This window comes from Dermacentor albipictus, chromosome 2 (genome assembly GCF_038994185.2).
Source record: "Dermacentor albipictus isolate Rhodes 1998 colony chromosome 2, USDA_Dalb.pri_finalv2, whole genome shotgun sequence".
Lineage (NCBI taxonomy): Eukaryota > Metazoa > Arthropoda > Arachnida > Ixodida > Ixodidae > Dermacentor > Dermacentor albipictus.
Genome location: NC_091822.1, coordinates 129,135,231 through 129,423,588, shown reverse-complemented (window position 1 = coordinate 129,423,588; position 288,358 = coordinate 129,135,231). Strand labels below are relative to the sequence as shown.

The following is a 288,358-nucleotide window of genomic DNA, read 5'->3' as shown; positions in this document are numbered from 1 at the left end:
CGTCTCGAGCAAGTTCTCAAATGCCTTACTGTCGCGGGACTTCAACTTAACTTAAAAAAATGTCGTTTTGGTGCCCGAAAGCTCCCTATTCTTGGCCATGTTGTATCACGAGACGGCATCCTTCCGGATCCAGCCAAGCTCCGCGCTGTCACCGACTTTCCGCAACCAAAGAAGTTAAAAGAGCTTCAAAGTTTTCTTGGTTTATGCTCATACTTCCGACGTTTCATTCGAAATTTCGCTTCCATAAGTGCACCCCTGACAGCCCTTCTAAGTGGCGACAAAGAACTTTCCGCTTGGTCGCCCGCCTGTGATGACGCCTTCACGAAATTACGCCGCCTGCTAACCTCGCCACCTATCCTCCGCCACTTCGATCCTGCAGCGCCCACAGAGGTCCACACCGATGCCAGCGGCATCGGACTTGGCGCCGTACTCGCACAACGAAAAGCGGGCTTTGATGAATATGTCGTTGCCTACGCGAGCCGAACTCTGACAAAGGCCGAGGCTAATTACTCTGTTACAGAGAAAGAGTGTTTAGCCATTATTTGGGCCCTTGGAAAATTCCGTCCTTATTTGTATGGTCACCCTTTCGATGTCATCACTGACCATCACGCCCTTTGTTGGCTGTCTACCCTTAAGGACCCATCTGGCCGACTTGCTCGCTGGGCCCTTAAGCTACAGGAATACGACATCCGCGTCCTCTACCGTTCCGGCCGCAAACACACGGACGCTGACGCCCTTTCTCGCTCACCGGTCTCCGCTGACTGCGCTTGCCTATCCGCCCTTGAGCCCACAGTTCCATCTCATGCACTGCGCAACATGCCGTCGGAGCAGCGCAAGGATCCCTGGATCAGTGCTCTCATCAGCATCCTTTCTGATCCATCCACCTCATCACCATCGCGCGCTCTTCGCCGCCAGGCTACCCACTTCTGCACTCGCGACGGCCTTCTTTATCGTCGTAATTACCTCTCTGACGGTCGCAAGTGGCTTCTCGTGATACCCCGCCATCTCCGTGACCTTATCTGCGACGCTTTCCACGCAGACCCTCAGTGCGCACATGCCGGCCTCTTCAAGACCTATGCTCGACTACGCATCCGATTTTATTGGCGAGGCATGTATAACTACGTCAGAAAGTTCATTCGCTCCTGCGCTCCGTGCCAACGCCGAAAATTACCTCCCGGACAAGTCTACCCGTCACAACCCCTTCCCTGCCCTCGTCGGCCTTTTGATCGTGTTGGCATAGACATCTACGGACCGCTACCCTCCACACCAGCAGGCAACCGCTGGATTATTGTTGCAGTGGATCACTTAACCCGCTATGCTGAAACAGCTGCTCTGCCGACTGCCACCGCCCGCGACGTTGCATCGTTCCTATTACGACATTTCGTTCTTCGCCACGGTGCCCCTCGCGAACTTCTGAGCGACAGAGGCCGCGCCTTTCTTTCCGATGCTTTGAAGGCACTACTCGACGAATTCCGAATCGTTCACCGCACCAGTACAGCGTACCATCCGCAAACTAACGGCATGACCGAGCGCTTCAACCGTACTCTTGGCGATATGCTCTCCATGTACGTCGCCTCTGATCATTCAAACTGGGACCAAGTTCTCCCTTTCGTGACGTATGCGTACAATACTGCGACCCAGGCAACTACTGGTTTTTCCCCTTACTTTCTCCTATACGGACGAGAACCTTCTACTACTCTCGATACTATTCTGTCATATACACCTGACGCGTCCGAAAGTACTCCGCTATCTGAAGCTGCTCGTCATGCTGAGGAATGCCGCCAGCTTGCCCGCTCTTTTTCCACCGAGGACCAGTGGCAGCAGCAATCCCGTCAACCTGCCGGCCGTTCTGCACCAACTTTTTTGCCTGGCTCTCTCGTATGGCTTCGGGTACCCGCTACTACACCCGGCCTCTCCTCAAAACTTGTCGCAAAGTACCTAGGACCCTACCGCGTTCTCGAGCAAACGTCCTCCGTCAATTACATCGTAGAGCCCCTCACGCCATCGACGGACCTACGCCATCGCGGCCGCGAACTTGTCCACGTCTCTCGCCTTAAGCCGTACTACGACCCAATAGTAGTCTCTTCGCCTTGAGCCGCCAGGATGGCGCCTTTTTCTGCGGAGGGCGATTGTAACGAAGAAGAGTAGCCGCCTGCGCCACAGCACCATCGCTACCGGCATGAGCTCGTGGTTGCTGTCTTTCGCCGAACGCTTGTGACAGCTACCCGTTCGCGCCCGTTGCTAATAAATCTCTTAGCAAAATAAATAAATATTTGCAAATGATACTAACGTATTCTCTACAGGAAATAGCCTTTGAGATATAATAGGTGATTCAAATAGTAAGCTTAGCGAACATGCGACACGACTATAGTCAAACGACTTTGAATAATACTTCAACTAAGTACCTCATTTTTACAGAGCCAATCCAAATTGTGTTTTAAGAACTAAATATAATGGTGGTGAGCACCTTTCCTAAGGAAAACAAAATTAGGTATTAGACATATTTTTCAAAAGCACTCATTCTCGTCAAAGCACGACGATTATAGTCGCGTGAAGGTTGCGCGCTCCTTGGCACCAGATTAGGAAACATCGTACCTGTGGCTGTGAAATTGCCACCTATACTTTTCTCTCATGCATTCCTTCATGTATTATGGCTGGTTCGCTTGAAGAATTGCCATCCACGGTCACCTGGCTAAACCACTAATCGCACATAAAGAAAAACCTGTCCGAACGATTAAATATTTATGCCCATATTATAATCCTCCCGAAATTTCCGCTCCAGTTCTCACAAACTACGGTAATATAACTGTACAAAAAAGGTTGGGTATCAATCAATGCCTTTATTTCTATAAACATACAATTTATGGAGGATTTAAGGAAAAAGTTGCTCGCAGCAACATGACGGGCCTTAAACCCGGTCTGAGGGCAACAGGAGCAGGCACAGGCACTGATTCAGGACCGACAAAAACAATACATGAGCAGAAAAAAAAATGACCAGTTGGCTTATACATTATGCCAGCAAACAGAAATGCAATGAAAAAAAAAAGAACTACGCAATCCACAGTGTACACTAGAGCAACAAAAGCAGTGACATAACCGTTAACCAAGTAAGCATTGTAAGGAAAGAATAAGACATGATTCAGCCGTTGATAAAGGCTAATATCAAACGGAGATGTGTAACGACAGTCTACCTCCGAAACAGTCACAGACAACAAATTAGGTCGTGCTCAAAAATCACTAAAATACTCATATAAACGCGCCATAGGACAATAAGTGACATTTATGTTATTACGTTTAAGCGTGTTTAATAGGCGAGGTAAGCGATGGTGTAACATTTGAAGAGTATAGTTAGTGTGAGGATGCGGCACATACCAGTGTTCAGGTGACCGTGTACTGTTCTCTGTTGTGTTTCTAATTAATTGCGCTAACGAGATGATGTATGACTGACTTTGTTTTACTTCTTTACGATAGGCTAGTAACAGCCTGATCTCTGCTTAACAGAGAATGAAGTGTGAGTAATTTCAACTGTTTGAATAGAGGTGAAGTGTGAGCGTCTACTGGAGCATTGCAAATGCTACGTATTACCTTTTTTTGAAGCAAGAGTAACCGGTTTATGTTTGCAGAAGACATCGTACTCCAAACGAGAGAGCAGTAGTTTACGTGACTCAGGAAGAGAGCGTTGTACATAATAAGTTTGACCTTACGTGGCAGCGGTCTTAAACTGAAGAGCGCCCCAGCGAGTTGCGCAGGTTTTCCTCCAAGGAAGCCGATGCGATCAGTTCATAACATATGGCTGTCAAAAAACACACCTAGCGTCTTCACAGACCGAACAAGCTGAATTCTTCAAGTATTTATTATAATGTCGGTCTCAAAGTTCACACCTTTATTCTTTGGTTGAAATGAAATAGCATTTGTTTGTTCAGCGTTAATTTTTAAGCCATTATCCTGTGGCCATCTCTGTACTTTTGCAAGAACAGAGTTTGCGGTTGAAACCAGGCTTGCGATGTGGTTCGATGAAAAAAGCACCGTAGTATCATCTGCATAGATTATGTATTTAGGTTCACTATCGACAAGAACAAGGTCATTTACGTATATATTGAAAAGAAGGGGGCCCAATATGCTCCCTTGGGGTACACCAACTATTACTTGCTTGAAGTGGGAACCGGTTGTATGCCAAACCGACTCATTTCCTGCCGCATCAAACTGTATTTGAGACAGGTTGTATTGATTATATATATATATATATATATATATTGACACCATATGTACAGAGAGTGGCGTCTGCAGGCTAGGCGGCAGAACAACAACACGAGCGCTACTCTGATCGTCCTGTTTACCGTCTTTCTCGCGCATTCTTCCATGTTCGGCAGGTTCCATGCTTCAGTGCGCGGGAAAAGTGCGTAACATAGTACCCCACTGGCGAGAGCGCCGTCTCGGCGCTTAAGTAGGATCATGTCCTGCAAAATAAGGCTTAAGTGGGGAGACGTGCACTATATCACTGGCGGATGCGGCAGATGATCGACTGTCCGATGAAGTGATATCGTACGTGACGTCAGTGATCTGGTGTAGGACCTTGTAAGGCCCGGAGTAGCAGGAAAGAAGCTTGGACGACCAGCTAACCTGGCGGCAAGGCGTTCAGAGGAGGACCAAATAGCCCGGAGAGTAATTAACGACTCTGTCATGGCGATCGTAGCGGGCCTTCTAGGACAGCTGGGAGGTAGAAAGACGATTCCGTGCAATCTGGCGAGCCGTATGGCCTGAGAAGCTGCATCCCAGGCATAGTCTGGAACGGGGTGCACAGGTAATGGTAAAAGAGTCTCGAAGGGCAATGTGGGATGGCGGCGAAATAAGAGATAAAAGGGGGGAAAGCCAGCGGTCTCATGGCGGGACGAGTCGTAGGCAAATGTCAAATAAGGGAAGGTACCGTCACAATCACGGTGGTCTGAAGAAATGTACATGGAGAGCATTGTGGTCAGCGTGTGGTTGAGGCATTAGGTAAGCCCATTGGTTTGCGGATGGTAGGCAGTGGTTAGCTTGTGACCTATGGAACACGAACGAAGAATGTCGCCGACGACTTCAGACAGAAATGAGCGACCATGGTCGGTCAGCAGCTGTCGAGGAGCGCCGTGGTGAAGAATAGCGTCGTAAAGGAGAAAGTCCGCAATGTCAGTGGCACAGCTTGTCGGCAGTGCCCGCGTGATAGCGTATCGTGTTGCGTAGTCCGCAGCTATGTTAATCCACTTGTTCCCAGACAGAGATGTTGGGAATGGCCCGATGAGATCAAGGACGACGCGGTAGAACAGGTCACTGGGAAAGTCTATAGGCTGCAGAGGACCGACTGGCGACAAGGGTGGATGCTTGTGGCGCTGGCAGGACTCACAAGCAGCACGTGTCGGCGCACAGAGTGGTGGAGGCGTGACCAGAAGAAACGACGCCCAAGGTGATCGTATGTGCGCGTTGCTCCGATATGTCCAGCGGTTGGGGCGTCATGAAGCTGTGCGAGAACAGGGGAGCGGAGTGTTTCAGGAACAACCAGGAGAAGCTCTGGGCCATCCGAGCTGGTGTTGCGTCCGTGTAAGACTCCGTTACGAGGCACGAATAACTGTAGGGACGGGGCAGAGAGATGAGAGCGGACACGGTGGATGAGGGACTGCAATTTGGCATCGCGGAGCTGTTCGCTGCGTATGCCGGTTAAATTGGGTATCGCGAATACACAGGCATCCGAACCGTGCGCTTAAAAGTCGGAAGGATCCATTGAATGATGGGATAGGCAGTCCGCATCTTGGTGCAGTCTGCCAGACTTCTCATCATCATCATCATCAGCCTGGTTACACCCACTGCAGGGCAAAGGCCTCTCCCATACTTCTCCAACGACCCCGGTCATGTACTAATTGTGGCCATGTTGTCCCTGCAAACTTCTTAATCTCATCCGCCCACCTAGCTTTCTGCCGCCCCCTGCTACGCTTCCCTTCCCTTGGAATCCAGTCCGTAACCCTTAATGACCATCGGTTATCTTCCCTCCTCATTACATGTCCTGCCCATGCCCATTTCAGTTTCTTGATTTCAACTAATCCAGACTTGTAAGCTACGTCAAAGCTGCATTTTTGCAGTTTCAGTGCCCAGCGACCAAGTTGTTCCGTCGGATCTTTGAGCGAAAACAACCAGCAAAGTGTATGGTGGTCTGTGATGACCGAAAAGGTGTGGCCGAACAAGTGTGGTCGAAACTTGCCGACAGCCCGAACTAGTGCGAGGCACTCACGCTCAGTGATCGCAAATTTGCGCTGTCATTGACCCCGTCCAGCAAGACGTCACCGTGAAAGTGCACTGGGTCGACTTTGCTGTCCAAAGTGAGAGCTTTCGGCAAGCGTTGAGCAGCTTTGGTGACGTCCTTGACGTGTCGAACGACAACTGGTCCGTCGCCGGTTTTGAACATGCGACATCCACGACGAGAGTCGTGCGAATGAGACTTATGGAAGGTGTCGAGCTTGATGACCTGCCTCATCTTTTCAAGTTGGGAAGTGGCACCGTCCTTCTTGTGGCCACGGGTCGGTCCCCGCTATGTTTGAGGTGCCGTAGGCAAGGACACATTCGACGGGACTGCCAGACGCCACGTTGTGGTGTGTGCCGGGCGTTCGGACACGAAAGTAACGATTGTGCAAGGAGCTACGCCAGAGTAACTAAAATGGTTCTCCCAACAGAAGAAGTACAAGAGTACAAGTACAAGTACAAGTACAATGGACGCGGAGGAGGCCGAAAGGTCTGCCCTGAACAGCAACACCAAGGAATGCGAAGACAAGGCCCGGGAGACTGACGCCGAGAAAACTGGAGGGACGACACCTGACAGCCGGAACTTGACGAAGGCAACTGAGGAACGTGCCGAAATAGGCTGCACGCATGAGTCACTGCCCTTAAGTCAAGCAAGTGAAGAGGAAGACATGAGCGACAGCACCGAGATCACTACGGCCGAATATCAAGCAGACGCTACCGGGGCGACCGCGGGACGCGGGAAGCGTCCCATAACAGGCATTCCGAAGTTGACGGAGGACAGCACCGAACGCAAGGTCAAACGCCTGGAGCGTCAGTGGCACCGCGTTGCTGGCGCCAAGGGTAAAAAATATCTCCCCGAAGTCCGGTCGGCGTCACCGTCGCCGGTTCGGGGTCAGGGACGCGATAAGTAATACCCTGGTATTCCCACTGCAGGGTAGAGCCACGGTTAGCGTTGTACTGGTGGTTCGCGCTTACAATCACCATGATTAGTATACCTGCACCATTACGCGTCGGTACGCTCGCTGTACGGGGTCTAGGGGCTAGTCGCAAGCAATATCAAGTCAAACGCATAATGCAAGAAAGAGACCTAGATTTGCTTGCGGTCCAGGAGACGAAGATTAGCAGAGAGGAGGCGACCGAAGGCTTGGTAGCAAAATTTTCTATGAGGTGCAATGTATGCGTGAGCCATGCGGTGGGAACATCAGCCGGGTGTATGTTGTTTGTTAAAAATTCAGTTGGCATTGTCGTTGAAACGGTTACAAGTTGCTCGCAAGGACGCTTTGTTTTGTGCGATCTTTCTTACGGGGAAGCGAAATTTAGATTTATTTGTGTGTATGCACCGACAAAGCCGCATGAAAGATTGTTGTTCTTTCGCGAATTGAGTATGTATTTTGATTGTGAGAGGTGTTTGATTGTGTTAGGTGACTACAATTGTGTCCTTAATCAGGAAGACCGTTCAACCACTGCTAGTGTAAATGAAGAAAGTGCTGCGTATCTTAAAGAATGCGTGAGCAAATTCTCTTTAAATGATGTGGCACACTTCGCAAGAGGTGGAAGTCGCCAGAATTTCACACACTTTCAAGGCACCAGCCACGCACGACTAGATCGAGTGTATGTGTGTCCGGAGATTGCGCCTTTGTGTCAGAACTACGACGTTGATGCTGTTTCTTTCAGTGATCATTGTTTAGTGACCTTCGAGATCGGCCAAAAGCAAAAAAGGAAGCTTGAATGGGAAAGATGGAAATTGAATGCCAAGCTTATCAAGGATGACGTGTTCATAGATGAAACAAAAAATGAAATAGATCAATTTTTTAATGACACACAACGCAGTGCCGCAGAGAAATGGGAGTTATTTAAACAAAGGGTAAAATTGAACGCAATAGAAAGAGGTGGGCATATGAAGTATCAGGCTCAAAAACATGAACAGATGCTGCGGCAGGAGCTGCAAGACTTCATGCGAATCGAAACAGCTAATCCGGGTTTGGTGACGCAAGAACTGCAAGTCATTAAAAGAAAACTAGAAAGCTTAGAGGAGGATAAATACAGAGGTGCAATTATACCAGCACGAGCCGAAAAATATCTCGCGGGGGAAGTACCTACAAAGCGAGCTTTGTCAGATGAAAAGGCGTACGCTCGAGGAAATGAAATATTGGAAATAGAACATAATGATAGGATATTCAGAGAACAGAAAGTTATCATGACGGCATTTGAAAGTTACTATAGAGATTTGTTTGCTTGTCGTGAGCCAAAGGCGCCAGGCTACGAGGATTTGGCCCTGTGGATTTGACCCCTGGAGGGTTTGGCCCTGTGGCACCTTCTAGGGGCCATGTGAAACGTGTATGCAAGATCTGGCGATCTGAACTGTGGCGGCAAGTTCGTTTATATACAGATTGGCTTCATGTTGTCTGCTGTGCCCAGTACCCGGAATGGATTGCTCTGAGACGTTTCTATTACCTTAGAAGCGAAGCTGCCCGTTTGACCGAGATATGGTGGAATTGGAACTTGAAATTCATCCTTAGAGCCATGGGAAAACCAAAAGCGCCGGAACGTGTAAATGGAAATCTTACAGTCATGGGAAGTGCCTCCATTCCGTCCAACATTTCAAATGTTCTTCAGAAAGGCCCTAAGTTTGGACTTGAGCCTTTGGTCCCACCCCACGAACTGATGGCCTTAAACAGGGCTATGGCGAAAAAGGCCCCACAAGAAGATCGGGAGCGCTGCCTTTTGGACGGAGTGAACTGCCTTGCCAAGAGTGTCACGCGGACTGAACAGAACTGCTCTAAAGACCCTTTGCGTTTTCTAGTTAATTTCTTTAAGGATAATGAACTCAGCCTTTTGCAAGCAGATAAGATAGGCGGCTTTGTAGTATTGCCTAGAACCATGTATAGAGAGAAAGCAGCACAGGCGGTGAACAAAAACTTCGTGGTTGTGAAGAAAGCTCAAACGAGAATTAAGAGCAAAGCGATTGAACTTTGTAAGCGCCTCGATCTGCAAGGACTAGCTAAAGATGTAACTAAAGGTGAGAGGGGGCGTTAAATGTTTTCTTTTCCGTTAAAACGCACAAACCCGAAGCTCACTTCCGTACCATTGTGAGTGAAGCTGGTACCTGGCAACATTGCGTGAGTAAGTTCCTTCAGAAAAGTTTGAATAGCCTAGTAATAACTGATCCCTTCCTTACAAAAAGTTCAGGGGAAGTAGCCCATTTTTTCGAAGAAAAGAATGACCTAGATTATGCTTTTTCTGTTGATGTAGAAGACCTTTTTTATTCAGTGCCTTATCCGGACCTGTTTGCCTCTGTTAAAGATTGCATAGACGAGACCGGCCCTGTGGCTTTCCAAAATGCCGCTGGTATCACTGTTGATAACTTTTTAGTCCTTTTAGAATTTTACCTCAGAAGTACTTCTATCTTGTTTGACGAGCAACCTTACCTGCAGAAGAAAGGCATATGCATAGGCTCCTGCATAGCCCCCATACTTTGCAACATCTTTTTATCATCCATCGATCGCTCTCTACACGATCGTTTTAACCATTTTATTAATGACAAAGTCCTTAAAGTGTTTCGTTACATGGACGACTTCTTAGTGGTTTTAAACAAGCAGTGCTCCGTTTCGAATGAGGCTACAGTGAGCAGTGTTTTAGATGATTTTAGAAACCTGGGGAAAGGGCTATGTTTTACTTATGAGCTACCGGATAATGGTTTACTTCAGTTTTTAGATTTACAGTTAAAGTTTTCTGATGGGCACATCTGTTGGGCTTACTCCCCTCGTGCGCAAAAAGGGCTCCTGCCGTACAATTCGGCCCACTCAAAGGTAGTAAAAAGAGGCATCGCCAACCTCTGCCTGGAGTCATCGCTCCGGAAGTCGTGTGTGCATGAGATGCAAGGAAGTTTTGACAACCAATTGGGCAGGCTCGTTGCAGCTGGCTTCCCTGAGTCGGTCTTGGTCCCTGTGGCAGAAACGCTTTTGAAGAAGGTGAAGGCTGGGGTAAGCAGGGTAGAGCCGAAGAATAAAGAGTGGCCTGTAGTGGTTCCATACATCCATAAAGTCACGCACAGCCTGAAAAAAGTGGCGAACCGGTATAATGTACCGGTGGTGTTCTCCGCTCCCCAAAAGCTTGCCCAGCTAAGCCGTCGCATAACTTGCGAAAGCCAAAGGCCTGGCTGTCAGAAGAAGCATGGCCAGCGTTTCGTAAAGTGTGCCACAAACGTCGTGTATGAAATTCCTCTCTCCTGCGGAAAATCCTACATTCGACAGACGGGGCGTTGTGTCAACGACCGGCTTAGGGAACATGCAAAAGGTATAAAAAATAATGAAGGTGAGCGACTTGTTGATCACTGCAGGGCTTGCACCGATTGCGTTCCATGGTTCCGCGAAGCGAGGATTCTGGGTAGAGGCAAACACCAGACATCCCGTGAAACACTGGAAGCATTCTACATCAAGAAAGCGGGTCCTAACTGTGTTAGTGATACATCGGTTTTTCTTTACGAGGCTGAGCTGAAGTTTCTATCACGCCTACTTTGATAAAAATATGTACTCCATGTTGCCTTGTACGCATGCGCGGTGTTTTGGATGGCTATATATGTCGAGTGCTTTCACTCTCATTAAACAGTTGAAGTAGCGCCCGTGGTGTTGTCGTCTTTCTTGTGTGTGTTGTGTTTTTTGGCGCAAAATCTTTCCAGTATGCAAGAACACCAACTAGCCCAGCAGTTAACTCTTCTAAACTACGAGGATGACTTTCTGGCAGAAATGCCGACGCTAGGCAAAGAGGAAACGAATTTATTAGAAATGAATATTAGTATGGAAGAGATTGAGAGGGCTATTGAGGAACTAAGCTCGGGGAAATCTCCTGGTCCGGATGGGATTACCGCGGCATTTTACAAGGCGTTCAAGACGGACATGGCAACAGCATTGCATGAAGTGTTTTCAGAGGCACTCGAGCAGGGGACTTTACCACCATCGTTCAATCGTGCGCACACAGTACTAATCCGAAAAGGCAAAGAAAAAAATATACTACGTAAAGTAACGGGATACAGGCCAATTACGTTGACTAATGTTGACTACAAGGTTTTCATGAAAGTTCTTGCAGCGAGGCTGCAGGGAGTTATACGAAAGTTAGTTGGGCCGCATCAGACATGCGGCATAAGAGGTAGGAAAATATTTACAAGTATTCATACAGCTAGAAGCATTTTAGAATATTGCGATAGCGCTCTCCTCAAGGTAGCGATGCTGCAAATAGATCTAGCTAAGGCTTTTGATTTGGTACCACATAATCTTCTCTTGTTATTAATTAATTATGTAGGGCTTGGTTCCGTCATGTGTAAAGGCATCAAAATGGCATATCAAAGCTCATGTACCAATTTAATTGTTAATGGTGAACTATCACAACGCATACAAGTACTCTCTTCCGTTCGACAGGGTTGTCCGTTAAGTCCTTTACTTTTTGCTTTATTTTTGGAGCCGCTTTGTAGAAAAATAGTTAATAGTACAGAAATCAGAGGGTTTAAGATACAGTCCTGTGAAGTACGTGTTCTAGCTTATGCCGATGACGTTGCCCTATTTGCTGCAGATAGGGAGAGTGTTAGCTCATTATTAAGAATTACTGAAAGGTTTTGCGAGAAAAGCGGCAGTGAAATCAACAAGCAAAAGAGTATTGGTCTCTGGCATAGCCTTTGGAATGCCACGCCTGGTGTTTTTGAAAATATTCGGTGGCTCACGACACCTAGCACTTACCTGGGGGTACCTTTGGATGGGTATCGTGAGAACGAGTCACTTTGGCTCGAAAAAACGGATGAAATGCGTGCGATGGCCGAAGCATGGGGTGGCCGTGAGTTGTCGATTTTTGCACGTGCCACTATTTGTAACGTTTTTCTCGTTGCGAAAATTATGTATCTTCTGCAGGCACTGCATTGTACAGGTAAGCACATTCAAAAATTTCACCTAATATTTGCCAAGTTTATCTGGTGTTCTACGTGGGAGCGAACATCAAGGACAAATTTGTTTCGTCGAGTAAAGAAAGGTGGTCTGTCGGTGTGCCACTTGTTTCTTCAGCAAGTTGTATCACGTTTCATATTGATAAGGGACGAAAAAGACCCGTTTCTGTGTTGTTTCTTTCAAACCATGTTAACAGTTTCTATGCCTGATTTTTTTGTTTCTTCAGCCATTGGCCCTCACTACACAATTTCAAGGTTCTTGCGTGAAGTTGTAACGTCCTATCGTTTCCTTAGGGCGAGATTTTCCCTTGAGTACCTCTCCAATGTAAAAAGAAAGCGTCTTATGAAGGATCTCATTGAAAGTGTGTTCCCTGTTCCATTGTATCGGTTAATTTTTCAAGAAGGGCCTGGGCAAGACGTACTTAAGAGGGTTAAAAATATGTGGATACCGGCGAACGTTAAAACATTCTTCTTCAAGCTTCACACGGGAACCTTGCCTGTTAAAACTTGGCTAGAGGAAAGAGGGATTTATGTGCCATGGGGAAGCAGATGCTTTTTGTGCAACAAAGCTGAGATGATCGAACATGTTTTCATCGATTGTAATAATGCCATATTCTTTTGGGATATATTACAGAGAACGTTAAAGATAGACCTACCCCTCAATCCACATGACATTCGTTTTTTACCCCCTGAACGCGATTTTGAACAGATGGATGTTATCTTTTTACTTGGACTGCACGCACTATGGCGTAGTCTGTTGGCATATAGACATTGTGATGTTAAAGGCCGAACTGTGTATGAATATTTTGTGGAAATGGTTGTGAAGGTACGTGACGTGTACAAGATGAATGACTGTGATGAAGCTGTGGTGTCAATGCTTGATACATTGACACATATAAAACGAGTGTGATCTATGATCACAAACACTTTTGAGGCTTGTAGCCAAGCTGGAAATAAAGAAAGAAAAAACTCGTGGCTCAGTGGTAGCGTCTCCGTCTCACACTCCGGAGACCCTGGTTCGATTCCCACCCAGCCCATCTTGCAAGTTGTTTTTTATTCATGATATGCCTGCTGGGATTTATCGTACACGGCCAGCGCCGTCGACGCCGACACCGACGCCGACGACACCGGCATTTCTGCGACACGAGCGCCTTAACGCTGTCGCGTTAAAACGTCACAGTGGTCGCAGGAGTGTCGCTACAGGCAACGTTTTGACAAGTGGGCTTGTCTTCGTAACGGTGCGTAACACGCGACAAAGGCAAGCCCGTTTGTTAAAACATTGGCTCCAACGACATGCGTTGTTTTAACACAGGTGAATGTGGCCCATAAGAAAAACGAAAACATAACCTAAAGCATTCCTTACTTCTTGCCATGTCTTCTCTCTGCCTGGTCTCCTCAAGCACTGGAAAGGGTAAAATGTTCATGGTTGTTAGCAACGCCATATCAACTAGTGTGAGGTACGATAGTTATTTCAATAAAGTGGCACCACCAACAAGCGACAAATCGCCAGGTTAGCTACTGCTAACGTAAAAAGTGTAGGTCGCTCCAATGTTCTGCTATTATCAATCTACCTCCAAGCTGAAAAACGCATTACAACACAACCGACCACTCCATGCTGGAAAGTTTCGCTCTGTTGCTTAATTCGCATTCATGCTTCTATAGCGTCGTGGTATAGATAACGCTGTTGGCCGAGAAAGTGTACCTCGAAGGGAGTGGTACCGATTGGTGCCGACTCCGGCTGCATACTTGCATGTGAATGTGAGGTTCCGCATTTCTGTTATGAAAGTAGCTCAGGCAGTGCTCCACCATGCCGTAACCATCAAAGCTTGTTGCATAGCAGGATCACGGCATGGCATATTATTTTCTCAAAATGCCGTATTTGGTTACACAATTAGTGAAATCTAATTTGCAAGTCATAGGATTTTCAGCTTTCATTTTGTTTACGAATACCTGAAAAACGGAGCCACCATTCACACATTTTTGGATTGAGTTGCTGCTAAGCAACGCTATGTGGTCAAGAGTAATCTCAGGGTTGTTCAATAATTTGCGTGTGGCCGTGTAACATCGCCGAAAGTTTCATAGTGGGACAGAAGCTGGCACCAGAGACGCTGGCACCAGAGACGCTGGCGTAAGTAGAAGGTTTTGGCACCATGTAGCTTGGCACAATGTAGCTAGCCGAAATGAAATAGAAACCTGCTATGAGTAACTACTTAGGAGGAAAAACCAAAAACAGGAAAGAAACACTTTATGATAACTCAAGGGGAAGTTTATTTTTCGTAGCAAGATCAGGATGCCTCAGCACACGCGTTTATAAAGCGACATGTAAGAAGGAAGAAGTAGCATGTGCTTGCTGTGGTAAAGGTGGGGAAACGATGTACCGTGTTATATTAGAACGTGAATATTCCCAGTGGTGGATTTAGGCACCTCTGGCCTCCTTGAAGCCCTCGGGTTCAGCGAAAGCCGGGGGTAAGTAAACAAGTCCGCAGTAGAGATTGGTAAGGGGCAATTGGAAGAGTGGTGGAAGTAGGGAAACGACAAAAACGGCGGCGCAAGAAAACAATGTTCACAATAGGCGATCAGAAAGTTTGCGTATAGGAATTGTTCGTGCGCTCTTTCTTTTTCGCTTTCTTTTTTTTAAACATACGCAGGTCATTAGGCAATGTAATAACTAGACGTTGTTGGCGCAAACCACCGACCCGTCCCAAAGGAGAAGCTCATAACGTCCGTCCGTCCGTCCGTCCGTCCGTCCGTCCGTCCGTCCGTCCATCCATCCATCCATCCATCCATCCATCCATCCATCCATCCATCCATCCATCCATCCATCCATCCATCCATCCATCTGCTGAACAGTCTCCCGCACCAAATGGCCGGGCTGCGCGATCATGCAAATCTCTCACGAGAAAAGGCGCCTCTCCCAAATTTATTTCAGAATGTTATAGAGGGACCGTGCAACTGGGACTTTCGGCTAATTACTTTGATGTCTTATGCGCAAGTGTTTAAACTACACACGACACCGTTTGATGATTCACGTCGTCCTCCTTCCCACTAGTAGCCTTCTTTGCGCATACTGTTTCGTTCGGCTGTGGCTATTCGCACTTTGTCCAGTTAGTTGGAGAAGTCAGGTATATTTGGTTAGCTAGTTCAGTGTGTCAGGTATTAGTTGATCACTTAGTAAACTATCTAAATTTGCTTAGTATTCATAGGTAGGTTATTAGCGAATAATTTTGTCATTTCCTTTAGACAACATAGTCAAGCAGTTAGCTTTCTTAGTTTGATTAGTTAATTGGTTTTGTTAGTTACCTTATTTATTTAGTTACCGCATTACGTATATCACTTAGTTATTATTGTGTAATTACTTTAGAGTGAGGTTGGTCTTGTTAGTGTAGTTTCTTAGGTTACACATTGAGTTTGGTCGGCTAATGTAGTTGTTACATTAGTTAGTAAATTATGTTGGTCAGTTATTAGTTTGATAATGAGTTAATAATTGCCTATTTAGATAGTTAATCAATTGGTTAACTGTGCCAGTTTATTTATTAATACTATAAATTAGATGGCAACTTGGTCAGTAATTATTCTGGTTTATTAGTAATGATTTAGTAATTAAATAATTTGGTAATGAGTAATAAATTTAGTAATTTGTTCATTTGTTTATCGATTATTTGGTAATGATTTGGCTACGTTTGTTGGTTTAGCAATTAGCCATTTGAATGATTTGTTAATGAGTTCGTTAGCTTTGGAAGTTTGAAACGCAGGTTTCTAACGCGCAATTGCATAAAAGTGTGACCTGAGCTTGCTCTGTAGTCGATTTATAACAATTAAGCCGCTGTTGAGAACGCAGATGAACCTGGAAATCAAACAAGGCGTTGTAGTTGCTTCGAAATGGTTGGCATTTACGTTCTTCAACGCTATACAGAAGGAGGGCGGCGATTTTCACGTTGTGTCGACAGTATTCGGACGCCGATACAAGAAGTTTACCCTTGCGAAATAGCGAGCGTACGCACAGAACGCCTCTGGCGTCCGTTCGGTGTCCGCTCCAGTCCAACTTGTACTCGCGCCAGCACCACGCTGCGTCCACTGCGGGCGCTATACGAAGCTCTCCCGCCGCATTGCACGGAAGTTTCATGACCAGACAGAATGTATTGAAGGACCCTATATAGAAATCGGTAGCCTTCCACTAAGGCGTTCTCCCTAACCTACCGTTACTACCGTTACAAGTTAACTTTGTTGTCCTAAACTTAACAAAGCGAATGCGCTTGCGTTGGCCTAGAGCTGGAAAGCTCGGAAGATCTTTTAATAACAGCGAGCATAGAATGTATTTCACAAAGTGCAGCTAGAATTTAGTGTTACCAAAAAAGAAAAAGAAGTTACGTAAGTCGAAAATATGACAAGCACTACATACAATGACACACTGCGGTTGAAGCATGGCTGAGTACTGTAGATTTTAAACCATTAAACGATACCATTCACCTTCGAAAAGCAGAAGTATTGCTTTTATATTTCTGTTTACGTTTATGTTACGCGATCAACCACGCGCAGATGGCACAGTTGTCGTGCCACGCATAATAGAATCGGGGCTAAATATACTGCTTTAATCAGCGTAGAATGAGGCGTGTTTTTCAACTGGACGTTCATGACAGAGGTGACTGCTGCCTCAGTAAGTACAATTATAATCCGTGAAACTCAAACCTGTGCTCATAAGGTGTTATAAGGCCTTCGAATGTGCAAGTTTTAGCTGAAATTTCATGCTTTCTTGGCTACATCGTCCTAGCGTTGGGCACGAAGGGTCCACAAATGGCGTGAAGATGCTCAGGCAGCAAGACAGAGGGATGCAAATATTGCGCCTGCCAGCTTAATGATCATGGTGCGCCAACTACGAATTGGAAGCGAGCATGATTGCGAGATTACATCATATGACGCCGCACTTGCTGCTTCGTTAGTTAAGCGTGAAAACTTTCTAATACGTGAATAGTTGTCGTAGGCCTTAACTTTGGTATGGTTGTGTAGAGGAAAGAAGCGATTTCTAGTAGAGGAAATGCAGTTCATCGAACAAGGCTTGCGGGTGGAGGCCGAAACGTCTAACCGCTTCGAGAACAGCGTTTTGGTTGGCGTTCTGCGAACTATGTTTCTAATAAGAACCTGTATTTTCCGACCAGACGGGATGGTGCGCAAATATTGATTTCAATGGAGCCGTTATTCAGTCACACATGTGTTCCGTGTGTACTGGGCGCTGTTGTCAATGCGCACACAGCTAAACTACTTTTGAAGAAAGACTCTCAAACATCAATGAAGACAAATGGGCGGGGAAAGGGCACAGCTACATGTACAGCGAAAGCGTCGACACAGTGGAGGACGATGTCAAGAAAATTTCAGCCAAGTAGATGGCGCTCGAAAGTGTAGTTAGTCAACCAGGAGTCATCAAAAAGAAAGTGAAAGTAACAGATACAGTAAATTGTATGCAAACGCAGGAAACAAAGGAGACCATAGAGATTTACAAGAGTGGCCAGAAATAAATTAGAAATGAGAATCTGTACGATAACCCGAAGGGCAGTGGCTGACTAGATAAGTCTCGAGATGGTTGCCTAAAGACAAAACCATACCGGCGCAACAGAATGACACGCGTATCTGCTACTGAGTCAACTCAGTACATTCTATTGTAATGCAACAGTATTCATTCTGCAAGACCATAGGTAAACCAGCTTCGAGAAGCGCTCGTTTATAGTGGATAGAAGCATTACCAGGTCAGCAGAAAATTTAGAAACAAAGTATTTGTGTAAAATAAAAAGAACATGAACCATTTCATCTTTTGAAGGTGGATGACCAGCGAGGCTGTTAAAAACCACCCCTCGAACTGCTGAGGGTGGTATGCAAGGCTTTATGGGGTCAGAGTAGTGGTAGTAGCGCTATGTTAGAGTAATCGTAGGAATGCGAGTAATCGTAATTCTGACAGCACGCCGCCACCCATAGTGGTGCTGCATCAACACTGAAATCAGTTGCTAGGGACGTCATAAAAAAGGCTAGGGCTAGGGGCGTCATACCCCATGTCGAAAGCTGGCGTCGCCGCGTCATCTTACGCAACACTAATCTTTACCGCGAATCGTTTGCGGGGAGCGGCACATGCTTCGAATTGCTATTGTGAGCTCCTTTTAAACAATTATGTGGATCTGATGATCTTTTTCGGCTTGTTACTTATTGAAACGTGTGTTGTTCTGTATGATGTACGCGCTATGTTTATTTTCCCTCCTTTCTGAAGCATAGGCAGGCCTTGTGTCCCTTACGGTGGCAGTTGCCAGCCTACTTCCGCTTCCCCTTTCCTTTCAAGTATATAAAGGTATTCAAAACAAAACAAAGAATATACACTGTTCGCTGCACTTTGCTGAGTGCTTGTAGCCTCTGCCTTACGGGAGTATGAGGCACTGCATTTTTTGTTTGCTGACGAGAGTATGAGACATTGAAGACGACAGATTTCGACATGCTCTACCGTATGTTGTATACGTGATTCCAAATAATGTAAGCACTGTTCGCTTTCTATTGCTGAGTGCTTGTAGCCTCTGCATTAGGCGACTATGAGCGTGGAATGAGATGCAGGCAAAATACTCGCCTGAAAAGCACATATACCATAGATAACTATATCAAGGAGGTTAGGTGAGGTTTTGTCACCGCCTTGTTTCGAATTGGATGGCAATAAACCATCATGATCGGCATGTTACAGACATAGGTTTAGCTTCGCTAGCGGCGTTCGAATAGGCACAGGTTAACAGTGCGTGTGTCTATCTGAAGGTCGCGTTTGAGAGAGCTTGCTAAGTCACAGTCAGTGAAATTTATTGAAATTAAACCAGTGCACATCAGAGCATACAAAGCCGGAAAGTGTGCAATTTGTTGGAAGAAATTTCAAGCTTGCTTGGGTATGGCGCTCCCGCGTTCGACAAGTATTGATTAGAAAGGATATGAACAGACTGCTGCAGCAACACAAATTGAGATCCAACCCATTTTACCGCGGCGGAAGATGTTTGTCTCTATAGGAAGCGCAAGCAACCATTTAGAAGTGTGACGGGCTGTAGCTGCACTGGGAAATGTCAGGTGCCACACGCAGCGGGGCTCATTTCTGTTCCTGTAGTGCCGGAACAATCTCGCTAAAACAAGTGCGCCCGCTACGGAAAGGCAGTGTACAGGACTGCGAAATGACCGTACGGTTATCGCAAGCTGTAACATAAGCAAGAGAGGTAACATTTTTAATGCGCGAATGAATATAACTAGCGTATGCGGCTACGCGGTTGCTGTACCTGAGTGCGCATCACATCTGTCCATAGTCTACCCGATTACACTCTGCCTTGTCATCCTATCGCCTGTACTGAGTATCAGGCCAGAGTATACTCTAACCTAGACGACTTCTCCGTGTTCTTACCACCGGATACGCTTTTCTCAAAGTATTCCGGAGGCTTCCGTTTCACGAATACTATAAGTCATTGCTCGACACGGCCTAACAGGACAGAACACATAAAAAGTCATGAGGCATTCCACTATGTGAAGGTGGATGACCAGCGAAGCTGTTTAGCACACGTCACAAAGGTCACACATAATTTTGAACAAAGGTGGGAACTTATTTCATGTCTTGAGGGGTGGTGATCGTGACGAAAGGCACGCACACTTATTTATTGTCTTGATCAGCGGTCATTATTTCACTCGCAACGGCACTCGCATTCTTTGATAATGTCAAATGGATTGACGTACGCCGCTGGGTGGTCAGCTGGACCGGATCGATGTGGCCTCGCAGGGGATATGTCTGCAACACGGAACGCGTAAACCGCTCCCGTTTCGCTACTGACACATCCACATTGAAATCACCAACAACGACAACAGGGGCAGTGTCATCGCAGCAAACTCACGCAAAGTGAGTAGCCATGAACCTTACGGGATTCTGAGTCATTGAATTTGTTGCTTACTCACGGAGGTATGAGCCTATGATGATGACAGTTTTAGACATGTTGTTCTGTATGTCGCATGCGTCATTATAGAGAATTTCAGCACGGTTCGCTGTGCTTTGCTGAGTGCTCGTAGCCTCTGCTTTACGGGGCTATAGGCCATTGAATATTTTGCTTGCTAACGGGCGCATGAATGTTTACGAGGGTATGAGCCATTGATGATGATAGTCTTCATTCACGGAGAGCTAAAACTGCACGCAACCCCAGCCATATACATTTTCCCTGTAAAACCAGTTGGCGCAGGCATGGCATACACATGGTGGAAGAGAGCTGTTAACCAACGCTACAGATCAGTTGGTCACCACTTCTTTTCTCTGCGACAGCATCCAACGAAAGTACAAACGCTGGCTAAAGAATACTTTCACTGCGACACATACAAGCTTTCCAGGGAATCATTCCTGTTTACCAACCTGCTGTCGTACACGTGTCCTCCACACCATCGGAAGAAAGCCGCCATAATCAACTGTTTACTCCATCGACCATCAGTGACAGACCCGTGACGTCACCTACCTATGCCGATATGAAAGGGCATCTTCGGAATTACACCTTCAGTTGGCACGGCCGACATGACGGAAGCATGGCTCTAACAAAGCCATTCTTTTACCTTGCGCAGGTTAGTTTTGATTATTATTCCATTCGTAGTGACTGCCATTCTTTAGCTGTACTGCTGTGCCCACACATGTTTTTGATGACAGTACCAGTACCAGAGTGTTTCCATGCTCTTAAAATACCTTTGTGTGAGAATGTTGAACTTAACCCCGATCCTACATGCGCAGATCTGCTGCAAAAAGTTCTTGATGACGAAAAGGCGTTAAGGGATCAAATAGCTGAACTTACCGCCAAAACAGATGCAATGATCACTGACTTTCACTTGAGGAACCCGAGTCAGTACCCATGGGCTACTCAGATATACTAAATTATTATAAAGGGGTCAGACTGAAGTACCCACCCCCGGATAAGGATCTAAGCAGAGGATGCTGTTGCATGGCGACAACTGCAGACGGGTACTTTCCCGAATTTAAACCTTCTGAATAAAATTTTCCCTACATAATATGAGGCTAAGTGCCCATGGTGCGGAGAGAAACCAGATCTGTACCACATATCATGGGCCTGTCAGAATATTGAGTCCCCAACTATCTATAAAATTAAAAACCCGAGTGCAGAACAGTGGGAGAGTATGCTTTCCAGCGTAAGCTTGAACGGCCAAAAGCGCCTAGTAGAGCGAGCTCGCGGGTTGGCCATACTCAGTGGAGCCTTGGACTAGGGCACCAACCCTGTGATTGCAGACAGAAGGATCCATCAGAAGATGGAAGACGCCGTCTGAAGCCGCGAAGATCTTTTCTAGAGCCCAATAAATGTTTTCCGATCCGATCCGACTTTCACGCTCACTTAGAAGTTTGGATGATACTGTTAAACATTCTAAACTTCCATGGCTTATCAGGCTCGTAAGCTAATTGGTATAAAAAATAAAAGCAGACGCTCGAACCTTATCATTTATGGGCTGCCTGAGGAGTCAGGTGAAACAAAGGATGACCTCAGGCATAAGGTAATCACTGAAACACTTGTGGGAAAGATTGAGGTGAAGTGTTCATCTGATGGCCGCCTTCACAGACTTGAAAAGACGGCTTCGGAAATCCCTGTCATGGTATTCTTTCAAAATTTCAATAAAAAGGCAATAGGAGTTCATGTGTGATGTAATGCAAAATTAGTTTTTGCATCGCTGTTGCGCATGTATATAGTTGTGGTGATTTCGCAAATAAAGATCAGTTGAAGTCAGCGCCTATGTTGTGGTCGTCCTTCAGTCCTTGTCTTTTGCGCTTTGCAAACATGTCGAAAAAGTATTCGTTTTTATGAATGATGGCAAATTTAGAGGAACACATATTTTTGTACAGAATGTCTATTCGCGTAATACCTTTAGGAAAAGGAGCCTGCTTTGCGAGAATGCTCAATCGGACAAACGGCAAGGCAAGGAAGTGTCACGGATGCACGATAAATTGCGGATCAATGGCGACTCGTTTTTCTGGGACGCCAGAAAAAATGAGCGGAAGAGTGTTTCGAATGGTAATGCAATATCATGGTATTCGTCAAATTCTTCTCTTAATAATATCAGGAATATAAATGCGAACGTACGCAGCCTTATTAATAACACAGACCAGCTTGAGGCAGTCTTTCTCGCTCTCTATCCACACGTCACCCTCGTCGCGGAGGCTTGGCTGCACAAAGATATTTGTGATGATGTCTTGCTTCCGCCTTCACACAAAATATACCGCCATGACAGCCCATGTAGAGGTGGCGGAGTTGCTGTAGTTGTGAAATATAGGATTGAGTGTATTGTAAAACACGTAATTGCCGATGCTGAATGCTTACGCCTTAAGTTGAATATCTCTGGTACTGTTTTTGTCTCTTGTGCTGCGTACAGACCCTGTGATTCAATGCCTGATGTATTAATTGCCTGACAAAATTATTTACTTCTAAATAATAAACACAGAGCTATATTTGCCGGTGACTATACCTTCCAACATTAAACTGGAACCGTTTGCCTTACAATAAAAATCTGCATGTAATGCAGATGTTATGTTTGACATTATCATTGATGACAACCTTGTGCAGATTGTCGAAGAATCCACATGAATTGCCAATATCTCATATTCCGTTCTAGATCTGGTGTACATAGATCGGTCCACTGTTGACTACAATATTTCTGTGCGAGCCGGTTTTTATGATCACTTGTTAGTTTTGTTTCATTTTCTTTAATACTGGTCACGTAAAGGATTTGGCTCGGTTTAAACCTCTAAAAAACTACGTGCGTGCTGATGACGATGGCATCTTGAATCATCTCGAAACAATGTTCACTGCATTTGCAGAAGACGAACCTTCGATGTTTTCGGTGAAGTTTAAGCAAATCTACTTACATTTCATCTGTCATTTTTTACCCAATAGAGTAAAAAAAATGGACAAATATACACCTTGCATAAATAAGCATATTCATTTGAAACGCAGGGCCAAACATTTCAGAAACCAGTGGTCTGTTTCACATGCATTGCAAGAACTTCCAACAACACTCTCAGGCTCTTCAAAGCGCAAAAAAATTCACTTCACCACTACTTTGCCAAATTTTATTAAGCATAATCCTGAGAAGTTCCGAAGGTATATAAAGGCGCGCAAGTAACCGGTAATAATATTTCGCGTAAAAACGAAACGCAGGATGATTGGCACATTGTTACTGATGATTTAAATGTTCAATTTCATAGTGTGTTTTCTGTCGCATCTATGAATAACTCGGCTGGTCTCTCATCAAATCCTTTTGATGTTAATATTGTGTCTTACGAAGGCGCCTTGAACATGGTGTTGAAACTAAAGCCAAAATCGTCACCCGGAGCGGATAGTATACCCAACGCCTTCCTTCCCCTCTACGCTAAACCATTAGCGAAATTTCTCGTATTTATATTGAAATATGCCTTAAAAACCTCTCACGTCCCTCATGATTGGACTTCTCAAACGTCCCTCTCTCACGTCCCTCGCGCGTAGTTCCCATACTAAAGAAAGGAGATTCGCTGTCAGTTTTAATTACCGTCCCATACACAATACATCTCGCTGTAAGCTTCTCGAGCATATTGTGGCCACTAGCACAACAAAATTTTTAGACGGCGATAACATATTATCATCATATCAACAAGGTTTTAGAAAAGGCTTTTCAACCGCTACTGAGCTGGCTTCTTTTGTTCATTTTTTCGGCTCACAATATAGATTGGACGGGTCAAGGTGTAATCTAAGAGAACAGCAAGCTATTCTATCGCGTTCCACATGACAGATTAATCTAGAAACTACATATTATTGCCCTTCCGGATTTCCTTTTTGCTGGGTTTCTGCCTACTTAAATGATCGCAGGCACTATCTTGAAATCAATGAAAAATAAATGAAGGGCCCTTCCACCCGGTGAAGAAGGATGACATGCGAAGCACTGTATGTTAGCCCCTTGATGGCGCACTGCACCTCCGCGGCGGGTCGGCCCAGAATTGCACAATCTTCGGGATCGGCACACGTATGGGGAGTGCTTAACGCCTGCTTCCCCTCCGCCGCATGTCGGCCCGACATTGCACGATATTCGGGATCGGCCCACGTATGGAAGGGCTTAACGCCTGCTTCAGCTCCGCCGCGGGTCGGCCCGGCAATGCACAATCTTCGGTATCGATCCACGTATGGGGAGTGCTTAACGCCTCCTTCAACTCTGCCGCGGCTCGGCCCGGCATTGGACTATATCTTCAGGATCGGCCCACCTATGAGGAGTGTTTGACGCCTGCTTCACCTCCGCCGTGGGTCGGTCCGGCATTGCACTATCTTCGGCATCTGCCCACGCATGGGGTGCTTAACGGCTGCTTCACTTCGGCCGCGGGTAGGGTCTCTATTGCGCTTATCTGCTGGATCGGCCGACGTATGGGGAGTGCTTAACGCCTGCTACACCTTCGCCGCGGGTCGGCCCGGCATTGCACTATCTTCGGGATCGGCTCCCGTAGGGGAGTGTTTAACGCGTGCTTCACTTCTGCCCCGGGTAGGGCCAGTATTGCACAATCTTCGGGATCAGCCCACGTATGGGAGTGCTTAACGCCTGCTTTACCTCCGCCGCCGATCGGCTCGGCATTTCACAATCTTCGGGATCGGCCCACATAGGGCAGTGTTTAACGCGTGCTTCACTTCTGCCCCGAGTAGGGCCGGCATTGCACAATCTTCGGGATCGGGCCACGTATGGGGAGTGTTCAACGCCTGCTGGACCTCCGCCGCAGGTCGGGCTGGTATTGCACTATCTCCGGGATCGGCCCACGCCTGGGGAGTTTTTTGCTTACGACACAAAAAGTTCAATGGACGTTACAGGTATGCAACGTCGCCGTAAAAAAACCAGGCAATCTTCTGGGTATTGTAAGGGGTGTGTCAGGGTCATGTCCAGGGGCCACTTTTGTTGTTTATTTACGTGAAATATTTATTCGCGGTAGTTATTGAGCCCATAAAGTTCTGCTTAATCGCAGATGATCGTGTTCTTTACATTGATATTGGTGTCGCCGGCGATCAAGTTGTCCTTAACATGGCCTTCTGTAATGTCCTTACCCTGTGTGACGGATGCGGTATTATACTGAATAATAACAAAAATGTGCCCCTTTGCGTCACAAAGCGACTTAGCCCCCTCAAATTATCTTATTTCATAGGTTCTAAACCCTTTTACGGACGTATGTGAGTACAATAACGTAGCTGTCACACTGACAAGCTCCTTAAGCTGGAACAGCCATAAGGCTAAGAAACGCTCTCCTGCTCTTCGCAAGCTATGCTTTTTACGTCGCAACGTTAAAAATACACCACCATATATAACATGTCTGGCGTATGAGCATTTGATTCGGCCTAACCTAGAGTATGCTTGCATTATATCGGATCCGCATACTAATGTAACATTACTGCGCGTGAAAAAAGTGCAGCGAAAGGCTGTGCGATTTATTTTCTCTCTATAAGGCCACCAGGATTCCGTCTCGTCAGTTATGGAGTGTAATCAGGCTCCCTCATTACAATCCTGGTGCAAAGATCAGCACGTTTAAAGTTTTTGCATTCATTATTTAATCGGAAGCTCGGGCTCAACCAAGCCCCGTACTTATCCGAACTTGCGACCCGGCGTCATGTGCACCCACTTTCTCTAACTCCTTATTATGCCAGAAAAATTGTGTTGAAATTCTCATTCTTTCCGCAAACAAATAATGACTGAAATAATCGGTCACCTGGCTGCCTATTTTCATGTTTAATTAGAATCCCTTGTCCTTGCAATACACTTGATGATGTTACTGTTTGCTACCGCATTTTCTCAGTATTTCTTAGCTCTTGTAATAAACTGTTAGTTTAAATGTTGCTATTTATTTTGCCGTTGTGACATGTGATCTGTTGTATTTCTGTGAATAGAATAAAAATAGTTAACCGAATGGATTGATTTGGCTGATTTCAACCATTTTTATTTCTCGAGCTTCCTCAAACACGGCAGATATGCCGGGCACGTTCGGCGTATCGCAGAAGCCATCTGCGCGTCGTTTGTCGATATGCAAGGTAATATATATTTCAGCGCCATTTATTTGGAAACACATATGTTCGACTACTTTCACTGCTCCTATGGCATTCAGACGGCCGGGCTTTCTGAGGTAACACAGTTTATTTTGTGAAACAAAGAGCCCTAGTTTTTTTAAAATACTCAATTCGCTATGCTCTCGCAACAAGAACGGGCCAACAATTCGTTTTTAAAATTTTCATAAACTTGGCATCTTTGAAACTCTGTGGCAAAGGTAGTAGACGAAACATGAGGAGCAACTGCTCCTAAGCGCATATGATATTGGGTCTGGAGGAGAATCCCACTGCTGTCCCCCAGTTATTGAATCTTGCCGTTGAGTGCGGGAGTTGGCTGACGTTGAGGAGGATTTAGAGATGAAACGGAAGGTTTATTTATGTTATTTACAGAAAAACACTAAGTAATTAACAGTCCTAAAATCATTGATGGCCGGCAGCATGTCGGACGCTGCGGCCCTTGGCAGGAAGTTCGAAAGAGATGAATGAATGAACGAATCTTCGCCCTGCTCCCTGTCTCTGGCTTTTAACCCCTTCGGTTCTCATGGTCACGTCATTTTCGGCCAATCGTCGAGCCCGCTCCGGTGTCGTCATTTTCGGCCAGTGGTGGGCGCCCGTGCAAGTGTAGTCACATTCGGCTCAGGGGGTCGCTCCAAGTGCTCTCCTGTTTGAGGGATGACTTGCCACCTTTATTGCCTCCAGGTTTGCAACTGCCGTCACAATGGGCAGAAGGTGTGGCTCTGAGGGCTTCACGGTGACTTGCACCCGCGTTGCCTTGGTGTTGCATCCCCGTGTGAAAGCGCGCAGCTGGAGGAGGCGGGTTGTTTCCCAACGAGCTTTCAGAGCTGCAAAGCAGCTTTGCTCGGGTGCAGGTTCAACTGCCTGGAACCGTGCAGGCTCCCGTTGCACTTTCCGGGAAGAGTCAAGCAGTGTGACAATAGCTGCATGTGCGGCGCTGGAGGCGGGGGTCGCCAGCTTGTCTTGACGAGCGACGCCTTGGGTTGGAGTCGCCCACTTGTCTGACAGGTCCGGGAGCGTGTTAGACTCGCTTCTGTGCACCTTCATTAGGTGCGACGGCAATTCGATGTGGTCTGGTGAACTCTAAGGATGCCAGGGAAAGGCTCCGTATCTAACAATGCTTACTAGTCCTTTGAAATTTGACACGTCTTTGTTTTTGCAACAAATCTGTGATAAATTATGGCTGTACGCCTTATTTAGAGCACGCGGAAACTTTAATTTTTTCTCGTTTTTCTTTCTTTCTTTTTTGTTTTCAACTATGACGGTGTGGCTTGGCTTTCATTCGCGCTTTCGGGTTTGAAAGAAAAGTGTCAGTTTTGTAGCAGGACGGCAGGTGGACACGTGTTTTGACCATCATGAAATCACTGCATTCGCGCAAATTCATGTTAACGCTACCACAGGGGAATCTTGAAGCTGCAATGCTTGAGCCATCACTCGAACTATAGTCGGATACAACTTTAGAAAAAAGGGGGCGTTTACTCCTCCGAGGCGGGTGCACCAGTGGGCGCGCATTCTGGACCGACGTCATGCGCCGGACGGCCGGTGACTTCGCCGCTTCGGTCAACTGGGCGGGGCCTCCCCTTTTTTCTAAAGTTGTATCCGACTATAGGGTAGCAGTTATATTGTTTTATGAGGTGCCAAAAGATTAACCAAAAAGACGCGTTGAAGTCATTTTGTTGCAGGTTTATTTCTGTAGAAATATAGTCTAAAATATAGAAGAGCACCATTTCAATACATTAAATTTAAGTGGAAAAACGAAGAACGATACTACTTGAATACGCCTGTGCCTATATCTACAATATGCTTTCCAAGCAACAATGGCTAATTCGTTATAGCTTTATATCTTGAAAAGGAAAAAATAACCTATTTCTCTTCTATGATCTCAAACAGTGCTTTGGTGGAAGGTAGAGACTAAATTAGGCTTACGTATGTCATACACGAATGCTGGGACACAAAACGCGCTTTTCGAACGTTATTGTAAGGCTAGACAGCACAGTGGGAAGACAGAAGGACGAAGTCAGAAAAATCTGTTTAGTTCTCATTACCTATCTTTTTCATGGCCGTACACAGACACCAGCACAACATTTTTCTGCAGTTTTTTTCAGGACGAAGCATTTTGGGAAGATAATTGCCAACATGCCATTTTGCCAGCTTATCAGGTTTATTCCACTGAATGAAGTGAGCCAAGCACCAGTCCGCGCTGGTGTGAACGAGAACGAAAAATCTACTTCCCAGCTTCTGAAATTGAGTAAAGAACGATATTTCTCAATATCAATAAATTATTTAGCCGTATTCTCAAGTGCTAAAAGCAAGTACAAGTAATTGATTTCAATGATGGCACAAATGTTGGGCCTTGCGACTCACGTCGCAGACAACTTATTTACAACTCATTTTACACTGCAATGTCCAATGTATCATATATAGGTATACCATGCTGATTTCGGTACCTCAAGAATGTGACTTAAGCACGGGAAACCCAGCGCATACCCTATCGTAGCGTGTTTGAAGTGATAGAGCAACTTTTCACTCAAGCATAGTTCCGGAAGCCACAACTTAATAAATATATTGCTGCACAAATTAGATTTTAGCGCTCATTAACACATCGTTGTCTTTATACAAATGTGCTCTCCATTGCCACATAAAATGGTGAACAATTCTTTTCGATTCTCCTTCAGTGGAAGTGGCTTTCGCAACTACAGTTTCTTGGCTCCTTTGCCATTTTTCATCGTGCGTGATCGGCGGCCATAATTTCAGCGCGTTCCCGTGCAAACCACTTTCGGGGCGCATTTGACGCCTAAAGCTTGTGCGAGTGCTCTGGGACGTCGGTTAATACTGCCGCGATGAAGCGCGCATGGAGGCATATTAGGCCTTTCTTCGGTGTTTTTAGTAGACAAAATGGTCTAAGTTAAAGGGTTTTGCGTGCCAAAACCACTTTCTGGTTATGAGGCTCTCCGTAGCGGAGGACTCCGGAAATTTCTATCGCCTGGGGTTCCTTAACGTGCACCTAAATCGAAGTACACGAGTGTTTTCGCATTTCGCCCCCATCGAAATGCGGCCGCCGTGGTTGGGATTCGATCCCACGACCTCGTGCTCAGCAGCCCAACACCATAGCCACTGAGCAACTACGGCGGGTAGACAAAATGGTCTCTGCAATAACTACATATTCACTTTCATGCTTGCACAACACGCCTTATTTCAACCTTGAAGTTCCATACGTAACGTGTACTTATTATCCTTTTAATAGTTGGAATTTTTAAGTTATGAGCGAGAAACCCAACACATAGCCCGCGTATAGTATAGCGCATTTGATACTCAGTAGAAAGATTTCAGTAGCCCATGGATGCGCAAGCCATCAACAAGGAATATTTCCTGCACTAACTAGGTTACAGCTATATTAACATTTCGTTTGATTGTTTTGTGAAAACGTACCTTCCATGACAATCATGTACCGCAATTGCACTATTCTAATGCGCACCTTTTTTGATGAAGAGGTGTATTCAAATTTCCATGCGCGTTACAAACGTAACTAATCCTACTCAAAATAAAAACTAAATCGACTGTGACTAAAAAAAAAAAGCTCAACGCAAGGTAACTAGCCACGCTGAAGAAAGCGACGCTGCGAGACGTCACAAGGTAGGTCCGTGGAGCGTGGAATGCACTCCCGCAGACAATGGTTGCCCGAGTGTTCAAGAAGTGTGGCATTTCTAATGCATTAAGCTGAACTGAAGATGACCTTCTGTGGTCGGTACACAGCGAAGAGGAGGCGTCGTAGGAATCCGAAAGCGACGATTCAGCTGTGTGCTTGTCTGTGTGCCTTTGTATCTCCCATATGATCGTTGAAACGCGGTACGCGTCGACTCAGGTTTCCTTACTTCATGCGCGCGGTAAAATCGACACCAAGTTTTTTTTTTACATTGGACTGGTAACGTAACTGAACCTTACAATCAGTGGCGTAGTAGAATCGTGCAAATGGTAGCTGAGTCTCATTTTCTATCTTTTCTTGATACGGAACTGTGTTTAGGTGTTGCAGCACTAAGTGATGTGCGTAGTAGCGTCTTTTCCCGTGATAAGTAAGATCTCCCAATCCCCCTGTAGTTTGCTGTGGCCCGGCTGTCAGTTGCCTTTTCTAGATCTCCACTGAACATCTTCGATCTTATGAACACGTGAAGCACGTGCTTCCTCTTTCGGCGGTGTGCTGCTCGAGAGTACACTCTACAGCGTCGATGTCCGCACATACCAGGAGCTTCCAACAATTGTTTTGGCAAAATTTTAAAAAGAGCTGTTTTGAAATAAAAGGGCGGTCATAGAGACATGCTGCTAATGGTTGGGATCACGTGGTGAAGGGTGATACGTGGTACTTAGTCACTAAATAACAAAAGTCTATTAAATAACATTTAACCTTTCAGTTTCCGCGGGCTGATCGCAACTGAAAAAATTGAAGCGAGCTCTCCGCACAAGTCATATCAACTTCTGGAACTGTAAAAACGTGTACCCGCGTAACTGTAACGGGATGAATTCCCCTTATCGGAGTGCACTAAAGATACTAGGAACCTACAGGGAGAGCAAAGCCCTTCGAGGCGCCGTTCTGCTTACGTCATCCAGGAGTGACCAGCCAGCGCTGTTATGTTACGGGACGGACACGAAATAGATGGCAGCTTGCCCATCCCGTCGTCCCACTTATCGACGCTGAGGACGTTGTTGAAGGGAGAGACTTGTTCTCATTGAGAACAAGGAATATGGGTTTATTTACAGTATTTACATGAGAACGTTACAGTTCACCAGTCTAACATGACTGAAAGAGGAATGCAGACTGAGCAGCCACCAACGGCTCCTTAAGTATACTCTGTCCACCCTAGATCCCTAGGTGAGGGAAAAACGGCCGTTCCACTTTGGACCAAGTGGAGCGTCCAAAGTCATCGCGACCGACCCGCCTATGACGGGGAGGGTTTGCACAGACTTCCTCACAGATATCACTGACCACGCCCAAGTGAGTGGGTTCTCGCAGACACCGGTTTTGCCCCGCGTAGGCGCCTCTTCATCCCAGTGTTGACTCCGCAGACAATGGCCGCCGCGTCTGTCCATGACTTCTAAGCAGCGTGAGACGGCACCGCAGAATATCTTCCAGGAGCTCCCCTGCTCCAACCAGCCGGTGCGGGCACGGCGAATCCACGAACAATAATTGGTCCGTGAACCGCGCTTAGTCATAGCGGCGCCGAGAGGGTGTTGATGCGGCATATAGTCGTCCCTACAAAACGAGTGGAGTTTGCTCGGACTGTCGATGAGAGAGGTCACGCAGCCTTTCGCTCCGACGACCTCGCCTCGCCAGCCGCAACCGACTCCACGTGGGCGGACGTGCTTGCACATCGTTCCGGCGTGTGCTGCATGAGCCGCGTGGCCACCGCCATCGCGTGCTGCCACGCATGCTCTGCGCGACCTCCTACGCCTACCTCGCTGCATCGTGCCTGCCGTAGGATCACTCCCCCTGCCCAGCGTCCACACTTCGAGTGTCGAGACATCGAGACGACACCTGCTCCACGCACGGGTGTGGTGCTTTGTGCACGCGCCACGTGTGTTGTGTTGTGCGCGCGCTGCGCGTACCGAGCGAGAGTTTGTTTTTCGCGGCGGGGATGCGTTTTCCCATGTCGTTCTGATATCGTGCGCTGCGGTTCTGTTGTGTGAGCGGGTTTTTTTTTTTATAAATCATGAGTTTCCTTTCACCGGAAGGACGCCCACCGCGCGCGGGTCACCGTCGACATGCCAGCACGTCGCTCGTGACACTCGAGCCGTCTAATCTTCAAGAGCTCCGTGCGAGAGAAGAGCTCCAGAACCGTGCCGCGCACATTGTCGACGAATGGCTGCGCAAGCAAGCTACCACTACGCAACCAGCGGCTCCTGCTCTGCCTATGGCTGTACTCGACAGCACTGGGGCACCGGAAGCTGTTGTGAAATTACCCCAGGCGAGCCCCATCTCCCTGACGCAGGACTCCACCCTTGCTGAGAGGACTGCCGTCTCCCTCCCCTCTTCAGACGACGAGGAAGAAATGGATTCCTCGAGCTCGCGGAAACGCGCCCGTGAAGCTGAGAGTGAGGAGGACGACGTGGCCGGCCCTCGCAAGCAGCCATCAAGCGCCCCTCCGTGCTCCGAGGCTCACGTATCACCCGACGTACGCTCGGAGCGGTCGGATGTCGACAGCGCAATCCCTCGACAACCAGGAGTGACGGCCATCAAATCGTCCCTGCCCCACGCACACGATGGCGGTGGTCTCGAAACGTCGGCGCCGGCTGTAGCGACCTGCCTGCCCCCGCTCCTTCAGAATGCGAGCGCCGTCTCTCGGAACCCTGACGAGTCATCAACTGCCTCCTTGGCACTTACTCCAAGAGAGGGCGCGACTACTGATGATCACGCTCCACCAGCCACTGGACAGAGCGCAGCTGCCTTCCTGAAGGATCCGCCAGCTCCTCCTTCAAAGCGCCTTGCCTCAAAAAAGAAGGGCAAGGGGAAGCGACGGACAACTCCAGGCAGCCTGCAGCCTCCAGCGACTGCTACCACCTCGGGCCCAGCGGCTTCTCCACAGCAACAGGCGCCACTGCAGAACACCCCCAACAGTGCTTAAATCGCACCCTCCCTGGCACCCGAGAACGGCGAACCAGCAGAGGATGCTTTCACCATGGTCCTCTCTAGGAACGCCCAGCGTCGCGCCAGGGCTCTACAAGCCGCCACCATACCGGTTGACCCAGCGGTGGTCGGGACGGCCTTGTTCCGCCCTTCTGGCCCGGGAGGGGCCTTCGAGCGAGGATCCCGCCTTGCTATTGCCGCTGTGCTCTCTGCGCTGCCAGGGGTGTCCGCGGTCCGGGTTAACACAAAAAGAAACATCGTGGCCGCGGACGCGACCTCGCAGGCCTGCTTGGAGAGGCTGCTCGCCACCACCGAGCTCCGCGGCATTCCCGTTGCTGCTCGTCCACCAGCTGTCCGTGGAAACAGCACGGGCTTTATACACGGCATTGACGACGAGACTACCGACGCAGAGCTGGCTGGTGCGATCGAGTCCAGTGTCCCCATCCTGTCTGCGACCCGCTCCGGCAACAAGGCGATGCTCCGCTTTAGCAGCCCGGTCCCTCCCGAGCATGTGTCTATATACAAGCTCCAGTTCCGGGTGAGGCCTGGAAGACCGCGTCCACTGCAGTGCCAGCAATGTGGCCGCTATGGGCACGTGGCTGCAACCTGCGACAGACCTACCAGCTGCCTGCACTGTGGGAGGTCACACGAGCGAGGAGAAAGCTGCCCAAATGCCGCCCACTGCAATAATTGTGGTGGCAATCACCCTGCTAATACTCCTGCCTGTCCCAGGTGGCAGGAAGAACGTAGGGTGGCAACCATCATGGCGACCGCCCCTACTCCCCTCTCTCGTCGTGCCGTCCGGGCCTCTGTGCGGGAAGAGACACAGCAGGCGAAGACCTCCACGCAAGTCTCATATGCACAGGCCCTAACCGGCCGCACACGAATTTACCAGTCGGCGATGCTCCCTCCTGGCCAGCCACCCAAAGCAGCCCCACGGACCCTCCGAGCCGGACCACCTGTAGCTACCACCACAACCCCGGAGGCACCAGCCACACCACCACCGCAGGCCTGTCCAGACCCCCGCGACCAGCTGATCGCGAGCCTGCAGCTGACGCTCAAGGCCATCGGAGAGATGCTGCCTGCTGATAGCCCACTCCGAGCCCTCTGCCTCCAGGCGGGAGGCGTGCCATCCACCCAACACCAGCATGGCTAGCATCTCATCGAGGTCCCGCCGCCGCCGCCCGAGGGTGCTCCAGTGGAACGTAAACTCGCTGCAGCGACGGCACGGCGAGCTGTGTGAGTACCTCCTGCGGTGCGACTTCGACGTCCTCGCACTGCAGGAGGTATACGCCGTGGCCGAGAACGTACGGCTCCCCGGCTACACTGGCTACTCGGGCGCCACCACCTGTGCCACACGCAGTTGCACTGCAGCACCCTGCCTAGATGGAGCCCACAAGACAGGGAAGCCACGCACGGCAATCTACGTCCGCAGCACCCTGGCGCATGCTGTTCTACCTGTTGCTGACATCGCGGGTGGCCCCCTGGAGTCATGTGCCGTCACCGTACGCCTTGGCAGCCAAGACACCGCTGTGGCGAGCATCTACATTCGTCCAGGAAAGCCGTGGGATCCTTCCAGCCTCGTACAGCTGGCTGTTCGCCTCGGTGGCCATGCAGTCCTGTGCGGTGACTTCAACGCACACCACACGGATTGGGGTAGCCGCAGCTGCACCCGCCGAGGCAAGGACCTCACAGACGCCATCAGCCGAGCTGGCCTGCTGATGTTGAACACTGGGGAGCCTACCTACGTCCGCCGCGGAGCTCGCACGGCCATCGACCTCTCCCTCACCACCGAGCAGTGCTCCTACTCCTGGGCCACAACTCCGGACACATGGGGGTCTGACCACTTCCCTATCGTGATCAGCCCCGTGTCTGGGAGAAGGCCTAGGACAAGAACTTACCACGTCACAGACTGGTCCCTGTTCCGGAAGCACTGCAGCAATTTGGACGATGGCCGTGACTTCCTCAGCGCCATTGCGGATTGTGCTCAGGCTGCCACCGTTCAGTGCTCTGCCCAACCAGATACCCCCGCTCCGGACCTCCACCTGCTCAACCTCCGCGCCTCCAGGCGCCGTATGGAGCGCAGAGCAATCCGGACGGGCAAGGCAGAGCATTGGACGGAGTACAGACGCGCGGATGCCCGCTGCAGGCGCCAGGCCCGGCGCAGGAGGAGCCAGAGCTGGAGGAGCCTCTGCTCTGCCATCGAGGACAGATCCAGGGGACCCCTGGCTTGGAGACTACTCAAATCTCTCACCGGCAGGAGAACAAACCTACAACCTGTCCTCGCCGCTGCCATCACGCTGGGCATCAGCGAAGAGGCCCTTGCGGAGCTCCTCGCCGACCAGTTCGCGCCGGCTGTACCACGCACTGCAGCCATCCTGCCGGTAGGACAGCCTTCCCTCAGCCTGCCTAGCTGCTTGCACAACCATCACCCGGGGTGGACATCGAGCCAGATCACTGCTATCTGCCAGGACCCCCTGACGCTGCACGAGCTCCAAGTGGCCCTGAAGAGGGGGAAGCGCCGCAGCGCATCAGGAGCCGACGGAGTGACGACCCAAATGCTCCGCAACCTGGCCGCCAGCGAGCAGCAGCGCCTGCTCGACTGCTATAACGACATCTGGAGGTCAGGGCAGGTGCCGGAGCAATGGCGCACAGCCATCGTGGCCCCCATCCTGAAGGCCGGAAAGCCGGTTGGAAACGTGAGCTCCTACCGGCCGGTCTCCCTCACTTCCGCCTCCTGTAAGGTGATGGAGGCCATTGCTTTGGTCCGACTGGACTGGGTGGCCCGTGCCCGTGGGTTCCTGGCCGATGAGCAGACGGGGTTCCGGCGGCGCCGATGCACCGCGGACTCCATCGCGGATGTGGTCTCCACGCTGGAAGAGGCCAAGGCCTGCGGTGACGCCGTGCTCCTGGTGCTTATCGACATCAAGGGGGCCTTCGACGGCCTGCCCCACCCAGTCGTTCAGCAGGCCCTGGACCTACTTGGCATCAACGGGAATCTGCGGCGGTTCATCTCGTCGTTCCTAGAGGAACGCACCCTCAGGGTACGAGTGGGCCGATCGAAGAGCTCCCCTCGTCCGGTGGCAGCGGGCGTGCCACAAGGGTCAGTGGTGAGCCCTTTCCTGTTCAACCTGGCCCTGGCCCGGCTTCCTGCTGCCCTGCCGATCGACCCCGACTATCCGGTGAGTGCCTCCATCTACGCGGACGACATCGCCCTGTGGGTGCGAAGCCCACCACACAACCACCGCAGCGCGCGCTCAGCCCTGCAAAGAGCTCTTGACACCGCCGCTGCTTACCTGAGCAGCATTGGCCTTGCCATCTCGGCAAGGAAGACGGAGGCCATGCTGCTCCACCCAAGAGCAGCCGCCCGCCGCACAGCACCCCGGCTGCACCTGGAAGGCGCCCAGTTACCCTGGAGCACTGCAGTGACGTACCTGGGGCTGCGCATTGATCACCGACTGTCCTGGCTGCCTGCTGTCAAGACCCTGCATGTCCAGGTCCTCCGTGTCCGCAAGGCAGTCTCCCAGCTTCTTTCCCGAGGACAGGGCTGTACCACTGGGTGGGCACTACGGCTGTACGATGCAGCAGCCACCTCACGCCTGCGGTACGCCCTCCCACTCGTGGCACTACCACCAGCCCGTCTCAAGAAGCTAGAGCTGCAGCATCGGGCCGCGATTAGGCTCTGCCTGGGCGCTCCCCGCAGCTCCCAAGTCGCTGCAACCTTGGCCGAGGCGGGAGCATGGCCCCTGTCACTCCTCCTCCTACAGCAAGGGCTACGCCATGTTGACCGCCTCCACCATGGACCAGACGGCAGTGCCCTGCTCTCCCGACTGCGCTCGCGGCCCCATTCACAGATGGGCAGACTCTGTGGGCTGTACGAAGAGGTGATTGGGAGGCCTCCAGCGAACAACGCACAACTGCCTCCTCCCCAGAGACCACCCATACCCATCACCACAGAGCTGCCCGGCGTTTCCAAATGGCGCTCCCCAACTTGTGCCCTTCAACAGACGGCTGCTTCCCTCCTGCATGAGGACTACGGTGGAAACCTGCAGATCTACGTTGACGGCTCGGTAATGCCGGACACAGGCTCGTCGACTGCGGCCTGCGTGGTGCCCGCTTTGGGGAAGAGCAAGCAGTGTCGCCTCCCCAACCATGCGACGTCAACAGCAGCAGAGGTTGCAGGCCTTCACCTGACTGTGGACTTACTCGCAGAGGAGCTGCCAGTGACCCCAGTGACCATCTACTGCGACTCCAAGGCGGCACTCCTCAGCCTGCAGAGGCCAGAAAGGGCCAGCCTCGGGGTTGCCCTGCTCTCGTCAAGGCTGATGGCGCTCCAGGAGGCGGGCTGCTCAGTATCCCTGCACTGGCTTCCAGCCCACGTAGGGATACCGGGCAACGAGGAAGCAGATGCACTGGCAAAGCGTGCCCACCACTGCGTGGTCCCGCCCAGCCTGGCAGTGACAGCCAGTGATTTCACATGCCACAGGCTTCGGCGCCATCTGCTGGCCTGCCATCCGGACAAGCGGATGTCCTTGGGCCGCCCTCCGCGACCACTTCCACAGCGCGGCCTCGCACGCAGGGAGACCTCCCTCCTTCTGCGACTGAGGATTGGCTGCTGTTGGACGGGTGCTCGCCGCCACCGGCACGGCCTCGTCGCCTCTCCAGCCTGTGCCTCCTGTGGGGAGCCCGAGACCCTGGAGCACCTCCTGCTGGCCTGCCCTGCCTACCTGCAGCAGCGTGACCGTCTCCTGCAGGAGTTCCGACGACTGGGGCTTCCTTCTACACGACAGGAAGACATCCTCTTCCCTGGTCGTAGCGAGCTACCAGCCCTCCTGAGTGTCGTCGAGTACCTCGACTCGTCGGGGCTCTCGGCGAGACTCTAGGATTTTCTCCAAAGACGCATAGCCTCACGGCTACCCAAACCACTCTAGGCTACTCGAACTGCCCCAATCTGGCTCCTGCTGGATCACCGCTCCCTGGCCTTTCACCAGATCGCCAATCCTACCGGACCCACTGGGCCCTTCCTGCCGGACTGCTCATCCGCTGCCATGGCGACCCTTTAACCCTCTACTCTCCTATCTCCTTTGCTCCCACTATCCCCCCTCACCCCCGTTGGCGCTGAGCCGTGCTCCCGCAAGGGCTGCAGAAAACAGCGACAACCTTTCCTTACCCCTTCAAGAACCACTTCTCTCTCTACAAAACGAGTCGCCGCGGCAGGTGGGGAAGACTTCCGTGGTCCCTTCTGGGGAGCTTGTCACCCTCTCAGCTGCAGCTGGCTGGGAAAATTATGTAGGTTGGTACCCTTGCAGGTCATTCGTAACAGCGTGCAGCGGCTGCGGGTTCCTCAGTGTCGCAACACGCTGGCATTCCGCTGCTGCGTGACGAGTGAGAACATTGCCTCGGGAGGGCGCGCTCGCTGCAGCCTCCCAGTTTCGGTTTCGCACGCTGTGGTAGCCGAAATCCATCGTGCGAAACTTTCGTGGGTAATCGGAACTTTTATTCAGGTGGAACATTTGATATGGGTTGTACACAGAGCTCGATTCGAATTCGCAATTACGATGAGCCCACTGAAAAACTTAGTTGAAAAGTTATTTTATAGAACTTTCTTAATTAGTAACTAATTAGGCTCTATCACCCTTCGCGGCGTGGTCACCACCACTGACGGCATATTTTCGAAGCAACTGACATTTTATTTCAATATGGCTATTCGTAAATGTCGCTTCATGTCTTCGTAGAAACACTCTCTATATTAGCTGCCTGTGTTGTCTGATGTGCCTTGTAGGTCAATGTTGTTTTGTCTAAGCTAAAATCAATTCGAAGTAGCAGGTCCGGCATAACGCAAGACTATTCTAGTATGTTGTTATTCCAAATCCGCCATCAGCCCTGTGTGATGGGTCAAAATGGTTCGGGTTGTGCACGTTTCGGCGTGGTGCCCGCCCCTTATGGACTCGACTCGATCCGTTCTCACTTATCGCGGAGGGCTAACGGTGAATTTGAAATCAAAATAGACTGGAATAGTTTTACGCTGTACTGGTCCAGATATATATTTCTGTCGGTGCGCACATGTCTTTGCCGAGCGCTACCACCAGCCATTCTCGTCTCCAACAGCGCTTCTGACAGGCCGTCATTGAATCGGTCTTTTCAGATATTGTACGAGATATGACCTTACCGAAAAGAACGTCCGCAAATGAAATTCATTAGGCACTTACGTCTAGGTAGCAATTGTAAGAGTACAGAAGCGCCGTAAAGAATTCGTAGGTGATGACGAACACCTTGATGCAAATTGCCCATAGCATCATCTTTAGGGTTTTCTGTAAGAAGGAGAGCAAACGCGTAAACATAAGATTTGGCACTGAATATACAAGGTTCAACGTAGATACACAGGAAATAACAGAAGTTAGCCATAAGGAAATACACATGCGAATGGCTGGCAGGATGGATGTCGGTCTCTATGTGTGTGAGCCCCTGTGTGTGCGCGTCTGTTTGTGTGTGCAGGGACCTTGTGCCGTTAACCAGTACCATTTGTTGTGGGAGCGGGATTTCTGCGCTCCGCTACAGAAACACCGCACCCAAAGACAATACCATGGCGACTACGCGTGGGAAAACGATGGCACAGGCTGGCACCATGAGCATAGCTGTATTACAATTCGTTATAGGAAGAAAGGCTGTATAACCTGAGGCTTTAGAATACAGCACTAGAACATGCGTGCCTGATCTAATTTTAGAACATTAGGGTGCTTTATATATATATATATATATATATATATATATATATATATATATATATATATATATATATGTATATATATATACATATATATATATATATATATATATATATATATATATATATATATATATATATATATATATATATATATATATATATATATACTGTATATATATATATATATATATATATATATATATATATATATATATATATATATATATATATATATATATATATATATATATATATATATATATATATATATATATATATATACATATATACCAAGAAGTGCCGGTAGCCACGTCAATCGTCAAACCAATCCAACCAATCGTCAAAACGATTGCAGCGACCGCATTTCCAGTGGTGGGCCTCACGTGCAATATACGTAGCTTTGGATTAGTGGTTCCGCACATTCCAACCTAGGTACAACAAAGGGAAGACACCAAGTAGTGCGTACTCCCGAGGAAGAAGCTGCCTACCGCCAAAGCGAAAATTAGACGAAATAATGGTGCAACAAAATATTTGAAGTATAGATTGCTTACGAAGTTTGACTTGCATGGTGTTCCCTCGATGTTCTACCATCTTCACGGACTGCAAGGGGCTGTGATTTTTTTTAATAAACGTTGGTTCAACCGTTGTTTATTCCGGGAAAATCGAAGAATAGACGGTAGTGTCGTCAATAAAATATGGGCAGGTTGTCCACTTGAGGCCACGAAGAAGAAGGTAAATTATTTTTTCAAGCGTGGCAGAACCACTATATAAGCCAAAAGGCATTACGTTGAACTCGTGAAGGCCATCAAGAGTAGAAAAGGCGTTTTTTTCTTTGTCAGCTTCGGGCATTGGAATCTGCCGATAGCCACAACGAAGGTTTAGGCTGAAAAATTATTGAGCCCCTTGCAGTGTAGAATTCTGGAGATGAATAATAACATTTGGCTACCTATGCAAATAATGAGAGTGCAGAAATTTTGTAATGTGTTTCTTAGAGTGCCTGTCAAGGTGCTTATCTTGTCGCGTCTTCCTACATTCCCACTCGAATATCTATTTTTCAACCCTTGACTGGCTGAGACAACATTCGTGTAACAGGGTGTTATAAATCCGAAAGCATTATATGTCCCATGAGGCAGAAAATCGGACGCTGTCCGCACCGAGTGGCAACAAACATCAGCATCATCAGATACGTCATCATAGTCTTGTATGTGCTCAATAGTAATGCAGAATGAACATTAGAACAAGTTATAATACGGTGGAGTAAAGTGAATTAGGGTGAAGTAAGGTGTATGAAGGTGAATTAAAGTGGATTAAGAGTCGTTCAAACTAGAGCGCTTTATTGCGATGTATTAAGGTGTATTAAGTTTAGTACGAATTAGAGCAAGGTTGATTCAGGTGGATTAACATGAAACATGGTAGGTACAAAGTAAAGCAAAGTGGATTAAGGTCAGTTAAAATGAAACACGGCCGGTGAAAATTAAACCAAGGTTGATTAAGATGGCGGATTAAGGTAATGTCGTGAAGGACACGTGAGAATGTATGACGTCGCGTATAATGGCAGTAAACAGTCAATCAGAGAAATCATCATGAGTTCACATGCAAATCATGTATGAATAATTAAGTAACTCATTTTTTTCGACTGTGTCATGAAAAGAGCAAACTTGATACATTTTCGTGGTTTGGAAAGGCTATGGCGCAACGCGATGAGTGCGGTGTGACTGAACCATGTGAATGTCATGAAACATTCCAATCAACACCCATATACTTACTGCATGAATCATTTTGCTATGCGAAAAATGTATCAAACCTTCGACAATAAGGTTTTTGACAACTCTTCGCCTCGAACTGTTGGCAAGAAAACTCCAAAGGAAGAAAAATAAAATAAAGATACAAGAATTGACAGCTGTTCCGCTCACGCGCCGCCTGCAGGCAGGAACTTAATTCGAGGAATCATTTTTTTTTCGAAATTGTCATGTTATTCTCATTGCGCCTGATTAATCTCTCAGGCACTAGGATCCCTAGGGGGTGATGTCTCTTAATGTCCCTCTTTCCTAAAATCACCCTATTTTTACATCAGAACTTTCAAATTTGAAGAACAGAAGAAATCCCTGAAAGCGAATGCTAGCGAAGCTAATCAGTTCACATCAAGTCGATTTTATGCACGCGTACATAGCTCTCTTGAGAGAAGCTTATTTCATGCTTGTCCTGAGCTGACATGCTTCCTCTGAATGGCTAAAACTTAGAGCAAGTCTCAATGTTAACGCGAGAAAGGCGACCTGGCGAATGAAAGTTCGGGATCATAGACTGGAAAAAGTGTAACTTACATTCAATGAGCCGCCAGTGCCCATCGGGTTTACTTGAGAGCCCTGCGCATAATGAGAATATACATAGAATTACACTCCGCTGCTTGTACGCCGCGGACATATGCAGCACACCCGCCATCTTCAACAAGTGACAGCAGCGCCGTGCCGCGGAGCTACCGGCAGATATGTTCGTGCAGGTGCAAGAAAGGTCCCCTGCTGACAATGGATGTGTTGACTTCGCATTTACAGCCGTAATGTGGATAAAAAATAGGAGCGAAGACGTGTTAATTCGCCCTCGTATATATATATATATATATATATATATATATATATATATATATATATATATATATATATATATATATATATATATATATATATATATATATATATATGTGTGTGTGTGTGTGTGTGTGTGTGTGTGTGTGTGTGTGTGTGTGTGTGTGTTGTGAGCGCGACTCCTGACTGGCTCTTCTTCATCTATACACATCATCATCCCTTGTACAAATTCATCTGTAATTATCATCATCGGCTGCACAGCTTGTTGTTCGTCGTAGCTCGAGCTCGGCTGGATTAAGCAGTTCTTTATTAGTGGTGGAAGGTGCTTTTCGTTCCTAGCAACCTTTCGCCCTTCTCACTGCAGCTCCGCTCGGCTCGCCGCTTACCACCTATTGCCAAGCATGCTCAAGACAATCCGAGCACGTCGACTACTTCCACTCCAGCAGAGCCTTCGCGATCCGTCATGGCCATCCACAGCCTTCACCGTGACCCACCAGTCTTCGCTGGCCTGCAGGGTGATGACGTCGAGAAATGACTCTAAAACTACAACCTGGAAAGCGACTTCAGTTAGTGGGATAACTCACAGAAATTGCACAGTGTTCCCTGCTACCTCACCGATGTCGCGAAAACCTGGTTTTCGAAGCATCAGCCTCATCCCTCCGACTGGGAAACGTTCACGCAGCAACTTCATCAGATTTTCGGCGCTTCCGTTGTCGTCACGAAGAAGCAGCTCGGTGAGCGCGTCCAGTTCTCCGGGGAATCGTACACATCCTACTACATTGAGGATGTGCTAGCTTTGTAAAAACGTGTCAATGCGACCATGTCCCAAACCGACCCCATACGGCATATTGTTAAAGGCATAAACACTGTCGTCTTTAGCGCACACATCACACAAGATCGTACCACCATCCAACATGTATTAGCCACTTGCCAGCACCTAGAGGAACTTCAATCTCTACGGCTATACACGGACAGCATAGACCTTCGTTTGCCTTCAGCAGTAGAATTTCGGACGATCATACATGTTATCTTTCAGGAGAAACTTCACGGGCGGTGCTGTTCCTGTGCGCCAGAACCTTGCGTCGCCCCTTCTCCGACCGGGTATGCGAGATAATATGGCAAGAGATCGCCTCTGCAGCGCGTCTAACGTGCTCCGACGGCCCCTGCACTCGACAGGTGCCTACATATGCCAATGTCGCGCCACTCCCTCCGGTCACCGCGGCGCCTCTGCAAACGGGCCACTATGTCCCTGTGGCTTCATTGTCAGCACCAGTGCGTCTACAGCCTTACCGCTCCGCCCAGTTTCATGCCCAATCAATTTGATATTACTGTGGCTTCCACGGGCATATATATCTCCCGGTTCAGTCAACGGCGTCAACAGGATGAGCAACGTGGTTGCATATCTGAAGAGCGAGCACGCGTCCGTCGTGCAACGGGCTACCAGAGAACCTCCTACCGCTCTTCATTTCTCCGATCGCCCTGCCCTCAGTACCCTACCAAAACGCCTCTGAATTCTTGAGAATTTCGTCGCTGGTCGCCTTCTCCACGTCGTCGTACCGTATAACCTTTCCGACCTGCTCCTGATATGTTCGACGCTCGCTCGGAAAACCCTCAGATGCAGTTTTAGGAGGGCAAACTGCATCCACTGGATAGCCTACAATTCCTCCAGAGCGACCGCCGAACCTGTTGTCAGTGGTTGCGGAAGGTGTGCCCGTCGAAGCTCTAATGGACACAGGTGCCGTCATTTCGATTATTCTGGGAGATTTCTGTTTCCGCCTCCGTATATTGATGACACCTTATTGCGGCCCGTCTCTTCGTGCAGCGGCCAACGCCGTTCTTTGTCCCACTGCACAATGTGAAGTTCGAGTATTTATTGACGGAATACATAATCACATTATTTTTGCTGTCTTTCCCGAGTGTTCCTTGGAAGTTGTTTTAGGATGGGATTTATTTTCTTTGGCGTCCACTGCTATCTCTTGTTGTGAGCGACTCGCAGACCTGAATACCGCCGGTTGCTCCCTTCCTTATTATGAAGGACGCGTGCGCCTCGTCACCTCCTCCGATTATGTTCTTCGGCCATCAAGAGAAGAAATTATGTGTCGATTCCAGTGACATTCAGAATGGCGAAGCTTCATTCTTCCCTATGGTCATACGCTATCTAGAGGAATTCTTATTACTACTGGCCTTGTGTTCGCTGCTCTCCTCGCTCTGCATTCCTCACCGTGTTAAACCAAACTACATAACCTCGAATGCTACCCCGTGGATCAAGAGTCACTTGCGCTGTGACAGCGTAATGCAGTTGTTGCCCTTTTGACTGTGATACCAGAGGCAGGTACGTCACCACTCACTGCCTCTTCTACACCGCTATCGGCAACCATAAGCCCTGACCTGACCCCTGCCCAGAGTGGCGATCTGCTCTATTAGAAAAACACTTGGTTACTTGGTCGACATCAATTCGCCAGCCCTGGGTATGACGGCTGCTGCGACTCATCGCATACACACTGAGGGATCGCGCATTGTTCACGGGCGGCCATATCGCATATGCCTCTTAAGAAGCGCGAAATCATCGAGAAAAATGTATCGGACCTGCTTCGTCAGCATGGAACACGACCTTCCTCGGGGCCCTAGTCATCTCCAGTTATAGCGCAAAAGAAAGACGGTTCAGTGCGTTTTTGTGTCGATTACCGTGCCGTCAACAAAATCACGTGCAAGGATGTTTACGCTTTGCCACGGATCGACGACGCACTACATTCTTTATAGTGTGCAGATTATTTTTCTAGTCTTGATCTTAGGTCCGGCTACTGGCATATGCCGGTGTCAGATTCCGACAAGGAGCAAACAACTTTTTCCACCACATACGAGTTTAATCTGATGCCCTTTGGGGTCTACAATGCACCTGCCACCTTCGAACGAGATAGATAATATCCTGCGCGCTTTAAAATGGAAGACCTGTCTTTATTATCTCGATGACATCGTAGTGTTTTCAACCACGCTCCCAGAGCAGCATCTTGAATAAGTGCTGACCTGCCTCGCAAACTCTGGCCTGCAACTCATCACGAAAAAATTATTTTCACCAGAAAGACTATCAAAGTTCTGGGGCACTTAATCAGCAAAAATGGTATTCGACCGGACTCTGAGAAACTTTCCGCCATCACCTGCGCCCTTCGTTGAGTCCGCCGATTGAGAAAGTGCCTTTTTGTCGTTCAAGCAGCCCTTGACGTCCAACCCGGTACTGTGCCACTTTTATCAAAGCGCAGCTACTATCATTCACACCAACGCCAGAAGTCATGGTCTCGGTGCTGTTCTCTTTCAACGTCACACCACCTTGCGCGAACGAGTCATTGCTTAAGTGAGTTGGACGCTGACTGCTGCTAAGAAAGTTACACCATCATCAAACAAGAGTGACTTGCTGTTGCTCGGACAGTGCAAAAGTTTCGGCCATACCTCCATGGCTGTCACTTTACAGTCGCGACCGACCGTAACGCACTGTGCTGGCTTTGGTCGCTAACGAACCTATCGGGTCGCCTTGGTCAGTGGGTGATCTGTTTACAGGAGCATGATTTCCATGATACCTGCAGGTTTGGCAAAAGTCACCAAGACACAGATGCTCTATCTCGTTGCCATTTGCGGAGAAATAATGATTCAGCATCACCTAAAGCTACTGATGTACAATCCGAGCCCAATCCATTGCCCTTGTTCGTCTCAACGCTCGACCGGCTGAAACCTAATCACCAATCTGTCCTTGTTTTCCACCAACGTGCCTACCCATACTGCCGAACTACTCTCGACCGCATACAAGGCTCGGCTTCACCTCCGAACGCCAGATTCCGTCGACAACCTAAACAATTCAAGCTTCACGATGGCGCTTTGAACTGCTATATTTATAACGTTGATGGCAAAACATGGCTTCCCATCATACCACGTTCTCTGCAACGTGAGGTGCTTGAAGCCTTTCATGATGATCCGACAACAGGTCACCTCGGATGCCCCAAGACATACGACAGAATACGAAGTAAGTGCTTTTGGCCTGTCCTCTGTTCTGCGGTATCTAGGTACGTCGCATCATGCGCTCTTTGTCAACGCCGCAAACGACCTACGACTCCTCCTTCTGGTCTTATGCAACCTCTTTCTTGTACGCTTCGTCTTTCGAGGTCGTCAGAATAGACTTGTATGGTCCTCTTTCCAAGACCTCCAATGGCAATCGCTGGATTGTTATGGCCGTCGACCATATGACACGCTGCGCCGAGACAGCCTGTATACAATCTGTGAGCTCCGCTGAAGTCGCCGATTTCTTTCTTCGCAACATCCTCTTACGTCACGGAGCTCCGCGCGTTCTCCTCAACGCCCGCGACAAAGCCTTCCTCTCGTCTCTTCTTACCAAAGTTCTGCGCGCCTGAAACACCATTCACAAGACAACTTCGAGTTACCACCCGCAGACCAACCGCTTCACAGAGCGTTCTGACTGCATTCTATCGGATGTGATTGCTGTGTACATCAGCGCCGACCACACCAAGTGGGATGCAATCGTACAGTTTGTGACATTTGCTTACAATACGGCTGTACAACACACCACCAGCTTTCCTCCATTTTTCTTCGTCTTTGGCCACTCACCTAGTTTTGTCCTGGACGTTTCGTTCCTTACGCCTCCCGTGTCATCAGCAACGCCCCCCTCAGAACAATTTTTGTCTTGCCTCGAAAACTGCCGTCATCGAGTCCGCCTTAACACCGACATCGCTCAGGATGTGCGGAAGCATCCCTACGACTAGACTCACTGTGTTGTCACTTTTTTCCCTGGTAACGAATTAGTTCTATGGACTGCTGTGTGCGTTCCCGGTTTATGCGAAAACTTCGCCAGTCGTTTTATTGAACCCTACACGGTCACTGAGCAGACATATCCGATTAATTACCGCTTGTCAACCCTTCTTATATATATATATATATATATATATATATAGTGAATTTAATGAATGAATGAATGAATGAGTGAATGAATTTGATCTTGATACTCTTCTTTCGAACATATAGAATAACAAGTAACGGCATATTTAACGGCATATAAGTAATAGTACCCGTACTGCCGAGCTTGTGTTCGGGGAGCTTGAGGTCTCCGGCGTGCAGTTCCACCGTGCGATTGGTCAAGAAGTCTTGAATGTAATTGTAGCTCGTTACCCCATGTTGAGCCTTGATACTTGTCCTAATATGGCTGAGTGTTTGACTTTGTCGAATGCACTTTGTAAATCGAGACCCAGAATTACTTTGCTGTCTTGTGTCTTGTTGTCGACGATTTCTTGTTTGAGCTGTAACATGGCATCTTGTGTGCTGAGTCTACGCCGGAAGCCGATCATCGTGTCAGGATAGAGGCCTTCCTTCTCTAGGTATTCCTGCCAACGGTTGGCGACCACGTGCTCCAGCACCTTGCCCACGCAGGACGTCAGCGAGATGGGACGCAGGTTGCCGATGTCCAGTGGTTTGCCCGATTTCGGAATCAGGATCGTTCTAGCCGTTTTCAACTGTCGAGGGAGCTTGCCCGAATGCCAGCATTCATTGAAGTAGTCTGTTAGGGCCTCTATCGAAGCGTCGTCCAGGTTGCGTAACATCTTGTTTGTAACGAGATCTGGGCCGGCTGCTGAGCGGGTGTTGAGCTCGTGCAGCGCTACCCGTACCTCTGATATGGTAATGTCTCGGTCTAGCCACGCGTTGGGCAGCCCCCCGTACGGCGGGTGGGTTTCTGTTGGCGTGTCTGGCAGATACTTGGCTTCCAGGCTCCTGATAACAGCGTGTTTTCCTTGTTGTTGTGTGATGGTGTGCATGAGGCGGGCCAGGCGGTCTCGCTGGGTTGACTTGGTCTTTGTTTCGTCTAGGAGGTGCCGAAATAGATTCCATGTACAACTGCGATGCGATACCCTGTCAGCTCGGTTGCAGATCTCGTTCCACTGTTGACGGCACAGGAGCATGCAGTGTTCTTCAATGGCCCTATTTAAGTCAGCCACCTTCTTCCTCAATTTGCGATTCAGCCGGTGCTGCTTCCAACGCGCCTGTATCGAACGTTTGGCCTCTATCAGATGGGCCAGGCGGCTGTCCATGATGATGACGTCTTCGTCTGTTTCTATGGTCTTTGTGGCTGAGCGCACTGCATCGCGGAGTTCCGCAGTCCAGGTTTCGATCTCTGTGATGTTTTGTGCTGTGGTGAGGCGCCCTTTACGGAATTCGTCCCAGTCCGTCCACTTATGTATAATGGTATTCCTCCGTAATTGGTTGGGTATCGTAATTTCGAGGATGTAGTGGTCACTGCCCAGGTCGACGCCCGTGTTGTGCCATGTTACTTTGCCCGTGTGGTCATTTTTTATGAACGTAAGGTCCGGTGTGGTGTCTCGTGCTACGGAGTTGCCGATGCGCGTAGGATGCGCGGGTTCCGTGATTAGGACACATTTGTGGTCCAGGGTATCCTGTAATAAGTCCCGTCCCTTGGCCGTGTCCTTCACATAACCCCACGCTCGATGGGCGGCGTTGAAGTCCCCTCCGATCAGCAACGTGTTGTCTCTGGCTTGGGTGCTGGCTGTGTATAGTAGGGTCTTGAATTTCTGTGTTTGGTGCTTGGGGTTACTGTAGATGTTGGCGATGAACAGGCTGCCTTTCCGTTGTTTGCTTGGGATGATTTCGGTGAAGGCGTATTCCACCCTGCTGCGGCCTTGTTTGAGTTGGTGCTCGATGAACGTGAGCCCTTTGCGGACGAACGTGCAGACGCCCCGTCCCTCCGCTTGGCTGACGTGAGCGCGATACCCAGGGAGGATGGGGGTCACCGTCGCCGTTTCTTGCAGTAGGATAATGTCGGGTTTCTTGTTTACTGTGGTAATATGTTGTCGCAGCACGGCTTTCTTGTTGTTGTAACTGCGGCAGTTCCACTGCCAGACCGTAAGGCCCGGTAGTGATGCTATTGTGGATTTGTGCTGGGACATAGTTGTGGCGAGGGTGGGGCTTGCGTCGCGCAGCGCGTCGCGCCACGCATCACGTTACGCTTCCCGTCATGCCTCGCGCAGCGCATCCCGCGGTCGTGACTCATCGGACAGGAACAGTTGCGGCGCAACGCGATCGCGCTCCCGTGACAAAGTCAGCTGGGCCGACGTAGCCAAGGGCGAAGTTAAAGGCAGCAGCGCCAGCTCCAACAGCGCCACTAGTGGCCGAAGCACTCCGAGCACCTGGCAGGCGTGGACTACCAGCCCCTACTACAAGGAACTCAAACAACTCCGCGCAACCAATGCGACCCTGGTAGAAACCACGCGCCGGCTTGCGGAAGAGCTAGCCGAGGTCAAGAAAGAGCTTCAAGCACAGCAAGCCCATCAAAGGACAGAACCAGCTCAGTCACCCGAGACACCTACACCCGCCACCGACACGCCATCACACCAAGGCATACAATCAATGGACACAACCCAAGACGAGCCCCAGGAGGAGAAGACCACTGATCCAACCCCCAAGAAACGAGCACGCACCGAACCAACACCCACCGTTGTCCCCGAGCAGAACTCCGACACGCTATCGCACCAAGTCACAGAATCAAAGGACAAAACCCAAGACGCGCCCCAGGAGGAGAACACCACTGACCCAACCACCAAGAAGCGAACACGCACTTCATCACGGCATTACAAGGACCTGACCCAATTGGAAACTCAGCTCGAAGCCAAAATTGAAGCGCTCGCCAACACCTACGCCAGCACGGCTGCCGTGACCGACCAACGACTGGCACGGCTGGAGGAACTGATCACCACGTCCTTCCGCACCATACAAGAGCGTGTCGAATTCATTGAACACACCCTCAAGCCCATAGTCCGCAGCCCCATCTTTTCAGCGGAATTCGCAAAACACCCATACGGAAGAAGGAAAAGACGATGCAGATGTGGGGTCTGAGCACATACTCGATATCCCTCCGTTTCCTTCTCTCGCCTATTTTAGATCAATATACAAAAATATCGTGAAGGGACATTTCGAAGTGACGTCGTATGACGTCAAACAAAATCTTTATTACGCACGCTAATAAGGTCAACTATACGAGCTTCACGTTTGTTGTGATGAGTTCTCTTCTGTAACTGTATTGAGGAAATTTCTCTGGGGATTTTACCTTGTTCATGATGTGTCTCTTTTATGAGCTACGAGTGCGCCTGCACAAGTCCTTTCTGCCGTGTGCGTAATAGGAGATGCTGCACTACAGTGTCCTCACTGGATATACGCCCTTTTTCTGTATATTTGCGTACTTAAATAACCGACTTCAGTTTGAAGTCTATTCGATTGGCTCTCACACTAACTGCAAAAAGGAGACAGAAACCACGGCGATTGCGTCACTACAGAATGAAGGTACATATTGCTACAATGATGCTATTTTACTTTAAATACACGAAAGGAAAATGACATCAAGGCGCACCCTGTCATTCATTACCCGAAGTACAGTCAGAGCAGCCTGAGCCTAGTCTAGTAGAATGTACAATGCCAACAAGTGTAATGGTGAAGCATCACAGTGTGTCAGTGTCAGTGGTGACTCAGAAACGGAGAGAGAAAGAAAGGGAGAGAAAGAGCGACAGAGAGCGCTACTCTGCGGACACTCTCTAGTACAACGAAGCGTTTCGCGTGACGATGGCTTGTCCTGATGAGTGAGCGTGCGCTTTACTGGCGCAGGTAATACTGACAGAAGCCACGCGCCCCTAATTGAAGCCTCCGCGGGGCATAATCTCACGCAGAGAAATACAACCGACCGCAAGAGAAGCCGAAGGTGACAGGCGCCACTTTCTCTCTTTCCTCGTCGTGGAAGCGACCGAGACGGAAGACGGTATTTAAAAGCCCGCCATTTTTTTTCTTTATTTATTTCCTTTCATCCCATTGTCTCCCCAGAGTGTATGGAAAAGAGCGCCGAGGAGCGACGGACAAAGAGATAGCGACTACCAGAAACAAACGTAGGCGCCCCAAAAGAGGAAACTGGCAATTTAGGAGGATAAGCGTGAAGTCTGTGAAGAGACAGCGTCTTTCACTTGCATTTGTTCTTTTGTTTTTGCGACGGGCGCCAAACAAAACAGCCGAAGGCGGAGCCCCTTCGTTTGCGTGCTGCGATTTCCTTACATTTCCCGGTACATTTATTACTTTTCGACATCTCCTCTCCCGACATGACGCATCGTAGTCGACGCGTTGAGAGGGCGACGCTCGAGGTGGCGTCATAACACCCCCCCCCTCCTCCCCACCCACCCTATCAAGGTCGTCCCCTCTCGAAACGCTCCTCGCGCCTGTCACGACAACCTTCGAGGAAATCCCAACCCCCGTGGAGCTCTCGCTCCCTCGTTTAACGCGTATATACAATTGCGTTTGAAGCTTCTCTCTCGCGATATCAACGGGCGTCTCGGCAAGCAGGGGAGGAATTTCACTCAGACGTATATATTCTCGAGCTGAAGCCGGCTTGCTCACACTGTAGGCGTGAATCGAGGTGCAGACCATCTGCCAGGAGCATTGCGTGCGTACTGCAGTCTGCTAGACCAGCTGACGTTCGCCCCGCTCACGCACTAAAGACACACCTAACGGTACAGACATGAAGACGACAGTAGCCTGCGCCGCTCTGCTCGTTGTTTTGGGTAAGTGATGGCTGAGTCACGTTTTGGGCTGTCAGTATGGTAGTAGTAGATGCATAGAGCGACCGTACTTTAAATGTATTATGCCTGAGAACTCTATGCCTCGGTGCACGTTATGCATCTTTCATCTTAAAACTATATTTTCGTCTCACCAACTGGGTGTAGCGCGGCGAAGGCTATGTAGCTTGCGTGAACCGGTCAGACACGACAGGAAGGGCTGCACCGTTGTTTATCTCTGATACCTGGTGACACTAAAATGAAGCCCAGGAGCACAGATGTAGCTCTCTTTAGTCATCGGCAGGCACGAGCCTTCGCAGCACAGCTCAGAACTGGTAAGAGGATGTGAAGACCAAAACTAAAATATAGCCGCTGTAACACAAATAACAAATAAGAAACCAGTTGCTTCATAATTAGGGCCCTTCGGCTGCATAGTGGTTGCGCTAACCAGCAGTACACCTAAGCTTCTAGAAGATATCGCAATGTATATACCTTGATTAAGTTAACTTGTTCTACTCCCATCAACACTGATTTCGGAAACTTTGATAATGCAAAAGTCAGCTAGCTGAATTCACATGTGTTCTCATGCGCTACATAAATCTTGTCCTACATGTACACGCAACTTTCTTAGATTTCTCAAAGACCATTCATCGCGTCAAACATAATCTACAGCTTCTTGAACTACTACTTCTTTAATATCAGGTGTTTCTCAGTTCTCTATTACGTATTTTTGCAGATGACTGTGTAATTTACATTTCAATGAAGTGCACTGCAGACACTTCGTGTTACCCTCAACCGTCTTGCACTTTACACTCAACCTTAATATGTGTAAACTAATGACCTTTACTTGTAAGCACACCATTATTGGCAATGCCTGCCGTATAAACACTGCCCCGATTGACGCCACATCATCGTATTCTAAAGTTCTCACGACACCATCGCTGAATTGGATAACACATATCGAGACACTCCTTTACAATGCTTCACGAACATTGGTCTGTCTGCGGGGAAAGTTAAGTGCCGCATCTGCCGAGGATAAAAAAAAATTTACATGTCTAACATGCGCCCGCATAAAGCTAGAATTCACGTCTTCGGTTTGGTATTTCTCAAAGGTTTATCTCACCGCACGGCTATAATGGACCGAAAATCAAGCCGCTCGCTTCTTCATCCCTCAATACTCGACTAACGTCGTGTTCCGTCACTAAAATTTGGCCTCCCTTCGTTCGCGTGACGACGTGGCAGCTTGCGCCTTTGCCTCCGTCGTTCTTTTCACTAACACCCAGAAGGACTCCATGAGCACTTAAAAGCACAATGGTAATGTATGTCCCCGCATTAACCAGAGCCAGAATATAGTTCGTCTAAATAAATGTTACCACGTCATCTTTGAACCCACCCGCGTCCTCCCAGTACAACAGTTTTTTGAAACGCCCTACCCGAACACATAGTCTCATCTATCGATCCCTTGAAATTGCGCTAAAAGCTATCTAACGTCGTCGCATGGCTCCACAATTACTGAATAGATACGTCACGCATATTTTGTAAGCATGCCCATTTGGTCCATTCCTGTTTGTTTTATTTAGTTTTTTTCCATTTTCCTTAGTATTTCGTGACCGGGCGCGAAATTTTTCCTCTCTAATTTTTGCCACCACATGCTGTTTTACCCTGTCTACTTATCTTCAATGTCCATACACTATCGCTGAAAATTTTGTATACTTTCTCAGTTGTCATAGCTGTAAAAAGTGCATACTTCTATGATATCTTCAGTCCTAAAATTTTCCGATGATTATACCTCTCTGTATGGCCTGCACTCGAACCTCTAAGGTATATATTTAGGCCATAAAGGAACAAATAAATAAAATGAAGAGAAAAGAAAGCCGCTATGATAATCACGCAGGAAAGATGGGCCTTTTTATTTTAGACGACGGGTTTCATTTATCGCCACAGTCGCGATAACATGTATACAGCATTTATGTGGAATCGCATTTATATACGAGCTAATTATTTTAAAGTTTTATGTAATTTATAAAATAAGCTGTTGCGAATAACGTAATCGCAGTCCTTCTGCTGGGTCGTTTAGAGAGGCGGACATTAGTTGCACGAGAAATGGAAGCGCATATTAAACTATTAAGCAAGAGTTCACTAATAGCATTTTCAGTACATATACAGAACATATAAATTACGAATTGTAGCCGGTGAGTTTGCAAGGCGTATCCGCATTGAATGAATATCCAGAATGACGCTAGTTTGGAGATACGCGCCATAAGACTTGTCCTAAAAGAGCACTGTTGTTCCACTTGTTTGTTTAACAAAACGCTCTTTTCTGCACTGAAGCACAGGAGTAACTGGAACGCCCAACACTTTGGGAAGTGAGTGAGTGAGTGAGTGAATAAACTTTTATTTGGTCCAGCAAAGCGCGATAAAACGCGCACCTGGCTAATCCCACGACGGGACTGACAGATCTAGTCTGCCGGCCCGATCGCGGGCGCGCTGGACGGCCAGGATTTGATCCTCAAAGACGGGACTGCGCAGGAGGGCGTCCCACTCTTCCTTGGTGAACTTCGGGCCCAGCGACCCGCACTCCCAGAGCATATGAGGCAACGTAGCTACCTCACCACAGGCCACGCAAGAACAATTGGTATAAATCTCTGGATATATGCTATTAAGGGTCGCCGGATTTGGGTACGAGTTCGTTTGCAGAAGTCTTAGTGTGACCGCCTGCGGCCTGCTTAACTTGGAGTGAGGCGGGGGGAAAACCCTTCTCTCTAAGTAGAAGAATTTAGTTATTTCGTTGTGTGTGAGAGGAGCGTCTCGGTGTCCAGGGAGAGAGTCGCCCGACCCGAGGGCAGCGCGGTCGGTAAAGCCACGCGCAGCCTCGTGGGCAGACTCGTTGAGGTTCAGAGGAACCCCCTCAATCGCCCCCACGTGTGCAGGGAACCAAAAAATCGAGTGCATGGAGGTGTTGCCGTGTTTGGCGCCTTTCAGAATTTGAACTGCCTGCCGGGCTACCCGGCCTTTCTGGAATGCCCTGATGGCGGCTTTCGAATCGCTATACACCCTGTCTCTCCGACCGTCTTGCATGGCGAGTGCAATGGCCACTTGCTCGGCCACCTCTGGGTTCGTCGTCCGGACGGAAGCACAGTTGATAACTTTACCCAGCGTGTCAACGACGGAAACCGCAAAAGCCTTGCCGTCTCGGTATGCAGCTGCGTCCACGAAGCTTGCTGCGATTTTGTCCCTGTTTACTTGCTTTAGCATATTCAATGCTCTTGCCTTGCGACGACCTGCGTTGTGAACGGGATGAACGTTGCGGGGCAAAGGGGCGACCACGATCTTCTCCCCTATTTCTCTGGGGATTTGGGTGTCTTCAGCCAAGTTCTTGGTTGGTGCGAGTCCGAGCTCCTCGAGGATACGCCTGCCGGCCGACGTGGTGGACAGCCGAGTTAGCTGGGCCCGTTCCTGAGCCTCGGCTATCTCCTCCATGGTGTTGTGTACGCCGAGCCGAAGCAGGTCCTCTGTATGCGTTCGGACGGGCAGCCCGAGGGCTCTCTTGAAGAATTTTCTAATGAGGGCATTAAGCTTTTCCCGCTCGGCTCTGAGCCAGTTGTGCATGGCCACCGTGTAGGTGAAGTGACACAGCACAAAGGCGTTGATGAGCCGAAGCAGGTTGTCCTCCTTGAGGCCACGATGTCTGTTCGTGACCCTTCGGACAAGGCGAAAAGCATTGTCGGTTTTCGCAATTATCTTGCGTAACGCAGTGCCGTTGCCGCCGCGTGATTCTATAAACATACCCAGGACTCTGATGGTGTCGACCCGGGGTATCGGGTCACCGCTCCGAGTGAACAGGTGAATGTCACTTTCCGAGACCGGTTTCCAGCCCTTGGGTCTTCGCCCTTTTTCTTTTCTATAAAGAAGAAGCTCAGATTTGGTCGGGGAGCATCTGAGTCCGGTGCGTAGCAGGTACTGCTCCGTGACGTCTACCGCCTCTTGCATGGCGCTTTCCACTTGCCCTTCGCTGCCGCCGGTGCACCAGATGGTGATGTCGTCTGCGTAGATGGTGTGTTTGACACCTTCAACTTGGGCCAGATTCCTCGAGAGGCCGATCATGCAGATGTTGAAGAGTGCAGGAGAAATGACTGAGCCTTGCGGCGTGCCCCGTGGGCCCAGGAGCAACTCGTCGGAGACAAAGTCGCCGATCCGCAGCTTCGCTTTCCTCCCCGTCAGGAACGAACGGACGTAGTTATATAGTCTGGGGCCCAGCTCGAGGTCTGCCACGGAGGCCAGAATGTATTCGTGGAGAACGTTGTCAAAGGCTTTCTCGAGGTCGAGTCCGAGCAGGGCCCTGGTGTCTCTGGTACTGCCGTCGATGATTTGATGTTTGATCATCTTCATGGCGTCCTGCGACGAGAGGCCGGCACGAAAGCCAATCATGTTGTGAGTATAGATGTTGTTCTCTTCGAGATATCTGTTTAGTCTGTTGAGGACGACATGCTCCGCCACTTTCCCAACGCAGGAGGTGAGAGAGATCGGTCGGAGGTTGTCCACGTTCGGAGCCTTGCCGGGTTTGGGGATCAGGACGACGTTGGCGGTCTTCCATTGCTCTGGGACGCTGCCGTTTTTCCAGGTCTCGTTGATCTTCTCGGTGAGGTATGCGATCGAACCGTCGTCAAGATTCCGCAGCATCTTGTTGGTGATTCTGTCGGCACCTGGCGCACACTTCCCCTTGAGCGCGAAAATGGCTTGCCTAATTTCCCCCACGGTAAAGTCTTCGTCCAATTCCGGACGGCTTGGGCCGAGGTAGTCAGGAAACCGGTCTTCCTCGTTTCCACGCTTTATGGGAAGGTATTTCTCCATGAGCTTGGCAACCAGCTCGTCCCCGGAACAGGATGTGGTAGCTTCGTGCAGGGCTCTGGCGAGCGTGTGTCTCTGGCTGGATCTCGTGCTGCCCTCGTCGAGGAGATGTTTAAGCATGCCCCAGGACTTGCCGTTACGCATCTGCCCGTCTATCGATTCACAGACCTCGTCCCATTGCTGCTTGCCGAGGGTCCGACAGTGATCTTCGATGGCCTTGTTAAGCTCGGAGATCTTTTTCCTCAATCTTCGGTTAAACCTTTGTCCCTTCCATCTTAGAAGCAGCGCCTGCTTGGCATCGATCAGATGGGCCAGCCTACTGTCCATCTTTTCTACCTCCAGGTCGCTGACGATCTTCTTAGTGGATGACTCGGCGTCACTCTTGATTCGCTCGCACCAATCTTCCAGGTCTTTGGGGACGGGTGCGCTGTCGTTGCCGCGGAGCTTGCGAAAAAGGTCCCAGTCCGTGACAGTGAATTCCCTGGATTTACTTCGGGTGACTTCGAAGCGGGTCTCGAGCACATAATGGTCACTGCCAAAATTTATTGCGGTGTTGCTCCACTCGGCTCCCTCGACGTTCTTCACGAACGCCAGATCGGGGGTGGTGTCCCGGCTCACCGAGTTGCCGATTCGGGTGGGGAACGCCTTGTCCGTGATGAGCGTGAGGTCCATTTCGTTGGCGTTCTGCCACAGACCCCGGCCCTTGCTCGTGTCGTAGACGTACCCCCACACGCCGTACGGTGCGTTGAAATCTCCGACGACGACCAAGGGATGGGTGCCGGCCAGGTCGACGGACTTCTTGAGTATCGTTTTGAACTGCTGTTGCGAGTGCCTGGGATTGCTGTAGATGTTGAGAATAAAGACGCTGTTTCTTCGCTGGTTGCGTTGTCTCGTGTTGAGCACAACCTCCGACATGACGTATTCGACCTTGCAACTCGCCAGCTTCAGGTCGTGAGACAAGTGTGTAAGCCTCCTGTCAATTAACGTGCACACTCCCCGACCTTGTGGCTGACACTTTGGGAAACATTATCTCAAAAGCTGTGCCATCCTGGAAATTCATTTTAGCTGGATGCGTCTTGCAAACTCGTCTGCTGCACTCCGTAAATTGCAATTTGCGCTGTAAAGTAACTGATGAAGAAAGTGAATAGTGAATTTTTGTTATTGAACTGAATATGTGTATAGATTTTCCGCGCTAGCAGTGTCCGCCTCTTCGAATAAGGCAGCGCAAGGATAAGAATTATGCCATCAGCCACAGGTGATATCTAAAGAACGTTGCGAGAGTTACACTAGAAGATTCATGTGCAATCTCTGCGATGCAGGCACGTTTGCAGAGATGAGCGGCGCTGCATTGACAACGGACCCAGAGTGCCATAGACTGCGAACGAAAGTGGTGAGTGCGATACGGCGGGACTCACATCACTTAACTCATTTTGTCCCGGCTTAAGTTTTGAGGTGTACTTTGTCACAATAGCTCAATGCCTCAGCGAACTCAAGCTGGAAATTGCTGCGCAATAATTTTAGAGTCAAAGTCAGAATAACGATTCCAGGGTACCTATGCTGTTTCAGATGGCACAACACTTGCGACGGTAAAACTTCTTTTACCTCTCAGCAGACGTGCTGCTGAAATTCTGCAATCCCTCCATAAACGAAATGGATTGCCATTCTAAAAGCCAATCGTGCCATTCAGTGACGCTCTTTCAATGCATTTTCAGGGATCAAGGTTCCCTACGCTGCAAAAGTATGACTTCCTATTTTAGGCCAATAACACTTGTATCTAGTAAAAACGACACAGAAAGAAAGCTAATTATCGCTTTCCGAGACGTAAGGTAAAAGCGCATCAAAAATACAAATATTAATTTGGCTCCTGAACACAGCAACACATTTTCCTCGACACGAATGTTTCCTCAGTGGTTTCTACAGGCGAGAGAGCTTGAAAAAAAAAAGAAAGATCTGAGAGCAACGTGATTTCGACGAGGGACACGAAATTGAACGTAACATTGAACAAAGCATACACGCCGCCATGTCGGAATGGCAAGTATCACGCCATGCCGAGACCAAGCCAAGCATAACGTTCTTATTTACCGCCGGGCACAAGGAGTCTGTCACGTGTGGCCTTTTCCAGTCATTCACGAAGAGCGAACCACGCACGAGCAGACGTCACGGAATAATAGAAAGTAAAAAAAAATAAAAGAAGCAAACATTGATGTAACAGACGAATCACGAACTCCGATTATGACCGAACTGGTCGCAACACGCAAAAGTAACATGAGCAGATCCCCAGTTACATTACATGTACGTTCATACAAACGCACACACACACGCACACAGAGAGAGAGAGAGAGAGAGAGAGGGGGGGGGGGGGGGGAACTGGCGCACAATGTCATTTTTCGGCGCTGCGAAACAATACCTTGACGAAACGGGAGCTGGCCACGAGATTTGAGGGAAATCATCGCTTGCTCGGTGGTTTGAATTTACCGAACGTGCATGCAGCAATATCCTTGAGCAAGTTACATTGGAATACTTTAATTGTAGTTACTTAATTCGTTCATTAGTGATATTCAGGTACTAACTGGCCTTCTGCGCCCGCAGTTGAGTAATGCAGATGATATCATGACATGTACTGTGCTTAATAACCAGCTAAACTTTTCCACAAGCCCCACGACATGCTTACACGTCAGCCTTCTCGCCACGCCTTCCACCCACCCGTTCCTTTACCGCGACTAAGCACGCGAACGTTAATGGCCTTTTATCAGGCCCCCGAGTGTTTACTTCGTTGGAACTCCCTCCCTTTACCTGCTTGCCGATAATGCTACGCGGTCTCGGAAAAGCCACTAGCTGAGACACGCAGCTGAGTCACACGAATGCAGCGAGTTCACGTGTGCTTCCACGCATCCACGCAGGAAAAAGTGCGCCCGTACTGCGTCTACCTGTGCCACATGCCCGAAGGTTACATCAAGATGGGCATGGAGGAGGACGGCACCCCTTGCAGGGTAAGCGACGCGGCGAGTTTTCTCACTGCCTCAGAATTTACGTCATCATTACAGAAAGCATTTTCGTCTAGCAAGCGGTACACGCACCACGTCTCGTTGGCACTCAAGGGTAAAGTAACCTGAAACTCTAAATTAAGCGAGGCTGGTGAATGTCTTTTATAAAGTAGTCAATTTTCATTTATTTCGCGGTAATATATTCATGATTATGTGATAAATTAGGGTCAAATTTCAATTTGTTCAATTTAGCGTCCTAAGAAGAACATCACCTGTACGTCATTGTGGCATTCCGGATTTCAGAGTTTTTCCCGTGTTTTCTCCGTTGTGGCTCAGTCATCCCAATTATCAACCTATTTTTTATGTCCACTACAGGACGAAGGCCTCTACTAGCGACATACAATTAATCCACTGTATTGCGCTAGCTGATTCCAACTTGCACCTTCTGATTTCATAATTTCATCACACCACTTAATTTTCAGCCGTCATAGACTGCCCTTTCGTACCCTGCGCACCCATTCTGTAACTCTTATGGTTCACTGGTTATCTACACTACGCAATACATGGCCTGCCCAGCTGCAATGTTTTTCTTAATGTAAACTAAAATATCGGCTACCCCCGTTTACTCTCTGATCCCCACACCGCTCTGTTCCTGCCTTAAACGTTAGGCCCAACTTTTTTCGTTCTATGAGCTTCTTTGTTAAGCTCCATGTTTCTGCCCAATATGTTAGCACCGGTAGAACGCTGTTATTGTACTGTTTCCTTTCCAACGACAGTGGTAAGCTTCTAGTAAAAACTGGAGGTAGCCTGCTGCATGCACTCCGACTCATTTTTATTCTTGTTTAAGTTTCCTTCTCATGATCAGGGCCGCCTATGAGTAATTGGCATAGATAAAGGTACTCCTATACCCACTCTAGAGGCTGACTGGCGATCTGAATTCTTGATTCCTTGCCAGGCTGTTAAACATTACCTACGTGTTCTGCATGCTTATCTACAACCCCGCTTTTGCACTTCTTCAATTACAGTCCTCAGTCATTTGTTGCAATTCATCTACAGTGTTCCCGAACAGGACAACTTCTCCAAACCGGAAGTTGCTGAGATATTCGCCGTTAGTCCTCACTCCTAAGCCTTGCCAGTCTAATAGCTTGAATACTAAGCGTGCAGTGAATAGCCTTGGAAGTGTTGCGGCTCCTTGCCTGACCCCTTTCTTGGAAGGTAATTTTTGCTCTAAACCAAGCCAGCTGAGGAATCTTTGCAGCTATTTCCAAAGATATTCACGTGTGCCTCCTGTACTCCTTGATTACACAATGCTTTTATGGTTGCTGGTATCTCTACTGAATCAAATGCCTTTTCATAATCAATGAAAGCAGTATTGAGAGGTTGACTGCGCTCAGCAGATTTGTCAACGCGCTCATTGATGACATGGACGTGATCCATTGCAGAATATCCCTTCCAGAAGCCAGCCTGTTCTCTTCGTTGAATGAAGCCAATTGTTGCCTTCATTCTATTGAAAATTATCTTGGTGAATATTTCATAATATACTGAAAGAAAAGCTAGTGGGCCTATAATTACGCAATTCTGTGGCTCATTAAAACTTCCTAAGACTTCCAAAATGCACTCCTTCGTTTCTTTTTTCAGAAAACAATGTAGTCCCTTTTTACCAATAAAAAGTTAAGTAGGCCCGCGCAGACGCCGCCAGAAGTTATGACTCTCATGGAAAGGAAGTTCGGAAACCTCAAGGGGGCATCCCCACTCGACCTTCGTTTTATGAGTCTTTTCTTGCTTACCAAGTGTGCTCTCACAGTAAGGGTAACTTATTCGGTATTGTCGAAGGCTAATTTGCTGATACAGCTCCAATAATTTCACTCTTCAGCATCCCTTTAAGCGAAGTGCAGTCTTAGTACTAAGGGCAAAGCGATGGTGGCCTGTTATTTTTTCCTGACACGTGATGATGGCACCATGTTTCAGTTGTGTGAATAATTTATTTTTTAATACATGCATTGTATTTAACTAATTTCAATGTGACATTGTAGTACAGAAAAACTAATGCAAGGAAATTTGATGCTTGTTCAGTAATAGCACTCCCTTGCAACAGCTACAGTGTTTGGAACGTTCCATGGGCTGGTTTACACTGTCGTAGTGGCTCCATGCAAAAAATTAAAGAAAATAAAAGAATGGACAAAAGCAAACCCATACCTAAGCACGCGGGAGCGACTTAGCGGAAGGCTACCGAGTTATGACGAGTAAAAATACATGAAAATAACGGTTAAGCACTTTGTTTTGCAATCCATCGAAAAAAAAGATTTAAAAGAAAACGCGCTAACTGTATTCCAGCATAGAACCTGCGCACCCCGTTAAGCAGTACTACGTCACAGGCGCTCCTAAGTGTTCACTCTAAGGTCGCAAGCAGAACCAAAAAGCCTCACAGAGTCTTCCCGAGATCATTTCTGCTTCCACACCTTCCTTGCCACTGCCACTGTATAATCAAGCTTCACCTTTCTATTTCTGCATGCATGCATACGGCATGAGTGAGTAGCGACATCGAATCTCGCTGATGACGCAGGCGTTAGAGGTGCTTGTCCCTGCCGTATCTGAAATCAACTCCTTGTTTTGCAGTTCTTCGTGCACGAAGGCGTGTGCAAGAACGGTCTGTGCCTCCTGGACAAACCCAGAAAAGATCGCCCGGCGAAAGACGACGGCGGAGACGCGAAGGAGGGCGGCGCCGTGACACCCAAGGTCGACGAGAACACCGAGTGATTCAACGCGCGCGAATGATGTGACGTCACAAGCGCTTTCGCCAGGACGGACACTTTGTAGTTTTTCGTTTGTGTAATTAGGACCAACGACGCGTTAGACCCGAGCGGCGCTGATCGAGGTCGTGCATATTTATGGCGCCGCTCGCGCCTTGTGATAACTCTGTAAATAATATCCACCTTGCGGCGGTTATTAGCTGGTGCTGCTACTTACGGCGCTCATTGGTCAGTTCGTAAACATAGAACTGATAACGAGACAGCAGAAAATAAAAGTATGTTAATTTCTTGTGCGCAAAAAGTAAGGAATATTTCATTTTTTTTTCCGTGGAGAAAAACTGAACATGACCCCGAGATGCGTCTTAGAATACTAGTAATAAGGATTTGCGGTTTGTCGCTGCTTCTTGTGATGCTGCGAGAGCATTAAGGTCACCAATCTACGTAGCGAGAAAACAGGCTCAGGCGACTCCTAATGAAGGACAGGTGTTTCGTTTTTTTTTTTGTAGCCTAATTGGCGTTTCCTCACAGACTGATGTCTGAGAACATGATTCTTGTATTTTGCCCTGTCCCTATCCTTTCGCATTTCTCTCTCTCTCTCTCTAAAAAACATAATGAAGGAAAGTCAGCAGTACTGTGATGGGAGTCGCTATCACAAATTATATATTTTCGATATATTTCTTGCGAACTTTTTGGAGCTCGAGATTATTTTGCGATCCACAACTTTCTAAATTTTAGGTCATGCATACTGCTTTCCTTCAGAAGAAAATAAACCGTGCTACGCTGCAAGGAGTTCGAGCTTATTGATTCTTTGAAAACCCTGCATTCTTGGCAACATCGGACTGCTATGAAGCCCTGTCTAAGAGCGCAGGGCTTGTTTTTGTGGTCTCTGGTTTACTCTTGTATTCACGTTGTACCCCATTCCCAAATGATAGCCAAGAAAGAAAGCTGCAGCAGTGGTTGAGAAGCATTGGTGCCGTGAGTCCGCGTGTGCACTAGTGTGTCTGCGAGCATACGCGCGTTTGTGTATGTATGCCTGTGCGTGCCTGCGTAGATTTGTGTGCGTGTCCATGCATGGGCGTGTGTAAATGCGCGTGGGGGCAAGCATGTGTGCTATCTGTGTAGCTCTGTATCTGTGTGGCTCTGTATCTGTGTGTGTGAGAGAGAGAGTGGTGTATGTAATTTTGTGTATATACGTGTGCATGAGTTAGAGAGCATTTCCTTGCTTTCACCTACTCTCGCAGACAAATGGGATACAAAGTAGAAAATTATGCGGTTTTTGCATGCCAAAATCACGATATGATTATGTGGCGTACCGTAGTGGCGGGCTCCGGAACAATTTCGACCATCTGGGGTTCTTTAACGTACACCTAAATCTGAGTACATGGGTGTTTTCGCATTCTGCCCCATCGAAATGCGGTCACCGTGGCCGGGATTTGATCTCACGACCTCGCACTTAGCAGCCAAACACCAGAGCCACTAAGCAACCACGGCGCGGATATAGAGTTTATTTGAAGCCTTATTTACATCCACAGAGACAAGAACGAATGACACTGCCGTTATAGCATTATCGCTTTATGAAAGCGAAGCCGACGCAAAACGAAAGAAAACAACAACAATTAGGAGTCATTCCACTCTGTCAACGTGGATGAGCAGCTACGCTATAGCACATCCCACAGGGTTAGGCAGGATGACCTATATTTATTCTCATCATTTTTGTGATTAGTTTTGTGATTACTGCGATATAGAGGGATTGGTTTCGTCACAACTTAGACAGAATCTTGGCTATAGTTAAATTTATGCACGACTGTTGTTGCTCAGTCGACTGACTTGGATTGGTGTGACACTTCAAACCGAACTCTTGCAGAAAGTTCAGGGAACCATTTCTTGTCTGGTTTTGAAATGCCCACATCGAAGTTTCCTATGGTGATCACGGGGGTAGTGTCATCACGGCTAACCCATGCAAAGTGGGGGTAAATAACTTCTCAATATCACACTTGTTTGTGCCGATATATACACAGTAGATTTTACAATTCCGTCTTTGGTTTGCACGGCACAGATATCCCTACAGTCGGCGACACTGTCCTCTTGCAAGTCAAGGCTGTACATTCATTTTCTCCTCTGCATATATGACAATGCCTCCTGCTCGTGAGTTTCTATGCCGTTCACAATCGATTACAATGTATCCAACGACTTGAAACAATTCATCGTGCTTTATTATTATTATTATTATTATTATTATTATTATTATTATTATTATTATTATTATTATTATTATTATTATTAAGGTCGGAATACTTGAAGCCTGCTTCACCGCCGCCACAGGAAAGTTCCATACTGCACGTTCACCGTCACCGGCCCACATTTTTTTGCTCACGTAGACGACAAATGCATTGCGGAACCGAGGTGTACATCTTGGCTGGAAAAGCGCCTGTGACGTTAATATTGCCTATTTGTATTTCGTCTCAATGACACCATCGCCATCGGCATGGCCCCCGAGAAGCTGCTAAGCGTTTCGCCTACGTTATCATCGTTGCCACGGCGGCAGCGCAATGTCTTCGGAGCAATGACATGTTGAATCGGCACCATCACTGCATCGTGCATCCTTTCTGCGAAGAAGCAAACTTCGGGCGACACACGTTCACTGCCGTAATGACATTAAAATCTTAAACTGCTTGCCTTTGAACAACATAGATATACATGGAAAGCGGATTGGCGGCACGGAACGTGCTGACTGCGCGATACCATGGTGAAAATGTCGGGAAAGGCTCGGCCCGGTCAGGTCACCCATACAGACGTTCCTTTTCTGCGTCGATTATGGGGCACAAAACGGTAAGGTATTCCAAACTTTTCTATTCCAATCCTGCAATGAGTCCTCAGCGATTGGTCAAAGATTTTCTTGGACCACCCCCCACTTCGCCTGTCTGCCATGCGACGTCACGAAAACCGCGATAGCTCCCAATCTCACATGACATGAACACTGATTATGCATGATTCGATCGAACAAAAAGAAAATAATTATTTCTGATTGTCTGCTATTGGTCAAAAGGTTTCAGGCTGCAACTACATCACCTTTCTGTCACTCGATGTCACAAAACCGCGAAAACTCGTTCCGTCAAAGTAACGTGTTAGGGTTAAAGATGCATTAATATGCCGAACAAAACTAGATTATTTGTCTGAATAGCCGGCGGCTGTTTCATTCCAAAAGGAATAGAAGATGGCTGCCGCCGATCGCTCCGGAATTGGCTACTCGACCCTGCCGGAGACCATAGGTTATTTGCGTATAACAAAACTTCTTGCGTGGCCGTATAACGTTATCGAGCCCTTTCAGCACGTATACGACATCACTCTGCCAACTCTTCTTTGCTGAGGATCCGTTTTAGCGTCATTTTAAGGAGTCTGTTGCACGTCACCCAAGAACATTCCTATGATGGAAAGGTGAAAAGTTGGGGTAAAGTGCGGCGCAGGAACTGTCGGCACGCCGCCGCAATTTTAGTCATGCCACTGCAAGCTAAGTAAGGGAAAGCGGACCAGTCGCAGACGACGGCAACTCCCTCTCCCTCCGGTTATCTATTTTCAGTGAAATGGCCCAGCCCCATCGATATCCTCTTGAGCATCCTCCTCGCCTCTTGTCGGCCAATTAGATAAGAATAAGAAGTCTCCCCTTATGTAATACCCCGTTAAGGGGTCTTTAAGGAATAAAAATGAAATGAAATGAAATGAAAAAGCGTTCAATGTAGGTCAGGAGAATGAGGAAAACGCTTGATTAGGCTGTTCAGACAACGCTGCGCGTCACCGCCCTGTGCTTGCGTCGGCGGTTACGTAAATTTGACGTCAGGAAAGTGGAGTAAAAATATATTGGGAAAGTTTTACGCCATAGGGCCCATGCTTTCAGAGATTATTTGCAAAACATTTGTTCGCGTGGCTTTTACCGAAGCATCAGCTAGATAATCTAGAGGACTGACTCCAAACTAATTTGTGCAAGCCGCCGAAGATCAATTATTGAAAAGTTAATTACCGCATAGCTTCGTTCATTACGCAAACAACTGCTCAACTTACTCCATATCTAGAGAGAGAGAGACAAAAGGGAAGGAAAGACAGGGAGGTTAGCCAGTGTAAATACCGGCTGGCTACCCTGTGCTGGGGAAAGGGGTAAAGGGAATAAAAGGAGAAAGAAGAAAAAAAAACAAGAAAATTTACACAGTAACGCGATTTTACGCGCAACAATAGTCAAAGGCAGTCGCACAATTCACAGGCACTAAAAAACTTCAGCAAAGCCCTAAAGGCTTCAGTGCCAAAATCCGTCTGGACAAGTGTTCTAGAACTTCCTCTTCTTTGAAGGGGAGATTGTCCAGTTTTTCGAGCGCGGTCACGAGCACTTTTTTTGGCACATTGTAACGAGGACAGTCACAGAGGAGGTGCGCGATCGTCTCCTCGCAGCCGCAGGTGTTGCAAGCGGGGCTGCCGGAAATTCCAATGCGGATGGAATAGAAGTTCGTGAATGCCATGCCGAGCCATAGGCGGCACAGAAGTGTTGCTTCCGCTCGTGGCAACCCTGGTGGAAGACGGAGTTACAAACTTAGATCCAATCTGTGAAGACGTGCGTTCGTGAATTCGCTGGTGTTCCACAGAGCTTGCGTAAGCTCGCGTGCGAGAGAGCGAAGACTTGTGGCTGCATCTGCTCTTGACAGCGGTAAGGGTATAATCTGGGCACCATCGTGGGCCGACCGGGCAGCGTCATCCGCACTGTGATTTTCCGAAATTCCGCAATGACCCGGTATCCACTGGTAGATGATGTTGTGTCCTTTGTCGATTGCGTAATGGTGGAGTAGCCTCATGACTGCGACTAATTGCACATTAGGTCTGTGGTTGAAAGGGGACAGCAGGCACTGGAGAGCTGTCTTTGAATCACAAAAGATGGCCCATGACTGTGGTGATTTGGGACCAATAAACTCCAGAGCACGGATAGCTGCGAGTTCTGCAGCCGTCTATGAGGTAACGCGAGACGTCTTGAATTCGATGGTTGCAGATTGAGCGGGAAGTACCACCGCTCCGGCTGAACTTTTAGAGGAGACTGAACTGTCCTTGTAAATGTGGGTGCGTTCGTTGTGTCTGTCATGTAGGAATGAGAGCACGGTTTGTTTGAGGGCGAAAGATGACATCTCCATTTTCTTTTTGATGCCGGGAATGACAAGAAGGGCCTGGAGTGGATGCTGGCACCACAGCGGTAGAGATGGTCGTGCTGCAGGTGTGAAGTTTGACAGTAAACTTCCATGGTTGGCGGAAACAATTATGCTAAACGCTGAACTAGGTCGAGCGGCAGGAAGGGAGGCGAGATGATGCGATGGGAGTCGGGCGAGGTGCCTGATGTGCATCCTTAAAGAGTCGACATGAATATACGTATTGATGGGGTGGTCATGCGCGATGGCTATTGTTGCTGCTGTTGATGTTCCGTACCTAGAGGTTATCAATTTCAACACTCGAATGATAACGATAAGGTCAGCAAGATTTACACTGGTCTACGTTTTAAAATTTGGTGCCGTTAAAAAATACTGCCGGGACACTCATGGTGCAGTATGCTTCTAATAAAGCAGATACGAATGGCTGTACAGGTTTTCTTGGCGTATTTCAAGCTCATGAACTTTAGGCGCATGTGCCCAACCGTGCACTTATGCCTTTACAATGGACTCTCCTACATTACACAAGAAGCTCCTCAGTGCTACGGTACATCACGCAAGGTGTGTGTAAACATTGTATGCTCTCTCGATTAGATTTCTGAGCGTGGGTGGCATCAGGCTCGGTTTTCTGACCAGGAATAAAAACAGCTGCCTGGGAACAAACATTGGATAATTTTTTCGGTACTTTGTAACAGATGGAGCAGCGCGGACATGAGCGTTAGAGCGAAAGGTACTGAAGTATTCGGATGTGTGCTTTGCGCAATATATTTTGGCTTTTTATTGTTAACGCTTAAAGAAGAAAACACGGCAATTTATAAAAATTAGGGCTGACATACGTATGCACTCAAGTGAAACACGAGGTCCGACATAGTTCCCGTGGTGGAAGTAGCCCCAAACAGTATGGCTACATTGGCACACGAGGTAATATTTTATTAAGGTGAAAGCCTGAAGCCGCTCGTTGCAAGGTCTCATACCTTAATAAAGCGGCATTTAGTCTGTGATACAAGAAAGTAGAAGACGACGAGCAAAACGTGAACAAGGTGAATGCAGGAGCCAATGTTTCGACAAGTGGACTTGACTTGTCAAAAAGTAGAATAGTGACACAAGTGAACTCGACGAGTGGCGCAAAAAATATCAGCAGCAATGGTTCATACCCGAGAAAAAAGTAACGTAATCAGGAATGGCTCATACACCCGCAAAGAAGCAAAGGTGCAATGGCTGAACATCAATGAAGAAACTAAAGAAAGAAATAAGAAAGGAAAGAAAGAACAAAAGAACGCGAGAAAGAACACAGAAAGAAAGAAAGAAAGGAAGGAAGAACGAAAGAAAGAGAAAAAGACGGAACGAGAGTGAAAGAAAGAAGTAAGTACCAATTAGGTAGTGCGTTAGGTGCTCGCATTCATCGTTGAGGATGTACACCTACACTGCAATACGTTCACTTCACACTGAGGCTCGTTATATCTTGCAAAACGTAATTAAGAGACATAGATGGGCTAGTTGGTCGCTCTCTTGATGGAACATGGCTATAACGACGCGTTTTGTGGACCGGACACAGAAAGAATGCACACAGGACAGCTGGAGCAGAAATTTCAACTGAGCTTTACTGCGGAAACAGTACACGAGCAGGGGTTGCTGCACAGAAATATTAGAAAAAACCTTGCCACAGCGCATTTTGTCAGCACAAAGGCGTATCATAATGTAGCGCTTCACTGCTGAAAGTCCTGATCTGCGCAAGATTAAAGACAGATTTCTAACCACGCTCGAACACATTCAATGCTCTTCACATCCGCGGACTTCCATACTTATTGTGCAAATACATATCTTCTTTTCTCAATAAATTAAGTGACGTGGTGCTAATACAACCTTCTCCTTCTCTTCCTAATACGAAATGCCTCAAGCAATTCCCTTTCTTTTTGAGCCTTGAAACTTTCGAGTATACAAGCGTCTCTGAACACTGAAGTATACGGGCACCTCTTGCTATGGTCGGAGAAGTGACCCCCTTATACGAAAGCCTGCGCATTTGCACTATGCTCACTCAAACGGTCATTAACACATCCACCAGTCTGGCCGACGTAACATTTGCCGCAATAGAGTAGAATGCGCTATACCACCTCCTTTTGGCGGCTTACAAGGGGCGCAACGTGCTTTTTGTGCACTTTTGCGAGGTGAGTGCGCAGTGCACAGCAGGTAACATATACGTCAGTCTCTCAGGGGCGGAGAAGACTATATGAATCGACTTCGGCGGCTTTCCTCTGTGCATTATTTCTGTGTCCTGTCCTCAAAACGCGCCGTTATAGCTATGTTCTGTCAAGCTTGCAAGTGTGACCCCTCCAATCGAATAACTTCATGCACTACCACATGTGCAGCAGGCTTTCGCATTCTTGTGTTACAGGAGTGTATCATGCTGTCTATATTTTTTATTTACCAGTAATCGGAACAGTGTTGAGCTCTTTTATGTCGGTACTCCAATGTGGTGTTGGGGCTTCTTCGAATATGTTTCAGGTAATATTTAAGGCTTGTGTACTACATTTCCTTTTCGCTTTTTCCGGGACCTTTCTTCAGCTTCTAACCAATGTTACAATTTTATCGGTTGGCGTAACGCCGGCATGTATGCCATATCTACAGAATGTTGTGCCATACCTTACAGCGAAAGAGTGTTATTAACTCAGCATGCGAACACTCGCGTACATTTCCGATCAAACGCGAGCGCCAATGACGGGTTACAATGCGTGCCGCTATCATTGTGCGTTGAACGTTACTTCTCTTTCGGGGCCAAGTGCGCGAAGTATAGAGCTAGATTCGCGAATGATAATTTTGGAATTGCCTTTGTTCTTCACCACCTACGTTAAAGTAAAAACTTGCTACATTTCCGTTGAGTGGATACGGCTAAATGAAATGTAAACTTTAGTTCCGCTTGTGTTTACTCTTCTAACATTTTATCATTCACAACGCAATTTATCATCTAACACATTGCAATATAAAGAAACTTGGATATTCGCAGGACGTCTTCGAAGAAAACAGCTTTTTTGCTTACTATTCAGGTTTCAGCGGACGGCAGAAAAGTGTGCCCACTTCAAAACGATTCATTTGACTTCCTCTTTTGCACGCTGATGCCAACTAGAGGGAAAAAAACAAAAACATAAGTGAAAAGAAAGAAAAGAATAGTGAAAGGACAGCCAGAGTGGACCCACTCTAAGAGTAATGACAGCTGACAGTCGCAAGCGTTCCTATATAGTGTGCAGTCGATTTCGAGAAGCGCAGTTGGTCTCTGTGGCCGTGAGCATCTATTAGCACTTAGGAAAAGTTCCCAGGACACTTTCCTCCGAGCGCAGTCTGCCATACAAGCCGCGAATAGTAAGCTCGTGGAGCCGAGCGTGAAGCGTCAGGCGTTGAGTGTCACGTCTCCATAGATCTAACGAGATGCTTCCTCCGAGAAACGACAGGAAGTTTGCTAATGGATATGTTTGATGGATATATTTAATGGATATGTTTGTGACGAGACCCAAGACAGCACCCGCCTCTTCTAACGTCTTCTTATGCTGGCGCTCCCGTACAATAAGCGCAGACCTGAAGGGAGGCTCACCGTAGCATGCTGCAGAGTTGCTTGCATTTAGCGCATAGAAGGCGAGAAACGGTATTATAAATTTTCTACCTGGAACATCGTTTCGGTAAACCCATGTTTCTAGTATTCCCACAATCGTAAGAGCCAAAAGTATGTCTTGTTCTCTAATGGCATCATCGGCTTGCCGTTTCGGAGCGCTCTAGACCGCTCTTGTCAACCGCGTTGTGTTCGGCTGGTTGCTAGGGGGTGCGCGCCTTGCGTTCGGTTGGTTGGTTCTCCTCCATCGCTCTCCTCCCCCTTCGAGTGCTCTGAGGCGCTCCGAGCCCTGTCGTCGGAGCAGTTCGTTGAGGTTGAGAGCATTTCCCACAACGTCATAACAGCTAACCTAGGCAACCTGGGACATTGCATGCTGGCGTCTCAACGAAGGCTTGTCCCACCGGAGAATTCGCCGGTTTTACCGGCAGCGCTGGGAGCTTGGATAGGCGAAACCGTGGGAGAAACATCAGACATTGGCAGTAGTCACGTGGTTTCACGTCTGCCACTTCGTCCTCCGAGAACGAGTCGCATGTTCGGCTTGCGCGTTTGTCCTTTACCTCCGAGTTCGAGAAACGCCGGATCTGCCCGACTCTGAATTGAGGGATGGAGGCGACCAGTAGAAGATACCACAAGTTGTAAGTTCTTGTCGCGACAGTGAAGTTGTGATTCACAGCGCCTGCCACTAAAAAAATGCGAAACGAGGTATGGCCGATGACAAAGTAACTGTAAAAAAATGGTATTCAGGAAGTGTTTATTACTGTGAACTGCGGCTGCCTGCAGTACTGCAAAGAACGGATGCTGGGAATTGACTCCGACCGTTTGCTGGCCACATCACGCATCTACATTGGAATTCAACTGGTTTCACCAACGCCCGCTTATTTTCGCGAGAGCTTGAATTGCGGCTTAGCCTGCCACATGTGCTCTTCCCTTTCTTTCTCTTTATGTCCGTCGCCCCTTTCCCAATGTGCTGAGATGTGCTTCCACCGATGTTCGGTAGTCGCTTTCTCTAGTTACTTATTTACTTACTTAAGTAATCAGTAACTTATTGCTGTGGTAAATAGTGCCTCTTCGCCTCCATGATCATCCTCTCTCTCAGTTGAACTCTCCCAATGCTAAACAGTGTTGCTCTATTGCCAATGGGTGGGCGTTGCACTTACAATTTCTTAGGAATGGCCAACAGCGCGGCCTGCGACAGGGTGACTATATATAGAGTAGAGCACTTTCTGTGCCACTTCTACACTCAATGCTTTGCTCCGTGAGCTACTATTAGCCGCTTCGACGCTAGACCACTCTCGGAGGAATATATTTTAGAAACTTGCCCTAAGCACAAGCCCTAAACACTTGTGGTTGTTAGCGGTCATTCCTTTGCGAATGTGCTCACTCTCGCTACCTCTTCATCATGTTTCTTACATTACTTTTCCTTGTCGCTGTTCTGCTATTACTGAGTTAGCATTATGAGTGTCAAAGGGGAAAACGCATATGTATGGAGTGAGTCAGGTCACGTGGTATAGAGGTAGAGAAATGGGAGCTCAGAAGAGCGTGTAGCACATGCACACACACACACACACACACACACACACACACACACACGCACACGCACACGCACACACACACACACACACACACACACACACACACACATATATATATATAGTCATATGATAAGAAGCCAACAAACACTGACACCAAGGACAACATAGGGGAAATTACTTGTGCTTGATAAATGAAATTAAGAAACTATAAATTAATAGAAATTGCGAAGGTTGCAAAATTGTGAAATGCGAAGGTTGTGGGTTCGGTTCCCACTTGCGGCAAGTTGTTTTTTCATCCACTTTATTTCCATTAATTTATAGTTTCTTAATTTCATTAATCAAGCACAAGTAATTTCCCCTATGTTGTCCTTGGTGTCAGTGTTTGTTGGCTTCTTATCATATGACTAATAAATATCGGGCCCCTCGGTTAACCGCCTTTCTTCTCGTTCATTACATAACGAGGGTCTCGCATCCGGCTACATTGATGCCTTCAGGTAGCATATGTGGGTTTATTGACCAGTTGCCTTCACCCAAAAAGATCACGTTCTCGTGACGCCTGCGGCAAAAAAGACGTTCCACGTCCGCCCCCAAGGTCTGTGAGTGGTGGCGCTGGCTAACACTCCCAGGGTTCTACTAGGACACATAAATACCCTAGAAAGTGGATGGGGAAACAGCGACGCGGTAGCTCAATTGGTAGAGCATCGCACGCGAAATGCGAAGGTTGTAGGTTCGGTTCCCACCTGCGGCAAGTTGTTTTTTCATCCACTTTAATTTCCATTAATTTATAGTTTCTTAATTTCATTGATCAAGCACAAGCAATGTCCCCTATGTTGTCCTTGGTGTCAGTGTTTGTTGGCTTCTTATTATATGACTAATAAATATCGGGCCCCTCGGTTAACTCCCTTTCTTCTCGTTCCTGATTTTCTGATTGACACTTTTCATGTAATTTTAATGCTGGAGAAGTTGATTAATTAAGATGTGTTACCTATTTGAGTGGAATGAAAAGTAATCTCAGTATCTCCAAATGACGGCAAACAACATTAGCTTGGCTCTGCCAAGCTACGTGGCATTTGCATATTTTTAATGCTTGGCTCAAGTTACGTGAGACACCCTGTATAATATCACGTGTAGTGACGGGAAGAACAAGGCAGCTCTAAAAGGGTGTCTCGAGTCCAACTATTAGGCGAGCTTGCGTTGAAAAAAAAAACACTCAAAGCACAATGATGGCTGCACGCAAAGTCGTGTTTTGCTGGAGTTTGATCTACGGTTCAAGGCACTGGTTCATCAGACTTGAATGCTTGTATCTTTTTTACTGAAAGTGCAACTGATGCCTCACTGACGCACCTATCACCTAATTTATAAATATTATGTGCTTGTATTACCGAACCAGTCATTTCATTTTTTTTCTATTATTGCACAGTGGTCCAACCTAGGTTTGCATCTTCAATCTCGGCAGTGAATGGCTAAGCTGCCACCTGTCCTATTTAACATTGTCCACCTGTCCTGTATAACATTATCGCATGCTCAAGCAGTCTGTTATTAATGCACCGACCTGACTGTCCTGCGTAAAAGCGTTTACACGACAGCGGTATGTGGTAGACTATGCTTTCGTTATATGCTACATAATTGGTGCGATGTTGCCTGTTGCACAATGTTTTCCCTTGTTTCTTGTGCCCACGCTTTTGCACAACTTTGCCAGTTTATCGGGGGCAGAGAACAACACTTTCCCGTCAACACGTCCGGCTACCTTGTTTAAATTGTGCGATACCCTGTGATAAAAGATTACCCTAATATTTTCTTTTTCTTTGTGGGCTGGATGTAAATTACTGGTAGCCCTTATTTTCTTGAGAATTTTTTTAGGCTACAGAAATTACCATCTGTCTGGCGTACTCTGCCTGTAAGCAACAAGTGCATTGTTGGCTCAAACTGGCATGCATTAAGTGGATGCATGATTTTTCGAAAGCATTCTTGAGGCAGAGATTTATAATCGCTCTCTTAGTTTCCAGTGTGCGGAGGTAAATGGGAGGATGGGTTTGTTAGCTCGTGGCTCGTACCTCCAACACAAATGATCATCATCAAAAATGAACTTCGTGTCCAAGAACCGGATGCTTTCGTTGTTGGGCAATTCGTGCGTCATTTGTAGGGGCTTCGGATATTTTTCTGGGATGGACAGAACTTTTGCGACTCCTCGGTTAAAATTGGATGGGTTGCGTTCTAAAACAAACAAAAAATCGGCGACATTTCTAGAACCTTTGCACACCTTTGTTGTTAGTAGTTCGGCGGCGAGTGTTCTAATAAGGTGTGATAAGAATAGATACACAGTATAGGTGCAATACATCTTCCTATGCACACGTCCGTCTTTTGGCAAAGGTCGCTGTCATCCAACTTAATGAATGTCGATGTAAGGTAAAATTTATGAAGCTCTAACAAATTTCCGCAAGCAAGTGTTGAAGTCCGGCACGTTTGGCAATAAGGTCAGACATGCTGTTTCTAAATTGTTCCACAATAACAGAAAGAAAACTATGTGCATGACTGTAACACGTGAAACCGAACCCATTAATTTCATATATAAATTACTAAATATGTCAGTGGAACGAGTTGACTCCGTTAAATAACTTGGCTTGAAATAACAAGATCGTTGAAGTGGCAAGCACATATCAATAACGTCTGCGCACACGCGTTCAAACAATTCGTCTTTTAACGCGATACCGTTAAGGGCACCGTGTCCCAGAAAATATGGTGTCCGCATTCGGCACCAGCGTCCCCATGAGCGAAACTTCCCGTATATATTTAGGTATATGTATATGCCACGCGGTATACGCGGGTTACATTGCAGCACGACGCAGGACGTAGCCTGTGTGTGCGCGCGCGCACATGTTACGTCGATCTATACACACGCCTTTAGACACGAAGGAAACATGCACAGCGCGGTCTTTATACACACTAACCACCAACACTCAGGAACATAAACAATTAGCGGCCCAGTGCAGTATGCACGAGACAGACGTCCGCATAACGTTCTAATCGCGTGGGTTCTATGACAGGCACTTTATATCGTTTTCTCTCCAGTTAATAGACACAACAACACACAATAATTTGTCTATACAATGTATGACTTCGCTGAAGGGGCAATCAGTGTTGTTCGCAACGGAACATGCTTCGCCTGTGAATGTGAGCATAGCATCATTATAGCAATTCCAGTACTCCAGGATTGCGCGACAGAAAAAAGATTAATCAAGTGAGGCATGCATTCACACGTGCGCTGCCTTGTTTCAATGCACGCTAGGCGCATGCTGCTTTTATTTTTTTGCCTTTCTTAGTACTCGAATGCAGTTCGTTAACGCGCACGAAAAAAAAAAAACGACACATCGGACGCGAAAACTGCCAAGCTCGTTGGAGTCTTGTTAACATTGATACGAAACGATTGCTGTGAAGGTGACATGCGCGTTCCATCGAATATTTGTGCGCATTTTTAGTGTCTCAAGCGCAGTTTCGCCAACTGTCTATTCTTGTCTGGAAATTTATCTGAGCAGACCGAAAATAAACCCACCGTAAAGGCGTAACGCTACTGTTATCCTAAGCCCGCAGCGTAAGAAGGCAGGGCGCACACCATCACTTGGTTTGGTGCAGTAAAACGAATACCCACCTGAGGAAACATGCTGGGCAGGCTGTCTTTTTTATGTAAAGCCACTAGTGAGTGCTTTTAAATGCTTAAGCATTTATATACTTCTCCAACGAGGAAAACAGTCTGTCACGTAGGACAAAAATGCGGGCCGATCCCGGATATAGTGCAACGCAGGGCCGACCCAGGGCGCAGGAGAAACACGCCTCAAGCACTAAGCAAAGTGAAGCGAAAAAGTGCATATATTCTTCGGAATCACGCATACAGTATAGATAGAGCACGCAGCAGCGAGCGGCCTTACCTTCGTGTTGCCTGTCGCTTCCACGCGGACGAAACAGCGCGAACACAGCGCTCACGAACCTCTCAGCACACGCCGCACCCTGCCGCTTTCGCAGTTCGCTTTCAAGATAGGGGCCCGCACGCCTCTCTTCAACGCGATGCGGCGAGAACAGAGCGCGCGAAGCTATGACCAGTCAGCACATGCTGTCTGCATCGTAGATGGCGTTCAAGATATGGTTCGCGTGGGGCGTAATGGCCGTAATGGTTCGAAGCGGATGGATGAGGCGCTAAGAGCGATACCAGCTTACAATAATCGGAACGCCATCAGCGCCGCTTGAGCCGCAGGTTGCAGTAGTTTGCTTGCCTCATGAATTCCCCTCGCGCCGCTGTCCACTGCAGTTCTCTTGCTGCAGGGCTCTCGTTTATACCGGTCGTATCAAGTTTCATAACATTGATAATGACAACGGGTTGCGTGAAGGTGGGAAAGTGGCACAATGCTTACACATACTTAGAGAACTCCTAGAGGTCTTCCTGCATGAATTATTGTTTTTCAGACAGCGCGGGAAGGCTCGCGCGGCGAATGCGCGTCACAAGAACACAAGCTTCTCGCGTTTGCATGTATATTATGTTGGCCTGTTCGGCAGACAAATACGAGTGCGAGCCCCGAGTATGTAGTAGGGTAATTAGCATTAGTTGCCTACTTAACGGACTTTGACTCTACCTCTATACCTATTTTTCGGCACACATCATGTATATATATATATATATATATATATATATATATATATATATATATATATATATATATATATATATATATATATACATGATGTGTGCCGAAAAATAGGTATAGAGGCATCATCCATGATTAATTGTAGCAGGCTGTCAACTACACATACAAAATGTACCAACAAACCCGTATCACTACCATTCTTGTGCGGTGGTCGTTTTTTATATAATAAAAAAAAATCTTGTTGTTTTATGCGTTTCGTGTAGTGCGCTAACCTGAAGGCCGTCGGCTGGAGAAACGCCGCAGGGAAGAGCGTAAGGAAGGAAAGAATAGAGGGGGAGGGAAACAAACAAAAAAGGAAGCCGCTATCAAAATCCATTGTAGTGGGATTCTATCCACGTATTCAAAAGCTTGTAATAGTCTTAAGAAATCCCCCTTTCAAGAGAGAATTCTTCTAGCCCACTTTAACCAGGATTCTAGAACTTCTTGAAATAGTCATATCCTACGGACATTAGCAAAGCTATACTGATGTTTATCACATTCTAAACAGACTGCATGGATTTTATAGCGCGTCTTTCAGACCTTCATTCTGTGTTGGCGAATTGGTATGGAAACTGAATTCTATCGCTTTTGTGCTAGTTCGGTGCAGGTGGCTTGTAAAGAAAGTGGCGTTTGCTCTATGTCATTGTTTGCGAAACCAGCACTTGGACGCCAAGCGTCGAGTGACGTTAATATCAGCCTTTAAGCATAAATACTAGGAACTGAAAGAAAGACGAAATACATTTTTACGCAAAATTGTGAGCGCTTGCACGCGCATGCTTCGTGAACCATCAAGTGCTGGAGACCACCTGCAGCGCTGCAGATAAATGCATTTTTCATATTTCATGGAGCCTTTGCTCGTTCCCTGCTACATAGCTTCACCGACTTTCTTAGCTTGCGTCGAAAAGGAGACTACACTGAAAAAGTACTTGTGTTAGATGTCTGCGTTATACAGCGCCCGATATGTTCTGATAGGCACGGTCACTCTGCAGGGAATGTAAGTAGTCGCCACAACTCGACATACGTTCGGCGACCCAAGACTGTTTACTTTCTAGACAAGGACTTTATATGCGATGCCCAAAGCAAATATGGCCTGTTTCGTGCTTCAAGTTTCTAAGGAAAATGTGCAAGGAACTTGATTATTTCTGTGTCATGATCCGGATCCGCGGTCACTACCTACCCAAAGTAGATGTATTCCCTTACCTCTTGAACTATCTTATCCATATTACTAATGATATTGCCGGCTTTGTCTCTTAACGCATACATCTGATCTTTGCCTATTCTTAGTTTCTTCTTCACTGCTTTTAGGCGTCCTCCGTTCCTGAGAGCATGTTCAATTCTATCCATATTATACTTCCTTATGTCAGCTGTCTCACGCTTGTTGATTAACTTGGAAAGTTCTGCCAGTTCTATTCTAGCTGTAGGGTTAGAGGCTTTCATACATTGGCGTTTCTCAATCAGATCTTTCGTCTCCTGCGATAGCTTACCGGTATCCTGTCTAAGGAAGTTAGCACCGACTTCTATTGCACACTACCTAATTATGCTCATAAGATTGTCGTTAAACACGCAAAATTTAAGTATAATCTATCAAGAAAATTTTGGTAACAATAAAAATTCAAGTTGAACTATTTAAAAAAAATATACTTATCAATTCAACCTAATCATGACATTTATTTTCCAAGTCAGTTCGTACTCCTCTTCATTAAAAACAAAACCGGAAGAATGTGACACTCTAACATTAAAAACGCGACATCAAGTGATTACTAAATGAACTACTGCAATTATTATTCTTTAATTAACGATAGATTACAATTCATTTGTAAACATATGACACTAAACACCAGTTCCGTGCATGAAGTCTAATGCTGAATGTACGCACAAAAGTTCAACATGTGCTCGAGCTTTAAGAACAACCAACACGGTGACTCAGAGAAATAGAAAAAAAATGTGTTTATGAAGCGAGCGAGTAGTGCGCTTCAATAAAACTCAGTAGCGTAAGCATGAGCATGAATTTATGGTGAAATATACGATACACACGCACACACACCAGCAAATAAATAATTGAACAAGAAGCATTGCTTACGTGGGTCACATGTATTGCTGCCTTCTGTATTTGTTACAGCAGTCACAACATACGCGATGCTCACCACTGTCGCGTAAGCGAATACCAGTATTCTCCAATCTATGTTTCATGTTTCTGTGGCTTGCTTTTACATTATAATTGCGCGTATACAGTATATAAAATTGGTCACGGAATTGCTGCTGGTTGACTTGAGCATGCGCTCGTGAAAGATTTAAGCTTTTTTTTATATTGCGGAAACAAACATTCCGACTTGCACCAATAACATCTTAATTTAGCCCAACCTGCCTCTGTCCCGTGGCCGCATACCATATTTTACACGTTAGTCCTGGCTGAAATCATTGCAGGGGCCCTATAACGTAAAACTATTCCAATATGTTTCTATTCCGATCTCCTGACGTAAAGTTTGCGTAACCACCGACGCAAGCACCGGGCGGTCACCCACAGGGTTGTCTGAACAAACCAATCAAACGCTCTCCTCGTTCATAGGAGGTCACTTTTGTTTGCTTGAAAAACGAATAACATTGCCTACACTCAGCGGCTTGTCGTATCTAATTGGCTGACAAGAGGCGAGGAGAACGCTCAAGTAGAGAAGAATTCGCTGGGGCAGAGCCAGTGCACTGAAAATCGATAACCGGATGAAGAGGGTGGTGCCGGCGCCTGCGATTGGTCGGCTTTCCCGTACTTAGCTTGTGGTGGCTGGTCGAAAATCGCGGCGGCATGCAACGGAAGCTCAAGAATGACGCTAAAATTGACCCTCAGCAAAGAAGAGTTGGCAGAATGAGGTGGTAAACGTGCCGAAATGGCTCGAAAACGTTACACGGCCACGCAAGAAGTTTTATTATACGCAAATACACCCATGCTCTCCGGCAGGTGCGACTAGCCAGCGTCTCAGCGATCGGCGGCAGCGATCTTTTATTCCTTTCGGAACGTGGCAGCCTGCGGCTATTCCGAAAAAAATTCAGTTTTGTTCGGCATATTAATGCATCTTTATCGCGTACACGTCACTTTGACGCGGTGTGTTTGTGCGGTTTTGTGACGTCGTGTTACAGGCAGGTGAAGTGGGTGCAGCCCGAAAACGTTTTACCAATAGCCGAGGGCTAATGGCGAAAAGGGGTCGAATCAGAAATAACTGTTTTTCTTTTTTTCTGTCAAATCATGCATAATCAGTGTGTACACATCAGATCAGATGGGGAGGTATCGCGGTTTTCGTGACGTCGTGTGACAGACAGGTGAAGTGGGCGTGGTCGAAAAAAGTTTTTGACCAATCGTGGAGGGCTGATAGCAGAATTGGAATAGAAAAGTTTGGAATAGTTTTACGTTATAGCGCCCCAGGATCACCAATGCGACACAGTCTTCGTCGTCCTTTTTTATCCCTCGTCTATGTATGCGCTGTAAGTGACGATTGGTACCATGGAATACCAACTAGCCCATACCCAAAGTTCGCGACACAATAATCAGCAAACTTTCAATCCATACAATAGGTCCCCTGAGCCACGAACCACAACTTTCTTTATATAAGTTACAATCTAAAGGTTACGAGACATTTGGCCTTGAAGTAACATTTAAAATAGGATACTTCGACACATGTAACTTCTAGCCACGACTGAAATTAACAAAAACACAAATGTCAAGTTGGTTTAGCAACCTCGTAACCTTTCTGTTATAGGTTACTTGTAAATAAACGTAAAGTTAAACGTCACCATGCTAAGAGTGTATTGTGGTCCCTGTTGCGGTTCACTTAAAATTCGCGTATTTTATATTCAGTTCCAAAATATTATGAGGAGCTGGGAATTAACTTGTTCATTTATGCTAATTTCTGACACCTTGCCATTTAGCGGCCATTTCCTTGTAATCTTCTCCCGAAAGCAACTTATCAATATTTCAAAACTAGCCGGGCCTTTAACTGCTAAGCAGTTAAAGGTCCTATTTATTAAGAGAGGGCCGCCATTTAGGCTTGGTGAGCCAGAGATCTCACACTTGAGTGATCCCACCGGCGAACAAAGCATACCCAGGCAGGGCGATAGGTAATACGCTATCCGCGACATTCTCGTTGGCATTCCGTTTGCATCTTTAATGTCACAAAAGCGAATCCCGTCATGGGTGCCATCAAAGTAATACCACAATACGCGATGTTAAAACATCTTAACCTGGCGGTCACAAGTGATTTCATTATCCAGTAGAGCAAGAAGACATCACAACTGTATTTTTATTTATTTGTAACCGTTTTATCAAAAATAGATGCAATGGTTTCCAAGTTGACTAGGGAAATGACAATGCTGCTTAAAATTCACATTGCCAGATAGCATAAATCTGACTTATTAAAAAGAGGTCCAAATCTCGTCATGCCGTCGTCATCTCGCTGTCGTATTTTTATTATCATTTGCGAAGGGTAACCTGATAGAAAACGCAATATCGTTGGTATACCGGCTTAGTCTTTCGAACGACCTCATCCATTTTTGATTCTGTTGCAATCATGCTGTCTTAATTTTTCATTGTTCCCTTGGTAGAAGATATCCGTCGTAGATTTGTTGCCGTACCGTCTTCGTGATGCCGTCGTGGTCGTCTGATAGTCGTCATTCAAAGCTGCTCATTCTGTTTCTGTCTTAACGTCGTCCTCACACCATCGTTGCATACAGTCATCGGCACTGCATCGTCGGTTTACAATCATAGGCGTAATTTCGTAAACATGCCACCATCGTCAACTTGTCGTTTATGATCGTCACCAGTTCCGAATCGCTCTACTATTATCCTTATGCCATCTTCGTAATACCGCCTCCCAAGATTAATCGACGTTATTCCTACATTATTGCATTCCTTTCACGGCGCTATTGTCATCATCCCACTGTCAATCGCAGCCATGGAGGCCGCATTTCGATGGGGGCAAAATTCTAAAGCACCCGTTTACTGCAATTTAGGTGCACGTTAACGAACCCTAGTTGGCTCAAGCTTCCGCAGTCGCCTACTACGGTGTGCCTCAAAGTCAGATCGTGGTTCTCGAACGTAAAACTCCATAATTTATTTCATAAAGTTGTTTTGCCGTTACGTTCATGGCCGACTCATGCGGCCGAGTATCGTAGCCTTCGGAAGCGTGTCTGTAGCTTCTGCATAAATTGATGGAACTCCCACAATGGCCAATGCCAAATGTATGTATAAACGTGTAATGGGAAATACCGCATAACACTATACTATTTGAATTCTAATAGCATTACCGTCGACAATCAGCACGAGGTGGACTTCGACGGGACATATTCTTTTCGGATCGCCGCTCTTACAGTTCTGACCCTCGACAGAAACCATAAAACGCGTTTGTCATATTGAAGGAAAAGAGCACGTAGCAAAACGTACAACATAGCTATAACATTTAAATGATCATAGGGCGGTTGTAAATGTTTCTGGTCGATAATCTCTCTTCTAAAACCTTTCATTAAAGGTACATTAATGATATTTCGTACTTTGGCATATATAATGGCGCTCTAAGTGTCAACGCGCCGTGTATGATCTGCTGCTCACTAGAAATGATAGAAACTATGGTCTTTTGGCGATTATACAAGACCGAGCTTTACTTTCCGATGTTCTAATTTTAATAAAAATCTCATGGTCGGGACAAAATATAGTATCAACGCATGATAGTGTTTAGTGAATGTAAGCAGATAATGTGAGTTTAGAGAATGTAAGGTTAAATTAGTTGCCGTAAAGGCACATAATTATTATTATTATTAAAATCAAAATCAACATTAAAAGGTCAATTAGCCAGTATATTGTATTATCCGAACAGGCGCTTTCATTTTTTTTTTGTAGAAGTCATGGCCATCTTATTGGTAAGTTTAGATGAAGGATTAAAAATCGTGCCACTTCTCGCAGGCATGTTTTTTTAATATTTCTTGTAGCTAAACAGAATCCTGCACTTTCGCAATCACAAATCTGAGAATCAGCCACATGGATGCTTGCTCCGTACTCCAGGAGTTTGTGATAGAGGGAAGCGAATGCCTTGGTAGACATTTATCATGTCCTATTTTGTGCGTTTCCAATGATGGCTATTGCTTCTCGCAACTACTGTTGCGTTCATTTCAGCGCGTAAATTCGCCTCCTGATAGCAATTACTTTTTGTGCCGCCTTCTGAACAGCGCATTCGTGAGTAGCCTTCTCCTCCTAGTCATTTCCTAGTGTTGTTTTTTATTCAGTAGGTGTTATTCGTTCCCGATGAATTAGAACAATCGAGCCCACCAGCGAGCTCTGAGTTGTAAGCGGGCCTTTCAATTTGATCGTCAAATTGAAAATTGAACAAAATTGAAACAAAATTGAACGACAAATTCAAAAATATTTTTTTGACAGTACACCAGAGTATGCATGAGCCGTGAGTTGGACGGGTAACGACAGCATTCGTCGAAAGGTCTTCAAAACATAGGTGGAGGTGAAATATCCGCGTCATGCTTCACGCACAGCTATGTCTACAGGGTGGAGGTAGTTGAGCGGCTACAAAACGTATCTAGCACTTGCAAAAATGTTAAGAGTATACTGTTCCACCTACTGAGGCAAACTTCGGCGGACTAATGTTAAGATACAGTTGGTGCAGCAGTCAAATCTAACATGCGAGTTTTCTTAAATTTCGAAACCCGATAACTCGCATTGTCCGAAAAGGTACATCTTCGCATTTTGGTTGTCTAAGACATCACATGCTATAAGGATTTACATAAAGGGGTCTTTACATACGTGCCCACCTGTGTGGAAAGCTGCATGATAAGCCGAAGATTGTTATGGCTCCCGCATACATTTACATCACGAGAAGAATAACTGAAAGAAAACCGCGGCAACTCGTTTCTAATTCCCTCCTATGGCCCAGGTTCTCTTGTGTGGCTGGCTGCGCCTTACTAAACTCCTGAGCTTTCCTCCTAACTCATTCCAAAGCACAAAGGACCTTAGTGAGTCTTAGAGCGAACTTCCCCGGTGAATGTTCTCATGTTCTCATTGAGCCACTTTCTTCATCACAGGACAAGATGCTGGAGCGGACGTACCTCGTCCACGTGACGCGTCTCAGTACCTACAACAAACCCCTGTTTCTAGGTCGCCAAGATGGCTATTTTGCTGCTGTGGCCGAGGGTTAAGAAGGTTAGCCTCCATCCAGCAGTTTCGCCAACTCTCAGCTCGCTCTGTTGGGGCTGGTATCCTTTAACACGGTGCTTCACGCTGCTTCGCCGTTTCTTCTTGTAGCGTAGCTTGTACCTTGCGTAAGTTTTCTGGGCGATTCATGTTGGCCAGTGACCAACACGTCTTCTGGCAATGGAACGGCAGAGGTTTCCGAAATGAAAGAGGTAATCTCGCATATATGATCAATCACTCTAAGCTCAACTTGAATGTTATTGCGCTAGAAGGATTGATGCAAACGCCAAACTTTTTGGCTACACAGCCTTCAAGGCGAAGGTTGTTGAGGGTGTTAATCGCTCCAAGCCATTCATGATACGCAGAAACCTCACCGTTAACACGACAGAACTCGGGATCGAGGATATATTCTACAACTACGAAGAAATCCTCCTCAGAAAAAAAGCTTACCCACCTGTATAGGTCCTAAACGCCTACAAGTTCGCAAAGAGCTGGAGCATAGATACCTCCCAACTTATCGTAAGGGCGCAGCACTGTGCCAGAACCTCGCAAGTAATTGTAGAACGCGACCTGAATGCTCCGCTCTTGGCACGGGGCTATCAGCCTTGCTTCAAGAAATGAACCAGCCTATGGACAACCTCCCTAGAACTAGGCTTGGCCCTCCTCACATACCCAGAACGCGCCACCCGAGTTGCTCACAGCATCTCTCGCATCACATCACCCGACCTCACATAATCAAAAACAAAGAAGTCGAAAAACAGGAAAATACAGCAACTAATGGAGGCAGCCATCATTACGTTGCAGCCGCCACACGCCCACTCAGTAAAATCAGGAAAGGGAAACTTCATAATGAGACATACTAACCATGGTACCTCTCGAGACATCAGAAACGGGAGAGAACACACCGAAATCACAGGCTTGGAAAAATGGTCATCCAACGTAATTTACGACGCGAACCAGTCAGCCGAACGTGTCGTCTAGGATCAGAGAGTGATCGCATAGTCAGCTACCAGATAACTCAGCACTACGTGTTATCCAGGGCAGTGTACCCGCAAGCACACAAATCACGTAGCAAGCAACAAGAAGTAACTTGAAGGCGACTTCAGACAAGCACCTACCCCAGCCCCGTAGCCTATAGCTGATACGACATGGAGCAATACCCTAATACATGTAAGCATTGTAAGAAAAAAAGCGGATCTGTGCCACATTATGTCGTCATGCCAAATGAAAAATCTCACGTATCATGGGGCGTTTGTAGTACTGAGCAGTGGGAGGCCATGTTGCTCAGCTCCTATTCTGACCTTCAGGCCAAGGTTATCAACAGAGCTCAAGAAGCCGCACGGGCCCAGGGGCTCATGGCTCAATACACTGTTTCCAATGCATTGTTTTCCAGTAAAGTCACTACTCACGCACTGTGTAAAGGTTTCCTCCGACGCACAGGTATACTGAAGATTCCTTTTGATCTTTAAAACACCACAGCGTCCTTGTTTAATGTTTTTGTATTATATAGAGAGGACAAGAATCCTTGCTTACAATCGTGCTCACATGTTACATCCAATTTTATGTAGTTCTACGCGTCTCCTAAGTGAGCTGACTTCAGCCGTCATATCCATTCTTTAATCCCATGATGATTATTAGCTGTCTAGTTTTTAGTGTGCTAAACAACAAAGAATATACATCGAGACATTGAACTTCAAGATTTAATGATCATATCAGCACGTTCTATTTTGATGGTCAAGGTCTGAACCAATTGCGTATTGAAAGCTTGTGTCTTGTCTATACGATGCATATTCACCTCAACAGAAAATGCACAATGGTGGGCTATATAGTCGTCTGTAAATCAGCAAAGAACTCAAGAAAGAATAAACGTTCATTAACGGAATGATATTCTGTGCAAGGCAGAAGTCTTGAAGGATTTAAGTACGTAACGTTAAACGCATCCTCTACTAACGCCCGTGCAGGTACGCTTTTCTCCAGTAGTCTATGGCTGATTTTGTATACCACGGTAGGGCAACTTGTATGTAAACCACCTTTCTTGAGGTCCAGGAAACTTAAGACATTAGTTCAGACGAAGTGCAATAATATGAATACATATAATCCATTACTTCCGCAGCATAAGTGTACAAACAAGAGACATGCAGATTAGGAGTCAAAAAATGCCGCTTAGGAATATTTCATAAGACTCGAGCAGGTTAAAGGCTACCAATATCTTCGTGCCAATGTAGGTGCAGCATTTACGCGTGTTGTCTATAGTACTTCAATTGCCGCATTCAGTAGCTGTCGCATTTGGCAGCTATGCCTGAGGGTGCGGGATAAAATCCTCACCACGGCGGCCACATTTCAGCTGGAGCTTAATGCAAAAACGCCTGTGTACTGTGTGTTGTGTAGAAATTGACGAGCTCCAAGTAGTCACAACTAAACAGGAGTCTCCCGCTTCGGCATGCCTCGTAATTATATTGTTGGTTTGGCAGGTGAAGTTCCAAAATTTTGTTTTAAGGATGACAGAATTGATGCATGGGTGGCGGATGCAATTGTGGCGGTCTTGAAGTCCCTTGCTATTTTCGACAAAGACGTTCATAGAAATTCCTCGCACTCTTTCGTGACCATGGTTGTTGTCTTATCGAATAAGCACGCGTGCCACGTAGCGTAGCACGTGACCGTGAGACCACGTTCGCCCTGGAGCATGTGCACGTGGCAGTTCCGACTAGGTGATCGACGCAGGAATGAAAGAGGAAAATAATGGTCTACCATAACCCTGTCTTTCACACTCTGGATGGATCAGCATACGTCTTTCCCCACCCTTCTCCTCTCGAGAAACGTCACCTTCACCTTCATGACATAGGCGCGTCCGCATCTCATACGGCGTCTTCGCATGAATAGCTGTTTTCATCTGGGTTTCCGTTCACTTGGCAGTGGTTACCGTGTAGCACATAAGTATCAACATTGCATAACAATTAACTTGTTAGGTGTAATATGCATAAACATTGCTTATGATTAAGAGTTGTATAGTTGACGAATTAAAAAATTAACATAACTGTACACAACGCATTTCCATTTAGTGCATTTAAGTAACAGTTTCCAGAAATCATCGCTTCATAGCAATATTAAAATATCTGCTGAATAAGTGTGATTTGATCGCTCCAAAGCAATTTCATTGTTTTATAACCAAAGAGGGAGCGATGACTGCTGTGCTATACTTCAAAAGCTTATTTTTAATTGATACGGATCGGCACTTCTTTCGCAAAACTAGGATTGGAACTCGGCGCATCACACAGACATTAACAAATACTGACTGCCTTTGAAGAGGGGCGTCGCGTCCGCCACCAAGACGGTTTGCACGGACAACAAGGTGGGCAGGATAAAGAGTCGTCTCGCCCACCTTCTCGAGGCCAAGGCTGCTCTCTTGGTCAGGCGGAAGGGACAACGGCTCAATCGTAGCGTCCGTAAGAGAATAGCCGAACTCAATCGCACCCATGAGGAACGCGGTCGCGCGCTCGCTAAGCTAGGTGGTACGGGATTTGTGGTTCCGTCGACGGGCAAATGAGGGCTTGACGCAAGCTGAACTTTTTCAAGAAGCACCTAGATGAATCGTTCTCCAAAAAATTGTATAAAAAGAGACTAGCTATGGATATGGTTTTGCATGAAGCCAAACGGAAGGGCTTCACGGTGGAGGACATTATCCCGTCGTTGGCCGACAGATATCTACGCCCAGGCCCCTCAGGCGACGAGGATTACACACGCTACCGTGGCCTCCATAGAGAGGATCTGGGTGCGTCGCTCTCCAAAAACAAGGTCAGGGAAGCGCTTTTTAACCTTAGCAGTCGATCAGCCACGTGGCCGGAATGCATTTCGAAGAGGCTACTTCGCGATTTAGATGAAGAGGCCATCGCAACGTTAATGGGCGAGATCAATCGCGTGTGGTGCTCATGTGACATGCAGAAGATTTCGAAGCTCGCATCGGTAATTTTCATGCCAAAGCCAGGTCGGACGCCCATGCTTACACAATCACTGCCCAATCTCCCTCACCTCGCGCGTGTGGAAAGGTCGCGGATCATGTCATTCACGACCGGATACATAGCTGCATCGAGGAACGCGAATGCTCCACCTACAATGTGGATGGCTTTCGCTCGTCCCTGTCAGCTCAGGACGTTATCAAACTCATTAAACACCACATCATCTATAGACACACCAGATACATGAGGTGCGTCCTATTGCTGCATCTTGAAAATCCTTTGATAGCTTTTGGCATAGGCACATCCTCGATTCCGGATCGGACATGGGCCTTGGGTCCAAGCTTCACGGTTTAGTGATTTCGTTCCTTTGGGGCTGGCGCACCATTCTTAAAGTGGGCGAGGTAACGTCAAGTCCTTTCAAGCTGGGGGCGAGGGGCACCCCTCACGATTCGGTCATCTCGAAACTTCTCTTCAAAGTCGCCATGCGCGGCCTCTCCGCGCGTCTCTCTTTGTTGGGCGCCGTTAATCGCGCTCTTTACGTTGACGACATCGCGGTGTGGTGCCAAGGCGCTAGTAATGGCACAGCCGAGCAATCGGTACAGGCAGCCCTGAGTTACACGTAGGAATTATTGGCCGGCATTGGGCTCGGGTTCTCCCCATCCAAACTCCTTTTGTATCGACCTACCAGAAGGAGGTGCATCTCCAAAGGGCAGGTCCCTCTCGATATGGTCGACATCTCCATTTGCCCGACCATCGGGCAGACTATTTCCAGGGTGGTCATCCGCGTACTAGGTATGCTGGTCGAAGAAAACGGTAGTAACGGACAAAAGATTGCTGGTATCCCTGGCAAAACGGACAACATGGTCAGGCTCATAACTAGTTTTTCTAACAGTCACGGCTGGCTGCGGGAGGACAACCTGCTTAGGTTGTAGCACACCTTCCTGATGAGTCGCATTACATGCGTGGCCACCGCGCATCGCTGGCACGAATACGAGAGGGCAAAGTTCGAAGCGTAGATGTGCAAGAGCATCAAAAAGGTGGTCGTTATTCACATGGGCACCAGCTCGGAGAAGGTCACGCACTGGGAGTCCACAACACCATCGACGAGGTTATCAATGGAGAACAGACGGCCCAGGTTATCAGGCTCTCTTCCTCGCCTGCGGGGAGGCGGATCCTGGAGGCGCTGGACTGGGATCCCACGGCCGTAAGGCAAATGCGGTGTGCGCTGACGCGGGGACGCGTCAGTGCACACCGCATGGATGTCGCAGCCTCACCGTTGCGGCGCAACGTGCACCCGCAAAACAATGTTGGCATACGCAGGGCTAGGGCGGTCGCACTTCTCGGATCCGTCGGCAGCGATGCACGATCGGTCGCGTTCGTCGATGCCCCCCACTACGGTTCTTCCGAGCAGTTCCTGACGACTAGGGTAGATCAGAAGGATAACCATCTTAACGCCGGGTCGGTGCGGGCTCGTCCCCTACATTGGCGGAACAGGTTGCGGTGGCCCTCACCCTCCGGTGGGAGTTGGGGGGGGGGGGGAGCAATGCACATGTAGTTCTGCGCAAATTTTCGAGTGGCGAGTGGGGCTCCACAGGCACTCGCTCCACACGTTCAACCAGATAACAAAGCAGTATCAGCTCGGCAGGAGGGTCTACCGCCCACCCTATGCCAAGCTCTCCAGGCCTCAGTCTTCCACCCTTCGCATGTTGCAGACCATGTCTTATCTCAGCCTAGCCAAGGTCAGCAGGCACGCGGACTCGTTCGAGTGCGATTCAGGATTGTGGATCCTTCTGTACTTTAGAACACATGCTCTGACGTTGTGTCTCGTTACGGGACCACGATCTTCTCACCACCGAAGAAGAGTGGGAGGAGGGGCTCAAGAGCTTCAACTTCGCCGCTCAGCAACGGGCCGTGCAGAGGGCCTGCGGCGTGGCGGTCAGGCACGGAGAACCTGTCCCGACGTGGAAGCGGGCCGCGGAGGCTCCTCCCTGATAAGGGGCTCTTGCAGTTGCTCCTCAGGGCCTGAATACAGTTCACTGCTTGCTTACCCACTCTGAATCAATCTAGCTTTCGCAGGAATTTTTTCAGGATGGCCTCTATTACGACATTGTCGCGTATATACACAGAAAGCTGACCATGTGTGATCATGGCAGTGTTCGAAATCGAGGATGAATTCAGCATTACTTCAATCGCCTTCAAAAAATGTTCCTTCTACGATTTCGGGAACAAGAAGAGGGCCAACCGAGCAGACTTGCTCTACATGTGCTCCCAATTCCGCTTGCAATTCGTGCGGGCCACCCCCTCACAACGCTTGACTGTCCGCAGCATTCGACTCAGCTCAAGAAACGCGATTCGTACAGACCACGCACACCAACGTGACTTTATTCTTCACGCAAGAACTAATCCTGAAACATGCAAGGGGACGGCCGTGCCCAGCTAAACTTACTCACGATAGCCGAGGCCTACTGCCCGAGGCCACACACCTCGCGCCTCGAGATCTACGTGCGCGCCGGGCTGTCCTACAACGGCTTTTTAAAATGTTTTTCTATCTTCAAACGTAGTCGCAATCTAGCGTTATGGAAGTTGACCGAACGAACTCCATAACAGGAATTACAAATAATGAAGCAGATTGAACGACACCTAGCCGGCATTCGGAAGCAACAGCGGGAAAACACTAGGCAAGGCCAGACCATGGGTGACGCTACTAGCTCAACATCGGAAGAAGAAAGAATCCATGGCAACGTCGGAGACGCAGAAGGAGTTCTCATACGAACACAGCAAGGAGCAGAACACGAATGATGAAAAAAGGCAACAAGCCCCTCAAATGCAAAGGGGGCCACAACAACGCAAGCAAGCATCAAGAAACAAAGCTCCAAAGGACATCAACCAATGTTCCAAAAAGACAGTACACGATTCCGCACAAACAAAAAACGCAGCTCTCGGAAAAACAGTAAAAAACTACTCAAGAGTTTATTTTAGTAAACGAGAAACCAAAAGCATGTGGGGCGTCTCAGCCGCCCGCAAAGAACATCCAAAGATGCAACTGATTTAGCCATTTACAAAGGCAACATTGGACCATGCGTTGTGGGAGTGCGACGCCATCGGCTCCTCCTTCAGCGAGGATAGGTGGGCTGTGCTCTTGGGCAGCCCCGAACTCAATGACCAAACCCTGGCCGTCCAGAGTGCCCGTGACCGGGCCGTCAAGCTCGGCTTGGCGGTCCCTACGTGGGACTAGCCGGGTGGCGCGGGGTCTCCCCTGCGTCTTCTCCGGACCAAAATAAGGTTACTTCACTCACTCACTCACTCACTCACCCTTTTTGTCTCTTGAACTCGGGACAAGAGGCAAGACAAAGCATTTTTTACCGATTGTTATCTTTGTCGGCAGCTTTTTTCGCACGAATAGGGTGACACCATGAAGGTGCTTTACGCAGCCAAGTTTTACACTAGTTTTGAACGCACATTTTCCGCTACCCTTTAAAGCACGTGCTCAAACAGGTCCCCATTTGAAGCAATAGAATGCTGTCATGTCCGGCGAGATCGCTGGCCTGGCTATAGTTCCGTCCCGGCAGGTACACTGTCCAAGAAAAATCCTGTGGAGCCACGCTCGGGATTGACTACTACTAAGCGCAGGCACACCATCGTGCTAGACCAGATTTTCTGAAGGTGCGCAAGTAGAACGCTGCAACAGGCGTCGTTCACGCGGCCCTCGAGGATGTCGTTCACGTAGCGTTGCGTCGTTAGCGTGTTGTGAAAAAAACTCAATGCCCTTCCTCTCTGTCAAGAAGGATGACCAGTGAAACTGCGTATGTGGGCCCCTTAATGGCGAACTGCACCTCCGCCGCCGGTTGACCCGACATTGCACTAGCTTCGGGATAGGTCCATGTATGAGGAGTGCCTAATGCCTGTTTCGCCTCCGCCGCGGGTAGGCCCGACGTTGCACTATCTTCGGGATCCGCCCATGTATGGGGAGTGATTAAAGCCTGCTCCTCCTCCGCCGCGGGTCGAGCCGGTGTTGCATTATTTTTGCGATTGGCGCACGTGTGGGGAGTGCTTAACACCTGCTTGACCTCCGCCGCAGGTCCGCCCTACATTGCACAATCTTCCGGATCGGCCGACGTATGGGTAGTGCCTAACGCCGGCTTCCCCTCCGCCGCGGGTGGGGCCAGTATTGCACTATCTTCGAGATCCGCCCACGTATGGGGAGTGTTTAACGCCTGCTTCACCTCCGCCGCGTGTATGCCTGGCATTGCACTTTCTCCGGGATCGGCCCGCGTATCGGGAGTTTTTTCCTTACAACACGAAAATTTCCTTGGATGGTAGAGGTATACAGCTCCGCTGTAAAAAATTTATTGGTACGATGATGTTGCTATGGAAAATGCCGCACCACATTATGACCACTGGTATTGATGTCGTGCTTGTTTCAGCCAGGAGAGGTTCCTAACCCTCCAGTAGTAAGCGTTGTGAAGGTAAACTTGTGCGTTTCTGAAGAAATCACCCTCATAAGTCGAAAGCAGGCAAGTGATAAAGTCAGGTTCTTCTTTACATTTCGCGAAACTTAAACTGGCAAAGTCAAGTCTGTGTTCAGATTCCCGGTCTTCAAGTTTTCGATGAAGCTGTGCATGGTACGTGTGCATATGACATTTTTCCTTTAAAATTATCCGCACTCATGACCTTGAGGTTCCAGCCTCCGCACTGGCGTCGCGTACACTACCATGAGGGCTAGGAGCAAATAATGCCAAAACATCCGTTTCCACTTCATGGACTGCCGTCGCAGTCCTATGCCGCTTTCTTTTGAAGCTCTCTCTCATGGAAAACACTTCGTACTTTGTAATTATTGTTGACAGAGTAGGCCGTCCTCCACAATGCCACCTCCGGAATAGTTTGGCTGCCTTCTTCTTGTCGCTGTGAACCGCCCCCAGAGCCAGGATCATTTTAACCTTCTGATCATTCGTGAAGGGCATGACTGTCTTCATGAAAAGCAGGTCACTGGCGTGGTACCATCGAGATCTGCCGTTATTATTTAAGGACCGACAATTCAAGCAAAAACGATTTCCGTAATCCATAACGCCATACGCTGGCCGTCCAGAACCACTAAAATGCATTAGATGGGCATAGCCTGGGCAATGTTTGTTTCTATTGCAAAAGGGAACAAAAAGAACTTACGTTCTAGGCACGCCTATTTAGTGAACAGGATGAATGCACGAAATTGCAGTCCTAAGTGCGCCGTCCCTGTTTCCCGGCTTCAAACTCCCCCCTGCGCCCCTACGGCTCTCCTACGTTCAACAACGCGTCAGCGGTGGGTTCCCATGGTGCCGAAACCAGCACATTCCGTGAGACCCTGTATCGAGCTGCCGCCGCTAGTAAAGCCCTGTATCCATGGCTATTCGCTTGGATGCACTTGAGTAGCAGAGCGCAAGCGTGCATCTATTTGGTATTTGGGATATTTCGAGCGCATTTGTCTTTTCTTGGAAAACAAACGAGGCTAAATCGAACACGAAACTAATGCTTCCTTCGAAGGTTATTTGAGCTGCCCGAAAATTTGTCATTGCTACGTTTGCTAATAGAAAAAGATTTCAAAAGTTGACTAATTAAAACAATTGCTTATTACTTCTTGGTAAAAACGATACTGGCTTTAAGTTACACACGAGTACGCCTACTATGTATTCTACATGATTTCTCTAGATCTTTTAGGTGTTTTAATATCTCAGTGCAAGTTAAGGTATGAGGCCACTTTTCAGAAAAAATGTTTTGGTATCGAATACAAAGTGGAAATAAGTGATCTATATTAAAGATTGCCTTTTTGTATTCTAATCAGAGCGTTGAAATACACGCAAAAAAAATTTATATATTTTTATTGTGAAAAATGTCACTAATAATGCGTCGCACGCCAGCAGTAATACCTCATATATACCTCACCACAAGAAAAATTCCTCGTGCAGTTGTGTACTTAAAGCCACTTTCTATGCAATGAATTAAATAATTACGATATCATCAATCGCAGTTTTTTATTTACAATATTACCAAGAACGACGGTTTTCAGCAAGGAATGTTTTTAAAAGAAATGCAACAATAACAAATTTTATTGCTCAATTTTATTGTGTCTAGTTGGTTGAACAGCCTGATGTACCAAGAATAAGTGTTGAAAGTTTCGTTAAAAAATCAACTCGAGGAAAAAAGTTAGGAATGTTCGCGCAAGCTGAAACGGAAGAAAAGTAACTTTAGAGAAAAACAACCAAAAAGATTTGATATAGATTCATACGCCTTACAGCAATATCCAGGAGCGTTAAAATCCGCCACATTTTTAGCTCAGGTTCTCCTTAGGTTTGTCCTTACTTTTTTTCGCTAGTGCGTCTGCTCGCTTTTTTTCCTTCGTTTCTTGCGGCATCGGTAGACTGACGGGAGGATCTCTTGATGCTCTGTTGGTCACCTGTCAAGCAAGTTTTCATTGTGTGGCGTCCAGACCCGATCCTAATGTATTTCAATACATCCAGCGTTCCTCTGTTGCCATTGTTAAAATGGCACACGGCAACGTACAAGCCAAACTTCAGTGTTGGCAGGCTGACATAGACATTTTAGGTACCCTTTGCCAGAGCATGCCGTTGAAACATTCATTGACATTCTGTCTTGCCATGCAAACATTTCTTGAGGAGCTCGTCTGAACAAAGGTCTTGGTACGCAACCTTTACTCTGTTCAGAACGTCCTTTGAAGGTCCTCCCTTATGCTTGCAGTTACATTGGCCAGCCGTTTCAGCTCGGTTGAAAGCACACCAACTGCTTGCTCCTATAGGGCACAGCCCATGCCTTGGATTGTTGTCCGTGGAACTGCCGTGGAACAAACTGGCTAGCGTTGCTTGTTTCATTCCTGCAAGATTTCCGACGTTGGCTCTGATGGCAATGCCATAGTAATTTTGAAGGCGGTCAATGAGCCCATCAGTCAATTTTCCTTTGGCACCTAATCCACGCACTGTCTTCTTCAGCTTTCTTAGCCGGCAGTTCCTCTTCCGAGCACTTTTGTTAATAAATGAAAGCAAAAATAGACACAAACGCTTAAAAAAAGTTATTATGATTGTAAACTGAAAAATTGGCGTTCAAAAAAAGGTAAGACCGCCAAAGGAGCCAAATATTTTTCGATATGTGGAAACCGAAACTGTGTTAGTTACGGTTTTTCAAAATGCGCAGGGGGTTACATATTTAGCTGTATCTTTGGAACGGTTTTAGTTAGGAGGATAATTTTTCCGCAAATCATGCAGAAATGAATGTGTAATGTGATAAAACAAAATTTAAAAAAAAATTGACTTTTTTTTAAATAAAGTTTCCAAAGTGGCCTCATACCTTAACTGGCATACTCGGCATATATAAACATGGTAGGAAATAGTGCGTGCCGCTATACTGCTTGAAATCTAGTAGCATTAATGTCGACAAAGGCACGGGCTTCGCATGAATATTTTCGTTTCGCATCGTTGCGTATCATTGCCACTGACCAGTTCCAGAAACAATGAAACGCTGCTTGTCGTAATGAAGAATTGGAACATGTAGAAAAATGTATAAGGGCTTTTACAGTGAAATGTTTGGAGGAGGGCGTAAATTTTTTTGGTCAAACAGCACTCTTCTCAAGACTTCCCTGTAAAGGCCCATGTATTCATATTATCACGTGGTAGTGACGGTGAAAAGGGCACCAAAACTTTGATTAACGAAACTAGCGTTTTATTAGGCGAATTTGTGTCCTCCAAAGCACGCTACACTCAAAGAACGATAGCGGCGAAAACACTCGGCGATCATCGGAAATCTGATCAACGTGACAAGTGCGTCGGCTCTTGTACATCAATCGTCGAATGTTCCAGACTAATCGCTGAGGCCCCCGTGTCTTCCACAAAGTTCTAGACTATTCGCATCGCGCATACATGCAATCAGATTACACAAGGTTTGGTGACAGACACCGGATGGCACCATCGATAACATTCCAGAAACTTCCTATAAATGCAGGCGCGTCCTGCGCTGCGTGATAGCATTTGTTAAGCGGTGAAACGTGGTCACCCGTGAAAAATAAACATGTTCACCTGTCAATATTACGCACTCAGGCATATGAACTCAAGCTGTGAAGGTCAAGCTACAGCAGAAGATGTGTGGCCCACAATAAATGACTGACACTAAGCTATACTGAAGATTGGACAAGACGGAGCACTACTTTCCAAAGCTCTAATTCTACAAAAGATCATATGGCGGGGCCAAAATATGCATAACCAAGATGCGATAGTGTTTAGTAGATGTAAGGATGTTTAGGATGTAAATTTAGTGGATGTAAGATTTAAATATGCGTCGGAAAGTAAATATTGTAAAGTCACCTAGAGTATTTATATTTATGGTAATTATTCCAACAAGCATTATCATTTTTTTCGTACAAGTGATGGCTGCCTCATCGAGAAAGTTAGGCGAAGGGTTAGAAATTGAGCCGTCTGCAACAGGCTATTTTTTTATTGTTGCAGCTAAGCGGAGTCCTGTACGTTTAGAACCTCGTGGTAAGAAGGCCCATACATAGCCCATATTGATATATAAGCTAGTTACCTCAGTGCATGTTTATTCACCTATATTAAGTTAAGAGGGAAAGGCAAAACTTCACAGGAAAATAAAACTAAGTATTTACAGTTGCACATTATAGACAGAAGGATACCGATTTTACGAATCAGTGGAAGTTGACAGATATGAGGGCTCCGTATGCAGTAGCATATAAATTACAAAAAAATATTTTCATTTCGCAAATGCCACTGAATAACTAGCATTGTTGCATGGTTGCAGCATAGAAATACTGCAAGAACTGAGAGAATTGACAGCATGGTAGAAAAGATATTTACTGGCACACAAACAGATTTACCTCAAACTACACGTCATAATTAGTTAATATAATTTTGAAAGTGGTTGTCTTGCATGAAGGGCGAAGCGTTGGCAGCGACTGCAATGTTCTGCGTAGCGCTTCGACTTCGGAGTGAGGCCTCTAATCTGGGATTCTGCCACATGGATGAGTGCGCTGCAGTCCTGGAATTTCTTATGGATGCCAGCCGAGGGGTATATTGTAGTTGTATTGTGTCTTTTGCATGCTCTTCAACTAATGACTATTGCTTCTCTCTACTAGAATTCATTTCATTTCTGCGCGTAATTTCAACTTTCAACACAACTTGCTCTGCGTGTCGCCTTTTCAAAAGCGTAGTTGTGTGTGGCCTTCTTGATGTATGGGGTTGTATGGCGCAAAGGCCAGGTATGGCCAAAGAGCGCCATGTCTGTGCTAATGAGTTTGCAGTGTAATTATGATTATTATGAAGTTGATGTGAGGTGGCTGTAAAGGGGCCTTAAAATATACGCTCTAAAGTGCGTAAAATCTGTATAATAAAATTATAGCGATGACGTATGACTTGTACAATGAACATTTAGATGCATTTAAAAGAATGATACTATAGGTAAAATATATCAGATTATAAGAAATGCTAGAGCACTACTGCCTCCTTAGAGCCCTCGAAACACAAGGGCCTGGAGGCATGTGCTATGCAAAACAATTATCGCAGTGGCATCCTCTGGAGAGAGGAGGCGCTACGAATGCATGGGGCTAATAACATGTAAGACCACATCTCTGAGGAAGCTAGGACTGTGTCTGTATTAAAAAGCGGTAAAAAGAAGCATTGCAGGATGAAGAGGAACGTGCTGTCGGTATGCTAATGAAAAATGTCTCTTTCTCTCAGATTCGGCTTCCCGACACTCCAAGAGGACGTGGAGTACGGTCAGCCTCTCCCCGCATCTACCACAGGTTGGAGTCTGACTTCCGGTGAGTAGAAAATTATGGGTGCCAAACGTGTGTCCTATTCTGAGACGACAGAATAGGACATCTGTTCGGCGCGATATTGTAGTAGAAGGCCAGAATCCTAACTATGGTTTTATCAGGTGGAGCTTATTATCCGTTTCCGTGTCCCACATGCGTTGCCAGTGGTCTCACAATCTCCTTCGCAGGAAAGATCTCAGATCTGTGACAGGCACCGCAGCGGTAGGGTTAACAGCTTGCGATGCGATTGGCGTGGCCATCTCCTCCGCCACAACGTTACCCTCGATGCTCCTGTGGCCAGGCACCCAGCATATAATGATATGATGGTTAGATGTGTAGCCTTTCAGTGTAGACTGAATTTTTGTGCGTATAGAGTGACATCAGGGCCTTCACGACGCTTAGGGAGTCTGTATATATCGCTGACTTTTGAAGTTTTGATTTTCTTATATGCTTCCCAGCAGACAGTAATGCGTACGCCTCGGCCGTAAATATACTTGTTCCCGGATGTAGTACATCGGAGTCTGAGAAGGATGGGCCGACGGCAGCATACGACACCCCGGCATTAGACTTCGAAGCGTCTGTGTAGAACTCTGCGCAGCAGTGCTTGTGCTGGAGTTCTAGGAAATGCGTTTGTATTTCGATCTCTGGTGCATGTTTTGTTACTTCTAAAAAGGATATGTCACATTCTATGACCTGCCACTCCCAAGGCGGTAACAACTTAGCTGGATGCATTAGGTGAAGGTCAAGGAGTGGGACATGTATCTCATCACTAAGCTCCCTCACTCGAAGCGAGAAAGGCTTTCTTAGAGAGGGACGATTATGGAAAAGTGTAGTGCAGGTCGTATTGTTAACATTGTTAATCCATGGATGTTGATTGGATTGTATTTTCAGGAAATAAGTAAGACTGATGTAAGTTCCCTGTATATGCAGAGACCATTCATTTGATTCCGCATATGAGCCTTTAATCGGGCTTGTTCTGAAAGCGCCAGTGGCTAAGCGGATACCTAGATGGGGAACAGGGTCTAGCATATTTAGCGCGCTCGGGGCGGCAGAGTTATATACTAAGGCACCATAATCAAATCGAGACTGAATTATGCTCCTGTATAGATTCATTAAACACTTCCTGTCACTACCCCATGTAGTCTGGGACAGAAGTTTCATTAGGTTCATTGTTTTTAGACATTTTTCTTTAAGATATTTAATGTGTGGAATGAAAGTGAGTCTATAGTCAAGTATAATACCCAGGAATGTGTGCTCCTTGTTGATAGGTATTTGTTGTCCACATGGTTGTAAGCAAGGATCCGGGACCAGGCCTATTTTCCTTGTAAAGAGAACACAAGAGCTTTTTGGGGGGTTGATTTTAAATACATTTTGTTCTGCCCACTTCGACACCTTGTTCAAGCCATGCTGTACTTGTCTCTCGCACACTGCGAGGTTACAGGATTTGGAAGCTATTTGAATGTCATCCACATAGACAAAGTAAAAAATGGCAGGTGGTAATGAAATACGAAGCGTGTTCATCTTCATGATAAAGAGCGTGCAGCTGAGCACGCCTCCCTGGGGTGCACCAGTTTCCTGTATAGAAGGACGTGAGAGAACATTGCCGACTTTTACCCTGAAGGTACGAGTGGACAAATAGTTTTCTATTACGATTAGCATATTACCAAGGATTCCCATTTCTGACAGGTCTCTCAAGATTCCGTAGCGTCAGGTTCTGTCGTATGCCTTCTCCATATCGAGGAATATGGATAGGAATAACTGTTTGCTTATCCTGCAACCTTATCTGTTATAACTTATCCTATTAACCTTATTCCAGACTTTGAATTCATCTGTATACGAGTTGATACCTGATAAAAACTTCTGCCAGCTCTCTCGTTTGGCCTGTCGGCGCGTTCTCTTCCCTTGAGACTTTATCTGCTTAAAGTTAATAAGATTCTCCGCAGTGGGGGAAGAGCGTAGCAACTCCCACGCTTTGTTCTGTTTTTTACGAGCGATCCTACATTCGTCGTTCCACCATGGGCACGCCGTTTACATGCCAAGCCAGTTACTTCTGATATGCATTTAGATGCAGCATCTATAATGAAAGCTGTAGCATACTGCACAGCAGCATCAATTCCTAAAGAAGACATGTCATTCCATGAGATACTAGTGAGAGTTCGGAACTTCTCCCAGTCGGCTGTGTCGATCTTCCACCTAAGAGCCTGTGGTAGATATTCGCTTTCTTTATATCTTCTCAGCAGTATAGGGAAGTGGTCGCTCCCGTAAGGATTGTTCATTACTTCACATTCAATTTCAGGCAGTATAGCCGGGGAGACTATGCTGAGATCAAATGAGGAAAAAGTTCTGTTTGCAAGACAGTAATAAGTGGGTTCCTTCTCATTCAGAAGGCACGCACCAGAAAAAAAGGAACTGTTCAAGAAGACGGCCTCGCGCATCTATACGAGCGTCGCCCCACAGGGAGCTGTGTGCATTGAAATCGCCAAGAACAACATAAGGTTCTGGCAATTTATCTATAAAGGATTGGAATTCATGTTTCGTTAATTTGTAATGTGGGGGTATGTAAACAGAGCTAATGGTGATGAGTTTGTTTAGGAGCACCACTCGAACCGCCACTGCTTCAAGAGGCGTTTGTAACTGTAAAAGTTGACACGCAATGCTCTTGTGGATAACAATAGCGACACCACCCGATGATGCGACAGCATCATCGCGATCTTTGCGATAAGTTATATACTGTCGGAGAAAGTTTGTGTGTTTGTATTTTAAGCGTGTTTCCTGTAAACACAGCACTTTTGGATTGTGTTTTTGGATGAGCTCCTTCATATTATCAAGGTTTCTAAGAAGACCTCTGACGTTCCATTGGATTATTTGTGTATTCATATTGGAAGTCAATAGGTGCTGTGTGTATGGGAACGGAAGTTATGCCTTAGATTACAGTGCCATTTCGAGGCCCTGTAATTGGGGTTTTGCCCTTTCTGGAGCGTTCAAGGGAGCCTCGCCGCTCGCTCCTTAGGCGCTTGGTGCGCCTTGAGGATGGGTGTAGTGTCGATTGCCTCTTGTGAGGCGCCGGGCACATGCTCTTGCGAGCGGGAGGTTACCAGCGAGGGTCCCGCCTTGGAGGGCGAGACCCCTGCGCCCACCAGCCCGGAGGTCGCTGGGGCTCCCTGAGGGGTTTGGCTGCGCCGGCTGTTGCCAGCGCTGGAAGGGGACAGGGAGGTTGGGGCAGCCTCGGCTGCGCCCACCTTCGGGGTCGATGGCCCCGTCTGCTGGGTTGACGGAGCAGCGCTAGCTGCAACCGCCGAGGGGGTGGATGGCGTAACTGCCGACTCACGGCTTGTGGGTCGGACAGCCGCCGGAGGCCGTTGTGCCTCTGCTCCCTGACGCGTCACATCGGCAAAACTTTTCTTGGGCAGGTATGAAACCCGCCTGCATGCCTCCTTGAATTAGATATTCTCTTTTACTTTGATAGTTACGATTTCTTCTTCTTTCTTCCAGGATGGATACGACCGCGAGTACGCGGCGTGCTCCCCATCACAATTTACACAGTGGAGAGAGTTCTGACAAGCTTCAGAGGAGTGCTCATGCGCGCTGCATTTCGCACAAGTTTGGCGGCCTTGGCAGCTCTGTGAACTGTGGCCAAAACGCTGGCACTTGAAACATCGGAGGGGATTTGGCACTTACGCTCTTACACGGGGCTTGATGTACCCGGCCTCGATTGACTCGGGCAGGACACTTGAATTGAAGGTGAGTATTAGGTGTTTGGTCGCAATTTCTTCACCATCTCGCCTCATCTTAATTCTTTTAACATTTATAGCATTCTGTTCACTGAAGCCCTCCAAGCCCTCCTCAGTGAGCTCCAGCAAATCATCATCCGAGGCAACGCCGCGGCAGGTATTCATCGTGCAGTGCGCGGTTACTACTACTTGGGTCTCCCCAAATGATACTAGCTGAGGCAGTTTCTCAAACTGCTTCTGATCGCGGAGCTCCAAGAGGAGGTCACCGCTAGCTATCCTCGACACTTTATATCCTGGACCAAAAACTTCGGTAAGAGACGTAGATATAAGGAACGGGGAGATTGTTCACACTTCTTTAGCTGGTTTTTCTGCGTCGATCACGAGAAAACGAGGAAAATTGTGGACTTGGCGTCAGAAAAACTGAAAGACCTCTTGGGTGCGCCCTCGTTTCTGAGGGTGATCAGGGAGTTTAGGAAAAGCGCTTTCCATAAGTACAGTTCGGTTTTCGGCCGCGATGCCGACCACCCACCATGGAGCCCAACAGGGGGACGTGACAGAAGTTCCTGCTAGAGAAACGCTGCCAATGCCAGCCGTACATCGCTGCTATAACTAAATACAGCATAACTAAGGCTGGCTAGCTAAACAAGGTTAACCCTTGTCGCCGGGAAACTAGGAAGTGAGGAGAAGTGATGAGAAGAAAGGAAAGATGAAAAAGGCGAGAGAGAAAGACGAAGATTGGAGAGGAGGACAGGAAGAGGTGACTGCCGATTTCCCCCGGGTGGGTCAGTCCGGGGGTGCCGTCTACATGAAGCAGAGGACAAAAAGGTGTGTTGCCTCCGCCGGGGGGCCTTAAAGATCCGAACACCCAGCATCGGCTCAACCTCCAGGATCCTCCTTTCCCCGGACACGGCTAAGCTGCGCACGGCTACATGCGGGAGGGACCAACCGTCGTGCGCTCCGGTACGTGGTGTCGCATCACACCAAACGCCTGCTCATGCAAACGCCCCTGCGGGGGTGGCCTTCTTGTCCTCGTAATTTCACAGAGTTTTCGTTCGTTATTCAGTACGTCTTATTCGTTCCGGATGAATCAGAACTAAGTAGCCCACCACCAAGCCTTCACTTACTCTTAGCCGCCCTGTAAATTTGTTCGTTAATATTATTAGGACTAATTAACTCATTTCTTGGCCAATCACCCAAAATGGGTATGAGTGGCTTCTACAGGCAATAAAAACAACGGTGGCTCTACCCATTACCCATTCTTTTGGTCAGTACCTGACAGTGTGTATGCGCACTCAGTTGGAGGGGTAACGTAATTTTAGTTGTTAAGTAATTGGGTAGCGTAGTTATTGCGCTCAATGTTTACGCGAAAGTGAAATATCCGCGCCATGCCTCCTGCACAGCTACGTCAGCTGCCTAGACGTAGTTGGGCGGCTAAGAAATGTATTTTGCACGCACATAAATCGTAAGAATCACTTTGTCACCAACTGAGGCAAATAATGCGAAGACAGATTTGGTTCTGCATTCTGGTGTAACTAGCGAGTTTTCTTAAATTGCGCAACATCATAAGTAAGAGCATGCAAAAAGGTACATTTTTAGCTTTCGATGGCATAACGCATCGTACGCCATGACAATTTGCATAACCGTCCTCTTTAAGACTCTTTTGGAAAATCGTCGCAGTCACAATTCATTCCAATAATTTCAGAGCTGAAATACCCTATGATAATAGCCATTTCCGATTGAACAGGTGTCTGTGTATTGGTGAAGTTTGTTTTGGTGAAGAAATGATTACTGCAATAATTGTTCTGGGAAATAATTGTTCCTCGATACGTGGCTGTGGTTGTTTTGACTTCCGCTATGTATATCAATTATGTACTTACTGCCATATTTATGTCAATTAAACCGTCGGTATTATGAAACGATATTAAACCGTCGGTAGCCTATGTTTATAATATCGGGCTTTTCAGCTAGAGATCCCTTGTTTGAATCGGCACTTCGAACAATTTTGTTTGTTTTCATTTATTCAAATAATATACTAGTATTATACCAGCACCATCATGGCGACGTCAAACATGGGAACTTTGGCTGCAATGTCTACAGAATTGCTATCACAACAAAAGTAGCACAAAGGTTTACGCAACAGGCCTTTCTCAGTCGAATATAATGCGAGGCAGCGTCAGCTGATTTCCTTATGTTCCTAAATATTGCGTCAATTTATTCACCTGTTTTACAGTTATGACTTAATGAAGATTATGAGTCTACAATATGATTTAATTCGGAAAGCTGACTAATAAGGCGCAAAGCACGTCAACAGCTATGTTGAGCCAACTCAGAGCAACATTTTTATTCAACATATCGTTTGTTTTCGGAGTATATGTATTAAAAATTTCTACAACTGACATGTAAGAGAAATGGGTACGCTGTCTAACAAGGGTTGTTTGTTACGGGATTCCTGTATAGACATTACATTAACAGAGTTTACTAATTAGTGAAGGACAGGTGCAGAAATATTTGCAAAAGTAACCGTTTTATACTGATTCATAGTAGGTCTGTTGCCAAAATGCATTATTGATATAGCAAGGATTACGTTTCCTTATGGGATATCAATTTGAAATCAAGATTAACACACCTCCAGTTTTCGATCCAAATAAAAAAATCACCGGCTCTCATAACAACCGCAACAATGAGCATTACCCTCATAGGCGTTCTTCGTGTGTTTATTGAGTATGTACTAATGACCAAACTTTCTTGGGTCGTTCTCAAAAGTTGACGAAGGTGCACCCCGTCTTTATGACGTTAGACATGTATGACAATGCACTAAGCAATAGATTATTTTTCATAAGTGAACGCAGCCCATACGCAAAAAGCATTTTGTCGTGCTGAGGCTACACTGCTATTATACAGGGTGTCCGACACACCTTTCGCCAAACATCAAAAATATGCACATGCTAGGTAACTGGAAAAAAGCAAGGCAATGGTGTTTGCTGCTGCTTGCAGATGATCAGCTTCTTTTTTTTTATTCTGCGTAATTGCATAATTAGTCTTAATTATTTTCTAATCTTCTTAGACATAATACTAGATTAAGAGTGTCAATTAGAAAATTGCAGAGCCGCATGAAAATCTACCGATGCAGCTTTCCATTGCTCAATACGTGCTACAGAAAAGTGTTTTTCTGATCATTAAAGAAGCCCGCAAAAGCACGTGAAGTGCCTCGAGCGGCCAGTCTGGCGGCCAATGTGCATGTATTTGCGGGCATCCTTCGCGCTCGGAACAACACTTTTATGTAGCACGTACCGAGCAGTCCAGACCTGTATTGTGAGTTTTATAATGCCCTACAATTTTCTCGTTGACGCTTTTAATCTAATAATAATATTTAAGAAGTTGATGAAATAATGAAGGCTAATTATGTAGTTACATAGAAGGGAAACTGCTGTAACCTGAGCACCTCCAAGCGACGGTAAACAAAATTTTCTTGGTTCTGTCCAGCTGAGTCGCATTTGCATATTTTTAAAGTTTCGCTAAACTTCGTGGGACACCCTGTACTTTAATGAACTGTATGTAGTTTCAATGAAGTAGTAAACTATATATATATATATATATGAAAAAAAGCAATCTACAATGAGGAAAGAACGACTCCAGTTACCTTGATGTAGAATCATTTCAGTCGGCATTATTCTCGGGCAATATTCTCTCAAACTGAAGTGGTAGAGTGTGTTCACCTAAATGTACGCCATTAAGAACCCGCCTGCCTAATTATAATTACTGCTAACTTACATTTCAGACTTTCTTGATTATAGTTTCAATAAAAGGAGATGCTGTAGTTCACACTAGATGCAAGGCATAGGTGAAAAGCAGCCGAATCCTGTGATTCAGTGGTTGTATCAAAGCGTTCGTTTAGGGGTGACAGCTGAACTCACAAGATGAAAAGAAAATTATTCGCATTCCGCGTCTGCTGTAAAATGAACTCTTGAATTCTTAGCAATGCTTGCGCTCCTAAAAACAGAAGTGGCGCCTAAAAATAATTTAGTGTAGCTTACTGCAGCACGCAGTTAGTGTTATCAGTTTGGCTTCTGGCCTGTGTGAACGACTTTAACTGGAACGCCATTTGTGTGTGCGCCTCCATGTGTGCGTGTCTTTTTTTCCTTTTTTTTAGCGTTTTCCTCTGCCATCTTTCTAACCCCTATCCCCCATCCCCAGTGCAGGGTAGCAAACCGGAGACTCATATCTGGTTAACCTCCCTGCCTTTCCTTTTCATTCTCTCTCTCTCTTGGCTTCTGGGGTCCTTAACAAGTGAATATACGTGCAGTGTGGCATCGAAATAAACCAACAGAAGAAGAACGCGAAACTTATAGACCTTTAAGAGAAAAGTCATTCAGTTTTTCTAATAAATTCTAGCGGCGCCTCACCTTTCTGTTTCGCCCTGTTGACAATTTGATCAGCTTGTTTTTAAGTTTCGAAGTTCATACGAGTACACGGGCGTCACCTATTATGAATGGCATTTGTCAGAATCCTAGGCCCTTGATGGAATATTATGTATGATGGTCTACTACCTTGTGCAGAAGAACGCGTCAATATTTACGTTCTTCTAGGAACTCCGATCTTTTAAAAAGTGCGTCGTCCAGCTGTTCGTGACGCTACCGCGCGTTCAGGGTATAAATGTTTTGCTGCCTAACGCTTCGCTGCTCGAAAGAAATCTACGGTCCAAAGCTGCCATGACTGCAATCAAAGACTTTGCAATTGTTTTGCTGATCGTCTCTGCTCTGTTCATGTGAGTAGCGCAAAAATTGCTTCTGTGTGGTCAAAGAAAGTGCTCTTAACTTATTCTAATTTCGAGAATTGAGGAGGTTCTCACATTCTCCATCTCACTTTTCTTCAATGACCGCCAAGCGGTACATACGTTGTTACTCATACAAGAACCACCTTCTACTTTGATGCTGATGTCCTTATTACAGCTATTATCAAAGTGATATGAAATTCTTTCTCCTCATCTTGCCATGTGATTGAGGGTGGTTTTCACATCACCAGCAAAAGCAGGATTCCTCCACATATCAATGTGAATACAAGCACATAAGTAAATTAAATTCCAGGAATTGCAAATAAATATAGTGTAGTGTCATGCAAGACCACATGCCATCGGGTAATTCAGTTTTGTTATTTTTGTTTATGATAGGTCTTCTCCAATATTGCATTGTAAAATACTGTTTGCGCTCTCCCTAGACGCCGCACAAAAAAACTAAATAGGTTCAACGAAAATTACTACCGTTGGTGATTTGTTTCTTAGAAAGTCTTGTCAAGTGTGGACATATAGAATGGACAATTAATGGTATATTTTTCTACAAAGGATAATACGACGACGCCATGGTTATGTGTATTTTCAGTACCGTGAATATTTCGTTTCATTATCCCGCCCCCACAGAGAGATATTGATAATTATACCAGTCAGCAGCTATACATATTTAAAATGGAGCTCTTCAGTGTATTCGCTATTGGCTGCGAGATCTAGCAGACTCGCCGCCTGGCAGGCGCTGGCTGAACCACAAATAGTGGGGATTGCGCCGGGCAGCGTCTCCTAGGCAGTATTTGTCTTTCTGTGGGTGTATGACGTGAATAGCTTTAACGAATGCGTCTTCCGTGGCTGTAGCAAATCCATGAAGATTTTTCTACGTTTTGCGACACTGCGCCAAAGCCTGTGGCATTGCGCTATCATCTTAACTTTGGGCTATAATAAGACACCTGTGTCGAGCGTGCGATGTTTGATCGTCGCACCCTCCGGTCACCACAATCATTTCAATTTTATTATGGCTTCATGTTTCGAGAACATCACAGGAAAGCATTTTGCTTCGCTTTAAACAAGCGAAGTGATAGCAGTGAGACGTGAATAAGGCACGTTAGTGACTCGTAATGGTGTATTCACCACCCCGAAAACTCTGTGATACCACTAATCGTGAACGGGGTGGTGTGAGCATCACTCAGCAGTACAAAAGCAATTCGTTAGTGTGCACTCATATTACATCGCATCAAGCACTTTATATTACGATAAGTGCATTATGATAATTGCGATAATTGCATGACTTTCGATTAGTGGTTATGCAAGCAGAAATATTTTCATAGGTGGTGGTTCTGATGCCACTACGGTGAATTAATTTTACCTTACAATTAGTTCCAGCGCTGTTTTACTTTGATAACCGGCTGCAAAAAAAAATCTCGATTATGACATTATACGAAGATCATGTGGGACATGGAAATCTCTAGACGAAGGATATCAAAGCACTGGGTTGAAAAGTGGTGCTTATAATTTCCTTTCGCTCTTGCCCAAGGCAGTGACCACTATTAGCAAAAATAAACCTACCCAATCGTTTTAGCTTCTCAAGTAATTACTACTTTGAGGGAATGCTGCCGTGCGCGAAATCGTTCAAGGGCTACAAAAATAATCTCGTCAGAAGCAACCTGATCATCCTTTGCTAACGTTCTGTCACATTCGCCAAGCATGCCTAATTGAACTCTTAACTGCTGGCATTCCACAGCGGAATAAAAATAAGTAACAGAAAAGAAGCTACTCAGTGCGCATTAGCTTCCAGCTTTACCTTCGTTGTAGAAAAAATATAGGCATATTGAAACCAATGGAAGATTCGCAAAGAATACTAAACTTTTCACATTTGCGGTTTTGCAACGGTCGAGGAATGTGCAGATGAACAGCATGTTTATGCACCCTAATTGTACAAGCGTTAGCAGTTTGTCTTCTGAGAAAGCGAGCTACACGCACTTCAATTGACCGAACCGAGGATTGCCCATAATGATAATGTTTGATGAGAATATCCTCAGAACGTTATAGCCATTCATGCCTTTGTCGACATCACACATAACTCCATTCGTTTTGTTGCTGACATTCCGGCCAAATCCGTGCGCTTGTATATTACTTGGTTACCATTCTTGGGATACATCACACACCTTCCGCTGTCTATGTATTACGCATATGTTATTTTTATGCCCCTTCTCTCTTTTTCTTCTTGATACATTCCCTACCTCACCTAAGCATACATTATTTGTGGGTGGGGAGGCAGATCCGCAATGACATGGCAGGGAAACATGCGTTATAGACAAGAAACAAAAATGGCGCTGATGTGTAAAAAGACTTGTTTACACTTTTGATTTTAAGCGAAGATAAAGACGAACACATGTAACAGAAAAAATACCTTTTTAAACGCTAGACGTGAGCACCGACGAGCATGAATATATAAAATTGAACAAAGTTGGGACACAATTATGAGTGAAAATACATAGACTAAACAAAATACAAAAAATTATGCCTTACAAAATAGACACCATTTCTTCAATATACTTTCGCTTCTATTTGTTAAAAAGTTGTGGCACGTAGTAGTTTCTGATTCTTTTTCCGTAGGTGGTGTACACTCGTGGAGAATGATGTTTTTGTTTCTCTTATAGTTCTTGATTTCTTAAGCGGAGCTCTGCATTCGCTGTTGTAATATCGAGAGGTAAGCAGAGTGTAAACATATCGTTCACATAGTTCAAAGCATAGAAGCACGTAGGAAAAATAGCAGGGCTTTACTGACGCTTCTGCTGGGTCCGGCCTTCATAAGGAGTGTGATTGTAAGCGCGCAAAATACAATTCATAGATTTTTCTTCCTAAAGAAGGGAAGAAGGAGAGACCGAAAAAAACGAACGTGAATACGAACTTGGGCGTACACACAGTGGCAACACGAAAAAAAAAAATTGAAAAAATGAGTACGTAGCCTATGACCTCAAGCAAGCATACATTTAGTGGCACCGTGGCGCCACACGTACATTGACTCATATGAAACTCAACGAATACAACCGTGAGCTGTTTTCGTTGACTTTGATATTAGTCAATGGACGCGTTGGTATTCAATATGCCACTAATTTTACGCCTGCTTGTGGTAATAGGTTGCGTACTTTCCTTCCCTAGTAGTTGTTGCTTGGAGCAGAAGTAAAACACCTGGCTTCTAATCTGGAGGCCACAAGTTCAAATCTCTCTCTAGACCACTACATCCTCCAGGCCTGAAGTGGCACCACCCTAGTTAGTCTTACAGGTGGTCTCGAACCTTGTCCCCTCAGTACAGCAGCCCCATGCACTTCCCACGTGTCCCACACAGGAACCCATGTAGACGGTCAAACAGTTACATACAAAGCACAAAGGAAACTAGGTGCATTACCCCCAGAATGCTTACGTAATCAAGAAATGAATTACGTGACCGATAGTGGGCTTGAACCTAGTTGCCTCACCATCTCACACCCCCATTGCTCTTACCATTAGGTCAATATCTCGTGTATTCGTTGTGAGATTTAGATTGAACAAACCTTGAACAGACCCAAAAGTTTGGGGTTGAACGCACCCCGAAGTTTGGGGTGCGGGGGCGGAAAGAAACGTCATCCCAATTAAAAATGCTTATCGATATTGTTGTACGATACCGGGGCGTCGCTGTTCGCCTCCAACTCGTCAAAGGGGCGTTGCAAGGGGGTGACAGCGCGGTCGGTAAGCGCGCGCGCAGCGTCGTGGGCTGTCTTGTTAAGGTTGTCTGGCACACCCGGGATCCGGTCCAGGTGGGCGGGAAACCATATGACGGTGTGCTACCTTAGGGTTCTGGGATCGGCGCCGTGGAGGCCACGTAACGCCTGGTCGGAGACTACTACTCTCTCGAACGCTTTGGTGGCCGGTCTGGAGTCGCTGAATATTTTCTTTCGCTTGTCGTCGAACATTGCCACGGCTATGGCCGCTTGCTCTGCCATTTCAGGGTCGTGTGTGAGCACTGTGGCGGCATTTAGGGTCCGCGGCAAGGACGAGACCATTACGGCGGCAAAGGCTCGGTTGCAAGTACGCGACGTCGTCCGCTTTTTTGTCTATGCGTTTGAGGAATGCGGTCACCCAGGCTAGGCACCTGCCTCGATTGTGTTCTGGATGTACGTTTTGTGGAATGGGCGCGATCGTGATCAGGTCGCGGAGCTCGCGGAGCTCGCGGAGAACCAGCGTTAACTCCGGTGCATCCTGAATGTTCGGTGCCCACGCGTTCTGATATCTTCTGAGCAGCCATGCGCACTTGTTACGCGATGATTGTGTGTTCTCAGAGAGGGTTCTCACTAGTTCTCACAGTGTTTGTATGGATTCTGTAAAACGCATCCATACTCGAGGATGGGGCGAATGAAGGTTTTATACTGTGACACAATGACGAAGGAGTTGTTTTAATCATCGTCGGAAGAAGACGATGTTCTGGGTTTTGCGCGCTGGCTACCATCTTGTAAGCTGATATAATTACTATAAATATTCTGTAAATACAATTCTGACTGTTTTTAACCCCGTAACAATTTTGTGGAGGTTGCGGGATCATTATCAAGATGGATTTACGCAGCGGGCGCTCCTTGGCTGCATCTACAATGCCAGCTCAAGGCGAGGATGTTTCGGGCCCGTCGGCACCCACGCCCACCGTCATTCTAGCACAACACTGCGACCCAGGAACTTTTTCTGGCTCCGATGACACTGATTTTGAAGACTGGCTTCAACTATATGAGCGGTTGAGCGCCAGCAACCACTGGGACGAGACCGTGATGCTCGCGAATCTGATATTTTACCTCGTGGACACGGCGCGCATCTGGTTTCAGACCCACGAGGAGGAACTTACTAGCTGGGACATCTGTAAACAGAAACTCAAAGATTTGTTTGGCAAGCCAGTTGCACGTCAGCGCACCGCCCAAAAAGACCTCACTTCGCGTGTCCAGACGTGCACAGAATCCTATCTCACTTACATCCAGCACGTGCTCACTCTGTGCCGCAAAGTGGATCCGAAGATGTCCGAACCACATAAGGTTGCACATGTTATTGAGGGCTTAGCAGATGATGCCTTCCATCTCCTTGTCTTCAAGAATTTTTCCACTGTGCAAACCATCATTACCGAATGCCGGCAGTTTGAAGAAGCCAAGAGTCGCCGCATTGCCCAGCCATTTCCCCGCCTTCCCAACACGGCTGCTACGTCCACCTGTGAAGACATCCGCAGTCCGCCCACACCTAATCGCTCGGATGGCATCCTCCATGTCATCCGACGTGAAATAGAAGCCGGATCTCCGGTCGCGACCCCAACCCATGGTCCCGACAGTTGCCAGGCGACCGTCTCATTGATACAGACCGTCACGCGCCAAGAATTGGCCAACGTTGGCTTGCCCAACGTCTGCTCAGTTAATGGGCGTAACTACACTCCGTCCAGCACTGTCATACGCACCCGCAGCCCGTATGCCCCAACAGCGTATCACAACCCGGCCGAATGGCGTACTCCAGACGACAGACCTACCGGCTTCACTTATGGCCGTATCGGCCATACTTCACGTCACTGCCGGTCCTCGTGGAATTCCACCTCCTGGTCCTACCACCCATCCCACGGCCCTCATGCTGCTCCCAGGTCACCCCGCAAACGGAGCCAGCGAATTCTGGTGACACTTCTCGTTCTACCCACTCTAACCGCCCTCCTTCGCCCCGTCGCCTCTTCTCCCGATCACCCCATTCTCGCCGATAACCGTCCCCTAGTTCCTTCCGGCGTACCCTTCCGGAAAACTAATGGGTGCAGCACCCGGACGTGATGCTGCCAAACCAACCCGACGCAAAAATCCTCTTTTGACCTTGCCCACACATCGGAACCTCATTAACGTGAACGTGCATGGTGTACCTGTTACGGCTCTGAATGACACTGGCGCGACCACATCTGTGATGAATGCTCAAATTCGGAATCGTCTCAAGGAAGTCGTCACTCCTGCCCCTTCGCCTGTGGTGCACGTCGCCGACGGTGGAACACCAGCCTTTATTGGCATGTGTCAGGATCGCGTGAGTGTCGCCGGGCATCATACTTCTGTTTTATTTTATGTACTAGTGCACCGCCCTCACGGCCTCATCCTGGGCCTTGACTTTCTGTCTACACATTCCGCTTTGATAGGCTGTTCTGCTGGTGTTGTGCAACTCGCTCTACCTGCTGCTATTGACCCTCCCGATAGTGCTCCGATACGGCTATGTTCCACAGAGAATATTCGCCTCCCTCACCGTGCCGTTACCTACAAAGGTGTCTCCCCCGTTCCACCTGTCCCAAACCGTTACTACGTCATATCTCCTAATCCGGATGTCCTGCTCTCGCATAACGTCGCTTTCCCTCACACCGTCGTTACCAATTCAGACAACACATCCTGCCTTCCGCTAGGGAACTTTGGACTCTGTACACAAGTACTTCCGCGCGGAATATCCCTGGCGCAAATAACGCTAGCCAGAGACCACCACATTCCGGCTTTACCTTGTAGCGGCAGCAGCATCGGCGTCGCACGAGAGATGATGTAGACGCTCGCGTCTAGACGAGGCACGAGCGGCTGGCACGCTCCGGCACGGGCTAGCGTTCCGAAGGTTATTAAAAAGAATTCTACGCTAAGCGATCGAGTGTTGGTTCTTCCTCTCCTGCGAGAGCCCGAGACTTTACCGGTCTACGTGGTCGCCCGTCACCACAACCTTTTGACAGCTCCTCGTGTTTAATGCTTGCTTCGCCCCCTGTCTCTTCAGAGTTGAATGCCCTAACAAAAATGATTGCTCCCGACCTTTCTCCCCAGCGTGCTGAAGAACCACGTTGCCTCGTTGCCTCATACTGGGATATATTCGACCTTGGAGAACGCCCTTTAGGACGAACATCTGTCGTAAAACATCGAATAAACACCGGTGATGCGAGCCCGATCCATCGGCGACCCTACGGTGTCTCGCCTACTGAGCGACGTATCATCCAACAAGTTGACAAGATGCTTTCACGAGACATCATCCAACCTTCTTGCAGCCTATGGGCCTCCCCTGTTGTACTAGTTAAAAAGAAGGGCAACAGTTGGCGATTCGCGTCGGTTATCGACACCTCAACAAGGTAGCAAAGAAAGACGTCTATCCGCTACCATGCATTGACGATGGCCTGGATTGCCTGCATGGAGCACAATATTTTTCGTCAATTGACCTTCACTCCGGCTATTGGCAAATCACCGGCGATGACAAGGACCACGAGAAGACAGCTTTTATTACTCCCGATGGCCTATATCAGGTCAAAGTGATGCTTTTCGGTTTATGTAATGCCCCGGCCACATTTGAACGAATGATGGACGCCCTCCAATACGGTTTCAAGGGGTCTATCTGCCTCTGTTACGTGGATGACGTGATCCTTTTTTTCTCCGACTTTTGCGACACACCTCAAGCGCCTGTCGATGATCCTATCTGTTTTCCTTCAGATGGGGCTACAAGTAAATTCGTCCAATGCCACTTCAGTCATCGCGAAATATCTGTGCTTGGGCATCTCGTTGATTTTTCTGGTGTACGCCCTGATCACGATAAAATACGGGCAGTCAATGACTTTCCCGTGCCAAAATGTGCCAAGGATGTTCGCAGCTTCTTGGGCCTTTGCTCTTACTTCCGTCGGTTTAACCGAAATTTTGCGAACGTTGCACGCCCTCTCAATCAGCTCCTCAAGAAAGACGCTGCATTCATTTGGGGCCCTGAACAAGCTGGTGCTTTCATCGAGCTAATTGGGCTGCTTACGTCCGTGCCCATTCTCGCTCACTTTGACGCGTCAGCTCCAACAGAAGTCCGTACCGATGCCAGTGGCCATGGTATTGGAGCTATCTTGGCCCAGAAACAACAAGGGTGAGAACGTGTTATTGCCTACGCCAGCCGCCTTCTTTCCTCTGCGGAGAGCAATTATTCTATCACCGAACGCGAGTGTCTGGATCTGGTTTGGGCAGTGGGTGAATTCCGCCCCTATTTGTACGGCCGCCAATTCACAGTCATCACTGATAACCACGCTCTGTGTTGGCTTTCGTCCCTCAACGCTCCTTCAGGGTGCCTTGGCCGCTGGGCTCTGCGCCTGCAAGAATACAACCATTCTGTTGTATACAAGAGTGGCCAGTTACATCAAGACGCGGATTCCTTGTCGCGCCATCCTGTCGACCCTCCTAACGTTTGTGCGGCCGGCATACCTGTCACCGTTCCCTCTTTGGTTGCTTTTCGCAACATTGGAACCGAACAACGTAGGGACTGCTCCTTGAAACACCTTATTCAATGGCTCACTTCAACGACACCTGATCCTTCCCTTCGCATGTTTGAACTTCAAGATGGTATATTGTACCGTTCTAGCGTACGGCCGGACGGCCCTGCACGACACACTGTTCTCGCCAAGCTTCATGACGTACCGACAGCAGGTCACCTTGCCGTGTCACGGACTTTTGACCGCGTTCGTCGGCGCTTCTTTTGGCCTGGTCTATACCGTGACGTGTGCCGTTATGTCGCTGCTTGTGATCTTTGTCAGCGACGCAAAAAGCCAGCCACGCTACCTGCTGGTCGCCTTCAACCACGTGACGTACCATCAGAACCATAATTCCATGTAGGTGTTGATCTGTTAGGCCCTTTCCCTACGTCTCCTTCGGAAACAAGTGGATTGCTGTAGCAACAGACTACGCCACCCGAAATGCAACCACACGGGCTCTTCCGACATGCTGTGCAACCGATGCCGCCAGCTTCCTCCTAGAAAACATCATCCTTCACTACGGCGGCGCTCGACAGCTTCTCACTGAACGAGGCCGCTACTTTCTTTCTGAAGTTGTCAGTGACATTCTACACTCGTGCGCGATTAAACACAAGCTTGCTACTGCTTACCATCCACAAACGAACGGTCTAACCGAGCGCCTTAACCGCACCCTTACTGACATGGTGTCCATGTATGTCTCCGATGCCCATCGCGAATGGGACGTTGCGCTGCCGTTTGTTACTTTCGCATATAATTAGTCTCGCCATGACACCTCAGGCTTCTCTACATTCTTCCTCTTGTTTGGCCGTGACCCTACGTTAACTTTCGACACCGTTCTGCCTGCTAGTCTCAATTCCACATCGGAGTATGCCCATGAAGCGATCTTCAAAGCACAAGAAGCAAGCCTCATTGCTCGACGTCGACTTGTGGAGTCGCAGGACAATCAGCGGCGCTTATATGACGCCCGTCATCGTGACGTCCATTACACACCAGGCACCCTGGTTCTCTTTTGGTAACCGTCGCGACGCGTTGTTACTTTCACTTTACTCCGGCCCTTACCGTGTCTTGCGCCAAGTAACTGACGTCACGTACGAAATAGCCCCTCTTGAGCCAACCGTGGCTCAGCATCGCTCCGACGTGGTCCACGTCACGCGTCTTAAGTTGTATCACTCGCCCGCCTCCTAACTAGCACCGAGCCGGTGCTTCAGCCGTCGGGGGTCACGTGACACGCTGACGCAGAAGGTGTTTTAATCATCGTCAGAAGAAGACGATGTTCTGGGTTTTGCGCGCTGTCTACCATCTTGTCATCTGATATAATTATTGTAAATATTCTGTAAATACACGTCTGACTGTTTTTAACCACGCAACAATATGTAAGAAGTTTAGTTTATTGAGGGGCAAGACGCAGCATACGATGTAAGCAACATAGCACTTTAAGGGTCTTGTTAGATGTGACATCAAGGTATTTCGATCATGACAAATCGTCTGTTAGTAGGATATCTAAGTATTTGTATTCTAAGTCCCTATCTAAGGTAACATTGCTAAAGGCATACGCAAAGAAGGAAGCGGATGAGCGTCTTGTAAAGGACATGGAGGCAGTTTTGGAAAAGTTGATAATAATTTGCCACGCTTTGAACCAGTTTCAGAAGTGAACAAAATCACTGTTAAGGAAAACATGATCAGTAGGAGATGTAGTGATATGATATAAAACACAACCATGAATAAAGGGAAAATCAGACATCCACCCGTTCGTATCAATTGCTACAAAGGAAACCCATACGGGTACCTCGAAAAAAAAAGCCTTGTAGCTCAAGGAAAACTCGTCCTGGTCCGGGAGTCGAACCCGGGACCACCGCCTTTCCAGGGTAGCCGCTCTACCATCTGAGCGGCTGCCCTGGAAAGGCGGCGGTCCCGGGTTCGACTCCCGGACCAGGACGAGTTTTCCTTGAGCTACGAGGCTTTTTTTTTCGAGGTACCCGTATGGGTTTCCTTTGTAGCAATTGATACGAACGGGTGGATGTCTGATTTTCCCTTTATTCATGGTTGCGTTTTATATCATATCACTACATCTCCTACTGATCATGTTTTCCTTAACAGTGATTTGTCGGAAAAGTCCTCGAGCACGTCATCCTCACACGCTTACACAGACATATGAACGACAACGACCTCTTCCCCAATACCATGATTGGCTTCCGCCCGAAACTTTCTGCTCAAGATATCATGATTCAGCTCAAGCACTAAATAATCGATGGCGACAAAACCTCCAGGCTGGACACCAGAGCCATCTTGGGGCTAGACCTAACCAAGGCCTTCGATAACGTCACGCATGAGGCCATACTGAACCAACTGGCACAACTCCAGGTTGGCCATCGAACCTATAACTACGTAAAGAATTTTCTTACAGGTCGCACGGCCACCATTACCATTGGAGGGTTGCAGTCGCCAATTATTCACTTCGGCAGTAAAGGCACGCCGCAAGGTTCGGTTCTATCCCCTTTTCTGTTTAACGTGGCCTTGCTCGGACTACCGCCTGCATTAGCTAGCATCCCCAACCTCAAGCATAGCCTATACGCAGACGATATCACCCTGTGGGTCACCGGGGGCAGCGATGGGGACATCCAAGACACGCTGCAGCAAGCCATCAACGAGGTCGTTGCATACGTAGAACCGCGCGGCCTGGCGTGTTCCCCACAGAAATCGGAGCTCCTTCTGTACAAGCCTAATTGGGGAGGTCGACGTCCAGACCCTCACCCACCCGAGATAGAACTCCACGTGCACCAGCAACGCATACGTACAGTACCTAGCATTCGTATCCTTGGCTTACGCATCCAACAAAACGGCAGAAACACGGAGATACTCAAGCAATTAGATAATCATGTACACCAAACCACTCGCCTCATTGCACGCATCGGAAATCGACATCATGGCATGAAGGAAAGCAACCTTATACGCCTGGTAACCGCCTACGCCTTGAGCAGGATCACCTATGTCGCCCCGTACCTTAGCCTCAATGCAACTGACAAGTCCAAACTCAATAACATGATCAAGAGGGCCTATAAACAAGCCCTACATCTTCCCATCACCACCTCTAACGAGAAACTGGACGCCCTAGGCATTCATAACACCATAGACGAGCTTATTGAAGCGCACCGTATTAGCCAATACGAACGACTTGCCAATTCCACCACGGGCAGGCACATTCTAGGCACCCTAGGCATAACCTACACCACCCAATTCGGACCAAAAGTACCCATCCCTCCAAACATTCGTGATCAGCTAGTTATCCCGCCCATACCTCGCAATATGCACCCTGAACACAATCCGGAGCGACGTGCAGAAAGAGCTAAACAACTACAAAAGCGCTACGACCAAGCCGCTGACGTAACCTACGTGGACGCAGCAGACTACCCCAACCAAAACGCCATGGCGGTAGTCGCAGTCGCGGGTTCGCAGTACCACCTCTCCGCGGCCGCATCAATATTCGCTACGCAACCCGAAGTAGGCGAAGAAACGGCCATCGCTTTAGCCTACGCGGCTACCAATGCACACTGCATCATCAGCGATTCAAAAACGGCCATTCGTAACTACGCAAGAGGACTGATAGCACCCCAAGCGCAAAAGATTCTCTCTGGCACTCCTCTCTCAAGGCCACGCCGCGTGCAGATCATCTGGGCCCCTGGTCACTCGGGTCTGGCTGGAAACGAAGCCGCCCACGATGCCGCCCGAGCTCTCGCACACCGGGCGCATCATCCTTCACCTGCGTCTTCCGATCCCGACCAGCCCTCTGTTCTGCATCGCGGTCACGCGCGGGACCGAATGGTCACGTTCAGAGAAATTCTACTGCACTACCACAGAGAGCGGTTACGCTACCCCCCAGCACACAAAACACTGACTAAGTCTCAATCCACCACTTGGCGACTCCTTCAGACACGAACTTTTCCGAACCCCGTGCTTTACAACCGCATGTACCCCGATGCATACTCACCACTCTGCAAAGCGTGCAAAGCCCGTGCCGACCTCAATCATATTATTTGGCAATGCCCCAAAGCCTCACCCACCAACACCTCCCGCACTAACACACGCATCATTAGTACGGCCGAGCAGTGGGAGACATTGCTGCTCAGCTTGGACCCAGAGGAGCAGCTCTGGGCCGTCCGGATGGCCAAAGACGCCGCCAGGAAGCAAGAACTGGCCGCCGTCTGAGGAAGGGGGGGATTGGGGGTTAGCCTCCTGACCCCCGCCACCCCTTAACCCCATCAAGGACACAATAAAGTTTTATCTCTCTCTCTCTCTACCATCTGAGCTAACCAGGCGGCTAGCAGATGGCAGGGCGAAATCGAATTTGTCGACAACACGACAAATTCGACACGGGTTTTCTTTGTAGCAATTGCTACGAACGGGATGATGTCTGATTTTCCCTTTATTCATTACTTCTCTCCACCTTGCGGGTTTCCTTAGAACTACTACGTCAAAACGCAACCACCTGCAGAAAAACGTATTTTAACTGAGGTGTGTACGGGGAGATCAATAATATCAAGAAGGAATAAAAGAGGACCCAGTACTCAGCCTTGGGGAAACCCTGACGAAATAGGCATCAAGGGTGTGTTAGTAGAGTTTAAACATACGTATTCAGAACGCTGGGAAAGAAAGTCGGATATCCCGCCAATCAAAGATGCATTTTTTTTAATATAGCGAAGAGCTTGTGCAGAAGTTTAGGATGTCAGACAGTGTCGAAGGCCTTTGGAAAACCTATAAAATAGCATCAACGTGGTTGCGCAAGAATGAAAGAAGAGAGAGGAAGAAGACCGCGAGGCGCTATCTGCTTCGTACAGTTGGTGGTCAGCCATCTTAACTACTCTGACTCATCTTGTATATATATTGTAAATACAGTCTTTCTATACTCCCAACATCCCCGTAACATATTGATGGGAAGTGCGGGGAACCACGGCTGGAACACGAGCTCCGCTGTGGACGTCGCATCACCGTCCGCTCCATGAATGACGCTGAGCATGCGGGGTCAGCCACGTTGCCGCCTCCAACGTCACCGTCGCCAGCGGCGTCGCCGTCACCTTCGGTTGGCGTTGTGCAAACCAAGGATCCTGGAAGTCTCTGCGGGAACGACGGTGCCGACATTGAAGAGTGGGTGGCCATGTACGAACGCGCGAGTGGAACCAACAGATGGGACGCTACGATTATGCTAGCTAACGTGTTGTTCTACCTAAGAGCAGTAGCGTAGCAACAGGGGGGGCCGGGGGGCCGTGGGCCCCGGGTGCAAGGGGCCAGTTGGGGGAGGGGGGGTGTCATATACATCCGAAGACACCCCCCTCTTTCCTCCGGCTACACCCCGGGGGGGGGGGGGGGTGAAAGAAAGCCTATGGGCCCCGGGTGCCAGACGACCTAGCTACGCCACTGCCTAAGAGCCACAACAAATGTGTGGTACGAAAACCACAAAGAGGAGCTACCCTTATGAAAATGGTTATGCCCTTTATGTTTACTGTATGTTTCCCGCAGTTCACATGAGGAAATGTCCTTTATGTTTCCTCCATGTTGAAATTTGGCCACTGCTTTTATGTTTCCTTCGTGTGTCCTCCCTTTATGTATCCCTTATGTTACCGTACTTTATGTTTCCTCTATGTTGAAATTTGGCCACTGCTTTTATGTTTCCTTCGTGTGTCCTCCCTTTATGTATCCCTTATGTTACCGTACTTTATGTTTCCTCCATGTTGAAATTTGGCCACTGCTTTTATGTTTCCTTCGTGTGTCCTCCCTTTATGTATCCCTTATGTTACCGTACTTTATGTTTCCTCCATGTTGAAATTTGGCCACTGCTTTTATGTTTCCTTCGTGTGTCCTACCTTTATGCATCCTTTATGTGGCCGCAGTGATGAAATCCTGTATTTTACGCAGACATGCATAGATGAAGAGTTCCGTGTGCACATTTTATTTTTATAAACATTTCCTGAGTTAAAAAGTTTTGCATTGGTTTTCATTGTAAGGTTACTGTTCCCTACATGATGCAGCGCACGGATTGGAACTCTGCTATGGCACAGAAATTCATGCCAATTTGTTCTAAAATTACAAAGTAATTAGACTTCATAGATTATTTCAGTATAACACTTGGAGTGCCATGTGTACGTTCCTCACTGCAGTGCTGCTGTTCTAGTTATGTCTTTGTTACTAATATAAAATGTAATGTTTGGATAGAAAGATCAGGTTGGATCAGTGCTCGCACTTTTAAAAGAAAGTTTTGACTATATTTCGAAAAGGTTTGTCTGAAACTACGAACAGTTTATTAAGGACTATCTGGATGTTACTGCAATTTGCCACGTCTGCTCACAGCAGACCTCTGGAATGTGGTGCTTCGAACCTGAAAAACAAAACAAAAGCCAATCTTTTTCACTCATTCAAAAATATTCATATAAGCAAGAACAGCCTGGCCTGTACGCACACAGCTAAGAAACGTGGAGCAGTCAAAAACAGCTCATAAAAACATCGGGCAACACAGAAGCTTTTAACTAATTGTTGTTTGAAACAGACTGAGCTAGCTGCCAGTCCACTCATGTACTAAACTGCTCACAAATTCTTTTAAACATTTCTGCAGCAGCTGCTAAGTAGTACATGACATTTAGGAGTAGACAACTGGCCAACAAATCTTCGTGTGCCTGCTTGTACAGATGTCTCGTAGTTATATCTCAAGTGGTTACGCTGTTATATGGTAAAATTCAGGCGGGAATAAAACCAGCAGCAAACATGAGACTACCTGGGAAATTATCACCAAAACTCAAATATCTTGTAAATCAAACGAACAATCGATTACGAAGGGTCTAAAACCTAGGCCGCGATTTTGTAGCGATCCCTTTACCGATGCTACTCCTTTTGCTCATTGATCTGACCGACATTCGGCTATCGTTATTAACTAGAACAGCCAGCCATGGAAGGTGGGTTATAAGAGTGGCAAACATCGAGCGGAAAGCATGGCAAGAAAATCGCATCCCTTATTAGGTAGTGCTACAAGCCACTGTTTTTAACAATCGCAGGCACTGACATCCTGTTCTTCGGATGAAAATATTAATGAAAACGAGCGTCTGATTGACATGCCTCGATTAAAAAGAAATTTCGCCGTTGTTATGTCGGTCTATATTTGCCCTACAATATAAAAGACAAATACGCGAGCACGTCGAACACAAACAATGCAGACAAGTTCTCGCGAAGCTGGACTTCAAACTGAACACTATCAATAAAGTAACCTTCCCATAAGCTAATATCTGTTCAAGTGTCAAACATCGCAGTCGCGTGCCAACTCGCGATGCCCGTGACAAATCGACATGTATTACACACGTAACTTGCGGAAATTCATATCTACGGAAGGATTTCTTGCCGGGAAACTACCGAGAAAACAGTAACTTTCAGCGTTTACGTAAATATTTGCCCATTAAGTCCAAACAATCAGCGGTGGTAGCACATCACTCCATATAGCAAGTAAGCGGTAAGAAATAATACATTTCACGGAAACTCCCCTCGTGAAACGCTTTGCTAAATGTGCAGAGCAACATGGTCAACATACGCTCAGAACGTGTTCTGTTGTCGTTCCACAAAGCTTACTACATGAACCAGAAGCTGTGAGAATGCGCGCAAGCGTCGACCTGCTTACCTTCAATGTGGTCGGCAAACGGCTCCTTTGTCTCGCAGGCACCACGCGACGACGCTCTTTCCGGCGCGAACACTGTTGAATTGTCGATGAACACCCGCGCACGAAAGCACAACTTTCAACAAATTCTTCCACGCACCATAATTCGAAGCCACAGTATCAGGTATTCCACGAGCGAACGCGGACAGGCGAGAACAAAGGCAGCTCGGACGGGCGCTATAGTACACATAAGACACTGGCGCATCACAGGAAACATAAGGCGAACTAATGGCGTTACACGAGTCCAGAGGTTTCTTGATGGTTAATGCACACGGTACGGATCACAGTTTGTTTAGGCACTTCGAAAATATGATTAAATTACCGTGTAACTGCAACGAGCACTCTCACCACTCGCAGCAACACAACGTGGCCCAGCTCACCGTCAACCGTTACACTGCGGGAGCGCCGCACTGCGGTTAACAAGTGAATTTAGCCTCCGAGATCTGCATTTCCGTTTAGGGCGTACATGTTGAAAAAGCCCGGCCTTCGAGATTTTAAAAAAATCGTAGCTGGAAGGAAGGCTGGTATTTAAACACAAATTATTGAGTTTAAAGTGTCTTGGTGCGCTGCCTTGTTTTTTAAAGTATATACAGAGATTTTAGACGAACTATGCACGAACTTTTGCCGGTGGACGCGAGCCAATCAGCGCGCACCATGTGCAGCTCCATGCGGTGTGCGGGCAGCCGCGGTAGCTGTGACACCCACCGATCAGAAATTCAAAATCGCCACACATATACACGCTTCTTATGGCGTCCAGTGGCGTGTTTTTGAGAATGTCAGGCCTTATCTTGAGTAGGTGGAACCATATTTCCCGTAAAGTAAGGAATAAGGGCAACAAAATGTGGCGATGGCTGGCTTGCAGCGGCAGCGGAACTTCGGCCAAAGTGAAGCAGGCGTACTGCTTGCATGCTCGCGTAATCAAATACGGCCATACCCCGCACACAACTTTCATACTCAGCCAACTCACAATTATAAATTATTCAGTTGTACGCCCAAGCAAGCATTTACAGGATCCGCGCTGCCCTTCTTCTACGCGTGCTAATATCGACACAGCAGTTACTCGTACTTGTGGTCAGCGCGAAAGCGACGAGAACAGCTACTTAAATGGTTGTATAATCATATACGCTCACTAGCAAAGCGGCAGATTGGCCGCCGAGGCGTCCGCCTCTATTGCGGTTCATGTAGCGCAAGCCATCGAACACTGCGCGTCGTGCCACCGCGTCTCCAGCCGCCGCGCAATTGTTATTTGTCGTGAGGGATTATTCGCTGCATGAGGCTTTGATGCACGTATGTAGTGTTGATGGCGCGTGGTGATCAATACGGCCAAGATAGATAGGGAGGGGGAGGCAGGTGAACCCCCCCCCATTTTTTTTTTACTTTGATACGCCAGTAGTTAACGTTAATACATCGTTCAGGTAGACGATCTATCTGTAGCATGTGTAAAAAGATAATCACTATATATAAGCGCACTCTATCTTACCTGGATGTGCACTCGAGGGAGTACACAGCCAGGTAACATAGAGTGTCCACACAGGTAACATAGTGCTCATATATATATATATATATATATATATATATATATATATATATATATATATATATAAGCCAGATAAATAAATTAAGTAGATTATTTCCCAAACTGGAGGCGAAGCGGAGCATCTGAAAGACGCCTGCCATGAGAACCGTCTTAAACACTCAATCAACTACATTTTATAGCCTAGCTGGCGCACAACTTTCATGAAATTCGTGCATATCAGGTTAAATACTGCAGATTTCTACATATGGCTTGCTACTGGAGAATAGCAGGTTGAAAAAGTAAGAAATACTTTATATATTAAGAGAATGCATGGCATAAATCATTATATACACCATCCTATTTCATGGCATGCTGGATTTTCCGCACAATATAGCCACAATTAGTGCCGGTCGGCATGTCTAGTGCGAGGGGTGCAAGCAGTGCCTTTTCCTTGAATCTGCCAGTGACTAACATACAGTACAGATAGCTCTAACTGTACTATTCGCAAAAGATGCTTACTGCGCACATTCTGTTACCTACATGTGCACTCAAGTGCACATGTAGGTAACATATAAAGAGTAAATGCACCATATATAGATTAATGCTCTATGTTACCTACATGTGCACTCAAGTGCACATGTAGGTAACATATAAAGAGTGCATGCACCATATATAGATTAATGCTCTATGTTACCTACGTGTGCACTGAAGTGCACACCTAGGTAACATCCCGCCGTAAACACAAAGGGCACATACTACAATAAATAAAATAAGGGTTGTTTTCTTGGGGCAAAGGAAAGGATAAGTCAAGATTTAGTACTTACAATGACTCTGCAGAGTGTATCAACGGCTGTCACAAAGTACAGATATATCTGCATGTATTATATGTACAGACAGTTGTTATGTGCACTCTATGTCACCTACATGTGCACTCAAGTGTACACTCAGGTAACACATAGTGCACACCCAGTTAACATCCTGCCGTAAACATAAAGGACACATCCTAGAGGCATAATAAAGGTCACTTCCTCGAGGTATACGTTAGGAAGAGTAAACATGTGGTACACACAAAGTTGGCGTCCCGGAGGTCACACAAAGGACAAGGAATCATAAAGGTCACATAGGCCACAAGAAGGAAACATAAAGGAAACATAAAGGTAATGACCATTTTCATAGGGGCAGGCGTCCCTGCTCGTTAGGTCAGCTTCATGTCTATTGGGTCATTACTCTGCACTTCCTATCATATAAAATATTAGGTTTGCAAACATCAATATTGTATCCCGCGTGTTGTTATTGCACAGTCGCTCGTACATCACAGGCCCGTACTCGGCGTCACAGCTGTTCATGTCACAAAATGTCCTCCGGTTCTGCCGATTAGTGAGTATGACCGTTGGCACAGACTGCTGATGCATTGTCGGTAGTGTCGGTTTACCTGCCACTGTGGCGACAGGTAGGAGACGTCCGCTGCGAAGTAATTTTACCTAGCAAGTCCTCCTAAATGTTGCAGGAAGAAAGCAGGCCCACGAGTGTAGAATAATGTATATTTACAAGCGATATATATGGCGCTCAGGAAACGGCCAGAGTCTCTGTATTCCTCTAGTTCATGTCACCTTTTTCGTTCGCTTCAACGTATCCTCACTTTGTTGTCTGATAAAACCCCGTATCGCGGAAAACAAGAGCAATCAAAGAAATGTTGAGAATCACTTTAGGATACGGTAGACTTCATACATAAACGCATTCGGGCTTGAGATTCACTCACATGCTGGGCATTCTCATTCGTATGTGCTGTTAATTCCTATTACTTGTATTCTCTGAACAAACGTCCTGGTATCCAGTGCCTTAATGAACTCTATGCGAAGGAACTGTGCCATAATTAACGTCACACTAATTAGCACCAAAGGTCGTGTGTTCGGCTCCCACCAATGGTTGTGGGTTCGACCGTCGATGGTGGCATCATCAGTTTTCGTGCCATTACATTTTACTCCAACCAAAAGGTCGAGGGTTAGCATCCCACCTAATGTCGAGGGTTCAAGTGCCTTTTTAACCCTATTTTAATTAGCTGTGCCCTAATTTACACCTGTGGTCATGGGTTCAAGGGTGTTAATTTACTCTATCTCATTTATTTGTGCGTTCATAACTTCCCTTTATTTACACTAGAGGTCATGGATTCGACCATCAATGATGGCACCATCAATTTCGGTTCCACAAAAGGTCGAAGGTTCGAGGCGCACCAAAGTCGTGCGTTCGACTCCCACCAAAGTCATGAGTTCAACACCCACCAATGGTTCTCGCTGGTAACATCAATTTTTCTGTCATAATGCCGGACGGCCAATTTATTGTCAACGCCGGGCAACGGATTTTCGGAGCCATGAGACACTTGAGACTTTCTCCTTAAGAACAGAGTCTTATGCCTAGGAGCAGGGATACTAATTATATTAGGATAATTCAATGAATGCATCTTTTAAACTCCCCAACAGCCTGTTAATGCGATTAGCTAGTAATCTTTGCGAATTTAAGCCAGTTTCCCGTGTGCACTTACCTCTTTCACGTACAGCGTGAGCAGTGTTGTCAATAAGCTAGGGCCATTAGGCGTGGGCTGGCCGCCACCTTGCCGAGCAGACTGGACGTGCCACGGGGCAGCACAATTTGCTTCTGCATGCTGTCGGGCCTAGTAGAAAATTTGGGCCACTGCGTATGGTTTCACGGCGTAAGTGCCCCAATTGACAACTTAGGCACTGTGTATGGTATACTGGTAGGTTCAGTGCTTTGGCCTATCAACAAGAAAATATGTGCCATTGTGGCGGAAGGGGTATGTATCCTCAGATATATGAAAGTGATAGCGCCCCATTAGCTATAGTCGGCTGCATCGAGGGCAGCCGTTTAATGGATACCCGACGCAAGGTGGCAGCCCTCATTCTGGATTTAGTCGGGACTGCTGGGGAGCCTTAACTGAGGGGTAGTGTTTACAAGATCAACTGTGTGGTGCTATCATTCGGCAATGTGTTTGGCAACGAAATTCCAACTTCGCGATTCTCTTGGTACGCCTATATGGTTTAGTGATTCCTGGATGGCCTCAAGAAACCGTAATCATCTTAATAATAATACGCTATAAAACTTAACCTACTAATTACTAAAAGTGTGCCGGTTAATTTATTCATGCTAAACAGGAGCTATAATAGACGCAGTAGTGCTAGATCATGGAATACTTCCGATCACTTGGTCTTATTTAATACGCTCCTAAATCTGTATCATCGAGCGTTTTTTTCCATTCTGCGGTAATGCGAACGCGCTAACTACAGCCTAAATTGGAACCCTGTGACCTCGTGCTCAGCAACTGAAGTTCGCGAGTGCAGAATACATAAAAGGCACCACGACAGAGAGGCGAAAATACTTTTCCTTCCTTCACTGCTCCGATTCCTCAAAATATTGAATTCTAAGGTGAGATAAGAGTGAGAATTAGAGGCACCTGTGAACTGAGAGGGCACAGCAGGCGCTGGCAGAACAAATCTGCTAAGTTATAGCTCATGTTATATTTATTCTATTCGTGTGTATGCATGTTACCGTCAATAAGTAGTGTTCTATTAAAATATACACCTTCAGGTTTACAAACCACAGTATAGCTTTCTCTGAAACAGTACGTCGAGTTTTGCTACTATGAGAAATATACTGAGGAATAAGGGAGATAACAGCCAACATCTTGTCTTAAAGTCAGTCACGTTATTGGAATGTACGACAAGAGAAGTAGCTCTCGGAATTACGCGAGAGAAGCAGCGATTACTTCATAACAACCTGTGCTGATCACCAAGAAATTTGTTTTCCACGGTTCCAAGCTCATGTAGAACCCTTGTAGTATAAACAGCTGTCTGTAATGCGTGATATCTACGCAGTGAAATGTTAAAAAAAAGTCGATACTCACACGATGCCAATCAGAGCAGCCAACAGCTACTTCAAAACCTTTCGGCCACATGGAACAGGGCGTACTGGAGCATGATAGAGTGAACTGCTTTCGTAAATTATATATATATATATATATATATATATATATATATATATATATATATATATATATATATATATATATATATATATATATGTGTGTGTGTGTGTGTGTGTGTGTGTGTGTGTGTGTGTGTGTGTGTGTGTATGTATGTATGTATGTATGTATGTATGTATGTATGTATAAAACACTACGAAGTTTGCTGGAAATATTCGTATGTTGTGATGACGGCCACTGATTAATCCGTGCGTTTTTTTTTTTCATGGAAAGGATTCCCGGCTCGTCCGCAGGAAATTCGTACCCTAGGTAAGTCCCTTTTATTCTCCAGTAATATTCTTCTGACGAAAACGCAGAGTAAGATTTATCGCCAACAAACCAAGGACAACACAGGGTAGATTACTTGTACTTAACAATTGAATTAAAGAAATGAAAAATAATGTCAATGGAAGTGGATGAAGAACAACTTGCCGCAAAGAGGGGGGGGGAGGGGAGAGACCATCCCAAGGCTTCGTAGTACGCGTGCGATGTTGTTCGCATTACGCGTGCGAGAGCATGGCACGCGTAATGCCAAGAAGTGGGATCGTTCCCCACAAGCGGAACGTTGTTCTTTCATCCAATTTCATTGTCATTATTTTTAATATCTTTAATTCAATTAGTAATAACAAGTTTTTCCCCTATGTTGTTTGTTTGTGTGTTTCACTGGCACAGAATGCACTTCCAACACTATCCACAATTCCATTCCTCATTCAACAGCATGTGACGAGTGGCTAAGTTAGTACAGGTGTGTGAAGGTCCACTGCAGACGCGGAGGTTGCCCCGCGCCACCAGGCTACTCCCATGTGGGGACCAGCAGGTCTAGCTTACCAGCCTTGTCGTTGGCCAACTGGACGGCCATGACTTGGCCTTCTAGGTTTGTGCTGTGAACAATCGCATCCCACTCGGCCTTACTGTAAGTCGGGCCAAGCGACCCGCCCTCCTAGAGCATATGTGCTAACGTAGCGGTCTGCACACAAGCGGTGCAGGCAGTGTAAGAAAATTTGTGTGGATAGATTTCATTCAATTATGCTAATGATGGATACGAATGAATTTGCAGTAGGCACAGTGAGACTACCTGTGCTCTGTTTAGTTCTGTGTCTGCAGCGGGGAAACCATCCTCGCTATGTAGCAATGTTTGGTAATCTCGTTGCGTGTGGTTGGAGTATCTTTATGTCATGCGTCATTGGTGCCGCAGCTGTGGCCTACCTTTAGAGTAGTAGCGCAGTCGGTGAGCGCGCAGGCTTCTGCGTTGGCCGACCCGTTGGGGTTCACGGCGATGCCCTCAACAGAGTTGTCGTGCACGGGGAACCAGCAAACTGTGTGAGGGACGATCCCATCCATGGCGCTCAAGATCCTGGCCGCTTGTACTGATAAGCTGGCCTTTTGAAAGGGTCTCACGGCCGTCTTTAAGTCGCTGTACATCTCTGCACACCAGCCATGTGGCAGAGCGAGTGCGATAACCACTTGTTCGGCCACCTGGGAGAACGTTGTGTATATAGTGACGCAGCTAGTAGTCGAGCCAGTCTGGGCGACCACCACCGCAGTGAACTTAGTGTCTCAATATGCTGGACCGTCGATGAAGTTTGCACTTGTAGTACGCATTCCCAGTTGCTTCGGCAGTACCTTCACTCTCGCCCGACGCCGTCGCTCGCTGTGCACGGCATGAATGTTTCGCGGGATTGGGAACAACGGTGACATTTCCTTGTAATTTTTTTTTATGTAATCTCCTTCTTTGTTTCCAACTGCATCGGTTTGAACCCCAATTCGGCAAGTATGTGTCGACTTGTCGTCGTGGGGAACAATCTGGCCAGCTGAGAGCATTCTTGCGCTTCCTCGGCCGCAGAGTTGTGCAGACTAAGCTACCAAGCACTACAAGCACTACAAGCACTCCAAGCAGCAGTGCTGCTTGTACTGAGTTTGTAAGTATCGTCCGCAGGTTCCGCTCGTTGCGGAGCAGCTGAGAGGTTTTGGCTGTGGCATGTCTTCATTAGACTTTGCTTATATCACTGAGACACATATTGTTTCGCTTTTTAGGCGAACGCCTTCCCATGACAGGCTGCTGTCCTTTGAAAAAAAAAAATGAAGCGGTGTCGAACTCTCCCCCCTTGGCTCAACCACTTGCAAGAGGGGAGTGGCTATAAAGTATTAGAGTAAGGTAAACTACCAAACAAGTGCAGTGAGTTCTGGTGAGGCAATGACCTTTCTGTGTAGATAATTTTAGCTAATGTTTTGCAAAAAAGTTTGTTGTTGGTGATTGCTGCCATACCTGAAGGAAGGTGATTCCATTCCTGTGATGTACGGGGGGACGAAAGATTGAGGGAAAGCATTCGTGTAACATAAATCAATTTCTACATTACTGTGATGATACATGAGGTTTTAAATGTACTGAGGCCGCAGTATCATGTCATCATAAGAGTGATGTGAAGGAAACTTTCATGAAATAGTGAAGGGATGGGAGACTGCAGCGATTAGCCAGTGAAATAAGTGCTCGATTTGTTTTAATTGAGGTTATACTCACGGTACCGTTATAGTGAAAAAAATGAAACGAATAGATTTATTTTATAGTAGTTCAAGTGAAGTGAGAATATTAACGATACTGCGGTCCCATGTTTCAGATGTATATCATAGTTTTGAACGTATGAGAGACTTGTAGAGCTGTAGTTTTAAAGGCGACGATGCTTTCGAAAAGTTGTGCCCTAAGTACCAGAGCATGTGATTAGAATTGTTAATGACGTACTTAAATTATTGGTCTAATTGAACTTAGTTCTCATGAGTACACCGGTATATTTATGTGACATGATGATATCTAAGAGCACAGTGTTAAGATGGTATGTGCTAGGATTAGAATTATATCTGGATACTTGCATTATTAGGCAAATAAGCCTCATGCTAATCTTCTCTAAAAGACTAGAAAAGCTTATTTCTCGTATTACGAAATATTATTTCAACAAAGCATCTGTTCAGCGACGATTTACATGGCGATAGATTCGGAAGATGAACCGAAACTGCTCTCGTAACAATGAAAGAATTTGTACTAGACAATATTGATCTTAATTACTCTACCATTGAGCGTTTAGTAGATTTCACGAACGTATTTCATTGTTTTCGCCACACCATTCTTATTATTAACTGTCGCAGCACGCAATTTCTGGAAAACCGCTAGAATTATTGCTCACTATGTAATGATGATCATATTAGTTTTGATTTTGCTAGCGCCATCTCTCGGTCGCACGCTTTAGTTCACAACGCTACCGCTACTCTTATTTCCGTTGCACTGTGGAAGGTAAAGTTTCCTATCTCTAAGTTTATATAGGTGTTCTGTGGCGGGGCCGCTTGCTCGGTGAAGTCACTTGGTTTGAGTTGGCGCTTGTGTGCCTAGGCTCCTTTGTTTTTTGAAATTGTTTAAAATTAAAAACCCTCGCAGAGCAAGCTCTCCATTTTTGGTTTCGATGCGCTAACGAACGAGCCTTGTTGACCCTTGTAATGAGCGGCTTCGCTTTTTTGACTTGGAAAGTGGATCCAGCCTGGTCGATGGCTGCGTTTCGCCTACAAAATAAGTGAGTACCACATGAAAGCGCCTTATTTCTTATGATTGTTACCGTTAAATGTCCTTTGCATAGACATGTCGTGTTTGCGCGACGCACTCGACAAGTGTACTGTGAGCTTGCCGTGGTGTCAAATCTAACCTTAGGACATCTAATTTCACAGATAAGTGCGTGCTTTTTTTCACATTGTGAGCCACTACTTTAGGCGTTTTCGTGTTTTTCTACGTGAAGTTGACACGCTTGTAAGGTGTAGGGCTAACAGATAAACCTTAAGTCCTAATTGCAGCCATCCATAGTCCGTGGAATGCGTACGGAAGAGTTAGTGACAGTCTATATATAGGGGCATAAGGGAGAGTTACTTATTCATGACAGGCTTTTCACAGCGGGTTCTGTACGCATCCCGAAACTTTAAGGATTCAAGCAGTGTCAGTCATTAGCCTACATCAAACTGCGTTGCTGGAGCTTCTACTGGCCTGCTATTCCAGCATTTAGTATCCCGTACGCCATCAGGCAAACTCGTGTAGCCGAAATAACTTGTTTGGCATGCTTATTACGCATTAATATCTAGGTGGCATGGTGGCGCCGTTCAAAAATATTCCCGCCTCTACTGTAATTGGCCTTCGCGTTCGAGCTAAGTCGCACGCTTGCTGTTACGGCAACGTGTTTCGTTCCAACTTGGAATGGTTGCGTGTGACACACCTGTTTTATTTTGTCTGTGTACTGCGCGCATTCGGAGGACGATGAGAGCAAGCCACTTTGCGCATGGTTTTCTTTGGCGCCAGCCATTTCACCCTCTAATTGTGGTTGCCCTACGTTATTTGTCATCGGCGTTCGTACAAGTCATGAGTCTAAATCTGCTCTCTCTCGCGGGCTGATGATAACGAAAGTTTAAGCGAACTCATAGTTAATAAAAATCTGGGATTTTAGGTGCCATGATCACGATATCATTTAAGGTACGCATCAGTGGGGGAGTTTTTGACCTCCTGGGACTTTCTAACGTGCACGCAATGCACAGTACCACGGGCGTTCTTGTATTTCGCCACCATCGAAATGCGGTTGGCGTGGCCAGGATTCGATCCTGCGTCTTATAGGTAACCTCCTAGTAAGATCAGTTGCAGGGCTGCTGTTCTGTATAGCGGCTTCTTTCGGCGAAATGCATTTTAATGGTGCCGTGCCGACGTGCGAGCTCTCGACCGTAATATACGGCGCAGCCATTTTTTCATCACTTATAGCGTGTAACAAAATTCTACTTCATGAGTTCAATTACCCCGTGGCGGACCATATATGCACGAGAAGTCAGAATATTTCACTAATTAAAAATAATTTATTACCATTTCAATGAATTACCTTACGCCACATGTCGCAATTTACAAGTTGTGGCCGGTGTCTTTGAATGCCACCCGCCGTGGTTGCTTAGTGGCTATGGTGTTGGGCCGCGGGATCGAAACTCGTGGTATCTCAGCCATGGCGGCCATATCCCGATGGGGGTGAAAACACCCGTGTACTCAGAATTAGCTGCACATTAAACAACCGAAGGTCGTCAAAATTTCCAGAGCGCCTCACTACGGCGTGTCTCATAATCAAATTAATTTTAGCTAATATGTGTTACTCTCCTAAAGCGATTTTTTCTAAAGCTCTTAGCGAGATATTGACAGAAATTGCAATTATAAGGTTGTTACAAAAAGTTTATCATAGCGCTATACATCATTCTATACCGTTGCCGCGACCGTCTCCGCCGCATGTCTGGTCGGTACATGCTCGCTAAACTGCGCCAGTTGCATGCCTGGTGCGGTTTAGGTAATGCACGCAAACCAGCTGGTAGCTGGCCGAGACTGTAGCGCAATGGTCGATTGGCATGTGGTGAATGCTTCTGTAATCAATGTTCTCGTGGGTACGTGTGATGTATCTGAATGATTAAATAAATTGAAGTGTGTGTGCCTACTCGCACGCAGCGTCCTGCGTTAAGCAACAGCAGAGGCTTGTAGCATTGCATCAGAAACCTAAAGTGCTGATAAACAGAACGATGCCTGAAGGAGCTGTTTCCTGTGATGTTCGCATAATGATAGGTCGTTCCTATCAGAAAAGTAATTATTTGCTAAGTAGAAAAGGTCATTTATTAATACTCTTGTGCTGCAGACATGCAGATAAATCATTTACAAGTGTTTACATTTCATCAGGCAACATACTTATGTTGACCAGATGAGTGAGTGAGTGAAGAAACTTTGTTCTGAACGCCTGCAGAACGGTTAGCCTTCCCCTGTTAGGGAGGCGTTACCGTGACGCGGCCATGACGTCTTCGCGGCGTGTGGCGCCTCTACTTCGGCCGCGGCCGCACTATTCCCTTTGGTCGACCGCGCCTGCCCCTCCTTTGGGGTGGCAGCCTCCCTCCGGTTTCGCTCGGTCGTTGCCTTTCGAGGGCCGCCGAGATCTGCTGGACGGCCTGGGTTTGAACATCTTGGTCATAGCATCTCGTTGCGGCCTCGAACCGCGGCGGGATCGTTGTTAGTGTTGCAGCTTCATGCGGATTCTTAGCACAGTCCCAAAGGATGTGAGCTGCAGTGGCTCTTTCCTTTCGGCACACACAACACAGATCACTTTCATAAACACTTGGACACACGTGCCTCATCAGCACCGGGGTGAATAACGACCCTGTTTGAAGTTGTCGGTATAAAACCGCCTCCTTACGGGTCAAGCCCGGATGAGGTGGCGGCATAGTCCTTCGCTCTAGTCGGTACCATTTCACAATTTCATTGTACTGTTGACCAGATGTCACATTTTTCATGCAAAGCGGATTTTGTATTCAGATATACATGTTTTATGTTTAGGTGCACCAAATTTATATTAATTGCCTGTTGCAGATAGCATAATTCTAAATCTTTCGAAATAAGTGGAGATAAATTTTGAAGCGTCCAACGAAATGCATAGGCGTTCCAAGTAGGTTGTGTTTCAGTGTATGACACAACGTTTCCTTAAAAATTAAGTTAAACAGTGCATTGTCAGCATCAGTTTGACAGCGCCTGTTTTGGAAACAGTGCCATCGTCAGAATTCCTTCCAAGTCAATATGCCTTGCACGCAGATTCAAATATTTGCAGCAAAGTAATCGATAAAAAGTTTATTATCCTAATTATGCCAATGATTCAATTAAGCATTCTGATTTTTCGTTAGAATAATCGGCCGCCTCAATGTGTATTTTAGTACAAGAGTTCTACCTGCCCCACGCAATATTTAAAAATTTGGTTCAATTAAAAAAGATGTAATATAGAATGACAACATGCATGCAATTGTGATATTGCTGCTACAATTGCTCAAATCTGCTACATTCCGTTAAAGCTGCTCCAGGATAAGCCGCTGCGCGCCATCTCAGAGGCAACAGCGAAGATGAGTATTGGTGGATGCAAAGTGGCGGTCGCTACCTATTAAATGCGAAGAATTCTGTGACGTCTGCCATTCACAAGGCTGAATGAGCTGAAGAGTCACTGACCTAATCTGATCCAGTACTGCGTGGCAGTACGTGCTCGCTCATGTGACCACACCGCCGTTAAGCTCTGTGCGCCATAATATCGGGTTGTGAGTAATTTAAGATGAAATTCTGTCGGGCCTAGTAGTACGTTCTCGGTCCATTATGCGTTGGTGGTGCATCATGCATTCTTACTTAGCACTAATGTCGTGGACTTGGTGGGACACATCATCCTCAACCGACGATGCACACTTCGCGCGTTCGGCACGGCAGCTGTGTCATATTGCACTCAGAAAACTGAAACTTTCTGCCTCGCTTGTTATCGACTGCTTTGCTGTGTAGCATTTATTTTGTGCTCATAGCACAGCGGACTCGTAGCTGGGCATTTTACTAGCAGCAGGACTTCAGTAAGAAAGTGAAATTGCTGTATTGCCTATTAGCATTCCACGTGGCGGTATTGCCGTGAGTTTGTGCCTTTATGTGGCCCGCTATAACACTCCTGACCCACAGTACTTTCTTTTTCCACGTGCGCTGGTTGACTAAGTGTGGCGGCGGATGGTTGAAATTCTTCGTGAGTTGCCGCGAGCGTCAGTTATCTTCATCGCAAACAGTGGAAATGGAGCGCACCAGCATTCTGCAACCATTTTTCATGGCAGTAATACCGTCAGGCCGATATCAATTCAAAATTATTGTTGACTGGTACAACATCATCTACGAAGCTCTTCATCATTACCACCAGTGCACATAGAAATGAACTTATTAACGTAACGGTTTGAAGCAGTGATATGAATGACCCATTGCACCTTTCCACGTTTACTGTCAATTTTATGAGTGTGCTGTTACCGCCAAGCTAAATCTACTGCTAAGTGGGTTGAGCTTACCATTGAGGCGAGGATCTCAGGAGAAGATAAATACGCCATTGTTGCCTCAATAATGAAGTACAAAAGAATAATGAACACGCAAAAATACATGTGCCGCACGTATAGGACACACTTATCGTTATATTTATTTAAAGGCGCAAATATCAGTACAAACAATAAGACGTTCCGTCAGTGTGTTCTATGAAGTCCAGCTTCATTCATTACTGCCCTTCATTGTAATGCATGCGTAATGAAGTGCAGAATATTGAAGTTGCATAGAAGACGGCCTTGCGGCCAGTAGAACCGCTACATGGCCAGGCACGCTGAACAGAAAACAGCAAAAGAAATTTCGGCATCCTGAACCCACAATTTTCTAGCATCTGACACGATTGAGTTTACGATAGCTCGATTTCTGTTTCAGTGGGATGGTCCTTCGTTTCCGCTGTCAGTTTGCTTGTCTTTGCCATCGCAAAATGGCGACGCAGTTGAATAGGCTGCGTGCTGCGACGCCAACAACGTTTGTCGCCTTCGAGCAGCCCGTGCCACACAGGGAGGCGTGGTCTTCGAGATTCCACTGGTACAATCTCTGAAGCGACGCCTAGCTGCACTAGCCAGCGTGCCGCCACAGTTGGAGAAATTGCGGTGGCGATAATGACTCTCTGCTTACGCGCAGCTAGGCGCAGTGTTGAGAAGGAACAGGGTTCGACAGCGCATTTAACGCAATACCAAAGTTTTGCAACCGAATGTGTGCCAAACCCTACAGAATGGGATTGACCCTGCATAGGGCGGGCATTTCTTGTTTGCGTGGCAAATCAACTTCGACAAATCTAGTGGTAGGATAATTTTCTTCGACGAAACAAGATTTCAAAACGTGGATATCTACTGATATTTCGGGTGGATTTCACTTTGTTACATCCAATATTTGTTATGTCTCATTTCGTGATAACGAAGTTTCACTGTAACATGTATTTCTTAACATATTGTCTTACCTTCTAATTACAGGTGACAAATCTGAGCTCAAGCAACATTAGGAAGAAGCGACATTGTATGCGGGTGAATCAGCCTATGGAACTGTCTAAGCCAGCTCCCTGAATCATGAAGTGACCAATGTGTAATAACACAGTCACAAAAGAAATCTCCAGAAGGTGCTTTAGAAACATTTTTCTTCTGTACTCGGGGTATTTATTTGATTTAATAAATATGCTTTGAAACATTTGGCCACTTTAGCGCTTCATTTGCGTTATTATACTTTCTTCATGTTAAGCGTGGCTTTAACATGTGTTATCAGTTTTGTGGCCTAGTCAATACATCAGCGGTCCTATGGTGGCTTGTAAGAAATGGGCCATAGGCATTGCTGCTGTTAGTACAGCCAAGCTTTCTTCAATATTGCGAAGATTAGGAACATTCCGATTTATTTATCCATTTAGCACGTATCAGGAGACACTCAGTTCCTTTATAAGTAATGCTTTAGTGGAAGGGTGTATTATGTTCCTAAATTCATGTGTCTGCCAAACATCCTTGTACGCAAAACTTCCATAATAGCGTTGCAGGTGTCCTTTGATATTATTCCATCCGCAAATCTCTAACAATATCCACAAGGTAAGGAAAATTATCTCGGTTTTCTCAGACCGTCACGTGTGTGCAATGTGTGCCGTTTCTACGCAGATCCCTGAAAATCGGCAACATCTTGTTGGACAGTTGGTCTTGAAGGAAACACTGTGAATTGCAATGTTATAACTTAATTTTGGTGCCTAGAGCCTACTTCAAATGTAATTTGTGCCAGTGCTTTCATTGACAATAGCGTTCGCACTAAATCGACAGGTTTGGTAGGTTTTGCTGTCATTTTTGCAACTACTCTCTGGCCCTATGAACAAGTGTTTTTCTATAGTTTGAAGGTGCTGATGCTTGTAACGAACGTTAAACATTCATTACTGAAAGTTCTGTCACATTTTAAAAGAACTTTGGTTAGGTTAGAGGTACGTAGCCTTGGAGTCTTAATGACCTGTCACAATTTACAAACTCAATTTACAAACATTCTTGCGGGGATTTTGGAAGTACACATGATTGTACTTACAATGCATATACAAAATGAGTAAGAGTAGTTAGGCTGGCTGACCACAAACAACACGCAGCAGCCAGCGTCTGCGATTTTCTTCTTCCTCTCTTCTTTCATCTTTCCGTAACAGGACCCCCGGGTGGTGAAGCGCCGTCTCCGCGCATGGTAGGCGAAGAATTGCAAGCGAACTACAGCTTCAGCCGCGAAACGGGGACGACGTCAAGAGGCGTCGTACTTGAGGATGTATCAAACTGTACCGGCGAAATCTCGTAATTTACGTTGTAAACTTAACGTAGGACTTCATAGGGCCCTGTGTGGCGAGAGAGGAGCTTCTTGGATTGTAAACAGATTGGTTTACACAGATTGTAAACCAATGTTTTCAAGTTCCTGGCGAATGATTGTTTGTACGAGCAGAGCTGAAAACGTAGTAGCATCAGCGCTACGCCAACAGAAAGCTGCGGGTGCCATCGCATCCAATTCCTGTCGAACGATGCGCACCACGACCTCTGGTGGCGACGCATGCTGCTGTGCGGGTTGAACTTCCCACGTCGACGTTGCGGTAGTATAGGAAAGTCTCGCGAATGGCTGCAAGATCTGTCGGCTTTCGGCCTGCTCTGATTGTCGGCACTCTTTAATGATTGCATCAACTGTAGAGCAGCTTTTGCACATGAACAGCTTAAACGTGTCGTCAGCAATACCCTTAAGCAAGTGCCTGACCTTCTCAGCTTCTGTGATGTCGTGATCGGCTTTACGACAAAGTGCCAGTATGTCCTAGATATAGGAGACATAGGACTCCATGGGGGATTGGGCATGGGAGGCCAGTTCATCCTGTGCGGCAATTGTATGGCCGGCTGGTTTGCCAAACAACTCTGTCAATTTCTTTTCGCATTGGTTCCAGCTGGCTAGCTGCTTGTATTAGCTTGTATCGACGGAACTACCAGCCCGATGGTCGCAAGTGGCTCCTGGTTATCCCTAGGACTTCGCGTTCCGACATGTGCGCGTCTTTCCATACTGACCCACAATGTGCACACGCAGGCGTTTTGAAGACGTATGAGCGCCTGCAGCAACGTTACTACTGGCGAGGAATGTTTACTTTTGTCCAAAAGTTTGCCCGCTCGTGCCCGCAATGCCAACGCCGCAAATCTCCGCCTCATCCGGCCCACGGATTATTACAGCCGCTTCCGTGCCCTGCTCGTGCCTTCGACCGTGTGGGAATTGACCTGTATGGGCCGCTACCACTAACACCCGCTGGAAAACGATGGATTATTGTCGCACTTGATCACCTTACACGCTATGCCGAAACCGCTGCTCTACCTGCAGCGACCGCGAGTGACGTTGCATCCTTTCTGCTCCATCGTTTCATTCTTCATCATGGCCGACCTCGGGAGCTGCTGAGTGATAGAGGCCGTGTGTTTCTTTCGCAGGTGGTTGAAGCTCTGCTTGCTCAATGCCGCATAGTTCACCGGACCACCACGGCGTACATTCCTCAAACTAACGACTTACAGAGCGTTTCAATCGCACCCTTGGTGACATACTCACCATGTACGTTTCATCGGAGCATACAAACTGGGACATCATCCTCCCATTTGTCACGTACGCATATAATACGGCAACACAAAGTACCACAGGATTTTCTCCATACTTTCTTCTCTACGGTCACGATCCTTCCCACACCATCGATACGGTTTTGCCTTATACACCAGACGCGTCAGAATGTGCTCCGGTTTCAGCCGTCGCCCGATACGCCGAGGAATGCCGTCAATTAGCCCGAAAGTTCACCTCCGCTGACCAACAACGACAAAAAGCCAATTGCTCCCGGCACACTTGTCTTGTTGTCCGTGCCTTCTACAGCGCCTGGACTTTCGACAAAAGCTCTCTCGAAGTATGATGGACCATACCGCATCGTCGAACGGACCTCTCCGGTCAACTATGTCATAGAGCCGCTTACATCGACATCCGATAAGCGCCGCCGTGGACGGGATGTTGTTCACGTGCGCCGCCTGAAACAATTCTATGACCCACTCGTCTCCACGTCGTAAGTCGCCAGGATGGCTCCGCTTTTGCACCGGGGGTAATTGCAATGAAGAAGAAGAGCACAAGAACAAGGCCAGCCAGATCGTCTCTTCGATGCCTGCTGTGCAACCAGTGGGTCAGCTGGATCGCCAGTGCTTAGCACGAGTGTGAGCCGTTCGGGCAAACAGCTGTTCCTGCTCTGCGTAACCTGCCTCCTCGGTTACGAAGAGACGTTACCCTCGGAGCTGTTCAGTGCACCCAGTACAATATATATATATATATATATATATATATATATATATATATATATATATATATATATATATATATATATATATATATATATATATATATATATATATATATATATTATTCAACGGTTACCACAGGGCTCAATTTCTGGGACCCTTGTTGTTCTGCATTAGCATTAACGACTTACCCGTTGTTCTAGACCTGTCTAATGCTATTCTATGTGTTGATGATACCACTATTTTCATATATGATAACTCTTTAGCAACCTTACTCTTTAATCTGAGCAATGAACTAGCGAAAGTTGTTGAATGGCGTCAGGTTAAATCATTTAATTTGAAACCCTCTTAAAACTCAGTTCATGCTATTTGAAACAAGGCAGAGAATCCTGCTGTCTATCCCCCAAGTAACTCTCGACAGTCACCTTATTCCTGCAGCAGACTGTGTGTTGTTCCTTGGCATAAAATTAGATTAGCGCCTGAAATTTACTAATGATATTGCGTTTGTTGTACAGAAAAGAGCTTTTAGCGTAAGAGCTCTCATAAAACCACGTGCATTCTTTTCAGAACATGCAATATTATATTTATACTTTGCGTTCATTCATAATCATATCACCTATGGTATTGCTTCCTGGGGAAACACGTATAACTGCCACCTCTCGACTATTCAACACATACCGAACCAGGCGATTTGCAAAATAACCAAGAATCCCTTTTACCTAAATGCTCTCCAACCTACTCCAGGCAAGCTTTATTGTACTTGTGTCTGGCTTGTTTATGTATGAGCTAAATATTCTCTTTTTTTAAATTACTTAACAAACACGTCCTTACGAATTTGTGAACTACAAATTGCTTACTAATACGAACCACAGTAGGTTTGCGCATAATTACAACTTTTCATTATCTAAATGTAACACAAACTATGGAACAATGACATCCCCATTTTGAGCATTAAAATTTCGGAATGACCTACTGCATTCACTTAAGCTAGCGTCATCTTTGAATATATTCAAATATGAGTTAAGATGTGCTATTTCTTTTCGTAAATATTTGCATGTCCTAAAACATGTTCTCTGTATAATTATGCTTTTTGATATATGTACTTTTTATTTGTTTTCTCTTACCAATGTACTGCATTACGCGCATTCATTTGTTTTCCTTGTACTTTTTTATTCTAACTCACGTTTTGTACACATATTTATTGAGAACCGAGGGTTCCGTTGCAGTCATCGACTTTGATACCCTCGTCTGCATACTAACTGTTACCTATTTACTGATTGTTTTTGAATGATAAATAAACTAAAACTGAAACTTAAACTGAATTACATGTCATTAATATCCATCGTCTCTGTACAACACAGTATTCCACAGTACAGATGCGAATATAAGCCATCATTACTCATCCTGCCCATTGTGACGGTTACTGCGCAGTGCATATAGTGGGTTTCAGCCACATTTGACGTGGTTCACTCGGCTCCCGCTTTTTGCCAACATTTTCGTATGTTTTTCGAGTGTGTACCCCTGAACTTTCTACATTTTCGGATCCGTGAAGTCAAGAGGAACACGCTGATACCCGACTTTTGTGGGTGGGTGGACTTTTGTGACATTTCTTGCCGTTTTTCTTTCGACTACGCCATGACTGTGTGCTGAGCCTAACCGTGTTAGGGTTCGCGAGGCAAGGCATCGCTAGCCCACCTCTTCTCGGCGGAGGCTTTTTCCACGGACTTTGTGATGGAGTGTGAGGTGGAAGGGGAGTTTTTATCCCCCGAGGACTTCACTAAAGACTCAGGGTGGCAGCTCGTTGCCGCCAGACGTTCTTCAAGGAGCACGAGAAACGCGGCCAATTCCAGTGCGGCCGACGTTCAGCATAACACCAGTTCCCACGCTCGGCGTAGCGCCGACCTCGCGGGCATTAAAAGCAAGATAATTCGAGGAGCCAGGATGCCTCCGATGCCCAAGGAAGAGGCAAAGATCGTCGTGCGGCCCAGGGGAGGCCTGTGTATCAGCAAGTGCGGACCTACCGCAGTCGCCGACGCCATATGGCAGGCTGCCGGGCTCGATTCGGCGTCGCGAGACACGGACACAATGTGTCCTAACTTTCAACAAAACATAATGGTGATCAGCACACCAAACAGGGACAACGCTGCACGCTACGTCGGCGTCGAGGGCATCTCCGTCGCCGGTCAACGTTTCGAGGTGAGCGCTTACGAGGCCGCCCCCCACTACACGTGCAAGGGCGTCATCCGAGGCGTCTCCCTTAGCGACGGGCCCGCGGTGATCGACAAAAAACTTGTAAACCCGAGAAATCCCACGGCGCTGGGCGCCAAAAGAATCAAGAACACCGGCACCGTGGTGGTCCTGTTCGAGGGGTACCGAGTGCCAAATTTTGTCTCCTACGGCGGCACTATTGTCAGGTGCACTTTATTTCGCAAGCAAATGGACGTGTGTTATAGCTGCGGCAGGCTCGGGCACCGCTCCGACGTCTGCCCTTCGCCGAACGACGCCATCTGCAGAGGATGCGGAGAAACAAACCCCGACGCCCAGCATAGGTGCGATCCCAAATGCAAGCTGTGCGGTGGCGACCACCTTACCGCCGCCAAGGAGTGCAAGCGACGATTTCAGACGCCATATCTCGTCAGACGCAGACGGGGGGAACGCTCCCGCGCCCTCAACGCCGAACATTTCCCGCCCATGGAAGGCGCGAATCAAGCCCGGCAAGCATCGCCTGAACGCCAACACGGTCGCAGCCACTCCCGGTCCAGGGGGAGATCCAGGTCTCGTGGCCGCTCCAGGGGTCACATCAGGAGCCGCTCCGCCTCCAGGGCCAGGTCGATGTCAAGATCCCGAGTCCGATCCAGATCCAGATGCGGTTCCAGGGGCGGCCCGGGTTGCAGAACCCAGCCAGCATCTGGACCTCAGCCCACCTCCACATATTTGGGGACGCAGCCGACCCTCCTTTGGGCCGATCTGGCACGTCCCAAGCCCGGTGCCAATGTAGAAGCTGTTCAGGCACCTCGTAACGACCAACACCCAGAGCGAGCTAGGGACGCGGAAGTCAGTCGCTTACGCAAAGAGAACGACGATCTCAAGAGCACGATCAAGAGGCTAGTTAAGGAAATGGCAGAGATTCGGAAACTCGTTTCGAATGTGTCGGATAACGGTGCGCCAGGCAGGGCCACAGAGACTCCAATCCCAGCCCCAGTAGACGGTACTGCGACGTCCACCAAACGCAGAGCAGTAGTAAAACAAACAGGTGAATCGGGAGCGTTGTCCGCAGAAGTCAGCGAGATTAAGCAAACTCTCATTGGGCTGGCAGATGGCCTCAGACAGGTCACTGCTAGCGTCAGTTGTCTCACCGATAACGTTCGTCAAATTCAGGTTGCACTCGGAGACCCCAACAGGGGCCTCGGAGCTCTCACTGATCGCATAGATGCCATTGAGGCGCGAATGGCTTCATCTGCCTCCGTCGTCCAACCGCTCACCGTTCCCGCCATACTAAAGGAAGCTAGACTTCAATATCCAACCAGGGCGGCGACAGGAGGCCCCAGTCTTTGCACAGCCCTAACTGCCCCATTAGGTGGTAGTCCATCCGGTCCGCCATAATGGATAGGTCCAAAGAGAGTTTTCGCATTTGGCAATGGAACTGCAGGGGGTATTCTAACAAAAAAGCCCCTCTGCAGCAGTTCTTCAGGTCTTTCGCTGTCAAACCTCAAATCATTGCTCTCCAGGAAACATTAGTCTCTGCCGCCTCGCTCCAGGGCTACAGGGCCGTGTCGGGCCTGCCCGGGGGGCGAGGGATTTGCACCTTGATTGATAAAAGGCTGACTCATCTCACCCACGACCTCAAGCTGGCAAGTGGTAGAATTGAATACGTCATGGTTGAGATCCTGCTCAACGTACCACAGCAGAATCAACGCAGAAACAGCGTGTTCGTCCTCAATATCTACAGCAGCCCCAGGGACTCGCGCCAGCAGTTCAAGACCATCCTCAAGAAAGCGACCGACTTGGCCGGCCCTCGACCCTTAGTCGTCGTCGGTGACTTCAACGCACCGTACGGCATCTGGGGTTACGTCTACGACACTACCAAGGGGCGCAACCTGTGGCAAGACGCCAACGAGATGGACCTCACTCTGGTCACTGACAAGAATTTTCCTACGCGCATCGGCAACTCCGTCACCCGGGACTCGACACCCGACCTCGCGTTCGTCAGGAACGTTGAGGACGTGGGCTGGGAGAACACCGCCATGGAGTTCGGCAGCGACCACTACATTCTCGAGACCAACTTCAAGGTGTCTCGGAGTAGGATCAAGGAATTCACGTTCATCGATTGGGACCGCTTTCGCAAGATTCGCGAAGAACCCGGCAAAGACAGGGCACCCGCCACCCTCGAAGAATGGTGCGAAGGCGTCCGGAACGACGCTTCCGCGGCTACCAAGAAAGTAGAAACCGATCTCGACGTCGAGCGGATGGACAGCAGACTTGCCCACCTGATCGAGGCCAAAAACGCCCTGCTCCGCCGATGGAAGGGCCAAAGGCTCAATCGCAGACTCCGAAAAAAGATCTCAGAGCTCAACAAGGTCATCGATGAACACTGCAAGGCGCTATGCCAGCAGCAGTGGGACGAGCTCTGCGAATCGGTCGACGGACAGATGCGCAACGGCAAATCCTGGGGTATGCTGAAGCACCTTCTCGACGAAAGCGGTTCAAAGTCAAATCAGCGGCATACGTTGGCCCGGGCCCTTCACGAAGCCACCAAGTCTCATACGGTTGATGAGCTCGTCTCAAAACTCGTACAGAAGTACTTGCCCGTCTGTCGCGATGGAGATCCAGTGACCCAACTCCCGGACTACCGAGGCCCTCCACGCCCCGAGCTCGACGAAGACTTCTCCGTTGCCGAGGTCAGGCAGGCCATCTTCGCACTCAACCGCAAGTCTGCGCCTGGTCCAGACGGAGTCACCAACAGAATGTTGAGAAACCTCGAGGACACGTCGATCGTCTTCCTGACCGACAAAATCAACGAGTGCTGGAATAGCGGCGTTGTTCCTGCAGAGTGGAAGATGGCCTGTACGGTGCTCATTCCCAAGCCCGGCAAGGCCCCGAACATCGAGAACCTCAGGCCGATTTCTCTAACCTCCTGCGTCGGCAAGGTCATGGAGCGCGTCGTCCTCAACAGGGTCAACGGGTACCTCGAAGACAACGAGGTTTACACCTACAACATGATCGGCTTCCGCGCCGGACTCTCGACGCAGGATGCAATGAAGCTAATAAAGCATCAGATTGTGGATGGCCGTTCCAGAGACGTCAAGGCTTTGCTCGGTCTGGACCTCGAGAAAGCTTTCGACAACGTGCTCCACAGCTTCATCGTAAAGACCATTTCAGACCTGGGTCTCGGTTACAAATTCCATAGCTACGTCAGCTCTTTCCTAACGGACAGGAAGGCCAAGCTTCGCATTGGGGACTTCCGCTCCAACGATGTGCCCCTCGGAGGGCGGGGCACTCCTCAGGGCGCCGTCATCTCACCCACCCTGTTCAACATCTGTATGATTGGTCTTTCCGAGAGGTTGGCACGCGTAGAGGGCGTCAAGCACACCATATACGCCGACGACATCACCTTATGGTGCCCCGGCGGCTGCGAGGGCAGAGTCGAAGAATCCATGCAGGAGGCGATCGATGTGATCGAGGAGTATCTCCGCCCCACCGGACTTCGATGCTCCCCCGCCAAGTCGGAGCTTCTGCTTTACAGAAAAGAGAAGGGAGGCAGACCCAAAGATTGGAAGCCAGTTTCCGAAAGCAGCATCAGTCTTCGTACTTGTGACGGGGGGGTGATACCCAGGGTCGACGTTATTCGGGTCCTCGGCATGTTTGTCGAATTCAACGGCGGGAACGGAACGGCTCTCCGCAAGATCATCGCAAAGACGGACAACGCTTTCCGCCTCGTTCGCAGAATAGCAAACCGGCACCGAGGAATGAAGGAAAACAATCTCCTCAGGCTTATCAATGCATTCGTGCTATGTCACTTTACGTACACAATTTCTATGCACAACTGGCTCAGAGCGGAGCGAGACAAGCTCAACGCTCTCATCCGCAAAGTGGTCAAGAGGGCTCTCGGGCTACCCATCAGGACCCATACCGAGGATCTCCTCAAGCTGGGGGTGCATAACACTGCCGAGGAGATTGCCGAGGCCCAAGAACGTGCGCAACTCACTCGCCTGAGCACCACAGCGGCAGGTAAACACATCCTCGAAGAGTTGGGTTACCACCCTGCGGGATTCCCGATGGTCAGTACCCCGATCCCTAGGTGCATTCGAGACAAGTTCGAAGTGGCCCCTGTGCCCCGAAACGTCCATCCCGTCCATAACGAGGGCAGACGCAAGGCCAGAGCAGGAGCCATCCTCAAACAGATAAAGCAACGAGACATTAGAGCAAGCTTCGTCGACGCGGCGGAGTACAGCGATGGGAAGACCTTTGCCATCGTTGTGGTCGACTCCAGCGGCAAGATTTCTAATTGCGCCTCCATTCGCACTTCAGACCCCGGAGTCGCCGAGCAAGCCGCCATCGCCCTCGCCCTGCTAGACGGTCGTGGGTCCGAGATATATAGCGATTCCAAAACGGCAGTTAGGGCTTTTCAGAAGGGTTGCATCGCCAAGCAAGCTGCTCGTCTTCTTAGCAACTCGAATCGATATGCTCTCACGCATCATTCAATCCACTGGTTTCCAGCTCACGTAGGGTCGGTCGAGGGTGCTCCCCAGAACCTGAATGAGTCTGCTCACGAGGCTGCGCGTGACCTCACCGACCGCGCTTCCTCTGCAAGAAGCACCGACTCCCCTCCTCCCTACGGCCACAGGGATGCTCCCGCTACTCATAACGAGATTATTAAATTCTTCTACATGTCTAGAAGGGTCTTTCCACCTCCTCACCCCAGGTTGAATAGGGCGCAAGCCGTTTCTCTTAGGCTTCTGCAGACTAGTACGTATCCGTGTCTGTCCGTTCTCCACGAGGCTTACCCGGACGTGTATCGCGACGACGCCTGCCCCTCCTGCGGGCAGACCTCTACTCTAGCGCACATGCTGTGGGAGTGCGGTTCGACATACCCTAAGTTCATCAAGGAGGAGTGGGACTCGCTTCTGCGTAGCCCCGCTCTGGAACAGCAAATCCTGGCTGTCCGGCGTGCCCGCGACCGGGCCGGTGGGCTAGACCTGCCGGTCCCGACGTGGGACTAGCCGGGTGCGCGACGAGTTCGCGTCCTCGCCGGACCTACAATAAATGTTTCTTCACTCACTCACTCACTCATATCACTGACCATGGCTCTGCTTTCGTGTCACGTGCTATCTGGCTCTATGTCGCGAGTACTGAATGCACCTCAACTGTTTGTAGCGTTCAAGTTCCAATCACTTACTGTATGACTAACTTCGCCGGTGTTATCGCCATTTCGATATTGTCTTTCTCGTTGTCATCATTGTCAACACTACTCATGTATGGCGTGTTTATAAAGAAACCCAATGGCATGTACTTGTTACTTGACAAAGGCTGGGCCACCAGCCGAAACGTTGTAAACTACACTATGCAAATGCCACCTATGTCCTACACCCTTATCTTCATCATGTATATATATATATATATATATATAATATTTTATTGGGGCAGACACACAAGCTGAACGTATCAAACGGTTTATTCTCACTTCGTCGCCATTCTGGCTGTCAGCTTCTTCAGACCTTGCACCCACTTCATCTTCGTCGGCAGCTTTACCAGAACCACTGCGTGGATGTTATGCATTCAGTAACTGTTGTGAGATAGCGCTGCATATGCGTTTGCAATTTCTTCGTCCTTGTAAATTTTCCCAGCGTTTCCACCATTCCACCCTTATAAGTTGTGCAAAAATAATTTTTCCTAACGTGGCCATGGTTTATTGAGACTAATGGAATTCAATTCTAGCATAATATAGACCAGCAAAAACATACATAATAGTTTATCCATAATGGTAAATTCGTAAGTAACATTATGCATGTTGCTAAATTGATGAACACGTGTTTCACTACTGCTGTCTCGCCTAAGGAAAATAACATGCACAGCATGGCTTCAGTACATCCTGAACAAGATAGAATATCACAAGGAGTGTCATCCAATTTCTTATTAATGGTGCAGGCGAATCGTGAGCAGCTAGGTCAAGGAATTCTATCAATATCTTCCTTCTGTCGTAAGCCAAACGGGCGTGATAGTTTCACCGATGTTTTAGATTTTGCTGTGTACGGTACAATTGTACTCGCATCACGGAATTCATTCATCGTGAAATGGCTTGAGGTTAACCACATCGCAGTTAAAAACGAGAATTGAATTTTCTGTCGTACGACCACACTTCCAGACGTTCGACATGAGTTTCAGTAGCTACGACGGAAATTTCTGACGTTACGGCAGAAGTCCTGGCATCGCAACAGAAAAATGGCTGTGGCTTAGGTAAGGTTAAGCCCAGGATGCGAAGCATACTAGCCTTTATTTTAGTTGTTGAACCACTGTTTAGCCTGGTGAACTGCTGTTGCTTGGCTATATTTGGTTCGGCTAGACGAAGAAACAACTCATGCATTACTGCTTCGCCTTCAAGAGTGGAACGCGACAGCGTTCCCGTCGACCCGCCAAGGGGTGTAAGACAATGGGCTACAGGGCAGCGACTACGCGCCCCGCATTGGACGCGGTGAGCGTCGAGCAAAGCAGCGTTCGGCGCGGCAACGAAATGTGCGCCTGAGCAAGAGACACACGCCTTAGAAACAGCTCGTTTCTAAGGCAACACCGCATTCACTAGAGGCGCTTTTGTACCGCTTTGAAGCATCGTACTTGTGGCTCAGTGGTAGCGTCTCCGTCCCACACTCCGGGGACCCTGGTTCGATTCCCACCCAGCTCGTCTTGCAAGAGTTGAGCCAAAGCCACTTCTCCTCTGTGATGACGTCACGGTGTCACGCGGTTTCAAGGCGACACCGCCGCGCCTGAGGAGCTGGGTTGAGCTCTCGTAATATGCTTCGCATAAAAATTGTTTTAGCAAAGCAATGAAGGGGGCTAGTTGGTGAACATTCATGATTATATTGCGCTTAGTGTTACACTAATAATTTTTTGTGAAATACAGGACGTGGACGTGCGTAGCCCAATTGCGCTACGCACGTCTACGTCCTGTCCTTCACTTAATATTGTCAGTGTAACACTAAACGCAATATAATCAAGAAAAAAATTCCGTCCTGACAACCAAGAATTTGGACATCACAACAGGAGCACTCTTTCGTGACAGCAAGTGTCCTGAAGTAGCTACAGAAACTGTCGGTCACGCAACCATTCTGACGTGGTGCCGAAATTAGTCCAGCGGTCTCAACAGAAGCGCATTCCATCGCGACGCTCAGTGGTTTTGCGGGCAGCTCGGTTTAGCTGAGGCGAAAAATACACGTCATGACAGGTTGTAAATGGAGAGTCGACTGGGTTTATTCAAAAGCAAGAACAGGTTTGCTGAGTTGCTGAGTTGGGCAGCCACCTCGATTCCAACAAAAGCTGGGCGCAATGACCAACCGGCTTCGCAAGGTGAAGTGACAGACAGTCATTACACGTTTTTTTTTTGTGTTACTTTCGCTTCGATGGTGGGCACTGTCAGGAGGACTGACTGTTGGGATAGTTGCTGTTGCATTACAATCATGATAATGTTGCGCAGATTTATAGAGGCCATAAAAGAGCAAAGTGAACAAGCACGGGCGCTACTTTGTTCTTTTGTGTCCATTAATGAATTTGCGCTAATTTACGCTGTAATAATAGGCGCGTTCTCCGAATCTGGCAATGCTGATTGTGCTGATACCAGAATTGGCTTTCACATGACGAATGACGTTGATTTGTTATAATTGTGCCGGGACAGCTGGACACATAAAATCTTCCACAGACTCGTCGAAATTGGTTGCTGATCGAAACAACCGAATCGGCGGCGACACCAGCGGATCCATTTTGTTTTGTCAGATGTGGCCCACAAACCAGTGGATTTGCATGTGCATTGCGTAGCGGCCTACAAATATTGAACTGGTATACTAAACTGCGTCACAATCTGGGTCGCTTGGATGCCAGTATTCTCGTATCTGTGAAACAGCGAGAAAGGAGCACGCTGTCTAAATAAGTACTTACCGACGAATGCTCATTTAAATATGTTGTACGGAATCAACAACTTAAGTGCTTGCTCAAAATTGTAAAAAGCTTGCAACAGCTTTCAAAACTAGCAGTGACAACCCTTACAGCCTCTCTGGACGCCGTTGTATATTTCTGAATTTCCTAATTAAAACAGAGGCTGTAAAGCAAAATGAATGTTGCAGTGCTTCATGCAGTTCTTATCAATATTGGCAACAGTTTTGCTCGACTAACAAAACTGCTAGGTCACGTTGCGCAGGCAAAGCGCACTTTCACTATAACGTACAAATGATGATGATGATGATCCTATGTCGTGGCTCGCACCCAGTACGGGGGATAGGCTAATAATCGCGCGGCAGGAGGCAGCTAAAGGAAATTCTTATTTTTAGACGATGTACGCAAAACAAAAGAAATGCAAAGAAAAGGAGAGTTTGCAATAACTAGACTAGTATGCGAGCGAGCAATCAGACTAACGTAAAGGTGAATATTAAAAGAGGCTACAATGAATAAGAAGTAATGTTAATAAAAAATTTAGAGAAACCAACTTAGGTGGAATTCATGCAGATTTGATATCTAGAATAAAGATACAATAATTAGCAGGGCAATCGTTTTGTTTAATTATATAATCAAATAGTACGGAACAAATGTTTTTGTGACCTAGTGCCTAGTGTCGAAGCCCAAATTATTATAATACTACTTAACTTTACCCTAATCTAATTTTGCAGTGTGGATGTTCCAGTAGCATCTTTCTCTGGTGTGAATATCATCTACATGACAAAAAATAGTGGTCTATTGATTCAATTTCCTTACAATGATGCCGTTGAGGGACATCGCCAGACCAGCTCTATGCAAATAAAGATTCAATTTCGGGGTGCGACAGATGAATCTAGTTTTTTTAACTTCTAATTGCCAAGAAGGACACCACTGTAAATTCTATAAAAAAACGAGATGCTTAAAGTTTGGAGTACGTATCAGCGATAATGTACATGATTTTTCAAAGAACATTTTCTGTATCTCGATGCATTTATATAAGCTGGATCTGGTAGAGCAGGAATCAAAGGACTATTTAAAGACGTTCTGGCTAATACATCTGTCGTTTCATTTAGGTATAAACCGCGGTGGCCAGGAGCCCACATGAAATAATTTTTTGTAATGTTGAAGGGAAAAGTGTAATGGCAATGCTAGCTCGTGCATGCTAGATAGCCACACTATACGGCACGCGGGAGTGGGAAGCCTAAACACATGAAGGCCGTGCGCCGTGCGGCGGCGAAGACGAAACCAACTCTGCAAATAACCGCGAGAGAGACATCATCATCATCGACACCGATTTGGGTGCGTCAACAGAGGCGCCTGGAAAACCGTGGTGCGAGAGAGTGTGGCGCGTGGCGTGAGGAGTGCAAGAGGTTCGGCGTTCGAGGGAAAAAGAGCTTCCATGCTGGACGTCCGGCCCATAGGAGCTATCTCCACCCGCGTCATTTGGAAGCACCCGAATCAACGCTTTCACCCGTTTAGAGGACACTTCGCCCAGTTCTTCCGCCGGGCAACGGGTCCAGGAGGGCTGGCGGTCCTGAACCTGGGTGAACGAGCGTTCAGGTGAGCGGCCACAGGGCTACCCCGCCAGCTGTGGCCGTGACCCGGTGGCTCCTGCTGTGGGCTCCCGAGCGCAAACCCCACCAGAGGGAAACCGGGCACGCGGAGGCTCCAGTATATCGACTTTGGAGCAGGACCCGTGGCAAGGGTTGTAACAGCGCGCAGAAGACGACAACAGAAGGAATAAAACGACGACACAACACTGTGTCGTCGTTTGGCTCATATATATATATATATATATATATATATATATATATATATATATATATATATATATTAGACATATCTGCAATACAAATCATTTGAGATTAACAGCAATGTGTCGTCGTTTTATTCCTTCTGTTGTCCTTGCCTCGTGTGCGCTGTTACAACCCTTACCATGAATCCCCACCAAATGGCCCAACTTGCCGTTCTGGTGGAACAGGGCCACCTGAGCCACGCCCGGCGGTCCGACCCTGCTGTCAGACCCTGTTATGCGACCCTTCTGTGCGACCCTGCTGAGCGACATCGGTTCCACGACGTCTCCGACATGGCGACACGTGCTTCCGCCTGAACTGTAGGCCGATTACATTTGACCAATACACATATATATAGCTGCATGCCGTCTAGAACGTATTTTGGGGCACTGTCGCATGTGGGTGCCATTTTCTATGTGTTATGTGCGTCAATACAAGACTGATGTGTGTTTGTGCTTCCTCGTGCTGTTTCTGCCTCTTTCTGGAGTGATCCTGCACCAAATACCATCACAAACTAGCGAGCTCGCCAAGATTTACTCGTAAATACAGTGATAGAGCGCAGTTTCACTGTGTAGCAACAGGGCAGGAATGACCGCAATATAAATGGGCTCTTGCTGTGAGCATGTGTCTAACAGGTGAAGCTTTAGCCGTGATCGGTCGGATGACTGCCACTGATTCAGTGGATTACCCTATTCCAATTCACGGTTCCAATTTATGGCTCAAGGCTACGAAGAGAAGTTTCGAAAAGCACTGGCAGTAGAGGGCGACAGTAGAAGACGGTTAGCAGCAAGAATTAGAGTGAAAGAGGGCAGTTTCGCTTGTGCGCAGACACACATTAGTAGACGGCACCATGGATTAAGAGAAAATTACGGCTATAGGGCTCCAACAAGGATTGTCAGGCGCAGAACTTGTCAGGCGCAGATGGATTGAGGCCGAACGGGCAAAACAAATGGACGAGAGAGCTGCGGAGGTGAGATGCAATCAAGAAAGCTACTCAATTAGCGCGCTCAGCTGACGAAAGGCAACGTGAGATTCTCCAGCTAAAGCTGCAGATTCTGCTTGCTGTGACTGCTTGCTACATGCTCACTTGCTGTGAGCATGTGTCTAACTGGTGAATCTTTAACCGTGATCGGTCGCATGACTGCCACTGATTCATTAGATTACCCGAAGGTAAGGAAAGCTTTACTACAGAGGTTGCAATTCACGGCTCAAGGCTACCAAGAGAAGTTTCGGAAAGCACGAGCAGTAGCGGGCGAAACTGGAAGATGGTTAGCAGCAAGAATTACGTTGAAAAGGGGCAGTTTCGCTTAGACACAATGAAAGAGGGCAGCTTCGCTTGTGCGCAGACACACATTAGTAGACGGCGCCACGGATTTAGAGAAAATTACGGTTATAGGACTCCAACAAGGATTGTCAGACCCAGCACTTGTCAGGCGCAGATGGATTGAGGCAGAACAGGCAAAACAAAGCGATGAGAGAGCTGTGGAGCTAGAGGCAATCAAGGAAGCTGCTGAATTAGCGCGCTTAGCTGACGAGAGGCAACGTGAGATTCTCCAGCTAAAGCTACAGATTTAGGAAGGAGCTCGGAATGTGCCGGCAGCGGTTTCTGAAAATTTAATTGCGCTCAGCACTTTCTCGTCATCCCTTAATTCACAGAAGTTACTTCCTTTTTTTGACGAGAAACGCGATGACTTGCACGCGTGTTTACAGCGATTTCAGCGTGTAGCAACAGGGTAGGACTTACCGCAAGAAAAATGGGCTCTTGGTGGGAGCATGTGTCTAACTGGTGAAGCATTAACCATGATCGGTCGGATGACTGCAGCTGATTCATTAGATTACCCGGAGGTAAAGAAAGCTTTACTACAGAGGTTCCGATTCACGGCTCGAGGCTACCAAGAGAAGTTTCGGAAAGCACGAGCAGTAGGGGGTGAAACTGGGAGACGGTTAGCAGCAAGAATTTCAGCCTGTTTTGATCATTGGATTGACATGGCTAAGTGCCTAAAAGGCATGAAGGTCTACGAGATCACATGATCGCTGAACAGTTTCTGCGCTGTTGTGAACCAAAGATAATCGTTTTCTTGAGGAAGCGGGAGTCCAAATCCCTTGACGAACCTGCTAGCTCTACGGATCGCTTTCTTTAAGCGCAGAACTGGACAAACCAAGGAAAAGGTCCCGATAACACAAGTGATTCCGATGGGAAAAACATTGAAGCTCCCAGGAAACCGCAACTCATGTGCATCCTCTGTCACCAGTTTTGACATTTGGCTCGTAATTGCTGTAACCCATCTAAACATATGGTAAAGTGTTAGTTGTGGACAGAACGGGACATACAGCTTTATATTGCCGAAATCAGTACGGGGACAACAAACCGAGTTCTTTGTGTGCACTTACCGAAGCTCAACGAGTTCGAACTCGTCCAGTGAAAGCATCACAGTGTCCAGGAAAGTAGACTCGCCGATTAAGTGACAGCGACGACGAAACCCCTGGAAATGTTGTAGGTTTCCTCATCGACAGGATGCCAGTGGTTGAAGGCCGACTGCTAGGAGTAAGTGTTCGTGTATTACGAGATACCCGTTGTAATACCACAATTTTCAGACGAGAATTTGTTCCAGAGGTATCTATGACACGAAAAACGAGCAACGTTGTTCTTCTGGACGACTCAACAAGCTACCTGCCTGAAGCTGTCACACAAGTGAACACGCCGTGCTTTAGAGGCAAGTTAACAGTGGCATATATGGACGAGTCCCTCTACGACTATGTTCTGGGAAATCTTACAAACGTGAGAGCACCATACGATCCGCACACTGACTGGAAGCACACCGCTGCTCCCAACGAAGGATTGTCGTTGATAGAAATGAAGCTGACTAAGCCGCCTAGTAAGCCTCAGCATGTATCAAGCGTGGCTCAAGCCAAAACTGAAGAACAAGAATAAGCCAAGATTCGTCCCTTGTGCGTTCCGAGAATTGTCTTACGTGACGTAACTAAAGGGCAACTGATTGAAACACAGCGGAAAGACCAGACGCTGAAAACATTTTTGCCAACGTGATGAAATCGTTCAACTCTGAAAAGAGTCAAGGCTACGAATTCGTCAAAGAAAAATGAATGTTATATCGCCTGTACCACCTGACTACTCGCAGAATATTTAAGCAGGTGATCGTACCAAAAGCATTTAGACATGGCACATTAGAAGTGTCACACGAAAGCATCATGGCAGGACATCAAGGTGTCAGGAGAACAGCCGCTCTTCTCCTACAAGAATTCTTGTCCTACAAGAAGGCAACCCCTAAAGAGACAGTAGAAGTCACTTCAGTGGGTAACATGCTGTTGACGGTATTAAGGGAACTGTGGACGAACGAGGAACTAGATCGGCAAACGCGAACGACATACACTTATGTCTTTGATTTGCGCAATCGCCTGGAGGAGACATGCAACATCGCACATGAACAGCTGGAGAAAATTCGTGGCAATGTCGGAGCTGACTACCTAAGTCGAGCATATTCACAGGTTCATATACCAAAATGCTATTGCACAATGCGACTACTCAAGTGCTTAGTCGTTATTTGAAAGCGAACAGACTTGTGCCTTAGTACTTTAACTGGGCGCAATGCCCTGTGAATAATGTGTGTCGTGTGCTCATCTGAACAATCGGACAAACGTACATGATAATTTTCCTTTCCTTTTTTTTCATCCAGCGTCCTTGTGTTAGAACAGTTGTGAACAACTTTCTCGAAAAGGGGGCTATTGTGATAGTATATGATACGCAGGAGTGGAAAGCATAAACATGTGAAGGCAGTGCCCCGTGCGCTGACGAAGAGGACACCGACTCTTTCCAAATACCCGCGAGAGAGCCATCATCATCATCGACACCGATTTGGGAGTGTCGACAGTGGCGCCTGCAAAAGCGTGGCGCGAGAGAGTGTGGCCCGTGGCGTGAGTAGTGCACGAGGTTCGGCGTTCGAGGGAAAAGAGCTTCCTCGCTGGGCGTCCGGCCCATAGGAGCTATCGCCGCCCGCGTCACTACAACACACACGAATCAACGCTGTCACCCGATGAGAGGCTACTTCGCCCAGTTCTTCCGCTGGGCAACTGGTCCAAGAGTGCTGGTGGCCCTGAACCTGGATGAACGAGCGTTCGGGTGAGCGGCCACAGGGCTACCCCACCTGCTGTGGACGTGACCCGCTGGCTGCTGCTGTGGACTCCTGAGCGCGAACCCCACCGGAGGAAAACCGGGTACGCGTAGGTTCCGGTATATCGACTGTGGCGCAGGGCCGCCTGAGCCCAGCGAGGCGGTCCGGTCCTACTGTCCGACACTGATGTCCGACCCTGCTGGCCGACTTCGGTTCCAGAATGTCTCCGACACGGCGACACGTGCTTCCACCTGAACTGTAGGCCGCTTACATTTGACCAATATATATATATATATATATATATATATATATATATATATATATATATATTTTGGGAACTGTCGCGTGGGTGTGCGGCTTTCTACGAGTTATGTGCGTCAATACAAGTCTTGTGTGTATTTGTGCTTCTTCGTGCTGCTTCTACCTATTTTTGGACTGATCCTGCGCACAATAAGATAACCGCGGCATAACCATTGTCGCCATGGGCCACGCACCGGCCAAAATCGCCGGCCCTGAAAGTATGAATTAATTTTGTACATTTGCCTTGTCACATCACATCATAGTTTTCTACCGTTGCTTTCTGCTTACAGATGACTTGTCTTATTCTTTTTAATAACGTCTTGTCACTCTTCATAACGTGATTTCGCATATTGTTCTGCTCTCACAAAGCCTTGCACTTCTACTACAAATAAACTGAGAGAACCTATGTAGCCGTAATTACACAACTGAAGAGTAGAACCAAGGATTATCGAGCGGTAGTATAAAAAATGTAATTGTAGGCGCAGCATGTGGTTCTATAGCACTTTCCTTGCCGTTTCACTAAAGCTTCATTTGGCAGAGCTTCCAGCATTTTGAATGGATCGGCATAGCTTATTTCTTTTATGGTTTCCTTCGCCTTTTGCAGTATATGCGAAAGTCAGTTTCACAGTTTTGCAGACACATCGAGACCAGAGAGACATTTCTTTTTCTTTTAATTTCTTTCCAGGAGTCCGCAAAGATCTGATTGTCCTCAACATAAGGTAAGATATTTCCAGAACATTGTGTGAGGCACATCTTCTGTTTTTCTTTTAAAGAAGTATTTGGGGAACGTTTATTGAATTGAAAAGCCCTATTTTCTAGTTGTATGAGATCTTCGCTTGAAATTGCTAGATTCGCAAAGGCGTAAAAGCGAAGATGTAGCTCCTCCATTAAATCTCTGCTTGCTATCTCTGGCATGTGAAACATAGTGATGAAGATCAGGAATGGCCATTACGTGTTCATGTTAAAGCAAAGTTTTGTTAACGGCAAGCTAAAGACGTACATTCATTCTCTAAAAGCTCCACTGAGTCAATATTACCGTGAACAGAGGTTTAGTAGGCAATAACTTTGAGGTAAATGCACGAAACAGTTTGAGACTGCCCTGGGGCAATCTAGCACAAGTCCACTGATGTCGTAGTGCCTAATTAAAATTGTGCAACTACATTATACAATAATTGACAACGAAACGATGATTCCATTGCATTTTATTATAACGTGAAGGAAAATGGTCCTTTTCGATTGTTAGAAAACCGCTCACTGAAGTTCTTGACAATGGCAGAGATGGTCAAAAATTTCGTTCTGTATCGACGCCATGGCTGTCGTTCTCTCATATTTTGGTAATGTAAGAGACGGCGCTGTTCGACAGTCCATCAGAGCAGGCGTTAATACTTGATAACCCTGGCCAGTGACGGCTCACGCCACTACTTACGCGTTCCGCGTCCTCCACTGCTTCCATAATTAGCTACGATATCGTGACGGCAGTTACCACACAGACTTTCGGTCTGGAAAGGCGATGTAACTGACCAGCGGTGGCTGCAGCAAATATAAGGAGCCCACGGCAGCGGGTAGGAACTGTGCTGGTGCCCTGAACGTGCATGCCACGATGCAGGCAATGTCCGAGTTGACAAGGTTATCAGGCCGTGAAGAGTCCTATAACTGGCTCGCTTCCACGACATGCACACCGCGAACACATCGCAGACCGAGTAGGGCAGCCTCAGAGTTGCCGAGGACGTGCAGTAGACTCAAAGTCCTAAATATTTTCCGAAAGCACCCTGGTCTCTTTCGCCATTTTTTTTCTGCTGTGAGCATGCATCACGTAGCGGCGACATGGAACCATTGACGGATTTCCATGCCATCGCGAAGAACTCACACCTCATGCCCACATAAAACGACATGTCGTCATCCTGGGAGCAGCATCTTGTGAAGCCATCTTGGAGCGATGCAACCATGGTATGACGTCAGTGCAAATCCGTAAGGAAAAAAAAACGTCGCAGTTTCGCCTGAAAGGCGAAGCATCCATTGCTATAGCAAAGTAGTGAACGGCTATACGAAGTAAGGATAGTAGTTTTATCGGCCGTATAATCTTGGAAACATTCGCCTACTAACAGATATTACGAGCATGGTGTCAACGCGCACAAGCAAACATTGACACAACATAGTCGATGAGCGTCCACACTCGCAGCCATATCGCTGGTGTGTGCAAGTGCGGCAGCAGCAGCGAACAAGGTGACCTTCCAGCCGTCTTTCGCTTCAACGCAAGACGGGCGAGAACACAGAGCGCCCAACGCTATGAGCCATTTCAGATCCCTTTGAAGATATTAGGCACGCGGCCGTACGCGGCCGTGCAAAGGACGCACGTGTTGGAGGAGTCGAAGTTGCCCCCGTCCCTTCCGCGCTGCCTCCCCGCTTTCATCTATATATAGCGCCAAGATTGAACCCCGATCATCAATTCCCCTTGCTCCCCATCACTAAATATTCAGTCGCTACCAGACCACAATGCCGCTACTACTTCCTCCCTCCCAACCCCCCACGGCCTTTCGCGTGACGCAAGACGGCGCGTTTCCTCTCCACTTTCTTCCTTTGCACGCACAAGATTGAGCCGCAATCATCGGTTTCCCTCACATCCTTTCACTCGTACATACAACATGCGACGCGTGACAATAGCGTTATTGCCTTGGTTATCTATACGGAACATCACTGTGATGGCGCCCCCCGACAGCAAAAATGCGCATGGAGTGAAATTGCAATAAAACTTCGCCGTGACATCACCGATGCAGGTATCCACTACATAGCTATGGAGATCGCGGTATTGCTTGACCCCAACCTCCCGGAAACTGTGAAGAAAGTTTACGTGGGTGCTAACCATACGGCCTGTTGAATGTATGAAAGTTTTCATACTGCGCCACCGTGGTATACCCAGCTGCTCCGCGAGCCATGTAAGTGTCATTTTCTTGCTGAAGTTCCACTCGCTGGCGGTACCCATACACTAAAGGTGAAGGCAGGAACCGCAAAAGCGTGCTGCCGGCGGCGCTTATGGTTCCCACACCCGTCGCAATGACGACGACAAAAAGGAGCGGTCTCCTCACCAGCCGGAGATGCCGCTTGCATCATGAAGATCGCCCAGCTAGTGGGGTAAGAACCGTTGGCTGCAGCGCCATGGCCTCCATCACGACCACAATCCTTTCTCGAGAGCAGTCGGCGCGTCACAAACGACATAGCTCATCTGCCCCAGCCAAAAAAGGCCTCAGTACTCAATAGGAACATCCAGCCGCGACTTGCGCCGCCGTTCGCACATTCGCAGTCCTCTCTTCTAACATTAACCACGACGTTTTTGATCCCAGTGGCAAGCCAGACAGTAGTTTCGCTGTCGCGTAGTGTTACGATGCTTTTTACAGACAGTTCAAAGTACATTCTAGCTACAAGCAGTAGAAAGCGCCACTTGATTCTTGGCACACGTTCGTATTCAACGCAAGAAACAGTAAGCTCGAAAATGGAGTGCTTTTTTGCACATTATTAGCAGTATTGGAGAATGATGACGTATGTAGTGTCACACCGTGTTGCTCATAGAGGGCGAATAAATTTGCCCTAGACAATATTCACCGCCTTCAGTTACGAATATTTCTCTGTAAATAATTCAATATTTGTCCGGAATGAAGCCCTGATAGTTTTCTGCAATGGTATTTTAAACCGCACGCTGACATAATAGTTGCCTTAGGTGTTTCTTGAAGTATAGTGACCTGCCCTTTGTTCCCAGTTCCTCGTTCATGATAATCGTAAAATGGTTGCTTGAATATTTGGGACTCCGCGGAGCCGCACACTATCTAGCGTAGGAAGGCGTCCACATTTGGAAATTGTTGTACGCCGTGCCAGCCACCACTTCCTGGGCCTAACCGTAAGTTAGGCGCCTTAGGAAAATTCTCACAGTGGCCAGCTGCACTTAGCTGAATAAAAACTACTGATAAAAAGCGGTGACACTTTGAAACGTTGGTTCAAAATCGTCCTTTATGGTGACGTCAACGAGAATGCAAAAAGCTCGTTCGTGCACTTATTTATATAATAATAATAATAATAATAATAATAATAATAATATTATTATTATTATTATTATTAATAACAATAATAATAAGCTTTGTTTCTCACGTTCCACAGAATACAGAATGAGAGCGGAGGTAAGGGTAAAAGCTGCATGCAGCTTTTTGAGAAAGCCCCATTAGGCCCCACATGACAGTATGACGAGGAAACCGCTTAGGCATGACAAATATAGAGAAATACTGGAAACATTGGAATACATACTGAATTTCTGAAAGTACAAGGGCACAAATACTTACAGTAGGGATCAGTAAGAAAAGGCCCTTACATAACTGAGAACAGCCTTACTACATTTGTTAACATTCTGTGATGTAACAAACAATAACGCAACATACAAAAAACAGCGAAACACCATTCATTAGTGCAGGAGCGGCAAAACAATAATTAACTTATTTTTCGATATTTCTTCCAGTGAGATCCTATTCCGTTCAAGTTTGTTAAGGTAACAGGGAGGAGGAGGAGGAGGAGGAGGAGGATGGAACTTGATTGTTACAGAAATTGTTGCGCGATTTATTCCTGGGTGGTTCCCTCTGACAGGGCTCCAGTGGCGATCGTGGCTCACCGGGCCTGGCCAAGGGTCGCCAGTTGGCTTCCCAGGCCCGGTTCGGAGAATCTCACCTCCCAACGCCACGTAGTGAATGTGTGTGCTGTGACTCGTGGCGAAATTGCATCGCCCGGGCGGTCGGCGCATTCATGTGTTATGCAGGCCAGTGTCGCTGTATGGTTGCTACACCACGGACATGTCCGGGACAAGTGTCGGTAGGTGTTCGTTTGCAGGCGGCGCCAGTCCCTTGCCTAGAGTTTATTGAGAGCTTTGTCTCGGGGAGCGTATTCTCTTCTCTCGAGACATCGGTCCGGCAGTATTTGGTGACTTGTGCTTAATAAGTCGCCGGTCGCTTGTCGGTCTGTCGGGGGCTGAAGAATAGTGTGGTCTGCAGCTCGGCTAGTGAGACCTCGAGCTGAGCGCTCCGCCTCTTCGTTGGCCCACAGGTCTTCATTCCCGGGGCACCAGACGATAACGTGGATCCGTTCTAGTGAGAGGCCCAGAATTCGAATGGCTTGTATAGGGAGTGTTCCATTCATGTATAAACGGCACACCACTTGTAAGTCCTTAAGGACGCGGGTGGGGCCTTCCCTTGCTCTCCGTAGTTATAGGAGGAGACTTCAATGCCCCACACACCACGTGGGGATACTTATATACCAGAGCAAAAGGAAGGGACTTATGGAACGTCTCGCAAGAATTAGGCCTCACGCTCGTCACAGACCCCGCCACTCCAACCAGAGTAGGCACGGCGCTAAACAGGGACACAACCCCAGACCTAACCTCTACCAAGAATATTGAAAAAGCGACGTGGCACAACACACTGGAAGATTTGGGTAGTGACCACCGCATATTAGAGTTACACGTCAAAGAAGGGCCGAATAGACCCAAGGAACGACAGATCAAATTAGTAGACTGGGAACTATTTCGTAGAACGCGAGAGAAGACACAGCAACGATCAATCGCAGACATAGAACAATGGACTAAGGAGCTCAGTGATGACGTCAAAGCTGCCACAAAAATAGCACCACCTGAATCTAACTTGGATAAATGCGACAGCAGACTTCTCCACATGTGGGAAGCTAAGCAGTCGCTTCAGAATAGACTTAGCGGTCAGAAGCATAACAGAAAGTTAAGAAAGCGCATAGCACTCCTCAACAAAAAAATAGAAGAACATGCTAAGCAATTGACCAAAGAACAATGGGACGAGATATGAAATTCCATGGACGGACAATTAAGCACCGGCAAAACGTGGCACATGCTCAGGTTCCTGCTTGACCATGACAATAACAAGAAAACTCACATGCAAGCCATTAATAAGTTAATACACGCATATGAGCGTACAGAAGAGGAATTTCTCAATGAATTACAGCAGAAATACTTAAAACAGGCACCCCCTTGCATCTATCCTATCTACAGCGGGAATACAAACGCAAAATTAGACGAGCAACTCACGGAGGCAGAAATCCGCGCGGCCCTACAAAAGTTAAACACCAAATCCGCCCCAGGCCCGGACGGTATTACCAACAAGACTCTCAGGAACCTGGATGATGAATCGATAGCCAAACTAACAGAATACATAAACGAGTGTTGGGTAAAGGGAGAAGTGCCAGCTCAATGGAAGAAAGCGACGATAACGCTTATTCCAAAACCTGGTACAAAGCTTGTGATAGGCAACCTCGGACCAATCTCCCTAACATCCTGCGTCGAAAAATTAATGGTACATGTCATTTTAAACAGAGTAGACAACTTCTTAGAGGACAACAACATATACCCAGATACAATGATAGGATTTCGCAAAAATCTTTCGACACAAGATGCGATGCTCCACCTAAGCATCAGGTAATCGATTTCAAAACACGCTCTCGACAAGGGCCATCTTGGGCCTTGATCTTAAAAAAGCTTTCGATGATGCCAACCACGCAACCATATTGGAAAACATCGAACGAATAGGACTAGGGCAACGGACGTATAACTACATCAATAGCTTCCTATCAGACAGGAAAGCAGTCATCTCCGTCGGAGGGCTCAAGTCGCCCGAGATCGACATAGGGGGGGCCGGCACGCCGCAAGGCGCTGTCATTTCGCCGATGCTGTTTAATCTCGTCTTGATGGGACTCCTCGAAAAATTAAATCACATAGAGTCCCTGAATCACACAATCTACGCGGACGATATTACTATCTGGACCTGTGATGGCAGCGACGGATCCATAGAACAACGACTCCAGACTGCGATTAACACAGTAGAGGAACACCTCATAGGAACAGGCCTCACATGCTCTGCAGAGAAATCTGAACTTCTATTGTACCACCCCACACTTAGAGGCAGGCCTCCCAAAGGATACGACAGAAACAAGGCTCATGAGGAAATCAAGCTACACACCAAGAACGGGCGGAATATCCCAATAGTCAACCAGCTCAAAGTGCTGGATCTGGTAATCGAGAGCAAAGGCACAAATAAGGAAACCGTAAAGAAGTTAGACACAAAGGTAACAAACACCATGAGATTAATCAAACGAATTACTAACAAGCACCAAGGTATGAAGGAAGAAAGTATCATACGGCTTATACAATCATTCGTAATCAGTCAGATCGCATACATAGCAGCCTTCCACAATTGGTTTGCAGCTGAAAAGCGTAAAATTAACAACATGATAAAAAAAGCATACAAACTAACTCTAGGGATTCCCATCAGTACGAGCACGTATCTCTTGCTAAAGTTAGGACTCCACAACACACTGGACGAACTCATAGAAGCACAACAAACATCTCAAGCAGAGAGACTAACCAAAACCAAAACGGGACGGCATATACTAAGCAAACTAGGAATGAATTATCACAATCTATACGGGGAAAAGAGGACGATAATGAGAGAAATTCGTGACAAACTCCTGGTACCAAATATACCCAAGAACATGCATTCAGGTTACAACGACGGCAGACGCAAGAGTAGAGCAGAGAAAATTATCCGAAGCTTTGGGTCAGACGACAGAGCAATCTTCGTAGACGCGGCTGAATACCCAGACAGAAATAGCTATGTAGCAGTAATCGTAGATCACACCCAAAAACCCCTTACAAGCGTATCAGTTAACACCAAACATTCCGAGACCGCAGAGGAGGTAGCCATTGCACTAGCATTGGTCTCCACGAATGCTCAGTACATCATAAGCGATTCCCAAGCGGCCATTAGAAATTATGCAAAAGGTAGGATCTGTCCTGAGGCATGGCACATCATCAGAGTCAATGAAGCAAAGTTCTCCGATGCAGAGAAGAACGGCAGGCAATTGCCCTGGTTCCCAGCGCATACGACTCCACACATTCCCGCAGTCAACCTCAACGAGGTAGCACACCGCGAAGCTCGAGGTCTTACTCGCCGAGCTGAGCAAAGAGTGACTTCCATCGGTCAGGAGAACGCGGAGGAGGAAATCTGGAGAGAAAAAGATATATTAACAAGATTTAATGATATTACTAAATTTTATCAAAATCGGAGGCGAGTATTACCACCGCCTCACACTAAACTGAACAGAGCTGAGTCCGTTACTTGGAGGCGACTACAAACAGAAACTTATACGAGTCCCGTGCAACTAAAAACTTTCTACCCCGATATATACGAGAGCGACATGTGCAAGCTATGCAAGTCTGTTAGAGCCACCCTTCAACACATGTTGTGGGGATGTGAAATATACCAAAATAAAATGGCAGTCTCCCCAGAAAATCTACGGGCGCGGTAGTCGGCCGTGCTGCTCAGCTCAGAACTCCAAGACCAACTTTGGGCCGTCCAGCGAGCCAAGGAAGCCGCACGGGAGCAGCAGCTCCCAGTGGCCATCTAAGCGGCCCCAGGCCCGGGCCTCCCAATCGCCGGATTCCAAATAAAGTTATCACATCAACAGCTAAGGTTAAGCCTGGACATATCGAAGCGAAAAGGTGCGGTGATATTTATGGTTTAGCTTATGATGATGCTTTATGATTTAGCCTATGGATATGCTTATGGTTTAACTTATGTATATCCTTATGGTTTAGGTTATGGATATGCTTACGCTTTAGCTTATGGTTATAGTTTATTATTTAGACTATGGTTACGCTTACGGTTTAACTTATGGATATGCTTTGGTTAGCTTATGGTTATGCTATACGTGTGCCTTGTATAGTTATGCTAATTGCTTATCAATAATGTATACTATAAGTTATGCAGGATTATTCAACTTCTTTATTTATCATTGTTGGGCACATTTTCTTGCGATTTCTGTACAGCCATAAACACAGCTCTCTGTATCGGTAGTATCACTCTCTTCTTCCATGTTGAATGCGCACGCCCATTCTCTGGCAAGCGGTTATACAGTCGGCCTCCGCGATGAACACGCGCTTGCGGCGAACGTCAAACGATGACGCATCGCGTGCGGCAGTGACCACCTGCGCCGCGCGTGACGTCATGCGCGGCAGCGGCGAAAGTCAGACGACGGAGCTGGCAGCCGCCACCTGCGCCGACTCCGAACACGCTTCCAGAGCCAATCATAGAGAAATTCAACAAGAGGGGACACTCTTCAAAAACTGGCAACAGGAAACACGTCACGCCTAGTTTCAACACCATCCGTTAGTTGACGCGAGCATCAGAAAAAAAGAATGTGAAATAAACTTTCACACAACGTTTTATTTTTTTTATTCCTTCCCACTAAAGGTGAAAAAGTTTTGCGTGTAAATGAACTTATCCTTTGCAACTTTTTGTCGCGTTGCCTAGCAACAAGCTAGCGGCACGCCAGACGCGCGTGCATACGTCATGCGCCAGACAAGCCGCAGGAGTGAGCGCGGCCGGTCGTACGTGCGAAGCTCACGTGCTCGGCGACCCGTCTGTTTTGGATATAGCTCATTTTTTGGGGGCTCCGGAACTTCTCTATGCTTCTCTTGCGCATCGTCTGCATTTCGACACGGCACCACTGCACTACTGGACTACGGCAAGGTGAGAAACTTGGTTTGACAGTGTGCGGCGCATTTTAAGCACATTTAGGCTTAGTTCGAGTGGCGCAGTTAGCAAAAAAAAAAAAAGCTCCGCCGTCCTGGCGCAGTTAAATTGAGTTAATGCCTCGTCCTGGGATATCCTTGCGACGCTTTCTATGAGCCCCTACATTACTGTAGCTTATTTCGGTAGTTTTTGGGCACGCTTGCTGCGCCCGGCCTATTGACGCAGTAAGCGAAAACCTGCTCGGCCGTGTGACGCATTTGCGCGTGTATGTACTATCGGCCAAAAAAGTAAACGGACCACGGCTCAAGTGGCCGGAGCGGCTGCGGGGCCACACCGGGGCGTTGCTATCGCGCTCTGCGCGCTGACGGCGAGAGTGCCCCGAGTGACGCCAGACTTCTCCCTCACTCTCACGCGGGGTCTCGGCACGCTTGATAAATTTCTAGCGCACCATTCGGTTGCTCTGCTGCTGACGGTCGCGACGAAGGGGATCGTGCGTCGCCGGTAGTCCAGCACATGGCGCTGCAGTGCAGTAGCGGGCGGCCGCAGCGCATCGAAGCGCGGGACTCGGAAGGAATGAAGACCCGTTCTGATTGTTGTTTTGCTCATGTTCACCTTGTGTTTCATATTAGTGCATGTTGCCGGCGTCCACCGCTGCTCCATTTTAGGCTGCATAACACAACTAGCAGCAACGGTGGGATAGTGATGCGCGCTTTTTCATGCCAGCCCGACAAGTTACAGGCGCGAAGCTTTACTGAGGGCACGGCTTTTTTGTCAAGGGTACTTTTCAGGCAGTATCTCCAGCAGTGGGTTTACTATTTACATGAGTGGCGCCTCTGAAAACTGCTTTAGTTAGCTACTACAATGCGTAGGCCGTTATGAAACTTTACAAAAGTACGGCCAGGAAAAGATAATTGGGAAGACGAATCGGAGAAACTAGATAGTCGTGGAAGTTTATTCACGGAAGCATTCCATGGCTTGAAGAGGTCTTCAGTGCGATGAAAAGTTGCCGTCGACCGCGATGACTTGGCTTACTCGCCTTGGCATCGAGTCGTAGAGCGCCGCCACTATAGCTTCGGACGTCTGCGCAGCGCTTCCCGCCATCTAACTTATTGCGCGGACGTGAAAGAGCGCGCGTCACCGTAGCCGCCATTGCGGCTACTTGCGTTATGCTGCCTAAAATCGAGCAGCGGTGGAGGCCAGCGACAGGCACTAATATGAAACACAAGGTGAATATAAGCAAAACAACAATCACAACGGGTCTTCGTTCCTTCTAAGTGCCGCGCTTTGATGCGCTGCGGCCGCCCGCCACTGCACGACAGCGCCATGTGCTGGACTGCCGGCGACGTACGGTCCCCTTCGTTGCGAACGTCAGCAGCAGAGCAACCGAACGGTGCACTAGAAATTTATCAAGCATGACGAAGCCCCGCGTGAGAGTGAGTGCGAAGTCTGGCGTCACTCGGGGCACTCTCGCCGTCAGCGCGCGGAGCGCGATAGCAGCGCCCCGGTGTGGCCCTGCATCCGCTCTGGCCACTTCAGCCGTGGTCCGTTTACTTTTTTGGCCGATAGTACGTACGTACATGCGTGTACTCTGTCGTAGCGCCTAAGACAGACAAGTTTTCGCGCATTCTTTGGCCCCCAACATTATTGTAACTAACGTCGTTATATTTGGGGTAGCTTAGAAGCGCGGTTGCCGTGCTCGGCGTAGTGGCGCAGTTAGCGAAAAGCAGCTCGGCTGTGTGCCGCAGTTAGTTTCGCGTGTAATGAATCTTACTGGTAGAAGTTCGTGACGCATTCTCTGACCCGAGAAAGTATTGTTATTTGGTAACTTTTTGGGATATCTTGAGGCTTGCTCGCCGCGCCTGGGGTTGTGAAGCTGTTAACAAAAAAGCAAGCCGGCCATAGTGAGTTTTGCGTGTACTGAATTTTAGTGGGACAAGTTTGTGACGCATTTTATAGCCCTGCAACAACATATACCTTATTTCGGCACTCACGCTTCTCGAAAACGCGACGAGCGATTGCCGAGAGTGATAACACGGGAGTGTTGCATGCGCCGGCAGGATGCGTAAACGATAACACGGAGGAGCTCAAGAACATGACATTTATGTATTCTGAGCGACTGAAAACAGGCTTTGCACCCACGAATCTGACTTGCGTACGATTAGAAGGCATTCTGCGAGCAAGTAACATGGTCTGGCTGAGCCTGTGTTGCAGCCACTTTGTGTACTTGGCGTACCACCGTGTCGACTGCGGCCAAGTTGTTTTGAAAACGCGCAGTCACCCGTGTATTTGTGCACTTAAAGTGCCGGAAATAATGCCCGGGAAAGGAGGGGTGCTTGAAAATCGGATGTTCAGATTTTATGGCATCGTTTGGGAGGAGTCTTTGCTGCGAAATGTACGTAAAAGTGAATTTATCTGTAATGCCACTCATTCACCACTCACGCACGTTTCGCCTCTACACGCAATATTCCTGTTAGGTCAGTATACCGAAATGATACATGCCTGTAATTTACTTTCTTTCAGCTGATGGCATCCGGTGGAGCATCGTACCGCAACGACTGCTGCTTACCTGGTGCCACAACTATGAATGAATGCAGAAGAAGCCCGGAACGAGCATTTCTATAGAGCAAAATAAACATTTCATAATTTCAGAAGACGTCTGTCGTTTTCTTTATGAAATTGCACCTGACAGATTCGGCGCAGTCATGTCAAGGTCCATCGCAATCATTTCTACTTAATAATGAAACGATTCCACGCCAAGGCCGCGCGAGGTTCAGCAGGAGCGAAAAACAAAATGAATGCCGCGCCGAGCAGCGGAGCCGGTGCGGCGTGTACCATCTGGTGTTGGTACACGCCGTGATAATCTCTCTGAAGGCGTCAATAATTGTCTTGGAGGTTAGCTCCTTGTCAAAAGGGTCGACTGGGTAAAATATAAATACTATAAAGTCTTCAACAACGCAAAATATTCTTATGGTCGTCAGCTGCAGGCGAGCGAGTAAGCCTCGGTCATAGCGTCCCAACAATATGTCGCTATAGGTGCCAAACATGAACATATACACACTCCCTGCTTTTGAATTAAAACCCTATTGTCATGACAAATGAATGTAGATTTTAGGTAGTAAGTGAGCATTTCCATGAAGCGGCCGGCACTCATTCCACAGACACTTTGAAACTTGACTACGCCGTGCTTGCCAATGCAATCCACCAACTTCCTCTAAAATCATGTTACTTGGTAACGAATAGTACAAGTTTTTGACATCAACGGAAAAAGCGCAGCAGTCCGGTGGGCACTCACTTTGCAAGAAAGTAGACACTAATTTCGGCTTCCGGATGAGTAAAGGGTCGTCCACTTCCAGATTTCTCAAGGATGTTTGCAGGAAAGCACCTAGGAGTCGCTGCCGTGTTCCCCGCTCAGACACAATCACAAGAAAATGGGTTTCCGCCTTACGTACTTTTGCCGAGAAGAACACAGTTTTATTCTAAATAAATACCTTTTATTTCATAGGCTGATTTATTGGCTGATATGAGCTCCCATTCATTTGTGCAGAAGCCTTGTCCGCAAACATTAACTGTTCGAAATCACTTAGGCATCGCGTGTATGCAGACGGAATAGTGGATCGCTCCTTTTCGGCGTTTTCTGCAGTCTGGATGGGAAGCAATTGTGGTTCTGCCGTAAAATCCATATTCTTGCTTGGCGATAACGTAGGCCGTCTCCAAGAAGACCATGTCATGATCACAGGCTACCACGTCCCTCTCAAGCACGACGCAAGCAGCGACATTTTTTTGACGTCTTACACATGTGCATTCAAGCAATTTCTTGCACAAGTTTTTTTATGTGAGCATAGTCGCTGCTTCCGCAAGATATTACTATACCACGCCGAACACCATTCCTTCTAAAGCATGCCCTTCACTTGTACCAATTCATGCTGCAACTTGCAGGTGGGAACATGCGCCACATTGATTTGATAGGTTTTCAGAACTCGTGCAAAGACACATGTTCTGTATATATTGAATGTCAGCGTTAACTCAAGGATGCCGGGTCAAGCGAGGTCACTGGCCTACCAGAACGATTTTGCACGCAGCGAATGAAACTTTCGAGGTATCCGCACTTAGAAAGTTTGCAACATCCTTCATTTCATCTCATTTTATTTCCTTAAAGACCCCGTAGTAGGGGTATTACATAAGGGGCGGGAATACAAAATATCCAAACATGTGTTATAATGCATTCAATTCGGTATTCCCGCATTCAATTCAATTTTTTCAATCACTTCCCTATTTTTTATGAGGTCAGCCAGTCAGTGGACATAGATGAAGCTTGGATTATTTTTAGAGATACATTAAAGGCTTTAATTGAAAAATACATACCTTCCAAACTTTTGACAACTAGACGCCGGAAAGATAAACCTTGGGTAGACAAGAAAATTAGCTCGCTAATTAACAAAAATCGCCGCCTGTATGCTTCGTACTTGAAGACTCGCAATCAGTCTGTTTTCCATGAAATGCGTCACTTGAACTACAAAGTTAAGCAAGAAATAAAGGTAAATAAACAAACTTATATCTCATCGCTTGACGCAAAGTTGAGGGATAATCCCAAATAATTTCGGAAATTTGTTAAAATAAATGGTAAAGTGGGCACCGCTGTCCCTATTTTATCAGTTGGCGAAAAAACAGTGCTTGATGATTATGAGAAGGCTTGCTGTCTGAACTCCTATGTTAAAAGTGTTCTTTCTGAGACGTACACTGGTGAACTGCCGGAAATACAAGAAATAGTCTACGAAAATGTGGCTATGGTTACTGTCAGATATAACAGTGTTCTGAAGCTTATTTCCAATCTGAACAACAAATCGGCTGGTGGTCCTGATGGCATTCCGTCCCAGGTATTGAAATCCTGATCTGAAGAAATTGGACATTTTTCGTAGATCTGTTTAATAAATAATTAAGTACCATTTCATTACCTGCCGAGTGGAAGGTAGCCCACGTCGTTCCCATTCATAAAAATGGTCCCAAAAATGTACTATAAAACTACAGGCCTATTTCTGTAACATGTGTATGTTGCAAAACAATAGAATACAGTGCCGTGATGAAGCACTTTCACAGCAATAATTTCTTTTCGAATTTTCAGCATGGATTCAGGCCTGGCTTGTCATGTACGACTCAACTGGTAGAGTTCTCGCATGATCTCTTTTGCTCTTTTGACCTTGGATTTCAGGTAGACTGCATATTTTTGATTTCCGGAAAGCTTTTGACACCGTTTCTTGTGCATTGCTTTTACATAAATTTTCTTGTCTCGGTATACACCCTGCAATAGTACTTGGATTGGAAATTACCTGTCTGGACGAACAGAGCATGTTTTAATAAACGGCACTAAATCAACACCCGTCACCGTAACCTCTGGTGTGCCCCAAGGGTCTGTTTTGGGGCCTTTGTTATTTTTAGTCTTTATAAATGACATTGTCCACAATCTAGAATGTGAAGTGAGGTGATATGCTGATGATTGTGCCATATACAAGAATGTACAAAATGATTGTGATGTTAGTAGTTTGCAGAATGTCCTAAACAAAATTCATGCTTGGTGCATAAAGTGGGGCATGTCTTTGAACAGTGCTAAATGCCAACTTGTGTCATTCACCCGTAAACGATTTCCTGTGAGATCAGTGTATAAATTAGACGGACTACTTCTTAAAAAGATCCAACACTACAAATACCTCGGGGTCTATTTTTCAGAAAATTTAACATGGAACAGACATATTGAATACTTAACCTTAAAATCATCTCGTATGCTAAACCTTGTTAGACGTAATCTTTATACCGCCCCCGAGAAAGTAAAAGAACTGCTTTACATAACAAATGTTCCTCCGGTACTCGAATACGCTTGCCAGGTATGGGACCCTCAAAACTCTATACTTATAGAAAAGCTTGAACGCGTCCAAAACCACGCTGAAGATTTGTTTCTGGTAATTATAACTTTCATAGCAGTATTACACTAGTTAAAGAGGACCTTGGTTGGAAAACACTAGCACACTACCGGTTAACTGCAAAATTAGAACTTTTTCCCAATCTACTCTGATCTCACAGGAATAAATAAGAACTTCTACATTTTCCCTCCCCACTTCATCCCTGAACGATGTGATCACGAGCTGAAAGTTCTTGAAATGCGCTGGCGTACTGATGTCTACCGTAATTCGTTTCTTCCGCATGCTTCCGCACACTGGAATAGGCTTCCCAGGAGCATTGGTGAATGTAAAACGTGTTCAGAGTTCCTGTCTTTATTGTCACGCAGTCTGTCGTAGTATAATATCATCCCGTTTTCTTTATATTATTTGGCTGGCATTGCACTTCATGCAATAGTGTACACTTTCCATTTCTGTCTTCTAATTTTGCACCGCATTTCACTGAAGACCGTTTTGCCGTCGAGATGACTCATCGATGTTACGTATTTTGTTACTTTTACCACCTGTGCTTAGCTGTACCAAGTTTTTGTCACATGTTAATTTTTCTTCGATTTGACCCCCCCCCCTGCTATAATGCCCTTGTGGTGCTGTAAATACTTGTATGAATATATAAAATAAAATAAAGGTAAATAAAAAGTTGTTACATTTTGAAGAAATTGTGAAGAGCAGGTGAGGGCCGCCATTTGATGAGGAAGGCTCTTCCAGTTTTAGATGCTCGGTAGAAAAATGAAGCTGAAAATGTATTTGTGCGTGAATGTGGTTGTGCTACCAGCTGGGGCTGGCCAGTGCGTCGTGACCGGTGCGTTGGGGGAACATTATATGGTGGTTGATTGAGCATCGAATAGTAGAATCTGTGGAAGGGGTAAAAGGTGCCAATGCGGCGACAAAGGGATAGAAGCGATAAGGAAGATTCTTTTTTTAAAGATGACCCGCTGACATTGTAAGAGTATGTGGATTGAATACACCTGGTGGCATACACCTGGTGGAATACCATCACCTGGTGATGGTATTCACTGCGCGGTAAATAACGCAGTCATCGGCAAACATACGGATATGGCAGGACACATGCAAGGGTAAGTCGTTAATATTCATTAAGAAAAGAAGGGGGCCAAGGACGGACCCCTGTGGTACGCCTGATGTGACGAGTGTACTGTTTGAATCGTGGTTATTAAATGAGACATACTGTGAGCGTTTAGTAAAAATTGCTCAAGCCATTTTAGGATATCAGGATGCAAATGCAAACGAGAAAGTTTTAGTAATAGGCGTTGATGAGCGATTTTCTCAAATGCTTTCGCGTAATCCAAAAGTATGGCGTCTGTTTGTATGTTACTGTCAAGATTAGCATGAACATCATGAAGAAATAGGGCAAGCTTGGTCTCGCAAGAACGGCCCCTGCGGAACTCATGCTGTGAAGGATGAAAGAAGTTGTTAGCGCCTAGAAAGTTCATAATATGAGAGTAGATTACATGCTCCATGATCTTGCAGGGAACATTTGTCAATGAGATGGGGTTGTAATTTAGCGGAGAATTTTTGTTGCCCTATTTGTAGACTGGAGTAACCTTCCCCATCTTCCACTCGTCTGGCATGGTGCGTGTGGAAACGACTGAAAATAATAAATATAGAAACTCTGCAGAAATGTGTTTTGTGTTTTTTAGTAGTTTAGAGTTAGTGTCATCAATGCCAGATGATGAAGACAACCTAATATTTTCTATCACCTATAAAAGCTCACGTACTGTGAATATGATGGCTGACATGTTGCATTGTATATTTGCGGTTGGCGGGGTTGGAAGTGTGTCCATTTTATTAGTGAAGACTGAAGAAAACGCGTTGTTGAACATATTAGCGCAGGTTAAATCTGTCATTGATTCACCCAGCTCGTTGGTAAGAATATTGATACGCGCTTCTTTGGCGTTTATCACCTGCCAGAATTTCCTTGGATTACTAAGTAAAATGTTTGGCAGGTCATAGTGAAAAAAAGTTCGCTTGGCATCGCGAATTCCGATTAAGTACGCAGTTTCGGCAGCGTAATATTTTTCCCACGCAACTGAGCTTGCCTTTACTTTAGCGTGGAGATAAACGCGCTTTTTTATCTTCTAGTCGTTTTAAGGATCTGGTAAACCATGGATTTTGTCGATTGGGTCGAATGGTCATCCTGGGAGTAAATTAGTTCTTTAGTTCACATAATTCGTTTTTAAACAACAGCCAGTTATCATGAATCGAATGGTTAATAAATTCACCTGCAAATGCAGAATAGGATGTGTTTAATTCAGCATTTAAAGCCTCATAGTTGCCTTTGTCATATAAAGAAATGGTCATCTCGTGCATATCGCGTGGGGGGGGGGGAGCACAAGTGAAGGTAGCATGAATAACTTTGCGATCACTAATCTCACGAAGATATGTAAGGGATGTTAAGCTTTCAGGATGACTGGTTAGTATAATATCTAAAATATTGGCATATGTCCCGGACACACGGGTTGGCTCCAGTACTAGCTATGTGAAATTGTAATTTAAGCACACTTCTATAAAGTCGCTCGCTTCGGTTTGATTTGTTAGTAAAGCAGTGCCATTGTGCCAGTTAATATTGGGAAAATAAAAGTTTCCAAAAAGGAGAATACTATCATTGGCATGCTTTGAAGCAATTTCATTTAATATATTATTTAAGAGATTAGAAACATCCGGTTGATGGTGAGGGGGTCGATAACAAACACCTAGCAGTAATGTATGTGGGGAATATCGACATTTTAACCACAGTGTTTCCAAGTGGCTGTCATTGTTTGTGCACGGCAATTGTTGGTTCACGGAAATCAGAACACATTCGCCACGTGTGTCTTTCCGATCGCATCGATAAACGTCGAAGTTGGGAAGATCGGCGATCGGATCGAAGTTGAGAAATTTATTTATTTAAACGCGCAAGCAATATAGGTACACAATGGGACATTAAATCCGTGCGCTGTCCAAAGGCTAACTTGTTCTGTCAATGTGGATTCCGCAAACACGCATTCTCCTTGTCCTGTCATCCTAACCTCAATAGTCGCCTTAAAGTACTGAGCGGTAGGATGAGTTCAGTGAGTGTGTGAGGCATATCTACTTTGAACGAATTCTGAGGTTGGCACCTATTTATAGGTAGCGCTGTCAAACTAGCTGTAAAAATGCACTGCTCTTTCTCTTGATCTTTGAGAAAACCTGGTTTCATGCATTGAATCCCATAGCTTTCTGAAACACTAATTCATTTCTTTGGACTTTGCAATTAATGATTTCCAAATTGCCGTTGTCCTGAGCATTTGTTCCAATTTGATATGCATTGCATAATCACTAGCTGCAATTAGTTAGGGTAAGTTTTCAAATAATTCAATTTAACAATTCGGTCTCTTCCAGAATCGCTGCTTCATCCAGTAATGTTCCTCAAGGTTCTGAGTGGCGTTATTTGCAGCTGAAAAGCTTTATCTAAGAAACAGTCTTTATAGATAATCACATAATCGGCTATAGAAAGAAAAATGTGGCCTCGTGTCAACATAAATATTTTGCCTCAAGAAATGCACACTCCTGTACATTACCTTTTTTGCATATCTTTTGCAGAAGCGGAATAATAAAACACATTTTCAGCCTTCCAAATAGTTAGTGTCGCTATAACAATGGCCTATCGTTAAGTGTATAAGAGTAAGAATGACCTATCGTTATGTGGATCACACGGAACAGCTTCCTCTCGCGTCGTGCTGTTTACCAGTGCTTAAGCTTGCTGATGAAATGCTACAAGCCTTTCATTTTTCTCAACGCTTGGCGCTAGGTGCCAGTAGGCACACATACCCCAATTTATTTAATTATTCGAGTACCTCATAGGTTCGCATCGAAACATCCTTGTAGCAAACATTTACCGCATACCGCTCTACCGTTCCCGCTACCGGATATGCCGGCAACGTGGTGGCCTGTGTGCCGTACCTAAGCCGTGGCAAGCGTGTGATTTGTGCAGATCAGCGAGCATGCGCCAACCAAACTTGTGGCGGAGACCACTTGCTGACGTTGCAACAATTGAACAAAACGCGTATGGAGCACATATCTCCTATAGCGCCCCAATTCGCGCTAGACTGGACGGACTGTGCGGAAACTGTACAGGGAGATATATACTGCAGTGATAAATGTTTGTAACAGCCTTAAAAATGCAATTTCCGTTCCCATTCAGCTCAGATCGTTGAAGGAAATTGGTGTAGGAGAGTTGCACTTCACTGGCGATCCCACGAGGTCCTGACCAAATAAACGGTAAATAAGCCACAAAGCAGCAAATGACAGCAGCATAGAATCTCGTTGCTGGATAGGCGACATTTCTTTAACCAGCAAAAGCAACAATTACACAGGCGAGGGTCAAACAAAGGGGCGTGCTGTACGAGCGTATGTGTGCGCAGCTCGGCGAAATTCAAGCGTTGAAGATATGTCCCTCAGAAATATGTCTGGCACCTGTCTCAGTTTGTAGCGGCGACGGTTAAACGGTGTAGCATCTATTACAATTTGATTCGGTCTTCATGGTACGACCTCTTTTAGCGTTATCAGATTTATATCAGATTTAGCCAGAAGAAAATTCGTCGGTAAAACATTCCTTTTAAAGCATAACTCGTTTGCGTGTCATGAATTGTGTGAATCACTGATCCTTCTAATAATGGTCCACAAGTAACGCTTTTTCTAACTAAATAAGTGAAGTTTTTGGCCTTAATCATCTCAATAGTAATGCTTAAATTAGACTTGGTACCAAACACTGAAAATTTACGTCGAACGTACGCGTTCAGCAGAGAGAGCACATAGGCTAATTGCCAAAGTCATTCTCTGATGTGCAATTAGTAATGAAGAAAATTCAAAACTGCTTACATGACAGATATTTTTCTCAGCAAAGATTGAACGACTCAAACGCTATGCATAGGGCAAAAACAAGCATCCTCTCAGAGGGAAGTGATTTAAATAATTTATAAATGCATCGGACCGTATTTCGGTTGGGTGCAGCCACGTGTTACCATGTTACCATGGACGGATGGATGGATGGAAGCTATGACCGTCCCCTTAAAAACGGGATGGTGAGTTGTGCCACAAATGTCTTGCTATATTTTGCCTAATGACCTACCTATGCTGAACAAACAATAATAAAAGCAAAAGAACCTAGTATCAAGCTTTACGAACCACTATTAGGATCTTTCGTTTCGTACCCGTACGTTGTCTGTGGTCTCCCTACTTTTTAGCCGCCAAACATGCAATCGCCTCATACTAATCTCTATAGCGGACATGCTTGCTTTCCTCCTGCTATCCCTGAAGCAAAGCGATTCAAGAATATCACAAAATCATAAACCGCCAGCTGAGAAGATATCATCACAGTCTAATCAAAACGCGTTCCATCGTTTCCCTAGCTTTATCGCAGCAATCACAAGCGTCTCCTCCCTTGTTGTGCCTAGCTTTTAAGTACGCGTTCTAAGGCACCCTCATCACTCATATAAAAGTAGAGCTTCGAAATGAGTTATCAAAAATAGTTTATTTTTTCCAATTTCGTTTTTTTTCTTCGGTAGTTATTTATAGGAGTTTTATTTTTCATTGCCTCCACCCATGACATGTTCTCCCTCTCTGATTTTGCGTTTCACGTTCTTTCTTGCCATATCGCTCAGTATACCGGCAGCATACTTGTTAAAACGCTTTCTAGTCCTTTTTCTCCACTGTGAATCGATAATTTTCCTTTTCAAATATCTGAAAACTCTCGCAATGCATTGAGTTTTTTTATTCTTACTTAGTCGTTCTTGAAAATCAATTTACCTATGAGCTCCTCTAAAATCAAAAGTTGTCCAACCTATATCACCCTGAACAGCTTCATTAGTAGTTTTTTCTTTGGTGGCCAATGCGAGGCGTCCTGCTTACCTCAGGTTGTATTCGATCATGATTGTACCCTTGACCTCAAACAAAAAGCCGCATATCCAACTCTATGTACTGGAACCGCCACACCTTTCCACATACCTCGGATCACCTCAGATTCAGATTTCAGATTTCGAATTTATTGATTCAATGATTTATTGGATACCTCATGCCTCTTGTATCGCCATACCTCAGTCTTCTTCCACTATGGCCGCATTTCTCTTCCCCTGGGATATTATTGTTTTTTCTTGTGTTTGCATATATATTTAGTGCCCTCGTTTATACATATATCAAGGTAGTTGTATTCATTTACCCGAGGTATTCCCTGGCACTGTATTGACTTGTGTCCGCTGCTTTCTTTGAATACCATAAAACCCGATTTCTTAACTCTAAGTTTCAGTCCTGAATTCTCATCTTCCTGTCCACAAATAGTAGCTAGATGTTGCATACCACTTTGCTCGTTGGCAAGCAACACAATGCCGTCCGCATCAAACAAACTTCGAAGCTGCTGCTCTACTTCTGTCCCCGCCTTTTTGTGTGGGAGATGGTACCCAACATTGATTTCCCTAGCGCCATTTCCATCCTTACCATGTAAATCATAAATAGCAGCGGCGATAAAGGGCACCCCTGTTTCAGTTCGTCGGTGATACCAGCTTTCTCCTCGCTCCTCATTCTTTCCCGCTTTGCGCCAACGGTACTTTATAGGTAAATTTTCCTCAAAAGTTGTATACAGTCGTTGCCTAAGCCCTCCCCTTCCAGAATATCACACAGAATTGCAAGGACTACGTTGTCATGCGATCCGATAATGTCTAAAAAAAATTTCAATGCACTGAATAAGAATAAATAGGTTATCATCCAGGCGCCTATCGGTTCATAAGTCGTTCCGGAGTTCCCCCGATTTGCCAGAATGTTCTGCCCATGCTTTCAGTTTTAATTTAATCACCTCCACTGCTAACCTGTGCATTATTTATGTAATTGGTCGATGGTATCTTTGAGCAAACTATATATTTTCCCCCCATGCCCTTAGAATTTAAATTCAGTTCAACTTTGTCATCAAAGTCAGGCATTTGCCTATTGCGTGAGTTTTTTTTCTACTGCTATCAACAGAGCTTCCTTACTCTTTAGTCATACTTATTATGCAGCCTAACGGTAAGATTGTGTAACCGTGTGGCTGTGCGCTAGGAATTTTCTCCTCGGCATTCTTCCAGTAGAATTCTCTCAACACCAGCTCCTTTTTCATCTTCTTCTCGTTCATGCTCATTTAACGCGATAGTGTTAGGGGCCGCATGTCGCAGAAAATTCAGTGACGGCGTCGGGCACTGGTGTCTTGTGAGCAAAAATTCCTCTATATATTAAGGTATGCTTATATGCAATGCCTCGTTATAAGACATGCGATATATGCGCGCTATATTCCCACGCCATTCTGCCACTACACATGATCACACCTTGTCTTGCATTCCTGACAAAGTTATTCCAGAGAGTTTTGAAAATAACAGTCCATAAACAAACGTCACGAATCGAAACACGAACAGCGCATGGATTTTACTTTCAATTTTTTGAGACTGAAATTTTAAACGGGCGCACAATATCGTAAACCTGAAAATAATGTTTTTTTTTGCTTGCCTGCGGCCAACCTGCAGGGTAGGCCCACGCAAGAGGCGACGTTTCGGTCAGAAAGCTCACCTTCGTGCATAGCGTTCCCCTCTAGCGCCTCCGCGTAAACTTTACGGTCACATAAGTTGCAATGGCCCGGAAGCGTCAGAAGAAGTCGGGAATCTTTTAATGCTATCGCGTTCCACTCTTAAAGGTGAAGCTTAAGCGGCCTCCAAGTTTTTTTCTCAAGAACCACCTCGTCATTGCCTATGAATGAATCAGCTAATATATTTCGGATGTAATTTAATGCCACGCCCAATTTCAGTTTGTTTCCATCTTCGTGTAGGATAGGATATTATATCGCAACGCCAAACAACCCCACAACAGTGACTCACCCTAGATCTTAAGAAGCAAGGGCGGCATCAGTGAACGCGTGCTTTTTGCCCTTTCCTCAGCGTTGCTCAGTACAATAATTCAAAGAAATAAAGTTTCAAGTAAGACTTCATCATCTCAAATATCAGGATATAGTTGCGCTTCAGGAAACAATAAAACATCGCGGCAGCCGTTGTCTAGGAAGGAGCAGGTATTTGTGTGTTTGCGTAAAAGGCTACTATGTTAGTAACAGATAACGATATGCAGGACTACGAATTTCTCGTTTGGTAATTGAATGGAGTTACCGACAGCAGGTGTGCTTGGTCTAGGGACTAGCTATCTTCTTCAGACATGAATTAGGACTTCTGCAGGAAAACAAACTTGAAACTTCCCCACAGTGACGTTCTGCGTGTGCAGGGCGCGAAGACAAAAATTTACATCTCTAAGACAATTATGCATATTCGATCGCGGCCTCATAAGGAGACATCGTGACTCAGTAATAATTTTTTTTTTCGTGCGTAGGCTATGGAAGGTTACAGAAAGCAGGGAAATTATTTATTCACGGCTGAGCAAGAGGTGAATTATCAGCTGGTCCACAGGTTGTAGCATTGGAACAAAGAGTCCTTCTGAGCTGCGATACAAGGAAGACATCGCACTTCCGGCAGCGCTCCCATGGTTTTCGCCACACACTTGACATAATGGCACCGCTGCAGAAACAGCGAATAGACTTGGTGAGGCCCGTGGGCCTTCGCATCGTGCCTCACATAAAAAACTATTGCAACATGTTTAGAGTGAGGTCGGTGACTTAACATGGGCTATTGAGGAACGACATAAAAAGAATACTAAACTGCCGCACAGACACAATTTTCAAACACAAACGCAACAGTCAGGGCTCGCTCTGTGGGTCTGCTTAGCCCGAACGAAATTTTATTGATCTGGTACCAAACTAGGTGTCACTGATATCCAGACAACCATTCGAGGACGCGACATAATTGGAAAACCGACGTCATTCGTTCGATGGTCCGGCAGCGAGAGCGTCCACGCTCTTCACCATCAAAATGTGCTTACGGTGATTTTCATTTCACACTTAAAAATTGCCGCAATCCGTGCATAATATCAATACTCAAAAATAACAATTTAATAATCTTACAGTGAACTAGATGGCGCGACAATTCCATAAAATAGTCGGTAGTTTTGCATTTTTGCGTAGTGCCTAAGAGTCACCTGCGCGGTCGGTAAAGAAAGCGTAAGGGACGCTGTCTCAGTACCGAGACGCGGATCAAAAAAGGGTCAAAACCATTCAGCAACACAACCCTCAGTATTTAGTAACGGTTTTTCATAAAACGTAGCTTGTCCTTTTGATGAAACAGGGACCATATACCGTAAAACTATTCCAATATGGTTTTATTCCAATTACCTTACGTCAAATTTGCGTAAACGCCGACGAAAGCATCAGGCGGTAACCCGCAGAGTTGTCAGCCGCGTTCGCAGCACTCAGTTCATGGAAATCACCACAAGGCTGCCAGTCAAGAGGTTCTTGTTTTGGCACCATATGCAGCGTGGAAGGTCAATTGCTGGAGGAAAGTCGAAAAGTGCTGAGCTGTAGCAAATGGTCGAAGTTATGGCGAGCGACTTCGTGCCATTGTCCAGCGAGCCTCTGTGGTCTAGTGGCGACCATGGTAGGTGATGATCATATGAACCGTCACGTTGTGCTTGATTGGTAGTTCGGTGTTCCTAGGTTTGGTAATTGCAAGAAATTCAGCCAGACTTGTTTGGAACTTTGACTCGGGTTTGAAAGTGCAAATTCCGAAGGAGGACAGGTCGGACTTCAATCCTAGAGCAGCGAGGGAAGTGATGTCCTTGAGATGACAATCGTGAACTCTGACGTCGAGTTTGAAATGTCTCAGAAAGTCCGCTCCAAGCACGCAAAATTGACGTCGGGCATAACGAAGAGCCAGCTGAATGTGCGCCTGAGTCCAATGTCTATCGTCATTGAATGAACTACATATGATGTAACTGCAGTACTATTTATTTATTTACCCTGAGGCATTTTGGGCGTTGTGAAGGGGGTGGGTACACGGCTGAACAAGAAGATGACCTAAAGTTGCAGATGGAATCAAGAAAAAACAAAACAAAAATAAAGCGCACACATAAAGAAAGAATAGTGTGCAGGGCTTTAAAAAACATTCAAAGTACACAGATAAGCTAACGTGTTTAAGCTACAAATGCAGAATATCTTTCATCATGCCTTTGAAGGCCACAGGATCTGCTATATGGCTAAATATAATCTTGCTGCCGCGGTGACGCTCGGTATTTCTCGTAGGATAGAAAGCTCCGCTCCGGTATCGACCGTGAGGCGTGTGTCGGTGATGTGGTTGATGAAGAAGAGGCCGCTTGAGCGACGGCCGGTGTCACACTCTGCCGTTAGTGACTGGCGTGCGTTTCACATCCATGAGCATGGTTGGGTGCAACAATTGGCTTCCTCTGGGAAGTGGCGGTCGTACCAGCAGACGCTCTGAAGTGCCTCGCTTAAGTGGCTGGAGGGCTGCGGGCCTCAAGTACGGGACGACGAACACTGTGGAGCATGGTGATGGTTGTTGTAAGACAGGGTATGGTACTGGCCCAAGCAGTTGCCAAAAGAAAACGTCTGCTCTCCGTGAGGTTTGAGGAGACTGTGTCAGAAAAGAAAGCGCCTTGCGGAAATGAAAGAAAAGATAGCATGGGAGGGGGCAGGTTTCGCTGCGTATTTCCCGCGACCCGCGAGATTTAATATGCGGAGGGCCTGTGAACAAATATAGACAAACACGTGTGCGAGGGGGGGGGGGGGGGGGGGGCGGGTCTAACGGAGTGCGTTTCGTCCTGTGGGCTGTAACTCAAGGTTCCGGCAACGGTGACCGCTACAATGCTATTAGAATTCAAATAGTATAGCCTGTGGAGACTATCCCTAGCAGCGCCAATGGGATCCTCCCATATTCAATGGCACTGACGATCATGACGCAGAGGACTGGCTGTCATCCTACAGCCGAGTGAGTGCCCACAACAAATTGACTGAAGCTGACAAGCTTGATTCCGTGTCATGCTACCTTTCCGGGGTGGCCATTTTAAACGTCTGTTTAGAAATACCGTGTACCACTATACTATTTGAATTCTAATAGCATTGTAGCGGTCACCGTTGCCGGAACCTTGAGTTACAGCCCACAGGACGAAACGCACTCCGTTAGACCCGCCCCCCCCCCCCCCTCGCACACGTGTTTGTCTATATTTGTTCACAGGCCCTCCGCATATTAAATCTCGCGGGTCGCGGGAAATACGCAGCGAAACCTGCCCCCTCCCAAGCTATCTTTTCTTTCATTTCCGCAAGGCGCTTTCTTTTCTGACACAGTCTCCTCAAACCTCACGGAGAGCAGACGTTTTCTTTTCGCAACTGCTTGGGCCAGTACCATACCCTGTCTTACAACAACCATCACCATGCTCCACAGTGTTCGTCGTCCCGTACTTGAGGCCCGCAGCCCTCCAGCCACTTAAGCGAGGCACTTCAGAGCGTCTGCTGGTACGACCGCCACTTCCCAGAGGAAGCCAATTGTTGCACCCAACCATGCTCATGGATGTGAAACGCACGCCAGTCACTAACGGCAGAGTGTGACACCGGCCGTCGCTCAAGCGGCCTCTTCTTCAACCACATCACCGACACACGCCTCACGGTCGATACCGGAGCGGAGCTTTCTATCCTACGAGAAATACCGAGCGTCACCGCGGCAGCAAGATTATATTTAGCCATATAGCAGATCCTGTGGCCTTCAAAGGCATGATGAAAGATATTCTGCATTTGTAGCTTAAACACGTTAGCTTATCTGTGTACTTTGAATGTTTTTTAAAGCCCTGCACACTATTCTTTCTTTATGTGTGCGCTTTATTTTTGTTTTGTTTTTTCTTGATTCCATCTGCAACTTTAGGTCATCTTCTTGTTCAGCCGTGTACCCACCCCCTTCACAACGCCCAAAATGCCTCAGGGTAAATAAATAAATAGTACTGCAGTTACATCATATGTAGTTCATTCAATGACGATAGACATTGGACTCAGGCGCACATTCAGCTGGCTCTTCGTTATGCCCGACGTCAATTTTGCGTGCTTGGAGCGGACTTTCTGAGACATTTCAAACTCGACGTCAGAGTTCACGATTGTCATCTCAAGGACATCACTTCCCTCGCTGCTCTAGGATTGAAGTCCGACCTGTCCTCCTTCGGAATTTGCACTTTCAAACCCGAGTCAAAGTTCCAAACAAGTCTGGCTGAATTTCTTGCAATTACCAAACCTAGGAACACCGAACTACCAATCAAGCACAACGTGACGGTTCATATGATCATCACCTACCATGGTCGCCACTAGACCACAGAGGCTCGCTGGACAATGGCACGAAGTCGCTCGCCATAACTTCGACCATTTGCTACAGCTCAGCACTTTTCGACTTTCCTCCAGCAATTGACCTTCCACGCTGCATATGGTGCCAAAACAAGAACCTCTTGACTGGCAGCCTTGTGGTGATTTCCATGAACTGAGTGCTGCGAACGCGGCTGACAACTCTGCGGGTTACCGCCTGATGCTTTCGTCGGCGTTTACGCAAATTTGACGTAAGGTAATTGGAATAAAACCATATTGGAATAGTTTTACGGTATATGGTCCCTGTTTCATCAAAAGGACAAGCTACGTTTTATGAAAAACCGTTACTAAATACTGAGGGTTGTGTTGCTGAATGGTTTTGACCCTTTTTTGATCCGCGTCTCGGTACTGAGACAGCGTCCCTTACGCTTTCTTTACCGACCGCGCAGGTGACTCTTAGGCACTACGCAAAAATGCAAAACTACCGACTATTTTATGGAATTGTCGCGCCATCTAGTTCACTGTAAGATTATTAAATTGTTATTTTTGAGTATTGATATTATGCACGGATTGCGGCAATTTTTAAGTGTGAAATGAAAATCACCGTAAGCACATTTTGATGGTGAAGAGCGTGGACGCTCTCGCTGCCGGACCATCGAACGAATGACGTCGGTTTTCCAATTATGTCGCGTCCTCGAATGGTTGTCTGGATATCAGTGACACCTAGTTTGGTACCAGATCAATAAAATTTCGTTCGGGCTAAGCAGACCCACAGAGCGAGCCCTGACTGTTGCGTTTGTGTTTGAAAATTGTGTCTGTGCGGCAGTTTAGTATTCTTTTTATGTCGTTCCTCAATAGCCCATGTTAAGTCACCGACCTCACTCTAAACATGTTGCAATAGTTTTTTATGTGAGGCACGATGCGAAGGCCCACGGGCCTCACCAAGTCTATTCGCTGTTTCTGCAGCGGTGCCATTATGTCAAGTGTGTGGCGAAAACCATGGGAGCGCTGCCGGAAGTGCGATGTCTTCCTTGTATCGCAGCTCAGAAGGACTCTTTGTTCCAATGCTACAACCTGTGGACCAGCTGATAATTCACCTCTTGCTCAGCCGTGAATAAATAATTTCCCTGCTTTCTGTAACCTTCCATAGCCTACGCACGAAAAAAAAAATTATTACTGAGTCACGATGTCTCCTTATGAGGCCGCGATCGAATATGCATAATTGTCTTAGAGATGTAAATTTTTGTCTTCGCGCCCTGCACACGCAGAACGTCACTGTGGGGAAGTTTCAAGTTTGTTTTCCTGCAGAAGTCCTAATTCATGTCTGAAGAAGATAGCTAGTCCCTAGACCAAGCACACCTGCTGTCGGTAACTCCATTCAATTACCAAACGAGAAATTCGTAGTCCTGCATATCGTTATCTGTTACTAACATAGTAGCCTTTTACGCAAACACACAAATACCTGCTCCTTCCTAGACAACGGCTGCCGCGATGTTTTATTGTTTCCTGAAGCGCAACTATATCCTGATATTTGAGATGATGAAGTCTTACTTGAAACTTTATTTCTTTGAATTATTGTACTGAGCAACGCTGAGGAAAGGGCAAAAAGCACGCGTTCACTGATGCCGCCCTTGCTTCTTAAGATCTAGGGTGAGTCACTGTTGTGGGGTTGTTTGGCGTTGCGATATAATATCCTATCCTACACGAAGATGGAAACAAACTGAAATTGGGCGTGGCATTAAATTACATCCGAAATATATTAGCTGATTCATTCATAGGCAATGACGAGGTGGTTCTTGAGAAAAAAACTTGGAGGCCGCTTAAGCTTCACCTTTAAGAGTGGAACGCGATAGCATTAAAAGATTCCCGACTTCTTCTGACGCTTCCGGGCCATTGCAACTTATGTGACCGTAAAGTTTACGCGGAGGCGCTAGAGGGGAACGCTATGCACGAAGGTGAGCTTTCTGACCGAAACGTCGCCTCTTGCGTGGGCCTACCCTGCAGGTTGGCCGCAGGCAAGCAAAAAAAAACATTATTTTCAGGTTTACGATATTGTGCGCCCGTTTAAAATTTCAGTCTCAAAAAATTGAAAGTAAAATCCATGCGCTGTTCGTGTTTCGATTCATGACGTTTGTTTATGGACTGTTATTTTCAAAACTCTCTGGAATAACTTTGTCAGGAATGCAAGACAAGGTGTGATCATGTGTAGTGGCAGAATGGCGTGGGAATATAGCGCGCATATATCGCATGTCATATAACGAGGCATTGCATATAAGCATACCTTAATATATAGAGTAATTTTTGCTCACAAGACGCCAGTGCCCGACGCCGTCACTGAATTTTCTGCGACATGCGGCCCCTAACACTATCGCGTTAAATGAGCATGAACGAGAAGAAGATGAAAAAGGAGCTGGTGTTGAGAGAATTCTACTGGAAGAATGCCGAGGAGAAAATTCCTAGCGCACAGCCACACGGTTACACAATCTTACCGTTAGGCTGTATAATGAAGTATGACTAAAAAGTAAGGAAGCTCTGTTGATAGCAGTAGAAAAAAAACTCACGCAATAGGCAAATGCCTGACTTTGATGACAAAGTTGAACTGAATTTAAATTCTAAGGGCATGGGGGGAAAATATATAGTTTGCTCAAAGATACCATCGACCAATTACATAAATAATGCACAGGTTAGCAGTGGAGGTGATTAAATTAAAACTGAAAGCATGGGCAGAACATTCTGACAAATCGGGGGAACTCCGGAACGACTTATGAACCGATAGGCGCCTGGATGATAACCTATTTATTCTTATTCAGTGTATTGAAATTTTTTTTAGACATTATCGGATCGCATGACAACGTAGTCCTTGCAATTCTGTGTGATATTCTGGAAGGGGAGGGCTTAGGCACCGACTGTATACAGCTTTTGAGGAAAATTTACCTATAAAGTACCGTTGGCGCAAAGCGGGAAAGAATGAGGAGCGAGGAGAAAGCTGGTATCACCGACGAACTGAAACAGGGGTGCCCTTTATCGCCGCTGCTATTTATGATTTACATGGTAAGGATGGAAATGGCGCTAGGGAAATCAATGTTGGGTACCATCTCCCACACAAAAAGGCGGGGACAGAAGTAGAGCAGCAGCTTCGAAGTTTGTTTGATGCGGACGGCATTGTGTTGCTTGCCAACGAGCAAAGTGGTATGCAACATCTAGCTACTATTTGTGGACAGGAAGATGAGAATTCAGGACTGAAACTTAGAGTTAAGAAATCGGGTTTTATGGTATTCAAAGAAAGCAGCGGACACAAGTCAATACAGTGCCAGGGAATACCTCGGGTAAATGAATACAACTATCTTGATATATGTATAAACGAGGGCACTAAATATATAAGCAAACACAAGAAAAAACAATAATATCCCAGGGGAAGAGAAATGCGGCCATAGTGGAAGAAGACTGAGGTATGGCGATACAAGAGGCATGAGGTATCCAATAAATCATTGAATCAATAAATTCGAAATCTGAAATCTGAATCTGAGGTGATCCGAGGTATGTGGAAAGGTGTGGCGGTTCCAGTACGTAGAGTTGGATATGCGGCTTTTTGTTTGAGGTCAAGGGTACCATCATGATCGAATGCAACCTGAGGTAAGCAGGACGCCTCGCATTGGCCACCAAAGAAAAAACTACTAATGAAGCTGTTCAGGGTGATATAGGTTGGACAACTTTTGATTTTAGAGGAGCTCATAGGTAAATTGATTTTGAAGAACGACTAAGTAAGAATAAAAAAACTCAATGCATTGCGAGAGTTTTCAGATATTTGAAAAGGAAAATTATCGATTCACAGTGGAGAAAAAGGACTAGAAAGCGTTTTAACAAGTATGCTGCCGGTATACTGAGCGATATGGCAAGAAAGAACGTGAAACGCAAAATCAGAGAGGGAGAACATGTCATGGGTGGAGGCAATGAAAAATAAAACTCCTATAAATAACTACCGAAGAAAAAAAACGAAATTGGAAAAAATAAACTATTTTTGATAACTCATTTCGAAGCTCTACTTTTATATGAGTGATGAGGGTGCCTTAGAACGCGTACTTAAAAGCTAGGCACAACAAGGGAGGAGACGCTTGTGATTGCTGCGATAAAGCTAGGGAAACGATGGAACGCGTTTTGATTAGACTGTGATGATATCTTCTCAGCTGGCGGTTTATGATTTTGTGATATTCTTGAATCGCTTTGCTTCAGGGATAGCAGGAGGAAAGCAAGCATGTCCGCTATAGAGATTAGTATGAGGCGATTGCATGTTTGGCGGCTAAAAAGTAGGGAGACCACAGACAACGTACGGGTACGAAACGAAAGATCCTAATAGTGGTTCGTAAAGCTTGATACTAGGTTCTTATGCTTATATTATTGTTTGTTCAGCATAGGTAGGTCATTAGGCAAAATATAGCAAGACATTTGTGGCACAACTCAGCATCCCGTTTTTAAGGGGACGGTCATAGCTTCCATCCATCCATCCGTCCATGGTAACATGGTAACACGTGGCTGCACCCAACCGAAATACGGTGCGATGCATTTATAAATTATTTAAATCACTTCCCTCTGAGAGGATGCTTGTTTTTGCCCTATGCATAGCGTTTGAGTCGTTCAATCTTTGCTGAGAAAAATATCTGTCATGTAAGCAGTTTTGAATTTTCTTCATTACTAATTGCACATCAGAGAATGACTTTGGCAATTAGCCTATGTGCTCTCTCTGCTGAACGCGTACGTTCGACGTAAATTTTCAGTGTTTGGTACCAAGTCTAATTTAAGCATTACTATTGAGATGATTAAGGCCAAAAACTTCACTTATTTAGTTAGAAAAAGCGTTACTTGTGGACCATTATTAGAAGGATCAGTGATTCACACAATTCATGACACGCAAACGAGTTATGCTTTAAAAGGAATGTTTTACCGACGAATTTTCTTCTGGCTAAATCTGATATAAATCTGATAACGCTAAAAGAGGTCGTACCATGAAGACCGAATCAAATTGTAATAGATGCTACACCGTTTAACCGTCGCCGCTACAAACTGAGACAGGTGCCAGACATATTTCTGAGGGACATATCTTCAACGCTTGAATTTCGCCGAGCTGCGCACACATACGTTCGTACAGCACGCCCCTTTGTTTGACCCTCGCCTGTGTAATTGTTGCTTTTGCTGGTTAAAGAAATGTCGCCTATCCAGCAACGCGATTCTATGCTGCTGTCATTTGCTGCTTTGTGGCTTATTTACCGTTTATTTGGTCAGGACCTCGTGGGATCGCCAGTGAAGTGCAACTCTCCTACACCAATTTCCTTCAACGATCTGAGCTGAATGGGAACGGAAATTGCATTTTTAAGGCTGTTACAAACATTTATCACTGCAGTATATATCTCCCTGTACAGTTTCCGCACAGTCCGTCCAGTCTAGCGCGAATTGGGGCGCTATAGGAGATATGTGCTCCATACGCGTTTTGTTCAATTGTTGCAACGTCAGCAAGTGGTCTCCGCCACAAGTTTGGTTGGCGCATGCTCGCTGATCTGCACAAATCACACGCTTGCCACGGCTTAGGTACGGCACACAGGCCACCACGTTGCCGGCATATCCGGTAGCGGGAACGGTAGAGCGGTATGCGGTAAATGTTTGCTACAAGGATGTTTCGATGCGAACCTATGAGGTACTCGAATAATTAAATAAATTGGGGTATGTGTGCCTACTGGCACCTAGCGCCAAGCGTTGAGAAAAATGAAAGGCTTGTAGCATTTCATCAGCAAGCTTAAGCACTGGTAAACAGCACGACGCGAGAGGAAGCTGTTCCGTGTGATCCACATAACGATAGGTCATTCTTACTCTTATACACTTAACGATAGGCCATTGTTATAGCGACACTAACTATTTGGAAGGCTGAAAATGTGTTTTATTATTCCGCTTCTGCAAAAGATATGCAAAAAAGGTAATGTACAGGAGTGTGCATTTCTTGAGGCAAAATATTTATGTTGACACGAGGCCACATTTTTCTTTCTATAGCCGATTATGTGATTATCTATAAAGACTGTTTCTTAGATAAAGCTTTTCAGCTGCAAATAACGCCACTCAGAACCTTGAGGAACATTACTGGATGAAGCAGCGATTCTGGAAGAGACCGAATTGTTAAATTGAATTATTTGAAAACTTACCCTAACTAATTGCAGCTAGTGATTATGCAATGCATATCAAATTGGAACAAATGCTCAGGACAACGGCAATTTGGAAATCATTAATTGCAAAGTCCAAAGAAATGAATTAGTGTTTCAGAAAGCTATGGGATTCAATGCATGAAACCAGGTTTTCTCAAAGATCAAGAGAAAGAGCAGTGCATTTTTACAGCTAGTTTGACAGCGCTACCTATAAATAGGTGCCAACCTCAGAATTCGTTCAAAGTAGATATGCCTCACACACTCACTGAACTCATCCTACCGCTCAGTACTTTAAGGCGACTATTGAGGTTAGGATGACAGGACAAGGAGAATGCGTGTTTGCGGAATCCACATTGACAGAACAAGTTAGCCTTTGGACAGCGCACGGATTTAATGTCCCATTGTGTACCTATATTGCTTGCGCGTTTAAATAAATAAATTTCTCAACTTCGATCCGATCGCCGATCTTCCCAACTTCGACGTTTATCGATGCGATCGGAAAGACACACGTGGCGAATGTGTTCTGATTTCCGTGAACCAACAATTGCCGTGCACAAACAATGACAGCCACTTGGAAACACTGTGGTTAAAATGTCGATATTCCCCACATACATTACTGCTAGGTGTTTGTTATCGACCCCCTCACCATCAACCGGATGTTTCTAATCTCTTAAATAATATATTAAATGAAATTGCTTCAAAGCATGCCAATGATAGTATTCTCCTTTTTGGAAACTTTTATTTTCCCAATATTAACTGGCACAATGGCACTGCTTTACTAACAAATCAAACTGAAGCGAGCGACTTTATAGAAGTGTGCTTAAATTACAATTTCACATAGCTAGTACTGGAGCCAACCCGTGTGTCCGGGACATATGCCAATATTTTAGATATTACACTAACCAGTCATCCTGAAAGCTTAACATCCCTTACATATCTTCGTGAGATTAGTGATCGCAAAGTTATTCATGCTACCTTCACTTTCGCTCCCCCCCCCCCCACGCGATATGCACGAGATGACCATTTCTTTATATGACAAAGGCAACTATGAGGCTTTAAATACTGAATTAAACACATCCTATTCTGCATTTGCAGGTGAATTTATTAACCATTCGATTCATGATAACTGGCTGTTGTTTAAAAACGAATTATGTGAACTAAAGAACTAATTTACTCCCAGGATGACCATTCGACCCAATCGACAAAATCCATGGTTTACGAGATCCTTAAAACGACTAGAAAATAAAAAAGCGCGTTTATCACCACGCTAAAGTAAAGGCAAGCTCAGTTGCGTGGGAAAAATATTACGCTGCCGAAACTGCGTACTTAATCGGAATTCGCGATGCCAAGCGAACTTTTTTTCACTATGACCTGCCAAACATTTTACTTAGTAATCCAAGGAAATTCTGGCAGGTGATAAACGCCAAAGAAGCGCGTATCAATATTCTTACTAACGAGCTGGGTGAATCAATGACAGATTTAACCTGCGCTAATATGTTCAACAACGCGTTTTCTTCAGTCTTCACTAATAAAATGGACACACTTCCAACCCCGCCAACCGCAAATATACAATGCAACATGTCAGCCATCATATTCACAGTACGTGAGCTTTTATAGGTGATAGAAAATATTAGGTTGTCTTCATCATCTGGCATTGATGACACTAACTCTAAACTGCTAAAAAACACAAAACACATTTCTGCAGAGTTTCTATATTTATTATTTTCAGTCGTTTCCACACGCACCATGCCAGACGAGTGGAAGATGGGGAAGGTTACTCCAGTCTACAAATAGGGCAACAAAAATTCTCCGCTAAATTACAACCCCATCTCATTGACAAATGTTCCCTGCAAGATCATGGAGCATGTAATCTACTCTCATATTATGAACTTTCTAGGCGCTAACAACTTCTTTCATCCTTCACAGCATGAGTTCCGCAGGGGCCGTTCTTGCGAGACCAAGCTTGCCCTATTTCTTCATGATGTTCATGCTAATCTTGACAGTAACATACAAACAGACGCCATACTTTTGGATTACGCGAAAGCATTTGAGAAAATCGCTCATCAACGCCTATTACTAAAACTTTCTCGTTTGCATTTGCATCCTGATATCCTAAAATGGCTTGAGCAATTTTTACTAAACGCTCACAGTATGTCTCATTTAATAACCACGATTCAAACAGTACACTTGTCACATCAGGCGTACCACAGGGGTCCGTCCTTGGCCCCCTTCTTTTCTTAATGAATATTAACGACTTACCCTTGCATGTGTCCTGCCATAACCGTATGTTTGCCGATGACTGCGTTATTTACCGCGCAGTGAATACCATCACCAGGTGATGGTATTCCACCAGGTGTATGCCACCAGGTGTATTCAATCCACATACTCTTACAATGTCAGCGGGTCATCTTTAAAAAAAGAATCTTCCTTATCGCTTCTATCCCTTTGTCGCCGCATTGGCACCTTTTACCCCTTCCACAGATTCTACTATTCGATGCTCAATCAACCACCATATAATGTTCCCCCAACGCACCGGTCACGACGCATTGGCCAGCCCCAGCTGGTAGCACAACCACATTCACGCACAAATACATTTTCAGCTTCATTTTTCTACCGAGCATCTAAAACTGGAAGAGCCTTCCTCATCAAATGGCGGCCCTCACCTGCTCTTCACAATTTCTTCAAAATGTAACAACTTTTTATTTACCTTTATTTTATTTTATATATTCATACAAGTATTTACAGCACCACAAGGGCATTATAGCAGGGGGGGGTCAAATTGAAGAAAAATTAACATGTGACAAAAACTTGGTACAGCTAAGCACAGGTGGTAAAAGTAACAAAATACGTAACATCGATGAGTCATCTCGACGGCAAAACGGTCTTCAGTGAAATGCGGTGCAAAATTAGAAGACAGAAATGGAAAGTGTACACTATTGCATGAAGTGCAATGCCAGCCAAATAATATAAAGAAAACGGGATGATATTATACTACGACAGACTGCGTGACAATAAAGACAGGAACTCTGAACACGTTTTACATTCACCAATGCTCCTGGGAAGCCTATTCCAGTGTGCGGAAGCATGCGGAAGAAACGAATTACGGTAGACATCAGTACGCCAGCGCATTTCAAGAACTTTCAGCTCGTGATCACATCGTTCAGGGATGAAGTGGGGAGGGAAAATGTAGAAGTTCTTATTTATTCCTGTGAGATCAGAGTAGATTGGGAAAAAGTTCTAATTTTGCAGTTAACCGGTAGTGTGCTAGTGTTTTCCAACCACGGTCCTCTTTAACTAGTGTAATACTGCTATGAAAGTTATAATTACCAGAAACAAATCTTCAGCGTGGTTTTGGACGCGTTCAAGCTTTTCTATAAGTATAGAGTTTAAAGGGTCCCATACCTGGCAAGCGTATTCGAGTACCGGAGGAAGATTTGTTATGTAAAGCAGTTATTTTACTTTCTCGGGGGCGGTATAAAGATTACGTCTAACAAGGTTTAGCATACGAGATGATTTTAAGGTTAAGTATTCAATATGTCTGTTCCATGTTAAATTTTCTGAAAAATAGACCCCGAGGTATTTGTAGTGTTGGATCTTTTTAAGAAGTAGTCCGTCTAATTTATACACTGATCTCACAGGAAATCGTTTACGGGTGAATGACACAAGTTGGCATTTAGCACTGTTCAATGACATGCCCCACTTTATGCACCAAGCATGAATTTTGTTTAGGACATTCTGCAAACTACTAACATCACAATCATTTTGTACATTCTTGTATATGGCACAATCATCAGCATATCACCTCACTTCACATTCTAGATTGTGGACAATGTCATTTATAAAGACTAAAAATAACAAAGGCCCCAAAACAGACCCTTGGGGCACACCAGAGGTTACGGTGACAGGTGTTGATTTAGTGCCGTTTATTAAAACATGCTCTGTTCGTCCAGACAGGTAATTTCCAATCCAAGTACTATTGCAGGGTGTATACCGAGACAAGAAAATTTATGTAAAAGCAATGCACAAGAAACGGTGTCAAAAGCTTTCCGGAAATCAAAAATATGCAGTCTACCTGAAATCCAAGGTCAAAAGAGCAAAAGAGATCATGCGAGAACTCTACCAGTTGAGTCGTACATGACAAGCCAGGCCTGAATCCATGCTGAAAATTCGAAAAGAAATTATTGCTCTGAAAGTGCTTCATCACGGCACTGTATTCTATTGTTTTGCAACATACACATGTTACAGAAATAGGCCTGTAGTTTTACAGTACATTTTTGGGACCATTTTTATGAATGGGAACGACGTGGGCTACCTTCCACTCCGCAGGTAATGAAATGGTACTTAATTATTTATTAAACAGATCTACGAAAAATGTCCAATTTCTTGAGATCAGGATTTCAATACCTGGGACGGAATGCCATCAGGACCACCAGCCGATTTGTTGTTCAGATTGGAAATAAGCTTCAGAACACTGTTATATCTGACAGTAACCATAGCCACATTTTCGTAGACTATTTCTTGTATTTCCGGCAGTTCACCAGTGTACGTCTCAGAAAGAACACTTTTAACATAGGAGTTCAGACAGCAAGCCTTCTCATAATCATCAAGCACTGTTTTTTCGCCAACTGATAAAATAGGGACAGCGGTGCCCACTTTACCATTTATTTTAACAAATTTCCGAAATTATTTGGGATTATCCCTCAACTTTGCGTCAAGCGATGAGATATAAGTTTGTTTATTTACCTTTATTTCTTGCTTAACTTTGTAGTTCAAGTGACGCATTTCATGGAAAACAGACTGATTGCGAGTCTTCAAGTACGAAGCATACAGGCGGCGATTTTTGTTAATTAGCGAGCTAATTTTCTTGTCTACCCAAGGTTTATCTTTCCGGCGTCTAGTTGTCAAAAGTTTGGAAGGTATGTATTTTTCAATTAAAGCCTTTAATGTATCTCTAAAAATAATCCAAGCTTCATCTATGTCCACTGACTGGCTGACCTCATAAAAAATAGGGAAGTGATTGAAAAAATTGAATTGAATGCGGGAATACCGAATTGAATGCATTATAACACATGTTTGGATATTTTTTATTCCCGCCCCTTATGTAATACCCCTACTACGGGGTCTTTAAGGAAATAAAATGAGATGAAATGAAGGATGTTGCAAACTTTCTAAGTGCGGATACCTCGAAAGTTTCATTCGCTGCGTGCAAAATCGTTCTGGTAGGCCAGTGACCTCGCTTGACCCGGCATCCTTGAGTTAACGCTGACATTCAATATATACAGAACATGTGTCTTTGCACGAGTTCTGAAAACCTATCAAATCAATGTGGCGCATGTTCCCACCTGCAAGTTGCAGCATGAATTGGTACAAGTGAAGGGCATGCTTTAGAAGGAATGGTGTTCGGCGTGGTATAGTAATATCTTGCGGAAGCAGCGACTATGTTCACATAAAAAAACTTGTGCAAGAAATTGCTTGAATGCACATGTGTAAGACGTCAAAAAAATGTCGCTGCTTGCGTCGTGCTTGAGAAGGACGTGGCAGCCTGTGATCATGACATGGTCTTCTTGGAGACGGCCTACGTTATCGCCAAGCAAGAATATGGATTTTACGGCAGAACCACAATTGCTTCCCATCCAGACTGCAGAAAACGCCGAAAAGGAGCGATCCACTATTCCGTCTGCATACACGCGATGCCTAAGTGATTTCGAACAGTTAATGTTTGCGGACAAGGCATCTGCACAAATGAATGGGAGCTCATATCAGCCAATAAATCAGCCTATGAAATAAAAGGTATTTATTTAGAATAAAACTGTGTTCTTCTCGGCAAAAGTACATAAGGCGGAAACCCATTTTCTTGTGATTGTGTCGGAGCGGGGAACACGGCAGCGACTCCTAGGTGCTTTCCTGCAAACATCCTTGAGAAATCTGGAAGTGGACGACCCTTTACTCATCCGGAAGCCGAAATTAGTGTCTACTTTCTTGCAAAGTGAGTGCCCACCGGACTGCTGCGCTTTTTCCGTTGATGTCAAAAACTTGTACAATTCGTTACCAAGTAACATGATTTTAGAGGAAGTTGGTGGATTGCATTGGCAAGCACGGCGTAGTCAAGTTTCAAAGTGTCTGTGGAATGAGTGCCGGCCGCTTCATGGAAATGCTCACTTACTACCTAAAATCTACATTCATTTGTCATGACAATAGGGTTTTAATTCAAAAGCAGGGAGTGTGTATATGTTCATGTTTGGCACCCATAGCGACATATTGTTGGGACGCTATGACCGAGGCTTACTCGCTCGCCTGCAGCTGACGACCATAAGAATATTTTGCTTTGTTGAAGACTTTATAGTATTTATATTTTACCCAGTCGACCCTTTTGACAAGGAGCTAACCTCCAAGACAATTATTGACGCCTTCAGAGAGATTATCACGGCGTGTACCAACACCAGATGGTACACGCCGCACCGGCTCCGCTGCTCGGCGCGGCATTCATTTTGTTTTTCGCTCCTGCTGAACCTCGCGCGGCCTTGGCGTGGAATCGTTTCATTATTAAGTAGAAATGATTGCGATGGATCTTGACATGACTGCGCCGAATCTGTCAGGTGCAATTTCATAAAGAAAACGACAGACGTCTTCTGAAATTATGAAATGTTTATTTTGCTCTATATAAATGCTCGTTCCGGGCTTCTTCTGCATTCATTCATAGTTGTGGCACCAGGTAAGCAGCAGTCGTTGCGGTACGATGCTCCACCGGATCCCATCAGCTGAAAGAAAGTAAATTACAGGCATGTATCATTTCGGTATACTGACCTAACAGGAATATTGCGTGTAGAGGCGAAACGTGCGTGAGTGGTGAATGAGTGGCATTACAGATAAATACACTTTTACGTACATTTCGCAGCAAAGACTCCTCCCAAACGATGCCATAAAATCTGAACATCCGATTTTCAAGCACCCCTCCTTTCCCGGGCATTATTTCCGGCACTTTAAGTGCACAAATACACGGGTGACTGCGCGTTTTCAAAACAACTTGGCCGCAGTCGACACGGTGGTACGCCAAGTACACAAAGTGGCTGCAACACAGGCTCAGCCAGACCATGTTACACGCTCGCAGAATGCCTTCTAATCGTACGCAAGTCAGATTCGTGGGTGCAAAGCCTGTTTTCAGTCGCTCAGAATACATAAATGTCATGTTCTTGAGCTCCTCCGTGTTATCGTTTACGCATCCTGCCGGCGCATGCAACACTCCCGTGTTATCACTCTCGGCAATCGCTCGTCGCGTTTTCGAGAAGCGTGAGTGCCGAAATAAGGTATATGTTGTTGCAGGGCTATAAAATGCGTCACAAACTTGTCCCACTAAAATTCAGTACACGCAAAACTCACTATGGCCGGCTTGCTTTTTTGTTAACAGCTTCACAACCCCAGGCGCGGCGAGCAAGCCTCAAGATATCCCAAAAAGTTACCAAATAACAATACTTTTTCGGGTCAGAGAATGCGTCACGAACTCCTACCAGTAAGATTCAGTACACGCGAAACTAACTGCGGCACACAGCCGAGCTGCTTTTCGCTAACTGCGCCACTACGCCGAGCACGGCAACCGCGCTTCTAAGCTACCCCAAATATAACGACGTTAGTTACAATAATGTTGGGGGCCAAAGAATGCGCGAAAACTTGTCTGTCTTAGGCGCTACGACATAGTACACGCATGTACGTACGTACTATCGGCCAAAAAAGTAAACGGACCACGGCTCAAGTGGCCAGAGCGGATGCAGGGCCACACCGGGGCGCTGCTATCGCGCTCCGCGCGCTGACGGCGAGAGTGCCCCGAGTGACGCCAGACTTCGCACTCACTCTCACGCGGGGCTTCGTCATGCTTGATAAATTTCTAGTGCACCGTTCGGTTGCTCTGCTGCTGACGGTCGCAACGAAGGGGACCGTGCGTCGCCGGCAGTCCAGCACATGGCGCTGTCGTGCAGTGGCGGGCGGCCGCAGCGCATCAAAGCGCGGCACTTAGAAGGAACGAAGACCCGTTGTGATTGTTGTTTTGCTTATATTCACCTTGTGTTTCATATTAGTGCCTGTCGCTGGCCTCCACCGCTGCTCGATTTTAGGCAGCGTAACGCAAGTAGCCGCAATGGCGGCTACGGTGACGCGCGCTCTTTCACGTCCGCGCAATAAGTTAGATGGCGGGAAGCGCTGCGCAGACGTCCGAAGCTATAGTGGCGGCGCTCTACGACTCGATGCCAAGGCGAGTAAGCCAAGTCATCGCGGACGACGGCAACTTTTCATCGCACTGAAGACCCCTTCAAGCCATGGAATGCTTCCGTGAATAAACTTCCACGACTATCTAGTTTCTCCGATTCGTCTTCCCAATTATCTTTTCCTGGCCGTACTTTTGTAAAGTTTCATAACGGCCTACGCATTGTAGTAGCTAACTAAAGCAGTTTTCAGAGGCACCACTCATGTAAATAGTAAACCCACTGCTGGAGATACTGCCTGAAAAGTACCCTTGACAAAAAAGCCGTGCCCTCAGTAAAGCTTCGCGCCTGTAACTTGTCGGGCTGGCATGAAAAAGCGCGCATAACTATCCCACCGTTGCTGCTAGTTGTGTTATGCAGCCTAAAATGGAGCAGCGGTGGACGCCGGCAACATGCACTAATATGAAACACAAGGTGAACATGAGCAAAACAACAATCAGAACGGGTCTTCATTCCTTCCGAGCCCCGCGCTTCGATGCGCTGCGGCCGCCCGCTACTGCACTGCAGCGCCATATGCTGGACTACCGGCGACGCACGATCCCCTTCGTCGCGACCGTCAGCAGCAGAGCAACCGAATGGTGCGCTAGAAATTTATGAAGCATGCCGAGACCCCGCGTGAGAGTGAGGGAGAAGTCTGGCGTCACTCGGGGCACTCTCGCCGTCAGCGCGCAGAGCGCGATAGCAACGCCCCGGTGTGGCCCCGCAGCCGCTCCGGCCACTTGAGCCGTGGTCCGTTTACTTTTTTGGCCGATAGTACATACACACGCAAATGCGTCACACGGCCGAGCAGGTTTTCGCTTACTGCGTCAATAGGCCGGGCGCAGCAAGCGTGCCCAAAAACTACCGAAATAAGTTACAGTAATGTAGGGGCTCATAGAAAGCGTCGCAAGGATATCCCAGGACGAGGCATTAACTCAATTTAACTGCGCCAGGACGGCGGAGCTTTTTTTTTTTTTGCTAACTGCGCCACTCGAACTAAGCCTAAATGTGCTTAAAATGCGCCGCACACTGTCAAACCAAGTTTCTCACCTTGCCGTAGTCCAGTAGTGCAGTGGTGCCGTGTCGAAATGCAGACGATGCGCAAGAGAAGCATAGAGAAGTTCCGGAGCCCCCAAAAAATGAGCTATATCCAAAACAGACGGGTCGCCGAGCACGCGAGCTTCGCACGTACGACCGGCCGCGCTCACTCCTGCGGCTTGTCTGGCGCATGACGTATGCACGCGCGTCTGGCGTGCCGCTAGCTTGTTGCTAGGCAACGCGACAAAAAGTTGCAAAGGATAAGTTCATTTACACGCAAAACTTTTTCACCTTTAGTGGGAAGGAATAAAAAAAATAAAACGTTGTGTGAAAGTTTATTTCACATTCTTTTTTTCTGATGCTCGCGTCAACTAACGGATGGTGTTGAAACTAGGCGTGACGTGTTTCCTGTTGCCAGTTTTTGAAGAGTGTCCCCTCTTGTTGAATTTCTCTATGATTGGCTCTGGAAGCGTGTTCGGAGTCGGCGCAGGTGGCGGCTGCCAGCTCCGTCGTCTGACTTTCGCCGCTGCCGCGCATGACGTCACGCGCGGCGCAGGTGGTCACTGCCGCACGCGATGCGTCATCGTTTGACGTTCGCCGCAAGCGCGTGTTCATCGCGGAGGCCGACTGTATAACCGCTTGCCAGAGAATGGGCGTGCGCATTCAACATGGAAGAAGAGAGTGATACTACCGATACAGAGAGCTGTGTTTATGGCTGTACAGAAATCGCAAGAAAATGTGCCCAACAATGATAAATAAAGAAGTTGAATAATCCTGCATAACTTATAGTATACATTATTGATAAGCAATTAGCATAACTATACAAGGCACACGTATAGCATAACCATAAGCTAACCAAAGCATATCCATAAGTTAAACCGTAAGCGTAACCATAGTCTAAATCATAAACTATAACCATAAGCTAAAGCGTAAGCATATCCATAACCTAAACCATAAGGATATACATAAGTTAAACCATAAGCATATCCATAGGCTAAATCATAAAGCATCATCATAAGCTAAACCATAAATATCACCGAACCTTTTCGCTTCGATATGTCCAGGCTTAACCTTAGCTGTTGATGTGATAACTTTATTTGGAATCCGGCGATTGGGAGGCCCGGGCCTGGGGCCGCTTAGATGGCCACTGGGAGCTGCTGCTCCCGTGCGGCTTCCTTGGCTCGCTGGACGGCCCAAAGTTGGTCTTGGAGTTCTGAGCTGAGCAGCACGGCCGACTACCGCGCCCGTAGATTTTCTGGGGAGACTGCCATTTTATTTTGGTATATTTCACATCCCCACAACATGTGTTGAAGGGTGGCTCTAACAGACTTGCATAGCTTGCACATGTCGCTCTCGTATATATCTGGGTAGAAAGTTTTTAGTTGCACGGGACTCGTATAAGTTTCTGTTTGTAGTCGCCTGCAAGTAACGGACTCAGCTCTGTTCAGTTTAGTGTGAGGCGGTGGTAATACTCGCCTCCGATTTTGATAAAATTTAGTAATATCATTAAATCTTGTTAATATATCTTTTTCTCTCCAGATTTCCTCCTCCGCGTTCTCCTGACCGATGGAAGTCACTCTTTGCTCAGCTCGGCGAGTAAGACCTCGAGCTTCGCGGTGTGCTACCTCGTTGAGGTTGACTGCGGGAATGTGTGGAGTCGTATGCGCTGGGAACCAGGGTAATTGCCTGCCGTTCTTCTCTGCATCGGAGAACTTTGCTTCATTGACTCTGATGATGTGCCATGCCTCAGGACAGATCCTACCTTTTGCATAATTTCTAATGGCCGCTTGAGAATCGCTTATGATGTACTGAGCATTCGTGGAGACCAATGCTAGTGCAATGGCTACCTCCTCTGCGGTCTCGGAATGTTTGGTGTTAACTGATACGCTTGTAAGGGGTTTTTGGGTGTGATCTACGATTACTGCTACATAGCTATTTCTGTCTGGGTATTCAGCCGCGTCTACGAAGATTGCTCTGTCGTCTGACCCAAAGCTTCGGATAATTTTCTCTGCTCTACTCTTGCGTCTGCCGTCGTTGTAACCTGGATGCATGTTCTTGGGTATATTTGGTACCAGGAGTTTGTCACGAATTTCTCTCATTATCGTCCTCTTTTCCCCGTATAGATTGTGATAATTCATTCCTAGTTTGCTTAGTATATGCCGTCCCGTTTTGGTTTTGGTTAGTCTCTCTGCTTGAGATGTTTGTTGTGCTTCTATGAGTTCGTCCAGTGTGTTGTGGAGTCCTAACTTTAGCAAGAGATCCGTGCTCGTACTGATGGGAATCCCTAGAGTTAGTTTGTATGCTTTTTTTATCATGTTGTTAATTTTACGCTTTTCAGCTGCAAACCAATTGTGGAAGGCTGCTATGTATGCGATCTGACTGATTACGAATGATTGTATAAGCCGTATGATACTTTCTTCCTTCATACCTTGGTGCTTGTTAGTAATTCGTTTGATTAATCTCATGGTGTTTGTTACCTTTGTGTCTAACTTCTTTACGGTTTCCTTATTTGTGCCTTTGCTCTCGATTACCAGATCCAGCACTTTGAGCTGGTTGACTATTGGGATATTCCGCCCGTTCTTGGTGTGTAGCTTGATTTCCTCATGAGCCTTGTTTCTGTCGTATCCTTTGGGAGGCCTGCCTCTAAGTGTGGGGTGGTACAATAGAAGTTCAGATTTCTCTGCAGAGCATGTGAGGCCTGTTCCTATGAGGTGTTCCTCTACTGTGTTAATCGCAGTCTGGAGTCGTTGTTCTATGGATCCGTCGCTGCCATCACAGGTCCAGATAGTAATATCGTCCGCGTAGATTGTGTGATTCAGGGACTCTATGTGATTTAATTTTTCGAGGAGTCCCATCAAGACGAGATTAAACAGCATCGGCGAAATGACAGCGCCTTGCGGCGTGCCGGCCCCCCCTATGTCGATCTCGGGCGACTTGAGCCCTCCGACGGAGATAATTGCTTTCCTGTCTGATAGGAAGCTATTGATGTAGTTATACGTCCGTTGCCCTAGTCCTATTCGTTCGATGTTTTCCAATATGGTTGCGTGGTTGGCATCATCGAAAGCTTTTTTAAGATCAAGGCCCAAGATGGCCCTTGTCGAGCGCGTGTTATAATCGATTATCTGATGCTTAAGTTGGAGCATCGCATCTTGTGTCGAAAGATTTTTGCGAAATCCTATCATTGTATCTGGGTATATGTTGTTGTCCTCTAAGAAGTTGTCTACTCTGTTTAAAATGACATGTACAATTAATTTTTCGACGCAGGATGTTAGGGAGATTGGTCCGAGGTTGCCTATCTCAAGCTTTGTACCAGGTTTTGGAATAAGCGTTATCGTCGCTTTCTTCCATTGAGCTGGCACTTCTCCCTTTACCCAACACTCGTTTATGTATTCTGTTAGTTTGGCTATCGATTCATCATCCAGGTTCCTGAGAGTCTTGTTGGTAATACCGTCCGGGCCTGGGGCGGATTTGGTGTTTAACTTTTGTAGGGCCGCGCGGATTTCTGCCTCCGTGAGTTTCTCGTCTAATTTTGCGTTTGTATTCCCGCTGTAGATAGGATAGATGCAAGGGGGTGCCTGTTTTAAGTATTTCTGCTGTAATTCATTGAGAAATTCCTCTTCTGTACGCTCATATGCGTGTATTAACTTATTAATGGCTTGCATGTGAGTTTTCTTGTTATTGTCATGGTCAAGCAGGAACCTGAGCATGTGCCACGTTTTGCCGGTGCTTAATTGTCCGTCCATGGAATTTCATATCTCGTCCCATTGTTCTTTGGTGAATTGCTTAGCATGTTCTTCTATTTTTTTGTTGAGGAGTGCTATGCGCTTTCTTAACTTTCTGTTATGCTTCTGACCGCTAAGTCTATTCTGAAGCGACTGCTTAGCTTCCCACATGTGGAGAAGTCTGCTGTCGCATTTATCCAAGTTAGATTCAGGTGGTGCTATTTTTGTGGCAGCTTTGACGTCATCACTGAGCTCCTTAGTCCATTGTTCTATGTCTGCGATTGATCGTTGCTGTGTCTTCTCTCGCGTTCTACGAAATAGTTCCCAGTCTACTAATTTGATCTGTCGTTCCTTGGGTCTATTCGGCCCTTCTTTGACGTGTAACTCTAATATGCGGTGGTCACTACCCAAATCTTCCAGTGTGTTGTGCCACGTCGCTTTTTCAATATTCTTGGTAAAGGTTAGGTCTGGGGTTGTGTCCCTGTTTAGCGCCGTGCCTACTCTGGTTGGAGTGGCGGGGTCTGTGACGAGCGTGAGGCCTAATTCTTGCGAGACGTTCCATAAGTCCCTTCCTTTTGCTCTGGTATATAAGTATCCCCACGTGGTGTGTGGGGCATTGAAGTCTCCTCCTATAACTACCGGATTTTCTCCAGCAAGTCTGAGTGTTTTCTGGAATAGGTTCTTGAATTTGTGTTTATGTAGCATGGGGTTACTATAAATGTTGAGAATAAATGAGCTATGTCCTGTCTTTTTTTGTGGGATGAGTTCCAATAGAATATTGTCAATGTGCGTTATTCCTGTGTTGTGCTGCATGCAAGTTATGTTTCTTTTTACCAGCGTAGTTAATGCCCTGGTGTCCCCTTCGGCATAGCCAAAAGATCTGTATCCGGCTAGCTTCGCAATCCCGTGTGTTTCGTGCAGAATTATGACGTCCGGTGTATCCTTGTCTTTCAAATACTGCTGCAAAACTGACCTTTTGTTTTCGTAACTTCTACGATTCCACTGCCATATCCTGAACCCTTCTTTAGCGCGCCTCATTTCGGGTGCGACCATGGGAGGGAGACGGGAGGTTGGAGAGAAGCTGATCTTATATAATTATGTGGTTGTGAAGTGGGTAAGGATTGTGGTGCTTCTGACGCAACGGAGGGGAGTCCATTACCTGGTGAGTGGTTTGCCTCTAGGATGTCTAATCTACTCATAATTGCTGCTATTGCCTTAGCCATTTGATTCATCATTTCGTCCCGTTTTTCATTTGACTTTTGTATTTCTCCTAGGCTCTTTTGAATATCGGCTAATGCTTTATCTACCACTGCGTTATCTTGTTTATCACTGATGGCTTGGGCCTTGCGTTTGAGTGGAGGGGGGTCATCCCCTTCGTCCATCTTATTGTCCGGAATTTCAAATGGCTCTTTCGTGCTCGCCTGTGGAGCGGGAGTTACCTGATTTATTTGTTTTTTTTCCTTCCTTGAGAATTTTGATTTCATCGCTCATACGTGCTAGCAAAATCCTCAACTGTGCGTTCTCGTGTTTTAGTCGCTTGATCTCGTTATTAATGGCAGGCTCCCCACCAGCCCCCGGGCGCACGCCATCGACCACGTCTGTCCAGCTCACCGTGTTAGTCTGGTTTGCTGAAGAGGATGGCCTAGTTCTGGACCTGGATCTGGATCGTGTACCCGGTGTCCTGGAGCCGGACCGGGATAAGGATCTGGTGGTGGATGGAGACCTTGTTCTCGATCTGGAGCGTCGTTCCCTGGCGTTTAGGGGGCCAAGCGTTCCGCGAGACTCTGCTCTGTCTTCTCTTGAGATAGCGTCTTCATGTTCTTCTTGTCATTCCCGTTGCAGTCTGTGCCATTGTCTCTGTTTAACGATGAAGGGCTTCTTGAATTTGGCTTTGCACCTCTTGTCTGCGGTCGGATGGTCCTCGCCGCATAACTGACATTTAGGTTGGCACATGTGGTCTTTATCTGGGTTTGATGTTCCACATCCCGCACAAATCTTGTTGTCAGGGTTGGGACATACATCTCTATGTCCAAGTCTGTTGCATTGATGACAGAAATCCACTTGTTTCCTGTACAGGGAGCAAGGGAGTAGCGCTGCCCTGTATCGGACGTACGTGGGCACTTTGTGTCCTTCAAAGGGCACAATCACTGCGGTAGTATTACTGAGTCTTTCTGCTGCTATCGCCGTTGGGTTTTTACTCGTAACCACCGCTGCTGTGATGTCTCTTGGGCCCTCGTCGAGTGGGATTCCTCTGATGACTCCTTTGGCCGTCATGTCAGGCGCTGTCTCGTAAGCATTGGTCTCGTAAAACTTGTCTTGAATCTTGATACGTGCTACTTCCTGATATTTGTTTGCCCGCTCTTGATCCGAGGTACTGACGATGAGGATATTTTGATAATTGTTGGGGCAGACAATGACCTCCTCCCTTTCGTCTCGAGGAATACCTGCCGCATCTTGTACCGCAGCTGTGAGGGGAACTATACCGTGCTCGGATAATTTGAGTCCTCCACGTGGTCTGATCACAATCTTGTAATCCCCTCTTGGCAAATGCGGCATTCTGCTTGCCTTGCGTGTTTGCTCTAGCCGGCCTTTCCATGGGTTATTGTTGCGCTTGTCGAGCCGCGTCGGCGACAAGGTGCTCTCGCGATGTTGGGAGGGTCGCCGGTCTGATCTTTTGTGTCTGACCTCCTTCCATCCCTTGCTTGTATCCATTTCTTCCTGGGATATGCTGCACCCCTCTACGGTGACTTCCATCGCTGAGAAAATGATCGGCAAATGTTGAGGAAGCCGGCTCCGGCGAGTGGCCTCGCGGCTCTGCCGCCACGAGGTCCGGCCAAAATATTGTCGTAGAGGCTTGAAAAATGGGAATCCCACCTGGTTTTCGGTATCCACTTGTTCCTGGGAACGAGCTGAGTCCGTTGGCGTGCAATAGCGGGTGGCTTTTTGGCGATTTGCGCTAGAAGAACATTCGTAGAATATGGAGCCGACGTGATGTGCATCCGCCCCCTCCGGCTTCTTCTTCTTCTTCCTTAGCTAAGTCCTTAGCTAAGCCCCAGCAATTTTTATGCGACGCTCCCACGTGCGACGCACGCTCACTTCAATGCGACGCGCCTAGAGTGCCAAGCGTCTGAAGAGCTCGCTTGTACGAGAGCACTGGGCCGGGGGGTTTTATCAATTTAATAGCATTATATGCACCACGAAGCGGAAAATGTGACGCCCGGTGTTAACATCCGATGGTAGCAAAATCCATGTGACCAAGTGAAGTTTCCTTCGCTGGACCTGCTGTGGATCGTACTACATAAAAATTTTTAGCGTCATAAGGACATTTAAGCTTCGCCTTTAGGGGTGCAAAACGAAAGTGTTATCGGGTCCCATTACTTCCGAAACCTACACCGGATATTCTGCGAGACAGGGTGCGATAGGAAACAATAGTGGGTAGATCGCGGCAGCATGGAAGGCAGAGCAATGGCTCATACCCCCGTAATTAGGATACTACGAGCAGTGACTAATCAGTGGCTCAAAGCCGCGTAATCAATAAAAACAGGCTTTGTGCATGAGTTTTCGAGTAACAAAGTTGCAGCAAATCTCTGTATGCGGACCCTGCCCCGTAGTTGTTGGACTTCGCTCGCTCGTTGCCGATCGTCATTACAACGTACAATCCCACTTCTGTCGTCGTAATGGGGAGGCCACACACTTACAGGGGTATGAGCCATTGCTTAAAGGGGTATTAGCCATTCATTGTCTTACCTGACGGGCAGATTATTCGGAAGCAATATAATTTTGAAGAATCGCAATCGGCAATGGCTGGCGGATGCTGCTGACCAAGCCATCGTGCAAACTCGAGACATCAAACGCAAGGGGCGATTGGGCGCACTGCTGGCATACCGTCACTGATGTCGTTATCTCCGTCGCAGCCGCATGTGTGTGTGACGTCATGTCGCCTCGAAGAAGACAAGTCCACTTGTTAAAACTTTGGCTCCAGCTTTCACCTTGTTCTCGTTTTGCTCAACACGAGGGCTGTGGGGCCGTTCCCCACCTGCGGCAAGTTGACTTTTTATCAGCTTTCATTTTCATTAATTTATCGTTTCTTTATTTCATTTATTAAGCGCAAGTTTTTTCCCCTATGTTGTCCCTGGTGTCAGTGTTTGTTGTCTTCTTATGATATGACAAATAAAAATCGGGCCCCTCTGTTAACGCCCCTTTCTTCTCGTTTATAACCTCAATGAGAAGCATGAAAACGGCAATCGTCCAACTAAACCAACCAATCGTCAAAACAATTGCAGCGCCAGCATCAGCATTGGTGGGCCTTGCGCCCAATGTACGGAGCTTTGGATTAGTGGTTTCATACATTCCATTCCAGCTACAATTATGGGAATACCACGACTATGTAGTGTGCACTCAAAAGGATGTAGCTGCCTACCAGGAGCACCTGCGAGGGTAAGCTCGTGAGCGGGCTCATTGTCGTAGAGCCTAGCTCAAGCGAAAAAAAGCACTGGGAGAACTGCAATAAAAGCACTCCTAAAGCACGCTTACCACGTGAGGCACACAAAAGCGAAAATGTGGTGAAAGAATGGCGAAACAAAGGATTTAAAATATCGACTGCTGGCGAAGTTTGGCTTGCATAGTTTAACACTCGGTGTAACTAACAGAGATTCGCTGTTCGACCATCTTCACGGACTGGAACGGGCAGGGAATTTTTGTGTTTTCTCGCATATTCAAATTACAATACCACGCTTTCATGTCTGTAGGTTGTGTGTAAGTTGGACTTTACCAATTTTCTACACATTTTTCTCTGAGCAATTCAATTAGTTCATTAACGCGTCTTTGCTATGCGGAGGGCCTGCGTCATTGGGGTTCGGGTTTTTTTTTTCTAACCGAAAACGCCGTCCACGGCCGACCTCAATGCAGAATTTTTTGCCGCACTGGGCCTTCAAATCTATCGCGTCAAAATGCCATGGTGAACAGTCGCGGCATTGGACAAACGCCATGGCCCACACACAAAACAAATGACTCTTCCCACTTAAACAATTGAGTTCACCTGCTTTGAAAACCGACTTGGCCCACTGCCGAAATTGACTTGGCCCACCCGCAGAATTAGGCGGCCCATACCCAAAGTCTTTGCCCAATTCCAACATAAAGTTGACCCACATTCAAAACCGACCTGGCCCACTCCCATAATTTACCTTGCCCGATTCGAAAATTTATTTGACCACGCTCAAAAACAACCTGGCCCACTTCTAAAGTTGATCTGGTCAATCCTCACAATTTGGGTGGCCCACCGTAAAAATTGACATTGCCAAATATGACCACATGACCAAGTAGAAAGTATCTCGCCGTTGATGCACGTAAGCAGGCATAAGTGCATCTGTAATTTTTTCGAACGCCAGGCCTTTGACATTTAGAGAGGCAAGTGTAACTGGTGTTTCAACTGCGTTCCCTGCATCGGTCACGTCCGTGGTGTGCACCCTTGAATCCTCGCTCTCCGCGGATCCTGTCAAAGCGGTTTACGAACGGACGCGTTCGGTATTGACTTCTGCGAACTGCCGGCTGTCGGAGCACCAAGGAACCTTGCGCTCGCGGCGTACATGTCTAAAGCTATGGAACCGCAGCCACTGCATAAGCCGATCAGAGGCATTCCGAGCTGGCCCACCAGTGACTCGGATCTGATGGGGCATGCCGCCTACAATGACACCAATCTTGAGCTTTCGCGTTTAGCCTTTTCACGTGCTGGCTCTCCTAGGTGACCTCTGTCACCTGACGTACTCCGTCGATGCCGTGCGGCTGCAAATTATGCCGCAGTCTCACCTACTTTCCCTGAAGTTCGTTGTAGAAAGAGCGTCGTCCCATAGCCAACATTTCCTTCAAGTCAGCCACCAGCCTCTTCGTATCCGGGCTGTTTGAGGTAACGGCTCACCGATGATTAATCTGGTAGTTGCCTAGGTTCAAAACTTCACAACAAAGTAGTTTATTCTCAAAAGCGTCATTGAAATAAATCCTTAACAATTGTACTTGAATATCTCCATGCATGCAGAATCAGGAGGGATTCTACAGTGCATCTGTGTACGGCCTAGCTTCCCTGCATGTTTCTTGTACGTGTGCTAAAACCTTTGTCTGGTCACGATGATAGTCTAGAAGGCGCCCACGCACAATGGCGAATTCTCCTTTTGACCCTGTGGACTCTGACTGATGGGACCCGGGATCTGCAACGCGCCCTTGAACTACCCCTGTCACACCTGGCACCCTAAGAGGTTCCAGAGACAAAGATAAGGACTAACTTTATTTAAATGTTTGTATTATAGGAAACAGGAATGGAACGTTGAGAACGTACCAAAAGTAGTGGTGAAAGAAAACATAGAGATTTACATGTAGAGAGGCTGAAGCGCCAGCAGTGGGGCGCTAACGGGGGTCGACATGGCGCTCGTGTATTTTTCCTGATGCTCAAATCAATTCGCTGATAGCCAACCTCATGGACAACTTTTGGTAGGAACGGTGGCAGATCTGCTGCATGACGACGTTGTTGGGCGCGTCCCAAGAATCGAATAGGCCAACGATAAGTGCGTGTACTGCCACGGCACTGATATCACTGTACCAGATTGTTGCGTATGGGCTCGTAATTAGCGACTTTGGTGTGGCGTGTTTTCGTGATAGCCTGAGAGCGTTTGTCGAAAGAACAACCGACATCAATCGTGTCTGCTTCCTTGCCATCCGTCAGGACGATGTCAGGGCGAAGGTTGGTGCCTCCGATTGGCCGGTTGTCGTGGATGACGGTAAACCTACTCCGGCACGCAGTACGTAGACGCTTCGCGATGTCGCATACAGTGAAATAAGACGTGCGCCATCTCCTTGGCATGACCGCACACCCTGCATCGCTTATCGCGTTCTGCCGTTACACATATGCAGGCTCCGTTGAGTAGAAGGAGATTGAGCCTGGACTTGTGGAAGAGCCTGCAATCCGCAAATCGGGTGAAAGAACCGGAGTTTATGAAGTGCGAACTGGCGGGGTTGGTGGCCACACACTGCAGCGCTTTGCCCTGGTTGGGTTTGTCACCAAGGGCTGTAAACCTGGAGGCCGATTGTAAGGCTCGGAGGGTACAAATGAGCCGCCTGTGGTGTTTAGGCGTGAGACTGCGATCCCCGTAATTGATACGCACTCAGTACGAGAGCAGCTCCCAGAGCACATCCAGGCTGCGTGAAGCCTTTCGTGCCTCGCTTCCATATCGAGCGTACCTGCGACGCAGTTGTGATTGGATCTTAGCCCAAAAGGCCGACCCGTGTCGGCCGTGTTTACGTTCGCTCTCTTTGTCGGCGTTTTAAGCGCTTGCGCTTCTTGTTTTCTTCCGCTCTGCTGAGCTGACAGTGCTACCAAACCGTCACACGTGTCTAGTTTCCTCCAGCTGCGCGGGACAGCAGTCCCGTCGTCGACGCGAACGACAATGAATGCATGTACGTACCTTTCATCACGACCACCGTCCAAGGCGATAAATTAGTTCGCACGCTTGCTCAAATTTCTGGGCCACCTCTGTGTCGTTTGCTAAACAGGTTCGCTGGTCATGCACCTGGACAGAGCGGAATGGCTCTTGATTTTCTTTCCTCAAGTGCGAAGCTTTCTTACTGATAATTCCGTAGATGTTTCCTTTGTGGCGTCGTGGTCCATTCAGGTGGACGACAATTTTTCTTTTATTATTAAACAATGGTGAGTGTGAATGGTAGTCACTGTGACCGTGAACATGCGTGTTGCTTCAATGTAGAACGGAATAATGTACATATGACTGCGTGGTACTTCACGTTTGTGGACCTGAGTGTGAACGTGACACTGGAGTTCTGATCTTGGTCGCTGTCAGTGACTCTTTAAGTGAGCGGGTAACTAACCTGAGCTATAAGCCTACTAAATAAAATCAAATAGGATAATGGATAATTTCATAACAAATAACACAGTCTGATTCCATGATTCCGCTATCATGAGTGAATCCGATACAGCTCAAGTTAGTGTCAGTCTGTCAGCCAAAATGAGGCTGTCTGATATTGTTTCTAGTTAGTCTAGAGTACGCGTGAACCTGGTTTGGTCGGGTGTTTATGAGTCTGAGTGCCAATGAGCACTCAGAAGATATATTAGAGCACTCAGAAGAAGATATTTGTCAAATCTGAGCGCGAGTTAGCCCAGCTGAGAGAACTCTGGTGAGTTTCAGTTTGAGTGAGACCCCATAAAATAAATTTTTGTGTGTCTGACTCCTAGTGAGCCGGGATGGGTAGAATTAAGCTGGGTCTGAGTGCGTGTGAGCTCAAAGGAAAACAAATGTTTTGTTGTAGAGTCTCACTGACTTCTGTGTATTTTGCTGACTCATTATCAGCAGATATGAGGTCTTTGTGGCATACCAGTACTGTACAACACGTTTATGGTTAATAATTCACTAATTCACTAATATTCAATTCACTAATATTCAAATAAATAATCCACTAATTCACTAATAATTCACACAGTCAACTAAAGCGTTCTACTGGGCAAGGCTACCTACCGAGCCATTTTTGTTCAGTATACGTATAAAATCCTCCTGCCTTGCGGTCATTGAAAAGAACAGTAGTCATGGCTTCAAGTTACGGCTATTGAAAGCTAAACTTTTGACGTACATGGATGGGGTCGCCCGTTTCTGTACAGGTAAGGAAAGCGCTGCTGCTTCTATCGCTGTATACGAGGTTGTTTCTACAGCGTTACTGGGAGCCTGCTGAACTAGCGAAATTGTCGGGTCTTTTGGCATGGAAAGTGGCCATCAGCCCCAGTTACGATCGCCAACATAAAGTGGGTGAAGACATATGGCAAAAACGTTGATGTGCTCTGGGAATATCACTGAAATAACGATGACCACCGCTAAAACCAGGCAAAAGAAACATAACTAAAAGCGCATAGGTGGAAATATGGTATCTCTCAATGTGTGTTAGAGTAATGGTCTGCAATTTATTTTTTTATCTCAGAGCTGCAGCATGTAATGTAAGTATTGCGTTTATCAAGGGTAAATCTGGATCCAGATACTTCAAGAAGACGTCATGGTATTTGAGTGGGCGTCAAATCAAGATCGATGCTGTTGGACGAATTTGTTCAGACGAGTAAAAGAGAGAGGCATCTGAATGGCGCATCCTCTTATTGTACAAGTCAAGGACATGTTCGTTTTCCGCGACTTAGCAGGACGTTCCATGTGGACGGTGTGCAAACTGAGGCTGAGCAGTGTGCACCTGGGTATGTTTCTGGTACCGATCACATATCCGCTCCTGCTTGGGGTTTTCTTATGGACGTTGATTTAAGCTTGCTGTCCATATCTGTTAGATTTACTAATTAATACATTTTTCGATGAAACGTACTAACTGTAAAATACATATTGGATTAAGTTAACTTTGTTCCAATCTATACGGCCACATATACTGCAGACGAAGTTCATGAGGGGCCTAAGAGCTTGAATAGAAGGCAAAATATATAAAAACTCAAGTCTCGCACTGGTATATTGCGCATCAAAAGGTTTCTGGGCGATCGTGATATTAGGGCGAAGCCTAGAACGCCTGATCAGACGGCAGCCTGGAAAACGTGGTGTGCGCTATAGAAAGTTATCTGAGCTCGTCTCGCGCAGATACGCCCTCGTGCCACTACTATCGCTTTTTTCGTCGTCTTCTTCCACAGCTTGCTCCGATTTTGCCCATAAGGCGAAAAAAGGCAAAGCTAATTAGGGTGGAGTTAATTTATGCACTCCAACCTATGACCTTCCGCGCGATTCGAACCCTCGGGCTTATGTGGGAGTCAAACTCATGACCATGGGTGTTAAGTCACAGTTAATCAGGGCACCTTCAGTTAATATGTAGGTAATGAGGCCACCGGAACACACGACATTTGGTGGGAGTCCCACCCTCGAGTTTTGGTAAAAGTCGAACCCATGACGTTTGGTTTATTTAGGGCGAATTTAATTATGGAAGTGTTAATTAAGGTAGCGCCAATCAGGGCACTCGAACTAGCGAAATTTGAGAGAACAAGTAATAACAAGTAACAAATCATTCGACAGAGAATGCCAAGTTATTTAATGAATGACTCTTAACCACACAGGCTTTCGCCTTCATCCTCTTTGGCGTATGCTAATGTTACTGTAAATTTATTTCGTAACTCGGGGGGTCTAATTGCCTTACCTGTAGCAACAAATGTATTTTTACGTTATTATGAAGGTGCAAAGTTTGAGGACGTGGTACAGATGATCGTCAAGAGGGAGTTTCAGCGACCATGGTTTCTTAGTGGTTATGGCGTTGCTCTGCTAAGGAGCAGGTCACGGGATCAAGTTCTGGCTGCGGCATTTGCATCTTGATAGGAGAGAAATGCAAGAACATCTGTGTACAGTGCACTGGGTGCAGTTATAGACCCCATGCGGTCGAAATCAATCAAGAGTCACCGGCCATGGTGTGTCTCCTACTCAAATCATGGTCTTCGCACGTAAAACCCCACAATATAATTTTTTTTTATATGAAAGAGTTCGCGCTACAACCACACGGTATCAGAGCGTCGCTTTGGAAAAGGAAGATGAATGGTGGTGTGACCATATTATATTGTGGCGACGTGCGACCACGTAGACCGTCAAAGTATCAGGCTCTCGCAGGAGAGGAAGAACCGACACTCCGTCGCTTAGCGTAGCATTCTTTTTAATCTTCGGAACGCTAGCCCGCGCCGGAACGCGCCAGCCGCTCGAGCCTCGTGTAGACGCGAGCGTTTGCGTCAACTCTCGTGCGACGCCGATGCTGCTGCCGCTACAGAGGGCTCCCCCCCTAGAGAGGAGGAAAGTTCGACGAACGATAGAAAGTCCACGTGACGCGGCGTGTCTTCGCGTTGGTCTTGGGTGTCACGTGCGCAGGCGGCGACGAAGGATGCAGCAGGGTCGCGTCGCATACAGGTGGAGCTGATGGCGCGGGTGCTTCGATGTAGGCGGGTTTGAGACGTTCCAGGGCAATTGTGTCTGATCGGCCGTTGACATTCACAACAAACGTCGTCGGACGACGCTCTAGAACACAATATGGCCCGGAGTAGTGTGGTTGTAGAGGCTTCCGCACGGCACAGTTACGCACGAAAACGTGGGTAGCAGAGCTGAGTGCGGGAGAAACGTACGGGGACCTTGCTTCTTGTGAACGTGTAGGCACGGGGCGCATCTGGCTGAAGAAAGCTTGCAGTTCGGCTACGTAGTCGGCAGGTGATGGCATAGGCGTTTGGGGGGTGGCGACAAAGAAATCGCACGGAAGGCGTAGGTGGGTGCCGTAGACTAGCTGAGCACAGGAGCAACCTAGGTCGCTCTGGAGTGCGGCTCTGATGCTAAGTAAGACGAGAGGCAAATGCAGGACCCACTTCTCCGGCGATTCATGTGCCATAAGGGAGGCCTTGAGATGCCGGTGAAAACGTTCAACTAGTCCGTTGGACTGCGGGTGGTAAGCAGTTGTGCGAAAACGTGTCGTTCCGAGTAGTTTGAGTAGCTCGTTGAAGAGCGCTGAGTCAAACTGTCGACCGCGATCTGTGATTATTGTGGATGGGCAGCCGAACCTTGCTATCCACGTAGACACGAACGCTGCTGCAACAGTGGGCGCTGAGATATCAGATATAGGTGTAGCTTCTGGCCACCGTGTGTAACGGTCGATGCATGTCAGTATGTAGCAGTATCCTTTCGAAGGTGGAAGAGGGCCGACGAGGTCCAGGTGTACGGTGTCAAAACGAGCATCCGGTGGAAGGAAAGACTTGGCAGGCGGAATGGGGTGACGCTGGATCTTCGAACGTTGACACGACAAACAGCAGCGAACCCAATCGCGAACTTGCGCCTTTAGCCGAGGCCAAACGAAACGACTGGAAAGAAGCTTCTGTGTCGCGCGTATGCCAGGGTGCGACAGGTTGTGCACGGTTTCGAATAGACGTCTGCGAAGGGATGCCGGAATGTATGGTCTGGGTCTGTCGTTAGAAGTGTCGCAGACGATGGACGTACCACCTGGGGTCACAACGACGTCTTCCAATTGCAGAGACGTTGGCGAATTCCGGAGTGTACGAAGTTCAGTGTCGTCACGCTGTTGACTGGCGAGTAAGTCGGCCTCGATGATGAAAGGTTCCGATGTCAACGTGGAAACGACATTGACACGACTCAGAACGTCAGCTGGAATGTTGTCGGTGCCCTTGATGTGGCGGAACGTTGTTGTAAACTCGGAGATGTAGGAAAGCTGTCGAATCTCGCGGGGCGAGTAACAGGACGCCGAACGAATTCGTTGCGTGCACAAGGGGCTTGTGGTCAGTCAAGACAGTGAATGCACGGCCTTCGAGGAAATGGCGAAAATGCTTGATAGCCAGGTAAACAGCGAGTAATTCACGGCCGAAAACGCTGTAGCGGGACTGCGCAGGCTTCAGTTTCTTGGAGAAAAAAGCGAGTGGATGCCACTCATTGTCGATGAATTGCTGCAGAACGGCACCAACGGCGGTATTTGAAGCGTCGGTCATGATGGCAGTGGGTGCGTCTGGCTTTGGGTGTCTGAGCAGCGTGGCGTCGGCGAGGGCAGACTTGACTTTTGCGAAAGCGTCTGCGGCCTCTTCAGTCCACTGAAGCACTTGTTTGCGCTTGTTTACCAGGAGAGCGTCTAGCGGAGCCATAAGTCGTGCGCACTCGGGAATGAATCGGCGGTAGAAATTGACGAATCCGAGAAATTGGCGAAGCTTGGTGAGTGTGGTCGGTCGGGGAAAGTTTTCGATGACGCGAATCTTGGACGGCAGAGGTCGAATGCCGTTAGCGTCGACGATATGACCGAGGAACTCGAGTTCGGTTTGACCGAATTCACTCTTGGCGGCGTTGATGACAATTCCTTTACTGGCAAGGCGTGAAAACAACAACCGCAAGTGGTGAAGATGTTCTTCGGCCGAAGAGCTTGCCACGAGGAGGTCGTCAATGTATGCAAAAACGAAAGGCAGACCTCGGGTGACGGAATCGATGAAGCGCTGAAAGGATTGGCCCGCGTTCCGTAAACCGAAAGGCATGCGGAGAAATTCGAAAAGACCGAAGGGCGTGGTGATGGCGGTCTTGGGAATGTCTTCTTCAGCGACCGGTAGTTGATGGTAGGCGCGAACGAGATCGATCTTAGAAAAGATCGTCGCACCGTGCAACGCTACCGTGAAGTCCTGAATGTTCGGTAGAGGGTAGCGATCAGGAACTGTGACGTTGTTTAGTGCCCGGTAATCGCCGCAGGGGCGCCAGTCACCCGTCTTCTTAGGCACCATGTGAAGTGGTGATGCCCAGTTACTGGAAGAAGGGCGGATGATGCCAAGTTGCAGCATGTGTTCGAACTCCGCGCGAGCGATCTTGAGTTTCTCCGGGGACAAACGCCGGGGTCGGAAGTAGACCGGTGGGCCGGAGGTGACGATGTGATGGCACACGTCATGTTGCACCGGTTGCGTCCAGTCCGGTAGGCGCGTCAAATTGGGAAACTCGCGTAGGAGTGCGGCGAAAGGTTCGTCCAACATGGCAGAAATAGGCGCTATGGGCGATGTGCCTGATGATGGGACGCCGGGAACGGATAGCTGGGTCACGGAGTCGATGAGACGGCGTCGTTGGATGTCGACAAGGAGTCCGTAGTTATGCAAGAAGTCTGCTCCAATGACTGCACGACGGACGTCTGCAACCAGGAAAATCCAGCGGAACGCTCGTCGAAGGCCAAGGTTTAGCATGACGGAGCGTGACGAGAAAACTGGAATCCTGGTGCCGTTGACGGCTTGTAAAAACGACACAGGAGTCGCTTTTCGGTCGGAGCGCTGGGCGGGTAGAATGCTGACGTCAGCACCTGTGTCGACCAAGAATCGTTGTCCCGTAACTCTGTCCGTCACGTAGAAAAGGCGACTTGTGTGCTGGGCCAGACCACTCGTCGCCGTTAGAGGTCGGCCGGCCTGTTTCCCTGCCAAGCGCAGGGACGCCGACAGTGACGAGCGTCGTTTCCAAAACGGCGGTGGTAGTAGCAAACGCCAGGCGCTGTAGTTGAGGTTTCATTTTGGGTGCCCGTGCGTCTTGATCTGCTGGAACTACGGCTGCGTGGGCGACGAGACGCGCGGCGATGCTCCGCTCCACAGATGATGCGTTCCAGGCGCTCACACAAGGAGTCGAGCGGAGATTGCACTGCGGAAGAGCAGGGAAGAGTTTGCAGAGCGGTTGTATTGTCACCCGGAGACGGTGACGTGGCTGCGATGGTTGGGGTGGCTACTTCCATGACTTTGTCGGCCAAAGCGGCAAGTCCGGTAAGGTCCATGGTAGAGGCTGTCGCCAGGACCATCTGCACGTTAGCCGGGAGTCGTTGCAAAAACAGTTCGCGCAACAGCGTGTCGTCGATGGATCTCGCGTTGTTTCCGAGCAGCTGGCTCATTCGGCGAAGAAGTTGACTAGGGCGTCGGTCGCCGAGTTCTTCAGCGGACAGAAGCTGCTGGATGCGAGAACGCTGTGAAGCTGCTGTGCTGTAGCAGTGCCGCCTTGAGATCGTCATAGGCGGCGGCAGACAATAGGGAGTTCAACAAATCTGCTACCTCGTCAATGGCGGCGGGCGAGAGTGCTGCGACGGCGTAATGGAACTTCGAGGCTTGAGAGCGGATACCAGCGACTTGAAATTGCGCTTCGGCCTGAAGAAACCACGCCGAAGGATGCTGGTCCCAGTACTGTGGGAGGCGGACAGCGATGGCGGAACAGGAGGGCTCACCGCGTTCCTCGGAATGGTTCTGGCCTTGAGCTCTCGTAGCTTCGGTCTGGTCCATGGTCGTCTCTACCACAGGAGCGTATGGCAATATCACGTCCGGGTCACCAAACTGATGGCGACGAGCGACCACGTAGACCGTCAAAGTATCAGGCTCTCGCAGGAGAGGAAGAACCGACACTCCGTCGCTTAGCGTAGCATTCTTTTTAATGATCTTCGGAACGCTAGCCCGCGCCGGAACGCGCCAGCCGCTCGAGCCTCGTGTAGACGCGAGCGTTTGCGTCAACTCTCGTGCGACGCCGATGCTGCTGCCGCTACAATATCAACTAGCCTCTGCTTATTGTGACGGAGTCGTAAGGTGGAGTTTTGTTGCAAGCCAGATACCCAGCCTGCCCAAATGAAATGTGACAGTTATAAAACTAGGCAAACCGAAAGGGAAAATGTATTTAGTTAATGTATACAGAAAAGCCGAGAAGGCGCAACAACAACCACAGGAGCGTTTCTTCGATGCTCGTCTTTATCGCCTTGCTTGCGCTTTTTCCAATGAACGGGACTAGCTTGTAGCAGTATTCTAGGTGATATGTGATCAGATTTCTAGAAATAAAGAAAGCATTAGAGTGTGAAACTATGGTTTGTATTCGCATTTATGGACAAACAGTTGCTGCAACGTTAACCTCTGAGCATTTCGTATTCTGTGATCGCACATGGCTTATTAAAAGTGACGTTTGGGCGAGTTGGTAAGACATATTCGAAACAGAACAGCGCAGTGTTCATGGGGACAAGCAGGGAGGAACGACACGGACGAGCGCTGACTTGCAACTGAAGTTTATTGCTGGGAACGAAGCATATATAACTGGTCCAACCAACAGAAGAAACAAAAAGACATACATATATTCACAATCATTCCTACACGTTGCACAGAACAGGGGAGACACCTGTAATCACCATATCCCCCCCCCCCCCGCTAAATATGCTAGTTCCTTGGACGTAATGGATATGCGCTGCTTCGATGATTTCACGGGTTAGTTGGTTACTACGTTTACTTAAAATTTGTGTTCCAGTGAAGTCAGCTGGCTTAGCATGGCTTAGCCATCCATTCTTAACAGATTCTTCTACTCCCGATTTTACTGCGGTGCTAAGGACGGCCCTTCACTACTTTCGTGCCTGGGGATTGAAGACAGAGCGTCAACGAACGGCGATTCATCGCGGAAGGGTCACGCATCAACAGGTTCCGTAGAGCATCGACTCACCAGGAGCGTGCTGATGACACGCGCACAGCCGTGCTGGGTGGCAAGACAAAAAGAAAAATAATTACACCGGCGTACAACACAGCGTGTTTCAGTACGCGACCTACAACGTCAATGTCAACTGCGCCATGCGCACTCACAGACGCAAAAGGCAGCGCCGTGCGTCATCGCAGTAACCCTGACGCACGAAATGCGAAAAACACTTTAGCTGGGCTGTCGTCAGTACAATAATTTTCATTCGTGAATAAGCGAAGTAATGTATCCTGACAGATGTTATTTTATTTCTTTGTGAATGCTGTGCGGAAATTTTTACGGCCGTTAAGGATTTCGCTTTAGAAATGAGGAAAAAAATATCTGGAAAATTTTCCCACAATTATCTTGATCTTGTTCATATATAGTAATCCCCTTCCATAGATTATGAATACATACTATTGTACATCTGTATCTGTCATAAAATATACTTGTTTGCGTGGTCCACTCTGTCCACGTTGTTCTTGACACAACACTCACTTAAACAATGCATCTAATATTGCGTTCAAATAAGTAAGCGGTCAAATATTAGCTTAAGTTGCAACAGCCTTTTTTCGTTACCTGCGGCGTCTTAAAAGGCAACGCCAAATGTGGGTGTCAAGTATGCTACTGGCACCATCACACTATTTTCTGTTTCCCGACGTCTATCATGATCCAAATTTCACAGCTATGTATAGTTCTGTTTCCATTCAATCGAAATTTGAAACACACACTCTGATCCGATTTCGTGACTTCACTGTAATTTCAATTGGTTTACACAAGGTCTGTTGCTTATCGCTTGATTGAATTTTCTGTCGATTTATCTCGGCGAACCAATTTGGTAAGAATACGCCAATCTTGCTGTTGACAATTTCAGTAACTTCACATTTAGTGGCCGTGCTACTGTGCTACAATGAAATATTCTAAATGGCAGTCCGCACTTGCGCTTACGACATCTTTGCCAATGGCGTATCTACGACCACCGCTATACACGCTACACTGGAAAGACGCCGCCCAAATATCTTTGGGTTCCATTTGCTGCTCCTCTATATATTCATGTATTTTCAGGTGCAAAGAAGAAGAATGGCAGTGGAAAGTCCCGTCAGCCTCGCGTGTCATGCGGCCGGTTTGCTTATCTAGCTGAGCTATCGTTGTGGCCTCTGTGTTTCTGGTTGCCGCTTGAAGAGTCCAGTAAACCTTGTCACATTTGGTGGAAGTGTATATGGTGGAACTGTAATGATTGAACAAAGACTTGATTAGAGAATAATCTGTTTGCCATTGATACACGTGGTACTAAAAGGAAACCCGGTGCGGCCTATAGAGAATGTGGGGTGCCAACAATTTGCATCGAGGGATTACTAGAAAATGTTCGAGAAAGCCCTATGGCTGTAGTTTCCGATGTGCCCGCTATTCCATGTAAATTTTTGTGTTTTGTTTTCGACCTTACTTCTAATTGTTGTTTAGGCGTAGAAATATTCTCGTTTGCCATCTTTTGTTGAGCAATAATCTTAAAGCAGGTCTTTTTTTAAAAAGATAGTCCTCACCCTCCTATTGTTTTTCATTACTTCGGAGTTCTGGCCATCCGGTTCACTGCTTCAGCGAATAATAAATATTAAGCATTCATGTTCACTGTGGCATTGAGTATATAGGAAGCAGTTCTTAGAACCCACAACTGAAACCTGCGCTCACTCTATCTTTGCACGGCTTCTACATCGTATATTGGTTGAGAGATGCACTGCAACGTGCCTAGCGAAGTTGACGTTGGTCTGCCTTACCTCCGAGAGTTAAGTTAATCACTTCCGGTACAATCACAGAGCAAACTGTGCTTACAGCCGTAATTTTCCTATTTGAACTGGGGCGCGTCAGAAAAAACTGCATCATTAGAGAATACTGGGCGGCTACCTGTACAATTATCAATGAGTTTGGCTCACGTCATAACCCTTATTTTGAATTACATGCGGCGCGTATTGTGTAGTGCTTTTTATACCATTTCCGCCACTTAACATGTGCATGAAATTCTGTTATGGAATCACACAAGTTGTTCTGAATATCCTTTCACAAGCACAAATGTGACAGTAGATTCGAAAATGAATATTTTTTAAAAATAATTGGCCCCGTACCAGATGTAGGACATATCGTGGTGAGATGAAACAATAATACCATTACTTTCCATAAACGACGTCTCTTCTTTATTGAAATATTACAGAAATAGGGATTATGCGCAATAGAATTAAGAGTCTCATCCACAAGAATGACTAAACGTAGTTTCCCAAAGTAAGCCGTCTTTCAGTTTTTATTCTGCTCGGTCATTACCTCCTAAATTCGATTTCATCCTGTCGTTTTGCATTGAAGCATACCAGAACGAGTTTACTTTTGAAATATATCAAGCCTCAAATTTTATTCTGCGCACTTTCAGAACTGATTCTCATAAGAAGAGGTACTGTAATGAACATCACGGGGAGAAAGTCACTGAAGCTCGGCCTGAAATAAGAGAAGCGTGGTTTTCTTTTATTCAAGGCGTACTTTTTGGCACATCATCGCTAGCACTCAAAAAAAGAAAACCACCTACGTTCGTGGTTTCAGAGGAGCAGAATCTTAGAACAACAAGAGTGTTTGATCTCTAACGATAAGAAAAATTATTTTCGATATTTTATTCCAACATATTTCCGCGCAGAATTACTGTTAGTAGCTTGACCTTTACGAGCCGTTAGGGGCACAGACGTCGGGGGTACAGACAGGCACAGGCACAGACGGGGCACAGGGCACAGACACAGACGGGGCACATCAAAAGGCACAGACGTCACTAAAGGACGTCATTAAAGGACGTCATTAAAAGACGTCATTAAAAGAAAGCAAATGCTAAACAAATGCATGCATTTGCCATTTAAAGTTCACGGGTGAAAAAACCGGTGGAAGTGACTTACCGTACCCTTTCACACTTTTTTTACTCTTTGGTCTTCTTGATGTTCAAGCTGAGAACAATGTACTTCCACGTCACCTCAAAACTACGGAACACGTCGGTCGCCGTGCGTCATAGTACGATGTTCACGGAATTGCAATCCTTGAAAGAATTTAAGCTCGTCACTGAGAACATGATAAAAACAAAATACCTTCCTTGCTGAATCGCAGTGTTTTAAAAAGGAACGCACCCGTATTGTTTGCAAGGGTATTGTTCCTTTTGGACATAAAAGGTCCGAAGATTCGCCACGGCCTTACCATTTGCTGCTGTAAAGGCGTCTATTGTGCAAAATCGTGATGGTTGCACTGAACGGTCTCGCACTTTTGCTGCTTACCATTTCTGCTATGTTCATGTGAGTAATGCTCGCTTTGCGTTTTCGTAGAGGAGCAGCAGGTATCTTCTACTGTTTCCACTGTTCTACTGTTGTTTGGAGCGTCGTTCTGGGTTTGCAATTTGCCTTTAATTCCTTAGCTTCGCATGAACACAATCAACCTTCACAAGTTCATAAGAGTAGGCAGAGAAAAATATTTTTCTTATTTTGATATTCGGCCGATTAGAATAGACGAAATAAATAAATTACGCAATTATTTACGGATACAATCTTTCTTCAGGTATTGGTCATCGTTTTTGTATGATTATTAGAAGCTGCCGCCACATAGATGTTATCAATAGTACGCGCAGAGGTTCTAGAGTAAGGCTTAGTAACAAATAAATAAACGTTACTTCAATGATGTGACCTTTGGAGAACTGTACTCGTTTTCATTGCTCACAGGAAGTTGTTTCCTGCATTGCACAATTAGATTTTGTTATATGCTGTCCGAAAACATCATCCGTGAAATACGAAACAGCTTCAAAAAGTTTATGGAGTTGTTAGTTGCTTTAGCGGATTTCTGCTGCAAATTGCAAGCGTCAAATAGACAACACACACATTCATGTTTTCTACATTGTGAAATTGTTAAAATTCCAGTAATATGTATCCCGAGCCATGTGAGTGTTTTTACCAATCCTGATATTTAATATGTTCGCCGGCTTGGTCAATAAAGCATGAATAAAAATTGTAAAGCGAGAAATGAAAATTATGGCTAGGGGCTGTTACTTTTCTTCTTAAAAGGTTATTCATTCGTCTGTTTTCTATTGCGTTCGCGTGCTACGTTGTGGCTACTATAAGTGTTCTACGCCAAAAACTATTGTACATGCTGCTTCAGCGTCTAACATAATTCAGTGAAATTATTTCAAGCTTTATGGGGCCTGGCGCCCAGTAGCTCGTAGGACCTTTAAGCAAAGTTATTCCATCTATCCAACTATTCATGAAGCTTCACTTTCCATAGTTTTTTTCCCTCGCTAACGTTAAATATCTGTGGCCCTTCGTTAGGCAACCTCAACTGTGCGTTTCCTAACATCTTGCGTTCGCACCCGCAAGTCATTGCATCGAAGGAGGAACGAGAGTATGGTTAGGCGATCATCAAAAAGACTGTCATGCACTGCACACCTTTTCTTTTTTTCCTTCCTTCATACTCTCACCCAGACTTCACAAGCAAGCGTTATCCTAAATCGTGGCAGCACAAGTTGTTTTCAATGTTGCCATTCTCTTGCACTTAAGATACCCTGCTCATTAAGGAATGCGAGAGCCAACACAGAGAAAAACTCAGGGGCGGCTCCTTTCTTCCAGGAAGCCGCACTCTAAGCATCTATGTGGTTTTTCTAAGCATTTGCGCAAATCTGGATGAGTCTACGATTTACTGGGTTTTCTTTTAAAAATAAAGTCCTTACTAATCATTACTGAATAAATCATCGACGACACGCTTGTTTCCTATTCAGGGGACAAGGATTTCATTTCTCAGTAACGTTAACGTCAGCAGTCTGGTGTACAAAAATTGTCGATTACACCCATAAACCAATCGAATACACTAGCGTAGGTACAAAGCCCAGAATGTACAGGCTGTTTAGAGATACAGCGTACCACATATGAAACATCTGTGCTAAACATGGTATATATGTGTGTTTCCTGGAAGTGACTGCCACTTTCGGGCCCTGAGAAAGGATTGAATACACAGCCTAATGGTCAGTGCGCTTAATTCGTTCAAATGCAGTGCGCCGTAAAGAGTGGACAACGTAAACCTGAATGGCTAGCATATTTCATTCAGTTTCTTCTTCGCCATATCTTCTTTCTGTGCGAAGTATTAGTCGTATCGCCAATGCATCATTACTAATCAGGAGTTGCAAACTGCAGAAAACCTAGGTGCGCACGGCTATACATGCGCGTTGTAGAGCTACAATACGCATAAAGAGACAGCAAATCAATTGTCGATTACACTCATAAACCAATCGAATACACTAGCGTAGGTACAATGCCCAGAATATACAGGGTGTTCAGAGATGCAGCGTACCACATATGAAACATCTGTGCTAAACATGGTATATATGTGTGTTTCCTGGCAGTGACTGCCACTTTCGGGCCCTGAGAAACGATTGAATACACAGCCTAATGGTCATTATTATTATTATTATTTGTTTTGAACACATATACACATATACACAGGTATTAGGAAAGGGAAAGCGAGGAGCAGGCTGGCAACTGCCACCGGAAGTGGCACAACGCCTGCCTACTCTTCTGAAGGGAGGTGACAGCAACACAGAAATAGAAGATAGGAAGGAGGGGAGGAAAAAGGAAAGAGGAAAGGAGAGCAACAGGACACTCTAACAGGACAAATCTAAAGACTAAAGTATAACTCCACAATTATCAACCACATCCATGGCTAGTTCGCTATGCGGCTAATTGTGTTCTCCACGATGAGACACCAAGTAAAGCTGCACATAATTACCGTTTCACCGTTAGTAGGTTCACAATATACACTATAAGGTGTTTGAACCCGCCACCTCCCATCTTCGAAGGAAGAAGCGTTAGGGTTCAGTACTGATCACACACAGTAGGGCCGGTCACTGAAGGTCACGCTACTACAGAATGTTCAATGTTCATGCTACAAACGTGAACCTAAGTTAGTTGTATAAAGGTTAGTAGGGCGCGATGGGCCTGATCACGTTTAGATGCACAGCCACTGGGGTATAAACATTCCTCGAGTGTCGCACACGGCAGGCCAAGGAGATGATAGTTTCTCACTAGCGACATGCGCTGCGCACTGAAAGCGGGACGCTCAAATATAAGATGCTGAAGTGTCTCGTAGCAGCCACACGACGTACACAATGGACTTTCCGCACGCCCTTGTCTGTATAAACGTTCGTGCACGTTCACGCAACCAACCCTTAGCTTGAGCAGTTGTGCTCTAGCGCGACGAGGCAAGCCTCGACCACGAACACGGGGCGGGAACGTTCCATTTGCGACGCGCTGATCTGGATGCTGCTTGAGTAGGTGGCGACGAATCAGCAGACGAGCGTCATCAAGCTTGCACCAAATTTCTGGGCAGTCACAGTTGTTATGAACGCAACTTGAAGCGAGCCGATCAGCCTCTTCATTTCCGGTGATTCCTACGTGTGAAGGTATCCATTGAGCAACGAGAGATACCCCACGTGATGTAATTTTGCTCGCAGAGTCATTAATGCTGCGCACAAGTGGACAATCAAGCTCACTGCGTTGTAACCTGCTAAGGGCAGCACGGGAGTCCATAAAGATGACAACCTTCGATGTAATTAACTTCTCTAGCACGTATTTCAATGCAACATTAATCGCTCCTAGTTCCGCAGTTGTTGATGAAGTTGGATGAGGTATCTGAAAGATACGTCGTACTTGAGTTGAAGGGCAGTAGAAAGCTGCAGAGGTGCCTTGACCGTCGTTGTGTACAGATGCATCTGTGAAAACTTGAAGATAATCTGGAAGCTTTTCGAACAAGTGAGATTGAGCCAATTGGAATATTGCCGAAACAGCCATATCAGACTTTTTGTGCATGTCAGGGATTCTGAGGAAAATGGGGAATACGTGTTTCGTGATACCTTTCGGAGGGGGAGACGTATCTGAAGCAGCATGTTCAGAAATGGTAGTGATATCCATAAATAATGCCGCCATTTTCCCCATGCGAGATAATGGGCGGTAAATCAGACGATCAAGGAGCGATTGACCATTCGATGCGCGGTGCAGACGCTCAATATGATATAGAGCTCTCTGATCTGCTCGCAGCCTCAGGGGTAACTGATGCGTTTCAGTAAGTAATGCAATAGATTGCGCCTCATGAGGTAATCCAAACATTAGTCGAAGGGCAACGAGATGATCTCGCTACAGTTGGGCCATCAAACTAGGTGGTATGTTCAAAACTGGTAATGCGTACAGTATGCCTGAGAGTACAGATGACTGGCACACCTGAAGAGCCGTTGCTTGGTCGCAACCAGCACCTCGAGCAGTCAAGGCGGCCACATACTTAAGAAGGGAGTGCGATTTGCGTCGTACAGATTTAACGGCAGGACGCCAAGAGATGCGATCATCCACAATTAACCCCAAATAACGGTGTTGTCGCACCCAGTTTATAGGCGTTTCGTCAAGATACAGTCGGCTTATTGTTCGACGAGCGCGTTGTTTAGGGAGATATGCTATTGCAGCCGACTTAGCAGGTGATATGAGCAGGCCAACATCACCCAAGTATTCCGAAGTAGCGTTGAGAGCTCTTTGCAAGCTTGCATGAAGCCGTGGACCAAGGTGCGAAGGACCGCTTATCCACAGAGCAATGTCATCTGCGTAGACAGCTCGCAGGGAAGTCAGTGTCTCGAGGCAAACGACTTGGAAGCGCGGCGAGTACCGCGTTATACGAAAGCGGCGATAATACGCTGCCCTGTGGAACACCGCACTTTACATTTCGGTATTCACTGGTTACTCCTCCGACACGCACTTTCATCCGGCGCTCCGATAGAAAATTATGCACGAACTGGAGTAGACGACCCCAAATTGCCGCGGTTGCAAGGGCGAAAATAATCGCCTTATGCGGAACTGAATCAAAAGCTTGCTGTATGTCTAGGAAGAGCATGTAGGCGGAATGCTTGTTTTCTTTAGCAAATGCGAGTGCTGAGACAAGGTCTGATATGCTGTCCAGAGCCGAACGGCAGCGACGAAAGCCACTCATGACATCAGGGAAAAAATTCAGCTCCTCTAGCCTGACATCTAAGCAAAACAAGACCATTCGCTCCATTAACTGGATGATGTTCGAAGTTAGGGATATTGGTCGGTAGGACTTGAGGTGTCTTGCCGGACGCCCGGGCTTTAAAAGTGGTATTACAACGGACGATTTCCACTCAGCAGGGATTACACCGGTTCTCCATACTTCATTATACTCGTCCAATATACGGCCATGGAAACTCTTATCAACGTTCCGCAATGCTTAGTATGTCACACCATCTGCGCCTGGAGCAGTGCGGCGTTTGGGGAGGCTCAGCGCGTGTCGCAGCTCCTCAAGAGTGAAATCTGCCTCGTCCATCTGGCAAGCTGGACCATAGGAAGCGGTTACGGTGCTGTGAGTCGTCAAAGAAAGAATGTCGCTAATTGTGGTGTCTCTGGATGCAGGAGAGACGAAAATGTCTGCAAACGCCTCTGCTATTACTTTTGGTGACTGGCCAGTCGCTATGCTCAATGTAGCCGTTGGATTCTTGCAGATTTCAGGAGTGCGGAGAGCCTTCAGTATGCGCCATACATTTCCAAAACCACTTCCAGTATGCAACGAACCACACAAAGCTTCCCAGCTCTTGCAACGAAGCTGTTTTGTATGCCGCCGTATGGCTGCATCAAGGCGATTGTATATAGTCCAGTCGGTGCGTCGTTTAGAGCGCTGTGCCCGTCTATAAGCGCGCCGTCGACATGCGCAGAGCCGCAAAAGCTTTAGATCGGGATTTGGTTTGCCGAAATTCCGTCTTCGTTGTACTATAGCTTTTTGTAAGCACTCACTCATAAATTTAAATAGGCTGTCTTGAGATGGTGCCTCTGAGATCAGCTGTCGGAACTTGTCCCAGTTAGTAACCGTATAAACGACATCCTGGCGACCCGCAGTATGTGTTGGTGTTAACCAAATTGGTAGGTGATCTGAGCCCCACGGGTCGGGTTCACATGACCAGGCTAAGCAGACATCTCTCGTTGTTATCGCAAGGTCTATAGTGGAATGCTCCTTTCCTCTACCAATAAATGTAGGTGAACCGTCATTCAGTATTTGGAGATCGTTCTTGATAATGAACTCGTTAATCTCTTCCCCACGATTGTCTTGTGGACGGCTACACCATCGTAGATGGTGGGCATTAAAGTCTCCGCATAACACAAACGATGCACCACACCGAGACACTAAGCCCTCAAGTAGCGAGGTATCGGAAGAACGTGTAGGCCGGTTGTATATGCTTGCCACCGTCGTACACACACCTCTGAGGCTCACAGTAACAGCTACACACTCAAACTCATCGTCAAAGATGCCGTCTGTGTCAATAACCGCGAAGTCCAAGTCAGCACGAACGTACACTGATGCTTTTGAAGCATTGCGCGTATGCGCCGTCTCCACACCCTGGAAAGAGCCACAAGCTGGTTCCGCGCATCGAGTGTTACTGTGGGCACCCACGAAGCCTGGCAGTCGATATTCGTCTTTCCTTACGTTAGTTTCCTGAAGCGCTATAACGTCCGGTGGAGTCTTGATAGCGACTAGTCGAAGGGCTAAATCAGCGTGCCCCGGTCGCATTGACCTGACATTCCATTGCAGCACAAAGGGGCGAGGCTGCTGACAACTGTTAGAATTATTTACGGTAAAACGTCTAGCGAAGGCCGTCGAGGACAGAAACGAGTGCCTCCAAAAGTTGCTCTGCTGCTGACGCTGCTGGTGTCTGGCGACCGGTGAATAGAGATCTGATGACGTTGACAAGCATCTTTAGAAGATTGACAAGTTGTACATCGTCGTTGGCTGATACCGGTTTAGGTACTGTGTTTGCAGTGCTTTCCACTGTGGTCGACGTCTTTGCAGATACTTGTTCCGGCGGTTTCCATGGAAGCGCTGGCCACAATGTGTCTGAGAGGCAAAAGGTCCGCCCCCCTACTTTCTGATGTGTTGTTTCTTTGTCACTCTTTGAACGCGCTCCTTTTCCAGTCGCTGGGGCAGCACTACGGCGACGGGAGCTCTCATCTCCTGCTGCCTTCTTTATGGCTTTCTCTTTTAGTGCCTTTAGTTCATTCTTCAATGAGGGACATCCTTTATCCTTTGCCAAATGTTCACCATTACAGTTAGGGCACCGCTATGCCTGACTTTCACAGGAATCTACATGGTGATTCCCACCGCATTTGGCACAGACCAGATCTCTGGTGCAAAAGCGCTGAACATGACCAATCTTGAAACATTTATGGCATTGCAAAGGCCGTGGTATGAAAGGTCGAACAGGATAGCGCACAAGTCCAGCCTTTATATGACTAGGCAGCTTTCCAGACGCGAAAAGTACCTTCACGCACTTTGACGTGCCCAGCCTTCGGACGCTAATTATATTGCATGGTGGCGTGCAAACGATCATGTTCTTAAAAACGTCGTCTTTGAGATGCAAGTCCACATCAGATACGACACCAGCCACTATATTTGTACCCTGTGGTATGTAGGGACGTGTGTGGACCCCACAGATTTCAGACAAACCAAGTAGAGTTTGCACCATCCTATCATCAGTCGTGTCAACAGCAATGACATTTTTCCATGGGTTCACGCGAACCTCTTGGATTAGTCCAGGGTCAAGTTTGAAGAAGAAATCATTAAGTTTCTGTCGAGAGATAGCATTCAGGCTTACCATCGCGTCGATGGGAATGAAAGCTACGGTCGTAGTCTTGATGGTGCTATATATGATAGTCCCTTCACTTGAGGACGACGCCGGAGACGTCCGTCGTGGGCGGCGGTGTTTTACAGGCATGAAACCATCCGAATCTTGCGATCTTGAGTCGGAAAGCTCGGAATCAGTAGCGTCGGATACTACTGCCGAACTGAGCAGCTTCCGAGCCGCAGGCGGTCTATGCTGACCGCCAGACGCGTCCAAAACCATATCTTCCATGGCAAGCTCTGCGGGGAGGATCTCCCAGCAGAGTAGAAGACTTCCGGGTTCAGCACAAACGTCGTTGCCTGTTACTGATGCACGAAAATAATGTTAACAGAGAAAAACTGCAGCACCAAAAGAAAACCAGCAACTGAGCACAGTAACTTCGTCGTCGTTCACCTCAATGGTCAGTGCACTTAAGCCATTCAAATGCAGTGCGCCGAGAAGAGTGGACAAGGTAAACCTGAATGGCTAGCATATTTCATTCAGTTTCTTCTTCGCCATATCTTCGTTCAGTGCGAAGTATAAGTGGTATCGCCAATGCATCATTACTAATCAGGAGTCGCAAACAGCAGAAAACCTAGGTGCGCATGGCTATACATGCACGTTATAGAGCTACAATACGCATAAAGAGACAGCCTACTATTTTTATGTGCTCAAATTGTTTTTAGGTTCACTCCCTGGTACTGAATGTCATGAGCAGTAAGTGATGTATCTGTGTTTTTATTGTCTGAGTTTGCGATCTCCGATGAACCTGAGTAACAATGTAGCAATTTAGAACTTATTCTAAACATTTTACGTCTTTGTATCTAAATTTTACTGTATATCAATACTTCGTGGACCGAGTAAAACAACCGAATCTTTGTTTTTCTGTTTTCAGAAATGAGTGTTACAGTAGTAGTGAAACGAATCCCATCGAAAGAGAAGACCAGTGTCAGGATCTGGTAAGATATGAAAATCATGCCTGCTGATTCGTTCATAGTGGCTCTCTCGTCATTCGCCTACCACTTGGCCGAGAGACTGTGAGAAACTTAAAAAATACGAAAACTTCGAGCAAAACTGGATAAACTGTAAAACCACGTCAACCTCTTTAGTCTTTATTCCAAATTTATTCAAAGATAAGCTACTAATGCACAAGCAACATGCATTAGAAAATAACTATGACGAACGTAGGTTGAATAACTGTACACTTACTCAATCAATTAATGCCAGCCCTTACCATCGGCGGTCTAAAGGAAATAAGAAGTAAGTGGTTGAAAGTTGCGCAAATAATAAGGTTATGGTACAAGAAGACAGCTGTCTAAACTATCCAAAGTAGACTCCAATCACTACGTGACATCGTTAGAAAAAAATGTAGAAGATATAAAACCAGAGGAATGATACATAGCATGCGCCCCGACAATCTACCGCGGGATTGCTTAGTGTTTTCACTTGTAGTGGGACTGAAATTTCCTTCCAAGTAGCATAAGTAGATCCATAATAATGCATAGCATACCACAGACATACATAGCTCCAATGGGATTAATCTTACTATAGTAAAAGAAGTTACGTAATCCCAGGGTTCCGAGACAAACGAGTAAATATTTCTTTAGCTTTAATTTCTGTAATGATGCAATAGAATGCACCGAGTGCAAGCATCTTAGGTTACCGCTTTTCATGAAAGTGGGCCATCGAATGAGCATGTTAACCATTAAAGCTTAAAGCTATCACGCATAATAGGCGCTTCAGTAAGGATGCCACATGAAGTACTAGATAGGCTCTGGCCTTGTCTATTTTTCTGTGATACAATCACGGATTCTTTATTGTATTCGCACATCTGGCTCAACTTCTAGTAGCAACATCCAAACATTAGTGATGGTGCAAAAATCTGTCGGTGCCCTTCAAAGTTTTAAAAATTTCGGCTCGACTTGGGAGTTTCGTGATATGCATAAATTGTTATGAGACACACGTGCCGACCCGTGACATGTATATCTGGTGAGATTAAAATAGATTAAAATAGAAAAAAGAGACTAAAAAAGTATAAAAGAGATTAAAAGAGAAAAATAAACATCAGCTCTTCCACTCTGTGAAGGACGAGCAGCGAAGCTGTGGTGTTTTTTACCTCAATCGATGCATCTATGTGTACATAGGCATTATTATTATTATTATTATTATTATTATTGCTATTATTATTGCTATTATTATTGTCATTGAAGGACACAGACACCGAATACACTTTTTCCCTGTGGACTGATTTATTCTTATTCTTTTATGAAGTGGGACATATGCACGTACCACCGCATGGCAGACGGGAATTCCACAACATTTACAACTTCAGTATGAACTATATAATTACGAAAAGTCTATAAAACTCGGCGTGCTGTTAGAGTCATCATCGCGGCTAATTGTCACATAATTTCTTTCGGGTTAAAAGAAATTACAGCCGCTTTCTGCAAACATACTCCCTCCGTAGACGGTCACGTTTGACAGCAGGCGGGAATTCTGTAACGTTTACAATTTCACTCTGAACTAACTAATTATGACAAGTAAATCCATTTCGGCGTAGTCATACAGTCGTGTTAGCGGCCAATTTCAATATAATTTTTTTCCAAGATATCTACATTAGATTGAGAGATACAGAGCATTCGCGAAAAACTGGAGAGGAACACGGAAGTGGCCGATGACACGCACACGGGAGGAGAAGGCTCCAGTTTTGTGCCGACACACAGACATGACATTCCATATATGCGCAGGAGCGTCTTATCATCAATTATGTGGTTCGGATGCGTGCTTTGAGCTTGTTCTTTATTTAAAATTATGCTGTTTTGTATGTTGTATGCGTGATTTCAAAGAATGTTCGTACTATTCGCTTCAATTTCCTCTGGCATTGCACGTGAGGGTATGAGCCATCGATGAAAGGTTCTGTCTATGTCACGCCACAATGAAATCCCGGAATCCTAGCCATAGACAGCTTGGCTGTAATAGCTTCATTAATAAGACCTAAATTGAAGGTCAAACTTCAATTTGGCACTTTGCGCTGATACGCCATCATCAGTGCGGCAATGTGACGTCACAGATTCCACTGAATTTATTTCAGAATGTGAGAAATTGAACCGCTGCAGCTCATTAAAAACCCTCTAAACTCTAGGTTGGGTGCTTGGCCTTTTTGAACAAAATATAATAGATATTTATCTATAAAGAATTAACTAGGCCGGAACAAACCCCTTCAAACTTCACGTGTAATGGTGCACTTGCGCGGGAATAAAAAGGCGGCGTCGCCACCAGTCTTCTCGAGTCTTGTCTGGCTTATCAAGCCTTTTCTTATGCTCAAAATGTTTGCTCAATGCATGTTTGTTTTTTTAGGAGAATAACGTACTATTAGCGCTCAGGTGCGTTTTTAACGCTAAAGTGTGCGATCCCGAGCTCCAGCCTAAATCTGCCCAATGTACGACGCGCAATCATCATCAGGCATACTTCCTGGCAATTCCGCGGGATGGCGCTGCTTTGCCATTTTGTGAGAGATGGTAAAGAGATATTGTCATTGATGATGAAGGGTTTTAACATCATAGGGAGTGACCATAAACGCATCATTTTAAAAATGGGATGTGTAGTTGGGAAAGAGAGCAAAGAGAGCAAAATGGCCAGTCCAAATTTGAACGCTGAACAAATAGCAAATATAGTCACTAGAGTTGAGGAAGAACTTGGCGAATGGCCAAGTAAAGAGTGGGAATATGGTAAGCTTCTAAGTTTAATAACGACAGAAATACGGAAAGAGAAACAACATGTTCGTTGGAAAGGAAAAAAGAAGCCGAAATGCTGGTGGAACAAGGATCTCGAGATACGAGAAGCAGTCGCCGAACGACAGAAAGCATCTCGAGAGCACAGGCAGGCAAGAAAGGTGCAGTTGCCACACGATGAAGTAACCAGTAAATGGGAATTATACTGGGAGAAAAAGTCTATGGTTCAAATACTGGGCAAGCAAAATTAAAAGGTGAATGTGAACGTTGGTTGTCAGAAATACGTGGTAAGAAGAACGCCGCACCGAGAATATTTTGCAAGCACAATAAATTATTAGGCAGGAAGTCAACAACAATACATCATATCCTAGACGAAGATGAAAACAGACTGGAAGGAGAAGCGGCAATAAATTACACCTGATTCTTTCTGAAGAAATAAGGAGGGTGTACTTGAAAAAAAAAAACAGCATGAAAGAGACCCACGTGGAAAAGGAGCTGCTGCTGACAAATTTAAACTGGAAGAAAGCGGAAGAGAAAATTTCGAAGCGCACAGCCACAGGGCTAGACGAGGTTCCGTTAGGCTGCTAAATAAACTAGAACCAAAAAGTAAGGAAGCCCTGGTGAAAGCAGGGGAAAAAACTTTAAAAGATAGACGAATACCAGACAGTTGGCGACCAAGTAGAATGAATTTAATCTATAAAGGTAAGGGGGAGAAAGACAGAATTCACTCGTATAAACCGTTGACCATTGCATCGGTAATATACAGGCTAGCAATGCAGGCATTCAAGCTAAAGCTTCAAGCATAGGCAGAGAAAAATGGCATTTTGGGAGAGCTTCAGAATGGCTTCAAAATAGGTAGGTGTTTGGATCATAACTTGTTTGTTCTTACTCAGTGTATTGAAATATCAAAACCCGAAATCATACCGTTGTATGTGGCCTTTTTAGACATTACAGGAGCCTACGACAACGTAGACCGCAACATTTTGTGGGATATTCTGGGAGGGGAAGCCTTAGGTAAAGATTGTGTACAGATTTTCAGAGAGATTTACCTAGAAATTACCGGCTGCGTTGAGTGGGAAGGGATGAGAAGCGAGGAGAAAATTCATATCAACAAGGGACTGAGGCAGCGGTGCCCTTTATCTGCGCTGCTGTATATGATGTACACCCGGCCACAAAATATTACGGACCATGAAATTTGAGAAAAAGTGGAATATCTCCACAACCTCACCACGCAACCTGGTATTTGCAGTTCGGGCATCGGCTAGAATATGTTAAGAACATTTTCTTATACAGTTCTACTGGCTACTGCCACAGGCTGCTTGGAAATTGAGCGTTTTCTGCGATGCCGTGGTCCGTAAACTTTTGTGGCCGGGTGTACATGGTGAGAATGGAGAGGGCGCTAGAAGGAAGTAATATCAGGTTTAATCTCTCATACAAACAGGTGGGTACAGTAATAGAGCAGCAACTCCCAGGTTTACTTTATGCGGATGACATTGTGTTGCTAGCTAACAAGCAAAGTGATTTGCAACGTCTGGCTAATATCTGTGGACAGGAAGGCAACAATTTAGGTTTGAAATTTAGTGTTAGGAAATCAGGTGTTATGGTATTCAATGAAAACAGTGCAGACAGTGGAGATACAGGGCCAAGAAATACCTCGGGTAACAGAATATAAATACCTTGGTATATGGATAAACGAAGGCAATTGATACATGGAAACATAGGAAAAAAACCATAACAGTTAAAGGGAAGAGAACTGCAGCAATAATGAAGCACAGAGCGCTATGGGGATGCAATAGGTACGAGGTCCTCCGAGGTATGTGGATAGGTGTAATGGTTCCAGGACTTACTTTTGGAAATGCGCTTGTTTTTCGTTATATTTCTTTTCGTTTTTGTTTTCTTTTTATTTACAACCCGTCACGGCAGTCTCGCGCTAATGCCCGCCTTAGCAAACGCCGTTGCCGCGCAGCAAATTACGGACGGAGCTCGCGGAGTGACGAAATTTTGTGACCGAATTTCATGCGTAGCTTCCACAGGGTTCCACCTGATCTCTTGAAGACATCCTTCGTCGAATAAGGTGTTGTGTACACATCGAAAAAAACGCAGGTGTTACTGAGCGCCAACGCTGAGTCCTATTTTTCAACACGCTCCAAAAACTTTCACCGCCGCACTACCACGCTGCCATATTGCGTGCCCATGATATAGCTCCATAGACAGGCAATATTGTATGCAGTTATTATTGTGCACCATACGTGCATTATACAGAGGGCGACTCTATTAAAGGTAACAGGAAGGCCAGTATAGGGTAGCATGCTGGTATTCAACTGTCATTTCGATTGAACCAGTTCCGTATTGGTATTAGTCTCATGGTTTTAATGATCGTATTCCTCTTGCGCTAGAGTGTGCTCGGTAACGTCACATACCATCCATATATTATAATTGTTTGTTATATTGCGCAATTGAGTTGTATTTTAATCATTTTGTGCTTGTATTTGGAGCTTCATAAGGCACAAACGAAAAGCGCACGCAATCAATAAATTTATTAATAAAGTTGGGCTCGCTGAAACAAGTACGGGAACAGAAACACTAGACCAAATGTAATTTATAAAGGCAGCCAACTTATTCCTGAGCATGAGGTCACTTTATGAGGCAGACGACAATAAACATAGTAGTGTAGCACTAATTAATCAAAAAGGCCAAGCGTCAGCAAAAACAGCTGTAGCTTTTTTGGCAGCGACAAGAAAACGAATACGGTGATTATTATGGGAATCTGCAACTGCGAGTACGGTGCGACATAATTCGTGACATACGACACACCGAACTGTGGGCGCAAAAATGCGATTCCTTAAGGTGAAATTTTCTTGGTGTCTTCCCTTGGGTTCCGAGTCTGTCTCTCGCTTACTAAACTGGGCTGATCATAAAGAGTTCAATCAAAGGTCGGGACTTTGTAGACCGGCGCTGACGGCAGCGAACGACGTATCGCCTCGTAAAGTTTAGAATCTGGTTTATGACGAGAGCCGTTTCTGAAGGCAGTGCAATCAAACGCGTGCGTGACGCGATGCTCAAAATTCTCTCGCATTGCAGTCGCTTGCGTATAGCATGTGAACGTGGCTTATTTGCAGCTTTTATTTTCTGGGAGTTTGCTGCTGGTTATTTTCCGAGTATACGCAGCGGGTGATTTCTCACACATCGGTCGGGCTCACGTAGGGGTGACTTGGAGAGGCAGAAAAGAGCCCGTAAGCGGATTCGCAACACAAACAGCTGTCACTTTCACTTAGACTGGTCTAAGAAAAAAGCGCTTGCGTAATACCAGCGGCTTACACATCGCAAAATGATGTTTTTATATATTGGTGCTACCTCAAAGAAAAATAAAAAACAACATTCTGATTTAAGCGTAATATTTAGGACGTCTTTGCAATGGGTGTGTTGACGCTTGAAGCGTCAACCGTTATGTTTCGTACTTCTGAGGACGGTACATTATATCGCTTACGCGAGACCCTCAGCGTCTCGGTTTCTAGATTCTCAAGGAAGTCATCGCTGGTACCGATATAAAAGAATGTGAAGCAATTACAATCATTCACTTCATTTAAGGAATAAGAAAGACAACTTAATTCAGCATCGTGCATTGCTTCAACACAATAAATGTAGCGACACGCATGGCTTCAACACGCACCTACATAACTAAACGTGATATTTTTGTTATTGTAAAATTACATAACTCCAACACATCAGGGATTCGCACACAGTTACATAAAGTGAGCATCGCTCAAAGCATTGGAGCATTCCCACCGAGCGATGGGACTGCATAATAAGAAAGATCCTCTCCGTGCGACTGACAGCGCTCGAAAACGTCGTAAGCTCGTTTTCACAGTGAAAACTTAAAGGCAGACTAAAGAGAGAAATGATTTCTTCTGCATCACTAAATTACCTTTCTAAAACCTAAAAACACCACTCTTACCAGGATAATAAGCTTGGTAAACCGGAAAAAGCGCAAGAAAGAAAGACGGGCGGTGACGCCTCCTTGAAGTTCCCGCACCTGGTTGCTGTGACGTCATGGATTTTGATGGAATCTTCTAGGGCCTACTTACTTATATAGCAGTACAGATTAACTATATTGTGTTCTAAAGGAGCCAAATATTAAACATGGCAAGTTTCTTCAACGGTTACTCAGCCAACGCGGCCCAAATGCGAAAACATATTTTGTAATCCCTGACGCCACACTGACGTACCGCCGTCGGGTTTTCGGCGCAAAATTAAAATACTGACACTTCATTTCATTTTCAAATAAAATACTTCATTTTCTGTTCTAATAATCAAAGTATTATTTTTAAATTTTCGCCTTCAGGGCTCTCAAACAATCCTTTATTAGTATCAACATATTTATTGTTTCGATTTAGCGTCCCTTTAATAAAGCACCGAGTTTGTTTTTACAACTTATGTGTTGAAGGTTAGGTTTTTACAACTTATGTGTTGAAGGTTAGAAGTGTTGTGCAGGCAAGTTTTGGAGTATATGACTATTAGAAGGGCTAAATGAATTTTGTGAAGTCCTTGTTTCCACCCTTCTTGAGTCATTTTATAACGTAAACCGAAGGCTTATAGAATCTTCCCTGCTACCATCAGGGCAACAAGAGAAGCAGGGTTAACTATAAACATTGCAAATCCTTACTGCATGCTCGTTTTCTGTCTTTCCTTATGCGAAACATCAACTTCGTCGTAGGCTTTCCGTGTGTCTTGATAATCTGAACCAGGCACCATATATTTACATGGTGGGGATAAGGGCAGATTAAAGATCTTGTGTTGGCGAAGTTTAAAGATGTAGCTTCATTACGGCCTTTACAAAAATATTGCATGAGAGCACGCCTGAACTTAAGAAGTCTGGATTAACAACGACGCATAATTTCGCCCTCTCTTTGAGCGAACCATAAATGTCATAGGCATAGGGATCGAATTTCGCGAAAGCAAATGGAACATTCTGGCTTATATGCATGAGAGGAAAATAGGTCTGGAGGAAAACAGTAACTTTTAAAGGGTTTGTATTATATATAGCTATCACTTGAACCACAAATAAAATTTAGAGTTTAGGGAGGTGAACGGGACTACGAGAGGGCTTCTGAGTCAACATCGCACACAGAGCGGCTGCGTTTCAGTGCAGTTCACCACTTATTATGGTGTTATTAGGTCGCATATTAGATTAGACTAGGAAACCAAAAGTTTGTCAAATGACCACCTCATTTTTCCTGAATTTTCAGAATGGGGGTTCATGCATTCACGGCAGGGTATCAAACCATACCCGAACATCGCAGTGCACATAACAAATGGCAACCCGTTAATGACAGGATCATGACGCGATTGTACGCTTTGCGTCGTTCGACCTGCTGTCGTTTGCAATGAAGAACGTAGTACTTCTTTGCCCGTGGAAAAGGAGTCGTTGACATTCCGATTTTAGCTCATATTCTGCGGTCTTATGTGCACTGCAAAAAATGTTTACGCCCTTAATGGTGTTTTTGTCGCACTTGTCACACCCTTACCATTAGAGCCCTCCAAGAATTGATAGAGGTCGGCAGCGGCGCTCAGGCTAGATGTGCGATGGCAAAAGACGTAGCTGAAAACTATGTTATAGTTCGGGCAGCTTTGGGCTCCCAAAAGTATCCGACAGCAGTGTTTCATAGCTGTCCTTGTGGCATTCTCTTGCTGAATGTTTCTGCGCGCTCAAGGCTGTCAGAATGATTGCAAAGTTTTGAACTACGTCTTCAGTCATCGCACGTCTTGTTAGAGCTCGTTTGTTGGCCTCTATAAGTTTTTCTAAGGCTCTCATGGTTAAGGTGTTACCAATGCGCCTAAAAAATACCATTAAGGGCGCAAACACTTTTACAGTGTAGATGTTGTCATCGTGATATGTCATCCACCCGGCTTGTCCTTGAACGCATCTATGCAACCTATTTTTCTACACAAATGTGTCCTAAAGTTACTAAGATATGTGCCGTAAAAATTATGTAAACGAAATAGAAATACAAGGTTGAAAAGAATGAATGCAAGAAACACTACATTCGAGTACGTTTAGCGACTGAGTGTAGATGAAGATATCAATTGTTTATTTGGCCTATAAGCATTAGACCACGCGGTTTTTGAAGTTACGTTCCCGTCTGATATTGCGAATAGCGTACTAACCAATAACCTCTCCTTAGTATATTGCTGGTGGTATTGTGTGGTCGTCGAGGCTGAAGTTCGTATCGCCATTTGTCGGAATAAACTTTTTACGGTGCTGTTATGAGAAAACACTGTCAGTGTCTGTCTTATAGTCCATTTCATACATAGGAGGCATCGCTGCAGCAGCTATACGAAAGTAGTGCCGCCATAAAAGACTCTCTCTACGCGTTTTCCAATGTAATTATATTTTATATGCGATGCTGTCTATGGATTAAATACTCATTACGTCAGAACTACAACTTGTGGATGAAGTTTTGACTGAAATGATTTACTATTTGTGTGCCTGTCTGCTTTGAGTGCGTGGCGTACTGTCTTTGTCTATTTTTGTCGCGAAAGCAACTGATATACAGGGGCCGCTGAAGAATGCCAATTCGCTCATTTATTGCTAAATAGGTTCACACCTAGGAGGCCGTTCATCTAAAATGTGGTAATATTTTCGGATGGAAATACATTGGAGTTCGTTTTACAGCGAATTACATGACGCATGTCTGTCTCTTTTTTCCATATCTGACCCACTATATTTTTGTCGATAGTATGAGCAGTGAGAGAAGTATCTCTAGCCTTCTTAACGTTTCCTTTTGTGTATGAAATTCAGTATAAGTGTCAATAAGTACGGAGCCGTGAGGTATGGACAATACATTTGTAGGTGTTGTATTGGAAGTCGCTTTTGCGGCGCCCTCTTCTTTCTTCTCGTTCAATACATGCTTCTGTGGGGTCTTCGAGGTGCACACTGTCGCGAATAAAGCCAGTGTGTTCTAGTTGCTGACCTGGTCGCATTCTATGCGTCTCCCGAGCCTACGATACGTCCGTTAGCTGCAACACCTGTCTTCAGTATGTATACTCTCCAATAAAGAGCAGGAAAATGCAAGATAGATGGCCCGTTAATAAAAAGCCATGTTTAACCACGTAAGCAACAGAACGCACATTCCACGTTAACTATACTTTATGAACAAGAAAAATGTTACTTAACTTTTTAATCTATTCCAAAGTAACTAAGTACATTTCTCTGTTTCATTTGTAGCCTACTTCTTCTATCGTCGTCGCATCGCTTTCACCGGTATTATGGTGGGCCCTCCGATGAATAGGTACCCTTGGCTGTGATGGTCGTGGTGGTCGTAGTGATCATTAGTTGATAGCACCTCCCGTTAGTGTTCTTGACATAAGTGGGTTCTTTGCTGACACATAAACAACCACTCGGGCAACTGCTTCTGTATAGTTTTCCAAGCTTGTTGGCGGTACGGTGGCACGTCTAAATTAACCAATGAGATTTGAAAACTTAATCATTTTGGGCAAATAAGGAGCAGCACTCAAAAGAATCTGGTGGAGTGAATTTTATTCACCTAGAAGAAAGCACCCGAATTGATTTATGCGAGTTCATCTCTCGTTTACTTTACTAAATGTAGCGGAATGTAGTGTTTGTGGCATTCATGCCTTTCAGACTCGAATTTCTATTCCGTTTACATGATATTTATGGTGGGCATCGCGTTCTTTATTGAAACATTTATTTATAGAAGCAAGCATTTCAATACAGAACAGCAGTCCGCGCGTCTTCATGATCTCTGTCATGCATTCGCACTTTAAGCAAAACTTACGCACTGCGCACTTAGGGTCATGTACTTGTGAGTGCGCAACGAAATTGAAAAAAAAAAAACCTTGACCGATCATACAAGCAACTCAGTCAGCCAACCCTACAGGCTGGGAGGCTGTCTTATGGCGGAGAATCTCAGCCCAGAGGATCTTACATGCCTAAAATCTTTCTTCATATATTTACATGGCTAACACAATATAGAATGATTTCTAAACTGTTCCGACTTCGCACTTCCGGAATCTCACGTACACAGGCCGCCGTGAACTCTGCTAAGTGAACGAGGCGTTTCGACGACCTCCGACCGCACATAAAACGAGAAGGGGGCAAAGTAACGGTGGAACTGGTCGCTTCTCTGCGCGCTTGCAAGAAGTATTCAAGATATTAAATTGGGACGGATTAGCAGTGAGAATCACCGCCGAATATCTCAGTAACCTTCCGTTTGCAGATGAGTAAATTATCCGATTCCGCAACACTAGGGACGAGTTACAACAAATGATTGAGGACCTTAACATAGGCTAATATGCTATGTTATAGGCTATGTAATAGGCTATGTAATAGGCAAGAATATTAGGCTGTAAACAAAGATACTGATCAATAGCCAGGCAAAGGAACAAGAGTTCAGGATCACCAGTCAGCCTGTAGTGTCTGCGAAGGAACACGTTTACCTAGGTCAATTACGCACAGGGTACTCCGATTATCAGAAGGAAATTTCCATTAGAATAAAATTGGGTTGGAGAGCACACGCCAGACATACTCAAATCCGTACGGGAAGCTTACCATTATCATTAAAAAGGAAGGTGTATAATCAGTGCATTTTACCGTAGCTGACATATGGGGCAGAGACATGGAGACTGACAAAGAATCATGAGAGCAAGTTAAGGACCGCACAAAGAGCGATGAAACAAAGAATGGTAAGCGTAACATTAAGAAACAGGAAGTAGCGGTGCGGGTAAGAGAGCAAATGGGCATAGCCGATATTCTTTTGACATTAGGTCATTAGGTCATTAGGCGCAGATCATGTAATGCGTAGGTTAGATAAACGTTGAACGATTAGGGTTACAGAATGGGTGCCAAGAGAAGGGAAACGCAGTCGAGATCGCAGGGAGAGGCCTTCGTCCTGCAGTGGACTTAAAGTAGTTTGATGATGATTGAGAAAATTGCCACTTCTTCTTGCAATAAACATTTCACTTTCATGTGATGACCAATTTGCCTGAAAGAGGGATAAGGCGATTTTATTCTTAAATATCTCTTTAACACCTTCAATTTCTACATTTTTTCTTCTGGACGCGCGTTCTATTCTCCACTGCATTTCCATGTAAGTATCGTTCCTACTGATACTTCCGGAGCACAACTGCTCTAGGAACTGCCGAAGAGCACCGTTCTGACAATTATAATTCGTTTAAAGGACTTTACACTCCTCTCTCTTTCTCTCTTGCCACCCACCGTGGTAGTTTACTGGCAATCATATTGAGCTGATTAGCTGGAAATTGCGGGTTTCATCCCGGCATAAGGCACCTGCATATTGATGAAATGAAATCCAAGAAGGTTCATGTACATAAATTTCTCATTCCATTCACGGTAATGAACCACAGGTGGCAAAAATGAAACGGGAAACCCCCACTAAGTATGCCTCATAATGCGATCATTGTCATATCACGTAAAACTCAAGTTTTTACTGAATCTTTTGATATTATACGCATGCGCAATAAACCACGTCAGTTACTAAGAAAGCACGTAGCACACAAAAGGTGACCAGCTTTATTAAGCATTCGTGCAAGATAAAGGCTCAGGAAGGGTAGATGATCTGTGGCACGAATGGAGTATTCTCATAGAAAGCGTGGTGCCGTTATGCATGGTTAGAGACAGTCACCAAAATGGGTGTGGTGTGTGCGTGCGTGGAGTAGGGTAGGACGAGAGAAAGGCCAACAAAGCTTCTGTTTCACAGGACTAGATCCTTCACATTTGCAAGCTACGAAGGAGAATACCAATACAAAATTTAGGTGCATTGAAGGAAGTCAGCCATGTGTAAAACTAACATAGGTAAGCTGGTCCGCTTTTCTATGAAACGTGTGAGTAATGAATCAGAACATTAGTTCGTTGTTCATTATTTTTTCAGAATGATTGACTCTAACAATCTCATTCACTTTTTGCTTTTCTAGACATGCTACCGTAATAGCAACTGGATGTTAGTCGGTTGTCCGCCGGGGTGCTTATGTGTCGTTCCTGGACCAGATAGCGTGGTGAACGCAAATGGCACGTGCTATCAAATTTACACCAAGCCGACTACCACGCCTTCTCCGCCAAGTGAAGAGTCAGAAGACAAAAAGTAATACCACTGAAAAGAGTGCGACAAAGTCCAACAGAAGATTTTTATGAAAAAATAAAACACAGTGAAATATACTATATTCGTTTGAAGAACATTATTCAAAGTTAGAAAGTATTGTCTTTGTTGCCTTCATCATCTGTTATCTGCGCGGTGAACAAGGAATTTGATGTCGGGTGACCGACCTTGACATTTGCAGGTATTTCATAAAGAGGAATACCCGCTTTTTGTGTGTTGCCATGTTATGCATATTTGAATTGAACATCTTCAACTCACAGAAACACAGTCGGTTTGATTCAGTTGGCTGAGAATGGTGCACTCTAATGCAGGCGCTTTGCTTCGTGACACTGTTTCTGGTACATTTTTATCTAAGGCCTCTCTGGAAGGTGCATGATGTAGATGCCAAAATTTATTCACACATTCAAAGCTTGCCCTACAGGGTTGTTCGCTAAAATAAGACGGCCGTAGCAGCCAGTACAAAACTTGAGTACAAAAATTGAGGTGTTATTGAAATACACCAATGTATTGCACAGAATTACATCGCGCTATGCCTGTCTTTGAAAAGGCCATAGTACAAGGAGTTTTAAGTCACACAACAGACGTAGAACATGTTACCATCGGTAAAAAAGTGGTACTGACATGAGCTACCACAACATTGATTCCTGCCCCGTACTACTCGGCTCTTCATTTTATTGAAACTTAATAAAGGCCTACAACCCCGATATTATCTACTACGGTTGGCGTTTCTTCGCCAACTACTTCTGAGCAGTTGGATCATGCACAATCGAGGAGAAAAGCACAGACATGCGTTGACCACAAAAGCATCGAGCAACGGTTCAATTATTTTGTGCCGAGGGCTCCTAGCAAACTGCGATCCTCTTTGACACATGTCATTGTAACATTCGTGAAGTTCAATGCGAGAGAGTAAAAGGAAACAAAGAGATGTTATCTATAAATTAAGGAATAGAAATCACATATAAGTAGCAGAAAAATTAGTGCTACAATGATAGAGTGCAGATCCGGAGGCTCTAGGTAAAGAATAATTGTTACAGTTAAGTGCGTTCTCAACAAGGCTACGTTAAATTGATGGAGGTTGCTAAAGCAATCAGCCTGTTTGAAATCCGTCCTCGACAGTATCTAGTAGAGTGAACAATGTTTGATTAAGCAAGCTTCTGAAAGATATTCACAAACAAATATCAATTCGAAGATTCCTTGTTTGGGTCAAGCAAGCTTTTTTTTTAATTTCATTTCCAACCTTCAATGCCCGCAGGTATTACACAAGATGCTTGCGACAGTGTCAAAACTAATGAACAGAACAGCAAAAGAAAGAGAAATAAGGAAGTCAGGAACAATTGCAAAAAAAGGTAAACATGTTGGAGTAAAGGTGGGTAAGATCGGTAAGTAAACAATCTAGTTATTTAACCTTTCATGAAACCATTTACGGTCAGGGCATTCGAGGGTGTTTTCCGGGAGACTGTTCCAATTGGTTATTGCGTCAGGGAAGAATGATGTGTTCATTGTGATGATCGGGGGATAATGTGTGATATGGAAGGACTGTAGCTTAAGCAGGAAGTATATAGGTGAGCGTAGATTTAACAGGGATGGTCTGTATTGCTAGTGGCAATAAAAGGTGTGAAGCAAGCCGAGACAAGAGGTCATTCATCCGGTGGGAGGCAAGTGATGCTAGTTCAAGTGTATATTTTAGTGCGGTTATGCTGGTTTCACGACAGCATTTGGAGGGTATAAACCAAGTAGCGCAATTTTTTTATTGCTTCTATGTCGCAGAGCAAAACGTGAACAAGGTGAACGCAGGAGCCAACGTTTCGACAAGTGTACTTGTCTTCTTCAAGGCGACATATGCTTTCCTCGCCACAGTATATATAGGTGGGGTTCTTCTAAAGCTGAGAGGGTGTGAGGAGGGAGAACGCGAAACGAGGGAAAATGCGTTAGCGTGTCGAATTGAGAGTAAAGAAACGCTGTGTACAAGGTCAAAGCCAGCCCCCTCCCCCCGGTCTGTCAACACACGCGCGTTAGCCGGCGGGTCAAGGGCGTGTGACATGCCGGCTGACAAAAAAAAGGAAAAAAAGAAAAGGAAAGGGGAGGGGAGAAAAAAAATAAAGGGGGGGATACGCCAAGAAATTAAACTAAGTGTTGTTGCCAATAGCTTGAAGTTTAGCATAGCGAATAGATTCTAAAGCTCCCTTTGAAACGTTTATGCCTATTGGTTGCAATGTCATGAACTTATGGATAAGGTATGATTCTCTGTATTTTCTTTCTCGTTCCGAACGGAAATTCGACTGTAAGATGTAGAGTTTAAATTCATCAAAGTTATGACCTGGTAGGTTGAAATGCTCGGCGACGGCTTTGGGAAGCTTTTTAGCTGTGTCCGCGCGATGTCCGTTTAATCTGACATTCATTGATTGTCCTGTTTCATGTCGCAGGTAAGATATGAATCGGAAGGGAGACAAATGGGTGATGCACATTTTAACTGCGTACGTATGAATTTCAGATATGCTAGCTTTTTTATTTGAGGTGATCTGTTTTCAGTTACGTTTTGAATATGCAAGGGTACGTGAAGAATTAGAACCGATGGTGTCATTCGTTTTGACCATGATAGTGCCGATGTCATGTCAACGCCAAGATAATTCTAAGACGGCGAATGATTGACAGAAGCAGAATTTATTGTGTGGGTGTGACTGGTTAAGCTGTGGTTGCGGGTGAATGAGATAGGTTTGCAGTTACTAAGGTTAAGCGGCATGCACGTTTTCTCGCACAATACTGCGATGACACAAACGGACGGAAAAACTTTATTGAGAAAAGCGCCTGCAAAATGCGAGCCCAGACCCTGGCCATCCAGGCATTAGGTGCGGCGGTGCATAGCCTTTCCAATGCTGCGCGAGTCCGCTAGATTTCCCGTAGTTGGTCTTGTAGATCCGAGCTAGTTAGAGCACTTAGACATCGCTCCCCGAGAAGATCTGGTCCTATGTTGTCCTCTATGTATATTACTCTGATCTCTGCGCATTTCCATAGGATGTGCGCGTTGTCTGCGTGCTTGAGCTTGCAGTGCTTGCAGCTCACTCCTGGAATTTACGCTGTTTAGTGTGCTGGCTTTCGGAAGCTTCTGGTTGGTCACCTTCTCCAATCTGTTTCTTGAGACCTGATGAGTTGTTTGTGCGGTAGAAGATATGCTTCTCTTTGTTTAGTGTAGTGTCACTATGTCGCAGTACGTGACATGTCTGTCCCGGTTGTCTTGTATCGCTACTTCATCGTCGTCCCTCCTATGTTTTCTCCATTGCGTCCGTCGCCGTCCTCCCCCCTTTTTGGGGGGGTTGGGGGGGAGTTGCGGGGTGTTGCGCCGTCACTTTCACAGCCGCAGTGCGTTAGTTCTCGACCGGCTTGGTAGGCCATCACGTGGAGGTCGGGAGGGGGCCCCTGGGAAATGGCGCCGTGGTAGCCCAATTGGTAAAGCATCGGACGCGAAATGCGAAGGTTGTGGGATCGTTCCCCACATGCGGCAAGTTGCTTTTTCATGCACTTTCTTTTCCATTAATTTATCATATTTTTTGTTTCTTTTATTAGGCACAAGTAGTTCCCCCAATGCTGTCCTTAGTGTCAGTGTTTGTTGGCTTCTTGTTATATGACTAATAAAAACGGGCCCCTCTGTTAACCCCCTTTCTTCTCGTTGAACAAATGATTAAGACCTTAACAGAGAAAATGTAAGAGTGGGGTTGAAAATTAATATGTTTAAAACATAGTTAACGATCAATAGCCTGGCAAGGGAACAAGAGTTCAGGATGGCCAGTCAGCCTCTAGAGTACGCGAAGGAATACGTTTATGTAAGACAATTACTCGCAGGGGACCTTGATCATGAGAAGGAAATTTACAGAAGATTAAAAGTGGGTTTGAGTGCATATGGCAGGCATGCTAAGATAATTACGGGAAGCTTACCATTATCACTAAAAAGAAACGTGTGCAATCAATGCATTTTAACAGTGCTAATATATGGGGCAGAAACTTGGATACTGATAAAGAAGCTTGAAAGCAAGTTAAGGACCGCAAAAAGAGCTATGGAACGAAGAATCATAGCCGTAACGTTAAGAAAAAGGGAGAGGTGTGGATCAGAGAGCAAACTGGCATAACCGATATTCTAATCGGCATTAAGATAAAGAAATGGAGCTGGCCAGGTGAAGTAATGCGTAGGTTATATAACGGGTGAACCGTAAGGCTTACAGAATGGGTGCCAAGAGAAGCGAAACGCACTAGAATATGGCAAGACATTAGGTGGGATGATGAAATTAAGAAATTCGCAGGCGCAAGTAGGAATCGGTTGGCGCAGCACATGGGTAATTGGAGACAGCTGGAGCGAGAGGCCTTCGTCCTGCAGCGGAAATAAAGTAAGTTGATGATGATGAAAGTATATTTATTCCGCATCGGGTTCTTCTTCCTATGCGTCAAAAAACAATCTTCAGCACATGAACAACCTCCTGACGAACATCGTTTCTGTGACCTACAGTTCAAGGTATCTTGCATTATGCGTCAGGAAGGGCATCACCCCGTTGTAAGTGACTTGCTTGATTCCCTTGTACCTTCGTGGAGTCGTATAAAAAAAAACTGCTGAAGATTTCATGATCCAAACTTTGGGCGACAAGTGCGTTTATACTTCTATTGGCTCGTAGTTACGACTTTCGCTCAGTACCTAGGATGGCTAGCGGAAAGTCGATTCTCTCTGAAACCTGAAGGCAGGCGTTTGACAGAACTCTTGTGGTGCTACATTTTAAGGTGTATCCTTGCAACCATGGTGAAGGCGCAGTATTCGGGAAGGCGTGCGAGAAAGCTGATTCCAATAGGTGGAGCTTACATTCTTTCCAATATTTCAAATATACTATAGAATATTCTATCGAAAGGCCCCAATTTTAGACTGGAGCCTTCTGTTTGTCCTCATGAGCTCACGGCCTTGAAACGACGGATTTCGTTGAAGAACCCGCAGGAAGATTGTGACCGCTGTTTCTTGAAAGTGATTGCCAGTCTCGTAAGGAATACAAAACAGCCTGGTCCTATCTTTGCTAAAGATCGTTTGAAAAATGTGAATTTTTTAAAGAAAAGTGACCTATGTGTTCGACAGGCAGATAAGGTGGGTGGTTTTGTCACCTTGCCAAGAACCGTGTACAGAAAAAGCTTTTTTGGCTTTCCACAAGAACTTTTTTCGCGTAAAGAAAGCAAGACAAGAATTAGGAATAAATCAGTAGAATTTTCAGACCTTTAGATTTACTAAGGCACGCAAGACATATCACAAGCAGAGAAATGGCTGCGCTGCAGGTTTTCTATTGCGTTAATACGCATAAACCTGATGCTCCGTTTGTGACTATTGTGCACGAAAACGGCACGTGGCAGTATTGTGTTAGGAAGTTCTTACTCAAAGTCTTGAATAGCCTTGAGTTAAGAGACCTGTTCTTCAGAAAATGTTCAGGAGATGTGGTGCGTTTCCTTCAAGACAACAAGGATATTGGTTTTGCTATGTCTATTGATGTAGAAGGGCTCTTTTACGCTGTGCCTCATCGTGAACTGCTATATGCACTTTGAGATTGCATAGATGACAATGGTTCTGTTGCTTTTCGAAATGCATGAGGCATGCCATTAGATAACCTTCTACCTCTTATTGAATTTTACCCTAAGAGCAGTTTCATCATATTCGACCACGAGGTGTTTCTGCAAAAAATACACTTGCATTGCTTCCTGCATAGCGGCTGTATTGCACCACATCTTTTTGTCTTCCATTGGTTGCTCTCTACATGTTTATTTTATTCATACTGTTACAGCGAAAACAAGAGTGGCGCCAACCAGAAGACGATTTGACGTGTAGAGTCGAGTTGGAATCGGTGTGGGCAGCCATTTTGTTTATGTATCGTTGTCTTTCTTGTAAATATTGTAAACACATCTTTATATTTCACTTCTGCAACATACCTAATTGGTGAAGGTGTGGGGTGCCCATGAGAAATAACAACGGGGCTCCGCAGTGTTCGTCGCCTTGGCTAACAATACCAACAATACTAACGTAACAATACTAACAATGACACTGTCTTTACCGCTTTCGTTATATTAACGACTTCTTAATTGTTTTAACAAGAAGTGTTTCATCCTGTTTGAGCATGCGCAAAAGTGTGTTCTCGGTGAGTTTAAAACTCGCGGTAAAGGGCTTACCTTTACATACGAGCTTCCAAAGAACGAATGCTGCGGTTTTTAGATTTACGCCTGAACTTCAGCGAACGTCACGCACGCTGAGCGCATTCCCCGCGTGAACAAAAAACTCCCGTGCAAACCAGCTTACTCTATGATAATTAACAGAGGCATTACAACACTCGGTTTAGAATCCGGTCTCCGGAAGTCGTGTATTTACAATGGGAAAGCTAGTTTTGATCTAAAATATGGAAGGCCTTTTTAGCTGGTTTCCCGGGGTTGGTTGTCGTGTTATTAGCCGAGATGATGCCCTAGAAAATGAGGTGCTCTGCTTGCAATAATGCTGATGGAAACCTCGTGGGCACTCAGAGGCCCAAAGCGGTTCCGTAGATGCACAAGGTGACACATTAGCTAAAAAAAGCTACTACTCGGTTTAACGTGATGCAATTTTTCCAGCCCCCAAGAAACTTGCTCAGCTGAGCCATCACATCACTACTGCAGACAAATATGTGAGCTGTAAAAACAACTATGAAAAATGACTTGTGGAGCTGGCCAACAGTGTCGTGCACAAGATCCCCCGGTCCTGCGGAAAAGTAAACTTCGGCCAGACAGGGCAATACATCAATGACAGACTCAGGGGGCACGCAAGAAATCAAGCTAATAAGGAGTATACACATCTTCCTGATCCTCACAGTAGCTGTCCCTCTTGTGAAGCACGCTTCTATAGCGTGAAAATCCTAGGCAAGAGCAAGGAAAAACCCGCTAATGAAACACTAGAGGCATTTTTGATCACAAAAGCAGGTCAGGATTGTGCAAGCGAAACATCGATTGCACTGTAAAATGCAGAAATAAAATTCCTTTCACGCCAGGTTTAATCACTTCCTGTTTGACGAATTTCATTTTTTCATTGTAACGGTGTGCCTGCGGAGCTTGTGGGTATATATACCTGCGAGACTCGATTCAATAAAATGAACTGTTAGTTTTCGCATGAGCTCTTGTTCCTTTCTACTGGGCCGTCCCTTAGAACGCAATTTTAATATGGTTCTCATGTCAAAAAACCAACCAGCCTAACATTCAACTATTTCAAAATAGATTAATGGTTCATGGATATTATCAACCCTGGGTGAGAAGAGCTTGTTTATGTGGAACGCACAAAAACTCATGAAAGGCACATAGGCACAGATATTTACAAGTGACGTCAGCGCGAGTGCAGTAGACGCAAGTACACACAAGCGATGAAATGGTCAGTTTATGTCAGCCGAGGAGGGCATTCGAGAGTAATGTGACGCCTTCGGGTGCGGCAGATTAGCGCGAAGAGTCATGACCACGACGCTTCTGGTTGAAAGCTTGGAAAACAGAGGTACGCAGGGATTTAGAATGCAGAAAAGGGGTACCTGCTTGTAGGCACGGAGCCAAGAGAAAAGAAGTGGACAGCATTTCTCTTGTCTTGTGTCCACTCTCTTGAGAAGAAAGGTGTTGTCCACTGTTCTTCTCTTGTGTCCATGTCTGCGCGCCTTACTCTTTTCTGCATTATGAATCCTTACCAACTAGCTAAGCTTTCTGTTATTGTAAGTACGGAGGGACCTATTTATTTTTATTTACTAAATCGAACTGATGATTCTCTGTTGAGGGGCGCTACAATTCATAAAGATACACATAGAGTTCAAAATGATCAAATAAAAATCGGAAGCACGTTTATCGGAATACTTACGTGGGCAGAGTTCGAGAACACATATATCTCTTTTCTGCGCATAATCACCGTGTATACTAACCCATATGTTTACAGTCTCAGGAAAAAAAAACATATCAGTACGGGTTCGCATTGGTTGTATTAGAAGAGCGCAGGCTCATCGCGAGCATCGTGTCTTGAAGCTACTGCTTTAAATATGTGCCTTTGTTTATGATAACATTCATTCACAATATTTTAAAAAAGTAATTTCAGTCGACAATTCTGCCTCCTTACTACGAGCAGCCCTAAGTCAAAAACCCTTAATACGCCTGTAACGGATTCAGTCCGCATATAATTCGATCCTATAAAGCGTACCGATATTCGCCAAATACGTTTAAATTTCATCTGTACAAGTTACTGAAGCGGCCTCCAAACTGCACTATAGCATATTCCAGGACCGGATGAATATAAGTCTTATAAGCATTCAGCTTCACTTCACTCGCCGCGCTCGGTAATTTCCTTCTATAAAAAGACAATTTCTCATATGCTGACAAACAGACATTATCTACATGCTGAGACCAATTTAATTTATCCGTTATTGTAGCGTCCACGTGTTCAAAACCAGTCACGTGAACCAGACTTTCTTGCCTGAGTAATATATTAAAGGAACACGGAGCCTTCTTTTTTGTTGTATTAGTGCAAGTAGATTTTTTATAATAAATTTCCATCTTTCCTTACTACATCATGAGCTTAATAATTTAAGGCACTAGCAAATTTCAACCTCATTCTCTTTATATATAGGATGACACTAAACTAACCAATCGTCGGCAGAAAGCTTAATGTCCACAGATTATTTGACAACAGAAGAAATGTCATCTGTATACCAGAAACAAGAGCGTCCCTATTAGGGACCCTTGCGGTGTCCCTGAATATACTTACCTACACACCGCCCATTCCCTTCCCTTTGTTTTTACTAATTATAAATGATGTGTCTCTCTTAATTGACAGTGACTGAATGAGAACGCATATAAAAATGTCGCATATTGCAAAACAATAGGAAGGCAAAACGTTTTGCCGGTAAATATTTTCTAAATGAGAATCTGTCAGACAAATCTTAAACTTCCTTCACACATTGCCCTTAACAAGGGCTTGTTTGTACCTAATTTGTATTAAGTGCCCTTATGAATCTGGAAATTATTGCAGACAATGCGCACTAGCACACCAACCCTCAATTATCCCATAGAATAGCTCACAAAATCCCTTTGAAGTTCCCTCGGAATATGAAGCATATAGGAGGCCGAGTTCTTTCGGCACATTTCAAAAACTTCTTCTTAGCCCTTACTGTTCGTTATCTGCACTGTGTGCACGCTCTGATTTGTTCTTTAGGAACTGTCATCTTGATCTTTCTTTTCTCTTTTCTTTGCTCTTTCCCATCTTCCATTTCTAATAATAATAATAATATTTGGGGTTTTACGTGCCAAAACCACTTTCTGATTATGAGGCACGCCGTAGTGGAGGACTCCGGAAATTTTGACCACCTGGGGTTCTTTAATGTGCACCTAAATCTAAGTACACGGGTGTTTTCGCATTTCGCCCCCATCGAAATGCGGCCGCCATGGCCGGGATTCGATCCCGCGACCTCGTGCTCAGCAGCCCAACACCATAGCCACTGAGCAACCACGGCGGGTGTCTTCCATTTCTAGGTTTCTGCTCCCGCTTTCTGAATAGTAGGCAGGCGTTGTGCCCTTCCGGTAGCGGTTCCCAGCCTACTCCTTGCTTTTCCTTTCTTCATAAGTGTATACACGCTTTCAAAACAAATATATAAACAAAATAAATAAATATTCTTTGTGGTTTGCAAATGCGTTTATGATGTTCAGGAATACTTGAATAAGCCATATTATACAACGATTCTCATTTCAATGCGCGTGTCCTACATTACCGGAAGGTGCGTCTTCTTTATAAGGTATATAAACAACGTGGCTGATTTATTTCACACAGGAGACGCAGCACCACTCTACGCGGATCGTATGATCCATCAAACATGGATCGAACGAGATTTCTGTGAATATTCTCAAAGCAGATAATCAGTCTACAAACTTCGTAGTTTGCGGTACGCGTCACGTTACGGACTGTTACCGCGAGTTTTATAAACATTTCGCATTACTGTTCTAAACAGTACGAAAGCAAGGGCTAACGTAACACCTGTTTCGTTAGTAATGGCGCAATAACATAAAGCTATCGCCAACTTTTCTATTCCAATTATGCAATAAGCTCTCCAAGATAGGTCACAGAATTTTCAGGCCACTCCCACTTTGCCTGTCTCTCACGTGATGTTATGCATGATCAGGCGAAATGAAATAAAAATAATTATTTCTAATTCGGCGCCCTTTTCGCAATCTACCAATCTAGTGAAACATTTTCTGGCGGCTCCCACTTTGCCTGTCTGCCACGTGGTGTCAAAGTGCGAAAATTCACCTCGTCAAAGGGACCTGTATGCGTTGAAGACGCATTAATATGCGGAAAAAGCTGATTTTTTTCTTGAATGGCTGGAACTGCCCCGTTCCGAAAGGAACATAAGATGACTGCCCGCCGAACACCCTGGCACTGGCTACTCGGAGCTGCCGTTTAGCAGAGGTTTATTTGCATATAATAGATTTTTTTATGCCAGTATGACATTATCGAGCCCTTTCGTAACGTATGCGACATCGCTCTGCGAGCTCTTCTTTTCTGATGGTCGGTTCTGGCGGCACCTTTAACCTTCCGTTGCATGCCGCCGCGATCTTCGACCAGCCAACGCAAGCAAAGTAAGAAGAAGCGGACCTTGTTCATCGTGTTGCCTCCTTTCACAATGGTGGCTCAACTCCATCGAAAGCCACTCCACTTCACCGTGCTCCTCGGCTCTTATCAGCCAATTTGACAAGAAAATATGCTCAATGTAGGCAATTCTATTCGCTTTGAAAGCTAAAAGAAGTGACCTCCTATAAATGAGGAGCGCGTTTGATTTGGTTTTTCAGACAACACCGCGGGTTAACGGCCGCTGCTTGCGTGGCCGCTAGGTAAGTATGACGTCAGAAGATTAGAATAAAAAGACACTAGAATATCAGAGTGGCAGACAAGGATTTTGAAGTCAGTGCGTACGAGACGGCCCCACACACAACGTGTAAGGGGGTCATTCGCAATGTAGACATTATGGATGGCCCCGCGGCACTTGAGCGGAACATTGTTAACGATCGCAATCCGCTGGCTATGGCGGTCAAACGAATCAAAAACACAGGATCAGTCATCATTGTTTTCGACGGGTTAAAGGTGCCCAATTTCGTCAGATATGGGCCAACTCTGGTACGGTGCTTCCTGTATCGAAAGCAGTTGGATGTATGTTATGTGTGTGGCCAGCTTGGACATCGGGCGGATGTCTGCCCAGCCCCCGATTGTTTTGAATGCCGAGGATGCGGGGCTCGGAACCCTGAAGAGGATCACAACTGTGTGTCTTGTTGCAAGCTTTGTGGCGGACGACACCTGACCGCGGATAAACAATGCAGACAACGATACCAGCTTCCCTACGTCGTGCGTGTTCGACGACAAAAGAGAGCCAGGGCGGAGCTAACGGCGGAACAGGAGGCAGCCGAGATGGTGCAGCTGGTGAGCGCCCGCCAACGCTCTAAGGGACGCTCGTGCTCTAGGAGCCGCTCCAGGTCGAGGCAGCGGCCATCTTCTGGGACTCGTACGACCAGGAGCCGATCCGTTTCTATGGAGGCGCGGGTGCGCTTTCCTGCAGCTGGTGGCGGCGGCGGCGCAGCTGGGAGCCAGACCACCTGGGCTGACAAGGTCAAGGGCGGCATCAGCGCCGGCCGAGCGCGCGAGCAGCGCCAGGAGCATGTGGATGGTAATAAGGATAGGGATATGATTGCGCAATTGGAGAGAGAGAATCGTAGTTTAAAAGCAGCCATTGACGGGCTTATCAAAGAGATAGCTGAACTTAGGAACGGCTTACCTTCCGGAAACAGCGATAGCTTAAGACAGACTAGGAAACATGATGACTCGGTTGAGGTACCCAGGTCTGTGGAGGTCGCGGAACAGAACATGGCGGACGAAGAGACGCCTGCTCCGAAAAAGAGGGCCTTATCCTCGACCGTACGGGTTCAGGGCAAAGTCGGTTCCGAGCTTAAAGCAATGATGGCGACATTGCAAGAAAGTGTAAATCAGATCATTAGTAGACTGGAGCGGATAGAAGAACGGGAAAATATCACGGATCAGAGATTAGGCAAAATTGAAATATATCTAAACGAGACAGTGGTCCCTGTTATGGAGCGGGAGTGCACTCGGCCGCTAGCCCAGCAGGGTAAGTCGCCGCGAGGGCTTGAGCTCAAAACTAGTTCACCAAATTTCCGTGGTCAAGATGGCTCTATTAAATAGTTCATTTAGTATTTGGCAGTGGAATTGTAGGGGGTTCAATCATAAGAAGGCGTCTCTGCAGCAGTTTGTTAGAACGCATGGTGTCAAGCCTCAAGTTATCATGTTACAGGAAACACTGACGTCTAACGTGACCTTAACGAATTTCAAAGCGGAAGTTAAGGATAATGAACAGGGCAGAGGACTCGCTACTCTCATTAATAGGAGGTTGGCGTATATTAGACATGATCTTCACATGGCAGATTGCAAGATTGAATATATTATGATGGAAGTAATCTTAGGTCGGCAAAGGTCATGTCAGAGGAGCGTTTACCTGCTAAACCTGTACCCCCCGGGACACGAAGCAGAGTTTCAAATCTCTCTTGACCAAGGCAACCAATCTGGCTAAGGATGCACCGTTGCTTATTGGAGGGGACTTCAATGCACCATATCATGTGTGGAAGTATGCTTATAACACTATTAAAGGGGAGAGACTATGGCAGCAGGCACTAGACTTGAATTTAACTCTGATTACAGACCCCTCGTATCCCACCAGATGTGGCACGTCGACATGTAGAGATTCGACACCTGATCTCACTTTTGTTCGGGGGGTGGTGGATTCGTCCTGGTCCAGTTCTAATATAGATTTTGGTAGCGATCATTACATACTTATGATTACTTTGGTAGTGGCTAATAAAAAGGAGCGCACATTTAGGATGGTTGACTGGGATGCATTTAGGAAAAGAAGAGCGCAGAGAATCGATGATGAGGGAAATGAGTTGACCTTGGAACAGTGGACTAGTCAGCTTAAAAGTGACGTTGAGGCGTCCACTAAAGAGGTTCAGACCGATATTGACACGGAACACATGGATAGTCGCCTGGCACATTTGTTGGAAGCAAAGCAGTCGATGTTAGCGAGATGGAAGGATCAGAGATTAAATAGAAGGCTTAGAAAGCGTATAGCAGTGGTTAATCAGGAAATTGAAGACCATTGTCGGGTACTGTGCAAGCAGCAATGGGATGAAGTGTGCAATTCTATTGATGGTCGCATTAAGAGGGGAGGCGCCTGGAGTTTGCTCAGACATTTACTAGATGAGACCAACACTAAGTCTAATCAGAGGACTGTGATAGGTAAGCTGGTCCATCAGGCGTGTCGGGACTCCACGGAGCAGGAGTTGCTAAAGGATTTGGCTCAGAGATACCTTCCGTTGGAGACCTGGCACGATACACCTGATGTGGTTTTGGAATATAGTGGAGACGAAAATGCAGCTATGGACGCGGAATTTACTGAAAGTGATATATGGATGGCGCTGCAGAATTTTAATGGTCGATCGGCATCAGGGCCGGATGGCATTACGAATAAAATGCTACGGAATTTAGACGATGGGTCAATTGAGTTCCTTACGCGGCAGATCAATTGCCTATGGAAGGAAGGCTCTGTCCCGGAAGAGTGGAAACTGGCAACTACTAGCAATAAAAACAGCGCTAAACGACGGGACGAGTGAAGGGACACAGACAACTGCGCTATCTGTGTCCAGACAGTGCAGTTGTCTGGACACAGACAACTGTCAACAACAGTTGTCAACAACTGTCAACAGTCAACTGTCGCAGTTGACAATCAGCGCAGTTGTCTGTGTCCCTTCACTCGTCCCGTCGTTTAGCGCTGTTTTTATTGCTCGTAATCATGAACCAACCAGCCCAAATGCGTACTCTTTTGGCAACTACTGTTCTGATACCCAAACCGGGGAAGGCCATAGGGCTTGAAAATCTTAGACCCATTTCCCTGACGTCGTGTTTGGGAAAAGTCGCTGAGCATGCCATTTTAAATAGGCTAACGCGTAATGTTGAGGGCAATGGGGTCTTTCCGCACTCGATGATAGGATTTCGGCCCGGCCTCTCGACTCAGGATGCTATGATCAGGATTAAGCATCAGATCCTTGACCGGCGAACGAGGGATACTAAGGCACTAATTGGACTTGATGTGGAAAAAGCTTTCGATAAAATTCGACATTCTTTCATTCTACGGGTGCTATCGGACTTGAATTTGGGGCAGCGGGTTTTCAATTTTGTCAAGGCTTTCCTTACGGATAGAAAGACATGTCTCAGGTTTGGGGAGATAAAATCGGAAGTCGTTAAATTGGGTTGCTGTGGTACTCCGCAGGGATCCGTATTCTCGCCTATGCTATTCAATCTGGCGATGTCGAAGTTGGCTAATAGACTGGACACTGTCCAGGATATTGGCTATTCTATCTACGCGGATGACATTACTATATGGAGTGTCGGTGGTAGTGATGGAGAGCTTGAGGCTAGGCTGCAGCAGGTGGTAACGCTTACGGAGGAGTTTCTGGGTCTCATGGCGCTCAAGTGCTCCTCTAAAAAGTCGGAGTTGTTGATCTTCAAATCTAAGAAGCTAGGTCGTAGGCCGAGGGGTTGGGTACCGGAAGTTGAGCCTTGCATTACAATTCATACTAGGGAAGGGTCGGTGATACCCAAAGTTGAAGCAATCAGGGTCCTGGGTTTTGTACTTGAAGCGAACGGATCGAACATTAGAACCATTCAGCGTATTACCAAGAAAACGGAGGAGGCCATAAGACTTATAAGAAGGATCTCTAATATGCATAGGGGTTTAGGAGAAGAAGGTGCGATGCGCTTAGTTCACGCATTTATTATGTGTCATTTCTCGTATGTGGCAGCTATGCTAAATTGGAATAGGGGGGAGAAAAATAAATTGGAAGCATTAATCAGAAAAGCCATCAAGGCTGCGCTTGGTCTGCCTATGACTACGTCAAACGATATGTTGTTACGACTGGGTTTGCATAACACTTTAGATGAAATTGCTGAGGCTCAACGTACCGCACAGAGGGAGCGGCTGCTAGGTACACCACCGGGTAGGTATATATTAGAGTCAATTGAAGAATCGGTGGCTGTGTCACACGATAGGGCGCCCCTACACGAGTTGAACGTGAACCTTAGGGCAAATATCATGGTTCGTCCATTTCCGCGGAATGTGCACCCCGTGCACAATGTAGGGAGGCGGCTCGCGAGAGCTAGGGCTTTGTTGCGAGAGGCAAAGGATCAGGAGGAGGAGTCTGCGTTTGTTGACGCCGCATGGATTAATGGTAAAAATACTTATTCGGTGGTGGTAGTAGATGGCAAAGGGAGTGTTAGAAATGCTGCTTCCATTTATACCAAAGATCCGGGGGTTGCTGAACAGGTGGCTATTGCTCTAGCACTAATTGATTCTAGAAGAGTTTTGGTGTTTAGCGACTCGCGATATGCGATTACAGCCTTCTCGAGAGGACTTGTTGCGGAACCGGCTAACAGACTGCTGCAGGGTAGGAATATCACTTCGCATACCGTTACTTGGTTCCCGGCGCACATGGGGACAGTGGAGGAAGCCCCGCGTAACCTCAACGAGGTGGCGCACAGGGAGGCACGAGGATTAGTGTGCCGTGTACTCCCTGAAGGGGCTGGATCTCCCGCTCCTGAGTACAGGGACCAACTGTTAACCTACAACGAAATCACCAAGCACTATTACTTAGGGCGCAGGGCATTTCCGTTGCCACATCCTAAATTAAATAGGCCGCAGGCGGTTACATTAAGGCTTCTGCAGACACGGACGTACCCTAACCCTGTCATCATGAATAAAATTAATCCGGACTGCGGGGCTTCAGTCCATTGTAGTAAGTGTGGGGGTTTGCTCGATTTACAACACATGCTGTGGCGCTGCTTGGCGTTGGCCGGTGATGGTTCTCGAGGTGAACAGTGGTGGCAGCGAATGCGGCACAGTGAAGTGCGGGCGGACCAACTCAGGGCTGTCCAGAGGGCCCGTGTGATAGCAGAGGGGCTCGGCCTCTCTGTACCGACGTGGGAGTGGCCCGCATCAGTCCCAGACTGATCCCTCAGGACCTAAATAAAGTTCTTCATACCATATGGGGCCCTAACTGTGCTGATCCGGAGAGCAGTGCAATGTCATAGCGAAGGAAGTTGTTCGACGAGTTGGTACATGTATAATAATGTGAAATATGAGCACAGTATAATACGACGAAAGGGCAAGACGACCACTCGTCCTATTTTATTTCTTGTTTCCGTGCTTTTTCGTGCTTTTTCGTGCTTGTACTTTCATATTCAAAGTGATAGCATCTACTCCCCTTTGCGCGCAGTTCCTGTTAATTTTATGAGTAAATTGCTCCTATCGGCCGCCACGCATGAGCGAATTTTTTCAACCCGCTTGCTGGCAAGACAAAACGATTATCGCAGGTTTGTTATTCTTTTGTTGCATGTTTTCGTACCTGCCATATTGGCTCACGCAGGTGGCTGTTGCCCCAGGATACACCAATAGCCAAATGCGTTTGTTACGTGAAAGCCCGTCCTGCACATTGACGCGGAAATTTGGGGTCGAATTATGGCGGTGGGGTAGGCTGTGTTTAACGCACGTGAGCACTAACCTATTTAGAAAACCGACGTGCAATTTCCTGATCTTCGTAGCAACTAATCTATATGCGAACAATGAAGCCGTTCAACATCATGTCCTATTGTATGAACATACACGCGCGCACGCATACACTGACCTTGAAGTTGATTAGTCGAAGACGGGGATCATTAATTTTCACGATAAATATAAATGTAAACGCGTCTAATTACCTCAGTTTTGCTAATGGAGGTTTGAACTATATACTTTTATCTAATTACTTTAGTACATGTGCACATTGAAAGTTGCGAGTTGTTGCTGGCGAGCTTTAAGGCTTGGAACAAATCCTCAGGATGACACCAGTTTAGATGTATTATGCGCCTAAGTTTGCCACCAAATATAATGGCGGCCAAATTTTCTCCTTTAATGCACAAAACGGAATTTTCTTCAATAATAAGATGGAACAGCTGCACGTTCGTGCCGCAAGTTACACCGTGCATAATGAGAAATTTCTTCAAGCTGAATATGCTCTGCCAGCTGACCATGAGCATGCCTAAATTGCCCATGATTGTGCTTTTACATATTCTTGGTAATGAGTAAGACATACATATCAATTTACTTCGCAAATAATGTAGCCTTCATCAAACAGTCCAGTTGAAATATTAGAATGTAAGAACATTGCAATTATCTGCCGTAGGAAGCTTTTTTTACAATTGAGTAAAATCTAAACAGACAACCTGGTATAAAGAGGTCCTATCTCGTGGTTTATTGTTAGATTACGTGGAACTCATAGGAATCCTAATCATTGCTTCTTTTCTTGCGGTGGATATGTGCGATATTGTACAACAGCGTGGATATAGACTACTTTGCTGGTGTTCAAATTATTTGCAGAGCAAGTTAAGCAGTGGCAATAGTGGGCAGTGTTCCTTCGCCCTATTGCAAGAGCGAAGCTTAGGATAAAGCAGCCGCTCCCATGGTCATCAAGGGAATGATGGAATGACAGGCAAACGTAAAGAGGGAAACTCAGGACTGACGTTTAAACTGCTTTGTTTGAAGATGCTAAATCACTCAGTCAAGCTCTTCAAATGTGAATGCGCCAATCTACTCAACGTTCCTAAAAAGTCACTACTGACAAAGTACGCTAAATGCTTTCATCTTTGGAACCTTTTGGCGCTACCGCACGAGCCCTCGTGATTTTAACACCAAGCACGCCCGGAGAACACACTAATGTTTAAGCTGAGCTTTCTTTGCATCTTCCTAGTTGCTGTGGCCTCTCTGAGGGTCTGGCATGGTAGCCGCGTTCGGAGCAAGTTCAATAAATAAATCCTTTCGGTGAAGGGGCCCTAATAAGTGTACCCCAGCGCAACAGCCACATGCGCGAGCCAGTAGGCCTGGTACGCGGAAAGGAACGAAAGAGCAACCAGCCTGCGACAATCCTTCTCTTTTGCCAGCAAGCGCGTTGGGAAAATTCGCACATGTGTGGCCTCCCATGGTAGCGATTTGACCATATAATTGCGAGGAACTGCATTTCGAGAGAAGTAGATGCAGTTCCTTTGAATATGAAAGTAAGCAAGAAATAGCACGAAAGCAACGAATATAACAGAACGAGTGCTCACCTTTTCCTTTCGTCATATATCGTGCTTGTATTTCGCATTCCTCTGCATGTACCAACTCATCGAACAACTTACTTCGCCGTCGCTTTGAGACGCTGTATGAAATTTCAGTACTCTCAGTGTCGCCAAACCTACTGGCGTAACAAGTACTACGTCAATCCTCGCTTTCGGACTGTTTAGAGTAATGCGAAATGCTTACAAAGTTTTGCAGCTACAGTGATGGAACCTAGGGTTGCAGGTATATCTTATTTAGACAGAATCGTGGCGACGTTATTCGGTAACATGGCACTTACCGCAAACTTCAATACTTGTAGACTGGTTATGTGCTTTTAGAATATTCACAGCAATCTCATTCGTTCCCTATTTTTGTGCATCATACGATCCGCATAATAAGTTTCCGCGTCTCCTTTGTCAATTAAATCAACCGCGTTCTTTACATGTCTTTTAATTTGGAAGCACATGCCTGGTTACGTAGGACATAACCCTGCAGCGACCGTCCGTCACTTCCCGTGCCCCACCGGGGGGTTATTGCCCCTTGCTCCGGAAATCCAGTTTACCTCGCCCTGCACTGTGCATTGCCGTGGGGGTCATTGCCCCCTACTTTTTGTTGGACCCGAAGCGGCTGCCTGACTTGGGCTCCGCCACTGCCACTCGGCAAACCTGTTTTTACTTATGAATAAAGCCAATCAATCTCCTCTCTCAAGTTGTCATAACATGTATTGTTTGCCTCCGCCAAACAAAGCATGGAACAATTGGTGACCCAGTACATTTCCGTTATTTTTTCAAACTTTACCCATAGACGGCGCTGTTCCTACCCCTGCTGTCGTGGACGACGCCTGGATTACGTCTCCTGTAGTCTCCGCAGGCGTTCAGCTACCCGCTTCTGGTCCAACAATCCCTGAGTTTAGTTTATGGAAGTAGAGGCCTGTTTTCTGCTATGGTGCATCAGTTCATAGACAGCAAAGTACCTGTATGTCGTCGCCGCGCTACTCGCCGTCATCGCCGATGTCATAGACGACTTGCTAGCGGGTACGCCATCGGCCACAGCATACGATGACCCGATACGTATGGTCCTGCAGCGCTTCGAGCCATCGAAACGAAGAAGGCTCCAATGGCTCCTCTCCGAGGAACTCGGCGACCAACGACCATCCCAATTCTTGCACCATTTGTGTCAGTTGCTGGGAGGTCACTGCGCAAATGAGAGATAGCTTCGAATTTAGCCCGAGCTGTTCTAGAAACGCCTCCCACAGTCTCCACGAATGGTGCCGGCGGGTTCCGACGAGACGACTTTCGATAAGCTAGGTGCATTCCTTGAAGGCATGCGACTGCTCGTCTGTGGCGCAGCTACCTATCGTCGCGGCGAGAGTCTCAGAGCCAGGAGACTGGCTCTCGCGCCAGGCGGAATCAGTCGATCACCTTAACAGTGCACAGAGAAACTGATGACGAGTGGCAAGACTGGCGACCAACTTTGGCGCAACCATTCGCCTTCACAGTCTCCCAGCAGACCTTGAGGGTCGTCGCGGCAGTTCGGCCGGTACCACCGTCGCTTTCATGGACAAGCGAGCACCAAGCCCTGTTCATGGACGGGAAACACACCGGCCAGTCGCTAACTGTGGGATACAACATCGACCCTTGGGCAAGCCGCCTTTTCGTATAGTAGGATACAACTTAAAAAAAAAACTGCAGTTGGCAGCCAAAGCACACGGATCGTGCGTGGCTGCGCTGCTCCGCTTGCCAATCACAGAAACAACATCGTCGTCATGCGACCATTTCAAACTGTCGTCGTACTTGATACCTCGGGAGCGTCTACTTTTCTTGAAGTCTTCATCGGCGGAAGCGATGAGGTGTGCAACAGACATAGACAAAGTCTAGGGAGTTTGCGCATTTCACTCTTCAAAAGTCTGTGGTACAGGTAATTTCACTGCTGACCCCGTTTTACTCATTAAACTGAAAGCCAACTCAAGTTAAACTTGGCAATAAGTAGTTTCAGTGATGCACGTATTTTATTTCAGTCCATTAATGAAATATGCTCTCACCGTTCAGCTATATAAGACAAGTGTCCACATATAAAATTACGCACTTATAATATTATTTTTGTGGTTACAGTCTAATTTAGCTAACCGGGAACGTTTGAATTATGAGGTATTTGCAGAAGAAGCCCGCCAACAAGTATTACTCAGCTATTTGCAGCCTCGCGGAGGAACACCAGCTGGCGGTTATGAGGGCATGGGCGGCGCTTCACTGCACAATTAAGTTGTATCCGACTATATGAATACTTTGTTCAGCGGAAAACAACAGACACAAGAAAGACGACAGGACAAGGCGCTACTCTCAACTGACGTCATTTTATTGCGTCACTCCTTTATAGACAGCTCAAACTAGAGGAACATGCGCAGTGAGTGCGACTAAATACGACTATATTCGACCGCATCATCGGTACCTGCCTCGTCGTGGGCACCGGATCGGAATTATCTGTCCTTCCCGCCACAGCCACCGATCGCCAACGCGGAAAGTCCCCACCGACGCTCCACGCAGTGAATAACACTGCCATCACGTCGTATGCGCTCCGGAAATGTGGCTAGACATCGGATTGCATCGCTTGAACATATGGAAGATTGTGATCGCTGACGTCAGGTTTGCCATACTGGTAGCGGACTACCTCAGCCATTTCAATCTATATGTGAGTGTTTGCGATTGGCGCCTAAAGGATAACACGCCATCCCTCAACGTACTTAGCCTGCAGTCCAAGCCCACCTCATATGGCAGCTGTATGTTTCGGCCTATCTCAACGTGAGACAAGAGACTTGCTGATTGCCTGCAAGTTACGCAGCACAGAAACGATGCGCTGCATTTGAAGCACAAGGTGACGCATCATATTAACACCACGGGCCTACCTGACGCGTTACCTCCACGGAGGCTCACTGGACGAATGTCGGAAGTCACCCGCTGAGAGCTTGAACACAGGCTTTGCTCAGCATCATTCGTTCTCCCTCCAGCAATTAGCCTTCACCTGTCCATGTGCTTCCAAAACAGAACAGTGGCTTTTCGCGGCCTTTGGAAATTAGCGAGGTTTGAATGCTGATACCGGTTCGCATCAAAACCAGAATATACAGGAAGTTCAATTTAATGAGCGCGTACCACTGCATTCCTACCCAACCAAGCGACACTGCGAATATAACTGTCACTAGTGTAAGTGGCCTATTTCAGTTAGTCTGTATGCCCTGCGGTTCGAACAATTCTGCTACCTTTTCAAAGCTTCATGGATCAGTTTACGCGCGGACTCCAGCTCATTTTCGTCTGCGTTGACGATATTCTCGTTTGGAGTCCCACAAGCAAAGTGTACAAAGTGCGCGTTCGCCTTCTATTTGAGCGACTGGACGAACACGACCAGGTCCTAAAGCACAAGAAATGCATTCTTGGAGTTGAAGCCCTAGATTTTCATGGCCATCGCATTTCACCCCTCGGCATCAAGCCACTGGGAACACCGGGGCGGCAGTCAAGCAATTCCCCTCTCCAACCTCCTTACGAAAGTTCCGCAAGTTTATCGGGCTCATAAATTTTTGCAGGCGCTTCATACCATCCTGTACGCAAGTTCTTTAGCCGCTTACCGACCTGATGCATTGCGACTAATAAAAAACGCCTAACTTCCACTGGTCCTCGCTCCCGGAACAGTCCTTGCAGTTAGCCGAAACGCGCTTGGCGACTGTAGTCTTTCTGAGTCATCTCTTTCCCGATGTGCCAACTCGCCTTATGGTAGACGCATCGACCACGGCAGTGGGTGAGGTACTGTAGCAACATGATGGCACAGACTGTAGGTAGCTGGGGTTCCTATGAAAGTGCGTCTAACCTACATACGCTTGCTACAAAACCTTCTGGAGCGGCATAGTGGCCACCTATTGCGCTCTCAAGCCTTTCCATTGTTCTTCTTGAAGGCTGTAGGTTATATATTCTTATCCATCACAAGCCGTCAACATTCGCTTTGAAGAACAACAGTTCCTCGCACTCAGGACGCGTGTTTCGGCAGCTTTCCTTTATCTTTGAATGTTCCTCGGAAATCTGCCATATCTCTCAGACTGAAAATCAGACAGCTGACTTACTGTCACGGTTTGGCGCTATGCCTGCTTGCAGTGTGAATTTCCAAGCTCTAACCTCCGCCCAGAAAAACGACCCCGAGCTACGCCAATTGCTGGAAAAAGGCTTGTCGCTTAAGCTTGAGGAGGTGCTGCTTCCGCACAGAACATTTCTCACGTGCGACACATCACAGGCAGCTCTTCGTCCGTTCATGCCCGATCAGTTTTAAAGGACAATATTCGATTGGCGGCAACATTCAATGCATGGGCTAAGCCACCTTGGTGTCAGAGCGACACTGAGGCTTATCACAGACCGCTTTGTCCGGCCAGGGATCAACAAAGACATTCGAAGCTGGCAAGAAGCTGCCAAGCCTGTCATGTCGGGAAAGTGTCCTTGCACACGTGTTCAGCGGTGCAGCCATTTCGACCCCCAGGGAGGGGTTTCTATCGCGTGAATTTCGATTGGTGGGGCCTCTTCCTCCATCCTAAGGTTTCATGTATCTTCTCACGTGTGTCGACCGGTACACAAGGTGGCCTGAAGCAATGCCTCTACAAGACATCATGGCCGCAACAGTGGCGGAAACATTTGTTGTGATGTGGGTGTCACGACACCGTTTCCCTTTGCGAATAACTACTCGCCGAGGCTGACAATTCCAAAGCTCACTTTTTCTGCCCTGGCGAGACTGCTCAGCTCGCGCCTTCATAACACCATGGCTTACCACCCACAGCGCAACGGCATGTTCGAGCGTCTATACCGACAACTGAAGGCCTCATTCACCACCACGCTCGACAGAAAGCATTGGGTCGAAAGGCCAACCCTAGTACTACTAGGGCTGCGAACAACGATAAAAAATGACTTCACAGCCAGCGCAGTCGAGATGCTCTATGGGTCAGTAGTCCATGTACAAGGCCAATTTTTCGGCTCCCACCAAGGCACTCTGCCAGCGGCCACAGATCACTTAGAGAGGTTGCATTCCTGCCTCGACTATCTTCTTCCTACAATCCCGCGTATATCCCGCGGGCAGCCTATGCTTAATTTCCCGGCAATGGACAAAACGACGCACGTATCTCTTCGGCGCGACTCTATCAACCACCATTGACTCCTTCCTACGAAGGCCCCTTTCGTGTGGTTTCGCGTTCTGAGAAAACCTTGAAGATTGACGTTCGCGTCAAAGAGAAGACACTCTCGTGCGACCGCGTAAAACCTGAATATCTTGAACATAAACTATTCATTCCTTCCGTCATTCACGCCTAAGCCACCGGTATTCTAAGGGGAGGGGCTGTAGCGATCGTCCGTCGCTTCGCTGTGCCTCTCCGTGGGTGTTATTTCCCCGTGCTCCGCAAATCCAGTTTACCTCGCTATGCCTCGCTGTAGTGGTCATCGCACCCTTCTGTTTCTTGGAACTGAAGTGGCTGCACAACAAAGGTGCAGCCACTGCCACTCGGCAAACCGTCTTCTTCTCTTTAGGAAAGCCAGTGAAATGTCAATTTACAAGCTGTCAAAATGCCTATTCCTTTCCTCCACCACACACAGCTCCCACCAAATGCAAGCTCTGCAGAGAAATTAGAGCCTTTGTAGAACTGTCTTATTCAAGCAATCCCGAACATCATGGGTGCATTTGGAAATACATAGTAATTTTTATGTATATTATTTATATTGTCGCGAGAGGAAAAGACAAGCAGTCAGTTCCGAGCAGCAGAAGCAGCAGCTAACACGCACGCTTCTTTCTGATTGGCTTCTAGCGTGACTAGCCCGTGCCATTACCCTTCCTTCCAAAAAAATAACAAGGAGAAGGGAGACTATTTTTCCATGTGACTAGACAAAAGTTAGCCTCCCCCCCCCCCCCCCTAGAAAAAGAAGTTGGGTAGTTGTTAAATGCCACAAGGAGAAATGAAAAGCAATGAGAAAGACAACAGAGGTGACGACAGGGGTTGCACCACAGTTTGTAGACGGGAGTCAGCGCGTGTAGTAAGACTTCATCCTGGTAACGTGAAAAATGTCAGAGGGGCGAGGTCTACGGGAGTGGTTAGAAGTATCAGCTGGAATCACTCCGTAGATGACGGGACTTAGACGATGCGAAACAATGTCGCGTCCAAAGTATCGGCGCAATAATTTTTCTGAGCGCCCTCATTCACATGTAGGGGTTCGAACCCATAGGAGATCTCCCGGGTTGTATGTGACGTCTCGATGGCGTGTGTTATATCGACGAGCTTTTTGTCTTTGTCGGGATAGAATTCGCTGCCATGCAAGGTGCCGCGCTGCTTCAGCACGCTGAAGAAAGGCATCTGTATGTGGTGTGGTTGGTCGAGACGAAGTTGGTATGAGCATCACGTTGAGCATTGTGATGACGTCGCGTCCGTAGACTAGTTGAAAAGGAGGAAATCCGGTGGTTTCTTGAAGCGCAAGGTTATACGCGAATGTCACATAGGGGAGCAGTCCGTCCCAATTTTTATGATGCGTGGCGGCCTACATAGAAAGCATATCCGCAATCGTTTTATTGAGACGCTCAGTTAACCCGTTAGTCTCCGGGTGATACGCAGTTGCCGTACGGTGCGTTGCTCCACTCAGCTGCACAATATCTGGGATGAACTGGGTGGTGATGGCCGTACCACGGTCTGTAATGGTGACAGTGGGAGCAACATGTCGAAAGACGATATTTTTGACAAAGAAGTTGGCTAGATCTGAAACAGTAGCTCGCTGAACGGGTTGTGTTTCGCAGTATCGAGTGAGATAATGAGTGGCGACAACGATCCAGCGGTTATCAGCCGAAGACTTGGGAAATTGGCCGAGTAAATCCACCTCGACTTGTTCAAAAGTTGAGCATGGAGGTCGCAGACCGGCTGGTTTCAGTGGTGGAGCTTTGCGACGTTGGCAATCTCGACAGCGTCTGACGTACTGCTTCACACTTTTTGTGAGTTTTCGCCAGTAGTACTTAAGTACTTCTGCTTGATCCTTGCCAGAGTACGCGTGAAACCGAGATTCCCGGACGTTGGCTCGTCGTGGCATGCACGTAGAACGTCGTCGTGGAGAGGAGCGGGACAACAAGCAGGTAAACGGTTGCCATAGGGTGAAAGTTCCGCTTGGATAGGATATCGCCGCGTAGGCAGAAAGAGGACAAGTGATGCGCGAACTACCTCTCGGCCGCATCTTGGGCCTGCTGGACCGCCCAGAGTTGGTCAGCCAGAAGAGGGCTGCGGAAACCCGCCTCCCATCTGGCCGAGCTGCTATCGATGATAGAGCGTGACCAGGCACACCGCCAGAGCATGTGTTCTAACGTAGCTATTTATCCACAATCACGGCAAGTACCATTGTTGTAAGTATCCAGATATATTTTATGTAAGAGCGATGTATTGGGATACGTATTCGTTTGTAGTAGTCGGAGCGTTAATTCTTGAGGTCTATTGAGCCGCTGATGAGGAACCAGGCAGGTTCTACGGCTCAGTAGTGTTTAGTAATCTCGTTGTAGGTGGAGGGCGTGTCTCTGTTCTCAGGGGAGTCGGCTTCAGATTGGTAGAGTGTTGCGCGGTGGGCAAGTTCACGCGCAGCCCCGTGAGCCGACTCGCTGTGGTTTGGATTAGCACCCTTTATCTGACCCTGATGTGCGGGAAACCTATAAATGAGGTGGTGCGTCATTGCCTTGCGCCCAAGAAGTCTGAGTGCCTGTTTGGAAACAGTGCCTTTTCAAATGCTCTGACTTCAGACCTTTAATCACTATAGATGACATCCCGTGGGCTATCCAGCAGGGCTAGTGGAATAGCCACTTGTTCAGCAATTTCGGACTCCCTCGTCCGAACCGAGACAGCTTTGGCGATTCCTTGCCGACCATCGAAAGTGACGATGGTGAACGCCCGACGACCCTTACAAGAAGTAGCATCCACAAAGGAGACCTGTCGCTGACCACTGCGTATTTGCCTAAGGAGGTTTGCCGCCCTTGCCCACCTTCTACCGCGATTATGAGCGGGGTGCATGTTCCTAGGTATGGGCGCGATCGTTTTGTTCTCACGAATCGACGGAGGGATGCCAGAGAATTCCTCTGCTACTCTATCGGGGTGATATCGGAGCTCCTACAAAATGTTATCGAAGAGTTCCTGCCTTCGTTGTAGTGAGGCGAGTTAGCTGTGCGCGCTCCTCGGCCTCTGCAATCTCTTCCAGAGTATTATGAATGCCAAGCTGCATTAAGCGCTCTGTATAAGTGCATACAGCTAACCCGAGAACCCACTTAGTAATCTTCCTTAGCTGTGCACTCAGTTTATCCCGCTCTGCCCATTTCCATCGATGCATGGCTGCCACGTAAGTAAGGTGACACAGAACTAAGGCATGCATTAGTCGAATGAGGTTATCCTCCCTGAGTCGATGATGACGATTTGATACCCTCCGAACTAAACAAACGGCACTTTCAGTTTTAGGAAATAGCTTGCCTATAGTCTTACCATTTGTGCCCCCTGACTCAATGATCATGCGCAAGAATTTGATGGAATCGATTCTGGGTATGCGGCACCCGTTTCCTGTATAAAGGTTAATGTCTCTGTCTTCTAACGATGTCTACCCATTGGGTCTTGGACAGCGTTTCTTGGGACTATACAGTAAGAGTTCCGACTTCAAAGGTGAGCATCTGAGACCCTCAACCTGACCATCATTGCCTCCTGTGCACTATATAGTTTTATCATCAGCATACATTGTGTGTTTGATGCCTTCAATCTCGAGAAGCTTTCTGCTCAGGGCGACCATGGCTATACTGAACGAAGAGAGGGAAATGACTGACCCCTGTGGGGTGCCCTTCTCTGCCAAGCTCCAGCAGTTGTGATTCGAGATCTGCCTCCCGTAGGGTAGCCTTCCTAGCCGAGATGAATGTTCTAACATAGTTGTAAAATATCTCACCCAGATTGAGCCGAGATATCGAGGCTAGGACATGCGAATGTAAAACGTTGTCGAAGGCCCTTTCAAGATCAAGTCCAGAAATGGTCCGACGGTCGCTAGAGTCGTTGCCTATGATTAGATGCCTAATGAGTTTCATGGTATCCTGTGTGGGCAGGTCTGCTCTGAATCCGATCATACTATGTGGGTAAATGTCGTTATTCTCCAAGAACCTGGAGAGTCGATTCAGGAATGCGGGCTCCGCTACCTTGCCCACAGAGCATGTAAGCGAGATGGGCCTCAAGTTGTCAACGCTAGGTGTCTTGCCAGGTTTGGGGATGAGTTCTGCGAGAGCACTCTTCCAAGGCAATTGGACGGTTGCATTCCTCCAAATTTCGTTAATTTCCTCTGTGAGGTATGCGATTGATTTATCTACAGTTACAGTGCCTATGAAATACCTGTCCTTTGAATGTGCAGGCTAAATATCTCTGGATTGAAAAACTTTCTTCCGCATCTATCGTCATCTCTTTGCTGCAGCTACCACACGGGAGGCTAAACATTGCTATAAGAAAATGAAACAACAATTTGCTTTGCATGAAACGTTGTCTAGATTCTTTCTAGAAATTGATGGAAAACTTTCTAATGTGCGCATTTGTCTAAAAAACTTAACCACCATTTCCCCCCAGTATACGGCGCAGGTCTTTCATATCTGCACCTCTATTGAAAAATATATTGAAACCTCGAGGCGAGTGAGTGCCGCACTGATTTTGTCCATCATTGATTCGCGCCGAACTACGCACCACGCTCTCGAGAACAGTTTCAGAATACGCTGCCGAAATGCATCGCAAGGAGAATTTGATCTCACACGCCGTTCCACCACCTAATGTGTGAGATCGTTACCAGAGTTCTGCGCAATAAGGTATTTGGCAGAGCCAGAGCACTTTTCTGACGAAGCTTTGTTAAATCATTTCAGTTCAAAGCTATTTACAGACACTCATTAAGTGTGCAACTTTATTTTGCAGTGACAGCCTTTAGTAGTTAAAATTGAGTTTTCGAAGAGCAACGTCACAGATAGTGCTCAACAATGTATAGCGCAAGGAACAACAGGTAAGAAAACAAGTTTCCGTATAGAGACGTTGATGATCGCGTCCTGCGACTGTCTTTAAGCGCAGCTGCCCATCCAACGCGTTAACCTCTCAGCAGTCAGCAGTGAGACGAACCTTGGGATCGGTCTATTTTTTGCGATGCACTCGCATAGTGCCAAAAGTAGGAGGGATGAACTTCAACGCCCCTGCGGTACCGCACCACTATTATAAATGGGCATTATTGTTGGCAAAAATAGCAGCACGTGACAAGCAATGAAATCTGAGGGTGACAGTTTCCTGCTCAAAACGCAAGAATTGCTTTTGTGTTGCAGGGCTTCTGCAGAATATAGTGTCAGCTGTTGCCAGGCAGCAGCCAATGCGTGCTTAATTAATTATGTCGCGTTGAAATGGTTCACGTCTTCTCAAGGAGCTCTTTCCACGTCGTCTCACCGCCGCGAACTCGCTCTGTACCATGCTTCACTGCACTCTGCGTATTCTTTTTCTCGCGAAAAATGCAAAACGTTCCGCCAGCAGCACACGGGTGCAAAACAATGCGTCATTGTTCTCCGAACACCTGCCGTCAGCACTCTATGCAAATCCCGAAGACTGTGCATGTACATGGAACCCGTAAATCGAGTACTGAAGCTGAGTATTGTGGGGTCTGATGTGGGGCTTCTCCCACCGTACTCTTGGGACAAAGGAACGACAACACAGTAGTGCAAACAATCACAAGGGCATTTATTGCACCTTTCATACATTAGTGCCTGCTAGCCGAGTTGCTATCCACAAAACATGCCGATGGGCGCGCGACAAATCTAGAAGTCCGACTTACCGCGACCGGAAGCGAGCGAATGTGTTCGCCCCATGCTGGATCCCAACGCCTGGTCGTTCGCGTGTATGATCACGCGAATCGTGGCGCGTTCGAAGGCGGCCACGCGAGACGGTCTCGCCGAAGCATCGGTCGGCGCGCGGTACGGCACGTCCGTCCCGCTCGCTTCCCGAACTCCCAAGAGAGCAAGCGCCTTCCTTTCGGCGCCCAAGTAACCTCGCGGCGTTAGCCGCGCAACACTCGCGCCATCTCTCGGACTGCGCCTGTACCATTCTGACCGCCGCATGTGCGGCGAAGGCGCACTACAGGAGACGCGCTATGCGGGAAAAACATCAGGGGAGGCGCGAGGGTCGCGCATCCCCGCAGTATACAGTCCCAATTTACGACCGGTCTATCGCCAGCTCTTACTTCTGTTCTGTTTACATGATTCTGCCTTTTTGTAACCAAAATAACTGCAATCTTCCAAAACAAATTTGTACTAAGGTACCATGTCATTAACGTTCATCTTTGTTTTTGTTGTTTCCCATGAATAAATGAAGAAGGTATTGTGATTTGTAAAATGGGACATCTTAATTTTCTGCTGTGCCATGATGCACATATGAATGTTGCGGTCGTTTTCTCGTATTCAGAGCTATGCAATTTTTTTTTCTTTTTGTAGTAGAAGTCACTTCTGAACCTTTTCAGTCGGAGTGTTCTTAACTGATGGTGTTGGGCTGCTGAGCACGAGGTCGCGGGATCGAATCCCGGCCACGGCGGCCGCATTTCGATGGGGGCGAAATGCGAAAATACCCGTGTACTTAGATTTAGGTGCACGTTAAAGAACCCCAGGTGGTCAAAATTTCCGGAGTCCCCCACTACGGCGTGCCTCATAATCAGAAAGTGGTTTTGGCACGTAAAACCCCATATATTATTATTCTTAACTGATAAAGTAAGCATCTAATTGAGCACCACATCATTTCCACGCAATTGGACTGGCTATAGCATAGACATAATTACGAAAAATTGTCGGGCTGCTCAGCTATTTCGGCCTAACAAAAGAACACTCAAACTGTAACCAATCTTTCGACGAGATGACTGCTAATTTTCCTTGACAGCGCTCATACAACTCAATTTCTACCTATCGGCAAGTGGCGTAAGCGGATAAGCAAGAGTAAGGCGGTAGTGACGGAACCGTGAAAAATAAGAAATGAGCTATTGAGAGAGCGAGCAAGATGCGGTGGGATGCATGTTCCCGAAAAAAGTAAGCTTGATGAATATGGAAAAACTGATCATGTGTAAGCGGACGTTGTGACTCTGCTGAGATTAATTTTCCAAAAGCATGGGCAGCAATAAACGAGGGCTTCCGACACTGAAACATCTTATCAACAAAATGTAGCACAGAAACAACCTCAGATTGCATCAAAATCAACATGGCGAGCAGCGCAGACAACACGGCAAAGAAACGAACAGGAAAAATGCGCTGTGCATTTTTTCTGTGCATTCATTTTTTCTGTTGCCTGCACCCTTCGTCATGTTACATGCAAACTAACTAGCCCTGCTTAGAAGTCGTTGGAACAAGGAAGTTGTCCAATACAGTGTTAATGCGAAAAGCAAGCAACGCGTCAGAACACATATTTTGTAGTAAACTGGTAAATAAAAATAAGATGACATAAAATAATCTATAACCAGATTACCCATATATTGTTTATATATCTTAAAGAAAGATCACAGTAAATATGTAATAGAACAGGAGTAATTGGCAGAAATGGTTTGTGAATAAATTTCGGGGCAAGGCATACAAATAGCTCTGTTGTGATCGGATGTCAGACCGTGATATACAATTTCTTGTTCTCTTAAAACTTTACTGTACGGACATTCTTCTTTAGTGTTTACTAGGGAAGCACTGCCGCATTGCTATCTGTATATTTATGTCAAATGAAAATTTTATTACGCATCACAGGGAATTGAATAATTTTTATTTATTCATTTATTTAGTTAGTTAGTTAGTTAGTTAGTTAGTTAGTTAGTTAGTTAGTTAGTTAGTTAGTTAGTTAGTTAGTTAGTTAGTTAGTTAGTTAGTTAGTTCTTACATACTGCAGACCCTTGGGTCCAAGCAGGTGGGCAGTTTAAAAAAAATAGTCATAGTACAAAACTAGTTCAAAACAAATAAGGCTATGCAAACGCTTGAGAAGGGATGCTAACTCAAGGGCTATTGCATACTAATCACAAAGAACATAACAGCACCACGTAAATCCCGCAGTCAAGTATAAAACATTTCGTCACAGGACAACTATTAGGAAAACTTTTGTTTTAATTTTGCCATTTTAGCAGTCACCTACCTTTTCAATCGCATTTTTAGCTGTTGAGGGCTCTATCTTCAAATCGAACCTGTTGCGGTTGCTTAGTGGCTATGGTGCCGGGCTGCTAAGCACGATGTCACCGGACCGAATCCTGACCATTACGGCCGCATTTAGATCGAGGCGGAAACACTAGTTTACTTAGATTAAGGTGCACGTTAAAGAACCCCAGGTGGTCGAAATTGCCGGATTTCCCAAATGTGTCATGCATCATAATCAGGTCGTTGTTTTGGCACGTAAAACCCAATAATTACTTTTGATATATTTTGACAGCGTTTACAATACGTACAGAGTCTAGGCGCGCCGGGTGCTCATAGCTTCTTGGGTGCTGCGCTCTGGCGGCTTAATTCGAGTTGAAGCGAGAGCCAGGACAAAGGTCAGTTCGCTCGCTGGTCCTGCCGCAGTACCTCAGTCCAGCGTTTTGACAGCAAGTTGCTGCAGTCATCAAGTGAGATGTGTTCATGTTTGCTTCTGTGTGCATGCCTGCTCGTTATTTTGTTACGGAAGGACGAAGGAAGAGAGGAAGAAGATCGAGAGACGCTGGCTGCTGCGTGTTGTTGCTGGTCAGCCATCTGGACCACATTGATTTTGCTTGTATATATATACTGTAAATATATTCAGTCTATACTCCCACCATCCACATAACATATTTGTGGGAGGTGCGGGCTACCACGGCTGGAAACGGAGCTCTCCAGTGGATGTCACATCACCGTCCTCACCATGAATGACGGTGAGCACTCGGGATAAACATCGTTGCCACCTCCAACGTCACCATCACCCGCTACGATGCTGTCGCCTTCACGGACAGGCAAATCAGGCAAACACACAGCGCTAACCTTTAACAGATTTATTTAGAGTTTTCGCAGGCGTACCTAATTTCTTAAAACGTCATAGGGCACATGTACATTGCTCAGCAAATATGAACAAAATCGGGAAAACCACATCTAATGGGTTTTGTGGGCACTCTGATTATTTAGGAGGACGTTCCTTGAACGCGAACGAAGCTAATCGAACTCTTTTATAGATTAAGAAATTGATGACTTACTGGCGCATGCACTTGAATTTTCGGGCCATAACAACTGCTACACCAGACCATGGTTCATGGGCTATTCAAGGCTTTCGCCTTAATATCAGCCCTCTGGGCAGCAGCTACTGTTTAAGGTGCTGCCGATGATACCGTCAGCGCCAACAGATGACAAAACGCGTGCTCCTTTCAAAACGTCTTCCTGTCAAGCGCACGGAGAGCTATGAATCAATCCCTAAAAATATATGCAGCAGGAAGCCATGACTACAGTCGCACCAAAATTAAATCTTTGCTACGTGACATCCGCAAGTACACGTTTTACTGTTTATCAAACTTTGACGTGGTATCAGCGTTCATCGTTTCTTTTTGACTTCTCCTAAGTTGATAAATGCGATGATGCTCCGCACCAAGACAAGAGTTCGTTTGTCGGGATCAGGTGGCCGCATTCCAGCAGAGAGAAACTGCGCAAAGGCACGTATTCTTCTAATTCGGAGCCCGGCAATAAATCACAGGTTGGTGACGCAAATGTATGGAGCCCCTAACTGACAGTTTAAGTGACACCTAATATAAATCAAGGCTAATCAGTCAATATCACCACTATTATCAGTGCCAACGTTTCCATAAATTTAGCATCTTCATTGAAACACACGTCCAGGCGCATGTCATTCGGGGTACTGTGCGACATTGCACCCGAAATACATAGGGACTCAACATTCTAGCTGGGATTGGACGAAATCGTTTAAAATCATTGATCTTATTACACTTATTCGCATTGTTCGGAGAATTCCCTGCACAAGCACTACGTGGCCAAAATAGTGGTGGTGGTGTAAAAGTGGCGGCAGGCGCAGCTCTGTAAACATGCAAACGCGGAATGGCAGTGCAAAGTAAGCGGCGGCTCTAGAGCAACAGACAGAACGTTGGAATTTCAGAACGATTCTGCATGCTATCAAGCGTCATCAGCGTGTTTTTATGCGGAGTGCAGGCAGTACTCTCCCAGTGATCTCCAATCGCCTGTGACCTGCGTTAGCCGATTCCAACTTGCGCCTTCAAATTTCAAGATTTCATCAACGTTCCTAATTTTCTGCTGTCTTCGACAGTGATTCCTGTGCCCTAGTACCGACTCTGTATTTCTCATGGACCACCAAGTATCTATCCTAAAAAAATATGTCGCCTGACCAGCTACAATATAAATACTGCAACCGATACCCTCGCCTTCTGTGTGATCCACACCGCTCTCTTCCTGCTTCTTCGAGTTGCCCCTAACATTTTTTCTACCATGGCTTGTGGCGCGGTCCTTAACAGGTTGTCAATCTTCCTTATAAACCTCAGTGTTTTCGCTCCATATGAAAGAACTAGTAGAATGCAATCAATGTACCCATTCTTTTTCAACCCCAGCGGTGAGTTCACGCTAGTGATTTAGTAATGCCGGCTGTATGTGCTCCGATAATTTCCACTGTCCTGCAAAGAGCATGAAAGGAAGCATAATTCGAGCGACGCAGATACTGATCTAATTAACGCAACACGTTTAGTCGACCACACTTAGCATCGCGCATGCTTCACGTTGTTCACTTCGCGATATCAGGCCACTGTGGTTGGCTGTTTCATGTAATCACGTTGGCTTGGTTACTGAGCAATAGGCACGAGGCACCTATGACCATCGCCGGCAGGAAGAGAATTCTTGCGCTGAATTCAGAAACGCCAAGGAAGAGTTTCTTAAACGAAAGGAGAAAAAGGTACAGAGAGCATCGCACTGCAAGACATGATGGACGTCCTTTCTTTCGGGACTGATGTCAGTCTGTCGTGTAGAATGAGCATCGCCAGCCTATCATAAAATCATCATGGCTGCCATCTGCTGCCGTTTTTATTCGTGGTATGGCATTCCTGTGGCCTGTTGCCTGTTAATGGCTTTGCAAATGCAAAAAAGGGCCGTAGTGGCGTATTCGTGAGTGTAACGTTGAGCACTTCTTTAAGATGAGCGAAGTGCCTCCAGAGATACATGTAGGTGTGGTTATATATATAAATGTGTATATATATGCGCCTGTTTGTGTGCCCATGTATGCGTGTGTGCGTGTGCGTGCGTGGCTGCATGTGTATGTGTTTGTTTGTTCCTCGAGCTTCTGGACTCGATGTACCTGGCGGCTCAGTAAATTCATATTACTTAGCTGCACATTCTTATATTCCGTAAGCGGGCATCTTCAGTGCATAGCAAATTAAGAAGCAATTGAGAAATACAGAAATAATATATGTCTTTGACAAGACCCCATAAGTGCTACGATATGAGGTGGTACCCTATATATTGTAGATCTTCTTACACTAAGCACACGGTAATAATTTTGAACAATTTGAAAGTTTGGAGTCATGTAACATGCTATATAGTGGTTACAGGCCATTTTCCGACCATACCCTGCTGACCTATTACACGACGCGTCATAGCAGCGTGGATCTTTTCAGTCCATTAAAATCGACACGTAAAGAGCAACCTGACACGTGTTGTTTGCACAAACTTTGTTACCCCACAGACGAATATTCGTACGCTTTCCTTTAACACATTTGGCTACAAGAGGACTCGTGCAACAAATATTCGCTCCGTTCATGATATGCGTTATATTCCAGAGCATCACACTTGCTCAAGCAGTACACATGATTTTCTTATCAATGGTGACATGTGATATTACCCACTTCCTTTGTTTTTGTGCGCCATTGAATTTGCATCCCGCTTCATATCCGTTCATGATATGCGTTATATTCCAGAGCATCACACTTGCTCAAGCAGTACACATGATTTTCTTATCAATGGTGACATGTGATATTACCCACTTCCTTTGTTTTTGTGCGCCATTGAATTTGCATCCCGCTTCATATCGCAGACAGGATTGTCGTCCGCCGAACCCACAGCTTAGCTCACACCATAGACTACCTGATGAGCAAAACCATGGGCATAGAGACTAGGTCGCTTTGACTTAGTGTTGAATTGAAACTATGAGCAATATAATAGAAGACTGAGGCTAACGGCATAGAAGACGACAGCGAATTTTCCAGCTGCAGATAGTTTTCATAATAAGAAACATTCGGGCGTTTTTTTGTTTCACCTCGCATGCAGAATTAAGGCTTCAAATCGCTTTGAAAAATTGACCGACGATTACGATGCTCCATAACACAAAATTGGAGCGAAACTGTATATGTATTTTCGTTTCGATATATTGGCAGGTGCCGACAATCTCTCTCGTGTGGAACGTTCCGAACGGAGCCAAGTGCGGTGCGGCTGCCTCGCTGATCGGGAGATCGCGAGAGGCAGCGCGGGGGTGACGTGTGGCCACGATTCACAGCAGCTACCGCAGAGAGACCTCCACTCATACAGCGCTATGCTTCCCTATGTGTGTCGTGCTCTACTTTGGTGCTATCTCATAGCGATCGGCGCCGCAGAGCCCGTCTTGTGCGGCACTACGCTTTTCTTCTCACGCTATCGCCATACCCTCCTCCGCCGCTTCCCGCCTCATGGTTCCATTGCACACTCCTCCTTCAACTTCCACCTCGTGCTCTCTTCGCTATCGGCGTCTTTTAACAGCCACTGTGCTCTGCGTTCGCTATTTCATCGTTCGCGGTGCTCGTTCACTTGTTTACGAGGGAAGCCGATGGACGCCGAGGTAATCCAACGCACGCCGACGCTCAATGCAGGAACGGGCGCCCAAGAGTGGCGCTCTAAATTAATCACCCGCAGGCATATGAGGAGGCAAAGCTCTGACGAGAAAAAAACTATAGCTAGCTTGTTTGTGACGTAAAGAACGCAGGCTTTCACCGTGCTTGGTCACAAACGTGGCACTTAGGATGATTTCAGTGCAAGCCATTTATATGCATAGCTTCATGGACGTCATGGACGCAGCTTTTCATCGTGCTGGGCCGCAAACATGAAGGATAGGGGGACGTAAGTGCACGCCATCTACATAGATAGCTTGCACTGACATCGTTCTAGTGGCCACACCCGTGATTCCAATGGCTTGATGCCTCAGGATTCTGATGGCCGAGGCAATCGAGGGCTTCAACTCTAAAACTTACTTCTGGGGCATTAGGACCAGGCCGTGTTCATGCAGTCGCTCAAATAGGTGACCACGAAGCTGGTCTTTGCACTCTTCGTATGTGTGACTTGCAACGAGAATGTCGTCAAGTTAGGAAAAAATGGACAGGAGTCCACACGTAACCACGTCCATGAACCATTGAAAAGTTTGCCCCACATTCTTCTAACTGTAAGGCATACGCGAAAACTCATATTGGCCAAATGGAGTAGAGATTGCTGTCATCGGAGTGTCGCTGGCTTTGACAGGAATTTAGTGTTACGCGCTCATCAAATCGATCTTGCTGTATATTTTGGTTCACACGAGAGCGCTGCCAAAGTCATGTATGTGGGGAAAGGGGGTATTCATCCGGAGTAGTGACGGCATTCAAAGTTCGGTAATCACCACAACACCATCAGTCACCGCTTTCCTGCTTTGAAACGAGATGGAGAGGTGAAAACCAATTGCTGGAGGAAGTACGAATAACGCTGAGTTGAAGCATGTGTTGAACCCACGGCGGGTGACTTCCAACCTTCGTCCAGAGAGCCTCCGTGGCCGGTCGGCGACAGGTAAGCCGGTGGTGGTGATATGATGCGTTACCTTGCGTTTCACGGGCAGCACATCGTTTCTGGGCTTCGTGCGTTGTGGGTAGAAAACAAGTATCTTGTCGTACGTCAAGACCGACTGGAACATATGTATACCAGACGACGTGAGGTTGTACTGCAGTCCAATTACATCGAGGGATTTGACGTTATCTTTCAGCGCCAATCACGAACACGCGCATCTAGGTTGAAATCCTTGAAGAAATCCGCTCCCAGTATGGCAGAATTGAGGTAGGCGACCACAAACATCCAACTGCGCAAGCGACAGCGTTCGATGCCTAGCGTTATTCACGGGAGCCCTCACGAGGCGATTGCAGTGTTGTTCATTGCGGGGAGCGCGGGTGTGAACATGTCACGTTGGCGATATTCGGCCATGGCGCAAACGATAGACAGCTTGGCTCCGGTGTCGACGAGTACGTGAGTGCCGGTGATGCGGTCGACTACGAAGGCTAGGCGGCTTGCTCGAGAGCCGATCTCCCATGCTGTCGCTGGTGACTGGCCGGTGCATTCCACATCCGCGAAGAGGGCGATTTCAGCGACTTGCTTGAAGGTGAAAGCGACGATGGTGTTAGCGGTTGAAGCCGGTTGACTATTTCTTCCAGTCGCGAGAGTCGGTCTCGTCGGACTCGTCTCGCCGGAACCCTCCAGTACCATGCGTGCGGATTGTGAAAGGTGTTGCAACAAGAGCTCGTGGAAAATTGCGAGCTGGCTCCCGTTTGCGGAAATCTCACCCAGTAACTGATGCAACCGGTCCAAGAGTTGTGACGATCGTTGTCTGCCAAGTTCCTCGGAGAGGAGTTATTAGAGCCTACTCTGTTGCTATGGCTTGAAGCGCTGCAGGACCATGCGTTTTAGGTTGTAATGCGTTGTGACTGAAGGCGTACTCTCTAGCAAGTCGTCTATGGCATCGGAGATGTCGAAGGGTAGCGCTACTGTTTGGGAAGGCACGCACCGGAGTTGAAAACTGGCCCATACTTGCTTACACCAAACTCGGGGATTGTTGGGACAAAAACAGGGTATCTGAAGCTCTACGGGGACGACAGGAGACGTAATCGTGGCGTCGTCTCAGTCAGCAGGAGTAGGACCAGCGTCGACTATGGTGACTGCTCGAAAATGGGAAGCCGCTTAAGCTTCGCCTTAGGAGTGAAACGCGAGAGCATGCAGAAATCTCCGACTGCTTCGCACACTTACCGGCAGCAGCACCTTATGTAACTGTGGGATGTCGTGTTTGCTGAAGGACGAATGCCAATATAAAAACGCAACAGCTGTTTATTGGATTAGTGGCGGCAGCGAACGCGCATACCAGCGCTATGCCCGTCTCTGAAGCGGAAGGAAAAAAGCAACCCTTCCCAGCCGGGCAGCCTGTTTTTGTAACCACCGTCGGTGACGGATACCTCTGGTGACGTAGCGGTCGCGCTGTGTTTTATTGGTAACGCAGTCCAGCGTGTAGCCGTGTTACGCTGGGCCGGATGATAACAAGGCGGAGGCTGCGCGGAAATACGCGCGGAAATATGCGCAGAATGTGTCGCCACGTCACTCTCCGCGGAGTGGGGAGCCCTCAGGGCGTGCAAAATCTGTGAAGCGTACCCGTTGTCTATAGCGTGGAGTGAACGAAGCAGGCTGCAATGTTGGGGGTCGTGGACGGACGCCTGCGGATGCACTGGTATTTACTGCTTCGGCAGAATCGATGTAGGCTGGCTTCAACTGGTCCATAGAGACGCGGACATCGTTCCCGTTGACACGCAGGGTGAAGGTTTTGTCATCCTGACGGACAACTGGGTAGGCTGTAAGAAAAGTTTACACCCTTTGGAGTGTATCTTTGCCACACAACAATAATCGTCATCGTCATTTCCCTTCAGGAAAACGCTGCGCTCGTTACTTTCCTGTCGAGAATGCTATGTCACGCTGATAACGTGCATGCCGTTCGTTACTGGAAAGTACTGGGCTTGCCGCGTTAAAAAAATGAAATGCAGACAAGACAGATGACGATTATCGTTATGTGGCAAATATACAACCCAAAGGGTGCAACTGTTTTTAGAGTGTATGGTCCACTGTAAGGTGGCTGGAAAGGCCTGCGGACGGTGTCGTCGCGGAGAAAAGTGTGCGTACACGTTGCCAGGTCCTTGAAAACAAAAGGGGCAGACATAAGCCTGTCTCACATGATGTGATTTTCGTCGCACTGGAAGTACGATTTCCGTCGTCTGTCGCAGCCGCAGTGCCGATCCTCCATTTTCGGTGTGACCAACCGGTTGGTCGCACCGTCGCAGTGATCGCTGCGATTTCCCGTCGAAATTGCGCGGAAAACTGTTGTGGAGCTATTTCGCCGGTTTGTTTTGGAAAATGGCGTCTCGCATGGCAAGTGCAATGTGCGGAGACGTGGATTGTCAAATTAGGTACGTACACGAAGGGATAATAAAAAACTTGTGCCGCAGAATACATTTTCCCATTCCTACGCGTTCGGTGACACGCTACGCGTGAAATGAAGTGTATTTTTACGTTTGCTTCGTACACCTTTGCGACTTGCTACGAGACGACATCGCCTTTTGGGATCATCACAACTTTCTTTTGTTTGATAGCATACAAAAATCACGCGTATGGAGCAGCTCTAATAATTTCAACCTCGTCAATGACAAGACAGCAAAGTACCCGAAGGTTTAACATTGTGCTGAACACGGTACCGTTCAGTTGCGTTTTCTCGTCAGTTTTCAGGCGTGAATTTTCCGATGCATCTTGAAAAGTTGTCTTACCTGATTTATTAACTTTGACAGTGCAAAAGTGTAGGCTATCGCAATGAATTTTCTACGATAGCATTAAATCCGTAGCTTAAATAAACAGCGTTGTTAATTTGTTTTCAAATATTACACGCACGTTAATTGCACCTGTTCGCTATAGGTTTTTTTTTCTGTTGCACAGAAACCAACAAACATTGAATATGTTGCGGACTTTGTATACATATCGCACCTCTATTAACATTTGCGTTGAAACGTAATTAACTCTACAGCTAGTAAATTATGTGAATTCTATGCTTGCTATACTGACACAGTGACAACGTACAATCCCGCACCGTCATGCAAAACACGTGCAACAATGCGAAAATCTGGCAAACAGCCTGTTCTTGTGGGGATAAAAAAGTAGAAAGCGACACGTTAAAGAAAAGTATATCAAAATTTTGCAGTCAAGTTAGCCAGTTGCATCCCTTCCTGTGAAACTTTGAATCCTTTAAGTACAAGTAGTTCTTGCACGTTCACAGCTGATCAAGTGTGCGCAAACATCCATGCCTTACATGTTTCTAATAACACTTTCTAATGGGTTTGTGACGACAAAAATTAGTATGTTACCCGTTTAACGATATGCGCTGTTATTACTATCTTAATAAGTAATGAAATACCATGATACTTGCAAGAACATATCACCCGGGGATTTTAGAAAAAAAATCTGCATTTCAACTATACAGAATGAGTGGTTTATTCCATAAAAGAACACAAACTGCTTTTTTGCAATGAAAAACTTATTGCATGTTTTACTTACATGCAGTCAAGAAAAAAATCCATCGACGAAAATATTGTTTTTCAATGTATTCCCCTGCCACTGTGGCTATAGCATTCTGTTCCCAACACTAAGTGAAGGGTTGAATTACCAGCCATGGAAGTCGCATATCGATGGCAGTGATAGGTAAAAAAAGCGCTTAAACTTCCAACTACTGTGGCATAGGGGAGCATGCTTATGCAAAATCTAGCACCAATCAAAAGCAAAGGGCACACTTGTAAAAAAACCTTTTTTCGTGATATTTCGAGTGCGTAAACATTCATTGTATCAATATGTGTTGTTCAAGAGTACTGCACAAATAAGCATAATCAGGTTTAGCAATTAAGTACTCCGTCAGGAAGCTAGTACTATAGATGCATAAATTTCAAGACACGAATGCTCATACTACTTCGCGTACACAGCACAAAGAAAACCTTTTTCAAGAGTTGTGCCTTCTGGCAGATATGAGTGGGCCATAAGCAGCAGAAACTTTATTGTAGGGCATTGTGTAATACCGCTTATGAAAGAATGAAGAGAGTGAAGAGGCTTTTCACAGCAGTACCTCATGCTACTCGAATAAGAGGAACGATGAGCAAAAAAAAATTTCTGGAAGAGCCCTTAAGCTAAACAGTAACTTTTTGAAACACCGAAAATTCCAGGCAAGAATTGGAGGTATATTTGACCCACTTACACCAACAACACAGGCATTCTACAAGAAGTACTACTACAGCTTATGGTGTACTACAGTCTATGGGAAAGCTATCTTACACAGATATCAAGAATGATGCAACAAGCTCTCGACAACACTGCAAACTTTCTTGGCCAGCCTGGCCTCTCACTTGCTCATAAGTCGGCTTATATCAACGCAGCAAAAAAGACTAGAATCAAGAACTACCCCAGATTGCACATTGTGCTCCACATAGCTGGATAAATATACCCGCAAGTCAACATCCACAAATCCTCAGCTAGTGTAATACCATGACGGCAGAGCCAGCACGTGGGTGAAATAATTATGCCATGCGTGGACGCAACTTCTACACCTGGTGAAAAGAATAATCTTGAAATCGTGGGGGGTGGACGAGTGGATACTATGGAAAGTCACGGATGCTGTGCTTGTGTCCAAGGTATTGTACGGTATGAATTACCAGCAGCGCACAAAAAAGACAACTCATCGAATACAGGCATCGGGTAATAACAGGTCTTTCCTACTATAACCATGCTTGAAGACCTCTATGAGAAAGAGCAAACGAACAAGCAGCTAGACAGAGTAGAGTTGCATCCTGCAGCACACATTCTTTGCCTCAAAAGCTAAGAACCTGGTCCCAAGATAATATACCAGCTAGCATATGAGATGCAAAGACGACTACCCGTCCCTTCAGAAACAACCTCGGGAGCACCTGAACTTCAAACACAATAGGTCCATACTGTTCAATATGGGGGCAAACAATCAGGCTAGAAGACTATATGCAACTGCCAAACACACAGAGAAGGTTGCTAATCTTGAAAACACAAGACTAAATCAGGGACTTATAGTACACTGATGTGGCAATAGCAGTGTAACAGTAGTATGACACTACGCAAAATTAAACCCCATATAAGGGAGTACCAGTCCTGGTCATCCTACTCCTAAAAAAGCTGAACTGAAAGCAATCAAAGCAGCACTTGTAGTGCAAATTACACCTTACATGCCTGCATGAATCCACCCGAAACTGTCTGGACCTGCGCATCACACGAGGTTGTCAGAAAAATCAGGAGATTGAGACGCGATCTGAAAGCACATGGTCAAGAATTAAATTACAGTATACATAGCCATGCAGATATTCCAGCACACAAGCGGGCTTATAAGCCCGACATAAGAACTGAACACTGGATGAGTTGGTTTGTATTCATTATTAACTAAAGCGCAACAGATGGACAACGGACAAGAGTGAAGCACTCTGTATGTTCACTTCGTTCTTGTCCATCGTATTCTTGTTTCACTATAGTTAACGAATTCATGAGGCTGCACTCGAGAAGAAAGATACCTCTGCTCAAGGGCCCGATTTCACATCCAAATCCATGCGTGCGCACACACAAATGTTGCAAGGGTGCATATCAAGAAAGAATATCAACAGGATTACACTAGAGATGGATGAGAACTAACTTTCAACTAAGGTTCATTGTAAAAATGTGGCAAGTTATGCAAATTACAAAAGAAAGACATCGTTGAAGGCTACGTAAAAAATGGTGTTTGATGCAGCAAACATAAATAAAAATACCACAGAAAGAAAATACAGAAAAATTTCAAGTGGAGGAAAAAAATCATTACGATTGCCAATCCTGCATGCCAGCACCTCTCAAGAAATACTGTTCTTATTCCAACAGACAGGCTGACAGCTTGATCCTGCAAGCACGCTCTTATAGGTCCCATGCCATTGGAAAAAAAGCCAGTTCTTGGAAGGTAGGCACATGCACACTTGCTGATCACAGCGTTTTTTTCCATGGACTTGTATATTCTTATGTTTTTTCTCCCTTTGCAATTTTTTTGTGTTTGCTTTCATCAAGCACTAGTTTTTATCAAGTTTTATTGCTGTACTACTTTCTGGTAACCTTTGTAAACCACTGCATTTTCACAATAAACCCTTTAATTAGAAGTTAGCGTACCCTTTTCCTACAGCTTCACACTATACATTCTGGCTACCTTGGCCAAATAAAATATTTCATAAGGTACACAGTAGCATCATAAGGGCCACTAAAATGACTTGTCGCAATCTAAAAAAATAAAGAATAGCCTGGCTGCAAACTGCACTAGAGAACACATAGGACGAAAAAGAAAACCGAGATGATCTAACAACCAAAATTTCAATGTACATGCCGAGTAAATGCTGGCTGACAAGCAATACACCGAACATACACAAAAAGGAGAATAAAAAATTAATGTGTGTTTCCTGACCGGAAATGCATCCATTTCTAACGGAGGCCACGCTAACAAGATTCTCCCAGCGTTTTTAGGTCTACAGCGTCCATAATTTCTCTAGGCAACCGATCTGCACAGAATGCTAGCTTCTTGCTCCACAATGCACGCTCAGATGTCGAGAGTGCATTGTAGAAGAAGAAGCTAGCATTCTGCGGAGATCGGGTACCTAGAGAAATTATGGAAGCTGTAGGTGCAAATACACTGGGAGAACTTTGTGTCAGCATGGCATCTGTTACACTTTCAGAGATGGGTGCGTTTCCTGTTGGGATCTGTATGGATCTACATCAGCTTTTGCTTCTGCTTTTTATATGACTTGAATTTATTGCTTGTCAACCAGCATTTACTCGCCATGTTCAATAAACTTTCTTTGTTAGTACGGCTCATGATCGTCTTTGTCTCCAGCAGAAAGGTGTTCATTCTTTTTACAGTGAAGCTGTACGTGCCTA

The 288,358-nt window shown here is 46.4% G+C and overlaps 2 protein-coding genes and 2 long non-coding RNA genes across 11 annotated transcripts in view; 3 read left to right on the top strand and 1 right to left on the bottom strand.

Annotated features, from left to right (window-relative positions):
- LOC135912504 (uncharacterized) overlaps window positions 1–63,169 on the top strand; it is a 76,979-nt gene extending 13,810 nt beyond the window's left edge. For 2 of the 4 annotated variants that reach the window (XM_065444963.1, XM_065444961.1), the window contains 3 exons: window positions 57,969–58,039; window positions 59,550–59,639; window positions 62,250–63,169. In XM_065444963.1, coding sequence (XP_065301035.1) covers window positions 57,983–58,039; window positions 59,550–59,639; window positions 62,250–62,390 — 288 coding nt within the window. In that variant the 5' untranslated portion in view covers window positions 57,969–57,982 and the 3' untranslated portion in view covers window positions 62,391–63,169. Of the gene's footprint in view, window positions 1–14,615; window positions 14,663–51,529; window positions 51,808–57,968; window positions 58,040–59,549; window positions 59,640–62,249 lie in introns of those variants that run through there. The other 2 variants (XM_065444964.1, XM_065444960.1) reach the window with 2 other exon arrangements.
- Window positions 13,525–76,728, bottom strand: LOC135912505 (uncharacterized). Its single transcript, XR_010567697.2, has 4 exons — window positions 76,611–76,728; window positions 41,945–41,986; window positions 39,106–39,207; window positions 13,525–13,598 (listed from the first exon to the last, which is right to left on the bottom strand). It is a non-coding gene; the product is annotated as an uncharacterized lncRNA (long non-coding RNA).
- Window positions 76,729–78,209: 1,481 nt separating this feature from the next.
- LOC135912503 (uncharacterized) lies at window positions 78,210–98,251 on the top strand. Its single transcript, XR_010567696.1, has 3 exons — window positions 78,210–78,354; window positions 84,429–84,546; window positions 98,219–98,251. It is a non-coding gene; the product is annotated as an uncharacterized lncRNA (long non-coding RNA).
- Window positions 98,252–106,674: 8,423 nt separating this feature from the next.
- LOC135897409 (complement inhibitor RaCI7-like) lies at window positions 106,675–245,679 on the top strand. 5 transcript variants are annotated; one of them, XR_011511846.1, is made up of 5 exons: window positions 106,675–106,791; window positions 128,546–128,581; window positions 157,573–157,606; window positions 231,375–231,438; window positions 245,596–245,679. XR_011511846.1 is itself a non-coding variant. In XM_070533050.1 (4 exons), exons 1-4 carry the CDS (start codon window positions 157,069–157,071, stop codon window positions 244,330–244,332), a joined length of 306 nt encoding a protein of 101 aa, XP_070389151.1. In that variant the 5' UTR covers window positions 156,972–157,068; the 3' UTR covers window positions 244,333–244,396. The 5 variants fall into 5 exon arrangements, 1 of the variants encoding a protein (XP_070389151.1); XR_011511845.1 differs by lacking the exon at window positions 245,596–245,679 and adding an exon at window positions 244,162–244,396; XM_070533050.1 differs by lacking the exons at window positions 106,675–106,791; window positions 128,546–128,581; window positions 245,596–245,679 and adding exons at window positions 156,972–157,105; window positions 244,162–244,396.
- Window positions 245,680–288,358: the final 42,679 nt, after the last annotated feature.

Excerpts from the sequence above, each read along its gene's own strand:
- LOC135897409 (XM_070533050.1), top strand. The coding sequence starts at position 157,069 with ATGGGCCACGCACCGGCCAAAATCGCCGGCCCTGAAA. Across the intron at positions 157,607-231,374 it reads CTGATTGTCCTCAACATAAG|AAATGAGTGTTACAGTAGTA; the intron begins GTAAGATATTTC and ends TTCTGTTTTCAG. Across the intron at positions 231,439-244,161 it reads AAGACCAGTGTCAGGATCTG|ACATGCTACCGTAATAGCAA; the intron begins GTAAGATATGAA and ends TTGCTTTTCTAG.